The sequence below is a fragment of the Homalodisca vitripennis genome, chromosome 1 (genome assembly GCF_021130785.1).
Source record: "Homalodisca vitripennis isolate AUS2020 chromosome 1, UT_GWSS_2.1, whole genome shotgun sequence".
NCBI lineage: Eukaryota > Metazoa > Arthropoda > Insecta > Hemiptera > Cicadellidae > Homalodisca > Homalodisca vitripennis.
The window spans coordinates 110,951,164-111,224,789 of NC_060207.1; the positions used below are offsets into that span (position 1 = coordinate 110,951,164).

At 33.3% G+C, this 273,626-nt stretch overlaps 3 protein-coding genes across 10 annotated transcripts; 2 read left to right on the forward strand and 1 right to left on the reverse strand.

Moving 5' to 3' along the window:
• Positions 1–1,168: 1,168 nt before the first annotated feature.
• LOC124369193 (tyrosine-protein kinase Abl) lies at positions 1,169–163,921 on the forward strand. Of its 7 annotated transcripts, none has more exons than XM_046827014.1 (16): positions 1,169–1,544; positions 15,874–15,906; positions 109,232–109,432; positions 121,425–121,723; positions 132,457–132,598; positions 133,577–133,707; positions 136,791–136,875; positions 138,927–139,104; positions 140,228–140,399; positions 142,545–142,657; positions 144,511–144,653; positions 146,088–146,204; positions 146,969–147,101; positions 152,604–152,722; positions 160,079–160,281; positions 160,623–163,921. In XM_046827014.1, the coding sequence occupies exons 1-16, from the start codon at positions 1,415–1,417 to the stop codon at positions 162,174–162,176; spliced, it is 3,753 nt and encodes a 1,250-aa protein (XP_046682970.1). In that variant the 5' UTR covers positions 1,169–1,414; the 3' UTR covers positions 162,177–163,921. The 7 variants fall into 7 exon arrangements, with proteins under 7 accessions (XP_046682970.1, XP_046682981.1, XP_046682989.1 ...); XM_046827025.1 differs by having other exon boundaries at positions 152,604–152,701; XM_046827041.1 differs by lacking the exons at positions 1,169–1,544; positions 15,874–15,906 and adding exons at positions 73,911–74,049; positions 86,100–86,359.
• Positions 163,922–170,253: 6,332 nt separating this feature from the next.
• LOC124369222 (multiple inositol polyphosphate phosphatase 1-like) lies at positions 170,254–196,973 on the reverse strand. The gene is made up of 10 exons (XM_046827082.1): positions 196,564–196,973; positions 195,316–195,508; positions 193,323–193,451; positions 190,997–191,175; positions 189,542–189,661; positions 185,760–185,895; positions 185,115–185,215; positions 181,896–182,005; positions 179,462–179,671; positions 170,254–171,081 (listed from the first exon to the last, which is right to left on the reverse strand). The coding sequence occupies exons 2-10, from the start codon at positions 195,476–195,478 to the stop codon at positions 170,826–170,828; spliced, it is 1,404 nt and encodes a 467-aa protein (XP_046683038.1). The 5' UTR covers positions 195,479–195,508; positions 196,564–196,973; the 3' UTR covers positions 170,254–170,825.
• Positions 196,974–203,542: 6,569 nt separating this feature from the next.
• LOC124369223 (MAGUK p55 subfamily member 7) lies at positions 203,543–255,545 on the forward strand. 2 transcript variants are annotated; one of them, XM_046827097.1, is made up of 13 exons: positions 203,543–203,853; positions 213,535–213,609; positions 215,140–215,423; positions 217,822–217,953; positions 220,576–220,605; positions 221,014–221,181; positions 224,801–224,997; positions 228,808–228,923; positions 243,905–244,222; positions 246,324–246,526; positions 250,152–250,292; positions 251,581–251,762; positions 254,069–255,545. In XM_046827097.1, exons 2-12 carry the CDS (start codon positions 213,573–213,575, stop codon positions 251,755–251,757), a joined length of 1,803 nt encoding a protein of 600 aa, XP_046683053.1. In that variant the 5' UTR covers positions 203,543–203,853; positions 213,535–213,572; the 3' UTR covers positions 251,758–251,762; positions 254,069–255,545. The 2 variants fall into 2 exon arrangements, with proteins under 2 accessions (XP_046683053.1, XP_046683061.1); XM_046827105.1 differs by lacking the exon at positions 220,576–220,605.
• Positions 255,546–273,626: the final 18,081 nt, after the last annotated feature.

The window sequence follows — 273,626 nt, forward strand, 5'->3', positions numbered from 1 at the left end:
TGAATATCTCATACAAGGTTTGTCTGGGTGTTAGACAATAGCGTGTATAACTTTTCTAAACAATTCCGTGAGTTTGACAAAACATCTTCAAGTTTGCCAAATTTCACGTTTTCATATTCACTGAAGCTGTTAGGATTTATGTACGTTATTGAGTTACAAACCAACCAAGGAGATGAGCATACAAGTTATATAACGGGTAGATTAGGTAAGGGGGATTAAACTGACCGGATTGTTACAAGATCGGAAGTTTACTTAATTTTAGAGAGATGTGTACATAAGATAAAAACATAGCCATTGAGATTACATTAACAAACACAATCATATATCCTAGAGGTTATATAACAATACGCAAATCTGTGGGTTAAGTAGACCAGAGAATTATATACTCGGTGTGTGATACTACGACTACATGCGTGCCAAATTTCAAGTTTCTAGCTCTTCTACGTGAGTGTGAGTTACACGTACGTAAGAGTAAGTAAGTTACACATGAGGCTGTGTATTGACATTGGAAAAGTCAGGTATATTATTGACTTTTTGACGTTCAATATACTCACTGAGGCAAGTTCATCACAACACTTTTTAGTTTTAGGCTTTCATGTATAAGTTGTAGTTAGGAAACTATTACATTGATTTCAATCAGTACTTATTTACAACGTTCGATATACAAACGCGGGAAGAATGAGGATATAGTGGATGTAGGGATTGATGGATGTAGCGTGAGATTCGTAACTGTTGTAATAATCCATATTCTATGTCTTAAAATATTATTGATTAAATCAGTAGCATACCAATTTTTGACGTAGTGGTCTTCAAAATACTGAAACTGTCAAAATAAGAAAGATTAAAAGAGTTTTCATTCGTCAATGTTCAATACAAAAGAAATGTTATATAAAGTTTTATAAATGAGTGAAAGCAGTTAGTTAATTAAAATTAAGTTAATCAAATTAATTAAATTAATTTACATCATGGAAAATTTTCATCGAAATAAAAATCTGATACAATATAATACGTGTGTAAAGTTGTGTGTCAAAGTTGGTATCAAGCATAGAGTACAGGATTTTGTTGCTCTATGTATTTATGTGATCATTTCAGAACAGCTGATTTTGACACTGAATGGTGCTGCCTCTATCGTACTCTTCATGAACTAAATATTGACATCAACTTAACATGTCAAAGATGGCGATTTAATATCATCGGTTCGGGTGTCGTTGTATTATATGTTGTTTTGAACATTGTCGTTGTGTGTGTAAGTTAAGTGTTAAAGTTGTTTTTATGGCGTTTCATATTAGATAAGCAAATCTATATTCGGAATTAGTGTGTTATGCTAAAGTGTAAAACGAGCTGTGACGGTAAATCCTCAGTGTGGCTCGGCGTGCTTTGCCTGTAGCCGACTGGGGAATGGTTTGTTCAAATCATGGGTGCCCAACCAACTAAAGAACGTGGTGTTTCTTCGGGAGCATTAACTGTACGAACAACTAGAAGCAAACCGAGGATTCCCAAGGATGGTCGTCAACAAGGATCTAACATCTTCACAGAACATAGTGGTAAGTGATTGAAATCCATATCTTGCCTAGAAATAGGCTAGGTCTAGTTATTTAGTATAGGTAGCCCCTCTGTAATCAATAAATATTAGGTTGCATATGTCAGAAAGATACCATATTTATAAATTTAATGTAATGAAAAAGTAATTCATATTCAAGGGATTGATTGAACTCAGTGTTTTCTCACACAGAAGGTAACCTCCAGGTCTTGGTTTACTATGCTAAGCAACATCCAGGCAGTGGTTTTCAAAATTATGTTTTGTATTTATTTTGCTTTAATGTAACTAGATTAACTGTGTTCAGTAGAAAAGGTAGCCAATTATTTTCATATTGGCCTAGTCAACAATCGAATAATATTTACTCTACCCCAGTTACCTAAAACGATCTATAACAACTAACAAGTTGCATACTTTGATTACCATAACGAAATTTTAGGAGCTCACAAACCATATATTCCAGATTTAGGATAAATTGACATAACTTAACCCTGCCAGGCCATAAGTTGCGTTGATACACGCTAACCGCCAGGGCCATCACTATGGATAGATGCATGGGAAGTAATTTTACCGTCTGTGTGTCACTATACCGCCATGGCAGTTTTACAAAATGTAGACATAAGAGATCTGTTAATTTGAAAGGGAGAACCAATGATTTTAGTACCGTTTTCTTGGTCATTAGATGGCTAAAATTACGTATTTAAAAAGACTATTATTTATTTCTGGCTGCAACATAGTAAGCGGCGAACACCACAATCTATTTAGGGAACAAAATTATCGATTAAAAATAGGCTAAACTGTTGCTTAAAGAGAGGTTCCAACTACAGTTATTTATAATTTTAATATTTATCAGCTCGGTAATTCTAAGCAATATATGGGTCAACCTCGATTTTTCTCATATTACAATATAATGTTCCAATAGTCAATTAGAAAAGGAAATGACTAGAATTTCTTGCCGGAAAGCAGTTATAGGGAGCAGGCAACTCATATTACAATATAATGTTCCAATAGTCAATTAGAAAAGGAAATGACTAGAATTTCTTGCTGGAAAGCAGTTATAGGGAGCAGGCAACCGCGAGAATTACCTATTAGTGATCAGGGGCACTGACGTGATCTGGGCTTCAAATTTGGAACTACTCGAGTTAATTTTTTTTTCTAAAAGAGCAAGCAGCGCGAAGCGCTGCGCAGCGGGCAAGCATCGTGCGTGATCTTCGTATATACTGAATTGATTCAGGCCAAAGGAATGACACAGATTCCTTTACCAGATTTTTACGGAGATTTTGTATTGGGCGGATTATATTGGTTTACTTTGCTTTCCAGCATGTAATTATGTGTTTTAAAATTGTTTTACATACATTACCTACATTATATTGTAATATGTAATAACAATTTATCAAAAATGTTTAATAAAAAAAAGGATCACGCACGATGCCTGCCCGCTGCGCAGCGCTTCGCGCTGCTTGCTCTTTTAGAAAAAAAAAAATTAACTCGAGTAGTTCCAAATTTGAAGCCCAGATCACGTCAGTTCCCCTGATCACTAATAGGTAACTCTAAGCAATATATGACCGTCTGGCGGTTGCCTGCTCCCTATAACTGCTTTCCGGCAAGAAATTCTAGTCATTTCCTTTTCTAATTGACTATTGGAACATTATATTGTAATATGAGAAAAATCGAGGTTGACCCATATATTGCTTAGAATTACCATCAGCTCTTTAATATATTGGATAACATCATTGTTCAAAATTAATTCAAATATTTAAAGTAAAATCATTTGTAGCCACAAGTACATCCGGCGATGAACATGCGTTATTTGTGTCACAAGCTGTCGGATACGTTTATCTTTTAAAATAGTAAAAAGTAACTAAATGTTACCCTGTTTTGTAAGTTGCGTTTCATAAATACACATAGCCTAGATAGTTTTTATCTTTTAAAATAGTGAAAAGTAACTAAATGTTCACTGTTTTCTAAGTTGTGTTTCATAAATACACATAGTCTGGATAGTTTTTTATTCATCATTATATTATTCTTGATTTAGATATAAAAACAGGTTAACTATATTGTAATTTGAAATACCTTGTAATTCGGTTTATCATTTTAGTTTCGGTAGTTTAGATAATCATCAATATCAACAATTCGATTGTGGTGGAGGCTGCGTATTATAGGCTGCTCGCAGCTTTACATTTTAATAAACTATTTCTTTTTTTTTAGATAAAAAAATTACTTGGGAATCTTATAAGTGCGTGATAATATTTTTTTTTTGCTGAGTGTAGTAGGCTGTGGTAGTGGAGCCATTTGTTAGAATTATATTAACAAACTGTAGACTATTGCTTTTAATTTCAACCAATGATATAATCAACCGATACTGATTAATAAACATATACCATTATTAACTTAGCTTAAATTTTCTATACCAACTATAAATATATTCTTCAGATTCTAAACGTGTATTTGATTCAAATAGAACACCAAGCAAACAGCATTGAAATATGTGTAAACTGTTTTATTCAATGTGTTTGTGCATTATTTTGGATTCTCTTATTATTTAAATAAGATTTTCCCTATTTCCTGTTCTAATGTAAACACATTTTTTCATTTGTTTGATAGTTCCTTTAATTTATTATGTCATTGTATAAGTTAATTAACTTTTGATCTCAAACATATGACTTATAATTAGTATTGTAGATATGTTTTGATATAGATTGATAGTTCTTTTATTCGATATAGCATATGGAGTATTGTATCGACAATTATCACCCTTTTTGCTAAAAATCTTTATAGTCTAGTCTAGAAGTATACTATTTGACATATCTGATTAAAAAAATGGCTTCGGAACAATTAAAAGAATAATACTAGGCATGCCATTTGACAGATTTATTAATTTATTTATTTGACAAACCTCACAATGTACATTTTCATAGTTTGGATAATTTTACATAGTAATATTTGAATTTATTAGTCATTAACTAGATATTCTACTTAATATTGGAACAAATTTTAGATAACACGGAAAAAAGAAAATTGAATAATGGAAAACTCATAAAAAAGAAAATCTACTAGTTTACATATTAGTAGAATATAAAAATTATGAATATTATACTTATTCACTAAAGTAATCATTTGACTAAGAATTGTGCATTATTTTAAACTGTTTTTAAAACATCTCATGTGCAAAACAAAACATATGCATTTTAAACATAATGAGATGCACAGCGCATCATCTGTGGCCAGAACACAGTAATCACTACTAGCCTATCTAAATATTGTGATTAAAGTATGCACTGTAAAAAATTACTGTATATAAAAGTAACAAATAAGTAATGTTCTTAAAAGGCATATAGATCATAACTCAATATAATAAATTAAATAAAAATAGGACTAAAATTAATAACGTAACATACGAAAATGTAGGGCCCGTTTAAAAATCCTTAATAGTTTAATACGACTAAGTTACTCATGACCAGGGTTCTACAATACAAAACCTCTGACCAGACCTATATAAATAAACTTAGTGTTAAAAGGGTTAATAACATAGGAGATTTGCAATTTAGGTTAAATGTTCCAGAATAGTTCAATGATCTAGGACAGCAATTCTCAAACTTTTATCTTGCCATACCATCTAATATATTTAAAAACCTTTATGTACCACGGTTTATATACAAAAATAAACCATATGTCATATCATACCATATATATATATGGTATATATTATATATAGGCTATATATACCAAATATCTGTAAAAAATGCTATTTTAAATTTTTATATTTTTTAACAAAAGTATTTGCGGTTTATGATTCTTATTTAAAAAAAGGCTATTCTTAGGTAAAGAGGTGATGTTTCACCATTACGATGAGTAAAACAAAAATGTTTTATGAAAGGGCGCTTTGGAAACTTTTGTGAGATTTTCAATTTTATAATAAAATATTACCAATGTAAACAATTTATAAACTCAATGTGTTAACTAGCAGCAGAAACAAAACCACATTATTGGGAAAATATTAACAAAAATAAAAAACTTTACCAGAACAAATTAAAAAAAAATGTAATTACAGTAATGCGAATACAAAAATTTCATTTAACAGTTGAATGAAGTGGATATATATACATTTTCTCCAGTAAATTTAATTTGTTTGCATGAAGTAGGTTAATTTTTGAAATATATCCTTTGCAGTTGTGTGAGCTGTTAAAGACTCACAGAATAGTTATGTTCTCACCAACTTTACTTTCATCTTCATATCTAATATAACATAAAAACCGAGACATGTTTGTTACTTCTGTAGTTTTGTCTATTTGAATTGCAGAGTACTTGCTTTTGTTCACTTTATTCACTACAGTTCTTTTAAATTTAACACCATAAGGAAACCAAACCAATCTGTTTCCCTTCCTTTTCTTAAATTTTATATGGTTAATGTAATCTATTGATAATTAATTCATAAATATTGATGTTATCCAATAACTATGGAGACAATGTCTTTGATCTGTTCACTCAACATTGAGGCCAAAATATTTCAAGAATTTAATTGCATAAATAATGATTTGGAAAACTTAGATGATAGTTATTGCAGTGGCCAATTTATTAATGAATGTATTTTAAAGCTTTATTTGGTTGAGCATTAGCGAAGTCAATAGTCAAGAGGCACTTTTATTTCTGTCTGTCTGTCTGTTCCAAGATTTGTTTGTCTGTTGGTATAAAACCTCAAAAACTAATCTATATACTTGAAATTTTGCATGAAGCTTCTTTTTATAGAGGCAACACTCATTTCAATGATGGTGCATGTCGTTTCAAGGGATTTAGCTGAGTGTCGTAGCCTATCACTCATTAGGTGACACAATTTCTCTTTTGTTTGCCAGGGAATGTAAAAATTTCTTTTCTGTATGATTGTGTATCTGTTCACAGGACATCTTGAGAATAAAATGAGCTATAGACTTAAATGAATGTCTCAGCTAAGCCTGTAATGCAATACAAAATTTGGCTTACTGCTACCTTTTATAAAGTAAACAAACATCATACGAAATTTCAAGTTGTCTTTAAAAGTGTTGATAATAAATCTTTTTATTTGTAAACTCATGATTTGGTATTGATTCCTAAGCCTTACCAGCAAAAACAATTCAAAATTGAAATATTTATTAAAAATTATTAAGCTAAAAATTAACAAGTGTTATTAGGATAGTGGTACAATTATTGATTGTGTGAAGTTCATTGAAATCTGATGAGGTGGGTGATAACATTAATTTTTGTTGGGTAATTTGACATGGAATGGCATTTTTGTAAATTTCTTAAGCAGTTAAGACAAATTTTTCATGTAACACAGTGACACTAACTGGATCAGTATACTTTATTTTAATATACATGTCTCATTTTAATTAATTGTATCAGTAGACAAAAGTACATTAAAAGTATTAACAATGTTGGACAGCTTTTGACAACAACAAAGAATATATAATAAAAAAATGGTAAGAAACTAATAACAATGAGTCACTTTAATGATGACATGGTCCCTTAAAAGTACTACCTCCTAAAAGGAAGGAGCACAGTGTGTTGTACCAAATAAAAACTTATTATGTGGCTTGCTTATAGAGCGTTTTAGTGGCTACATATCAGTTTCAGAGACACCGCACATAAATGGTGACGTGGGGGTTTGGAATGTATGGCTGCATCACCTTTTGCTCAAACAACACCACATTATATCTGAAGTGGTTCATCCTCATAGATATGTATCATTTCCCGCTCATTGAATCCACACATTACATTACACTGTCTGCTGCATACATTGTTTGGTGCATACTGCTTGGCAAACAGTTATATAAAACAAGTGGAAGAGGTATTTTTAAAGATAATCAAGTGAAGTATGTCGGGACAATCTAGTTCAATATTTACAGGTTTGTGGAGGAAGACAAGATCAGCCATACATCTGCACATTCCAAGGGGGGGGGCGGGGGGCGGTTGCAGACCCATCTAAAAAACAGATCCTTGATTGGTACTTGTTGTTGGTACAGGTAACCAATCTTAATCAATCACTACTCAGATGAAATGGTCTTTAACAAGCTCAAGTTACCTCGCACAGATTCTTCTGATACGGGTACCAAGCTGGAGAGTCCCATTCAAGAATTTTATAAACCAAAGTCCAGTATAACATCTTTATAGTAGCTATGTTTCTGAAGTGTTTAGTATTATGGAAAAGAAAACCAAACATTTTTTTCACTTTTCCATAGATGAATTTCAGTTTTCAATGTGAGTGTTAATAAGACACCAAAGTTCCTCACTTCCTGTATAATATTTCAGGTAATTGTATTATCAAGAACATTATAGTTATATACTATTGGTGATCGACATTGATGGAAAGTTATGACTTGCCGTTCTCCAAACACCAGATGTTCGAATTATTAAGGTCATTTTGAAGTTCTGACAATTCTTTTCTTTATAATCGAACTAAGAATAAAACACTGCCTGCAAACATTAATACATTTTAAGAGTGTATAATGTGTATAAGATCATTTATAAATAGAAAACAAAGATAAAGTCATAGAAGTAAACCTTATGCAATCCCAGATAATCATTGATTAACATTGGTTTAAAATATAATTGGTATTCCAACATATTGGTGTATTGTCAAATCCTTATGTTATCATTTTCTTGCAAAATGTGGTCTGTTAATCTAAGCGAATCTTGGGTAATAAGTAAATGGAAAGATCAAAATTTCCTCTGCATAGGGAGTACTACTGTAACATAAGAAATTGTATCTGTAATAGGATGATAATAAAGAAGAGCCTTTACTGTCTACGTACATTGTTTCTAATTAGTGATACATAAGGGTTCGTACCCGCTTCAGTTTGTCACAATTTTTGAAATTATGTAGTAGCCCTATTATTATGATTAACAATATCCAGCAGCTTGGTAACCCGTCTTATCCCTTTCCATATCTTTCTTCACAAGTTAGTCTTTTCATCGCTTTGTTTACAAAATAATGCTGTCCCCTGCACCCAATTCAGCAATATTCCCTGATTCAAACATTTAAATTTATGAATATAGTCAGTCTTTACAATAAATTAGAAAGTTTCATTTTGCAAGTTGTTCTTCTATTAGTCACATAATTTCTTTAAAAGTACAAACCTTTTATTTACATTCTAAAAAAGCTGCAATTTGCTCACATGCGACCCCTCCCACATTGTACAGCAAATTGATTGTACAGTAGTATTATTTTTTTTTTATTGACAGTTTTATATGCAGATAATTTAAAGCAGTATATTCTGAAACACAGTTACTAATTTGAAACTAATGTTATTGAAGGAAAATAAAAAGTAATAAAAAAAGTAAGTGTGAGCAAAATAGTAGATGTGTGATCTGTCACGTGTTAACTAAAATAATATGTATTATAAATGCGAAAGTTTGTGGAGATATTTGGATGTTTGATAGTCAATCACGTAAAATCTAACAGACAGATGAAATTTGGTATGTACCTTGGTGTCAAAATAAACAAAGGCATATTTGTATATTGAAATACCACCTACAAATAATTTTAAAAGTAATGTAAAGAGAATTTACTGTACAGACTATTTTTGGCAGCTGATGGGGTTACGAAATTGAACGTGGCAAGCAGTGTCGTGTTGTATGTATTTACAAAAATGAATATGAGCTGTTGCGTGATTCATATTGTGACAAATAGTATTATCTAAATGTAATTATAGATGGCAGTGATGAAATAAAACTAGTTAGTTTATTCTGGATTTAACTTTTTATACTGGATAAAAAAGACACTTGTAATTGAATTGTACTTGTAAAGCTAACATTTCTAATTAGCTTCCTTTTATATTGTAAGACAGCATATTTACAACAGCTGAAAGAACAAAAATGATTGAAAGAACCATTCACTACTTGACTACAATTTGGAAACAAGCAAGCGTATTGAACCCGTGACCATAGCAAAAGAATCACAAAACATTACACTAGACATATATGCAATTTTTCATTGCAGAAGATTGTCTAGGAGACATCGCATCCATTTTTCACTGATGAGACTTATGATACTGATAAGGTATATAAATATTGATATAATTCCTTAACTAAACAAAGGAAATAGGATGATATAGCAAACTGGGATTGTGAAGAAAGAATATGTATTTTACATTATCATACATGAGAGGGAGAGAGAGAGAGAGAATTGCTTCAAACTAAAAGGATTTTATCATTTAGAACGAGTTCCTCAACTTACTTTAAATCTAATAAATTGATGAATATTGAAATGACACATCAGTTAATTTTAAAATCTAGGCACACAAATAATCTAAATATAAGACCATTCTCTATTCCTCCTTTTTAAATTGTATTTCTTTGATGAAACTTACAAATATTCTATATAACAGTTTTGTGACAAATTTGTTGGTTGTGATGGTCTATGTATTTGTTTATTATTACTACTGTTCGTTGAGTACAAACAACTATGTTTAATTTTATTCAGTAATGTTTTAGAAATTCTAAAAATTACATTAAATTTTTCAAGTGATGTTAGTGTTAAAATGTGTTAGTGTTCATGATATTAATTTAAATTTTTATTTTTAATAAAAATATTTGTATGTATAAAAGTTGGAAAACTGTACAGTTTTTACAAAAGTATATATACATATTGTTTGTCGGGGCAAAAGAACAAACTCAGATTTTGCATCGAAAATATAATTCGAACCAGAAGTGCTCCTACAAGTACAAAAAGGTACATGCAATTTCGCTTAACCTCTGTTCCTCTTAACAATCAATTCTGAAAAATATTACATGATATATGTCGATATATGTGATACGAAAGTATCGTTTCAAAAATGTGAATAGGACTTCATTGTATTACATCTTAAAGTGTTTTCTCTAAGACAGCTACAGACTTCCACTTTATGGTTCCTCTGTATTGGTCTAAAATAGTTCAAGTGTTCCTGAAATCGTGTTAGCTATAAGTAAACACATGGAATGTTGTAGAGAAATTTGATTTTATATTCAGATAGTTTCATAAAATTTATTCCACTCTTTGACTTCAGGACTCCAAAACACTGCTCTCCAAACTTAAAATTGAACAATTCTGGTATGTATCAGGGGAATGTATTTCATTCTCCATTACTCTTTTCTCTGTAGTGTTTTATATGCAATTTAAAAAGGGTATATGACTACAGCATCCCCTATTATTCGGCAGGAAATTGCATGCAAAGGCGGTAAAAAAAGTGCTAGTGTATTACACACACACACACACACACACACACACACACGCACGCACGCGCACACACACACACACACATACACACATACACATACACAAGACTGGTTCAGAGTAATGGGAATAGAAACTGCTCTATGTTCTGTTTCATAAAAGTCCAAAAACTTGAGGAAGATGTTGTTTTTGTACACTACTTGCTCATTTAGTACGAGTATAGCCTACTTATTCACATGTAGTGAACATTACCCAACTGTTATTCTGAAAGTAGAATTTGCTCATCTACACTAAGGTCATCTGGATAAAGTTATTAACTATTTTTTAGAATAGCTACAAAGATATTTCAGTTTCAGAGCTGGTTGCTATTCTAATTTACTTTGTTAGATAGTAACATTGTCTTTTAGATCTAAAACTTAATATTTGATAAAAATGTACAGCTAAAAGTACGTTAACAATGACACTACACTGTTAACACTACACGTTTGTTTCTTTAAAGCTGAAAAATATTGTTAATATTTTAGAACATTTAGAGCTTCAATTAGTACATTATTTCAAAAGCACAGTCCAGCGAACTTTCGTCTTGTACAGTTCTTGTTTACTGCTTCAAAATGAGTTTTCAGTGTCAAATTCTGACCATCTTATGTTTTGGGACATTTTTAAGATAGATGAGTACTTACCTAATCGTTGAAATCTAAAATGGTGTAAAAACTATTTGTACTCACTATAAATGTAAACAAATTGAAAATAATGAACAATGTTTTCACAGAACAGTTGATAACATTAGAAATGCTCTTGTAAATAAAATTTAAAAACTTGGAGATCACAGTGGGTATTTGTTTTCAACTTTTAAACAACATTGGAGCGTAGCCTGGAGGGATTTTCGAAATAAGAATAGGACTATTTTCATTCCAGAGACCCTAAGAATGTCCACATCAAATTTCAACACCAATTTTAGCACCATTGGTTGAATAGTTCATACGTGAAAGCAAAAAAAAACCCCAATCACTTTCACGTTCTGATATGTTAAGTTCTGACAAAAAACCAAGTTAAATTTACAAACACACAATAATTCAAGTAATTTTTAATAAATAATGAAAATTACTTCATGATGGTCATAATGCTCATATTTATAAATTGAATTATAGATGATTAAGGGGAGTCGGTTGACCCTATCTTCCCCATGTTAAATTTGGCAAATTCAAGGTACATTTTCTCAAAAAGTATAAGTGATATTGAAATAATCTTCAACATGATCTTAATAACATACAAGTTATTATGCATGACTTTAACTTAACGAAGAATTTCTAAACTAATATTGAAAAACAAGTTTTTAATGATTTTTTGGAATTTTTGCCTGAAAAATGACATTTTTTTATAATATTGAATTTTTTAAGACTTTTTGACTTATAAATATAAAAATAACTCTCCGTCTGTTTATAAAGCTTTATAAAAGGAACAAATTAAAAAATATATATACAGATATCTCTCTGGTTATTGTAAAAATGTACCTTTAATGTCGAAAAACAGTTATTTGTAGAAATCGCAGTTTAAAAAAGAAAATGTGTTATAAAACAGAACTGACACTTGCAATCCTGGTCCATAGGAAGGATTATCTGGGTCGTAATGCTTGTTGGTAGAGGTCTTCAAGGTGTCTTTCGGCAAATGATGACTTCTGCCTGCACTTTTTGTGAAGATCTTCAAGCGCACGTTCTGCTTTGTTCACGCAAGTTTCATCAAACATTTTCATGGACCAGACACAGTTCACCCCAGGATTGATTCCAAGCTTACTTAAAACTAAACATTTGGTAATATGTCCCTTGTTACAGGTAGTTATGGCATCATATACACCAAATTCAAGTGAAACTAGCTGGACAAATATGTACATTTCGGAATCCGCGACCAGATCATGTTATTTACGGATTCGTTGGGGTTTTGTATTCCCTCATGCAAACACTTTTGAAGCAGTTCAGGACTGGACAAACTTTTAAAAATAGGTTTAATTTTCTCCATAACTGGAACTGGCAAATGGCAATGCTCATTATGATGATATGTCCGTTTGTCAGCAATTGCTTTTTGGAACTTGCACCCACTTTCATCACCCTTCGGACACAAGGCATGAGCTGGTTCTTCGTTGCTGCTGATCAGATGATAGTATTCAGCCCATACTGCCTGTCTCATGACTTCAAGACTTGCAGTATTTCTTCTTATGGCAAGTCCATAATACAACTGCATTGTATTTATGTTAGCTTCTGTCAGTCGGCCTTTTCCACCAATAATTGTTTTATCAAGTTTTATTTTGCCCATTTTAGATTTTAGTTTCCTACGTCGACTCACCATCCGCTTCTGAACATGCCCTACACATTCGAGTTTTTTTACTTCAAAGTCTGGCCCGTGGGGTTTTAATTCAGAAACGGTTGGAAAGGCACTAGAGCCCCCATCGCCAAGGTAATATTCATATAGAATATTATGAAGCTCTTGTGATCTTCGGAAAAATTCAATTATACCACTGACCTCCATCGCACCACTTGTGCCCTGATAATTTGCTGTACAGTCTTCTGAATGTTTGTTTTCGAATCTTTCTTTACATTTACAGAACTTGGACAAAACCTTTACATCCAATACCTTTCCAGTACTGACACTGGTGGCAGTCACAACACCGTTCTGTGAAGAAAACCCTCTCTTTTGCCAGGTTCCATTGAATGCTGCCGCAATATCTCTGTTACCCACATTCTCTTCTACTGCCTCTACAGCTGCTTCAGTCATGCTAGCCTTACAAACCTCTTCAGTAGTATCATGCAAGCATTTGTTATAGTAACGAAACAACGGTGGGTTTGGTAGATTCATTATTCCACATAAAGTCATAGCGGCACTTTCTTCCTTCCCAATACTACGCATTCCATATACTAAACGAATGTTCAACTCTGACTTATTTATTATTTATCAGTTCATTGTCATTCCTTTTAGATGTATTTAGTCCACAGTCATTACACTTAAAACCAATCTCAACACTTAGGCCTAATCTTCGGTTGGTTGACACTGACAGTCTTCCGCTACAGTCTTTACAAACCGTTATATCAGAAAGCATACCGTATCTTTTTCATTACTATTGCTAAATATACTATACTTTTCCTCATGCTTGGCTATTTTCTTCTTTGAAGAACTTATCCTTTTGATATTAGTAGCCAAGGTCTGAGGCTGAGGAGTTGTGTTTGTAGGCCTAGATAAGCAATCACTGACACATTTTGGCTTCCCAATGTTCTTGCGTTTTTTAAAAACCTTTAGTGATGGTCTAGGCATGTTAAAATACGATTATAATAAATCAATTAACACAATAACTCTTCTAAAACTATCACTGAACCACTATTATTGCAATACAATAACAGAATCACAAATGTAAACAAACAATCTAGTTGTACTGTTGCAGTAGCTATTTACATCTGCAAAAAGCCATGCAGGGTGCCAACTAGGCAAAACAAAATTTTAGTCACTTTTCAAACTTCACACTACTATATAAAATGTATATTATGATACTGTTCTAATTCGATTCTTGAATAGATGGTAGTTTGACTCATGGCAAAAGTGCGACGTGCTGCAAAAGATCCAAGTTCATGGTTTTGAAAAACGTCCATAAATCCTTTTCTACTCAATATTTTTAAGATGTTGAGGTGTCAAATTAATCAGAATAAACTGTAGATTACAAAAAAAATTAAAAACAAATAGAATATTTTAGACAAAATGGTCAACCAACACCGCTCTAACATTTTTGGTAGGTTGAGGTGTCCTGCGAACCACAGCAAAACTATAAAAAGATGCATGCTACGCGTACATGTACTTTATTATAAAGTGGGATACTTTATGATCTAACACTCAAGCTTTAAGTTCAACCAGAAATCTATTTTAAAGACAAATATACATCATAACTTTGCGCCTTCAAATAGTTTCGGCTATTTATTATACGTAACTGTCTTGTAATTGCAGTGTATAATGTGCAGGTGTTTTGAAAACTTCTATCTTTCATCTTCTAAATTTAATTTGTAACTGTTTAAAGTTTGTAAATCTAAACCATTCTAAAATACACTTGAAAACACACAAAAGATTCATTAAAATTGCTTCAGCCGTTTAGGAGTTACGTGACATACACATGCACACAAGAAATAAATATATATATATATATAAAGATGTTCGAAAGAACTCTACAACAAAGCATTTGAACATGTGTAAACAGTGTACTTGTTAAATGTATTGAATTATTTGACTAAACTCTGTGACCAATAACAATGGATGAAGTGGTGTTAAAGGTTTGACTTCGTTCAAAAACATTTTTGAGATAAAATTGATGGTAATTCGCTTTAGAGTGTAAAAAAATGATTGATTTATAAAGTTAATTCTTATTTAATGTGTAAGGCTTTAATTTTTTTTAGTGGGACAACCATAGATTTATGGATTTTATCATGTATTCTTTTAAAGATGCAAATAACTTCATCAAACATTATTTTTTAACAAGAATTTTTTTTAATGACAAACCAGACCATTAAGTGGGACGTACCAAAAGCATAGATGATTTGTAGGCTGCAATCAATTTATAATTCTTGTCATCTTCAGACAGTTAGTCAAGCTCTAAGAGTTATTCAGGTAGGATCTGTGCACTAATTATTTACATATTTTCTTATTGAGTCAGACCAAAAGCCTAGATGATTTGTAGGCTACAATCAATCTGTAATTCTAGTCATCCTTAGACAGATAATCAAGTTCTAAGTGAGTTATTAAAGATAAGATTTTTACACTAATCATTTACAGTTTCTTGGATCTATTGACAATTTATCAAATAGTTTAAATACTAAATGATAGTCCAAGTGTATCTTTCAAGCCAATTTAAAAAAATTAAATTTAAGACTAGTGGAAATTTTACTAAACATATAGATTACATCAAATATAAATACCACCAAATGCTTTGATTTTTCAAGATTTAGAAACACTGTATATTGTGACATACAGAGAACACACTGTAATTTACATATGATCTTAATATAACTTTCACCAAAGGCTCTTTTAGTTTAAGATTTTTACGAATAGTATAATCAGTGCAGTACATTATTTTCTCACACTATTAACTACGTAAAAGAAAATCTTACAATTTTGTTTTGTCAAGGACTGTCAGATGTGAGGCAGTATTTTCATTACAGTAAGTACCAACTTCATCCATTTTGTATTACTTTTAGTATTAAAATCAGTCAATGAAAGTGTGGAATGTTGGTGTGGTTGGTTCATGTTACTAGATCCTTGTTCGGATATTTGGTGGAGGGTTGCACAGAGTGAAAGAAACATACTTCTTTTTACATATGTTCTAATTTTGTTAACCTACTTCTGATACTTCCATAAGTGGTAAGGGAGGTTCCACCTAGTATTGTGCTGTCTTACAGAACCTTTTAGAACTTGTATTTAACTACAATTACAGATAAAGTAGCTATGATGGAAAGGATTGATTCAATGTGAAAGTTGAGTTTAGCTCCAGCTTTCCTTGTTCTTAGCACAGCAACTGGAATCTGATGCTGTTAAATTCTTGTATCCTGAAATCTTGAATCATGTTCGTCTGAAGAAATTCAAAAAAGTCAGTGGTGAAGAAGCTCAAAATTAACTTATTACATTATTTTGACATCAGAAACACCTAGGCTACAAAATATAGTGTAATCTAGGTGAATTGGTATTCTCACTGTCTCATCAGGTGCACAGTTAAGTGCACTATGATGTTTTAGTATGTCCATATCTAAGCACTATGAAGCAACCAAGGTTACTACTTATGACATAGTTATGGTGGAAAGTGTTTGATTCAATGTTAATGTTGAGTTTAGCTCCAGTTCACTTTTCTCTTAGTGCAGTGTCTGTAATCTGACGGTGTGATACACTTGATGAAGATTACAATTGTGCACCTAATAAGACAATGAGAAGAATACCCCTTCAACTGTATTACACTATATTTTGTAGCCTACATGTATCTGATGTTGAAACGATGCAGAGTTCATTTAGAGCTTCTTCGTCACTGACTTTCTGGATCTGTTCATACTAACATGACTCTCGAGTCCAGGAGTCAAGTCTGTAACTCACCCACATCCACTCCAATCAATGTTCCAAGATGGCGGCCACTATGTGGTGAAAAATTGGGTTTTGAATTATTTACAAAAGTATTTGCACAAAATTTATCTGATATCAAGTTTTTAAATTACTTATTTCCAAGATGGTGGCATCAAACAAGGGAAAAGAGGGTTATCGTTGGCCCCTCCCCCACCATTTTTCTGCGGATTTGAATGAAAATCGGTATCTTGGGGTTTTTTACGTTGAGGAGCACAAATTTGAAATTGGTTATCAAGAGTATTTAAAAGTTTGCAGGCTTGTACAGTCAAAAATGCAGAGTTAGTAAATTAACAAGTTTGTTTACTCAGCTCATTAAGGTGGATTCTTTTTTTTAATATTCGTGCTACATCCAAGAATATTTTATTATTATTACTTTTTCAATGTTCTGCGGCCTGCTGCCGCCTCAATTATTTTACTGTTAACGCACCCTGTTATAACTTTTATAACACAGGTTCAGCCAGGTATCTAACTTAATCTGGTGGATACTACTTTTTAATGATGAGCATTTGGAAATCATTTTGACATTGAGTCACTATTAGATGGTCTCTTGAACCAGCTGTGTAGTTCCTACTCCAGAACTCGCTTTTATTTCTGAGAGATTATTTTTTACTTATTCACTTTGAGAAAAATTCTGCTTTAAGAATTAGTGATATTTCTTACAGCTTAAAACTTTTACTACTAAAGACATGCATAAATTAGCTTGCATTACCTGCCATAAACAGCTTCTTTCCAATTTGCCGTACTTTTTGAAAAATGTCTATTTAATTATTTTGCTGCATTAACTAAGGCTTTTTTAAAAATTATTTTATGTACTCCAATATTTTTATCCAACAAATAGATGTCATGCAACCACTCGTACATTTAACGCATTGCCAACTACTGTAAGTACTCAACAGTAGATTGCCGAAGTAGCTAAGTGACAAGAATCATGGCCACAAGTTCACATCAGTTACTGAAACTGCATAAGTTTCATTCATGAACTAAATGACGATAATTTCGATTGTCGGTTACAATTTTGTGAGCAGGTGGCAGAGCTCATTGCTGCAGGTCCTCTTTTGTTTAAAAAAATATGCTTCGGTGATGTATTTGAATTTTTTATTAGTGGTGAAGTCAGTAGGCATAACTTTTGTTTCTGGGAACTCGAAAACAAGTAGGTTTAAACCAACAAGTAGATCTCACTAACCTAATTTAAATTGGTCAATCCGTCTAGAAACGACAGGGCTGGCCACTGACTTTTGGGTGACCCTGTAAAATCGTTATCTTGTTGTTTTCAAAAGTAGTAAAGTCAAGTTTTAAAATGTAATACAAAATTCATATTTGTAGGAATTTTATCATATGAAGGAAATACTTCTAAATGTTCAATTTTTTCAACAATTCTTACACCTCCAGACATATAAAAAATCAACATCAGACATTAACCCTTTCCATGGTATAAAACATTGAAATTGAACATTTTTAAAACCTGAATATTTTAGGAGCTTAATATCTATGATATGAGACCTTCAGAAGGTCTGAAAATTTCTATACATCAAGTCCTATTGTGTCTCACAGTTCCAACTTTTAGATTTTATACTTTAGTTAGTTAGCAATTAGAATTTTTTCACAAAAATAGATAAAAAATCTATGCTAATAAAAAGTCAAAAACAAGAACAACATCAATACAAATTCTCATAAAATGATGTAATATAGACTGCTGTTAAATTAAAGATTCAAAAGATGCTAAAAAATTTTAACTTTATTTACTTACTAAAAGAGTTCTGTGGACTTAACTTTCAAGAATCTTTTGAATGATGCTGATATTTCAATACACATTTTTTTCTATTGTTTGACAGATATTTCTAGTGTTGGAAATATAACTTAATAGTGATGATTTTATCACCTTAATTGAAGTGATGTGAATTTAAATGATTTGAACAAAAGTACTTCAAAAGACATTTTTTACTAGTTTGTATGTTTCAGCAAAAAATAACAAAAATAATAAAAGTAGTACAACAATCACTGTTTGTGGAATGGCCCTATTGGGACCATCATAATTGATGAAAATTGAATTAAAAATCATGACAACTGTTCTATGACTAAGAAAGCTTATTTTAGCAAAGTTACAATAATGCGTTCCTGAGGTGACATATGACAGAACATTTTAGATGACCGAATTTATTTAGACTTATTGGTTAATCAAACACAAGAATACAGTGTAACATAATAAATTCATTGGCACAAGGACAGAATCACCCTATCTTTAAACTATCTTGTTAAACTGGACTTACAACATAAAGTAACTCCCTTATATGCTCTTAATATTGTTTGCACTTTGGACACGCATCGATCTTAAATTTCACCAAATTAAAAACAAATTTTTTTGAACAGGCTAAATCTGGTTTTTAATCTAATATATACAGAAAGGAGATTTTTATACATTATGTACATTATATGTTTGCATTTAAGACAATAGGTTATCCTATTTCAAACAGTTTTTCTATATGTATGTGTATACAAAGGAAATATATTAACTGATTTGAACCCAGTTTCAAGACATTTTGAGATCTAATGGTCACTTTAGTTACTTTTTGAAAACTTTATGTTTTTTGTGAGTTTTTAGGCCATTTGTAAAAAAGTTTTTTACTACACAGTACCATGCCATGTGTCCTAAAATTTTGAATCATGCTCGATAGTTTATTTTAGAAAATTTTTGTATGTATATAATGGTTGTATTTGTTGCAGAATAAAAATCAGGTTTATAATATTAAATGATGTTTGGACCTTCGGAATTAAAAATAAAGTAAAATTTATGACAATAGGCATTACATCTATTTTATGTTCTTTATGTCGAGTACCTTTTTTCAGTTTTAATTAATATATGTCCTACTTGCTAGAGCAGAAAATGTTTAAATATTTTGTAGTGACACTTTTTATTTTTTTAGTATTTAATTTTTTACATGGTTTAACATTTCTAAACTAAGTTTTATATTTATTTTAAACACGCTTTTGTATTAAAATTTTTATTTTTAATACTTATGTCAAGGCTCAGCTTTGTATAATAAAACCCAAATTAATGCATGTATGTTACTTGCTAATCATTAACAATATGTACTTCAAATTGAAAGTTTTATATAGAACAAGCAGTGTTTTTAATTCTTGAATTTAATTCATACTTGTTTTATTTTGCTGTGTTTACCAGTTATATTAGTTATTATCAGTATGTTTGTTTAATCCACAGTGAACTGTTATCAGGAAAACAGGAAATTGTTAAATAATGCAAGATTAGCTATCTATCACTGACTAGAGTAGACAACATAACAACTTGCTACTTTGCCATTGTGTAAACCATAAATAAATGATTGAATATTTAATATAACTTATTTTCCTGTACAATTAATTATTATAAAAATATATTGCACTTATTATCTCTGATATTAGTATAACCACATCATAAGTTTACAAATTTTATTAAAAATAAATACTGAAGAATTGCAACAAAAGGCCATACCTTCAAATGATTTCAGTGTCAGGCAGTGCCTAATTAATATAGTATTTGTCTATAATGCATTTTATTTTGCCTATAGTTATGAGTTCACTCTGTGTTGTGACTACAATTTGCTATGCTACAAAGAACATTAGTGACAGTGAGGAGAAATGAAAGTAACAAAGAAGATGTGATGGAGACCAGGCATGAAACTGACAACAGACAAGTCTAGCTATGTGATAGTCGTCATGACAACCAACAAAACACTCACTGGATCAGCACAGATTGTCTGGTCTCCCCCTTCTTACATACCCCCTATTTGACCTTTTATAACTCACAATTACAAATTCTTGTGATTCTTTCACATGCATAAAAGGTTTTTGAACCGATAAAAATACAGTACTTCAGTACATCTGAATAAAACAATGACAGTTGTTTGCTGCCAGTTAAAAAAATGTAAAACATCTACCTGTAAAACTCCACTTTATTTTTGTTACTGTGAGAGACACACAATTACAGCCACCTCTGCATGTATATTATAATTAACAATTAATAAGACCATATTTTGTAACTTTTATTGACTTATTTTTTAAATTTTGTGTCTTACTTTGTCTTCACAGAAAACGTTAAACTACTGCCATTTACTAATACATGATAGACCTGCCTCATTTATATTCAAACCAGTTAATATCCAGTTATAGAACATAGAGGGATTCACTTATGCAATTAATTTTCTGATTTCTCTATCTTTTTAGAAATATAATTATATACCTCTGAAACTGGTGTTGGAAGGTAAGATTGTTACTCCTTCTGTCGTATTAAACTGGTATAGGATAAAAAGTAGTGTTGAGTGGGAAATATATAAATAACAACATGTTAAATGAATTGACAGAAAAAATACCTCGTCTTCCGCATAACAGGATATTCAGTATGGATAAACATAAAGGATTGTACCGGTAACCAGCCAGGCAGGGTTAAGTCAGCCAGAAGCAATTCCTCATGAGGGTAGTTCTTTATCATATCACTGATTGACTTGTATTTATTGTGCAATTATGACCAGACACAAGCAGTTGGTACAGATTCAGTACCTACTTTTAATTTTTTTTGTTTTTTTTTTTTTAAGGAAAGAATGATCCTAACCAGTTTTTGCAATTGAACTATGTTATTCAATACAAATAAGATATCAAACAGAAGGTACCAGTCCAAACTAGATGTACTTGTTAAAGAACTACAGTTGTTTGCAGATGTCCCACTTCTATTGAATAAATCCTTAACAAATGTAAATAGTCAGGACATTTCGTAATAGTCTTAACTCATTTATGTGTTAATGGTCTCTTTTTCTGTAATCATTTAATTTATCTTCTAATCAACCAGACAATGTAAAAACTATGAGTGATATCAGTTTAAGTAAAACTGACAGGAGGTTACACATATGTATAAGAAGGCACATCTGGTAGTGGATAGAGACAACCAAAACTTCCCTCCCCACATGCAGCAGACGGCTGTAAAAATCTCACCACAGTGAAAAAGTACTTTGTCTTACGAAATGTGTCTGTTTCTGTTTTCAATCAGGTATTTTTTTCTTGTAACAGATGACAAAAGAGATGCTTGTAATTTAATGATATACATTCAGTTTTAGGGTGAGTTTATATTTTTCAATTATTAAGTTCCAGCACTTTTTCTGAAGACAGGAATAAATAATCTTAGCCAGTATTCTAACTAAACCTAAATAAAAACTACTACTGAAGACAAAGAAATGATTTTATGTATGTATTATTAAACAATGGGATTTTATGTTTTTATGTAAATAAAAATATTTATATAAAAGACATTGAAAATTGCATTTTTAATTAAATATTGAAGGAAATGAAATGTTTTAAGGGATAAAATGTCACTTCCCTTTAACATTTTAAAGACACAGTCATTTATAAAATTTAGAAACCTGAACTATTAGCTATTTTGTATTCAGTTATTACCCATACTTCTACATTTTCATTTAGCCAAGTAGAGTAACATACTCATCATAGTTGACTTGAGAAACAGTCAACTATGATGTGTATTTCAACAAATTTCTTATACAGTTAATCCAGTATTTTCTGGTGGACATGTTCAGAGTATCGTTTGAATGAATTTTAATTTAACTTAAATGAAAATACCTAGATTGTGTTTCTCAGTTCATGTTTTGTAAATTTAATGTGACAGAGGGTGGCATATTATATTTTGTTTCTTATATTATAATAATGAATTATATTTTTCATTCCAGAGTATGCATGTGGATATGTCAGCCAATAATGGTCAAAAATAATGTTTTTTATTCTGAGGCTGATAATGATGTAAAATATCTTGGGTAATGTTGTTATGTTTTATTAGCACTCATACAAAATATGAAATTCTGTTTCAAAATGAACAAGTGTGGTAGTGGGTTAGTTTAGTACATGATCAGTGAGATAGTTAATGTTGAAAATGACACTCAGACTGGCAACTGTACCACACACCCAGGGGCCTAGGATATAGGATTAGTGTTTTGATCAATTTAGCTTTTATAATGGACTGTACCAGTTTATAGCAAATCATTTTCAAAGTTCAATCTGCCAGTATGTATATGTATATAGTCAGTATTTTGAAAGATTTGAGGTTTAATTAATCTTTTATGGTTTTTTACTATTGGTATTTGCCGAATGGAGAAGTATGTGGTTTACTAACCCATAGATGATTGGAGCTGGATGAAGTTGTAAGAAGTAACACCCACACACAGTTAACCTTCATTGCTTAACAATCACTTTCATTTTGACACAAGTAACTTCAAATATTTATTTGGTTGCCTATCAATGACTTTATTATGCTTGATAGAGATTTTACGAAAATATTGCAACAGTTGCTGATCTCTAACCACAAGATGGCGGATTTGATTGCCAATCATGTTACAAAATTAAGTTAGTAAGTTTGGCCAGTTTTCTATACAAATGTAACACCTTTCAAAGTGGAAAAGCGTTATAATATCCCCTCCTCCAGAAAAAGCAAATGTCTAATATAGCGCAATTTCCCTTCGTCTCATTTCAGACTCTTGCAACAACGCTTACAACCCATAGTAGTCCATTCCCTTCCCCTCTTGACACTCCCCACCCCTCCCTTTTCATCCGACCGGCTTTTGTTGTACAATACCAGAAGTAATTGCTGCCCCATTATGCCCTTGTTTTGATCTAGTGCCCACTTTTATTTTGTTCTTTACGCACTTCTCTCTCATTTATTTTAATTCGCTGAGATGCCTGTTTATCCTCCGAGTTCCCCCCTCTCCGCTTGGAAATGTTTGTTGAGAAGCAGAGCTGTCTAGTCTGAAAAACCATGATGGCGTTATATGTGATAGATTTACATTTCTTTGCGAATTCAATTTTACGTAAATTAATAAAATTGTATAACTAGTGTAAAACATACAGTTATTGAGTAAAGGGTGTTGATTTTATTTTTTAAATGGATTTATCTCAATATTTCCTGTTTCACTAGAGAAAAATGCTCTTATCTGGGTTCCAGTCATTACAGTACTTGGCGAGTATAATTAATTATTCTTACGGAATTACTGGAATAATAAATAATACTGTCAACTACGTAATAAAATAAATAATGTTGATAAAGTTAATCACCATATTAAGGAGTATAGTCACTGAATGTTTGACTGATAAAATAAGTCATTGCTTCTGCTGACCCTCAGCAGAATGGTAGTAACCATGCTTACTAATAAACTTATGAGATAGGAATTTGCAGGATCAAAAGAAAAACATACGGTTATGATTGGCACATACATAGCCTTAGGGCCTAACGTTGCCACAAAATAATTAAATTTAATTTCGGGCAACATAATTAGTAGAATGGATATTTCCTGACCGTATTGGTAAATACTGTGGACAATACGACCAAGAGTTCGACACCAACAAAACACATTTTTACTATTACAAATCATAAATTAAATATGGAAATTAAATCAAACATTACATCATGACATATATAAGGATGTAACTAAAATTCTTATGTCCTCTTTGAAAGCAGTTCATCTTACACCAAAAAGCTCAAAGTTTGCGGAATAGTATTATCTAAAGAGAAGAGCCGATGCATGGACACAATAAGTAAAACTGGTAGATGGTGGAGAACCAGTTGGCTTCTTATAAACGGATAGTTATTATGCGCTTGCCTTGTAGTTTTAAAGTCTACTTGGAGTTGAAGCTGAGTTGGATTACGTAATGTTCAAAAGAATTTAAAGTGAAGGTTGGAATAATACCAAAGATTATTTTATTGTGACAGGTTTGTGTAGTGGGATGAAGGAAATCGAATAACTATAACTAAAACTGAAGTATAGTTAAAATTTGTAACACGAACTATGAAATTTCAATGTCAACATGTAAAAACGTGTGGGGTATGAATCGTAAAACGTTAAATATTCTCCTTCCTCTTTGTGAAATATATGCGTGCAAAAGCTCGACAAGTTGTCCTGGCTTTTGTCCGGTGGGAACGTAACACCGCGGGATAATGAAACGATGGCATGTAAAAGAATGATGGGAACGGCCGACAGTGAACCGAGTGTGACGGGATTGTCTCAGCTCAGGTCAAGTTCTCCTCGCCTCTTAATGGAATGTGTACTGTATATCTGCACAAGTTGTCCTGGCTTTTGTCTGGTGGGAACTTAACACCGCGGGATAATAAAACGATAGTATGTAAAAGAATAATGGGAACAGTCGATAGTGAACCGAGTGTGACGGGATTGTCTCAGCTCAGGTCAAGCTCTCCTCGCCTCTTAATGGAATGTGTACTGTATATCTGCACAAGTTGTCCTGGCTTTTGTCTGGTGGGAACTTAACACCGCGGGATAATAAAACGATAGTATGTAAAAGAATAATGGGAACAGTCGATAGTGAACCGAGTGTGACGGGATTGTCTCAGCTCAGGTCAAGCTCTCCTCGCCTCTTAATGGAATGTGTACTGTATATCTGCACAAGTTGTCCTGGCTTTTGTCCGGTGGGAACTTAACACCGCGGGATAATAAAACGATAGTATGTAAAAGAATAATGGGAACAGTCGATAGTGAACCGAGTGTGATGGGATTGTCTCAGCTCAGGACACGCCCTCCACGACGCTGTGTAGAATGTGTGCCTGTGAAGCTGGACACGTCCAGTTTGTGGCCGGTAGAACCTGACACCACAGAGCATGAGACTATGACATTTGAAATAATGTAAGCGGCGAACAGTGATCAGAGTTTGACCGGATTGTCTCAGCTCAGGGCGTGCTCTCGTTGCCTCTTAGTGTGGCATTTAAAACTCTTCTGTGTTGGTATTTAAAACTGTTTGTGTTGATATTTATATTGAAAAGGGAAGTTTAATCAATTATAACTAGTGGAAAGTTAGTTTTTTCATGGTACATATAGTGGAAATTACATTTTCCTTGTCGTATTACATTTCTTTTATTCTCCCAAGTTCGACCACATCCATGATTTCTCTGGGACCAATTGTACATGGATATACAATTAATGCAAGACAAAGAGATTCATAAAGAATGAGATTCCAGCTTTGGTCTGTCTCAGTCGATTTTAAGGAAGCATTAGATATTCAAATTTATTGGGTTTGCACTTGTATGAGTACTTCTGATTCGAATGAGTTATATTTCCTACGCCAATATTGAGATTGCCTTGTCGCCACAATCAACAAAATACGTCAAAAGTTTATATTTATGGCTATTGTCATTCATTCCTGTCAGTATTTTGTTGTGTCATAGTTGATGTTGTTATGTACCTATAAGCCTAGAGAAAAATAAGTGTTCTGGAATGAACATTTTCTAAACCTTTTATTATAAATGATTATTTCGTACCTTAAGCGTTTTTTTTTTCTTCAAAATATTAAACATTTAATATCAATTTATTTGGAATGAGCAGTATAGACTACTTCTTTATTGTTAATTACTTATATTTATACTTTTAAACAAGCTTTAATTTTTTAACAAGTTTTTAATTAACGATATGCGTTAATGTAGGCTACTGCATTAAGAGGAGAAATTTGTATAAAGTGATAATATTTTCTATTTATAGAAAATTATTTTTAATCCCAGTTTTGTTGAACCAAATAAATCATCATAGATATAAGACTGGCATGCACAAAGATAAAAGTATGCATTCACCGTAAACTGGTCGGAGAAACTGCGTTAAACGCTCAGCCAAATTATATCTCGTTGTGGTTAATTTTAAAATACGAATACGTTTTAAGGGCGCAACCCTAGAGCTTGCAATTAATGAATTTGTTGTAGCATCTTGCATTTACACACAAATCGAGCGTTCTTGTGTCTACACAACCACGGAAATAAATTTTTAAAATCCAGTGACAATCATGTATTGATTTTCAGGTAGCAGAAGGCATTCTTTATGTACAGTATAAAGGCACATTATCCTAGCAATAGGCCAACACGAGTGTTCACTAATTAAAACATAAATTGTACATTATCCACTTGTGTACAAATTTAAAAGTTGCTACGTCTTCGCAAAATTTGTTTAAAATTGATAAACTATTGGTATTTAACAGAAAAAAGAGAGTTAATATAAACTTCAGAACTAGCATGCATGAGATACATGCTCCCCAATTATCACATGTGTTCCCAGTCAACATAACTCAATAAAAAATATTATCTTTTAGCATGTTATAAAAATGACTGTGGGTCAGCTAAAATGTACCTCTATTCACTTCACACTTGTGACAAATATATGTACAATATGCACTTTCTAATTATTGTTTATCCTGTTATTCTCGTTGCCAACATTTTAAAGTCGTCTGTTTGTGCGTGTGTGCTGTAACTCTTAGTAAGGTCCTAGAGACTTGAAACATATGTTCCAGTTGGTCCAAGGAAAAACTCTATTGAAGTCAAAAGGCAAGAATGTAAAAGGTTAAATGTTAATATTTTTACATTTGGCTTGTGGATAACCATGATTACAAAGCAAAAAAATTGCAAACATCTTCACCGAAGATCATAGTTATCCTGCACCTCGTGTAGTATACAAGGAGACGATATAAGGGTCCGCGCGCTTGTGCGTGCACAGACCGGCCGGGTCGCGTGGGCACGTGATGTGGGCTCCCTTGTCTCCAAAACAATGACAGGAGTCAAGTGTCCGGACTTCCTGTCTTCACTTTTTTCGGGCTCTTTCGCCGTTGAGGAATACACTTTTAGGTCGGTTCTTTGCTATCCACGTTGTTATGTATATCTTCAAGTTTTTGTTTAAAGTGAGCCATACTATACTTACATGCGTAATTTTGTTATAGCTCAACGTTGTTGTGCATAATCATTTATAAATTGGTTTGGAAGTTTTACGTGTAGAGTACCTAGTTAAAAACTTGTCCTCCAAAATCATACAGCAGATTTCTGGCCTTGAGTCTTCTCTTGGATGAACAGTCAATCCGCGTGTAGTTAAACGTGTGAGACCGGATATCATAGTGACACAGAATTAGAGCCGAATTCTTCATCCGTTTCCGTTTCTGCTACAGTTACACGGCTTAGTATCATATTTATCGTGTTTAAGCTGATTATTGTAATCTGATAATAATCTCTAGACCTCTTAGTATTCGAACACACACACACACACACACACACACACACACACACACACACACACACACACACACACACACACACCGTAGTCCATTCTTTCTTTGTAATCCAAAGTCGATGTTTGGCGTGTGTTCGGCAGATGTGTTGATTCTGTTATCTACGTTTTTGAGGATGGATTGAGAGGATCGGTACGGGTTGAAGATAGGATTAATCGATTCATCATCTATCTGTCTTAACCCCTCAATGACACACAAAACTACATTTCAATATGCCTACTAAAACAGTGAACCTACTAAAACTATGATTACATTGTTGGCCATTCTGTCCTAGGACATCGTAAAATCCTTGCCCAAGAGACAGTCGCATGTAGTGAGTAATATGAATTAATATAATTTACTCGACATACTCAGCCAAAGATGTACTCGAGTTTATTGGCGTGGGCAAAATTTAATTTTTCACATAATATTGGGCGTATTCTGTACATTAAATGAATAAAAAAATCTCGTTTTGACATTTGTTTCGTCTCACCTTGTTCAGTGCCTGTTTGTGTGTACTTTACTTTACCTAGAAATTCATAACTCTTAAACGATTGTACTTTTATTTGGTCTTGTATTTTATTGAGATGTAAGTCCACAACCCAATAATTTTGAATTATTTTAATACTAAGGTTTAATTTGTGTATTACATTCCATCAGTAACCGTCATGAATTAAAAATGTACGAAAGGATATAAAACAATTGCCACAACACCTTACCTGTATGCAGAATCGGGTAAAATATAGCCGAGAAATCCAGTTTCCATCGCTATTATATGATAAACCTGTAGGGAAATTTACACTGGTATTTAATTTAAATAATAATATGCATTTTTAAAGTTATTTTTTAACTGCCTTAATCCGTCAAAATTTTAAGTTTTTGGAGACAATTTTTACGTGTGTGAAATGTTTAATTTATGATGAGTTTGTAGATTTTGAAGAATAAATATAAAACAATCATCGTTTTAGACTAGTAATAATGCAATTGTTGTTTTATAATATAAAACAAAATATAAGCAAAACATCTAAATAGAAAATGGTTGAATCTTAGCTTTTTCCATATTAAAATTAAGCGGAAAAGATTTTTTTAGAACTCGTAGGTTATTTACGGCATATGTATTACAATCTATTTTCCCTCGTAATGTTTCCAGATTCCTTGCATAGTTTTGAAAAGTGGTAATATCACAGGAATACAAACAATGTCAAAATGGCAAGATGATAGTCATGAGTAATATCCATCCAATTAAAAGTTGTAGTGTAACGTCCTCGTTGTTTCTCGGTTACTGAATCTAAATTACTAGTAATTTAGTAATTATAAATTGAGACTATTAATTTAAATTATCTAAATTAGAAACTTTTTTGATAATTTAAGACTAGTAATTTAAATGATATAAAATAGGAACATTTTTGATTCATGTAACACCTATTTGTTATACATTTTTATAAACCACTATTGTGCTTATAACTAATTATGAAAAAACCAGTTGCATCTTAAAGTATATATAAATATTCTGAAAGAGGATAAATTGGCAAATGGTTTTTAAAATATTTCTTTTTACAGTGTTTAGAGTTACTTGCCCTAAAACATGCATTGGTGCGTATCTGATTTTATTTCTAGATGGCACCCTCAAAAATTACCTCAAAATACCTTTCTCTTCCGGAAGAGATGTTTTTAATATATATTCTTTCAAAAGAATTACATGCAGAAGTACACACAGTAAAATTACGAAATTAAATAGAATGATAAATTAACATTAGCAGCGAGACGACAACTTCCATGAATCAATTGATGAATGGAGACAGACGTACAAGGAAAAAGGTGTTTATGTTTATTGTTAACGTAAACAATGTAAGGTTCTGAATAGCTTAAAAATAATGTAATACTGACGTGTAATTTTCCTATCAAACTGTGTGTGTTTTTAAAAACAATTAAAATTCATGAAAAATACTACAAGAAAGAAGTTTTTATTTTATTTATTGACTATTGGAAAAGTTTATTCCGTGATACATCAACCTGGTTCTTGTAAACAATCTTATCTTTCTCCTCAACCACATGTGTTCCCAACATGTCCTGACACACAATATTGTCGACCGTTACAAGAGTAGAAGACGTTCACACCTTTATTATATTCTTTAAAGTTTTTTTTTTCGTTTAATTTTAAAGGAGGAAGAATCTTTAGGATAAGCCGCTACGCCATTTTTTAGTGAGAGCCACTACGAGAGTAATGCGATTTAATTATTGAGGTTATTTTCGCAATTCTAAATTGGATACAACGATGTCGAAATAATTGTCTACTCTCCTATTACGGATAAACTAATACTTTATTTGAACGCTTTTCGGATAATTAAGCACTTGATATTTAAATGTTCAAATCAACTACAAATACAGCCAGTTTATAACAGCGAAACTACGAAGATAACCGACTAATTCGGTACAGTATAGAGTTTAACAAGTTTATCTATAATTGTTTCGGTAACGCAGAGTCGCGAGAATATTTGAGCTGATAACGGCGCCCAAGTACAGATTTGGACGAGGCTAGACAGCCCATCGTGTCCGTCAGTCGATGATGGTGTTTGGAATGGCAATGTGTGGGCAGCAGCTGTTATATCGGGTTGGCGGAAATCGGACCGGGGTGACGCAACCTCACAAGGCCGCCTCGGGCACCGGCCGCGGCCCCGTCCTCGGTTCGGTTCGACTCGGCTATTGTCTTGTCTTGGGCCGGTCATGTTGCCCCATACAGTGTCCAGACGGGGAAAGGCGCTTAGGAACCTGTAAATGAAAGGGAAAGACAAAATGCACTATTTATTTCGTTATAGTGTTTATTCGTTATTACAATCTGCACATACAATATATTATGTCGGACCTCATTTTCATGAAAGTAATTTCTGTCAAAATTTGTCTTTTTTGTCTTATTTTGGTCCCTCATACTGTTCATGTTAGATTTTTTTATTTGGTCTAATTAAACATGTGGGGAGTATAGTGAACGGTTTTCAAATAGCTGTCTTTGTCGGTGAACACTCATGAATTTGATCTGGAGAAATAAGATTTATATTTTATGTATTGATTATAATTAATACCTTTCCTAGAAATGCCGCCAGGGTGATGAAGGAAGACTTGACAAGAGCTTATGTGTCGGTATTGTTACACGATGATGCTGTCATGGAATATCAAGACATTACAAGCGACGTCCCATGAGGGTGTAATAAATGTTTTCGCTGGATGTCGACAGGGTGATGGAAGGAAGACTTGGTGAGAGTTTGTGTGTCGGTAATTGTTACGCGATGATGCTGTCATGGAATATCAAGACATTACGGCGACGTCCCCCCATGAGGGTGTAATTAAATGTTTTCCTTAGAATTGCCGACAGGGTGATGAAGGAAGACTTGACGAGATTTTATGTGTCGGTATTGTTACGCGATGATGCTGTCATGGAATATCAAGACATTACGGCGACGTCCCATGAGGGTGTAATAAATGTTTTCCCTAGAATTGCCGACAGGGTGATGAAGGAAGACTTGACGAGATTTTATGTGTCGGTATTGTTACGCGATGATGCTGTCATGGAATATCAAGACATTACGGACGACGTCCCATGAGGGTGTAATTAATGTTTTCCCTAGAAATGCCGACAGGGTGATGAAGGAAGACTTGACGAGATTTTATGTGTCAGTATTGTCACGCGATGATGCTGTCATGGGATATCAAGACATTACAGCGACGTCCCACGAGGGTGTAATTAATGTTTTCCCTAGAATTGCCGACAGGGCGATGAAGGAAGACTTGACGAGATTTTATGTGTCAGTAATTTCACGCGATGATGCTGTCATGGGATATCAAGACATTACAGCGACGTCCCACGAGGGTGTAATTAATGTTTTTCCTAGAATTGCCGACAGGGTGATGAAGGAAGACTTGACGAGATTTTATGTGTCGGTATTGTTACGCGATGATGCTGTCATCTGATATCAAGACATTACAGCGACGTCCCACAGGGTGTAATTAATGTTTTTCCTAGAATTGCCGACAGGGTGATGAAGGAAGACTTGACAAGATTTTATGTGTCAGTAATTTCACGCGATGATGCTGTCATGGGATAGCAAGACATTACAGCGACGTCCCACGAAGGTGTAATTAATGTTTTCCCTAGAAATTCCGACAGGGTGATGAAGGAAGACTTGACGAGATTTTATGTGTCAGTAATTTCACGCGATGATGCTGTTATGGAATATCAAGACATTACGGCGACGTCCCATGAGGGTGTAATTAATGTTTTTCCTAGAATTGCCGACAGGGTGATGAAGGAAGACTTGACGAGATTTTATGTGTCGGTATTGTTACGCGATGATGCTGTCATCTGATATCAAGACATTACAGCGACGTCCCACGAGGGTGTAATTAATGTTTTCCCTAGAATTGCCGACAGGGTGAAGAAGGAAGACTTGACGAGATTTTATGTGTCAGTATTGTCACGCGATGATGCTGTCATGGGATATCAAGACATTACAGCGACGTCCCACGAGGGTGTAATTATTGTTTTCCCTCGAAAAGCCATCTGGATGTTGTTCTTTTATTGAGGAAGTCGTGTTAATTTGACATCGGACGTTTTAGAACAAAATCTTATAATTAGTGTATTGTATTAAAGAAATCGGTTGCAGACAAGGTAAAAGGTATAGACATCACTTTGGTATAATTTTTGTTTGTTTTAAATCATTTATAATGTATTCCTCCTAATCATTATTCATGCATCTATTTCTTTTATAGTTATGTTTAAAAACGTATATTTTAATTTTTGAATGTATAATTTTAAACTTCTCGCTTGTTTGATATTATTTTCATTCTATGAAGGTTGTATTTTTGTGAGTAATTACTTTCTTTATAAATGTGTAGCTTACAAACTGAGTATGGTATTGAACGTTTAGGATATTATGTATAAGTACTCTGATTGGAGACTGTTCTCCGTTCCATTTCTTTCCAACCAATGTTTTTAGTTTTGAGGCTACTGTGAAAATAAGTCATTGCATTTACATATTACTTTGCCAGATTGTTCTTTAATTGTAGTTTTATTTGTTTATTTATCGTAAGCAAATGCCTCTAATTAAAGTACTGGTATTGTTAGCTTGCTCAATTTTATCATTAACTTTTTTCTTACTTTAAATGAATGATGTATTAAATAAAATAAATTTAAAATTCTTATTGCCATGGAATATCAATAAGGCATTACAGAGACGTACCACAAGGCACAAGTTTGTCTCTATTATGGCAAGGGAATGTAACTGAGGTGTGACAAGGTGATAGACGAAGACATGGTGATAAAAATATATAATAAGATTATGTAAACTAACTACTTCTGTGTTTATGCATCCAAATCGATTTCATAAGAAGTGTTCAAAATAACAATAATGGGTTAGTAATATCAGCTGTTTATTAATTATTGTAGCGGAACATTAGTAACTCGATTAGTGTATTTTGTGTGGGGTGGCGTTCAATAGAACCTGTAGTACTCCGTTATTATTGCTCATAGCGAAGTACACTTTTCATATAAAAACAACCCATATTCTTATAAATTTGTCATATCATCTCTCATTAATAAACGTAGCCTATTTTATTGTACATGGCCGTGATTTTGAAACAATGTGTATATTCTGAAATTCTTCAAACAGGACTTAATTGGCTAGGCTTTAGACTTGAAGCCTATTACTCGTGTGGCTGGAAAACAATTCATTTCTATCTTGTCTATCAACGATATCTCGCGAACTAACCTATAGTATAGACTTTAAACTTTGAAAGAAGCTTCATTTCTATATCTAGAATACTGAGTTTGATGGTGTTGCACGTCACTTAATGGTATTAGCTTAGGAGAAGCGTTAGTGAGTATTTTAACATTGGTCTTATGAATAACTATGATGAAACGAGAAAATAGCTTAATAAATAAGTTTGTAAACATACTATGTATAATAATATGATATTTTCAAGTGTATTCATAGAGAAAGAAAATATATAATAGACTGGAATCAATGTTAAAAGTCAGTGACAATATTTGACTTCAGTGCACTCTTACGTTGTAGTACTTCTTTAGCTTACCGGAACTTTGATTTAAACACTGCTACAGAACCTAACTTCCAAAAATGTTAATTTGTCATGTGGCAGGACATCTCGAGAATGAGGAAATCTATTAATTTATGCATGAAAGTTGACATGACGACAAAGTCAAGAATGAGTTCTGTGATGGTGCATGTCCAACCATGGATTTAGGCTGAGCGTCATCGATACCTGTCACTCAGTAGGCTGACACAATCTTTCTATTGCCTGCCGGGAGGATGTAAACATGTCTTTCTTATGTGATTCTATGGATCTCTTTCTGTCCGCAGGACATCTAAAGAATGACGTTATGTATACATATTTGAATGTTTGCATACAACTTTAGAGAATCCTTTTACGCGACACGTGGTATGGCGTACTCTTACCTTGTTATTGTACTGAAAATGTGTAACGTTTCAATTTTATATCTTTATTCATTACAGGGATATCATAATTTTGCTATATATACACAGATATAGACAGAGGTAAACTATACAAGATAGGGCTATACTTTATATGACACTCCTTGTTTATTTTACATGACAAAATAATCGAATGGTGAATTTTGATAGAGTAATGTGGACACCCTGTATAGGGTCGTAGACCTACACGCAGCCACGAGGAAGTGGAACAATGAGACAACCATAGTTGGCAGTGTCACTCGATCTTAACATTTAACAGATTTAAGAAAAAGGTGCGAGAGGCTGTGTGTATTAAAATTTGATTATCTTTTGTAAGTTCAAGCTCTGAAATGGAGGGGTTGAAGGGTTTGGTGCTGTGGTTGTGGACTTCGATAGTAACTTATACTGTTTGCATAGAGGAAAGAGGGATGACGCAGACGAGCTGATGACGATTGTAGACAAACAGGTGATTAGTGTGAGTGGGTAGCAGGAGGCCTCAGGCGCTACCACTGTGTAGGTAAGTAGGGACGAGCTAACAGGCTCTTCCATTGTGTGCTCATTGACGCTAACACCTTCATTCAGGACCAATTCTCGTGGCCTGGTACAGCACCACTCAACAACTAGATCTTGAACCCCCCAGTACGTGGATGTGGCAGTTCTGACTTCAATATTCTGTCAAACACATTAATTAGTTTCCGTACAACATAGTTTGGGTCGCTTCCGTTCATGCATCTTTTGTTGACTACCACAACTGGGTAATTTTGTACTCGCAACAGGGTGTCTGCATGGATTTTGATTAAATTTCAGGACACGCCAGTACTGTTTGTTGCTAGAGCTGTGCTTGGTCGAAGAGGCGTGTTGTACATATGCATTGTGGTTTGTCTTATCTGTGCTCCTAACCCACAGCAATGGAGAGTAGATTTCTTGTTCCTCCTAAGAATCTAATGTAGATAATAAATGTTTATATCATCTTCCGAAACACTTTAGCCTACTTCCTTTCAGAACTGAGAACTTGTTGCCAATTTTACTCCATACATTGTAATGTTCGTTTTTGAATTCTTTTTTATGGGCTCGAGTATAATACTAGGTAATTTGTATACACGTCTACCTACGGTTTTATTTGGTTTTCTCGTCCACACCATCTCAACCGTAATAACAGATTACTGATTGACAGTTTGGAAATGGATAAGGTTTGTGTAAAGGTATCACCTATGCGGCGGGTAAAGGGAACAGCGGGAAATCGTCTGCAGCACTGGATCTGTTCTCAGCGAAATATTGCAGACAAAATAATGTCGCCGTTGTTTCATCTTTCTTGTCTACTGCTGAATAACAATATTTTTGTGTTTTCGTCACTGTATATTTGTCAAATTAATTATATCTACGTCATTATACAGGTTGTGTTAAATGTTCGGAAACACCTTATTTTTATTAAACTGTAGCAGATAGATTCTACAAATGTTGCACAATGTTTACGGCTATTTTAACAACTATATATTTAATACATTGGGGAGACGACCCGTGTGGATTGTCATGAAAATCCTAAATTGAAGTCTAGGACAATATCTATATAATTTTAAATGTATTATAAATAAATGTTTTATTGCGTTAGACAATATAACACTGTATGGCAATCGTCTTTATATTTGTTTAAACTAAAAATTTTCCACTCATTCTTACATCTCAATCCCTTTTAGACATACATTGTCAACATTTATTCATTCCCAATCATTCGAATTGTCCCACTCTTTCACCTAATCAGTCTTCCAATTCGGTGGTCTCCCAATGGTGTGCCATGAACTCGTCTGTGCTGTAGAATGCTTTTGCAATCAACACAGTTTTCAGACGGGTTTTAAATGCTTTGAGCATTGGGGCATTTTTGATTGAATTTGGCAATTTGTTGACGAATTGAACTCCCGCCTGTGACGGTAAACGTTCATGAACTGCCGTTCTGTGTCTCCCAGTTCGGTAGTTCTCCCTGCCCCTTGTTGCGTAAGAGTGTATGTTACTACCTCTTATGGTTTCGCATTTTGACATGAAGAAAAGGCATGTCTCTAATACGTAGAGGCAGGGTAGTATCAAACAGTTTCAGATTTTTGAATGCTGGCTTACACGACTCTCTCCTTTGCAGCTTGGCAATGATTCTGACTGCTCTTTTTTGCAGTATGAAGATTCTGGAAACATTTGTTTTTGAGCAACCTCCCCACAAAACCAATCCATAGGAGAGGTGTGGGTAGATTAGTCCATAGTACGCCGTCATCAGCACCTGAGTCGGGCAATACTCGGACAGTCTCCTCAAAACATAAATGCCTGAGGATACCTTGGAACAAACGCTGTCTACATGAAAATCCCATGTCAACCCTTGATCGAGGTGTATTCCAAGGAATTTTGTTGAGTAGACTTCTTCGATCTCAGTCTCATTCAACATGACAGTGGGACTAGAGCCTGAGTTCGTTTGTCTCAGGCAGAATTGAATGAATGTTGATTTCGTTGGGTTTGTTCTGAGGTTGAGTTCATTGAAATGCTGGATCGCATTGTTGACTTCAATGAATGTAATCTCTTCGAGTTCTGTTTTTGAATTCGCTTTGAAGCATAGAGTCGTGTCATCGGCATACTGGACGAGTTGTCCGCGGCTTACCGATGAACCAACATCATTGACGTAGATCAAAAAGAGTAGAGGACTCAGGATGGAGCCCTGGGGAACTCCATAATAAAGCCCTCTCCCTTCAGATCGAACGTCTGAAATTCCAACAAATTGTTTTCTATCACTAAGGTACGATTCGAGCCACTTGAGTGGCACTCCTCGCACCCCGTAATGTTCCAATTTGAGAATGAGGGAATGGTGGTCAACACAGTCAAATGCTTTCGATAGGTCGAGAAATACACTCAACGTGTCTCCTCGATCTTCCATTCCTTCTACTATCATGTCGACCAGACGAACGATTGCGTCATTTGTTGACTTTCCACTTCGGAACCCGAATTGGTTTGCTGATAGTAGGTTGTGTTTTTCAAAAAAATTCACACATCGAGTGAAAAAAACTTTTTCAAAAATTTTGCTGAAGACCGGCAGCATTGAAATTGGGCGATAATTTTGAGTTGAAAGGGGGTCGCCCTTCTTAAAAATTGGGGTAACTTTCGCAATTTTGAGAGAGGGTGGAAACGTTCCCGAGTGAAAAGAGAGATTAATCAAATGCTCGAGTGGCCTCAACAAATGCTTGGAGCACAGTTTTAGAAGCCACGTTGAGACATAGTTTGAATCATTCGATGTTTTCGAAGAGAGTTCTCTTATCACTCTGGCGATCTCCTCCTCTGTGACCGGGGTCAGAGCCATTAAGGCTGCTGGACTTAGTATCAATGATGGGGATTTTTGGTTCTGATGCGGACTAAGTCCTTGGTCAGTCCCAACCGAGGCAAAAAATTTGTTGAACTCCTTAGCGATCCTCATTGGGTCACTAATATGTTCATTTTCAATTTGGAGATCGATTTTCTTGTCGATCAGTGAGGATTTATTGTTTATTATGGCCCATGCGGTTTTTGAGACATTTTTGGACGTGAGCAATGCTTTGTTTACATCATAAGCTTTCGCAGCTCTGATAACCTTTCTGTAAATTCTTTTGTAATTTTGAAAAAAGATTTTGAACTCTTCATCTAATGAGTGCTTATTAATTTCTGAGAGAAACAATAATTTTTCTCTCGAAATTAGAATACCTTTGGTGATCCATGTGCACTTTTGTTGCCTCGTTTTTTGTTGAATTTTTATCAGGGGACAGCTCACGTTTAAGTGGTAGTTAAAGGTCGATTCAAAACTACTGAATTGTGTTTCAAGGGGATCTCCAAAATTTAGAAAGCTCCAATTTTCTTGAGCGAGAAAAAAATTTAAGAGCTTAATATTTGCGGGCCTTGTGTTTCTGATTGTTTTTTTGTTGACTGGGTCCCTTGCTGGTTCATGACTATTGATTGTGACCTGTTGGCCATAGTGATCTGAAATGGCTGTGTTGATCACTAAAGCCTCGGTGTCTGACAAATTTGTGACGACATTGTCAATCGCAGTCGCCGAAGTGGTCGTAACTCTCGTGGGAGAGGTGATCGACCAGTTAAGGCCAAACGACCCCAACAAGTCAGCGAGTTTTCTAGTCATTGGACTGTTATCATCTAAAATGTCGATGTTAAAGTCCCCCATGACAATGAAATTGCGCTTTTTCTTCGTCACGTCAGACAAAATTTGTTCGAAATTTGAAAAAAAAGATTCATCGTTTCCGTTGGGAGACCTGTACAAGCCAATCACATCAAATTGTGATTGACTTGTTCTTATCTTTACCCCTGTAACTTCAAAATGTTTGTCTACGGATGTGCCAAACGTGCGAGGGGTAAAGGAAAAGTTGTTTCTCAAAAAAATTGCTACACCTCCTCCTTTGGAGGAGTTGCGGCAGAAAGAGTTTGCCAATTGGTAATTTTGAATTTTGAAACTGTCAATGTTGCTGTTGTTGAAACCGTGTTCGGTTATAATCAGCAGGTCGGGATTGAGTTCTTCACACATGAGTGACAGTTCGTCTCCCTTATTTGTAGCCACTTGTGCGTTTTGATGCACCAGAGTGACCTTCTTTGAGGATAATTGGCTTTTCAGATTGGATTTTTTTGTTTTTTCCTGTCAAATTTTGAGCGGTGCTATGAGTGGGGTCCCTAAAAGATTTTGCATGTTAATTTCATCCAGTTGAGATGCATGGCCGGGGTCTCGCGTAGTCGGCGAAGCAGCAGCTCCACTGAGAGCCTCTGCATAGGACACGTCCTGGTGGTTCGATGTAGACCTCCTGATGGCTGGATGTCTGGTGGCTGCCGGAGTGGGCTCAAACGGTGGCGGCACAGTCTTCACGGGCCTCTGAGTGGCTGCGAGGCTCTTCACAATAATTTCAGCCAGCACCCGTTTACCTCGCATGGAGAGGTGTATATTAAAACATAATATCTTCTGAGAAGGCCAAGTTTGATATAGTTAAAAAAGGAGACCGTTTCAAATTCTTCAACAGAAGGGAAATCTCATGAGTTTGTTGGGAGTCCCGAAAATCCCAAGGATTTGTCGACCCTCGCCCCTACGCACATACGCGCACACCACCACACGCGCAGTCCGGCCTACCTGCCATCACTTCGATGAAGCACAGTATGCGTTAGTCTGCAAAACTATTAATTTTTCATTTTTATGTAGGTTTATATTCTTATAATATTTTAACTCTGCATTTTATTTCATGAAAATAGAGTCCAAATATGAAATGCCAACGACATTCCTGACGTGTCTTATAAATAAAGGAGTCAATGAACCTCAACTTTATTTCATAAAGTTAATACTTAAAGTTATTAAACTTTAAGTAATATAAATTACTTAGACATTTTAATAAACCAGAAATAAATCATATATAACAAAATTACAAAACGATAACAATATTGCCTTCCTGTTAATGATTAATAAAAAATAATAGTACATTTTAAAATTTACTATTTATGTTAAATATTAAATATATATATATTAATCAAACGATAATGTCGTTATCGTTTTGTAATTTTGATATATATGATATTTGCTTGATTAACAAGTGCTTATTAAAATAAAGTTTTTATAAGCTTAAGAATCTTTGTTTCTAAGATAGATCAGAAATGTCATAGTTATTTCGATTTCATTTATAATTATTTTGATAAAATAAAATACAGATTTCAAAAGTCTTTAAATATATTAACTTAACATAAAAATGATAAAGAATAGACGAAGGCGTACTCTATGAGTCGGCAGGTAGGCCAGGCTGTGCGTTCGGTGCAAGAGTCACCTTGTAATACCTAGGACTCAAACTGTACATAAATGTGTCAACGTTGTAAAACCTGGTACGACAATGTTCGCAAGATGTTTTTAATGGGATTTGTAACTCCTAATTCTAACTATTCCAATAATAAGAACAAATTAATCACTAGTTAGTATTTTTCGAATAGTATACTGTCGCGGAATAGCTATAACATTGATGGAAGCTGCACACAAAAGATATGGAAATCATCCAATATAAGTATACGATAGTTATTGTACAGGACTAGTTAAACAGTCGTTGAGTCGTATGAAATTGTACAGAATTTGTAGATTTTATCTGCTGTTGTTTATTAATACATGTTTACATACTCTGTATAACGGCATGGTTATCTATAATTTCGAGACGTTGCGTGTGTTTGCATTACGTGGACATCGCTTCGCTAAAGGCTGGTTTACTCTACGTATACGCCGTCACCGTTATATCCCTCCTGGGCTGGAGCGCTCTGTAAGTAGATGGGGAGAAAAGCCGGCAGGAGGTCTGAAGGAATAAGGAATATTGCCGGTGTCCTGACACCCGTATATTAATCCTCCCCTTCCCCAGTCCTTCCTCCGTCTTTCACTTTTCCTCTTCTTCCCATTGCATGAAATATCGCAGTTTACCATTAGGTCGAACCAATTTCAATCGAGTCACCCATTTATTATTTGTCTACACTCTGTATACCGCTTGTTGTAGAACACTTTTGTGTAGTGGAAAAAGTAATAAATCGGTTTTGTTCAATGTTATGGCCAAATTAATGTGACGACGGAATTTAGACACTAATTAGAATGTTTTAAGGTTTGTGGTTGTCTGTCTGTGTTAAACTAATGTCTGTGTAGTGCAATCAAGCATGCGTTTTAAAATTTTCAGGTTAACAATATTGTGTTTAGTAGGGTAAATGAAATATTTGCTAAATATTTCTCTGTAACAGCTTGAATTTCGTGCACAAATAGTTATAGTATGTTTTCTTTGGTTAAACTTGGGGCCCAGAAGTCCTTAGTAGGCGAGGATAACTTTTAAACTGTTCTTAATACATAAATTGTGTTAAAATAGAAGATATGTCTTGTAAAGGTGTTGTTTGTAATGGGAGCAACAATAATAATTGTTCGGTAACTACCTCAGAAATAGAAATATATAAAAATTAAATTTTCGTTTTTAAACACCTTTCATGTAATCTATATATAAAAGAAAGTCGTGTTAGTTACACTATTTATAAGTCAAGAACGGCTGATCCGATTTGGCTGAAAATTGGTAGGGAGGTAGCTAAGAACTGGGAGAAACACATAGGATACTTTTTATCCCGTTCCCGATTCAGGATTCCGCCCCACTGGTCTCTAAAAGTTACGGAAATACCCGTAAGAAATGCATTACAGCAAACATATGTTAATAAGTGAAAGGGCTTGTTCAAATTGAATCAGCTGTTCTTTGTAAACATATATAATGCAACAAAAGAAATATATGTTTATATCATTTAATTACCATTTTAAATTTCTTTACATTTATAGTTTTAAAGCATAGAGTAAGCTTAAGAGAAACAGCAAATTTTGTTTCAACTGTTTCTGCAATCACTGTTAAGCATAGACTTTACTATCCAGATAATACAAATCAAATTTTAATTTTTTACAATTCAAAGCAGTTATCTCTGCATCTCCAAGTCAGATACGTACATTATTTGCTATCATCATTTCGACATGCTTTCCATCGAACCCATCTAACCTGTGGCACAAATACAAGGATAATATGGCAGAAGATATTTTACATCAAATTCGTGTCAGTTCAATAAATTACGATCTTGAAATGAATGAGGAGATACATAATCGGGCCTTGCTCTTGATCGAAGACATGAGTTATCTCATGTGTGGTAGTTTATTAGTCAGGTTAGGAATGCCAGCGCCAAATCGTAAAATGAATGACGCATTTAATCGAGAATTGGAATGGGAACGTGAATATGATCACCAGGAATTAGATTTAGTAGTTCAAACAAATGTGCCCCTGATGAACCCCCAACAAAAGGAAGTTTATGATACATTAATGAAGGCAATTGATGATGGAAACGGTGGTTTATATTTACATGGTGGAACTGGTAAGACATTCCTCATGTCAGTAGTTTTGGCCACTGTTCGTGCAAGATCCAACATTGCAGTTTCAGTTGCTTCTTCTGGAATAGCAGCCACATTGCTAGAAGGATGTCGCACGGCACATTCTGCATTAAAATTGCCGTTAAATCTTCAATATATTGAAGAAGCAACGTGCAACATTACAAAGCGCTCCGCTATGGCGAAAGTTTTATCAGAATCGAAGATCATCATCTGGGACGAATGCACAATAGCGCATAAACGTGCATTGGAATCAGTTAATCTAACATTGCAAGATCTACGTAATGACTCAAAATGTTTTGGAGGCGCAACTATTTTACTGTCTGGCGATTTCCGCCAAACATCGCCAGTAATTCCCAGATCGACTGCTACCGACAAAATAAACGCTTGCCTCAAATCATCGAATCTATGGCGCTATGTTAAGAAACTTCAGCTGACAACAAACATGAGAGTTGCATTGCTGAACGATACATCTGCTGAAGATTTCTCTGAGTAATTGTTGACTATCGGTAATGGTCGAGTAGGCTACCTGTCGACGAATCGAGTGGATTGATTTCATTTCCTCGGAATATCTGTAACTTTGTCTCATCGAAAGACGAACTCATCAACAAAGTATTCCCAAACATCATTACTAACCTCAAAAATAATGAATGGTTGAGTGAGCGAGCAATTTTGGCAGCTAAGAATAAAGATGTAGATGACTTAAACTACATAATTCAGAATGAGATCATTGGTACATTGCACTCTTTCAAATCTGTTGACTGTGTAACAAATGAAGATGATGCCACCAACTATCCAATTGAATGTTTAAACTCCTTGGATGTACCTGGCACAATTTACAACTAAATATTGGTTCTGTAGTAATCATGCTTCGAAACTTACACCAACCAAAACTGTGTAACTGAACAAGTTTGGTGGTAAGTAAATTGATGAACAATTTGATTTACACCACAATACTCAAAGGTGAGGAAATTCTCATTCCGAGGATCCCGATGATCCCACCCGACATGCCATTTGAGTTTAAACGGTTTTAATTTCCGATCCGTCATGACTGTAAATAAGTCACAAGGCAAATCGTTGAAAGTTTGTGATCTTAATCTCAAACATCCATGTTTTTCCCATGGCCAATTAAATGTGGCATGTCCACGGGTCGGAAGACCATCCGCGTTATTTGTTTTCGCGCCTAATAAAAAAAACAAAAAATTTAGTTTATCACAAGGTGCTACAATAAATGGCAAATAAAGAATCATTGAATAATTATATTTTTTTATTTACAATTATCCTAATTTAAAAAGTAAAAAATGTGATATTGCCTTTAAGGCGGGACAAAGTTCGCCGGGTCAGCTAGTACCCCATAAAGTGACGCAGATTATAACACGATTAACAGTACGTCAAATTTAAAAGTAATGTTGTTTAATAGGTGTGTTTTTATTAATCATGAGGACTATACAAGTGTTAGACAAATTTTCTAGCGTATCAAACAGTTTTTTTTATTTATTCAACACGTTTAGAACTAAAATTTTAGAGTACATTAAAAATTTTTGTTATACAACGTTTATTAAATAATGTTTTAATTGAAGTTTGTAACTTTTCCCTTTAACTTGTACAATTGAAACAGTTTCTTCGATGTTTTCAAATGTCCACATTAACTTTAAAAAAATTAAACATCCTGATCAACGTATTTGGCTGATAACGATTACTTTAAGTATTCTTCAGGTAATCAAAACACGTTTGTCTTTAAGGTCCAAAATCGTTTACTTTTAAACCCTGTTATTCAAAAACAAAATCAAGAAATCTTGTCAAAATTTCTATTGTATGCAGTTTGTATCGATTTTAACCTACTCCACGATAGCAGGTCTTTTAAAAATATCCCTTCCGGCTCAGTCGAAAGAAAGGTAGATTTCACATGAGTCTTGTCATTTTAAAATGTCAAACTGAAAGTGCATTACGAGTTTAGATGATTCATTCGCATAATAATGATGGGACTATAACACTGAATGTTGGCATGTTAGTATAATCGTATCACTCAAACATTTAGAAAGTCCATAATCTTGAAACCATATTAGTCATCAAGTTTACAACCATATACATTTCTTTGTAAATACTTGGACTTGATTTAGTAATAATTAATCAGAAATTGTGGTTGTAAACATATTTACTTATAAGCGTTACCGAAGTGAGATTGGTAGACAATGCAATTTCGAAGTAATTTCACAAAATATTCGTTTACGGTCAAATATCTTTAAGATTATCTTTTGTCTCTATCCACTAATGTCGTAAACACAAAATGTTGAACAAGGAACACGTACTTTGTTTGTTTAATTATTATCGTAATTTAAATCATCTTATGAACGGTCACAAAGTTATAGATGAGACATTGGTAGACAAGGGCGGAAAATCTGCGCAAAGGTTCTTTCTGAACTAGCTCACATCCAATAAAATATTTGGTAGATTTCTGACATAATTGTGCCACCGGAAAATTCATTAATTTAAAAAATTAATACCCCTGGTTAAGTTAATCATCCGGTAAACTCAACCTTTTGATGAAGCAGTCCGCTTGGTCTACTTATTACCATAATTAACTCAACCCCTTCAAGGAAAGAAGCTGTTCCTTTAATTCCCGGTAATCACACCCTTTCTGAAAATATCTTCGTGGTGAAATAAAACATTCTGATCAAACTTATTCGGCTGATAAAGATTAGCGCGATTGTTAAGTATTGATCAGGTAATCAAAACTCCTTTATCTTTAAACCCCAAAGCTCACTTCCTGGTAAACAAAAAATTGAAATTTGGCACAATTCTAGCTTATTCTGTGCCACTTGAAACCACTTTAACCACTTTAAAACACCTGAAAGCTTGCAATTTCTTCATTTAAATTACTCTAAAAATCCACAATGGCTGAATGGTGCAGTCTTTTTTTTTCTAAGCTGTGTACCGGGCAAACCAGAGATTGTAGGTCAAAATTGTTTCCTACATAAAAGTTCGTCGCCTATTTTGTCTTCGTATCTCTACGGTTAACCCACAAAACGCGCTTAAATTCAAAACTTTGTTTAAATCCAGAAGATAAATAAATGCTACCGTCTACTTTTTAACACCCTGGCAAACTCCATCTCCGAATTTAACTTTTTATTGGTTAGGACTGACTAACGAACTCATGAAAGTTATTTACAAATACTGTGTATAAATCATGTTTGGTTTAAATCTATTAAGAAATACGGTAGTTATCGTGTTCACAAAATATATTCCTGCAGTGTTGTATACTAATTAAAACTTTGTACGCCCGCTATCTGGAAACCGTACTTGATATAAAAAGGCATAGTGGAACATGCATTATTGTAAATAATGTGGGTTTTCTAAAACACTATTAGTTTTTGCGCTATAATTCATAATAATTTATACATAACCATTCTTTATCTAAAATCTCCAATGAACGCCATCTTGAAACTTTCAGAGATATCGAAAAAGTGGCACTAAAAGTTGTTTATTAATACGTGTTATTACGTGTAATTACATGTAAGTATGTATCTGTTTGGGTCTTATCTCGTAAATTAGTTGAGTTATAAATCTTTGCTGGAATGTGAATGGCTTTCATATAGTTTTTTTTATTATATGTGTATGTATAAAGATGTAAGTTTTTTACCGTGATATCACTATAAATTGAATTTTACCAACTGAACTCACAAGTTTTGTAAACGTACCGTTGGATTTATAGCACATAATAAAAAACAAGGTTCCGCAGACCTCAGTCGGTGTTTACGCGCGCTTAAGTCTTACGGGCGGTTTCAAATTAAATTCATAGTCACCGCAACTTATTTTCCAGAGATCAAGAATTATTAATGTGAATAAATTGAGTGGTTCACACCACTTTAAGTTTCATAATTAAATAAATATCTGGAAATATTTCTGCGTCGTATTGGAAACCCTTCAACAGATTTTAATCCAAATCCTTACTTTTTATCGGGAAAGCTATGTGGATGTTTTGAATCTTATTAGTTTTGTATTATGTGTGTTGATTCAATTTTTGAGTATTAAATCTAATAAAGATAATGGAAAAACTGTAAGTATAAGAATACTACAGTATATATTTTACAGTAAAAATATGTTAATCTGAACGTAAGCTTAATAATTTTAAATTGCTGGCTAAGCGTAGCGAGCTCTGTCACTCATGGGACTGGAAACAATGATTTCTGTCTTGTCTGTCTGCACGATATTTTGAAACTTATCAATGGACTTTTGCATTCGAAGCTTTATTTCTATGCCAGAAACACTGATTGTGATAATAATTGATATCTCTCCATGGGATTTAGCTGAGCGTTATCTTATATTCTTTTAGTTAGTCCTATGAGCATGGCAACTACAAAATAACAGAATAAATAAATGTTAAAAAAGCTTAGTACGAGCATATGGGATTTACCTTGTGACGTATTAAAACATGTAGCTTATTCATACAGTAAAAATACAAAATAATGAAGTTGAAAGTTAATTTTAAAATTTACTGACCAGATTTGATTTCAGCTCATTGTAGTAACCTCCTTATCTCACCAGAACTTGTTTAAACGCTGCTATAAAACTTAACTCAATGAACAAAATGTGTCTGTATCATGTTGTAAGATATCTCGAGGAATACCATCTGTAGTAGCAATCAGAGCTGAAATAAAAACTAGCTTTCAATGTGGGAAGCATAAGTAAGGGAGCAATGCATGGGTGTAGCGGGAATCCAAATGAAAGCGGGAAATAAAAACAAATCAAGTCAATAGACTTGTACATAGATAGGCGATTGGTGTGAATGGCTCAGATGAAATGTATAGTCCCTGTCCATGGCCTCTGCCGCCTCTGTTCTTTCTGTAGGTACCAAGGTCAGTTGTCCACATGCTGTCACGTAACGACTCGATGGTCGAACGAGAACTTGTACGTCACAATTTTAAAATAGGATAATAATTGAGTGCCCACTGTCAGCTGTTCAATACAAGTGATCGAAATCTTTGCCTTTGTATTTAATAGCAGTACGAAGTATGCTAATAAAACCCAATTACATTGCGACGGGACTAAATATTTTCTAGGTACATGTACTTTCATATTAAAACTCATAACTCAACTATACTTTCCTGATGTCTTTGAATATTTTAAATGTTTCTGAGTAGTATTCAGCTTATACATTTGTAATTTTTAGTGTGCATTTGAGAAAAGTAACGGCCCAGTGAATATTACTAGAAACATGGATATAGGAAGTTGCAGGATAGCAATAACAGAAATGAGGAACAATTCACTCCTGTCGCCTGCATGCCTAAAGTGTGATGAGGGTAAGCGCAGCATTCGTCGCTGTGCTCATTATCTTTTTCCTACTACGGAATAATAGATCTCTGTTGAATTAGAATGACCTAAATTGCAAAATATATAAATGTATTTGTAGTAACTGTGATTTCACAGGGAATAAATGCGATGTGAATATAATACTAGTTCCGTGGAGACTGCAGTATTTGGCATCACTGTAGAACGCGTTACTACCCTGTATCAGTTAGGCTACTTCAGTAGTCGCAAACAGGGTGATCGAAGTAACAAGTAAACTTTCTGTTTCGTCTGTTTCTGTACGGGGATAATTTTGGTTTATTTTGTCAGTTTAGATGTATTCAATCCATCCATATTTCAAACTATTTGTCGAAACATATTATGCTCTGCGCCGTGCCTGTTCACTAGTCCATCCCCTCTGGTTAGAGGTATTTTAATAATTCATTGCGGGATACATTAAATCTTGGGCAGGGGTGGAAGTCAGAGGGGCGGTGAAGTAACTAATGGTAAACGCCATCACTCACTCAGTACTTGACATTTTGGTGTTGTGTGGATGGATGTAGCGCGATAAAAGTATTCAACTTTCAAAATCACACGTCGGGAAGACTTATAGAGATGTTAGGTTTGCGTTTTGTACAATAAATTTGTTTTCTTGTTGCTCCAGAAAATGTTGCTACGTATGAATGTTTCTTCTTATTCATAGTTAACATTTTGTACAAGATTAAAGTTGTGTCTTTAAAGCTTGTTGGTATGAACAATATGTAGTCTAATCAAAGTATTACAACACGACTACGTAAGTAATCCTTACGAAAGAATGACTTTATAGTATAATCCTCATGTATGTTTCTAAGGATGTATACTTTAAATGTGGTACAATTTTTAAGTATACATAATTGCTTCAAATATTAACTGTTGGTCGAGTAAAGTATTGTGTGTTCTCATAGAATTCTACATTACCTCTCTCCCTGCAGTGGTCCTCGATAAGCTTGAATGAGAATGTCACATAACATATCTCCCAATAGTGGTTTCAGGGAGGCTAGAGTTGGCACGTGACATAACTGATCTCACTGCAGTTGTCCTAGATAGGCAGAGGTGAGCATGTCGCATGACTGATCTCACTGCAGTAGTCCTGGACAGGAAAGAATGAGCATGTCACAAGACTGATCTCACTGCAGTGGTCCTAGACAGGTAGGAGTGACCATGTCACAAGACTGATCTCACGGCAGTAGTCCTAGACACGCAGGGGTGAGCATGTCGCATGAATGATCTCACTGCAGTAGTCCTAGACAGGAAGGAGTGAGCATGTCACATGACTGATCTCACTGCAGTAGTCCTATACAGGCAGGGGTGAGCATGTCACAAGACTGATCTCACTGCAAGTAGACCTAGACAGGAAAGAGTGAGCATGTCGCAAGACTGATCTCACTGCAGTAGTCTTAGACAGGTAGGGGTGAGCATGGCGCATGAATGATCTCACTGCAGTAGTCCTAGACAGGAAGGAGTGAGCATGTCACAAGACTGATCTCACGGCAGTAGTCCTAGACAGGAAGGAGTGAGCATGTCACAAGACTGGTCTCACGGCAGTAGTCCTAGATAGGCAGGGATGAGCATGTCGCATGAATGATCTTACTGCAGTAGTCCTAGACAGAAGGAGTGAGCATGTCGCAAGACTGATCTCACTGCAGTAGTCCTAGACAGAAGGAGTGAGCATGTCACAAGACTGATCTCACTGCAGTGGTCCTAGACAGGTAGGAGTGAGCATGTCACAAGACTGATCTCACTGCAGTAGTCCTAGACTGCAGTAGTCCTAGACAGAAGGAGTGAGCATGTCACAAGACTGATCTCACTGCAGTGGTCCTAGACAGGTAGGAGTGAGCATCTCACAAGACTGATCTCATTGCAGTAGTCCTAGACAGAAGGAGTGAGCATGTCACAAGACTGATTTCACTGCAGTAGTCCTAGACAGGCAAGAGTGAGCATGTCACATGACTTATTTTACTGCGTGATCCTAAACAGGCAAAAGTCAGCTGTCAAAATTTCAATAATCTCTGTAATTCAAATGGTCGATGTAAATTAAAAATTGTATAGGCCTGGAATAGATCCCTATCGAACGCACATATTATGTTTCATTCGAACTTTGCGACTTTAGACTATATTGTTAAATGTGTGTACTTTTTGAACGATTTGTTTATCAATGCGTTTTAGGATCTCAGCCTAAAAGTGTAAGAAACAACAGTGATAGATTTAGTCGACGTCGGTACGGAGGCGGTAGGATAGACAGCAGCAGAACAATGTTTTTGACAAAGAATATGATTAAAATGTAGGGAAGATACGCGTTTGCCTTAAAAGTGATTGACGTATTGTTACGCTAACTACCCGAACTATCTCTCTCAGCATCTAACCTCATTCGGAGGTGAGAACCACTTCCTCAGTTAACAATGGGGAAATTCCCTGTTACCTCGAAACAAGTATCAGGCGAGGATTTATGCGCTCGAGATTGACAACTTTACCTCGTCTTTACCGCGATACTGTCTGTCTATTGGTTTTCCTGTCACTGTATTATGAAATGTAGCATCGGTAATTTATTCAGTCTTCTGTTGTCATTTAATCTTCATCTAAGAATTTATAATTAGTTACATCCATATTAGTTATTCCAAAATCTATGAGCAAGTCGAATTCTGGTTTATGTAAAATTGGATTTCTTAAGTTTTGAGGTGCAGAACTATTTATATTTATCTACTGATTGCTAATGTTTACAGCAATAACTTAAACTGTTCATTGTTTTAGCTGTTAATCGTTTTGGCTAAATATGAGCTAAACCGATAAAAACATTTGTTCATTTTCCAGACATTTCTGTTTGTTCGTCTTATTTGTACTGTGAAATGTAATAAGGAAATATTTAATCAAATTATTTACTGTCTAAACAAATTAAATAGAAAAATGAATATACATTTTCTACGTTAATGATGTATATATACGAAAACCTGGATAAGAAAGCCGTCAAATAATTTGTGGAAACAATGTTAGACTCTACAACTATTTGTACTCGTCACAAAAATTAACCCTACCTAAGAACTCACCAGCGAAAACGAGATTCTGGAGGGTTTAGTTTTTTGCGATAATATTCTAGCAGACAATCTAGATCAGCAGACCAAGCATTCAACGCTTTGTATACCTAGTTAATATATAAAATCAGCCAATTGCGATTATTATCTTCATGTCCTCATGATAGCGAATATTTCTGCTTAACTCATTGCTGAACATGCCCCAAGATTCCAAAATCACCCCGTTCCAAAGCTTCCAAGTATATGTTATATATGGTATAACGCGGCTTATGGAAACAAAAACTGTCCTCCCAAATAAACCTAAACAAGTCGAAACTTGACACAAAAAAATGTATCATATAAATATCACGATTGAGTTTATTAGTAAGTTTTGTACTATTTATCATCCGTTATGTCGGCTGCTCAAACTTTTAAAACTCACAACTCCGTTATTTACTAAGTTAGAGCAAAAATACACATTTCACGAAAAGCTTATCACATTTGCTAAACGTTTTGTTGTAAACATTTCTCGTGTCTCGATTGTTTTTGCTACATTAGGTAAATCCCGTGAAAGACTTGTAAAATATTTCAGTTCTCATAAAATCTACGTATTTTTTTGACTGAGCCGGAAGGACGATTTACATTATGTACATTTAAGAATTTAAACCTAGAAACGACATGTTTATTTTTTATAAAATATTACTAACATAATTTGAATATTTGTCAGTCGTCTTCCTATATCCAGTGGTTTTTTTTAAGTCTAAAATGCCAGTAATCAATACTTTAAATACATTGATTCCTCGTTGAATTTTCTAAAATTGAATAGTCAAATAAGTTCACCTGTTTTCTGTTAATTAATCTAAGATATTACTACATTTTATTAATTAAAGAAATTAACCAATGGAAACCTGGTTGCAGCTTATTAAATAAATAGGATACATATTAAGTTTCACTAATCTAGTAAACATTACTGGGAGTGGAATAAATTCCTGTACTATTCATAAATACATTTGAAATGTATAGACGTTGTAGTTACAATCCAGACGGTCGAAATTACAATTGCCTGACGGAATTAGAATAGAAAGTAAGAAGAGGGCCGTTCTATTTGTGGTCACTAGATCGGAGACTCTAATAACTACAAAAATCTGTTGTGTGAAACTGACTGCCAACAGGTTTGATTGTTTCCGCCAAGTAGAGTGGTATGACTAAGTGTGAACGTAGGCCGTGCTGCCGTGGGTACAGTACGTGCAGTAGTGTGTGCCTGACGGACACAAATAGTCGTGCCGCGGCAAGGTCGGTGTCGCCAGCACCAGTGCGATGTCCCGTGCCCGCGGTCACTACGGCAAACCTATCAACTTCTACTGGTGGAGACACCTGGATTTGGACCAGTTCGCTGGTGAGTTCTTGGGTAGGGTTAATTTTTGTGTCGAGTACAAATAGTTGTAGAGTCTAACTTTGTTTCCACAAATTATTTGACGGCTTTCTTATCCAGGTTGTCTAGGAACACCTTCAATACCTCTACTGTGAATGTTCGGCGGTAAAAAATAAATTTCTCATGTTCTTTTTTAATTATATGTGGCGAATTGGTCTAATCCAGTCATTCGGATTATAATATAAAAATTTCCAAAGAATTTTACCAATTATTTAATTTTATTTCGCCCCCTTTGGTGCATGGGACAACACATGTACGAGTATACGTATACCTGTATTATACCCTCTTATTTAATACACAGTGTTCTATCTGTTATTTAATTAACGAAATATAATAACTGTCATCTCTTTTAAATATATGTTTTACTGATTTAGCAAACGTGTTATATATTAAGTCATTTTCATATTCATATGGAACTGAACTCTGCTCTAACTTTGTGGCGTATGAAAATGTTGGTGGGTACTCCCTTCCCCTCCTACTGTATCAACTCCCACTGGAAAGGGCAGAGAGAGCAACTCCCACCTTATGATTATGGCACGAAAGACATGCATCTCCCTTCATTTTTGTGAGATTGACATTTTTGGTCAAACGTTAAACATACATTTTGGTCCTATAACAAAAAAATTAAAATATTGGACAGTGGTCAGCGTTCCAAGCTCGTTGTTTCATATAAATGTGGGAAACACTTGTATTTTTGTTTTGACAAATGTAAAGTAGATACAATCGGTATATAAACAATCCTGACGAACTTTTGGATATTCTGGGCAATGTTATGAGGATTAAAGACTATTATTTGATTAAATATGTAGGATGAGAGTAATTTACATCGAAATTTTTGTATCTTCACCGAGGGAACGCACGGATAAAATAATTGTGTTGTATATAAATTACAATAAACCCGATTCAGAAATGAAGCTACCGTGACAAAATTTAAAAAATGATATGTGTTCTTTTTTACGTGCTTTTGTGTCCTAAATGTTGCCGAGAAGATCGTAGCGTGCAGGAATTGGAGTTCACAGGAAGGCCGGAGGTGGCAAATAAAACCGCAAATTCAGTGGGGTGGTGTAGGTGCGAGAAATGCGGCTAAACTCGGGAGATATCGGCTTGATACCGGGGTAGGTGAGGGTGGGGGTCCTTGCGTAAACTTGTTTAAAAACACATCTCCAGGGATTAAGAGGCAGCGGTGTTTAGGCGCCCCCGGCTCTGCCTTGCATGCGGTAAATATCACATACTGTAAATACTAGTCACCAACATGACATCGTGTTGTGTACTGTGAGTCTATTTATAAGTGGAGGACATATCAACAAGATGTACTCTAGTAACATGAGTGATGTACAGTTTCACATGAAGACTAAATCAAAAGTACACCGGGATAAAAATGCTGAATAAACTATGTGAACGAGTTTACGTTAAGGACTCGACAGTACCTTCTTAAAATCGTATCGTTGTTCATCAGTCTATGCGATAACTCTTGATAGAAAGGTTCAAGATACTTTAAATGTTGTACATAGATTACTCTTGGTCCGAGGGTAGTCCGTCTGCCAGTCTGTGTGATAACTCGATAGAAAGGTTCTAGATACTTTAAATGTTGTACATAGATTACTCTTGGTCCGAGGGTAGTCCGTCTGCCAGTCTGTGTGATAACTCGATAGAAAGGTTCTAGATACTTTAAATGTTGTACATAGATTACTCTTGGTCCGAGGGTAGTCCGTCTGCCAGTCTGTGCGATAACTCGATAGAAAGGTTCTAGATAGTTTAAATGTTGTACATAGATTACTCTTGGTCCGAGGGTAGTCCGTCTGCCAGTTTGTGCGATAACTCGATAGAAAGGTTCTAGATAGTTTAAATGTTGTACATAGATTACTCTTGGTCCGAGGGTAGTCCGTCTGCCAGTCTGTGCGATAACTCGATAGAAAGGTTCTAGATACTTTAAATGTTGTACATAGATTACTCTTGGTCCGAGGGTAGTCCGTCTGCCAGTCTGTGTGATAACTCGATAGAAAGGTTCTAGATACTTTAAATGTTGTACATAGATTACTCTTGGTCCGAGGGTAGTCCGTCTGCCAGTCTGTGCGATAACTCGATAGAAAGGTTCTAGATAGTTTAAATGTTGTACATAGATTACTCTTGGTCCGAGGGTAGTCCGTCTGCCAGTTTGTGCGATAACTCGATAGAAAGGTTCTAGATAGTTTAAATGTTGTACATAGATTACTCTTGGTCCGAGGGTAGTCCGTCTGCCAGTCTGTGCGATAACTCGATAGAAAGGTTCTAGATAGTTTAAATGTTGTACATAGATTACTCTTGGTCCGAGGGTAGTCCGTCTGCCAGTCTGTGCGATAACTCGATAGAAAGGTTCTAGATAGTTTAAATGTTGTACATAGATTACTCTTGGTCCGAGGGTAGTCCGTCTGCCAGTCTGTGCGATAACTCGATAGAAAGGTTCTAGATAGTTTAAATGTTGTACATAGATTACTCTTGGTCCAAGGGTAGTCCGTCTGCCAGTCAGTGCGATAACTCGATAGAAAGGTTCTAGAGACATTAAACTTTGTACATAGATTACTCCTTTTGGTCCGAGGGTAGTCCGTCTGCCCGTTTGCACGATAACTCTTGATAGAAAGGTTCTAGAGACATTAACTTTTGTACATAGATTACTCCTCTTGGTCCGAGGGTAGTCCGTCTGCCCGTTTGCACGATAACTCTTGATAGAAAGGTTCTAGAGACATTAAATTTGTACATAGATTACTCCTCTTGGTCCGAGGGTAGTCCGTCTGCCCGTTTGCACGATAACTCTTGATAGAAAGGTTCTAGAGACTTTAAACTTTGTACATAGATTACTCTCCTTGGTCCGAGGGTCCGTTGTACATATGTTCTGATATGCGAGCAACACTTGCTCCTGCATGACTATATTGCAGCGATCGTTGCGTGTGCAACAGAGGCAACTGGTGAGAAACATTCGCTGTCATTCGCATGGGTACCACTGGTGTATATTTAGTACAGAACTAATATACGAGCAACAGTTGCTGCTGTATGACTATAGTAGAGCAGCGATCGTTGCCTAGGTAACAAAGGCAACTGGAGACAAACATTCGGTCTGTCATCCGCGTCTAATTGTAACAGAGACAATCCGACTCTGTAGGCGACAGAAGCTTTTACAATTATTGCTTCTCATTCATGAAACGTTTTTCACGTCTAAACAACTCGCGCCACCTTTTGTTAGGGCTTAAAATTATTGCTGAGCATGTTTTCGGCAACGTCAGGATGTTTCTGATTTAAATATTTAACAGCTTTTGAAAATGTAGTAAACTTTTAATAATTATTAAAACTGTTGTTACTAAGCAATTAAATTTTGGAAGGTGAAGATAAGAACTAATATGGGACCGATTTTCGCGGTCTTATCATGTTTGGCTCTCACGTTGCCAATTATATTAAAATCTGTGTATTGTAATTTCGAATTAATGTAGCTTTCACACATTATTAAATAATTACGTCAATAAAATGTGTATAATTAGTTAAAATACTTAGTTTAAAAATGAGATGTACACTAAAAAAAATAATATACTTTTTGTAGATTCAAAAAAGAAATTAAATTGAGTAATTTTATATGTAGGAACGAACATCCGGTTTGCTCTTTATTTGTCACGTTGATCATCATAATGTATGCAACTTTTATGTATTACTTCAGAACATTTTTATTACATTACATTAAGAGTATTAATTATACTGAGTATCTGCAACACCGTAGTACGTTTGTTTACATAAATATAAATACCTATTAAGGTACAAAAATAATATGAAGATATTTACAAATAGGAGACTTTAGGTCTCGCAGTTCCTATCGTGTTACTTAGTAGTAGTACCCCTGTGATAATGTGTATGGGGAATACATAATTGTAAACAAATTTATTAAAATTATACCTTTTATTAAAATTATAATATAAATGTAAATTATGAAAATGTGTTTAAGTTTATTTAATGAGTACCTAGTTCGTCTAATTTAATGGACGAATCAGAAGTAGTTGTTGCTATATAACTCATAGGTCTAGTTCTACCTTATCATTATTGAGTTTCCTTAGCACTTGTTAGTTTGTATCAGATTGTGTGTTTATGCATGCTAGATATTAACATGTGTACCGTATTTGAAATTGTCGCAATAAGAATAATCTATTGTTATTATTTATTAATTAAAATGTTAATAATTTGTGCCCGATGGTCTGCAATGTAATTGAAAACCGAAACGAGAAGTCTTTAAAAGGTGAGTAAAGTAAGGTAGGACTTTCAACATTAAATCAAGAATAGCCAGGCTTAGGGTTTACTTATTTTAATGTTGCCACTATTATCCAAAACCTTTAACCCTTAGATCTTCCATCGACGCAATATGTTTTATTGGGACATTTACCAAGTGCAATCGACGCAAATCGCTTCAATAAACTATCGCTGCTTAAGTTCAATGTATTGGTGGTATTATTTGTCAAAACGCATTATAAACTGTTCAGTTCAAAGGTTCGTGAGTATTTATTCCTGTTTATTCATGTAGATCTACTGACAAAAGGGACATTATTCTTTTTTCAAATCAGTCAATAATTGTGTTGAATTGGGGTGGAAGCAGATCCTTGCACATCAAAGGCAGGGAAAAGTAATGAATTTTCTAATGTAAAAACTATACATTTCTGTATTCAGGGCTAAATTTGCTACATTTTGGTTATTTAAAATTGTTTATATATGTAGTTTTTCAAAATCAGATATATATTTGTAAAAAATATTCAAACAAAAACATTGTTGCTGTAGCTGAAGTAAAAATTAATAATTCTTACACTAAAACAGCCTGGTTTTACAGTTCTTTGTAAGAAAATATTTATGCAACGCATTGTATGTAAAATATGATTTACATTTTTTAGACATTTTACAAGGGGATCAGTGTACTAAGCCCCACAAAACACATGTGCATTAAACAAAATAATATTTTAATTATTAAATATTTAATTTAAATATTATGATGGGCGCTCGGAGGGTTAATAAATTATTTAAACGTGCAGTAAAATATTCATGCTGACATTTAAATACTCTCCAATAATGAAAATCATTCAAAATATAAATAACACGAGCGTTGCCATTTATATTTTTGGCCTAACAATTTATGATCCAATCCAATTTTTGTGATGTGTCTGAAGAAGATATCTTGGATATCGAAAGGCCTCACAAAACAATAAAATGTATTAAATATTGGTGTTATGTTTTTAATGTAATTTAATTGTATCATGTTTTAAAATATTCTCCATTAAGACTAATACAATTTTACACGCGTTTGAACCAATTTTTGAAGCGCTTTTTCCGCTGACAGGTAGAGCCAAAATATGTGTTTTGATCGTAAAAAAGGATTCTTCTGGTATTGAAAATCGTTGATTACACAGTGTTTTTATGTGTGGGAACAAAAAGGAGACATTGGGCGCTAAATCAGATCTGTATGGTGGCTACAACTCGATCTTCTGGTGGTTAAAAATTCAGTTGTTTGAGCAGCTGTGTGATAGCTTGCATTATCATTATGAAAAATGATTCGCCTCTTCTTTGACGTTTCCAAATTTCTCCAGTGACTTCTGGCTAACAAGTGGTTGTGTACCATTAGAGTTGAGTGTCTTACGGTTCTCAAACGCTGCTGTTGTCACATGATACGTAATGCTAAAGAAACAGGAAATCAGTTTCTTCAATGTGCTTCTTCCGCAAACAAACATTAATGGATTTGGCTCTTCTTGAATGACCTAACACAGGTAATTGCTGTTTTGTTTCGTGGTCATATGCGTAGATTCATGATTCGTCACCTGTGCACATGTTATACACAGTCTTTATGCATCATTAGTAAATTTGTTCAGCTTTTCAATGCACTAGTCGACGCGAGTCTTGTTTTGAGCATTGGTCAGGTTATGTGGCATCCAACAGCAATGGCATTGTTTAAAGCCTCGTCCACACTGGACAAACTTTAGTCGAACAAGTTTGGCCGAACAGTTCGTGGATGTTCGTCCGAACATTTAAGGTGTTCGGGGGAGAATGTTTGGCGAACTGCAGTGTGGACGCGTCCTCGAACAAAAGTCGGCGCCATCTTCGTTCGGAGACAATGTTCGCTCTTGAAGCGAACAACTGGCGAACGTTTGTGTTAGTCAGGTAGTCTGAGACAGTAACGCGTGGAAGGTGGACGTATTCCATAGTGCTGGTTGTGAGTTGGTGTGGATTACTGTTTTGTTTTTGTGCATTCAAGATGAGTAAAGATTTCTGGAATCAGGACAATATTGTTATGTTGATTCAACTTTACGAATCAAACAAGTTGTGGGATATCTCAGACAAAGAGTATAAAAATAAATTCAAGAGGAAAGACGCGTATGCCGCCATAGCTACTGAGTTAGGTGTCAACGCAGAAGAAGTTAAGAAGAAAATAGACAGCATCTTAGCTCAGTATAGAAGAGAGAAGAAAACGAATATACTGAAATCATGAATGGGCACAAGTGAGAAGAAAAAGCCTTGGTGGGGTTTTCCATACTTACCGTTTTTATCAGGAAACAACAGTACCCCCCGAGAAACATTCTCAAACTTGACTGAGCCTAATGACCCCGCAGTCGACATGGATTCCAGTGACATCGATGACAACGATATTGACAACGTTTGCCGAGAAACAGCCAGCAGTATTTCTTCTTCTAGTGTAAAGACTCCATCAAGATATAGTACACCCGGGACATCACGAAGTGGACTTGAAAGTTTAAGTGCAAGTGGCAGAGCAAAACGTTTAAAGAAAAATCAAGTTAACGAAGCTTATGACATTATGAAAAGCTGCTTGAGTGATTTGCAAAGTCAACAACCAACATTGAGGGATGATTACGCTGTTTATGGTGAGAATGTTGCCAACCGTCTGAGGAAGATAAAAAAACCCACTGAGATTGTGCAAATTACAAAATGCCATAGACAATTTGATATTCCAGGCAGAAATGAAGGAGTTGGAAGAAATGCAGAAGGAAAACGAGGTCACCGCATACACAACCCAAGAGAGACCTGCACCTTCTCATCCACCGGAGCACGGAAGTACTGATGTGTCACTGCTGATGGGCACTTCATTGTTGGATTTACCAGACAATTTCTCTCATTTATAAACGTTGTGTGGTTCTTATTCCTAAGATGTTTAGTTTTCAAGTGTGTTTTGAAACATATCTTAGTACATGATCATTCAGTAAAAGGTAAGAAGTTATTATTTATCTGACCCCATAAAAGTTATGTTTTAGCATTAAAACCAGAAAGCCTTAAAAGAATAGTTTTGCTTAGTCTAATGAGAAAAGATAGGCTTGCCTATAGCCAGTATTCTGCATCTTTTTAGCGAATTTCCATAGGAAAAATGAGCTATTCAAGCCGTCATCACTACGGCACTTTGACCTGGGACCAACAAATGAGTATCGATCCTGACCCCTACAACTCATTTTAGGGTTTTTTAACATTCATATATATATATATATATATATATATATATATATATATATATATATATATATTAATAATAGTAAATTAATCAACTGAGTACCCTTCATTTAATAAATAAATAAGTGAAGGGTACTCAGTTGATTAATTTACTATTATTATTATTATTATTATTACTAGTTGCCCTAAAAAGTGAACAAATAATTGTATATATATATGTGTGTGTGTGTATGCACCATACAGGTCGCATTTTTTGTCCAATTTTCTTCAAATTTGGTAGGAACACGTAAAAAAAATATATCTTGTATGAGTTTGTTGGCCAAAAAAATTGACTCACTCTAACTCCCCTTTTGGGGATTTTTCGTTTTTGAAAAATCGTTTTTTTTTTAAAAAAAAAGGACCAAAATTGCTTGAAATCACAAATTCGGTTCTAATGGGTAGAAAGAAAAAAAAATTACGAAAACTTTGATACCCTTTTGAGCTTTTTAGCTCAAACGGTTCTTTTCAAATTTAGAAAAAACTGTTTGCCGTTAAACACAGAACAATATTGTCTCATGGACATTGAACATGGGGATTTATACTTTTCCTTCTGATGCACCCTCGAAACATGATAGCAACTTCATATTTGGTAAGTTTGTTTACATAATTTTATAGTTACTTTAGAGATACAGTTTTATAAGCGCTGAATCATTGCATATAGGGATGAGCATTTTCCAAAATGCACTATTACGACTTTTTCCAAATGTATTTCAATGATTAACTAACTTGCTAACTTTACCCAGACATGAGAAGAGTGTCATAAGTACATAATATTTGCGTATTAGGATGAGAATTTTTAAAGTACGGCACTTCTCTATTTTTCAACTTTAGGACCAACAGCTTTAATCAACCCTCAATTAATGACATTTGAAGTCTTAGAGCATTTGGAAATTCGCTACCTCATGTCAGCGTTTTAGCTGCGTGTCGATCTTGTTTTAGTTTAGTGCACTGCGCGTGCCCGAAAATGGTGTAATCTCCAAAACGACCATCGGGTGTCTAACAACCTTGACTGTGCTTTGACGGTAAGGTGTTAAAAAATAATTGCCTTTAAATATTTGCTTAAGCCTATTCCTAAACAGATACTACATAATAATAACTTATTCATTGGTTTGTTTATTATTATTTATTTATTAAAGCACAATAACTGAATCAGTGTTTAAAGAAAAACAAAATGAAAACATTAAATGAGTTTAAAGTTATAAAAATACGAAAAAAATTTAAAAATTAGATTACAACAGTATTTTACAACAGTTTTTAATAATAGTCTGTGCAAACTGTAGGCCTTGTCACAAATTTAAGTGTAGTCGTTTTGCCACGCAACACTGCCACCATCTGAGACAAAATACTCAGCATACTCTTCTCTCACGGCCTTTGCAAAGTCACTTGATTTTCTTCCGATTCGAGGAAGTGGGTAGTATGACTGTAGTCCATCTGTATCATTCCTCCATAGTCCTGGAATAATACTTCCATCAGGCGCAACACTGTCTAAAGAACCAGGAGGAGTGTAAATGTTAACTGAACACTTGCTCTGCCGTAAAAAGTTGTGCAAATAGATGCAAGCACAAGTAACAAGGGTATTTTTTTCTGGATTCAAGAGTAGAGGTTTTCTTAAGACCCTGAAGACAGAACTTACAATACCAAACGCATTTTCAGAGCACCTTCGAGCTCGAGACAATCGATAGTTAAATACTCTTCTCTTGGTGTCCGGGGAACGGTTTTAAAATATGATGATGTAAAGCAAAAGCATCATCTGCAACTATTACATAGGGGACAGCAAATACTCTTCCGGGTAATGGTTTATCTTTGGGCAAACCAGTTCCGTTTTCCACAATTTTCCAAAGTTCACAGTTCTTAAATACGCCCCCATCTGATATCCTGCCTTGACACCCTACATTAACGTATACAAACGAATAGTTGGAGTCTACTAGGGCCATCAGTACAATACTGTGTTGACTTTTATAATTAAAAAACGTAGATCCACTATTTTCTGGTGCTTGTAAATTAATGTGCTTTCCGTCTAGAGCTCCAAGACACTGATTAAACTGCCAAGTTTCCTTATATCCGCTTGCTATCTTCTCCCAGTCTTCAGTTTTGGAAGGTGTCTGCACGTACTGTTTGAGGCAGTCAACTAGAGCAGCACATACTTCAGGGACAATCAGGGATATTGCTTGTTTTGATAATTTAAACAAATACATAAGAGAGTGGTACGAATCTCCTGTCGCTAAAAAACGAAGAGTAACAGCTAAGCGGTCGTTAACACTTATTGCTTGGCGGAAGTTAGTATTTGCTCTTGCAACCTTAGGCCCAATCATGAGAACCAATGCTTCAAAATCAGCATTTGAAACTCGAGTAAAGTTTGTAAATAAACATCCAGAAGTCAAATCTGAGCGTAAATCTTGGCCACTATACTCATACCTTCTATGTAATAGTTGTCTTTGCCACCACCTGCGAGGAAGGGGTTGATGCTGGTTGATCACAACGAATGCCGCGGCAACACATGCTTGTCGCTTACGACGATACACCAGATCCCGGTCAACCATCACTGCACACTACTCCTGCTAGACTGAGCCTTTTCAGAGCGAACTCTAGTTTGTTCGTCCAAACACAAAAATTTTTGTTCGTCGAACAAAATGTCTACGAACTTTTAAAATGTTCGTTGTCAGATCACGACTGCAACCATGTTCAACGAACATGTTCACCGAACGTTCGCTAGGTGTGGACGAGGCATAAGACCAAATGATCATATAGTATCTTTTTGATCATACGAATACTCGAAGATGCCTCAATCTTACGGTATGTTACATGAAGGTTTTGTTTAATCGGTTCAAACACAGAAACGATGTTTTCAGGCTGAACAGATTTTGAACGGCCTTCACGGATTTCGTCCTGGAGTGAACACGGCGTTTGAACTCATTGTACCGGTTTTTTACAGTGATGTAGGATGAGGCTTCATCGCTATATAATGTATAGTGTGTGTTTAGTTATGTATGTATGTATGTGTGCTCATTGATGCACTCTCGTCGTGATAAACCACGTTGAAAGTGGTGAAACATAACCGCTCAAAAATGTTCACGAGTCAATTCCATTTTTCTCACCTTTACTAGTGACTGCACTTCAATAACAATACAAATCGCGCTCAAATGACAATATGATGTGGTTGGGGTTATGTTCTACAAGTTAAAGTATAAATAGCAATACTTTTAACGTATTAATCTACCACAGAAAAATAAGTGTATTAAAGAACCCGCAGAGATGTTTATGTTTAGCGCTCTTGAAAAATGCTGAACTTTTAATACTTTACACACCTGACAAGTTACTTTATTCCTTTAGGTAAGGTTACATAACATTAATGTAATGTTTTTTAACAACATAGGAATATTTTAATTTTAAACCTCTAAAAAGATTGTACTGTATAAAAATCAATAATTCGTATTACAACGAAAATCAAATTTCGTTCTCCAACAAAGGGAATAAGCCTACTAATTTTTAGTGGCAAATAACAAATTATTTTAGTTATGGCTTGTACTATCGGTAGATTTGATATTTGATAAAAGCAAAATTTAGTTTTATCTCAACCTTAAGATGTAACGTCCACGTAGATTCTACACTAGTAGTAAGTAGGCCACCTAGTTAATTCTACTTTTGATCCGGACGGAATAAATTACAACTACGGTAGATTCTACGTTTTATTCACTTCGTCCAACGTTTTAATGATTCGCGCGCGCGCGCGCGCGCGCGCGTGTGTGTCTGTGTGTGTTAATTCATGTATAGGCCTACGTGTGTGTGTGTGTGTGTGTGTTGTTGTTGTTGTTGCTGTTCAAATAAAATACTAAAACTTGTGAAAATTTTAAAAAAATTGTTTAGATTTGAAGTTATTAAAGTTATATTTATTTATTATATATCAAATACTATTCGTTGCATTTAATAAAATCATAATTACTACTTTCCTTTGAGTTGCTTATTTGTCCCCTGTACTGCGATGCGCCAAAAAAAGAAATGATGTAAATAGGAGTACCGTACGTGACTGAAAAACCGTTAGCAACATTTTTCAACTTTACCGCAGTGTATTGTTATCCTAATTTATCATATACATCAGCCAATAATTAAACAAAAACACTTCTACAAGAATGTCTTGACGTTTTATACACAGAATAAGCACTTTAAGCTGTGGTAACATTTTACTTCATGGATAAAGTTTACTCTTGAGATATTCTTGGAAAATTAAATTTGCGAGTTTAATGTATCATGTTAAGAAGTATCGCCTTCAAAACGTGCCAACAGCAATCTGAGTACACCGTTGCCCGTTTGGTGCGTCGCACTTAGTGAAGGCGAAGTCATATCCTGAAATATAATAATGTTTCAATTAGTGATCGTAAGTTATTATAGATATGTTGTAATATATATATATATATATATATATATATATATATATATATATATATATATATATTTATTTATTTATTTATTGATTTATTGTTTACAATACGTGCTGTGTATATTGGTACATTTATATTAAGTATCTCTAAAAATTACAAATCTTAACTTATGTTGCAGGTGAGTGAACTTATACACAGCTTCCACAGTGAGTCATATATTAATACTATTCCCATTACCTTATACAGTATAATATATAATCGAGTTAGTCATAGTGAGTATGTGGGTTTTTTTTACCTTAATACTGAAGTCTGCATTGTTATTGGACACAATAACCTCTTGCTTCATGGAGTGTGGAACAGTCTTTTCGATGCAATCTCTATTAAAACCAATACTAAGTAAGTTCTTAAAAAACTGGCTGCCTGGCGATATTTTGATACTATTATTAGTATCAGTAACTTGTAGTTCTGTCATAAAATATACTTTAACATAATTTTTAGTTCCAGATAGTTGGTCTCTCACGGTTCGATTTTCAGTATTTCAAAATTAATTGATATAATTAGATTGGAACGTAAGAAACACATCACTCATCAATGTGGATTACCACGATGTGTTCCACCCTGGTCACTTACTATTGTAAAATCGTATATATCAGTGCTATTTCGTCATTTTCTCTCTCATATCTCTCTTATGGACATCGTCTACTCTCAGATATCTTTTTTACTCTTATCAGAAACTCTACATTTCTAGTTTATTTATTTGCATGTTTTAGTAACTTTCTCATAGAATAGAACGTGGCAACGGCTAACGGTCTGACATGAGGTTGAGCATCTGTGACTGAAATGAATGGACTCCCTGTACATCTCTGAACTTATCATAGAATAAAATAGAACGCTGCAACGGCTAACGGTCTGACATGAGGTTGAGCATCTGTGGCTGTGAAATGAATGGACTCCCTGTACATTTCTGAACTCATCATCATAGAATAGGATAGAACGCGGCAACGGCTAAAGGCCTGACAGGAGGTTGAGCATCTGTGACTGTGAGATGGATGACGGTGTGTAGGGAGATGACCGTTAGATGTGCAGCAATTATGTACAATTTGCGTGGCCAAGTGCACATCAGCAAACCGGTTTGCGTGTGAGCGACTCTGAACTCATCGTCATAGATAGAATAGTACGCGGCCACGGCTAACGGTTCGGAATAGAAGAATTTCGTCACAGGTCAACATTTAAAAATATCCTTTATGTTTTAAAATCTATCGTAAACAGGTCAAGAATCAAGCCTATTAAATCATTAATTCTGTTCAGAAAATACCAGTTGCTGCTGTTGTCGTATGTTAAACACTAACGTTGCTGTTGCTTTTCTGGTCAAGATGGTTGAACGGTCCGTTTTTTAGTAGCTTGCCAACTATTGTGAATATCTGTTGGTAAATTTGTCGTGCACAATGATTCGGTTACTATTGAAAAATATATTCAACAGTTATTTTAGAATATATACGTGGTCAATTTTATTTAGCTAGTATATCTGTAAAAAATTAAATTATTATTAGTTGTCAATTTAAAGTGCAAGAGAATATGACTTTTTACTGTTTACATTGGATTTATATAACTTGTAGTATTTTAATAGTAACGAATCCAGGGGAGGAGGTATGGGGCTCTAGGATATATTTCCCCGCCCGAAATTTGAGGAAAAGAGCACCCTTAAAATTGATTGATAGTTTAAATCGTTTGATCACTTAAAAAAATAACAACTTAATGAAATAGGCTTTGACTACAAGTACATTTATGCCTCAAAATCTCACTCTCTGTTACATGTAAATGGAAAAACACATATTCAAGTAAAGAATGGTAAACTAAAAATCCCCCGACAATCAGTACTGAATCCTTCTTGACCTTTAGAACTCTTGAGCTTGACTTTGACCATATGCAAATATTGATATCATTGTCATACAGCACAACTAAGGCTGAGTGTTGATAAAAGCGAATGACATTTACTTATATAAGATACTTTATGAAGAACCTGACGTGTTTATGACTTATTGGTCACCCATAACATAACCCACTATATCATCTTTTGTCGATTTAATGTCATTATAATGGTATAAACTCGACAGGTCTGTCCCCCTCAGCTTATCACTAGAGTCGCAAAGTCTAATGCAAAGCGTTTAAAATTTGTTCACGTCATGTTCAAAACAGTAAAACCAATAGATATTCTGTAAGTTAATTTAAGACTTATTTAAAGCATAAGGAACAAAGTGACAATAAAGCACGAAACGCTTTTGAAGTAATTAACCGTAGCGTAATGTAGCCTACAGTTTGTAAAAAATAATATCCTTATCACAAGTGTTTTAGTGTGATCTACTATTACTACTTTAAATGCATATAATTCCTTTAGAATTGGCAAATTTTTTTTAATCTTTCCTGTTCTCGGGAAAGGTAGATACAAAAAACAATATTATTAACCATAATTAAAAAAGTTTATAAACAATATCTCGGTAGTAAAAAAAATTTTGAGAACGTATTTTTAAATTTGACATTTTATTGAGAGTAAGAATGGTATGCACTGCAATTGTATGAGGAATACGTATGAACAGTTCATTAAATTTCATACCTCAGACCTATATATTTGAATAGAGTCATAATTTATTGAAATATATTTAAAAATTGAAATATAGTAGGATAAGTGTTTTTAAGTGTTTTCTCTTAAAAAATTACTTTTCTAAATCGTTATCTTGGACTCGCTGACATCTATGACTCAGAAGACTGCATTGTACACAGTGTGCGACAGATGGGCCATTGTTTTCTTGACAAACACGTTTAATGTGGCGGAGCGGGTTTCGTAAATTCCATCTATATTTAAACTTCCGGAGATATACGATGTTACACGAGGATATTTCTTTACTTCCTGTACCGAAACACCTATTGAAGTGAACCGAACCGACTGGACTGTTGATGACCCGAGTTAGAAGTGAGTGTAACAAAAGAATCACAGGGCTAGTGGTGGATTGCCGGTTAATTGACGTAGCCAGGCCATTGAAGAAGCTGGAGCGGCTGGAGTCAGCGACGTAGCCAATAAGTAATTGGGTAGGGGGGGGGGGTGTAGACGAAATGGGATTTAACCTCGTTACAGTGCAAAATTCTTAGTAAGTTTTGGGTTTACAATCTGCTACTCAGGACCTCGGTGTTGTGTTTCTGAGGCAGCCACGTGAATTTTAAGTATATGACGATGAGTTCCCAGAGCTGAAGGGGCTGTCCGATCTCAGGTCGAAGTGAGGTCAAGTGTATTGTAAATAATTACTATTTTGCACACCAGCACTTTACTTTTAGCTTCCCTGTTTGTCTAGTTTATTCGTTATGTGATAAATTATAACAAAGAATATATAATAGGTGATAAGACTACATCATTTATTTATACATATATGAGGATGGGCTCATGTGGTGGTTTTTTGCGTGTTAAAGTACCCCGCCCAAACCGGGACTCGACAGGGCGACTTTGGGTACAGACCCCAATATATATTTTCAATATAACATTTATTATATATTCAATATAACTGAAGAAATGTTTGTTTTACAATGTCACAGATTGGAAATGTTGCAATTGTAGAATCAGGATTCTAAATATTCTAGTTGTAAGCTGTCTTTAATTTTTTTTAAATTAGAAAGCACAGTTTCTTTTTGCACATATCAGATTATATTCAATCCACAGGGGATAAACAATCCACAATTATTCAAACCAATAATGATTTACATTACTATTTGATTAAAATAGGTATAATACTTATACAGTTACTGTGTCAATGTGGACTGAGTGTGTCTCACACACTAACTTGTAACCAATACGAGATAACATGGCAAAACCAGATATTCCCAAGACTTCCTAATGTGTTTCGTTTAGACAAACCAAAACTTAATAAACGCTATGTTAATCATAAATGGTGATTCTTTTAATAACTTGTTTTATGATTTCGAGTCGTAAGTTCTCAAAATACGTAGTAAGTGAATATGTTATCTTACAATGACTTTATAAGTAACTTAAACTGTGGGGGTTTAATAAAAAATTTAAACTCTAATTGGCCACCAAATTTGGTAGAGTAACATTAAAGATCCTTAGTTTGCGGCATTCTTATTATTTTTATAATACCCTTAAAATGTGGTGTCACTTGCTAGGGGTTCCTATTAAAACAAATTTACTTACACCTAAAATACGACTTTGGATGGGAGTCTAAAGAATTTCACACATAAAAAATGACATAGACCCATCCCACTATGATAACATCTGTGTTAGATGTATAAAGCTCACACTACACAGGAATCTGGCCGCGTGAAGTACGAAGCTATAAAACGAGTTTCGCTCAATTTAATTTGATAACGTTCCTCGTACTTGATAAAATTCCAAGCTATTCTCACAGGCGAAGGTTATGATTTAAACAAAACATTATAAATCAATATTGGTACTATAATGGTGTTGTGTGGCTGTAATAATACAAATAAAACTTGAAACGAAACTTTAATGTCAATGGATAATGATGTCAATGTTGCCTTTAGAAGATATTTAATTCACTTATGTTGGTTTGGTCTTTGGTATATATATATATATTCCCCTACTTGGAAGTGTATAGTAATTCTATACGTGTTTTCGTACTTGTACAAATTACACAGATACCCGAATCCTCGGCCTTCAGCACGGAAGATAGCTAGGTGTCTGTCATGTTAGGTGTTGTGCGGTGTGGGGGGGGGGAGAGGTGAATGCTGCTGGATCACACGGGAATGTGAGCACTGAACAGTAAAGTGTGGACGCGGCCACCACTTCCTGTGTATGTGTTGTGTAGGCGGTCGACTCTTCACACCCAGCTCACAGCAGTGGCTCTGGAGGACATTCTTTCCGATGTTCAGATCACAATTTTGTGCCTATGCGTAATTTCGTTTCAGGAGTAAAATATTACTATATATTACGTCGACGTATTCTTTTCTGAAGTTAAGAGTGCGGAGAACACACACATATTATCCAGGGTGTTAAGAAATGGGTATTTAAAACATTATTGTCAGATGAGATTCATCGGCTGTTTTAACGTTTGTTTCTCCCGATTTGTGCAAGCACACTTTTAAAGTGGTCGTGCTCGCTTATGCGTTGACGAATGTCGTAGAAAAAAGTAGCGATGGAATTGTAATAAAATTGTTTTTAATAGTTGGCATCTTGTAAATCTGTTAGAACTTTAATGGATTGTTGTTATTTTAATTAAAAAATTACAGGATGCTTCATTTTGTTAATATTAAAATCGCTTAATATTTTCCCTTTTATTTATCATAATCTATGTGCATCGTTGGTATCTGTGGTTTTACTAGTTCCAGACATAATAATTATTTATTTTAAACCAAGAGTACTATTAGCCTCAAAAGTTTGTGACACATTTTTCTGAACATTTTATATACAAAGTGTAACAAAGAGGTTGGGCTGGATATGAATTTTCAGATTTTATACGTGATTAGAAGCTAAAATTGAAGAATCACTTCTTTCCAATTTTCACTTTGTTTAGCCGCTAGTCATTATTTTGTATTTTTTATTGAAAACTTATTATCTGTAAAACTAGTAAAGCTGAAAACCAAATTTGGCACATAGATTTAAATAGGTAAGAGGAAAAAAATAATAGTGTTATTTTCTTTAATATTAACAAAATGGAATCTTTTGAAAATGTTGAAGCCAAATAAAAGAACACCAGTATAGTTATAAAAAATGTACTAGACACCAACTATTTGGACAATTTTATTGCACTTCCAACGGTACTAGTAAGGAATCCGTCAAGGTTTCTTTAGTTTTATTAGCTTTAGAAATAATAATTTGTGAATAAAAAATCCAATAGACGGCTAGCGGCGAAACGAAGTAGAAATTGGAAAAATTGTATCCTTCATTTTTAGCTTAGACTCACACACAGAATTTAAATATACATATTCAGCCTAACCTTTTGTTACGCCCTCTCTATTAATTGTACTTGTATATATTAATATAAATGTACATATTTACACACTTGAATACATACAGTTGTACAAATAATAAAGTTGTACAGTACAAATAAAGTATTTAAACACGAATTAAAAATGTCAAAATTAATACCGCGGTTTTGTAAAATTAAAATTGTTATCTACTTTAAATAATTAAATCTCTTTTTACCTGTTCCATGTGTACATTTACTACTAAACTACTGGGTAAATTTGAATCAGTGCCAATCTTGAAGTGTGAAATGGGTCAAAATAATCAAAGTCGTCAAAATAGATCCATCATGCCCACTCAGTTAGGTTAACCTAGCGGCCCACTTTATTATGTATATTAATGTTTTGGCCTCATTTAACATCTGAAGTATAAAATTTATGTGTGCATGTGTACTGATGAAATCAGTGTGCGTGCCACTAATAAAAAAGTATTTATACAATGGAGCATTCGAAAGTCACGTCATCAAGACATTACCATTCATATTCGTTCGTTATCGAGAATGGTGCGTGAGTTGGATTACATTAAAATAAAGAATTGCTTAAAAACTATGTTTTCTTCCTGTACATTATATGTGAGTGAGACTATCGCTCCCTCCCATTTTCTTAACCTCCATAATAATAAATTTTAGTACAGTATAAAATATGTATTGAAATTAAATTTGGCTATTTCCATGTATCAAAGTTTCTAACAGCTGTTATAGTGTATCTAGTACTAAACATTTTTGGTACACGAATTTTGTATTAGTGAAAAGTGGAGAGGAAATTGTAGCGTATACAATGACACCGCAGCATTAGAGTGGAGGGTTGGCAAACTCATTAACTCATTTTGTATTAGTGAAAAGTTGAGAGGAAATTGTAGCGTATACAATGACACCGCAGCATTAGAGTGGAGGGTTGGCAAACTCATTAACTCATTTTGTATTAGTGAAAAGTGGAGAGGAAATTGTAGCGGATACAATGACACCGCAGCATTAGAGTGGAGGGTTGGCAAACTCATTAACTCATTTTGTATTAGTGAAAAGTGGAGAGGAAATTGTAGCGTATACAATGACACCGCAGCATTAGAGTGGAGGGTTGGAAAACTCATTAACTCATTTTATTAAAAGATTAAAAGGATGTAGATTATTAACTTTTTTGGTATGTATATATATATATATATATATATATATATATATATATATATATATATATACACAGATTCTTTAAAAGATTTGGCCGAAATTTATGAAATAGATACACCGATATATATTAAAACAAGAGCTGTACACAAACAAAACAGTTTCTTTGACCAGTGATTTTATATACCAATCCGTAAAGTGAACTAATGATTATATTCGCTTTCTTAAATATTAGTGACTGTCAGCTCCGAGAATATTTCTACGCTGGGTTCAGAGCATAATGACACTACGAATTGCACTTAAACTCTAGGACACATTGCACAAGTTATATACAAGCAAGGTCCATACAGTTTTCATACATTGAATTTTCTATACTTCCGCACACAAGAATTTTCAAAAATTTAAATCTTTTAAATATTAAATAATTACTGTGTTAGGACCCAGATAGTGGTTCACTGAACATGTGGTAAAAGTTAGTCTCATCTCGATAATCTCAATAAATGTCTCCTAAAGAACTGAAATTATAGATATTTGGAAACAAGCAAATGTAATTTAACAACAAATATTTTATATTTACGTTTCATTAATGTCCTCCTACAATATATATGGGGTTGTCTGGTTCTTCTGCATCTTAATAAAAATGTCCTATGACTTAATTTTCTTTGGATTGATGTTCTCTTCAGCCGTTTCTCTTTTTCGAGGTCAATAATTTTTTCAACCTCATACACAAGTTTCTAGTCAAAACATTCCGTAGCTTTGACTATGTTATTTCTAGTTTCGTGTACAATGTATTCCGTAATGTTTATTTTGGTTATGTAGCCATTATTAAAATAGAGAATTGGTTATGATATATGGTACCAAACTGTAGTGTTGCTAGACTGATAGATGTTCTTTTCGGAACTCTTGACCAGATCAAATTCTTTACTGTATGTATTCATTAGGGTTCTGGGGCTTTTCTTTTGGACACTTTTAGCAGTTCAGTATTGAATAGCTGCTTAACAATTGGTTTCAAATGCAACATGGTGGTCTCTGGTCATTGGAGGTGATAGTTGTTGTCATTATTACCTTGTATAACGTAATGATTGCTCGCTAACTATTACAATTTCTAATAATTTTTTATCATTGTAAAGAGCACATTGCATAAAGTAATAATAATCAATCAAAAGTAAATAAATAGGAATTCGTCTCCAATCCATTATGTTTCTGTATAGAAACTTAAATTTTAGTATGTATTGTAAAAAATGCGATTATTTGTTAATACACATGGTTTATAATTTATATTTAGTTAAGATTTCCCACAAGAAACTATAGGGCTATAAGCGGCCGGTAGCCAACTAGCGCGTGGTCTCTTATCTCTTAACACACGCAAGTTATATCAATCAATCAAGTGACGAATAATGCCACATTTAAATTAGTGTATAATTTTAATATATTTCTATTGTATTCGCAAACTTGTTTCTTACGAAAGAAAATTGGGTACTAATCAAATAATGAAATGCTAGAATATAAATCAGTACTGTCAAAGTTTATCTTATCAAGTATCGCGAACGATGCGTGTCTTGCCGCCGCGCCGCATCAATTTCTAAATCAAGGTAGAGATTTAGTTTTTAAAACAATAAATATCATACGATGTTAAATTTTATTTCATACTAGAGTTATACGAGAGGTAGGTATAGTTCTAACCTCTGACAGAGGACTGTATTGTTACCTCGGGTCTATGAGTACACTGCTGCAATCATACAACAATAGCTAGTTTTATTTGTAGGGGTTTGAATCACTGGAATCGCTTGAAACGTAGGGGTGGATGCGCTGAATCACCAGACGAGACTGTTTTTTTTTCAATTTTCAAAAGAGTGGAGGAAATGCTTTTCTTGACCTGAAGTTTTCCTGAATCCATTACATTAGTGATAATATGTGTAACTAACTGTGTATACTTTATTAAATTGTAAAATCGATATTCATTTATGTAATGTATGTTTTAATATTGCTTATTTGGCGCCTTTCCCTTACCGGCATGACATCGACGCGACGTTCCTTGAAGCGGGATAGAGTGCACGGACCTTGGGCTGTGTCCCTCAATAGACACTCTACATCTGTTTTTATTTCTAGGACAGATATTTACCATCTAATTTTAACGTTGAGAGATAACCAATAACGCAATCTCTGTTGCTATGTTTGGTAAGCAGTTGGTTTAATCTGTATGATGACAGTTTCACGTGTATCCAAACAAACTATACGACACCGAGGGACGGTGTGAACACGGTATACATCATCTTTTGTTGTCTGGGCTGGATTTTTAATTTACCACAATCTACGTGTGACTCTGACCGTCAAACTTGTTAGCAGTAGGTGTTTATGATTGACAAGCTAAAATATAAAACTTGTGAAAGAATACTCTGTATTTTAACCATAGAGCACAGAATAGAACGGAATTTCTATTCTGTGCTCTATGGTTTTAATACATATTTTGGCCACCACCACAATTAGTGCGGTGAGAGAAATTGCCTCTTTTTATCTAAAAACTAGGTTGTTTTCTTATAAAGTGATTAATTGACTCTCGACTTCCTGGCTATAACTAAGAACTAATTTCATTGCACATCCACCCTGAAAACGTTCTGGACCTTTCGCTGGGTCTCACAACCTTCAGTGCTGTATAAGGAGACAGTTATTGTTGGACATTAAAGATCAGATATTCACTGGAATGGAAGGTGTTGTGGTGGACTGGACATCAGGCAGGTTCCTCCTCCCCTCCCCCCCTACTCGCGCCGCACCCTATCACCCCTCCCACGCCGCGAACAGCTGACTGTGATTGCCACATCCTCTCCGCTCCCCTCCCGTCTTCTGCTTTCTGACTGTCTGGCTCTGGCATTCAGTCAGTTCCAGTTTCTGTGCCTCTGTGGTTGTCCCGTGCGCTGTGCTGAATACCAACAAAGTACAAGTGAACGCGAGTTACTGTTTGTGTTCTATTCGTGTTTATCGTTCGTTACCAGTCTGTGGTGTGTGAGAGTAAGCAGTGGATTAATACTCGTTTAAATAGTAATGTTTATAAATAGATCGCGTCGCGGTTGTTATTAGCACAGTTTTTTTTAAATTAATGTATTTTTTTAAAACACATTCATAAAAAATTGGTTTCATCAACAGAACATTGGTGAATTGTAATATCTTTATAGAAAAGAACACAACAAATATATACAACTTAATTGTGTAAGCAGCCTAGCTTGTTTGCGGGAATATTCACTTGAGCAACGCTGACAAAACATTAATTGAACAAATATAATTTAACGTTTTATTGTTTCAAAAGAAAAGTAGTTAAATGAAGTGAATGAGGACATATCATTAACGATTAATGACTATTTTTGTAAACTAAGTATCATCATTCATTGGGACAATTTCCAAACAATTACAGTGTAGCGTCAAGAACAATTCGGACGTCAAAAATCCGGACCGTCGATAAAACGGATTCATTTCTGGCACTGTTTTTTATACATGTACATTACTTGCCGGATGAGGATAGGGATATTCGGAGCTTGTACTGTATGGTACGTCTTTGATGGCTTGGGTTTAAAACGGATTGGAAGCACAGCAACTCAGCTCCTTCTTAAATTCTTCTCAGCTCCTCCTTAACTAAAGAACTTGTCTGCGAAAAATGTTTACCAATACGGTTCAGAAATCCATAAAAAAATTGTAAACTTTATACCTATATTTCGTAATTGAAATTATTGATTAATCACAGTTTTACATTAGTTACAGTATTTTAGTTTTATATTGCTTACATTTATGTACTTTACACAACATATAACTACCGTATTGTTTCTGTAAATTAAACATTTAATACTTTTATTAATACAGTAATGAATAGTAATTTATCCGCTTTACACTCAACGTAATTTGTGCCCGATTGCACATAACTGTTCTTTAGCTCTCGCCATTACCTCTTTTTTGGTTCATTTTGAAAATCCGGACGGAGACAGTTCCCAATGCATCAGTATTATGGCGGCTTTACTGTACGAGTGTATATTACTTGAGCCCACAGTCCCAACAATTCCTGTGTTAGGAGCAGTCTGACTACTGGCCCACATACTGACAGCTGACCCCGTCACGTGACCGCGACCTCTCTCTTCTCTCATCCTGCATGCGCCGGTTACACACTTCCACTGTCGCTATTATTGCATGATTGGGATTCTCTTGTCACCAAACCGAACCATACTCGTCACGTCAAGTTAAATATTGGTAACAACGTTGAATCGAATATATTCTAATTAAAAATTCCACTTCTCCTAAAAGGAATTGTACATCCTCTTCCTTAAAAAAAAATAATAAAATATCGGGGAGCCTACTACCATTGGTAATATTAAGTACATAATTAGAACTGACATTCAAAACATTATCCATTAATCTCAAGACAAAAGTTACAGTCACAACGTTACTTAATATGACATTGATTCATTGTAAGGAATCTCTCCTTTCTTTCCAATAAATGTGATTTATGTTCAGTTTATCCTAATTAGTTGTGAGCACTGTTTTATCGAGTAATTTATGGAAATTAATTTTTTGTTATGCAAATACAATAAAAATGGCGCGATGCATGTTCGCGCGGTGTTAGATATTGTTTACGTCCGTGAGGGAATGAAGAGCCGCACATAACCGCCGAGTCAAGGTCGGATTGCGAGGTCAGCTGTTGTAGTGAGTCATCTCTGTAGTTAGTGACCGCAGAAACCCCTGCGAGGCCGCGGGTAACGATCCCGCTAGCCGGCCGATCCGGAAAAAGCCGGGGAACGTGGCGGAGAATTAATCTTTTGAAGAGTCTAGTTTGACGCCCTTACCTGTCATCCACACACGGAAGGATACTGCTAGCTGGGCAGACTAAGAGGGCTGTGGCGAGAGTGCACACGGCCAGGGTAGATCTCACCCGCGGCCAACTACCTTATGACTACCGTGGGTTAATTCATGAATTTTAACAAGTATTCAAAGTACTTATACAATACAAAACATAAAACGTGTTGCGTAAAAAACTGATACTCTTTTTGAAACTTTTTGAAAAAAACTTGAAATTAATTTGGTATATCTGACAAAAGTCACTATTATAAGTATTATAAGTTGTAGTACAATCTGAATAGTATTATGAATCTATAGATAGAATGTTAGTAAATTTATTGAGACTTGTTTTTTATTTAGTTACATTCATAAATAAGGTGAATATACTATTAGGTTGGGTTGGTTCACTTCCTATGTTAAATAACCTAATAAATTAATCATTAAGTATGGGAGTAAACTGAAATGACATTAAGTGTGTGTACTGTAAACATTTCCGAGCTGTTTAACATTTATCAATATGAGAAACCTACAAACTGACCAAGGGGTTCAGCTCGCCCCGAGTACTCACTTAGACCGCGGGTGAAACTGGACCCCGCCCCTATGAAGACCCCGGGAATGTCGGGCTCGAGTGTCGAAATTAAGAACAGACGAAAGGTTTTATCACCGGAAGTGTAAATCATGTTTGACACGCCGCGCCGTGCCGGCCCGCCATCACCAGTCACTAATAGCTACTGAGCTCAGATAAGTTCACACATTACACCGGTGTACTCTCCGTCTGTCTTGTGTTGGCCTTAATAAAGAATTTGGTTTGGTCATACGCATATGTTTTCAATAGTCCTGGTTTTTAACACCTTTGCCGATGTCTGAACATTGTGGGATTATTTTCTTCTTAAGTTTATGTAATTTGTTTGAAAACAAAATAGAATTAAATAAATAAAAAGATTCAGGGAAAAAATGATATCGTCAAATCACATACGTCCACCAAAAGACTAGTAAGCATAGAATGTTGAAATTTAATTGTGTGTCATAGTAGGTTTCATCGGATTTGCTTTTTCGACGGTTTTCCTGGTCTTCAGCAAATACTTAGATTCAAAGTATGTGCCGAAAACAAGCTTCCTAATAAGTTGACTCTTACAACGAAGCCGTTTTATTCTCATTTACATTCCAGAAACGTGTAATAACTACAGTAGTGGCAATGATAGCAAAGCTATTAACTGTACAAGTGGATAAGTAAGCCCTAAAATGTTTTTACTGTCCGCGTAAAATACAAACAGGCTATTCATTTATTGCATGACGTAATTAACGCTTCGTTGAATGCCAGCAGAAGGGTCGTCATCTAGAAAAGCTTTTAACACTACTATTATTAATAATCAGGAAAAATAATAAAAGAAGATAAGAGCAAAATCAGCCATATCTGAACGTAGTTACAAAACAAAACAGAATTCGGTCAAATAAAAGTACTTCTAAAATTCTTTTTCTAACCACAATTGAGATAAATAATTAAGAAACAAATTTAATATTTACAGCAAAAGATAGCGTAAAGTTATTACAAAGAAGGCATGTGATGAAAAATCATATCGATTACTTATCTGTCTTCAATTCGTTTGATTACATCCAATTAACATAAAGCTCCGACACTTTCAACACATTTTTATAAGCGGAAACTTATGAGAGGCAATTCGGGCATATATACGTATTACCTGAAGAGCTAGGCCAAAATATTTGAATTATGTTTGATTGTGTTAACATTTTTTTGCTTTAATCTAAATCGAAAGAACACTTAGATGATAATAACATCAGTATCCCAAAGAAATAAATTAATACTATCTTGTATGATATTATATTTTATGAATGAATGGGCTATATATAATGATACTGAATCGCTGTGAACAATCATTTTTTCGAATGTATACTAAAATAATCATTTATTGGCAGTAAGTGACCGTGTACCGTATACGTACACTACAATCAGAACTACAAACCTCAGCCGCCGCCATTCCGAAGGTTGCGGTCGTCTTGAAAGGTGAAACCACAGTCCGTAGTCCGAGGCTGGGGTCTCACCATTCTTACTGTCAGTCTATGTAGGCGTGTAAAGCGGGCTAACGGTGGTACCGCCAGTTCCAGCGGCAGTTTCTGTTTTCTTCTGAACTAGGACTCTCGCTCTCTCAATCTTCCTCGCTTTTTAGAGGTACCATAATACTCTATGGTGATCCCATTCTACTGGCCTGTTTATACCGCCAGTTCCAGCGGCAGTTTCTGTTTTCTATTGAACTAGGACTCTCGCTCTCTCAATCTTCCTCGATTTTTAGAAGTACCATAATATTCTATGGTGTTCCCTTTCTACTGGCCTGTTTATACCGCCAGTTCCAGCGGCAGTTTCTGTTTTCTTCTGAACTAGGACTCTCGCTCTCTCAATCTTCCTCGCTTTTTAGAGGTACCATAATACTCTATGGTGATCCCATTCTACTGGCCTGTTTATACCGCCAGTTCCAGCGGCAGTTTCTGTTTTCTATTGAACTAGGACTCTCGCTCTCTCAATCTTCCTCGATTTTTAGAAGTACCATAATATTCTATGGTGTTCCCTTTCTACTGGCCTGTTTATACCGCCAGTTCCAGCGGCAGTTTCTGTTTTCTTCTGAACTAGGACTCTCGCTCTCTCAATCTTCCTCGCTTTTTAGAGGTACCATAATACTCTATGGTGATCCCATTCTACTGGCCTGTTTATACCGCCAGTTCCAGCGGCAGTTTCTGTTTTCTTCTGAACTAGGACTCTCGCTCTTTCATTCTTCCTTGATTTTTAGAGGTACCATAATATTCTATGGTGTTCCCTTTCTACTGGCCTGTTTATACCGCCAGTCCCAGCGGCAGTTTCTGTTTTCTTCTGAACTAGGACTCTCGCTCTCTCAATCTTCCTAGCTTTTTAAAAGGACAACAACTACTTTGTGGTGTTTCCTTTCTTCTGGCCTGTTTATTCCGGTATTAACTCTATTACCCACGTATTTAATGGAAATGAATACTTTATGCTCTTTTAAAACTATTTGAATGTTAAAATATACTCTCCACATAAGGCTAGTAAGTTTAGAGTGTAAGTACCTTTTACTGAACGTTACTACAAATGCTCAATCGTCTGCAATTGAAAGTTATACAGACTAGGCTACTGTTATATTCGGCTAATGGAAATAATGACGTTACTATACCACAGGACCTCGTGAGATGCGTTTTATTGTTCCGAAATCCGAGTCCAGCAAATTGTAATTTCTTAATGTAATTAAATTAATAATCAGAAGTCCCACGCTGTTAATGACACTCGTCCATAGATTGCTGAGTGCTCAACTCTTGCTGTAGCGGAGGCTCCATTGTAAACTAATTAATTGTATGAATGTTGCTGTTACACCACGCCACGTTACGCACCCGCGGGCCTGGGAACTGCACTCCAAGTTGTTCCAAGTTTGCGCGATATTGTTGTGTGGTGTTATTGTAATGTACCTCATCATCTATAGGGCTACTGTTTTAATGTGATCTCGTGAATCTAAATGTGTGACTAAGACATATAGTGGTCGTTTACATTTTTATCTTTCTCCCAGTTCCACATGCGATTTACCTTTTTTATTGACTTACTCATTTTCATTGTGTCGGTGGTCGTATTAATATTTTGATTTTGGATCATTCGAAACTGCTTTCTTAGCCCGAAAACGGAATTCCGCAATTATCAACGTTATACACCGACATACTCAAATTCTAAGACGAACATTCCTGAAGGATGAGTGTATTGGACAAATATGTTTAGTCCTATTAAACCTTCACACTTATATTTTTGTCCTACAACATGTACACATGGGTCTACTGGATCCCATTAAAACAACTCTTAAAAATATAAATATAAATAAACTACATTTATATAAGTATTGTTTGTTTCCTTAGACTATTAGTGTGTGCAGGCTGTAATATATTGGTTAAAAACAATATATATAACAATGATACGTCTTTTCTAGTAAAATGCTGTAATTTTGAAGAAAAATATAAACTCTTTCAATATAGCCACGTGTTTGAGTTATTAAAAAGTTTTATAATATGCAAAACTATATTGTAGCTGACACGTTATTATGTGTAGAGACAATAGATTTATGTATTTATGCGATCGCAGTTATGACCTATCTTACACAAAATCACAAAAATAGGCAAATTTTATCATAAAATAAAAGCTATATAATTCAAAACATTTTTTTTATAATATGGTATAATTGTTTTGATTGGCTGTTGATTAAAAATTGTATTTGATTAATAAGGTACGTTATGTAAATTATTTATTTTTTTAATCACAAAGATTACACTACAACCAGTATAATCAAATAGAGACAATGAGGAAAATAAAAATCACACACAGGCACACAGGGTCCACTGAACCCCAAGACAAATGAAATTTATTAATCAGTTGACAGCTGACAGGTAAGAAGGCTAGTGGTTGGACTTAAGCCTAGTAATGCCAAACAAAATTACATGGCTACCAAAATTTCCCATGGCAACTTTAAACTGAGAAATATGATAACAAAATGTATGTGGAGTCCTATGGATTACAGTGTTCTTTTAAGAAGTTAAGATTGCCATGAGTAGAGTAAATTAATAGAAAAGCCGTCTGTAGTGGGTCGACCTTGAGTTTTACCCCCATTAAAATAATTTTAACCTCAAATACTTCCGCCCTTAGCCTTTTTCGTTCAATCATGGGAGACGTTTCATTATAAATACTCGTATATGATTAACATACATCCAAATCATCTTTAGTTTGTTTACAAAATTCACTTTACCTTTGGAATATTTAAATGGCGAAGCACAAAAATCTTTAAAATTAAACTTGACAATAAGTCATTCGCATGGGTGTTAATCACATCTTAGAAAAGAAACAACTTTTATGATTCTATGACTAAAATTAAGATCTTAAAATTATGAGAGAGCCCTATCTAATGTCCCTTTCCGCATTTGTCATATATCGTATATAAAATGGTCTTTAGTCCCTTAATTATTGCTTGGCTTTCTTATAGTTTCCTCTAACTCGGACATCCACGTGTATGGGTGTTACCGTTACAGCGATACCGCCAGGTACACTCTTCGCGCGCCGCTCTGTCATTTGTGTTCGCGGCCTTCTCTCGTTATCTTCCTGCCGCAACGCACCAGCCCCGCCCTCCCCCGATTAGCTACAGGAATTGAAAAATAATCCGGCCATAAATGGTTTATTGGCAGTTAACTCCACTCTCTTCAGTGATGCCCTTCGCTTGATTGGGTTTTATCTACATCACAAAGCCTGCCCTGTTGGGTCTTCTTTGGTAGGCCTACTTTCTTCCATTTGAAGACTCCAAGCTACCCGTACTGGCATACAGCATTAAAACCAAAATGGATCTTCCTCACTGTACCCAAATTAGCCACTTGTTATGAGTTTATTAATCATGGTCTAGTGGATCTACTGTAACCCACCTCTCAAACGGCAAATATTCTGCCAGGCTCCGTACATTTGGTCCTCAAAATGATGGTTTTGCTTTCATCGATTTGTTTTCTATACACTACCTTCTTACATTACATTGTTTATATAGAATTGAGTGTGGAATGGTCATATGGCATTATCGGAGTGTTGAGATTTTATGAGGGTATAGATTCTTACTGAGGAACTATACAGTTAAATGTATATTAAATCGATATTAAGGCTCTAACACGACATTTGTTCGAAAACTTTTTCTATCCTTCACTGTAGTTTTTTTTTTACTATAACAATTATTTTACAGAAATAAAATTTTGACAAATGCATTTTTAGCTGCTATTTGTTTTATATTTATATGTCAAATTGGTTCTGTTTTTAATCCGTTTGAAAAGACAATGTAATGGGTGTTTGATATTCGGAACAGAAAAAACTGAAAGAAGATTTCTTAGTTTATTGCTTTTAACTCATTAATATTTGTTGTAACGATGATCTTGTCACATTGCATTGCTTTACCGATGTTGTAATGTATTACGAGAGACAACCACTACAATTGTCGCGCCGCATAGCGAGGTCGTTGTACATACAACAAACAATATCATCTCCCAGGTCGTCCACGCCGTGTTGTGCATGTCTGGACACGTACCTCAGGAATGTCAAGGTGTAGCGAGGGCCGAGCCGAGCGCGGGTCACAAATAGCGACACAAGACAGACCGAACGTCACAGCAACGGTTACGCAATATTATCACTGGCCGGCTCCCGTAACCTTGGTGTGACGTCATGTCCGATTATTACCTACGATACCGCGCTATCATATCTCACCTCTCCCACATGCGACTCTCAGGTCGGCCACGCCGTGTTGTGCATGTCTGGAAATATTAAGAAATACTCAATTTGCGAGAGCACGCCATCCTCCCAACCGGAAGGAAAAGGCGGACAGAATCAGTATAGAGCCGTTTTATTATTTGGCTGTTGAATCCAAATTTAATTCGGTGTTTTCTATAATGCTTTATTGTTGTGATGCTTGGAAAGTTATATTGTTGTGCCGTGTGTCTAACTGACAAGATTTACCGCTTGGTTGAGTCGCTATGTCTCAACACTTTGTTCTGTTGCGGATTGCGGTGTGCTTGAGCCGACTACAGAACCGTGGCTGTCAAACCGTGACCTCCGGTGAAGCCACTTCTACAAGATGTCGGGTCGTAGCGCTAATTGTTCATCTTCCTGGAACCATTGTTTAACCAGTTGTTAGTCAGGCACTGGTGATCGCGCTTGAAGTGGTTAGGATTTGATTATTTGAGGAAGCGAAAGTTTCATTTTGTCAGGTGAAGTCTGTGGTTAAACAGCCTCTTTGCTTAATTAAGTTTAGTAAGTGGATTAGTTAAATTTTAGGGTTTATTGGTGTTAGCAAAGCCTATTCCTCGAGGGGCTGGAAACATTTCATTTTTGTCTGTCTGTGTGTCTGCCCGCAGGATATCTCGAGAACAAAAAGATCTATCGACTTGAAATGTTGGTTGAAGCTTCAGTTATATAACCTATATATAAACAACGTCGATTTCAATTATGATTAATGTTAGTCCAATGGATTTGGCTGAGTGGTAGTGAACATGCTTACATTGGTCTTGTGAGCAACCTTGATGGCACAATAAGATAAACCAGAATAAATATATAATGTATACAAACTGGGTACAGTTATATGACACTTATCGTGTGCTGTACTAACACATGTAATAATTACATGTGTTAGTCTATATACATAATTATTATATATAGACTTACATTTTGCATAACCTCAGGGAAGCCAACAGGCACATGACACGTGGTACGGTGACCCTTACCTTCTAATGATTAGTCATTATTGGTCGTCTTTTTGTTAATCTTTTCCTTTCCATTACATTGGTTATTTTCATGATCAATACTATACTCATTTTCCTTTTAATATTTATCTTAAGATGTAGAAAAATGTGTTTTGGAAGACAATTTTCTAGAACAAAAGCTGAATTTCTGTTGCAATGATTAGTTGGGCAGCATTACACTGAAGACAAGTACTCGTGCCTTATTCTGCTAATATTTCTTATCTGTGGGAACAATTGGTAGAGATTCTTTAACTCTGTCTCGGTTAAATCTATTCAGTAGCATAAACTTCCAGATCATATCTAGATACCCACAAGACAGGTAGTAAGTTACTACTTAACTCATCGCCCGGCCCCGAGACCCCGGTAACAGATTACTCCGCAGATCGCCTAACGACCGAAAACAACTGCCACGTCTCTTTCCTGCAGGAATTTTATAATGGCTTCAAATATTTCTAATTATAATCGTTAGGTTGTTCTGTGAATTTAAAATCATTAGATTCCCGGTTCTGGTCATGGCCATCGCGAGCATTCAATTCTCCAAATCTTTAGATACTAATTTGTTTTCGGCATTAGTGTTGGCAAAACATCCATAATTTATCGGCAAAGATCGAAGATTGTTGCTGACATTTGTTGGCTACAATGTAAATACTCCTTTGAGACTCGGTAACAAGTTAGGACACGGATAGTTCGGGTTTCCCCAGGGATCCCATCTCACTCCTGACTAGGCATTCTAGGGCTTCCTTAGTCAGATGCTCGAGCCGACATTGTCTTCTTTGTCCTTCCCGCAGTCAGCGTAAGATCTTCGTCTCTTGCCGTTCCATTAGGGATTGCCACCTTCTGCAATGCTTCGCCCCCATTTGAATGGAATGGCTTAACAGCTACCTCTGATCCTCACCCGTGCGCCCTTCCCACAGTACCCTCTGTACTGAGGGTCATCAGGCCATTTTGAAATAACCAAAATGTCTCACATGCATATCTATTTTGTAATGTGTATTATAATTTGAAATTGTTTGCCCTATCACTCTTAAGTTTTCTAAGTTTGAAATCACAGGTTGCCATTCGTAAACAGTGTCATCTGGCATTAAGTGTTTGCCTCTTAATTTTGACCTGACCTCTAAAAAGTTATCTCATCCAAAATGTCCTAGATTGTCAAAATGACTCAAGATTGGTACAGAGATGACTATTTTCTCATACAATTTTAAATGAACCGAGTCACACGATCAACATAATGTTCAAAATATTTTAAACTCAAACTTTCAGTCTACACTGATATTACTCTCATTAAGGTAGATTTGTAATGCAATACTAATTTAAAAGTTGTGTACAAAATCTACTATGTAGTTCATAGAAAGATTTAGACCTCATTAAGGGTAATTGAACAGAAGCTTGTTTAACCGTAACTATTTCCTGCTGCCGGTCGATGTACACTTCACTTTCTACGGTAACTGCTCCGCCGCCATTAGAAAGTGGCAAGGAGCTCAAGCTGCAACTGGAACCGCGCTATCGTCCTCACTTGCTTCCGGGCAATTAACATTTCTGTCGGGTCTCTGAGCGCCTAGTTTATTATTATTCATTCAGATTGACCTGAAGCCCACGTTACAAGAATTAATGTTTTTTTAATGAATTTTATGTATGATTTGTTTTATGTATGATAATTCTCGATATTATTTTACCAGCTCACAAAATTAGACTTAATCAGTGAAATAAAAAACGTTCAACAGCCGTCGACATCACTGACTCATAATTAATTATATTACAGTGGTAAAATGTTGTATTACATCACCGGATCTATTCTTAACACTGCTAACAAAATATGAGAAGTGTTAATTTTATACTGTTGTTAACGAATTGTTAAAATTTGCTTACGTACACACATTTTACATAATTTATCAAAGGAAATATTGCTTAAAAATGTGAAAGTATAATAAAAGTTAATAAATGTATGTTCAACATGTACTAAAACAGACTGAAAAACATACCACACATAGTTTACGAAGACTTGCAAATATTTCAATTAAACAGTGTTTATACGACGTGTAGATATCAATGATTGTGGCGAGAATAGATACGAATTTACTCTTGTTAATCTTATTGGGAATATATTTATTATAATTGTTTGTCATCTTTTAGGATGAAAAAGAACTACCAACTTTGTTAAATTGCTGATATAGGCTTTCGTCACATAAATAATTTTCTTCTTTTGTAAGAAATAAACGTGTTTATTAAACAAAAATCCAGACTGCTCTTCCTCGTCCTTCGTATAACTAAAATAATGCTTCATATAACTGAGCAGAAGCGACCATAACATGGAACGTACTGCAGATACCGTTCGTCTTGTCTGGTGGATGGGGGAGCGGCCATCTCAGTTACCTATCCAGTATATTTATACATCAATCAATGGTTGCATTTCGCGATTTGCTGCTATGACAGGTCTATGTCACTCACTTCCCGCCCCGTCTTCTTAATCTTTGTACAGGCGGCTGTCAATATCACCAAAAATGTACGGTTTAAAGTCGCAAATTTCACGATGTGATGATTTTACAGTACCCTATTTTGTGTGTATACTTCTTCCCCTTGATAAAACGTTATCTTCTTTCGCTATTTGGATTCTAGGTATAAACAGATTGGCCTAATTTATTATTTCTGATAGACTTAACATTTCAATCCGTTCCTGGAAATATTTACATGGTCGTAATATTTGTAACATATAGGTTATATTGTGTGCGGTGGCGCAGTGGCCGGGTTGCCTTCTTTGGGTACGCACAATTAATTATGGTATAGACCGTAGAAAATGTATTACGTAATGCACGTCAAATAATGTAATGGGATTTAATTATATAAAATATAATTGTGACGTGGTACATACCATGTCATGAATTCGTTTCCACGTCGTATGTGTCATAGAGAATTTCCTATTTTATCAGCAGATAAGACACGATTGCACTTTGAGTCGGCACTCACGTGAGTGACTGATATCCGCCTCACCGCGCGATACATACAGGTGCAGTGATAGTGATGTGACTGACAGTGCAGCAGCAGTAATCGTGACAGTGACAGTGTCCCCGAGACGCAGTGACGGCCCGCCTAGTGATGATGTGTGCCGGCGGGCTGCGGTTCCGCAAGAAGAAGAGATGTACCGTCGAGGGCGGTGGCTCCTGCTACGGGCACGCCGCCAAGGATAAAGGTGAGCATCACTTGTGTGTCACAAGCACGGGTTTGTATGAGAAAGTGATAATACTCTGGTGGTTTCTACTTTAGACCACCTCCGGCAATAGAGTTGTTGGCACATATTTTGTTCTTATTATTTCCAAATTGGGTGGGTGGAAACTCCGGACCACTGCCAGCTATGATACCTTTGATGCTTTCCGCTGGTGGTTGGAAGTGTTAGTAGATAAAATAAAATAGTAACGTTACCGGTCCTAATAATTAATTTTAATCATTAACTAATTATTATTTATAATTTAAAGTTATTATTAACTCCATGTGTTCTTAAAACACAAAAGAAAGTAAATTATACTTTCATAGAATAGAAAACTTAATTAATCAAGATTACAGTGTGATTGTTTTTTTGTAAGACTTTTAAAAGTTTGGTGTCAGCTAACAAAATAGACAGGAATAAAGACTTTCGAGTTCTTTTAAGGATGCAACGTTCTTTGTCTTTTGCATACAGTTGCATAAATCACGCAGATAGCAGCATAAATCATTCATATAGGTGCATTCCCATACTTCCTTGTGTCCTCTCATCTCAGACTATTCCATCCATACTATTATATAATAGTACTATTATATATAATAGTAGTATACAACTCTAATGATATCTGGCTTTGTGTTCGCGTGTGAGCTACTCAATCACGTAAATACTACTGGACCAATTTTGTACATGGCATTCTTAGGGTTTTTCTATTTTACAAAATGATGTACAAATAGCAAATTTTGTATATAGAACTCACGTGTGCACTAGATCTGACAATTAGAGAGATCTTACTCACCTGGTTGACGTCATCTGGTTGTTACCTCACCTGTTTCATTAATTCATTGTCCTGCACTGGATGTTCCATCAGAATGGATTCAAAATATTTTATTTAAAAAAATGATATTTGAATCTTATTGTAATAGGCTTTTAATGCATGTAACTGCACATCAGTTATAAGGTTTGATAGGATGGTTTTTTTCTAGTTCAATTTTACTAAAGTATACACTCGTAACTAAAAATGGTAAAGGTCTGTCTCACACAGGACAGTTCTCTAAACTGCTATTGTCAATTAATTCGTCTCATAATATTACATTTATTTAACTCTTAATAACAGTGAACTATTAATCAATTGACGTATTAACTTTATTGGCATTAACTAGAATACTAAGTCACACTAATCACACGATTTTATTTTTCTTATTTCAACGAGATTTTATCTACTGTATATAGTTGACTCGAGATTAAGTCAGACTAAAATTCAAAACAATGGTTCAATTTTGTAATGTTTAAAACTACACATCTTATTAGTATAATAAACCAATAATAAAACAAAATAAATAAATATGAGTATATTGCATGAGTTTGCAATAAAGTAAAACAATTCGTTGAACAAACACGTTCTTGTTGAAACCTACTACAATTTAGTTTAAGGAGAGTCGTAAAGCTAATTCTTGTCAAAGGTCACCTTTTAGTGTTTTTCAATGTAATCCACATTCAGGTTTGTACATAATAAGGCTGCCACTTTCGTACTTCTGGCTTATGTCTGATTGTTTTCAATCTGTTTGTGTGTTTAAATACAATATTAAGAGACCTTATTGAGTCAACATTTCAAAAAAAGTCCTTCACAGAAAAATGAGATTCCAAATGAGTCGATAAATAACGTAATTTGGTCTAGGTTACAAACAAATTTGTTTGTACATAAAAAACATTAAAACTATACAATTATGTTGATGCTGTATCAAACTTTAACACAGAAAATTTTGCTAAGTGTTTGGTAACGGAAGAATTGAGCGTGATAGTAGCAAAGAACTTGCAGTTATTGAAAAATTGTGAATGGATGCATATTCAAAAATCTGAAATAGAAATACATGAAAGTGTAAGAGAATAAAGAATATAGCAATAAAGGAAACTTGAGAGGGTGTATTAGTATACATTTCAGATAAAGACCCTTAAAACAATATTATACAATTAGGGAATGTGCAAAAAAGTAGCGCGTATTTTTCTATTAGCGCGTTTTCCCTAAATTTGAACGTTTTAATACTTATCTGTCTTTTTCTTGAGAAGTATGTTTTGATAGAAACCTGACATTTCTAAAACATTTTGAACAATAAAAATGAACATTTTGTTACAGCTTTTCCATACAAAATATACATAATATTATTTAAAAAATTACCTATTTTTACATCAGGTTTTGACATAATAATACTAAAGGGTATAAATATTTACAAAAATAGAAAAAAATTACAAGGTACAAATCCAACAAGGTAAGAAAAATATGGCAAATTAATATGGAGATACCATTTCATGACTTCCCTGAACACAAACCTTACGAAGACATGTGTAATGTAGGCTAATCATTAGCTGACTTGTGGTGAAGAACGGACACCTGTAAATTGGTAAAGCTGTCGGAGTATGTGAAGTGTATACACAAATTGTTTATGTGAGTTAGTTAGCTCCGGCTGTTCAGTGTTCGTGACAACGGAGTAGTCTACCAGTTGTAATAAGGCAATGAAGCCTGTTAATAAAGGCTATTACGTGATCGTCAAGCCCGCAGTGAAGCCTTGTGCCGTCGTTTGTTGTTGTCATTTGAAACTTAATATTAAATGCTCAGTTTCTTGGTTCCAAATAAAGCTGAAGCGCTCTTAGAACATTAGAGAACTGTTCATCTGCACTAAATCTTAAAAACAAAATATTCGCTATAGTCTTGGATGAACCTTCATTTCTACATAAGCAAGATCCACGAGATGTGGCTGAACATCCCCTAAGCCTGTCTCTTGGGGGGCTGACAAAATCTCTTCTAACTTTGTCCGCAGGATTTGTCTCAAGAGCTAATTGAACTGTAGGCTTAAAATGTTGCACGATATTTTATATCTGGCAAGGTCGAGTCCCTTATTCTATACTAAGCAATGCTTGCTATGTGACACAATGTCTGCAAACTCCTACTTCGTCCTTAGCACTGGTGCTCTAATTTTCGCACCGCGTGATGGCGTTAAATTATATTCTTATCTGATAGAAGAACTTCCCCTCTCTCGGATAAGTTGACCACATGGAGGTTCAAAGCTATATATGCCAATCGTAAATATGTCTCCGTCTGCTTATTTATTTATGTTTTACGAAAAAAAGTGGCTACTAACTTGGGTACGCAGAGCTTCACTCCGAGAAGGTGTTGACTAGATTACATCAGCCACGTTTAAGATATTTCAGAACGATAAAAATAAAAGTTTGTACCATCCATGGGAAATTATTAATGGTTCAAAAGTCGGCTCTTGTGTACGTGTACAGACGTGATTATGTCTTAACTAAATCTCAACTTTGATAATTGTTTTGTCTCATTTGTGTTGCCAATGTTAACTGTTTGACATTTTTAAACCAATAAATTTTGTTACCTCTAAATATTTTATATCTGTTCGTCCAAAAAATTTTCCAAAATTATCACCTCGTTCAAATCAAGAATCCTTACTTTTTGAATTTTAATATTACCTATTAATTGAAAACCACAACCTTTAATTCTCGTGACTTTGCTCTATTATTTGGTAGTATCATGTATTCGATGGTGTTTAATCCTACGTGTAATACATTTACGATGGTGTAAATAAAATGTGGTTTCAAGACAGTTAATAGTTGTTCATTATATTAACATTCGCCAACCTTCACTTTGCTGAGGATTTGTATTTGCTATTTAAAGTAAAGGAAGATTGATTTAACTACTCTGTCGTCGTGTCACAATCTTCCTTTCGCTCATCAGCGTACGCAAATAAGAACGTGTTTACATTTTATTTAATTTTTCACATTTACGTAATGATACATCCGTTAGGGAAAAACATGTTAACTCTATGTCAGAAATCACAATAAGAAAATTAAACAATATTAAATGTACGTTACCACACATTAAATGAATGCTTCAAAACTCACAAAAAAGTAAAACGTCAGTCAGTTACACAAAAACACAACATGTCTTTACTAAAATCATAGCTTTATGAACAGAATCTCGTAAATTATATTACAAATAAATAATATTACGTATTATTCAATTCATGTATTTAATAATGGGTCTCGGAGATGGGGTTGGAATTTTTATTTCATATTTTTATCAATACAATTAAAACATAAATTACATGAATTATTTTAAAGAGGACATTGTCTCTCTAAGATTAGAGGTGTTTAACGATCAGTTTGAGTAATTCTATAATCTCTTGCGCAATCATGTCAGACATTGAACCGCTTCGCCCTCAGCTTTAGCTAACCCTGTATAGAAGTGGATGAGGTTATTGTTTGATTATACAATTTAATATACTACATTATTGTCGTCCATTAACGTGTAAAGTAGAAAACAAACTGCATTACACAAGACCCTATCCCCAATCTGTACAATTCCATCCACAGGAGCAAACATAACAAAAATTAAGTATATTTTACTGCAGTCGGTTGTAAGTTATTTAAGCTGTACATTATTTTATATATGTTTTTAATCGTTAGTCTTACGCCCCTTGTCATGACAGTCTTCTATGTTTCCCTTTTAATAACGCGTCATATCAGTTCAACATCTATAGATTGAAGATGAATATTTATAGGATAAGTGTTCTTTATACCGTTTAATAGTGAACCTACACGCACAACTTTATCCGCATTCTCGAGTAAGTACTCTCTTATTAGACCACTCTGCTCCAACCGTTACGTAATGCTCTTCAATTCGACCCTTTTACATTCTTCTGATATAATTAGACCGTTTGATGTCTAAATATTAAGTAAATATCAGAATTATTATAAAATGACATTTGATGACGTTGTTATGAGTAAATCTAATCCGTCTAAGCCAATCAGCTGGAGTTTTGACATTCATATTGATTTTGTAAGTGCTGTGGTGTAAAAAGTAAGTAAGTTACATTCAACTTACATGAGGAAATTGTAAAATTGTTCTCGCCATGCATTTGGTTTGGTTATTAAACAATAAAATCATTTGTTTCAAAATTGTGAAAATTAGGATCGCTAGTTATTGCATTAATAGATAATTGGTAAATGTATCCGATTATAACACTTTTGCGCTCATCACTCGCTATCACAACCATACAATTTATATCAATTTTCTATTTAGTTAGATGTGTACTCAATATAATAATATTTGTCAATGCAATTTCTCAAGCAGATTAATTCTGTTCGTCTGTATTATTTACTACGCCTTCCCGGATGAAGGTATGTATTTGCCAGAGGAAAAGGGAAATCGTGTTTTATGTAGGTCTATTGTGGTAAATTTATTCGTTATCTTCATCGTCTAGTAGATTTGTAAAGTTATGTTTCTTTATTTCCTTAGATTCATGATATTTCCTCTTGAAATGGTTAGTAAACCTGTAATACTATTTTTTTACATAATGGTAAAAAAACTCGTATTTGAATCGTACAATTTGGTCTGATGATAATTTCCCATTGTTGTTTTTAAAATGTCATGACGACGGAGTCATCGTTAGTCTGTTGGAGGGGGGAGGCAACTACACAATATTAAGTGAGAAGAGGCCTTGGCACATAAGGGATTAAATCGTAACCATTGTTATTTCCTTTTTTAAATTGCTTTTAATAAACCTTTAAAGCGTTTCCTGTAGAATCATATAATTGTATTTATCATGACCTCTGGAACTTTTAACTTTTATTTACAGTAGATATAATTAAGATCGTTTTTAGATTCTTCAATTAATTTTTTTAATACGCATACCCATATTTGGAACCTGGAAATGCGCACTCATAATAATTGTTGTGGCCGGAATGAAGACACCCAGCCCCTATAACCCAGTAGTGAGAGGGAGTGTAAGCGGACTAGTAAAGTATGAAATATGAATGGAGGTGTGAGCTTTTGGGGATGGTGAGGGGGTTGGTAAGAGAAGGGAGGAATGTATTGATTGTAGCGGGAGAGGGACAGACTGGCTCGACCACGCCACTCAACCAAACAACAGATGGTAAACATTACCACTTCCACTTCCACTACTACTCCTACTGTCTATGCGGGGGCTCTTGACCGTGACCCCAATTATTCATGCTAAGAACAAAGATGGAAATGGTACGTGCTTTATAAAAATGCCTTTGGTAATTGAAGATTGCAGACTGTCTCTTGGGAAATTGAAGATATCAAGTGGAAATAGTTTGTAAACTTTGAAAGTATTATAAAATAGGGTATGCAACACGCAGTTATACCGTGTGGTTGTTATTCAAATTGTTTGCATATTTAGAAGGTATATTATAAACTTGTAATACACCTAATAAATGTAATACATCATCACTTACCAAGTACCGTACCTCACAGTTACAGCAAGTTTAATTGTGGCTGAAATAGAAGCGCGTGAATTGCTTCGTTACCTTTCGTCCAACAAGGTTTATAGAATCTCAAAGTATGCAGTTATCTTTTTTGAAGTTCCTGAAACCCGGACCATCTTGTAATCTGTAAAGTGTAGACAATGTAATACGACCTTTCCTCAAGAAATTTATTATCTAACATCTGCTTTTCTTGCTAAAATACAGTTCCAAATTGACTATATGGTTTAAAATATTTAACTAAAGCCACGTCCTCATCAGTCAACTTTACGCATTTCGACAAACACTATAGTAGCGCAAAAAAGTATGTATCAATAACTGTATCTGCATAGTCTACTAACAGTCGGCCGACTGATTGCTCACTGTCTGCAAGTGTGGTTGAGGTTTTATGCTTACACGTCCGATGCCATGACTATCGATTACCATCTTTTCTGGTTCACAGCACATTGAAACATTGTTAACACAATGAGTTATTATGGCCTTGCGTAGTGAGCCACTTCTGACGAATTACCTACAGATATTGAACCGAAACTGCCTATAAACACGCCTGCTTTTATAGAGACGTAGTTATAACTTGGATCAATTTAGCTTAAAATTTCGATGACCAATATTTTTTTTTATTATTATTATTATTATAAATGTTATTCTCTTTAGATAGTGTGATGGAAATTTTGCTACACAACACCGTTACTAAATTAAAAACCATGTTGTCTGTATTACTGTGTTGTACTTAAAAAATGCCATACTTCGAGAATAATAACAATAGAAATCATAAAGAAAATTAACTCGAACAAACAATATATCGCGAGCTTAAGGTCGGCTGTGTGATCGTCAGATGCTAAAGTAAGAGAAATTCCACTCCAATCCTAACCCCCAACTTCTAGTCGCAAACTATTGCCTTTACTATTCTTCTACCAATAACATGTCTCTAGGTCAGAGGGTAAAGTATATACGAGTAATACTCAAAGAGCGAACAATATTTTTGTTTCTTTAAAACAGGGTTTTTTAGAATTGTATATCATATCTTCTGTGTCGAAGTTTGTTTATTTTTTAAGGTTTTCGCGTAGTCCGTTTTTTTTTCTTATCTCTTCGTTTTTCGTGCCAAATGTGTAGTAGTATCTGGTGTAGATATTGAGTTTGTTGTTTACCCAATCTAGACTAAGTTACATCTAAATAACGCAATCAAGAAAGAGAACAATTTGAAAGGCAGTTTCAAGTTAACCAAAAAGTTGTCAGCCTGTGTCATATTAATAGTAGATTGATTAAGCTTTAACTAAATATTGTACAGTTTCGCCCCTCTCCCTAGCGTTGTGTTTTACAGTCAGTTTCGGTCTGTTGATTAAATATGGCTTTCTGTAGTGAAACTAAATATTCCTAATTTAAATTGTGTCAATAATAATGTTTCGAGGCGTTGTGAAGCAAAAAACCAGACTTAATTTAAGGGAAGAAAAGGTCCAACATATCTTGGCGTAAGATTGTATTTATTAAAGCTATGCAAACAAATCCAAGGTTTATTCAACAGATCACCAGAAGGTAGTTTTGACTAGTGTACATTGAAGGACGGGACTATAAAAGTGTCAGTAGATTGTTATACGAAATCTAAGAAATCTAAATAACCAACTGACGAATCAAATCAATTATAGCGTATTTAAGATACAACGAGTCAAGAAGGTAAACTAAAAACTCTGTGGTGCGTCTTATAGTTAGACAACCTAACATTGCAGTTCTGCCGTTTGGTCCGTTTACTGACAGCAAGGGCGTTTATAAAAGATGGGGCTCAAGTTCCCTCCCCGGAAATTTTGAAAGACAAACATTAACATTCCACGCAGTTATTTGTTGTTCTTTAACAGACTCGTGGCTCTTATGGGCAGTACAATCTGCAAAATGGCAATTAATAATTGCTTGAAAATATTAATTAGATACTCAGTGAACTGCTATGATAACTATATTATTGTCGGTTGCCTATAGTATGTATACCTACCTGTATGTAAACACAGGTAGTCTGGTTTATATATATACCAAAATGTGGCAAAATATTAATTAGATACTCAGTGAACTGCTATGATAACTATATTATTGTCGGTTGCCTATAGTATGTATACCTACCTGTATAGTAGTAAACACAGGTAGTGTGGTTTATATATACCAAAATGTGGCAAAATATTAATTAGATACTCAGTGAACTGCTATGATAACTATATTATTGTCGGTTGCCTATAGTATGTATACCTACCTGTATAGTAGTAAACACAGGTAGTCTGGTTTATATATATACCAAAATGTGGCAAAATATTAATTAGATACTCAGTGAACTGCTATGATAACTATATTATTGTCGGTTGCCTATAGTATGTATACCTACCTGTATAGTAGTAAACACAGGTAGTCTGGTTTATATATATATACCAAAATGTGGCAAAATATTAATTAGATACTCAGTGAACTGCTATGATAACTATATTATTGTCGGTTGCCTATAGTATGTACACCTACCTGTATAGTAGTAAACACAGGTAGTCTGGTTTATATATATACCAAAATGTGGCAAAATATTAATTAGATACTCAGTGAACTGCTATGATAACTATATTATTGTCGGTTGCCTATAGTATGTATACCTACCTGTATAGTAGTAAACACAGGTAGTCTGGTTTATATATATACCAAAATGTGGCAAAATATTAATTAGATACTCAGTGAACTGCTATGATAACTATATTATTGTCGGTTGCCTATAGTATGTACACCTACCTGTATAGTAGTAAACACAGGTAGTCTGGTTTATATATATACCAAAATGTGGCAAAATATTAATTAGATACTCAGTGAACTGCTATGATAACTATATTATTGTCGGTTGCCTATAGTATGTACACCTACCTGTATAGTAGTAAACACAGGTAGTCTGGTTTATATATATACCAAAATGTGGCAAAATATTAATTAGATACTCAGTGAACTGCTATGATAACTATATTATTGTCGGTTGCCTATAGTATGTATACCTACCTGTATAGTAGTAAACACAGGTAGTCTGGTTTATATATATACCAAAATGTGGCAAAATGGTGCAAATCATACGTTTTCCATGTAAACCATCTCGGTTTACATCTGTGCAATGTAGTAATTGTTGGAATATACGCTGTTTTGTTTGTATGATACAAGAAGTGGAGATACCTAAGTAAAAACAATTAAAGGATACTCCCGTGTCGGTGAGAGCTTGCAGTGAAAGTCACGCAGGGGCAGGCCACTCAACCCGCGACTTCCGCTGCTTCACATTCCTCGGCTCCGAGCACCCTCCTGCCACTGCTCTCAGGCTCAATTGGCTCATAGAGAGTAGGTTCTGACTATAGTATATGATCAAATGTTGATTTATTCCCATCATATTTATCTTTCGTGATAATAACAGATAAAACGTCTGCAGCAGACCATGTATTGTCAGAAAAGTATTGAATTATATAATAATCTACATCGTTGTTTAAAACTTGTTTCTGACTATTTCGGTTTTTGGAGATTATATATTTTTATGGACATTTGTCACAGTTTCTTAGAACCAAAACAGTTAACACTGTTTCGAAACCTGTAATCTGATCGGCCAAAAGTAAAATTGAGCTGTCATTCACTATTGGCCGCTAGTCTGTTGTCAGTGATAGGTTGGTGCGAACAGACATATGGCGACATGTGGTCTTTAGTTTATACCTGATAGTAATGAGTGTATGTTTTAGTGATAGTATTGTGTGAACACACGTTTATGGAGATTGAAAGAAAGCATTGGTATAATTTGTTCGCTTAAACTAGTTCTTAATTTATTTTCTAATTCTTAATTTACCTGAAGAAGACGTCAGATTGCAAATCTCGAAACGAAGTGTTAATATTTATTGATCCACATAACTATGGCAAATATCCATTTACCCTAATAATATTCCAATGATATTATGGCTCACCTATACCATATATATACTGTATCACAAGCCATATGTAGCCATATGTAATGGCTGTATCACAATAGAAATTGAAGCATACAATTACATATTAGTAAAACAATTTTCTATGATTACTCATCTATCGATTCTTCACTAATATACTTTAATTTAGCATGACAATATGACATTAAGAATAATTAAAAATTCAGCACAAATCTTAATTCGATTTAGAACTGTATAACTACAGATCACATTAAGCTAAAATAAACTGTTTCTGCAATTTTCTTGAACTTTCCACAACTGTTACTGGAAACTACCAAACGGTATCTGAAACAATTCCTCTTTTCATATTATAGCTAAGTTAACATTTTTAGTTGCAGCATGTAGACAAGGGGAGAGAAGCATATGAAATGAAATAGGTTACATAGATCGCCACTTACCCTATAAGACTAAAACTAGTGGAATATAAGCAAATTACCCTTGAATGAAAAGTGGCAATATTACAAACCAGGTTATTTAATTCAATTTTTTTTTTTTTTAATGAGCTTTGCGACGCAACCAATGCAGACACTAAGAGCAGTTGTTCTCTAGTTTTTCTTGACCAGTGCGACAACGCCAATGCTTGTTCACTTTGACTGTGGAGTCATTCAATATCAAACTCTGTTCGAGTTTGGACCTTCTCTCGTTTGAGAATCTGGTTAATTAAAATGGGATACTTTGTGATGGGTTTCAGCACCATTTCTATAGTTATTTTTACATCTATATCCTTTCCCACAACAGTTTTGTTTTATAAATCGCCGTACTGAAGAAACCATCATATCGGTTTCGTCTCACGAAAACAATGATAAACATTAAACTCCTGTTCTCATTTTATTTATAGTTGCAGAGTTGTGTACCTTAGTTTAACGGATAGTCTTGTAAGGATAAAAATAATTTAATCATTTTTACTTTTAAAAAACGTGCACAGTTTTACCATAAACCAAGCGTTCTGATTAAAGAAAGAATTTTGTTGATCACGTTCTATAACGAGCAGTAATACAAGAACAACTAAAAGATATTTTGATTGTGCATGAGCCATCCCTTTAAAATAAACATTTGTCTCACACTGCACCAAAATATAAAGTTTGATGTTTGAGATTTAGCATTGTTATTAAAGGATAAAAATCAAAATGGCTGGCATCACTACCGACTGAAATGGTTCATTGTTTAACAAAATCACAATAGCTTCCGTTAGAGATTAGTAACTTACATCCAGACTGTCATCTCCGAATTTCAAAGACTACTATTATAAAGTAGCATTGTCGGTTACAGTGGCTGAACATGAAACGAAAGGCGAGCGATCTGGTCTCCGTGTATGGCGATGTGCTCTAGCGCTAACAGTAATTGTGTCAAGTACAAAAGTAGTTGAACTAGATTCCATTTCGGTGTTACTGATGCATCAAAAAAGCTAACTTTTAACACACCTAACATCACGTTATTTAACTTCAATGGCAATAGTAAAAAATTCTTCAAACACAGTTGTTGGAATTACAGTACATTTTTATTAAATCTTACAATACACGTTTGAGCTTTGAACTTCAATTTACATTTCAAACAAACGTAGTTGATATGATAAGACTATAACAACTGGAATCTAGTTTAAAATAGATGAAGATATATAATAAAGGGGGTGGTATATTATATCCATTTATATCCTTTTACACGTTTTTAACTGATATTATGTAATGCTAGCGAGTTTATGTTATCGTTTAATGATAAGTCTTATCTATATCACTTTCAATTCCTTTGTATTCTCAAAATAAAGAATAAGCGAAATAAAATAGAATAGGATAAATTCAAGGCTCAATATCACCTAAACTTTACCACTCTGCTAACCAGTGGCGTAGGCTATATAAACAGTGGCGTAGGCTATATAGACAGTGGCGTAGGCTATATAGAAGATTACTTTGGAGGCGACTGACAAAGGGATTGTGTAGGAGGTATAAATACCGTTCACTAACAGCGACTCGGGGATCTTTCACCGGGAAATTTTTGTGCTTTAAGACCTCATAAGTATGTTCTAGACTTGTGTTTGTATACAAACTCCGATTCGTCATCAAAAATGGACCCTAGGTCTTGTGTGATAATTACAAATCTGCACATTATGATTCAATACAATACGGCCAACAACCTTAAACTATTAATGTTAACCTTTAATAGGGGTAAACTTCAATATTTTACTGAGTACTAATACTTAATGTGGAACTTGAGTTAGTACGCACCAGGCTGACCATAGATCTTGTGGCAGTAGCCAAGCCAGCCGATTGGGAATGAGTTTGTTGTTTGTATAACCTGATACCGACTCTGTGATGTGTTGAACAGTGCATGTATACTGTAGTGGAGACCGTGCTTGTGGAGAAAGCGGAATGAATGAGATTGTTGTTTGTATAACCTGATACCGACTCTGTGATGTGTTGAACAGTGATTGTATACTGTAGTGGACACCGTGCTTGTGGAGGAAGCGGAATGAGTGAGTTTGTTGTTTGAATAACCTAATACCGACTCTGTAATGTGTTGAACAGTGACTGTATACTGTAGTGGACACCGTGCTTGTGGAGAAAGCGGAATGAATGAGATTGTTGTTTGTATAACCTGATACCGACTCTGTGATGTGTTGAACAGTGATTGTATACTGTAGTGGACACCGTGCTTGTGGAGGAAGCGGAATGAGTGAGATGAGTTGTTTGAATAACCTAATACCGACTCTCTGATGTGTTGAACAGTGCGTGTATACTGTAGTGGACACCGTGCTTGTGGAGGAAGCGGAATGAATGAGATTGTTGTTTGTATAACCTAATACCGACTCTCTGATGTGTTGAACAGTGCGTGTATACTGTAGTGGACACCGTGCTTGTGGAGGAAGCGGAATGAATGAGTTTGCCGTGCCCGCCTGTACTGTGCAGTGTACACAGCTCTGGTGGCGGGCGGGGCGGACATTCCTGGGGACTGGAGCGTGCCCTTCCCACGGCTCAGGCTCAGGCTCAGGCTTCACCAGGCTGGCATGTCTAAGCTCATTATGAGTTCCTCTAGAACTTGCAACTTGTAAAACTTCATGTACAATATTTAAATACTTATAAATCTCTTAAGGATTTATAAATGTAAGATTATGTGTCTTTATGGAGATCTGTGAAAACAACATTATTCCATACTGGTTTTGATTAGTATATCACCACACCCAAGTTCACCTTTATGGCACTTTTTTGCATCTTTGCTATATACATTTAACAATAAAATTCCTTTTGTAGCATTAATTCGAATGACACACCTCCGGGAATAGAGTACCTACGAAAAGGTTGAATCGGACTTACACCCCATTTTTAGATGTTCACCTAAAATTTTAATCTTTTAATCTCACTTAGATAATACCCACATATCGTATCGTCTCTGAGGTCAATATGAGAGTTAGCATTAACAAATATTTAAAACAAAACATATAAGTGATCTAAAACTCACCGTCATTTGTTGCCTCTTTACTGTTCTTGGAACTTAGTTATTAATAAGTGATCTTTCCTAAAGATCGGTAGACTTTAAATAGTAAGGAGACTGCACAGAGCACTCGCACTAATTATCTGTTAAGAAATTTCAATATATTGCCTTCTAAGTTTTTTTTTTATTAACACTGATATAAAACAGAAATAAAATAGTAGATGTAACTAATGGCGCAAGGGAAAATTGACCTTGGTTGGACTTAGGAATAACAGTTCTGCATTGGTGAGATTCTGGGGATATGTACGAGTTCTTTCCAATCCCAGGCACTTCCACAACATAAAAGTAAGAGTTTTACTGTAGGATAATTTCTTTTAAATTCAGAAATGGTTCAGTAGTCAAGCTCTTCCAGGTTGAGGCGTAAAGAAATTATGTAAATGAGATAGTGATTAGCCATACACCATAATAGAGATTCCAGTTTCTAAATTAAGGGTACAATGGGATTCCAGGACTGCACTTTTACATTTAATGTTTCTGGCTGGATTGAATATTGACCTTCGAATCCACATGCGGATTAAGGTTTAGAAGCAATATAATCTACTTGCAGAAAAACTAGACAAGACGTTCGAGATTTACGTCAATCTCCGAAAATAACACTCGTATGTCAGCAGTGCTAATACAAAGAACCAACTAGAAGAAAAGCAAAAGCAGGCTCCGATATAAATCATGCTATGGTTTGGCTGAACAGTTTGTGCACAGATGACGGACGCCTGACCAACAAAAGAGGAGGAGCCGCCTTCGCCCCGTGAATGTGGGTCGCCAAGCCTTAATCAGCTTTTAATGATAGACCTTGACCATTTTATAGTCGGCAACTTCCGTTAGCAAACCTCACCCCAGGGACAACAGATCGTCATAGCAATGCCCGGCAGATTAGGAACAAGTTTACGATTCATGTTCTTCTGTACATTCTCCAAAAATTATGGCGACATTGTCTAGTCATAAAAGGTTGTTATTATTGAAATCTAATAGTTGTCTTTTGGGATAGAGTTGAATTCTAGTTGTAGGCGTATTAGTGTTTCTCTTGAACTAGTCTATGAGGGACTATACTGTGAACATCAATTTAAGATAGTAGCCAAGAACGGTCATGTTTTCTCTTCTGACTATGTTACTCGTCGTAACCGCATGCTCAAGGCTATTTCTACTCTGGTACCTCCCTTAATCCAAGCAGACCGTGTCTACATTCCGCCTACACCCCAACACGTGATCAAACACTCTCCACATAATTATAAGGGCGAAGACGGCGCCCTGCACCAGCCCTTCAGCCTGTACGCTTCTGGTGAATCTCTTCCTCTTCATCCCTCCAGGATCCCGCTTCACTATTGTCTAAATACATTGTATGTTTGATGTTATCCGGATGTTAGCTCAAAAACTGATTATACACTGAGGTATTAGTTTTGCTAGTACCAAATCGAACCAAAATCATTAAATGTGGTATTTCCCAGCATCAAATATCTAAACTATTCTAAAACTTTTCTAAAACAGATTTAAAGATTTTAAAATTACACTCGACATGTGAAAAATACTTAGTGAGCTAATTACAGTGGTCTTTCTGACACTTTTCTAAATCCATACTCTAATTTCCATACATTGCAAAGAAGGAAAGGGGAATATTGTGAAACCGTTGAGAAACAATATGTATGTATGTGTGGAAGATTTTAAAATTATTATCTGCATTAACAATTTAAATATTGTACAAAACTTCTTTAAAGTAAACTCACCCATTTGGGAGACTCCCAAGAGCGGAGTCGCTGGTCGCCAGTATTTAGTAAAAGAAAAACTCATAATTTGTATTTACTGAAAAATTCTGTAATAAACAAACCATCTTCGTAAATAATTAGGAATTAAAGTTATTCACTATAGGATTGTCGACCTAATTTAAAGAGATCCGATTCGGGTACTTAACTAAATATTCAGTATACTAGGACAGGTGTTGTTTTGAATGAAATCTAATGTAAACTTAAATGAGAGATTAATAGTTTACATCTCAACTACAGCAAGACATTTTCAAACCCCAGTATGAACTGACTGCCCAGTTAAATATTATGCTACTTGGTAGAACAGAATATGTCATAATTTTGTTTACAATACATCAAAATTTGAACTCAAATTATAGAAAACGGGGTCGGGTCAGCGGAGGCGAAGTGTACAGACATGTTTAATACATAGTCTAAAACAGCTGGGAAGGGGATCGCTTATAAATCCAAGATGTTGACGACCATGTGAGCCTGGTCTTGTTATTTATACCCTCGCTTCCCCTCAATCCCTTACCTCAGCCAGAGCAGACAACGAATTGGTATTTTTCGGTTGCAGCTTCAGTTTGTACTATCTTTATGGCTTTGTCGTTACCCTCTCAACTAATGAACCGGTCTGATGACGAGTTTGTGTAGGTAATTGCAATTAACGCTGACAGAGTAGTATGACTGTTCCGGGTTTAGTTAACTTTGGCAATTCCAAACAGTATAATGTGGACAGTCGGCCTTCGTTAGGTCTCCAGGAACATCGCTCGCTTAAGGCTGTGTGTGTTTAATTCACGAGGAAAATTGGAGGTGAGAATTATGAAGAGCTCTGTGGCTATCCACGCGTAGGCTGTCATATTCCTTCTTTGAGAAAGATATTTAACTGTAACACTCCGGCCTGCCATTGTAACAACCCATTACTGCGTGTTACTGTGTCTCAGTGCCTCGTTTCGACTGAGCAAGCGTCTAAAATCACTCCATTATATCAATCGGTCTATCGCTGTTCCGCCGGGGAAGGGTTTTCAATTTGAACGAGATTTGGTAAATGATTCGCCGTTGAGATAACATAAACGACAATTATCTTATTTTTTCACGTTACAAATTGTTCAATAAATGTAACATTTTTCATTTTGAGGTACCCTTTCAACGGTAATAGCAACATAAAAAACACTGTAAAACAGATGTCACATCCTAATAACATTGTAAATACGAAAGTGCCTTTGCTTGTTTGTTTTGCTTCCACACATAAACTATTCTACCGATTATACGGAAATTTTACATGGGCATTCTTATGGTACCTCGGATGAATATAGGCCTATTATTATTTTGAAAATCCCTCCGGCCTATGTCTCACTGGTCTCTAAAGCAGTTACAAATCCTATCTAGGCATCTAAAGTTGCGAAATATTAATTGTTAAATCCTTTAAATCTAATCAACTCTTAAGTGTAAACATTGTAATATGACAGCACGACCATGTGTTTAATTAATTATATTAAATATTTATAGAGTGAAAGCCTAAAGTAACGACACATCTTATTTCAACGTCGTGACAACTAGGCAACCAATCAATATGTATACTTATATATTTATATATCCTCGGGCCAAAATAAGAAACTCCAAATACTTTGATCCACAGAAAATATAAAACAGTGTTCTATTTGAAATCACTGTTGTTTGCGCGACCTAGTGGCCAGGTCTGTACTGCCACGGAACCTTGAACAACACTACGACTTCTGTTTACTAGTTCTAGTTTCTAGTCTCAGTAAAACGCCTATATTTGGATTGACTTTAGTTTGGCTACTCTATCGAAAAAGTCACACTACGTTTCGAAGTCAAAAATACATTCGAAAGATAGACAAATTTTATTTTGGCGTCTATGGATGGAGTTTATGTAGGGACAGAGTCGCAGTATGTAGGATCTCATATCTTATACTAACTGCTTTTATTCGTGGTCATTTTTGTACATACAGTACATAAAATCAGTATCTCTATAATTAAAAAATAACTGTGTTTGATGGAATAGCCTATTATTTTAATCGAGGATTTTTTTAGCGATAGTTGGTTGATCAGTGACTTTCCACATGATTGTTTTCAATGTGTGTACAGTATACTCGCTATTCTCCGCCGTGTGCATGTGCTGTACCGCTGCTAAACATATTCCCCGCGTATGATCCCAAAATTGCGAACTCGCCAAATAGTTGATAGCGGCTATTTATAGTGGCCAACAGTTTTATCTTCTATTATTTATTACAACGTTTAATAAATTTCAATGTTTATAAAACATATTAAATGCCTTTGACAAAGTTGTTTGATACATTTCCTCAACGTGTGGATGAGCAGGCCCAGTGAGTGTCAGATGTGGACCACGTGTTGGCGGTATCTCTTGACACTGTATATTACAGTAGACAAGGGTCACCGAGACTGCCGCCTCGCCTAGTTACACATAATGAGACGACAAAAAGCGCCCCCCGCTGTGCTGGGCCGTCCCGGTCTCCGTTCTCATCGCTATTCATCGCTTCTCCCGACCAGATTCAGGCTTGTCTTTGTCAACTTCACAAACATTGGATCGTTCGGTATTTCGTGGTGATCTTAAAATTGTCAATGGCACGATTACGAATAATTGTATGTGATCCGATGTAAGACCGATCGCTTTATTGTTTTGTTTCATTTTCGACCACCAACATGCCTTGACATTACATGAAACGAGTTTTATTATGCTATGCGGATAATATGCTACACACGGGTCATAGCATTGTGTATATGAAAGACATATATGTTTCCATTTTTGTAGAAGAAACACTATTTTGGTGTGCAATTTAAACACAGGTAATCTAAATAGTTTCAAAAGATTAAATATGAAATTCCTGATTTATTGCTATTGCTAATGTTAGAAAGCCCATTTAACTAACTACAATTCAACGAATAAATAAATATTTTCATAAAAATTACTTGTCTCATGGTAATTTTCATGGAACTCTGCATGTCAGGCAAAATTTATCTTTACAGTTTTATCTAAAACAAAATTAGTGGCCGAAAAGGGTTCATAATGTTTTTGCTGTTACTATTAAGGTGCATCTTATTTTCCTGGTCTGTTTTAGAAATATATCTGTTAAAATCACCTCTTTTTAAATTATTTGGCAAAGCGACCAAACGTATGATGATGAATTATTTACAGAGATTTATACTACATTTTTGTGCATTATATATAATTGTTTAATAAGAAAATTTTATTGGGAAAATATCATGTTTTTAATTACTAATACCATTAACGTTTAAAATGCATCCCCTCCCTCCCTCCCACCCTCCCTTTGAATGATTAGGTCCACGCCAACACCAGTGGACTACCGATCCTACAAGTCATGCATTAGTTTTTCTACCTGAACTTATTCTACTGATACATTCACTACATTGTACAGCATTCTTGTAAATTAGTACATATTAACAGCAGTTTATAAACACAAAAACTTATATCATTATCATATATGAAATGGATTGTGAAATGGATCATATATGAAATATAAAATATATTATATTTTAACAAATCACAAACAGCATATTACTATCTGAATAATATACTAATGAATGTACATTTATAATAAGTTTGTATTAATTATCTTTTCTCTTGCTCCATCGTTAGTGTAATGCTACATGTGCAAGTAGACTGTAATGGATAATTTATTGAGTTTTCTTACTGTACTGTCAAGAATTAAAACAACCATTTAGTTCATATATAATAGTCACATTTATATTTATATCACATTGATTTTAACAGTTAACTGTATGAAGCCAGTACATTTTATTACCTTAAATAGAGGCGATGGCTTACAGTGATAAGATATATACATAAAAATATATAGATCAAGGATATATGATAATATGCTCCTCAAATATGCCTCCTTCCTTTTCAAACTGATCATAGGACTCCTTCAATTACATCATACATACTCTTACTAAGAAACTTATGGGGGTTCGTCTCCTTGGCCTAAGATCGATTAATTGCATGCTACAGAAACTTTTTTGTTTGAGTATCCAACTCATGGATTCTAGCATAGAAATTCGAATTGGAATATCTTCTAATAGCATCATTTATTTCATATGTACTCTGTCACTTAAAAAGATAAGCCTATTACATCCCTGTTATTCCTAAGCAAGAAATTGAAAGTAAAGCTGCAGGTAAATGCTAGTCATTAATAAATGCCGAATTAGAAATTGGTTACAGACATCTTTGTTAATATTTCCAATATAAATAAAAGCTTGAATGTTTTACACAACATTCATGAGTTGTTTTTCTAGACTTAATCATTACAATTCTAAACCTATAAAAAAGCAAATATAGAGAGAAGCTCTTGGAATATGTAATACAAAATGTATACTTTATTAAATAACATTTTCTTAATTTGCCATGTTGTAAAAATCAACACCTTTATAAAAATAAAAAGCGGAGATAAAAAATATAAGTTGAACATTGAGAAAATTAACAGCTTGAATAAACGTTGTAATACCTTTTTATGCAATTCCAAATCTCTTGTAAAGAGATGCAAACTTGATTGCACTCACATTACTAACTAGGTGATAAAACAATATACGAGTATCAATTGCTTTACTTCATACCAAATTACAATGTTTGGAAATAGCTAGACAACTAAAAGGCCAAGACTGTTCAAAGAATATTTAAGTTCTAATGCAATGATTACAAAGCGAAATATTGTATAAGCTGTTACATGAATAATATAAAAAAAGAAAAGGAGAAATTTAAAATTAATTCAACAAAATGTATCATTAAATCTATAAAGGAGTAATTTCTGTATTTCTATCTTTGAGATCTAGAGAATGGTATATTCAAAGTGTGGGAGACTTAATACCATCGTATTTAGTATCAAAACCAGATGTATAGACCACACATGTTTTTAATTTATTTAAATTAAATAGGTTATTCGTTTATTTAAATATACAAACTATATTGATGTATCTATTTTTATTCTCATGAAATTTAATTCACACCTAACTAACTGCCTCCACCCTCCACAACCCAAAAAACAATGTTATACCCAACTGCTTAAAAATAATCATTAAGAGTTTTAAATTTAACATTACATGTTTATTTTAGAAATAGAAGGAATAGGTTTAGTATATGTTTTTGAACCTGTTGCCTAGCTCACCACTTAGGGTTCCCTCTTCACTTATTAGACAGGTCAGATTTATTACGTCATCATTCAGCACACAGTTTTTAACATTTGCTCAGTGTAGAACACTGTAGATTATAAGTTGTAGTTTATGTAAACTCAGTTTTCAAAATTGGGTGACACAAAACGATAATGAAATAATGGGCATCAAATTATTGTTAAAAGTTAAAAAAAAGTTTTTGGCATGTATACAAATTGTATAAAAAGTAAGTTCTTTAATATAAATTGAATAAATTAATTGGATTAAAAAATGTATGTGTATTGATCTTATCTACCTAATACATAGAATAATGTTTGTCTGATGGACCATTGTTGATCAGTAAATTAAAGTAATACTTATAAACTGAAAAAGTATGATTCTGATAATTATTGTATGGATAAGTGTGATTTCATTTACATTTTAAAATAGGTGTTCTTACTCTTGTAACTCGTTCAGTTATAATTATTTTTAAAGTATAAATCAAGGGTTTAAATAAGTTAATAAAACATTTTGACAATAATTTTAAATACTTGTTTATCTCCCATTATGAACGATGATTTGTTTATAAAGTAAATATGTACGTCAGTTAGTTTGTACGTATTCCGTAAACACACATAATTAGTTTAGTTTTATACATCTTAAAATTAAATAAATTAAAATATATTTTGTGAAATAAGGTACATAAATTTTCACAAGTGCAAGCAGATGAAGAACACAAGATGTATGATCACTAAATAGATTTTTTTATTTCTTAACTTTCTCCTCATGATATCCATATCAAACCAATGATACCCATTGCTTCAATAAGCAGAGATCCTCATGAAAGTGGCTGACAGTTGCAGTTGTTGGGTTTATCTTAGGATCACCAAATATATTTTTTTTTATCTTTCTTCTCATGGTATCCATATCAACCCAGTTACCCATTAATGCAATAAGCAAGGAGCTTAAAGAAAGTGGCTGACAGTTGTAGTTGGGTGTATATGAGAATCACTAAATAATTTTTTTTTTATTTATCAACTTTTTCCTTTGTCCATATCAACCCATTGCTCCAATAAACAGGGAGCTTCAAGAAATTGGCTGGCTATTACAAAAGTATAGTTAAGATATAACCTATATTTATAAAGTATTAACTTTGAGAAACTACTATTTATATTTTTAAAGTAAGCTAATATGTTATTTAAAAGTATGTCATTTGGAAGCAAGATGGTAAAAAACTAAAATTCGAAGTATGATTTTACTTGTTGTGCCATTGGAGGGCCAATAGAATGTATAGTTGTTTCTAAAATTATTTAAATGTTATTTTAAATTTGTAGGGACCAGGCACAAGTTACCTAAAATATCTCTGGGAAGTTCTGAAAATCCATAAGTAATGTGGTAACCTGACTCCCAGTATAACACTGTTGGCAGCAGTAGGACTACAGTGAGTGCTGGCAGCCCCAGCCCCACTAGTACCCACTTGGTCTTATTGTGGCAGAATTAACTTGTTAAACTCCCACTCGCTCCCCTGTCCTCTTGCCAGGAGAAATAATTGTTTGTGTATTAAGGAGCTTTTACTTTTGGGCATTTCTTTTGGAATGAAAAGCCAGAAAGTAAGGATCGAGATAAAACAACATTTCTTTACTGTTGATTAAAGGGGAATTTTAACCACAAACTTAACTGCAATTCACTGCATTTCCTTTTTGATTGTATCCAACCTTGTAATAAAAATTGTTCATAAACAATCTTATTAAATAAACAGTTAGGGCTTCTCGTATTTTTAATTTCACCTAGAAGCTGTATGATCTTTTTTTGTAATATAGTGTCTGTACCAGTTATATATATTTTTTGTTGTTCTTTCCATTGCTACTTAAGGTGATTGTTATTGTAGGGGCCATTGTTCAAGGTTCAGTATTGTTTTATGTGGTTTTCTCATTGTAATGTATATTATTAATCAGTAACATCTCTGCCACATCCTTTTGTCTGCTGAACAATGGACAGCCAAGTAGAAGTTGTCAGACTAGAAGAAGGAATATTTACAGTCGTCTATTTGCTGCTAATTCCAGCTGCTGAGTGTTAAAGAAGTATTGCTGCAAAATCCACAATTGTCACATACCCTTGCATGGGAGAATCTGGCCTACCTCCGGAATCTGCTACCCAAAGGAGATCTAAGGAGAACTTTCTGGCCAAGAAAAGAATGATCATCAGATGTCTGTCGCTCATCCCAGCTCCTGGTGTTACAGAGGCCCTGCTGCAGAGTCGACCACTGCCACACATCCCAGACCTGCCAGATGGAGAGGCTCCCCTGCCTCTACCTCTGGAGTCTGCTGCCCGATGGACATCCAAGGAGAACTTGCTGGCCCAGGAGGAAGATGATCCACAACTCTTTGTCGCTCTCTATGACTTCCAGGCAGGTGGTGAGAACCAGCTCAGTCTTAAAAAGGGTGAGCATTTTGTTGCTGTAATTATTGATTTAGAAATTTTGGTCTGGGCAGACGTACAGCAGAATGACTACAGTACAAATTTAATCTTATTCTGATTAAGTTAATTAACTTTAATCCATAATGGCATATGAATTATTAAACTTATGATATCATAAGTTTGATATAAATTTTATTTTTGGTAATTTATAAAATATGAATTACATTTCCTTCTAGTACCATAATTACAGAACATACTGCATTGATTACAATTTTTATATTAATCATTGTATCTGAGACATGCTCTGCATTAACAGGTTATCATATCATTGTGACTTTTACATGTGTACACACTTTATTTTAGTTTTATCATTTTGCTAAGTGATCACTACGTAGCAAAATGATAAAAAATCCAAATATTGGAAAATTTCTATAACTCTCATATTATAAATTTTTGAAAACAACTCTTTTATAATTAATAATAGTCATTGAAAAAATGTATTTCCAATAATGTATTAGATAAACATGTTGCCATATATTGCTATATGATAGGCCACAACCTACTTGCGTATTCACAAATTCAATTCATAAATAAATTAAAAATAACATTTGTTTTGAGATTATTATCACTAATCTCCAAGAAAGCTGCAAATAAGCCTATTATTTCATCTCCCCAGAAACAAACTGTATAGCTGCCCTTTAATTTTAAAATCATAACTTTTTACAGGCCTTGGCTTAAAACCATCTGAAAAAGCTAACTATATTATATAATGACTATTTAGCAATAGAAATACACATGTAAAAATATATATGCCTACAAATATTGGCCATGAAAAAAATATATGATGAAGCATAACTTTGTTGATAGTCTCCTGAAAAATTATGTTTCAGCATTTACATTACTATGTGTTCTGGTGATAATTTGGACTTGTATAGACTTTGCATCATTAAAGGTTGTTCCACACTTCTAATAGAGTGTCTCTTAAACATTTATTTTATACAGCTTGGTTCTGACATTACAAAGATTCAACTTCATATTCTTCCTTTGTATCAGAGCGACGTACTTTCTGATTTGTTAATATATAAACACCTAGTTAATAGTTTATTAATGATGTTTCCTTTTGAAAGGTACAATAATTTATTCATTTAATTTTTATATATAGTAAATTTGTATTCAATAATACATAGGGAATATGTTCTGAACTTTCTGGAGGAAGCAGTGAGTACTCAAATTTTATTTATTTTTTTACTATTGTGAATAGTTAAGGAACAAACAGTTCAAAGGAAAATATTAGGTGAGTAGATAACTAATAGAAGTGAGTAGGAACTGATTGCACTCTGTGTGCTGAAGTGTTATGATGACAGATCATCATACCACATTGGCAGATTGATGTTGTTTGTGTCAGGAAGCAGTCCTTAACACTCTTCATGAATGGTCTAACTTAACAACAATTTTCCATTATAGGTTTCAGACTGCCATCGTTGTATGTTACAAGGTGTTTAACACTAAGTTTCGAGGATTGAAATCTATCCTCTTCATGTGAAGAAAATTAGTACGGATGCATGTAAACCTACAACGTATGAAACTAGATAGCCACCAAAGAAAACGATTAATGTATATCATATCCGAAAATTGAAGCTTTCGGTTGAGGTTAGGCCACTTTGGGTACCAATATTAAAAAAGAGAACTAACTAGGTAACCTAAAAAGAGTAACGATCGACAAAACCTCAACCAACACAATTAGTACTCTCACATCATGACATTAAAGTCTAGGAACAAAAATAGGGCTGGAGACGGGTGCATTTACCCTTCCCCTTCCCGACTGTTCATTTTCTTATTAGTGTCCCACGTTCGCCTATACTTGTGTGACGTGTGTTGTGCTCTTGACTGAAATCAACATCAACAAATTGAGTATATAATTTTATGCCTATACCAAATGTTTACCCATCTAAATATTGAAGGACCGAGTTTATCAAGGTGTGAATTTTGTACAAAACTCTTCGAGCAAGAATATCAACATGCTTATTTGGACTACAAGAAACCCAAGCAAAAAATGCAGTAGGTAATAATTCTGTATATAGACTTGTAGGAGAATTAGGCCACAGAGTTCATGTATGGCTTTTCATGGATATGTGAGACTTGAGGATATGTGAGACATCAGGTGAGACTGGGCATTGATAGTTTGTTGGCACAGTCTCCGATACAGTGAGAAGATAGTTCATATTCTAAGAGGGTCATTAATTTGTCTACATTAATGTCACTAAGCAGTACAAGCTATTTGTTGTGAGCTTGTATTCTATGATCTAGAAAATTAGCTAATGTAAACACATTATACAATAAATAAAGTTTGTCATATGCCCTTAGTTGATATATATATCCCAACAGTTAGTGTCAAGCTTAAGTCCAGAGATAAAGCACTCCTAGGTAGCCAAATAACATAAAACATGTAATGCAATTATTTATTGTTTACAAGTTATTACAGCTTTGTGTGTTTTTTTTACTTAACTCTAACTTTTATAATGTATTTGTAATGTTCTTCTTTATAGCAACTTAATAGTTAAGGTAGTTGACTGATATTTGTTCCATATTACCTAGATAGAAAATGTATCTGATACAAAATTTGCTATAACACATTAAGCTTAACTGTTAAAAAACAACTCAATAAACCTGTAATACTGAAAATTTCCAAAGTTGTTGAGGAGGTATGAGATTTTAATCCACTTAACTCTTTTATCAGTCTCATTAAAATACAAGTACATATTCTTAGCTATTTTATCTTGCAAATATCGCAGAGCTTCCTCCATCACATCCTCAGATTCCGCTCAAAACACGCAGAGTTGAAAATGTCAGTTTTGCTAGAAGAATAGAAAATTAGTAAAAACTCAATAAATCATTTCTATTAATATGTTTTATTTGTCAAAATTACAAAAAGTTTTCAAATGGATGACTTATATGCTCAATGTAGACTCTACACTGTTAAAAACAGTTTTATTTCAGTTTAATAAGTGCTGTTTTGTTGTTTGTTACTCTTAATTTTTGTTCTTAATTCTAATATGTTTCTCTTTTGTGTACATGGTAATAATGAAAATAATCAGGAAACTATCTTAACTATTTAAGTTGATATAACCAAAAATAAGAGATAGTTAAAAAAGTACTAAATCATAATAGCCCAAAATCAGTAAATAATCACATTACGAGTATGTTAGTTAGCTACCTCTAGATGTGCTCTACCTCTGTACTGCTTGACACCAATTTTTGTGACATGCTGAAACATATGTACAGTATTATAGAGAGACTCAAGAAATAGTTATTGTGTTAGAACAGTATTCTTGACCGAGATGGTGGGAGAGTTGTCAATTATTTTACTGTTAGGTTCCAGGACACCTCTTACATACATGGCTAATACAACTAACTTTGGTCTTCTTAGTAGTTTGGCAATCATTGGTTGTTTGTCATTTGATACAGACATGCAGGTAAATTTGTTCTACCCTCAAAGTGCATTGTGGTCAAAAAGCTAATGTATGTATAAAGATAATTCTAAATATAGATTCACTTAACTTGTGAAATTAAGTACAAATTTAAAATCTGTTAACTCTAATTTTACCACAGTTACTGGCAGAGACAAGATAATTTTTTCTCAGTAGATGTAGATTGTATTATAAACTGTAGTATTTTTTTCACCAATCAACCACTGAATTGAAGTACGTTTTATAGTTTGAAGCATTACTTGTAAGCGAATAGGAAGTAGTTAGGTTTAGGTCTGTGATCACTTTTAATTGGGATCTAAACAAGAGTTCCTGGAGTGTGAAGGTGAGGTGAAGGTTTGTCTTGATACCGCTGTGATTGCTGGGTAGATGGTAGAACCAAGGTCATTTTGAGAAGACAATAGTGCTGCACATGAGAGTAGTATGTAATGCCTCCCTCCCTCTCTACTGCCTGTGTTTATCAATAACTGAATGTGAGTGCGGCACCTTTGACTCTCCACAGTTTTAAGTTACAGCTGGGCTTGCTTGGCCTTCTGTAGGAGCTATCTCGGCTGTTTACTTTTCCTCCTCCTGTTCTTCAAGGTGGTCTTTGTAAACAAGAGGGATTTAGAGATCAATCCAAATAAACCATACTCAAGTTGGTACGTGTCATAAGCCGTTTTAAGGGCCGGTTCCGTGAAGATTCCTAAATTGTTTTTCTCAGACCAAACTTATATTGAGCTCTAGTGGTTTTTGTTATGCAAGATAAAATTTCAGTATGAACTGAAATTGGTGTCTTTGGACATAACGGCAATCTTTTCTGGAACAAAATTTACTAGTATAGTTATTTAATTATTTATTTGTAATTTTAATGATGGTGTTTCTTCTATTATAATTTTCCTCATTTCTACCAATTCTTGGTTTTACAAAATTAAATAATATTGTATTGGCTTTTCTTGCTATTGCATAATTATTAATACTACACCAGCTGCAAATGCTAACATTCTTATTTTAGCTCCAATGTTAATACTTAAGCCTTCATTTCTACAAGTATTTGTTTTATCATTATTTAGGTAGTTCTTATATATTTCTTACAATGCTATTTCACTGTATAAAATAATATAAATTGTAAGAATTATATAAGAACTACCTAAATAATGATAAAACAAATACTACATAAAGAACTAAAGTAAACTAAAACAAATACTACATAAAGAACTAAAGTAAACTGTTACTTTACTTAACAAGTCTGTAAAAACCCTACTCAGTTAATAGTAGATTAAATAGTAACAGGAAAGTTTTTTTGAATTTAAAAACTAAACATATGACTGATTTGCTCTGTGAAATTGTTGCTATAAAGGTATAGTAAATAGTATGTTCGCCAGTTTGCCTAGGACTAGGCACATTCTTCAAGAAAATGTGACTGAGGTTTGGTATCCATGAGTCAGTTTGCATAGTCAGTTCAGTCAAAACATCTTTATTCATATTGCACATTCCATACAATAAACAGTATTACAATACATGAATAATAATCTTTTTAAAGTATATATTACAGAGTTCAATTTCTAAAATGTATTCAATGTGAAAATTTCAACTCAAAGTATTATGTTTTTAAATGTCTAAAAATGTTATCTGTTATTTTTGCTTTGTTTCATCATCAATACAAATTTAAAAATTGGTATTCGACCCAAAGTGTTGAATGATATAAAATTTGTTTTTTATTCTTCATTCTCTCAATGATATTTGAAGATGTGGTGATTTTGGCCATCAGATATTTCTACATATTGCTTTCTGCAAGATAATAAGATACAAACCATTTCAAACCCCTGTTTCTAATTCCTAAGTTATTTATTTTTCCATATTTTTTAGAATGTGAAATATTATTAAATGTTTTGGATGGATCCATAAAAATTCCAGCCACTATATATTTTCCATCAGTTTACTCAATTAAAAACTCTTTGAAACTTATTAAGGCAGTTATAGTTGATTTATAAGTTTAGTTTTATACAATTTACTTTTTGCTTTAAATTTTTTTTTTAGAAATTCCGAATCCATCTCTTTTGCTATGTTGCTTAGTATAATGAGACCATTTTATTCCTGTTTCAGTTCTTCTGTGATCCAACTTTTTCATTAGGAATAATTTGTTTCTGAACAATTGTAAAACATAAATAGTACAAATACAATCAAAGTAATACTGAAAAATTTTATAGAAACAATTATAATTCTTGTTTTGTTATACAACCAGTTTTCTTTTTCAAACCAAAGATCTGAATAATAACATATTATTAGAAGAAATGTTTCTTTCCTTAAGCTTTGGATGATTATTATTTGATGTATTATTATATTTTCAAAACTGCATCACTTACTCATCATGATCTGAAAGAGTAGTCACAATACCAAAAATGTTTGATTGTTGTGAATTAAAGTAAAAATATGATCATGTATGGATCATATTTTTACTTTAACTTTTGAAATTCTAATGATTCGAGTTAGAACATCGATTAAATATTTCAAACAATGGTTTTAGATTATGCTTTTTAAATGTTTAGTTTCTGAGGAATGTTTGTAAAATATCTATATTTAAATTTCTGGCAACAACTAAATATTTTTATATTTTTCGTTAAGTAAATAATATTCAATGAGAGTATTAATACTAACCAAAAACTCTGGAGGTTTTAGAACATTACTGTGGAGTTCTGTATAAACCCATTTATAAGAAACTCAAGTTATTAATTTTAATTTATCAATCCAACATTCCAAAAATTTGTAAATTTGTCTTGACACAGCTCTTGAACCTTTGAAATACCAATTGTTTCCCTTGCAAACTCTCTTTTGACAATATTAATACTCCCCCTCCTGTTGTAGTACTTTGTGAATACTGCCCAATTATTAAGTAGTTTCCTATATTTAGTCTTTCAAATTCAGTATTTTTTGTGTCAAGTTCTTTTAAAACAATCATATCCTGATATATTTTCTCTAAGACTGTTTATAGTTTTTCTATTCAGGACTTGTAGGTTTGAATATTTTTATGGAATAATCTAAATAAATGTTTGAACAAATTTGTAAGATGGTTTCAACATTGGACCCATTAGATATTTTAAATGTGAAATATTTGATACTAAACTATCATTTTCGTCACATTTCATAGATCTAGCTAATGTATATTCAACACTGTACATCCTATACACCCATATAAGTCAACATCCTCAGCTGGTTAGCCTATTTGCCTGGAGCTGTGCAGTGTTAAAAATAATGTGGTGGACTTTCAGGCTTGTTACCTGTGGATCAGGTCAGCTAGTGTATTCAACAAAAAGTTGTCAATGTACATTTTCAGCAGGTTATCCTATTTGCCTAGGGCTGTGCAGTCTTCAAGATAATTTAGTGGACTCTAAGGTTTGGTACCTATGGGTCAGGTCAGCTAGTGTATTCAACACAAAGTCGGTGCTATTCAGTTTCAGCTGATTGGCCTATTTGGTTGGAGTTGTGCAGTCTTCAAAATAATGTGGTGGACTCTCAGTTTTGGTACTTGTGGGTCAAGCCAACATATTCAACACAAATTTCGGCAGGATGTATACCTCAGCAGGTTGGCGAGTGCAGTAAGAGATTGTGAAGGTGAAACTGTACCCTTAGATGGTCAGTTAATCTTCGAGATTCGTTCTGCTGAAACTATGGCTTTGCCTTGATTATAGACTATATCAGAATTGATGACAGTGTGTTGAAACTGATTGGTTGAAGACAAATTTATTTCTTTTGCAGTAAGAAATTCGATTGCAGTTTTTGACGGTTAATGAACCCATTTCCAAGTTTTGCTAACATTTCTGGCTGGAACCAAGACCACATGTGCATGGTTGTAGTAATCTATATCATTGAAAGAAATTCTTGAATTTTGTACATCGATTAGTGCGTCTCAAACTTATTATTTGTATATGGAGTATTTTTGTTTAGTTAAAAAAAACCTGTGTGGATTGCTCAGTAGTACTAACAATCCAATAACCAACTTAATATCCGCTTATTTATCTATGATGGTTTACCCTCACTAATATATATCCAAATACTTTACGATTTTATTACACTGTATGATACAAAATTATATTCCTTTTTTCTATAAATATGTATCGATTTGGAGACACCTTAACTACACAATCTTGTGATTCATCAACTTAAAAAAAGATTTTTTCTAAATAAAAATTAATTGTGAAATTTATTACTAACTGCTAATCTCAATAACGGCTAGACTAATTCAGCTAATTCTTTTTGTAAAATACTCGTTGATATCCGAGACAGGTTTATATGAAGAGAAAGATTAGAAAAGTTACCTGGAATATTTCGGAATTCTGAAAATATGGTGGTAGTGTTAATGTTCCAAAATCCAAATTTAACTGACACTAAACAGCTGTTGACAATTTCAGCTGAAATTCGACAAACTGGCTGAAACATATGTTTACATTTAAAAGTTATAAAATATTAATTTTACAGTGTTAATCATACAAAGTTAATATCTAATTTTTATTCCAGATTACACCAGTGATAAAATAAAAACATGTAACCCATTGTAAATGTTATTTAGTCATTGTTATGAAACCAACCATAATGAAATAAGATGTGAACGTTTTTACATAAAGTACTCCTTATTTCCTTTACATTGTGATATGGCGTTTTAACAATATCTTAAAGTAAAACAGAAAAATGAACATTAATATGCCACAACGATCCATTCCTTCCCAGAATACAATATGAAAAACAACAAGATTTCACAACAAAAATCCTTATAAACTATTATTTTGGATAATTGGATGAACTTAATCTTCTTAGCCCTATGTATGTACTTCTTATATTTTCTTCATTGAGAAACTCAACTTTGGTATTGAAAGTAGATTTTCGAGAGCTAAATACGTATATTGTTTTTTATCAGGGAATAAGGAACCGACTAAAACAATTATGCCACCGTTATTGAATTTAAACGGTTGGAAGTAGATACCTTTTAACCAAAGTAGGCTTCTCAGACCTATGTATGTACATATTTTTTCTTTGTCGGGAAAACAAGGCAAAGTCTACTATAGCACTGAAAATATCTTAGACGGGAATTACATGACAAGGGATAGAAATAAACACTTTTTGACTGAAGTAGGTTTCCAAGACCTATGTATTTGTATTTTTGATCAGGGGCAACAAGGCAGACTCAGGTGTGGCATTGGAAATATAATTAATTCAAACCAGAAATGCTCCTACACATGCAAAAACATGATTTAAGAGTCAGGTTCAAATTTGGATACTCTTAACCATCAACATTCAAATAACATGTACCTGACGTTTGCCTACTTCTGTTTGAAAAATGTCATAGGACTCTACCGTATTATGTCATAAGTGCTTTTACTAAGTAGTATAGTCGCGGGTAACAGCTAGTATATAATAAATAATACATAGCGGTTTTCTCTTGGTGGCCAATTGATTATCAGGAGCACGTGTTCTCACAGCTCCCTCAAAATGTATTATCTGATTTTGGCATGTTGTACAAAAACCTTCTACATTATGATTCAGCTTTGATGCCATCACAATACATGATTACTGACGTCATTCACTCATTCTAGACATAATTCGTCTTTGCTGTGATTTGGATTGTCCCCTTTAAATTGAAGGTTGTGGAGTACACCACATTACACCAAGGCAGTGATGTAACAGGTTTTGCTAAAGTTTCATGCAAAATTTCAAATCTATGTTCAGTTCTTCTTGAGATATTATGTGGACAGTTAGGCTTAGCTGACTCTCAGCCAAATCCCATCTTGTTAGGTGACATGGAGGGACATGCATAATCGCTAAACAATATAAAAATGAAGTTAAATGCAAAATTTAAAGTAATTTTTGAGTTATCACACAGAAAGTAGACAGACAGATAGAAGATTATTTTTACCAGAATAATAGTAAAATTTCAGGTTTATTGCTCAGTTTGTTCTTAGGACATCCCCCTGAGTGGATTTGGTAACACTTAGCCAAGTATTGTGGAGGGATATGGATTGAAATTGATCTAGTCTATGTAAAAATGAAGTTTCTGGTTCAATTTAAGGTCGGGAACAAATCACTTACAAGATATTCTACACTGAGACTACGCTAACCCTCAGCTTAATCCTGTGAAGAAGCAAGCAGCAACATCAAACTCGATATTGCCTATTTAGAAATGAATATACATGCAAAATTGCAAGTTCAACTTATTTGTTCTTGAGACCTCCCTAAGTCTTCAGTAATAATCAGCCAAATCACATTTTGAAGGGAAATAGAGGAGAAATTTTTCAAGTGTTATTTTGCTAAAGTTCAGCCATAAGTGTTAAAAATGCCACCGTAGTTGACAAACAAACCTCCCAAGAGTAGAATAAACATGCCCGATATTTCAACATTCTCCTCAACAGTATCAGCAAGGTCAACAATACTAAGTGTGACCACACCTTGGCATCTTAGCTGTGTATGTAATTACTCAGTGAACCTGAGTTTCCTAATAAGAAATGTATGAAAACTGTGAGTGAGTGCATGTTTGGTAACAAACAGAGAACAGTGCAGCAGCAAGTTGTGGTGAGTCAGACTTGATTTGGCACTGGACATACTAACTGGCACACACATGGCCTCAGTCTTGCCACACTTTCACTGTAGATCTGAGCTTGGTGGCCTTGCACCATCAGGTCAATACCCTCTGTATGCTCTATATTAACTGTTAGAACACTTTGTTAGTACTTGGAAGTATATATTTTAAATAGATCTTTGGAAAGATACAAACTTTTTTAATAATTTCTTTTAGCTGTAGTTGGATCTGCAGTTAAGCCATGAGGTAGTCTCGGTGCTTTTAATGTCATGATTTTCATTAGGTTTTTTATTACAATCCGTTATCTTTTTATTTAGGAAACTTGGTCTTCGATTTTGACTTTATTCTTCCACTTCTTAGTCGAGGGAATTGTGAAGGTTTTATTGCCACATCAGTTATGCAACAAGGAGCAAAATGGGGAATTTTGTTGTTGTTTATCAATGACAATACACGAATACTAACATTAATATCTATCTTAAAAAGAAGAAAGATCCACTTAGAAACATATATGACCAAATTCATTGTCACAATGGTAGTAATAATATCACCAGCATTTATTACTAGAATATGTATACTGATGAATATTGCCAACATATTTAATTTAATACTTAACAGCCTAAATTCTCCCAAATCTTGTTAATTTTATAATGATTTTATAATTTGATAATATTCTTATGAATATTATCAAAATATTTCTTTTAATTTATACTAAATAAATTTCCATAGCTTTTTAGACCGTAGTAGAACATGCTTACAATTAATTAGTACTAGGGCAACACCCACCATAGATAGCCTACACTTGAGTAAAGGCCAGAATTCAAATACAAACAAAATTGTTAATGGCAAAAAAGTTATTGTTAAAATTAAAAAATAAAACAAGTGAAAAAATTATACAGATAAACGTAACATGCAGTTTACGTAACAAACTTTTAGTTCAATTTTTGCCAAAGAATAATGTAATATACTACAGAAATTATAAATTTGGTAAATAATTGAATTTAAGAAAGAATGTGACCAAAGTAAAAGAAAATATATTCTAAACTCATTAAATTCCATGAAGCAAGAATAAAACACTTTAATATCAAGTATAAATTGTACTGTTTATTAAAAATGTTCAAGAGCTGCCCAGAAAATATTTTATATTTTGGAATTAAAAAAAAAAACCTAAGGAAAGGATTAAAAGTTTAGAATATACATTAGTCACTTTTCAAATGAGGCCCTTATTGTTGTCTCAGAGACTTTGTTCAACTAATTCATGCCTCTATTCAGTTGTACATTTTTTCATTGCATTTCTGTGACAACTCCTTTATAGACTGTCTTTTTATCTCCCAATTGAGATATTTACCCATATTTGTCATCCCCAGTTATGTTATAAATGAAGAGTGAGTTGACATCCTTACATTTGAGTGCATCCAGACCCTATTTTTGCTCTTTTGTTAAAATTGTTGGCAACTATATGGTAAAAAGTCAGTACAAGTTTATGCATTATCTTGATGAAATTTGAGGAATATATAACAATAAATATGAAATTGTGATTTTTTACAAATCTTTCCATTCTCTGCCAGTTTATTTGTTACAAACAGATCGACCACTGCAATTCTCAATGTGAATGTTGATAAAACAATTTAAAAAAATAATTCATATCCCCATTCCTCTTTTAATCATTCTGCCATCTACACACTTATCAAAAATTTGTGAATAATTACATTTGGCTTGTCAGTTTTTATAAACAAAAAACCTTGATCCTTGCCTAACCTAGATCAACATAAATGCATATCACAACTGGTGGGGATAAAAATAATAGTAGTGAACTTTTATACAATAAGTTAGCAGTAAGGATGTGATTATAGTTTTTCAGATTCTAGAATAATGGATACAATAAATTATTGTACTAAAATTTGAGGCATTATTCATAAGAATTCATGTTCTATCAAATATTATTGTTCAGTATAAGTTGATCTTTATGGTAATGGTATTTTGCAGGTGAGCAGGTCCGTATCCTGAGCTACAACAAGTCGGGAGAGTGGTGCGAGGCTCACTCGTCATCAGGACAGGTCGGCTGGGTGCCTAGCAACTATGTTACCCCGGTTAACTCCCTGGAGAAACACTCGTGGTATCACGGGCCCATCTCACGCAATGCGGCCGAGTACTTGCTCAGCTCAGGCATCAACGGCAGTTTCCTGGTGCGCGAGAGTGAGAGCAGCCCTGGTCAGCGCAGCATATCCCTTCGGTACGAGGGTCGGGTCTACCACTACCGCATTAACGAAGACACAGACGGCAAGGTGGGTAGCGTATTAGAATGATCATAGGCCTATCAGGTATAATGTCCTAATACAAAAATCTAAGTAAAAAAAAAAACTTTTAGACTTGAGGGGAAGTTCCACATTTAAACTACTACCTTCAAACTCTTCATTTTCATGCAAAAAATAAAAATAAAAAAAGCATGGTTGATAAAATTTTGTGATTAGATAACACTTCCAGCCCCAAGTGTCTATGTTAGTTTATAGTAAGCCTTATCATTATAAAAAATCTTCACAAGGGGTTGAGAATGTTAAATTTATTCAGCAACATCAAGTATTATTTATTTGTGATATTTATTTAACAAAACCAAAATTGTGAGCATTAAATATATAGTCATCCACATTTTTGCTCCATTAGCTCAAATGACAAAGCTGCTACTCAACAAAATAATTCAAATTTTGGAAGGCCATAGTTCCTTTTTTTATCTAACTAAAAGGTTTTATTTTGTCTTGAAGAATGTACCATAAATGTCTTTTTAGATGAACCCTATAGTTTCTTGTGATCTAGAATTGATCAGGATAATTGTGGCTATTTTTACTTAGGTTGTTTAGTTTATCCACTTTCAAATCAAACTGACTCCCATACATTCGTCAATGTATACGATGTTTTATATGTCTAGTGCCGTCCGAACTGGTTGTCTCGTATCGTAGACTGGCTCACGTCATCAGTGGGAAGATGTCATGTAGATATTTAGTGCTGTCTAATCTGGTTGTCTTGTATCAGATCATCCAAATTTGCCACATCAAATGTTAGTATGTTCCAGTGGTGTGTAACATGTTGGCTGCAGCTTCTTCTTATAATTCTTTACTAAACTATATAAAACGATGATTTTGCTCACATAAAAAAACAGTTTTCTAATTAGACATTCCTTTATTTTCCACAATTTGTTATTATTCATGTTGCTCAAAATCTTAAAAAATTAAAACTCTGTAGTGAAACCTGATAATTCCAAATCCTAAATTATGCTATTATTTTAGATCTAATAACACTTTAAAATAAGGCTCTGTCAGTATCTGCTTTGGTGAAAATCTGTATATTGATGTAAAACTGTCTGAAAATACTGTAAGTTTAAATTATAATTATATTTGTTTAACGTTCAGAAAATATCAATGGTCTCAACCATAAAAGACTCTTACAGATTTTGAAAGCTAGAATAAAATTATTAAGCACTTATCCCTGGATAATAAGTTTTGTAGTGTTTATTAAGTTTAGCAGTTGTATTGAAAATATTTAGTTTAAATATTATTCAAATAAAATTTAGTTTCTTAACTTTGGAAAACTTATATTTCCAAAGAAGCATAGCCGACACATTTCTAAATAGAGTTCTTGTTTTGATCCCAAAAATAAATTTCATAGAGGTTTTACATGGGTCCCAGAAACAGTTTGCATCCAAGCAATAATAGAACTACACATTTAGTAAATATTTGATCAAATTATTAACAAACTGTTTTTAAAATATTATATCAAAGCAGAGTATAAAAATGTAATATTATTGCTGATACAATTAATCCCACCAAGACTAAACCAGACATCAGAATATTATAATAAGATCTGAGAGCCTATTGGCATGTAAAAAAACAGTCTAGTTTTCCATAAATCAATAGGGGATTTTTCCTTAAGAAAAGAAATCTTATGAAAAGACACACAAGTCTTGGTGAGGGACAAAATGGAAGGTTATAAAAAAATCGAAATATCAAACCACAATTTTTTCTTATCATATTTTAGTTTGAAACATTTCAGACACGTAAATAAATGTTGTATCACTGTCAGCCGAGTAAAAAGTATGTGAAAGTAGCCATCTTCAGCCAAATAGTTTTATAGTCTTTATATGGTTGGCTGATCCTGATTTCACTTTAATATCCAGCTAAAAACTACTTAAATCGTAGTAATGGATATTTTAAAATCACTGCACTCATTGATTGAAATTTCTCATCCGCACAGCTAAATCAGGAAAGAACCAATTTCAGTTTGGATTTATTTCCCCTGTAACGAGACACTACTCCTCATTCAACATTCAGTTAAGTATACAGAAAGCAGATTGAAAACAAACATGATTATACTGTTTATACTCACGGCTTGGGTAACTGATTCTGGCGTGATTACTTAAACGTCAATCTCTGATGTACTCCAAAGTTACAGTGCGAACATAATGGATTTTAGTATTTAAATATGAAAGTCAAATCCTGCTAAATTAATACTTTAAAAAAATATAAATATAATAATACAAATTAATTGCAGACTTGCTCTTAACACACTTATACTGTTGTGTGGAATTAACAAGCATGTTATCTACTACCTCCGCATAAGACAAAGAGAAACAGATATAATTGTTCTCTTAATGTATCTTACCAACATCCCCACTATGTAAGAAAAGTTGATTTTGCAATGAATCTATTGTAGTTCATCATTACTGTAGCATGTTATGAATGTTTTATTTGTGTTATTTATGTAAAAACTACCACATTCTCATGGCTTCACCTGCAGTTTCTATGCAACATTCCATGTATTTTTTTGAATAGCTTCCACAATTTCAGTAACATATGAAATATTTTAGATCAATGTAGAGAAACTCCAAATTTGAAGTTCACAGTTTTCTTAGTAAAAGCACTTTGTCAGATTAATGTAAAGAGTAATCATGATTATTTTTGAGATATTTATAAAATTATCTTCTTTTCTATCTGAAATTTATTCAGTTAGTCTCAAAACATTTAAATGCATTCTCTGAAATAGATTGAAACATTTAGATTTTTTATATTTCGTGTTTTTAGACATAACACATATTATTGAATGAAAGCATATAGTATTTAACACATTTATGTAGATTTTTGCAGATGTAATTATTAAATAAGCCCTATTCTAAAACTCCAAAATTCCCTTTGATGATAATATAATTTTTTCATAATAAACCTAACATCCAGTGGTGTTTTTTTCCTAATTGTTAATCCATTATCTAATTGACTAATCTAATCTTTGTTTGATATTCACTGTGGAATTTATTTATGATTGAAAAACACAAATCAACTAACTCTGTTTAATCAATTGATCAATTACTGATGGAACTGTAAATCTAAAGAACTCCAGCAGAAAAGTGTTATATTCACTGTACAAATGATTTGTTATAAGTATGTTACTAATTATATGTATCATTAAACTTATATAAGATAGTTATAAATATACAGGGTGTATATTATGTCTGGAAACACCCAAATATATCCTTTAATAATTTAAATATAAATTTGAAACCTCTTACAATCGTGATAGAGATTGGGCATCTACTTTTTGGAACAATGTTTTGTTATGTCACACCAACGGGGGACGTCCTGCCGAGGGTATCGTGAATATTCTTAATGGAAGCCTATACCTTGTGATACATAATTTTAAAGGTAATAGCTTACTGAATTGAATGCCACAAACCGCATCTCAAAGGAATTATTCTATCAGAAAATAGAGCATTTTTAGTATTGAAAATTTACTGATGTTCAACAATGTAATTTTAACATGGTTCTTGCCACAAAATGTGTTACACTAATTTTTTAGCATTTTTTTAAATGTTCAATTAAATAAAACAAAAATTTCATTTTAATCTGGTTCTATTAGCACAAATTTGCCAGTTTTTATTACAGTACAATTATGGAAATACTTATGTTATTGATTTCTTATTACAAATAAAAAATAATGTATGCTGTTAGAAAAGTCTTACAACAAACGTTTTACCTGCATTTGGTGTCAAAGCAATTGTTCGAACTGTGTTCCTTCTACGGTTTGACAATAAGCCAATCTTGTGTAAAATGATTCGACAGAGTTGCCTAACATTTCTTCAGTTATCAAAGCAATCTCCTCTATAATCCTGTTTCTTAGGTCTTCCAAATTATGAGGCTTTCTTCTATAAACATTGGATTTTAAATGACCCCATAGGAAATAATCGATTGGTGACAAATCCGGAGATCTTGGAGGCCATTCGATTTCTCCTCTTCGGCCAATCCATTTATGAGGAAACCTTAAATCTAAATACTCTCTTACCTGTCTCCCATAATGGGGTGGAGCACCATCCTGCTGAAACCATACATTATCAAAGTATTCTCCTGATGCAATTTGAATAACTGGGATTATTTCATTTTGGAGCATATTGTAGTAAAGTTTGGCATTTAAATTTCCATTGATGAAAAAGGGTCCAACAATTTTGTTACCTAAAATTCCACACCATACGTTCAGTTTTTGTGGTTGCTGTGAATGGGACTCAGTAATCCAATGTGGGTTTTCACTAGCCCAGTAACGGCAATTGTGCCTGTTAACATTGCCATTTAGGAAAAAAGTTGCCTCATCAGAAAATAGTATGTTGGTCAGAAAATCTCTATTGTCATCACATTTGCGCATCACAAGTTCACAAAACTCAACTCTTCTGTCGTAATCATCCTCACTTAACTGTTGGACTAAATGAACTTTAAATGGTTTGTATTTATTAATTTTCAAAATCTTACTCACAGACATAGGGTGCATATCATGTTGCTGTGCAGCTTTTCTGGGCGATGTATGTGGGTCTTCAATAAATGTTTGCAAAACATCTAGTGCATGTTCTTCATCTGTTGCAGATTGTATCCTACCCGACTTTGGCCGATTACGTACACTCCCTGTCATTTCAAAACGCTCAATAGTTTTTGATATTGTTGAAACACTTATGGGATTCCTTTCTGGGAAAGTGTCATTAAACAAATTACAAACTTCCCGATAAGATCTTTGACGATCGCCATATCCTCGCATCATCAACAGAGTAATTCGTTCTCTTTCAGACAATTCCATTAAAATGCCAAATAAAAACTGAACTACTGTAATTAGATAACTTGTTGACAGCAATGCTTCAGAGACACTGATTAACTCGACAGGAATGATATGAACTTTGTCCATTTGTAATTCCCAAGCTTAGACCTGTCTAGTGAAAGCTCCATGCTCAACAAACTGAAACCTGTAGACCAGATGATTAATAACACAATAATTTTTCTCATAGGCTAGTGACCTTTGTCTCTTTAAACCTTCCTGCTGACTGGAAAACACCAAGTACAGATTCATAAGTAATCAGAGAAAGTGACTCATAAGTTTTATTCATTGTAATAAAAACTGGTAAATTTGTACTAATGAAACCAGCTTAAAAATAAATTGTTTATTTTATTTTAATTGAACATTTAAAAAATGATAAAAAATTAGTGTAACACATTTTGTGGCAAGAACCATGTTAAAATTACATTGTTGAACATCAGTAAATTTTCAATACTAAAAATGCTCTATTTTCTGATAGAATAATTCCTTTGAGATGCGGTTTGTGGCATTCAATTCAGTAAGCTATTACCTTTAAAATTATGTATCACAAGGTATAGGCTTCCATTAAGAATATTCACGATACCCTCGGCAGGACGTCCCCCGTTGGTGTGACATAACAAAACATTGTTCCAAAAAGTAGATGCCCAATCTCTATCACGATTGTAAGAGGTTTCAAATTTATATTTAAATTATTAAAGGATATATTTGGGTGTTTCCAGACATAATATACACCCTGTATGTATTATCAGTTATTAGATTATACAGGGTGATTCAAAACTAAACGGCAATCTCTCGAGAGCTTATTCTATAGCTAAAAACAAGTAAAAAAGTTCATATAACCATATGCCCGGAAACGCTTCGTTAGCGAGTTACGCCTAGCGAAAGATTTCGCCCGGATTTCAGAACCCTTGGTGAAGTCAGGCCGTATAAAAATGTTAAAGGTAGTTACAAAGATACAAATACGATTGTTTTTTATGTTTTTATATCTGACAAATTTATTAAAATTCGTCCCAGAGCTGTAAATGCAATACTTTCAGAGATATCTTACGTAAAACACAAGAATTGGTGCAAAGAAATAACACATTTTTGTGTTTAACGTAAGATTACTTCCATAAATGTTAAATAAAGGTCATTTTTTTCTTAAACAGATTTGTAGAACATTTAATTCTGAAAAGATTCATGTGAATTACTTAGGAAAAAAATTAATAATAGGTATTGAAATTTAGCTTTATTTAAAAATAAAACAGACGCACAAAAATGCATATTCTTATCTGCATAAAATATTAACTAATGTTTAGGTTGTGAGTAACAGCTGATCATTTATTCAACACTTTTTATCGTCATATTTTCTTTGCAAAGGTTGGCAATATCAGCTGATCAACAATTAAGTTCATGAAGTAATATTTGAATAACCTTTATGGAGGTTTTTGTATTGTGGCGTGTGAAGATTGTATTTTGTGAGATCCTGTGATTATTTGGAAATATTTTATACAAGTGTATAAAATATTTTATTAAATATTTTTATAAAAGTGTATGTAATTATCTTAGTAAATAATGGCAGATAATGTAAATGGTATGTATTCGTTTGAAGAGTATACGGACATGATACTGATTTACGGCAAAGTTAACAAGAATGGTTTAGCTGCAGTTCAGGAATATCGTGATACTTTTCCACATCAAAGAACACCTGATCGCAAAACATTTGAAGCTGTGGAGAGACGACTTAGAGAAACTGGTAGCTTTAAACCGAAGCGAATAGTTACTGGTCGTCAACGTAGCGCAAGGAACTATAATAATGAACAAGCAATAATAAATGCTGTAGAATTATCACCAACCACAAGCACCAGACGATTATCACGTCAGTTAAATATTTGCCAGTCAAGCGTATGGCGGACACTTCATGAAGCACAGTTGTACCCATTCCATATAACACGTGTTCAAGACTTATTACCGCAAGATCTTAATAAACGGAAGATGTTCTGCCGCTGGTTAAGAAGAAATTGTTTACGACATCAGTATTTTCTTCGGCGTATTCTCGTTACTGATGAATCCTGTTTTACTAGAAATGGAATTGTAAATTTTCGTAATACCCATACTTGGGCGTACGACAACCCACATGAAACTGCGACGAGGCATTTTCAACATACATTTTCAGTCAATGTATGGCTTGGTGTTCTGGGTGATAATTTGATTCGTCCATTTTTCCTCCCTAATCGACTTAATGGAGTAGCGTACTTAAATTTTTTAAGAACAAACCTGCCTACCCTCTTGGAAGATATTCCTGTTCAAAACAGAATAAATGCATGGTTTATGCACGACGGAGCACCTCCACATTTTTCTAATGATGTGAAAAACTATTTAAATGATACATACGGTAGACAATGGATTGGTCGAAATGGACCAGTAAAATGGTCACCACGTTCTCCTGACCTCACGCCAGCAGACTTTTTCTTATGGGGTTGGATGAAGTCAATTGTTTATTCAAAACGGATTAACACCATTTTTTTTTTTTTTTTGTTCTCTTAGGACAAGAAGCTTATAAATTGCACTTAGTCCTGTAAGGACCTTTGCGCTGCTTCCGGAGGAGTGATAGGATATTCAGGATGGGTAAGGTTAGGGAGTAGGGGCCGCCTCCTATCGAGATCCATGAGGAAGAATTAGGGCACTACATCTCAAAGTCATCCCGGAAGAAGGGAGGCCAGCTGTGAACCAGCCTCTCCAGTCAAAGTAGGCAGGGGGTGGCACACCCTTGTTGAGGTTAACAAGAGCCTCTGAGGTAAGGGAACAAACCCCACCAACTCCAACAGCCATCCTCCACAGTAGGCTAGACCTATCGAATTGCCCATGAATCCCAGAATCTCAACATTTGCGGTTAGTGATGTGCCGCTACTGGACATCCATAAGGTTGCCCAGATTGAAGTGGCACATCGGTTTTTGCTGTGCCCAGTGGTGGGTTCAACTGGTAGGTATAAACCAGCCAGAAGTGATCCCTGCTGGGTTGGATTAACACCATAGAGGAGTTACGTAATCGCATTACAGAGGCGGCAGAAACTATCAAGTATGCTCCAAACGTTATGAAACGCGCTAGAAAAGAGTGGATTCGTCGTGCGAAAACGTGCATTGCTAACAACGGAGGACACTTTGAGCAACTATTATAGGTGATTATTACAGTTTTATAAAGGTAAATACATTTTATGTTAATGTTCAGTCTAGAATAAATGATCAGCTGTTACTCACAACCTAAACATTAGTTAATATTTTATGCAGATAAGAATATGCATTTTTGTGCGTCTGTTTTATTTTTAAATAAAGCTAAATTTCAATACCTATTATTAATTTTTTTCCTAAGTAATTCACATGAATCTTTTCAGAATTAAATGTTCTACGAATCTGTTTAAGAAAAAAATGACCTTTATTTAACATTTATGGAAGTAATCTTACGTTAAACACAAAAATGTATTATTTCTTTGCACCAATTCTTGTGTTTTACGTAAGATATCTCTGAAAGTATTGCATTTACAGCTCTGGGACGAATTTTAATAAATTTGTCAGATATAAAAACATAAAAAACAATCGTATTTGTATCTTTGTAACTACCTTTACCATTTTTATACGGCCTGACTTCACCAAGGGTTCTGAAATCCGGGCGAAATCTTTCGCTAGGCGTAACTCGCTAACGAAGCGTTTCCGGGCATATGGTTATATGAACTTTTTTACTTGTTTTTAGCTATAGAATAAGCTCCCAAGAGATTGCCGTTTAGTTTTGAATCACCCTGTATATTGTATAGTTCATCCATATTCTGACAATGTTATTGTGATGTGTGTAAGATTTATTATTCCCTTAACATTTTTTAAGACTAGTATTGAACATAATTTGTATCTTATAAAACCACCAAATGTTTGGTTTTGAAATGATATTGTATGACAGAGTTGAATGAATTGATAAATTTTTTTTTTCTGAATAACAGAGATAAATAAACCAATACAACAGAGTATCGAAGGACTTGGCAGAACATAACGAAAGAGGTATCGCATAAGCAGACTACACATTTACTTTTTTACAATAGACCTCTTCCTCGGACCACAAGAAACCTGTATACCAAGTTTCAAGTCTCTTAAGTCCTTTCTCACAGTTAGACTGACTGGCAGACAGAGTTGGATTTCTCCTGGGCCATTTGATCCAAAAATCAATAGATCAAGAGGAACCTATGTACAAAATTTCAAATCTTTAGGACTTTGTATTGAGAATTATCACATGGTCAGACAGACAATCATGATTTCAATAATACCTTGTCGGGTTCTTAATAAGTATAAAATACACTTGATATTTTAACTAGGTAGTAGTGTAGAGGAAAGCAAGCAAGCATTTCACATAGAAAGCGACGAAAGCATAGTTCTGGATAAGACTGAAATTAATAAAATTGATTAGTCGAAGGTAATGCCTGTTGCTTTCCAATCGCGTAATACTGACAGTGGCAGATGATGTGTAGCAACAGCAAGGCTTTCACACAACCAGCGACCTAGGAGACGTAATTGCTCACTTTCTCCCCAGATAGAGACACCTGTACTCATCCAGTAATTTGACCTCACTTTGGAGAGAGACATCAACTCTGCCTTAAGGTATTGCCACCTTGAATGCAAATCTGACGTCTGGCAACCTACACTTGTTTAATATGTCTCTCAAATATTTACTATTTAATCATAATTGATACTTGATGGTTGATGCTGCTTGTTGTGGTTGTGGTCAATCGGTGTGTTGGAGTGATTGAATATGTCTTGATTTGTTCTTTTTAAATTGTAAATTTGTTCTATTTAAACTATTGTAAATTTACTGTATACTATTTTAATTTGAGTAGTAGAGAGGGCTTGATAGTATTAACTCCGCCTTTTTAATATAAAGTCATTTTTCATTTCATAAACACTTTTATTGCCGCCAGTATTTTTCTTGTTGTATTAGCTAGTTTTTCAGAAGGTTGTCAGGTGTAGTTTTTTAAAATTTCTTTGTATTTGATAGATTTTGTTTTATTTTAATTTACTTATATATAGAACTTATTTCATATATAAAAGGTTTTAAGTTGTAATTTTATTACAAAAATAGTGTTCAGGAAAATCATACACAATATTTTAAAGTCATATCTTAAAAATAACTGCAACTATGAAGACTTTTCCAAAACTCCACATGTTACAAATTCTAAAATTCTGAATATCGCCATTGATAGAATAACTGATAATATACATCAAAAGTGCTGCTAATGACGTTTCTTACTAGCCATTGTTACTGAATGACTAAAATACCAAAATTAATATTATAACATTTTAAATTAACAATAGCCCGTGAGAAAAATTTAGATGTCCGATATATTAAATAGTAGTAAAAGGGATTATATAAGTTTATATTTTACTTTCCTCCTTAAACATAATATAGAATGAAGTATTGTCATGTTCTAAAATATAGCATGTTGTATTTTCAGGGGAAATGGCATTTTTTAGTTTTACTTGAATAAACTATGGTTTCATAAAATTACCAAATAGATTAACAATGTTAAACTTTATTTTTTAGGATTTTTTCTAAACAAACGTATGATTTTAGTTAAAAAAACTATCTTAACTGAAGATTAACGATTTTGAATTCCCCATTAGATGATTAATAAAACCGACTTTTATACAAAAATATGTTTCCAAGTTTTACAGCCAAAGGGGATATGCAGGGTTAGGGATTCTGTTTGTTGAAGTGTGTGAATTGGATTAATTGAAAATAGTCATTATTGTTATTACTATTATGTTTCCTGTCATTGTTTTTCCCTCTGTTTGTATCATTTTCACAATAATTTCTGTTGAAGTTGCTGACAGTGTTTTATGTTTATAAATTGGCAATAGCATGGACAAGTTGTGTTGTGTGCAGGTGTATGTGACGACAGAGAGTAAGTTCAACACCCTGGCCGAGTTGGTACATCATCACTCCATGCACTCAGATGGCCTCATTACACAGCTGCTCTACCCTGCACCAAAGCACAACAAGCCAACTGTGTTCGCTCTCAGTCCAGGTACCTGCATAAGGCTACCATTATAAATGTATGCAACCACTGAGCAAACTGAAATCTATCTGTCATACATTTCTATCCAAAGTTCATTTCTGAATTTTGGGAGTGGTTTGAATCAAAGTGTTCAACCCGTTTCTTTTGCTGTGTTTTTTATTGAGAACTACATTTTATTAAATAAAATAATTAGTAGATTTAAAATTCTCTGTCATATTATCAATGTTGTCACGTATTATTTGAGTACTTCATGGAAAATCACTTACTATGGACTAACTTATTACATATCAGTACAGCTTTTTTAATACTCATTGCAATTAAGTTTTTTGTCAATACAGACATCCAGTGTGTAGGTGAGAATTTCTATTGATTTTCTAACTAAGTGTTTCTTTTTAGAGACGTTCATTTTAGTTAATTTATTGTGAAAGCATATCCTTGTCAATTTTGCTGTTTTTAAGTTCCTCTTAGATATGCCTCTAAATTAGTGTTTTATATTAAATTTGCAGTATCATCTGCGTATAGAGTTGTTTTGCACAACATATAATAAAAAACATATTAAAAATAGGAATTAACCCTGCAGGATCTCCACATTTTATTTGTAATAAAACTTATCTTTTATAGTTTCCTTGTACCAACTGTAGCTTACTAATGGTTTAATTGATTTTAGTAAATGACGATATTAATAGTTAACCTTTTAATTAGAACGTTACATATTACCATGTCAAACACTCTACTTAGATAAAAATTATGGTTTTATAATACATGTTTGAAATGAATTTTTTTATTTCCATTTTATACACAAATAAAACTTATTTGCTGATGCGCATGTTATTAATTATATTGCAGCAGCCATTAATCTATGATTATTATTACTACTGTAATGTTAATTTTGGGATTCTATTGTTTACTATCTTATGTTCAAATCGGCAAAGTGTACCAAACTTTGAGCAGAGTAAAGAAATAATTATGATGGATTTGATGTTACAGAGCCTGATGAATGGGAGATTAACAGGACAGACATAGTGATGAGACATAAATTGGGAGGTGGGCAGTATGGGGATGTGTACGAGGCTGTGTGGAAACGATACAATGTCACCGTCGCTGTCAAGACTCTCAAGGTTAGTGTTTACTGTGTATCTGGAGTGGAATGTTAAATGGAAATATAGTAATTAGCCACAAGCAGAGAAGTGGGAGGTACAGGATCGTAAACACGAATATGTTGTCTAATGTGGGATTTAAACAGGGCAAACAGTGCTTGGATATAAGCTAATATTTCAGCAGTACAGGATTATGAACAAGGGTATATTGTGTAGTGGTCTGGGATGTAAACAGGGCAGTCAGTGCTTATATATAAGCTGGTATTTGGGCAGTAGAGGATTGTGGACAAAAATATAATGTGTAGTGGTCTGGAATGTAAACAGTTCAGACAGTGCTTGGATATAAGCTGGTATTTGGGCAGTACAGGATTGTGGACAAGAGTATATCGTGTAGTGTTCTGGGATGTAAACAGGGCAGACAGTGCTTGGATATAAGCTGGTATTTGGGCAGTACAGGATTGTGGACAAGAGTATATCATGTAGTAGTCTTGGATTTAAACTGGGTAGACAGTGCTTAGATAGAAGTTGGTATTTGGGCAGCACAAGATTGTGAACAAGAGTATATCGTGTAGTGGTCTGGGATTTAAACAGGGCAGACAGTGCTTGGATATAAGCTGGTATTTGGGCAGCACAGGAATGTGGACAAGAGTATATCGTGTAGTGTTCTGGGATGTAAACAGGGCAGACAGTGCTTAGATAGAAGTTGGTATTTGGGCAGCACAGGATTGTGGACAAGAGTATATCGTGTAGTGGTCTGGGATGTAAACAGGGCAGACAGCGCTTGGATATAAGCTGGTATTTGGGCAGTACAGGATTGTGGACAAGAGTATATCATGTAGTGGTCTGGGATGTAAACAGGGCAGACAGTGTGTAGATAGAAGTTGGTATTTGGGCAGCACAGGATTGTGGACAAAAATATGTCGTATAGTGGTCTGGGATGTAAACAGGGCAGACAGTGCTTAGGTACAAACTGGTATTTGGGCAGTACAGGATTGTGGATAAGAGTACATTGTGTAGTGGTCTGGGATGTAAACAGGGAGACAGTGCTTGGATATAAGCTGGTATTTGGGCAGTACAGGATTGTGGACAAGAGTATATCATGTAGTGGTCTGGGATGTAAACAGGGCAGACAGTGCTTGGGGATATAAGCTGGTATTTGGGCAGTACAGGATTGTGGACAAGAGTATATCATGTAGTGGTGTGGGATGTAAACAAGGCAGACAGTGCTTATATACAAACTGGTATTTGGGCAGTACAGGATTGTGGACAAGAGTACATTGTGTAGTGGTCTGGGATGTAAACAGGGCAGACAGTGCTTAGATACAAACTGGTATTTGGGCAGTACAGGATTGTGGACAAGAGTACATTGTGTAGTTGTGTGGGATGTTTACAGGGCAGACAGTGCTTAGATACAAACTGGTATTTGGGCAGTACAGGATTGTGGACAAGAGTATATCGTGTAGTGGTCTGGGATGTAAACAGGGCAGACAGTGCTTTGATATAAGCTGGTATTTGGGCAGTACAGGATTATGCACAAGAGTATATCATGTAGTGGTCTGGGATTTAAACAGGGCAGACAGTGCTTAGATAGAAGCTGGTATTTGGGCAGCACAGGATTGTGGACAAGAGTATATCGTGTAGTGGTCTGGGATGTAATCAGGGCAGACAGTGCTTGGATATAAGCTGGTATTTGTGCAGTACAAGATTGTGGACAAGAGTATGTCATGTAGTGGTCTGGGATGTAAACAAGGCAGACAGTGCTTGGATATAAGCTGGTATTTGGGCAGCACAGGATTGTGGACAAGAGTATAACGTGTAGTGGTCTGGGATGTAAACAGGGCAGACAGTGCTTAGATATAAGCTGGTATTTGGGCAGTACAAGATTTTACACAAGAACAAGTTACCTGGTATGCAATATAAACAAGGCAGGCATAGTTAGTAGATACAAACTGGTATTTGGGCAGTATAAGGTTTTACACAAGAACAAGTTACCTTGTGTGCAATATAAACGAGGCAGGCATAGTTAGTAGATACAAACTGGTATTTGGGCAGTATAAGGTTTTACACAAGAACAAGTTACCTTGTGTGCAATATAAACAAGGCAGGCATAGTTAGTAGATACAAACTGGTATTTGGGCAGTATAAGGTTTTACACAAGAACAAGTTACCTTGTGTGCAATATAAACGAGGCAGGCATAGTGAGTAGATACAAACTGGTATTTGGGCTGTACAAGATTTTACACAAGAACAAGTTACCTAGTGGTAGGTAGTTTAACTTATAAATTTAAAACTTTTGTGAACATTTTCTCTAAATATAGTATTTATCACTTACTAAAAGTAATGTATAAGGAGCCAAAAGTTCCTTCCAACAACCGTGTAGTTGTCTGTCTATTGGTCTGTGTAAGATAACTCTTAATAGAAGGTCACAGTTACTTTGAATTTGCTATATAGGTTCCTCAATTAGTCAAATGGCAGAATAATTACAATCAGCAACTTTCTGATGGCATATAGGTATTCAGTGCACTTACGGGTACTATATATGAATATAGTTGAATTGTATGTATTTATACAAGTGTGTATGGTTTATGAACAAATCCATAAACAATTTGTAATTATTTTTGTAAATATCTACAGTGTTTGTTCTAAAAATAGTTTTATTATTTATTCATTGCTACATTTTGAATTTCAACACAGTGTGTGAATGCTAATATGTATATATTGTTGTATTAATATATTTATTATTGTCTGTGCCAACAGTAAAACACCTTAAAGAGTAATGGGAAGTAACACATTACTATATAAAATGTTTATATGTATTATCATGTGTGTCTCTCCATTATTCTATTTATGGCGTTCCACATCATAGTATAATCAAGAAGACTTTACATATCTATTTCTATAACATTACATTATTCTGTATGGATTCATTTTATATATCTTAATTTCTAAAAATTAAAAACTTTTTTATTAAATTAAAGACATCTACTATGTGGTTTAGTGCACATGCAATTATTTGTTCCTTTTCAGATTATTTTGTTTAGGATAATCTTTATTATATGCAGTATTCTTATAGTAGTATTTAATTAATTCAATTCTTTCAATAGGAAGATACAATGGCCTTAAAAGACTTCCTGGAAGAAGCGGCAATCATGAAAGAAATGAAACATCCCAATCTAGTCCAGTTATTGGGTAAGTGCACCTCATACCATCAATGCTTGTCAAATCTACAACCTAGACAGCCACAGTAGATAACTATAAATGGAAAGATCAACAAATATTTGTTGTAACAATAATTTTTGGTAACCAGATCCATTAATTATTTGTTTTATGGGGATGGAAATTTCCAGGGTTATTAACTACAAGCTGATATTATTGAGGCAACAAGCATTCAGACATTAAATTGATTTTTCAATGAACAGTCTAGAGATGTAATGTATAAAAGTATTTAGTTACCTCAATAAATAAATACGAAATATAACCCAACATTTACCATTGTTTTGAAATAAAAATTATATATTGATTCAGATTTTCAATTTAAACAATATTGTATGTATTCAAAACAAATGCTTAGTTAGTTAAGTTGAAAATATACACTTGAATTTAGTAAGCTTGACACTTTATTGTAATTAAAAGTTAGTTACCTATTATTGTAAATAACAAGGATATAAATATCCCTTCTAGCTTTGTCAAAAAAAGAGAGAGTTTACGTGTGACTGTCATCTTTTCGGTCTTTGCGTTGGGTTAATCCTGATATAATTTTGCACAAATGCCAAGTGCTGCCATCTTGACTTTTTTTAAGGAATGGCTAAAAAATGTATCCAAGGCTCTTGTAGGTTATCTATTTAATGCTACAATCTATTGTTGTCCATTATATGTCAAAGCTCAAGAAAAGAATAATTACAAAACAGAGTTTTAGCATCCCGTGAAATGCAAGAATATTCCTAAGGAATTAACCCTCCATCGGGCGCTTAAAATTAGAAACACCATCAGGCGCTCACGGAGGTTTCCTCCAGGTTGGCGAATAATGGATATCATAATCGTTTAAACTGTTTTTATTTGTTTAAATATTCATACTGATTTAATTACAATGTAATATATTCATTTTTAGAAATTTAATAAAAATTACACTCTTATGTAATGAATTTTCCAAATAAGAAATTCAAAATCTAAAAAAAATGTTATTGTATAATAACAACATGATTAATTTTAAGGAATAATGCAATTAATTGTAAAAATGTTTAACCTTCTGTAAATATGTATGGAAATTAACTTAGTTTTTAACTTCTTACAAAAACAACTTACTTCAATTCTTGAGATATTATACAATTGTAATGTCAATTATTGCTCTGAAATAAAAATTTATTCTTTACTAAAAATTTTTTTACACACTGCACAAAATTTCAAAACATTTTCCTTCTGGTTGTTATAGCGACAATGTTCACTCCATAATCATTACTGAAATGTTCCCTAGCACACTGGTACTGTACTAACAAGTCTCTCGTCTTCATTCTCCATTTCACAAAATTCAAATAAAATATATAGTAAAATTTAAAAAGAAACCATCACAGGTCACACATTTAGGCGCACACGGATTATTACAACATAAAAACTAAACACAATAAGGCGCTCACGGTGATTTCGTCCAAGCACTACAAACACACCATCGGGCGCTCACGGAGGAATCGTCCAGTCACGCACGGAAGTAGACCTCATACTGACACATTTTGATAAATAAAAGCGGGAGGCTATTGTTTCGTTTCCCCGAAAGATGCTCGTGAAGTACACTGCGGGAAACGACTGCCGACATCAGAAAAGTAGTACTATTTTTAATAATAAAACATACACGGAGGAAAACTCCGTTTAGCGCCCGATGGAGGGTTAAATACGGTTTGACAGGGATGTTTCCTTACATTTGCTCATTGTGGCAGTTTGAAAATATACAGGTGGATAAAACCTATTAATAATTATACTTTTGTAATCTCTTATTTCCATTGGTTCAAAACATGGTGCGATATCTATTCTGTAATTTGAAAGTCTAGAAAACCTGCATCAAAAATAATTGTTTAAACAAAACTGATACTTTAGTAAATCACATTTTCCTTTGTTTTAAATTAACATTTTGTTAGCTTGCCAGAATTTTGAGCAAAGGAATGTGTTTTGTAATAAAAGTTTTTAGTTGGATGTTATTATGTAAAAACTAATGTGTATTAATTAATACTTAAGTCAGTATGTGGTTACAGGGGTGTGTACAAGAGAGCCGCCATTCTACATAATCACAGAGTTTATGAGCAAAGGTAACCTACTGGACTACCTGAGGCACGGTAATAAGGAACAGATCAATGCTGTGGTGCTGATGTACATTGCAACACAAATCGCTAGTGGCATGAGTTACCTGGAGAGTCGATGCTTTATTCACAGGTCAGTGAGTTTGTTATGATCTCAATTCTTGCCCAGGATCGATTAATAAATTACTTTAGAAATAGGCTCAAATTATTATTTTTCAATGTGTGAAAATGTTGTGTTGCACTGGGGATTTGAACCTAAGTCTGGACACATTATAATTAATCACCTGAATCTAGCCTGAATCAATGTGATTATCAGCATCATATATATCCACATACACACACACACAAAATTTTATTTGTAAAATTAATTCGTCTTTTAGTTGACAGTTTTCTGTAACATGTTGTTTCTATGTTGCTGCAATATCCACCTCAAGATATATTTTTGTCCTATTTGTGTTTTGTTTTATATTTTTTTGTCCTAAGAGCATTTGTATGTCCAATTTTTTTACCTACTATTCCTACTTCTTCATTGAAATACAAGATCTTCCAAGATTGCTTATTAGCTATTCTTCCAAACATATCAAAAAGGTGATCAGACTTGTCTGCTAGATTATGGACAAATACTGATGGATGCGACCACAACAGAAAGTATTTCTATTTCCCTAAACAACTAGGGAGGTTTAGAGAGACAAATTTAAGTGGAAAGACACATTGAGACACTCAGCTACAGCTGATAGATTGGTTGGTTAAGCTTCAGTCTATCACAATATAGCTCTGCCTTCTTCAACTCACATATGTGTAATCAGATATGTGTTACTGACAGTTTTAGTTTAGCCTATTGACCAAGATGCCGCACCACAGTGGGGTGGAACTAAACAAATTTTAATGGAGTTAACAATATTTGAACGTGGTATAAACTGGATAACTTATATGATAGTCAAAAAGTAATTATATGATTTGCACTAGATAATTTAGATATCCACTGATAACCATTAGCATCGCATATCAACAATTTGAGAATGGCTAAAACATTATCTGAACTCATACAAAATATTTCTCAACTAAACTAGTTGGATGTGTACACCAAAATGTGCACTTTTGTATTGAATTATTTAGTTTATTATTGAAATATATTTCATCCGTTTTGATCTAATTTTGTGTTCTACAAGAAGTGCCATATTCTAGTTGTCAGTGGTAACCTATTTATCCACAGTTACATATTAGTTAAAATCCATGTATGGTTGGCGGTGTTACAGGGACCTGGCAGCCCGCAACTGTCTGGTCGGGGAGAATCATCTGGTGAAGGTGGCAGACTTTGGATTGGCCAGGCTGATGAGGGACGACACCTACACAGCCCATGCGGGCGCCAAGTTTCCCATTAAGTGGACAGCACCGGAAGGTTTGGCATACAACAAGTTTTCCACCAAGGTTAGTAACTATTGATATTTAAATGGAAATTGGGAATTAGCTAAATAAAATATAAAAGTCTTGCCTACTTATTGTCTGTTTATGACTCAACTGATAGTCTTGAATAATATCTAAAAAAATGTTAGTTATCATTTATACACATAAGTACCTTTTAATCTTATAATAGGTTATTTAACAAAATGTTGTGTAATTTGACATTGGTCGGATATGTTGTGAGTTTAATTATTTGCTCCATGTTGGGCGCCACACGACATGTAAGTTAAGTCAGATGAAGTTCACCATGTGTAGTTGTTCAGATTATGTTATATGAAGAATCCTCGTTGTGGTGTCATATGTGAAAGTCTCAATGTGTTTTGAGTGAATAACCCCGCATGGTGTTGTAAAGCGAGTTCATACTCCCCACTTTTGATGTATTTCAGGTTATTAAAAACCTTCTTTGGTTTCTTTTGTATATAATTTAATATAGATATATAATATATATAATAATATTTATATAATATAAATATAACATTTATTTACTTACTGAACATAAATTCTATAGACCAGCTTGATTCACTTGAAGCGTGTGCTCCAAGAAACACATGACGCTCCCCAACACAATAGTTAAAATGGAAAAAAGTTGAATAATAACCTCTCTACACAATTCATTACTTCAAATTACCACTTCACAAATTTAAACTTATTATTGAATTTTACTGAAACATGTGCCTTATCATAAGACTAGCAACACACGTTGTTTCACTTTAACCGTTAAAGCCAGAAAGAGGCTGGGTTAACAAGACCGGAAGTGTAAATTTAGCCTCCGACCCAAACTACTATGTTTTAATTTAATGTTTGTTAATGTCTCTCATAGATTATGAATTTCTTTAGTAGCTATTGTACTCAAACAATTCGAGTCTATCCCAATGTAAAGTTGGCTTATTTTTTTCTTTATTGACTATTGCTGCAAACTATTTTAATTAAACTAATCTGTTAAAATTGTCTCATTAAAGTATACATACATACAAAAAACTCAAACTACAATAACATATATCATTAATATTGAATTTAGAATAAAGCAAGTAGGATGGTTAGTTGGTATGGATGCAGAAAATTATGAAGAAAAATTTAACTTAATTACATAGAGAGTCTTTTCTTAGAGCAACTTAGCAAACTTTCCAGTCATGTGCACAAATATATTAATAGAAGGAAAAGACAGTATGCTATGTTTATCCTAAAATATTCTCTGTGGAGAGAAAAATTATAACAACAATTTGTAGTTTAAACCTATGTAAAATAGCAGGTAATGTAGTCAATTTTATTACAAACATTGTGCTGATAAAAAATTTAACCAAATATGTATAAATTCGCTTATTAACTGCTGACCAAAGGTACCATGATCAGCCTTCTCCTTCCCCAATGGTTAGACTTATGGACAAAAATTTAGACAAATCATAAGTATGGGATAAATATCTTACAGTTAAAAATTTCAAAACTCCAAAGGTTCTCTGAAGATAACAGTTAGGTTTATATGTCTAAGTTTATAAAAATCTGTCTCGTCTTTATTATGGATAAATTTGTTATATCTTTTGAAGAAAAATTGTTTGAGAATTGTTAGATTTTTTCCATTTAGTTAATGTGAGCTATAGATAATCCAAATGAAAGATTTGTATCTGGATCTATACTAACTCACCTAATACAAAATTCTTTCAAAATATGCTCTTTCATCCAGTCAGGGCCATTGTTACTAACATTTGCCAAAAACCAATGTTTTTGTAATGTTCTAAAATTACAAAATTTTGAGAAAATTACTTTACAAAGAAATTAAACCATCATCTACAAGTTATATTCCATCTAAAGATCTAAATATTATTTCAGTTATGTTTGTTGATCCATCAAGCTGCGTGGTGTGTAAGACATATGATCATTCATGGGACATCAATATGTTTCCTTACCCAGGGTTGGACCTTACAAGTGTGTACCAAGTGCTTGTTGTTTTTATTCTATCAAGCTGTGTGGCATGTTTCAGTCAAATGTGTGGGCATTTGGTATCCTGCTGTGGGAGATCGCCACATACGGCATGTCTCCGTACCCTGGGGTGGACCTTACAAGTGTGTACCAAATGCTTGTTGTTTTTATTCTATCAAGCTGTGTGGCATGTTTCAGTCAGACGTGTGGGCATTTGGTATCCTGCTGTGGGAGATCGCCACATACGGCATGTCTCCGTACCCTGGGGTGGACCTCACTGATGTGTACCATATGCTTGAGAAAGGATACAGGTACAATCTTAGTGTAGGATTTCAATATATGCCTTGTTCCTTGTCTGACTGAACAATTTTGTAGCTAAATTGAAACATCCTATTAATGTCCTATATTTTTAAAATTGATGTGTACCTTTGTCATTACAACCCAACTCTATAGCTATTTCCAAATAAATTTCTTGGTTACAATCAAAAAATTGATTAAGAAATTTTAAAAACATATACAAAAACATTATTTGTAAATATTTAAGCCATGTTGTCCAAAGTCTCATAAATAATACTACAGGACCAACATAATAGAATAAAATGCATTTCTAAAATATAAACAATGGAAATATTTTATCATTTACATTATTATTAACACTTGAAAATTTTCATATTTAATCAATAAGCACTATTTCCAAAGATTTGTAAGATTAAAAAGCTAAACGTTGTTTTGACAACTTGGAAAATGAAATATTTAAATAAGAAATTCTAAAGCAAATACTATTTCAGCAAATATGATTTGGGGAAATTCTTAAGATCTTTAACCCTAGATCTGGCAGTTAGATTGTATTGGCGGGCTACTTTTGGGTGTTTTACAGATGTCTTTTAAAAACATTTTTAAGCATAAAAATCAATATAACCATGACATATTATACATGGTTGTATTTATAAATAATTGTAGAAAATAGTACAGAGAGAAAACAGAGTACCAAACATAAAAGCTTATAAGCAAAAAAATAAAACGTGGGACCACCCCTGGAAAACAATATTTTTATTGTTCAGTTATAAATCCAAGATTGCCTAATTGTTAGAAATTTTATCTAGTTTATGGAAATATACAACATGATAATTTTTTGATGGGTCTGAATGTTTATAATTCCAGGATATTGAAAAAATGTGTGGATATGAAAAAGCATTAAAAAATCTAAGCTCTGTCAGATCTGAGGTCTATTATATAAGTTTTCCTGAGCCATGGCTCTATTTTATTAATTTTAGAAAATAGGCCTAGTTAGAAAAGGATTAATTTTACTATATAATGTTAGTTTTGGTAGAAATCATGCAGAGCAGTACCAAGCAACTAGCTTAGCATTCAAACCTAAAATCCAAAAACAACCAATTCATTACTTATAAATTTACACAAAGATAACTAACACTCATTACACAACACACAAACAAATTACTGCATAAATTACACTACTAACAATTACTTCAATCAAATATAACTCATTTTAGTAGATTTTCAAACAATAACAAACAACTTACAAATGTTGCAAACTCAGAATTCGTCTGTTTAGATAGAACATAAACATTGATCTACTCCTGATCATTGACCTCTAACTTTAATCATTTGTTCTTCAAATGCTTTATTGAAATGTGTTATTGTAATGTATCTATTCTTCTGTAATAACCTGGGGTAGTGTGTAGTCCTCTTATCTATATTCCAGTTATTTTTTTCATATGTTGATTGAACAATTAATTAATTTATTAAACACCCAAAACTTCTGGGATGAATGATGGTGAAATTTAATGTTTATATATCTATAATTAGTATGTGTTAATTTCTTGTAAACGGAATGTTTTATACTACTTTACTCATATTTATTGTGTTCAAAAATGGTAAACGTCTATTGTTTTCAATTTCTTCTATGGTAAACTTTATGTTGAAATATATGGCTGTTATATTTTGCAAGTATTCATCTAGCTACAGTTAAGATGAATACTACATTCATAAATCCCAAAACAGATGTTTCATCTCAAACCTAGTATTTAGTGTATTCGATTTTTCAATACTTTTTCGTATTATATACAGCAAAATAAAAACAAACCAGACAACTGCATGTGGTTTGTCAAAAAGATATTTTTTCATCTCATTGTGTATCTGGTAGGATGGAGTGTCCACCCGGCTGTCCACCCAAGATATATGAGCTGATGAGGCAGTGCTGGCAGTGGGTTCCAGGTGAGAGGCCCACATTCCAGGAGATCCATCATGCGCTGGAGAACATGTTCCAGGAGTCCAACATCATCGAAGGTATGTTGGACATCTGTACTGCCTTGAAATCAGTACGGTAAACACTATTGTACTGCTTTTAAATCTGAAAACATTTCAAACTACCTTATCCCATTTCAAATAAATGTTATATGTACTGTTTTATAGTATATTAGTTATGGTTTGATTCCAAAAATATTCAATTCTGATTCCGATTCTTATACTATTTGTTATAAAGAAATATAAATATAGCTTGATTCTTATAAAATGTAACGTCATCATTTTTATTAGTGATATGCTGATATTAAAAAAATTCCAACTTTGATTCTGATACCAATACCTAAATTTGGTACAATTTCCTTTACAAATATAAAGAATTTAGATAAAATAGTAAGAGCAGGCTTATATTTACCAGGCTGGAAGCATCCTCTTCTTTGTCCTATAAGAAAAACACTATGAAGAGGAAAATATATTCCTCCCATCTGGTAGAGGCAAACCTGCTCTTCCCATCCTATTGAAATAATTGTTATAATTTTTTCCTCTTCAATCATATACAGTAACTAAGAATTCAGTATACTAAACAATTTAGTCAGCTTTAACAAATCACTAGTCATGAGAATGTGAAATCATGACTCAATTATTGGAATAACTTTTGTTGATTTTATGAACTATTTTGTAACAAAATATTTTGAATATATTGGTATTGGAATCGAATGAAAAGAGTTCTGGTATCGAGAATCGTTGTAAAAGAATGGAAGTATTGAATATCGGAATCAACATAACTATAGTTATTACCTTTGCATCACTTGTCCACTTTAAAAAATACCAGCTGATTCTTTAAGTTAGTTCTTTACTCCAGTTGTAGGCTAAAGAACTAAGAATCAGGGACCGTCTGACAGACTAGGTTACATCCTGTCATTTGTTGAATCCATTACTTAAGCAATTAATCATTAAGAGAGAACAGCCAACAGGTGAGGTTCCTTCCTAAGTAGGTTCTTGATTCCATGTAGTGATGGCAAAAAAAAAACAGAATAGGGAACCATCCAACTGAGAAGGTTGCTTCTTAAATTTATATATTGGCCCTACTTCCATATGTCATAAAAGCACAAAAATTAATTCCTAAAATATTTACTTTCTGTTAACAGCCCACATTAAGCATTAATTGGGATCAGTGTTTGAGACTAACCTAGGTAAGACATCTCTGTGGTCAAGTGGAATACCTAAGGAGCTTGTATTGAACTTGGTCAAAAGATATAACATCTTTTGTAGTTTTAAACTGTTTTAATTGTTATTTGAAAGGAGTAACAAAAAATAATAAAACAACAATCAATGGAAATAGGTGCTGTTAAGTGGGGCTAGCTTTAGATCAAGAAGCAGTAAGCCTACAAATGGTCTTTGGTTTAACAGTAGTTGACTTAGGTTTTAGTGACTATTTTTAGATGTTGTACCCTCTGACTTTGTACATATGTTGTGTAGAGGTGGAGAAACAACTACAGGGTAGTAACACTCCTCAGCTACCGTACAAGAAACCTCACACTGGAAGTACCGGTAACATCCATAGTCTAGTCCTGCTGTCTGACCAGCCACCTCCAGGTATGTTGGCTAGTAACATATCAACAGTGTCATTTTCTTTTGTATAAAATAAGATTTCTTCTTGCATGCTGTAACAGGTATTTGGTCAACAGTTTTTATAATTATGGGAATAAAAAAGTTAACTCTAGCATAAGAAACCTTATTTGTGTTCATAATAATAGCTTTGCCAACTCTTTTACACAAGTTGAGACTATTTCTGGACTTCAGTAAACCTATCCAAATAGGTTTGTGGATAGGTTGTAAAGCCTCATAGTAGCTCTGTGTTTGTTTATTCTTATTAATTGGTTTTTTTAATTTCTGTTCTTTCTACATACTCTTGCAGTCTTGCACTAGTTGAACCAGTATATAAACTCACTCAGACCAGAGTTAAATAGGGAATTTGTTTCGGTGAAGCATTTATTCTCGCTATTAATTATTTTGAGGCCAAGACAAATTGCTGTATGGGAATCCATCTATAATTCATGTTAAATAATCTGTTTCTTAAAACATATTTTACAAGGCTTCTCTTCTGATCAAACAAGAAACATCCTGGGAATAGAGGAGTACAGCTAATTTGGGGATAATTAGTGATAGTAATTTCAGTGGTAGTGGTAGTTAGTGGTGGCTAGCTAATATATCATTTAAATATTTTTGTTCATTATAACTTATTCATTACTGTACTTTCATCACAATATAATCAGGATGATTACCTCCACTTAATTACAAGCACTGCAGCTTCTGCAGGATACAGCAGAGTTAGCGTTAACAGTAGCTGTTGTTGACAGAACCAGCGCCAGTGACCAAGTTGAGCACATTCAGCAGTGCACCGGCACCAGTCTCCAAGGGTAGCATTGTGCAGCTGCGTAGGCCTACTAACCGCAAGGGCAAGACAGCTCCAGCACCCCCTAAACGCACTAGGTATGTGTACACTCACTTTGTTATATATAAAGCAGGGTAATGTGATTCTAAACATTTGAGCATTCAAGCAAAAACTGATTTAAAATCCGTTTAAAAATTCTTGTATAAGTCAAATTACTGTACGAGGTGGTAGCATAACAGTTATAATTTAACCCTTTGCACTCCGGAGTGAAATTTTGTGTCACTGCCAAAAAATTCCAGTGGCTATTGCAAGTGTACTAGCGAAAAACTCCAATGCCATTTGATCAAAAGTGTAAGGGTTTCATAAAAAAATCATAACTTTTTTATTTTAGTACATAAAGCCAACAATTTTGTTTTGTTTTGTTTGTTATAAGTTTCTGCATATAAAAGAACATAAAAAATGCTGATCCAAAAATCTTGTTTTTTTTTTTTTAATTTTTTTATATATATTTTATGTAAAAATATTTATAAAATTTCACTTTCAGCTCTTATAACTGACTAAAATTACATTGACCCCCTATAAACTGTTATTATTTTTGGAATTCTTATCTAACTATGTATCTACACTCAAAATTTTATGAACTTACCTCGAAAAAATCCAAAAAGTTATGGGCACTTTATCAATTGGTGTCAAATTCTACAAATCGTGAAATGTCTGTGATATACTGGCATATTGTCTATGTTTTGGCACGAAAGATAAAAATCATACAACTTTTGCTCTGTATGAATGCAAAGTAAAGAATACAAATTTTAGATAACACTGATTATGAAAAAATAGCATTTTTACTTTTTTCATGGAATTTTACTTATGTGTAAAAATAGCTAAGTTATAAAATCTAAAAATGTTTTTCTCAACACAAACCGTTTATTACTGTTTGTATTGCACAGCAAAAATTGCAAAGTAAAATGTTATAAAACAGAACAAACTTAAAAGTTACAAAAAAATAAAGTCAACTATTTACAGAAAAAGGGTTCATTATGAGCAGTATGTTGACTGATGCACAGGCCATGAAGTCCCCTTGTCACACCGTACACACACTGTTCTACTCTTCTTTCTTTGCCTCCTGCTCTGATGCTGATTGGACTGCAAACACAACAGTTCCTTTCTTGTTTTGGAGGTAAACGTCGCAAACCAATAGGGAAGTTGGCATTTGGTCCCACCATCACCTTGATGACCAGCATTTTTTTCGATAAGCCACTGCTTAGACAGATCTTCAACGATTGATACAGTAAAAATTGTATCTAGACAGGACTTTTTCCAGAAGTATTTTCAGAGTAGATGATGTATGCATTCAGTATCATCCTTGCAAAAATATTGAAAGTGACCTTCTTCCAATATTTGAGGGTTCGCCTTTCGTCCAAATAACAGTAGATCATTTGGTCAGACCCATCTACACCACCCATGAAGTGGTTGTAGGAGTCTATCATTTCGGGTATTTCCTTCACTCTATCTTCTTGATTTTTTCTTTTTATTATTATTTTTTGGGTGGATTTGGCCGTATGCTTTGTTGACAGCAAGAGTACAGGATTTTTCTGGGATTGTTTTTCCCGGTACCCTAAGAATAAAAGGCTGTCATTTCTCACATAAGTTTTTTGTCCGACTTGAAATTTTTCTTTTAGTTGAGGTGGGATGCCCTTTCTATTTTTCTAACAGTCCCAGTAACAAAGGTAAGATTTTCATATAAGTAGGTTGCTAGGGGAATACTTGTAAAAAAATTATCAATAAATACATGATACCTTTGTTCAAATATTGGCCAATTTTCCAACAGTTTTTTTACTACCTTGAATGCCAAACCCTTAGTTATCTCACCACTCTTTTTTGATCCCTTATAACAATAAAAAGCCAAACAATATCTTGATACAGAATCGCATAGCATCCACATTTTGACACCCCACTTATGGTGGTGTTTATTGGGCAAATATTGGAGTAGTTGTGAATGCGATTTGGTCCCCACTAAACTCTCGTCTATTGATAACTCACGGTGAGGAGTGTAGTATAATCTAAATAGTCTGTTTACAGTTTCCAGTAAAGGTAAAAATTTTGCACAGGGGTCGTAACCAGGCTCTCCAACCTTAGCCAATTTGCTATTGTCAACCATGTGAAAAAATTGCAGTATGCTTTCAAATCGTGCCCGACTAAACATCTTCCCATACCAAGGACAATGTTGTGAATCAGCAGTTGCCCCAATAACTCTGAAGATTAGGCTTTCTGTTGAGTCCCATATTCATTATAACAGCTATAAAAGCTCTCATTTCACCCAACGTTACAGATCTCCACTGTCGAGCCCTAGAGTGTGGAGAAAACCTGTGAGCGTGTGTAGCAATATACTGGGTGGCATACCTATTGGTCTCACTAACAAATTTGGTCAAAATATGAATAGTAAAGAACAAGAAAAAGTATTCTATAGGTTTAGCATCATGAGGTGGACAGTGTTTTGGTCCGGGTTGTTCAAAAAACCCTATATTGTGGTCAAAACCAGGATCATTCTCATTGGCAGGAGTCCACTCCATATAATCAGGATTATTTGGATCCAAGTCTGGAGGGATATCCTGATTTAGAACAGGCATTTCCAAATACTGAGCATTTCTAATTACATCTTCAATCGTATTTTGAACTGTATTCAAATAGGCATATTGACATTATTGTTTACATGGCCTAGTTCTGGCAAGTTATCAGAGGCTTCAACAACACAACTACTAGTAGAGAGGTAAATCATTAGGCCTACCTGAACCTGCAATAACATCAGCAATAGTTTTTCATCAATAGATAGACTATTACGACCACGGCCTAGAACTTATTTGGTTAGAAAACAGGGTGTTCGTCATCTGAGCTAGGCTTCTTCTGATGATAGCTCCCAGTTTGGATCATTGTCAGTGTCATCATCATAGCCTGGAAGAATTTCACTGTCGGTATCATCAGATTGATCTGAGTCGGATATATTGCTAAGAAAACTATCACTAAGATCGCCGATGTATTCCATACCACTAGCAACAACATTCCTAAATCAGCGTGTTTTTCACTAACAGGTGAAGCCCGTTTCCGAGACATTTCCTCCTCGTCAGACGAAAGCTCACTCATACTGAACACTTATTTTATACTGTTTATAAACAATATAAAATACTAATTATATTGAAAACGATTTATCCACTGAAAAAGAGGTTATCTGAAACACGAACTCACAGCAAACAAAGCACGAACTCACAGCGAACAAAGCAATACACAAGCCAGCTGATATCCTGACTTCAGCTGATACGTCATAGAAAGTGATGTTGCATTATTCATTACAAAAAAAAAAACATAGAGTATCAAAGTTTACTACCGTACATCGTTATAATCTATAACTATCCCAGATTGCGTATATCGCAAATTAGGTGCATTTGGATCATTTATGTAGCCAGTAAACGCGACTTATCAACGGTCCGACATATCGGACGTCGGAGTTTATGGCCTAAACTGCGATGTCCGATATTTCGGACCGCGGAGTTTTTAGCCTAAACTACGATGTCCGATATGTCGGACCGCGGAGTGCAAAGGGTTAACAACTCAGACAAAGTAACGGGTTTGATGATTTCAAAAGCAGCGCTCAGAGCTGACCAAAATCTGATTAGCTATAAAGGAAAACATTTTTAATTCTTTATTTTAAATTCAAAGTTAAAATGTCACATGAAATATTTCAAGTTCTTTATGATAACCTGAAAAGACAGCCACAAAACAAAGGCTTATCCAGCCTTACCTGTCCGTATGAATGATTTTTTTCTCCTGTGTACTATCAACTAATACAATCAAAGGTTTGGCTAAACATTAGCAAAACCTATAACTCTGAGTGATATCTAGAGAATAAATAGAGCTCTAAACTTTAAATGTATATTTTGTTCATTTATCCCTAAAAGTTCTGACAAATTTCCTTCTGTATGTCTAGATAAAATGTCACAGCCAAATGGCTGTTTGTCAGTTTTCCTCTGGATACCTCAAGAATGAATTGAGCTATTGAAATTTTGCATTTTACTTCATTTCTTTCTATACAGGCAATGTTGTGTTTGATGATGAGCATGTTCCCACCATGGGATTTGGTTGAGTGATAATGTAGTCTAACTATTCCCAGGATATTTCAAAAAATTTTATCTGTTGTATACATTTAAAATTTTGCATGAAACTTCATATGTACATAGACAAGAATGAGTTTGATGCTGTTGAAACTCAAATCCTATAATGAATTAAATAATAGTTCACTATTTGTGTTTGATTCTGTATTTGGGATGTTCACACAACCTAACGGCTATTGCAACATGTTTGGCACAGCTAGATAGTGAAATAAATAAGTGAGATATTTATTTGTTGCTGTTGATAAGATTGTTTATCACAGTAGTGAAAAGGGATGATGTACTGTGGAAAACTTAGTCCATATACTGGCATTGTATAACAGCTTAAAGGGACGAACTCAAGGAAGCTAAGCTACTTGGCTGGGAATATGAAGATAATGAATAATTTGAAAAACTCATATATGCTCATGTCTTTCTCTGATTCTATGCCAAAACCAATTCTACTTTGATCATCTTTTCAATGTGATAATAACAAAGTGGCCTCTCTTTTGAAAAGGTAGATTTGCGTGTCATTGGACCTATTTCTGATCCTCTAAGACACTAGGTTACTTCCCAACCTTCTTTCAAGCAGAAATGCAATACATCTATGTGTCTGGATCAACTTATTAAGAAAACCAAAGAGTGATAAGATCTATACCTTATCGAACAGTTAAGCTGCTTTGAGATCTCTCAGTTGCACTTGTTTAATATTAGTTAAAGCTCTGACAACCCACAACAATATTACTCTGATGTGTTATCGAGTCAAAAGGGGTCATGGTGACAGAGATATTCTCTGCTCCATCAATCCTATTGTATCATATCATAGTCATATATTTGCATAATAGAAAACATACCTAGTTACTAATAGATAATATGATTATGTAACAACTATTACTGGCTCTTTTTGTCACATTTTCAGTATCAGTACTGGCATTTATTTTTTGTCTCGTTTATGATTTGCTATCGCACATAGTGTTTCGTTATTTAGTAAAGAGTAAAAGAAAGGTGGATTTTAATAGTTAATAACAAAATGTTATTGGCCGGGATTAAAATAAAACCTAAATCTTAAAATTAAAAGATATGCTTTTGTCTTTTGAATTGGCTGTACTGGTGGTCATTTGGACTTAGCTACATACAAACAATGTTAAACTTCACACACTTTTACACCCTTGTTTTTGATCATAGATGGGAGATATGTTAGTTTAAAGATCTGATGAATACACAACTATATGCTTATTGATATTCTTATAATTTCATTTGTTATAAAAAAAACTTAAATATACTTCTTTAAATATACTTTTAGTACACACTATATAAGAAAAACTTAAGGATTTTGTTACATAAATATTAGTTATTTTTTTAAAGACATCAGTATATCTAAAAAAATAAAGGTTTGAAATTTTTTTAGTAAGTTAAATTTTAACATAAAAAAAGTAATTTTAACTTGATTATCTGTTGCAGCTTGCTGTCGTCTTGTAGCTCGTTCAGAGATTCAACGTACCAGGAGCAAGAGTCCGGCCTGCCCGAGCCTCCAGCTGACGATTCGGCCACCCTTAATGGTATTGATCTCATATTCCAAGGTACCAACACTACAGCACTTCCTGCCTTGCTGTGCAGTGTGTGCTCGCTAGCTCACTCGCTCGCTCGCTAGCTCGCTTCTTTCACTATAGATACTGTGTTAGCAAAGGATTTCAACAAACTGAGAACGCATTCTCCCAAATAATGCAACAAACTTTTGTTGAGTGTTTCATTAGCTATATAATGTAAAACTTCAATTTCTTCATTTAAGTATCCTTAACTGCTTTTGTTTTTTGCAACTGAAAAGTCTTTTACTTCGAACTTGCCTAAATGATGCCAAACAAATTATTAGCACATTTGAAAAATATAAATTACACAATTAAACTTAGTGGTAAAATCCATACATAATTTTATGGTTTTCAAGAATATCCAAGTTATGAAAAATTTCTGAAAATCTTTTTATAAATCTAGTGATATTTAAAATTAATTGCTTTTCTGCATCTTTTGTTGTAATTTCACACAATATGTCAGTATTCAAACAAAAGTGATTTGGTTAAAATTAAGCTAAAAGGAGATAGTTCACTATTGTGCTGATTACGTTCTAAATTCAATAAATTGATACTATAAAGTGTTATGGATGCAACAAAACATAACAAAAGAGCTATCTCACGGATACACACATGACAGAAGTTTTCTGTTATATTCAACAACAAATTTAGAAAATAATACCTCCTTTTGCATAATGAAATTCAGTCCCACAGTAATGTAAATAGAACTAACTCATTAGCTAGTTAGTTTCTCTTTGAAGTAATAATATTCTTAGGAATGTATAGTAACAATCCACCCGAGTTTGAAATAACAAATGTGTGTTGTTTACAGTAATGTGTTGAATACATAGATTTATTTATAATTTTTCTTAACATTATTACTTCCAACTTTCTAAGTGGTCATTATTAAAAAAGTATATACTAATAAATTTTAATGTAATTAAAATCTAAATAAATAAATAAGTGTATCTATAGAAGAAGTTGGTGTGCAAACTTATGAAGTACATGTTGCCATCACACCTGATCCCTTACTTCATATAGATATAGCTTTGGCTACTTTAATATGCATTTTTAACTGACCAAATTGTGTTAGTTTGAAATACAGTGAATCTCCGCTATATTGTTAGTCTGCAATTTTATATTAGTTGTTCATTAGTAGTTGCAGTTGTTCATTTTTCTGGTTGATCGTTAAAAAATTCCACCAGTTGGACTACGGCCATTAGTGAAAGATATTCTTTTTAAGAAATCATACTGTTGAGTAACTTTTTAAATATAGCCAGGGGGTTGTGAGCTGATTGATTTATGATTTTCTTAGCTATTCCGCTGACTTGGTGTAGCCTTTTTTTAATTTGGGAAGTCACTCTTTCTTTGTTGAAGAATATCATTAGAGTGAATTAGAATCCACAACTCCAGCAGGTGGATTTCTCCCTTTCTTGTTACATAAGAAGCACAGCTATAGCCTTTCCGTGTTAGTCACAAGGTGTGTTGTCAGCTATTATTCTAAAATAACAGTTTAAGTATTTAGTTATTTCAAAAAGTCTTCTTAGATTCTTATTTACTCATATTTAAATGGTTCATGTTTTTATATCTTTCCTAACTAAGTGTCTCTAAAGTGGCCTCTAGTTTTTTGTTCGTCTTATGTTGGTGTTTTCCTTAAATCTCGATTGCCCTTTGTTTGATAGAGATCTATTTTTATTCCCTCACAACCACTTGCCTTTTTTGTTGTACCTCTTTTTAAACCTTTCAGTAATCTAATATTGAAGTGAATATTTGAGATTTTCAAGTAGTAGACAGGATATTTCTGTGAAATTGATTAAAGTGAGAGATGTGATGGTCAGATTGAATATAAGCCACTTTTATCAATGGTGACAAACTATCTTTATCGTCTTAAACACAGCATATTTAAACATATTGAGGAAGGTTAGTTTATTTTCTAAAGGTGGTAATTAATATATTTCAGTCCTGTTTATGTTAGGTCAGCTCAAATCAGATATAAGGAAAGCAACATTCTCATAAAACCCTTTCATTCCATTGTAAGTACGAAAATGAGAGGATAATACAAAATTCAGGTTTGAGAATGTCAATCCTAGAAACTAATTAAAAACAAAATAGAACACAAAAAGATAAAACAATTCCATAGAGTCGTTAATCAAATATAATAAAATTGTAAATTTGCTATAGTTTAAACATGCTTTCTTAAAACTACTGTAGTAGAATTTAGGTTAATCATAACAATAAATGTGATAGAATACAAGTGCGCCATGTGTTTTGTGACTTGTGATATACAGTATTACAGTGCTGCTGTCAGGAACTGCATGATCCAGACTAGACTGCTGCATGCTCTCAGCTTAGTCTAGTTGAGTGTTCTTCTTGTCTGTCTATTGTGTATTATAATAGAATTTGATAATTAAACGAGAAAGATAATGTGTTTTAGTACAGGATGAGTACAATGGGTCTACAAAATGGAACATCTTTGAAAATTAAAAATTTAATGTGATGAATAATTTTAAATAGAATAACGTCATGTGACCCTCTACAACTATAAGGTGTTTAAGTACTCAAGAACTCAAGTGGATTAGTACCAATAATTTGAAATTACTTATCAATTTAATAGCATTGCAAGTTGGTAATGCAACAAAACACAGTGCAACCAAAACATGGGAGCCAATTTTATATTAAAGTTTTGCCTGACATGATGACGCTAAATCTGATAATGTACTCGAAACAACTGCTATATATTAACATCATAAAGTATGTTCAACTAAGCATTAATTTTCATTACTGACGTGCAACACAAAATCACCAAAACTATTCATAAATAGCATGAACATCAATTAGCTCCTTTAATCTGTGGAAGTTTTGCTAACACAATTCAAATTATCTCATAAACTTCAAAACAAGATGATTTTAATCAAAGGAATAATTTTAACAAACACAACATATGATTCAATAATAGGGCAAATTTCTTATTAAGCAATACTAGATGCTCAATAAGTTATTGTATTAATTTATTTCATCAGGAATGTTGCCGAGTGTTAACTAATTCAAAACTTCCTTTGGCATAAATACATTTTAGAGACAGGTTAATTACATGTAATAGTAATGCTGCCCATTCATGTTTTTTATCATACAAAAACTTAAATTAATTTTTAGCACTTAGTGACAAGGAAATAATATCATGATCGACTAGTTAACATATGATGCTATGCAAGGAGTATGAGTGATCAGTTCCTGCTATCTGACAACTTGTTAAAAATGACAGATATTGATTCTTATTGCTGATTTTGTATAAATATAGTATATTAGGGATTGACCAAACTATATTGTGGTTTCAGTACTGAATTTGATTACCAATTCCTGTATTAATTATAACTAAGAATATAATACGCCAAATGATTTTGTTTTGTTACAGTTAAACCAAATCTTGCCAGTAGAAGCAGCCAGCCAAAAATTTCAAATCTCGCTAAGCCATGATAGAATATTTTAAGATATAAACATACATAATATCCTTAAAGAGGACATATTTATACAGCTACATATTCTGATAGAAATAGAAAAAAATTAGTGAATATCTGTTTGTTTACTGCTGAGCAGCAAATATATGTGCATAGACACAGCAGATGTGCAGTTATACATGAACATAGATAGATATAAAAAATAAGAATGCAAGCTAAATATTATATACAAAACTATAATAATTTATTAATTTGGTTACATATGTGTTTTTTATTTGGTGAATTCAAGATCTAGCTTAGACACATCACTAGTCATGAAATCAAGGTATTTTAAACACTTCTGTTTATTCATTACTAATAAAATCCTTTGAAAATTTTTGCATCAGAATCGAGATAAAAGAACCGCATCATCGAGAATCGCCAATATAGCTAAGTGTCTATATCAACCCATCCCTTTCAGAACGATCAAGATTCGAGATATTTGCTGATAGCAAGTAATAGGTTGGAATTCAGATAAGTTTTTTGATTGGTTTATTGCACCCATAGTGTCCTAAATTAATCAAACTAATTCTTCAGATGTCTAGTCGAAGTCGACCATTCCTCTCTTTTTGCATATCGTTTAACATCCTATCAAACATGCTACATAGCACACATTACTCAACACGATGATTCAATCAGTACAAACTGAACATTACGTAACTGAAGATAGCAATCAATAGTTAGAATTTGTGCTGTGCCAGTTTTAAATTTCAAAGTTATTTATAAAATAATTAAGACTGAACTTACAAAATCAAGTATTAGTTAAGAATAGAGTATTCAAATTCAGCATCTGCTTCACAGATGTAACTTGTCGGACATTACCATGCCCTTTATTCATTTCATGTAATTCACTGTTTGTTTTCTGAACTGACTCAATACTTTTTCAGAAATATTTTCTTAAATTTCATTAGTACTAAAAATGTAGGAAGTCATGAGGGCAATCTGGTAAATCCATGCCTAAACCGGCAAACTAGCAGCATGAGAATTTTTCTTGTGAAAAACTAGTAATCAATGATTCATTTTGTCTAACAAAAATAATCTTGTGTACCACGATTTGCCTGTTTTTATAGTCAATTGACATTGGCTTGAATCATGGAGGGAAATTGAAGTTCCTTAATCAATGTGATTTCTTTGTTGTGTGAGCAATGTTGTCATGTGGCTAATAATAGTAAGATAGTATGATCAGATATTATCATTAAAATTCAGTATATATATCATATTATCAGTAACGTACCTTGGAAAAATCTACTTATTGGCCTACATAACAGCTTTAAATTGTAATGCTGATTGTAAAAAATTATTAACAATTACTTTAAACTTTTTACTGCCAGACCATTTCTTATTGTACTAGCTTAGATTGTTATTCATAAAAATTACTCTTATTATTATATATTTCATTAGAGATACATGATTTATAACATTTAATTTTTTCAATTTGTTTGTTCATTGCATTCGAGTCAATTTTTCTTCAATGTTAGGGCTTATTTATAAATATTATAATGAAATATGTTTTCAAGATCAGTAAGCAGGTTTAGGATTTGATTTAATTTATTTAAATGCAACGAGTTGTTGAACATTTATTAGATTGTTTAAGTAGATTATCCTGCTTGCTGGTTTTGATGAAATATTTCAAAAGACATTTCATGCAAATTGCGTGTAAATAACGTTGTTTTATAGGTGCTAATAAGAGAGCATGACAGTTTGAAATTTTTTCAAAAGCTTTTTTTTCAGTGCAGCCAATAATTATCTTAACTTCACAGGCTTATAATTAAAATTCTCTTATAATTACAACTCTTTAGTGTGTATAAAATTCGGAACAACCAGGATAAAACTTGGTCCTACCTTGTAAAATAACTATGAACATTTTCCTAAAATCAACATGTCACAAAAACTCCTACTGTCATTAAGTGATTTTATGGTGTTGTCATCACTTGCTACTGAATATTACAAAATTTGGACTTGTTCGAATGTTGATGCAACTAGCTTTACATTAACTTATGGTTTTTAACGTAAAAGGGTTAGAAATAGCAGTAATTGGTTTGATAATAACCTTTTTACAATCAAACTTATACTAAAAAAAAGTTTAAGATAAAATTTAAGGATCAGTAACGATTTCTAAGATTCAGAAACAGATTTTAGATTAGAACATTCTGGATTTTACCATCTGGGATGACCTTTAGTGGCTTTTTTCCTAAATGATACTTGGCTGGTTTTTTATGGATTTACCACCAGATAATTTTCATGACAGGATTCATACGTTGTGTTGAGAGCTATGTAAGAGGCTACTGCTAGTGTGTCTTCTGATTTCCCATGCAACATCAGTGGTGTCGTCTGCATACATCAGGCAGGTACAGCCACCTTGTATGTGTTGGGACACCTCGTACTGTTTGCTTAAGTTCCACAAGTTGTTTTCTTCCCTCCAGATAGCTTTGAAACCACTTCTTTGCTACCCCTCTCACACCTATGTTTTCTAATTTCCTTACAATAAGTTCATGACTAAGACAATCAAACACCTTAGAAAAACAAGGAGAATTGCTGTTTGTGAGCCCACCATCTTCAATGTTGTCTATTATAAATTCAGCCAATTTTATCATTACTGTTGTAGTTGATTTTTCTTTGTGAAACCATGCTGGTTGGCAGCCAGTAAACTGTATTGCATACAATGAAGGAGTCTCATGAGAACTAGTTTTTCACATACCTTTGAGAAAATTGGAACAAGTGACATAGGCCTGTAGTTTACAACATTAGTACTGTGTCTATATTTTAGTTTAGGGTTAGTTTTGATATTTTATTAATGCCTGCAGAACTTTTTGATTTTAAGTTTAAAATTATTTCTTTAATTTCTTTACTGTTAGTGTATGTGATAGAGGTGAGGCTGTGAGGAGTGGGAAGTTACTAATTTGCTTTATTTTTTTTCATTATCTGGATATTTAGTAGGTGTTTTCGGCTATGTTAACAAAATAAAAGTTAAAATGATCGACTATTTCTTCAGGATTGGTTGTTATGTATCCATTTATCTTCAACTCGAATGATATTGATTCTGACTTTTTATATCTCGCATTGTTTATTACCTCCTTTGATTTGTTAGCTGCTCTGTCTATGTGGTTTGTAGATGGTTGTTGTCGGAGCAGTTTTAACCTATTGTCATAAAGTCTTTTTATTCTAACTTCATCTTCTTTGTAATTGAGATTCCCTGAATGCTCATACTGGCATTGTACTTTGAGATAATCTTTTTTTTCAATCTATAGGCTTCTTTGTCAGCAAAACTTTAGGCTCTTTCTTTGCTTGAGTTCTTCTACTCATTCTAGGACACACTAAGTCTAATGCTAATTTGATAGTTTTTATTGAATATGTTGTATGCTTCTTCAGCAGACTGTGCTTCTAATACTGTCCACGTTTCTTGTGCTAATAACACCTGCAACTTCCTCAAGTTTTCAGGCCTCAAACTGTGACTAATGTTGTGTATATAGTCACAGGTATTTTATAGCATATAATAAATGTGGTCATGTCTTCTGCATTGATAGTTTCCTCTCACCAGATTCTATATTGTTAGTTTCATAGTCTTTACTACTTTGCGTTCACACTATTGTGTGTTGTATTATTTGTGTCAATAAAAAGATGCTCCGACGTTCAATCTGATAAAATTATAATCTGTCATCAACCAGTTGAATGGCTAATAATAATAATATCCTAGTTTATATATTTTTGTACTTCCCTAATCTTTTTATCATTTTGCATAAGAGTTTAAATTATGCATAAACATATGTTAGATAATTCATATTTAATCACTTGTCATCCAAAAGGGTGTAAGATGAAGATAATATTCAGACAATTCCTTCATAAGGAACAGGAAAATTTAAAAAATTATATATTTCAGGTATAACGCGAGAGCTGCAGACCCTAACTGCCAGCAACAAGGGCGACAGTGAGGACCAAATGACTCCCGACACGGACGACTCTGGAGCCCACAGTGAAGGTTTCAAGCGGGCTCCACCCCCTGTCATGGGGCACCGGGGCCTGGAGCAGCGTGGAAAGAAGGCACGCACATATCCACCTAAGGAGCAGCCTAATACTCATAAGGTTGGTTGTCTACTTGAGTTTTTTTTTTCATTATGCAGTATTATCAAGTATAAAGTTTCTAACTAATTTTGTTCCAATATTATATTTTGAGCATTAAATAAGTTTGCTTTGAAATCTCGGGTTTTGTTGAGAATTTTATTTCCTAATGTTAAAGTGCATTATTTTATTATCCATGAAAAGCCAGTTTTAGAATCTAGGATATTGTCACCCTATATAAATCTGTGAGATCCTTAGTAACATTGATTACAACTTTGTTGTGAAAATAAAATATAATTTCTCTTACAAATTAATACTATTATGCATGTTTTAGTACAATAGTGACGCATGTTACATTATTACAGGTGGTGCAAGTAGCTGCACTAGAAGTCCAAAATGTAAAGAGAGCCATCAACCGCTACGGAACACTACCAAAGGGAGCTCGGATTGGTGCCTACTTAGAGTCATTGCGGCAGAGTGGCCTGAGTGAGGGGCAGGTAGGGGAGACACCACCTCCCCATCGCTCTGTCTCCCCCCGCAACAACATTCGGACCCAACCGGGGCACATGATCCGCAGCAATTCATCTGGTGGGTTCCAGCACCACCACCATCCCCCCTCCAGCCCTCGTAACCGGCACGCAGCCAGGGCCAACAGTACAGAGACTCGGGCAGCTCAGCCATCTCTTGCGGACCTAGAGTTTCCCCCACCTCCCCCACCCGAGGAACTGGACAGTGGTGACGTCAGTAACCCTCAGCCTTCTGTTGAGGAGGCCAGTTTCCGCTTTGGAGTCAGTCTGAGGCACCGTGAGCCTTCCACTGACTCTTGTAGCTCAGCCAAGTCTGAACCTGTTCGGATTCCATCTAAAACCTCCCCCAGGCCTCGGGACAGACCTCCGAGTCCTCCTAGTCAAACTCCCAGTCAAGAAACGAAAAGTCCAGCATCCGAAGAACAACCTCCCTCACCAGTCGTGCCACCTTCTCCACCACCATCCCCAAAATTATCCAAAGATGAGAATCAGGATGAGGAAGACAAGACTTCGCCTACATCGAAAATTCTCAAAAGCTCTATGCCTGTGATGATGAAGGAAATGCTGGAATTGAAACTTACTACTGAAACCAAGGAAAGGACTATAAACAAAAGTTCTAAAGATTCACCTCAAAATGAGACAGTTGAGAATGTAGACAATTCTGAAGCTCAGACTTCTCCAGTGGATTTCAAAGTCAACTTACGAAAGGTGAGTCTGAACTCGGATACTGGTGTCAAACAAGAAAGTGCTTTTAAAGCTCAGTTGAAAAAGTTTGAAATCAAGAAAGAAACAGAAGATAAGGCAAACGGTGGAGTTATAGATTTAAAATCTAGATTAAGAAAAGTAGATACGACCAACTCTACACCAAAACAAGAGGAGGAAGAAGAGAGTGATGATAAACGGAGGAGTACAGGAAGTATCAGCAGTTTGAAGAAGTTGTGGGAAGGAGAGAGTAGTCCACCCGAAGTTGTGAAAGAAAGACGAGTTTGGCCACCAGAAGAAAAGCCAGCTGTCCCAACGAAACCAAATGTGAAGGCAGTTGCCAAACCAACAGCAATCTACGCAACACCGGGGGTACTGTCAAGTGTGATGGAAATTTGGCAGGCATTGGAATCCAGTCTGGTGAGCCTAAAATCTTCGTCTTCCGTCTCCTCTGCAAGTTGGCTCCAGTTGTCGGACAAGGTGGGGCTATTTCACTCATCGTGTCTGGGTTATGCAGAGTCAGTAGCGCCCCCACATGCCCGTTTCCACCTGCGCGAGTTACTGACACGCCTGGAAGTGCAGGCCCGAACACTTCGCTCAGCTGGTGCTCGAAACCAAGCTGATAACACAAAGACTTTGACTGAGCTACATAACACTCTTAAAGACGTTGTGAATGCAGTGCAGAGGTAGGGTGAGCGTAGAGGTGGTTTGTTCTCAGGTCATCATCCACTTATTGTAAAGTATTATAGTACCATTCTGTGTTATTTATTATTGTAAAATTTTTATTAATTCGGTTTTAGTTATGTTGGTACTCCTGATATCAGTCGTGAGCTTACTCTGATCATTCAAGCCATTCACAGACATGTGATTATGTAAGTACTGAGTTTTGTACCTTACTTGAAATATACAACGCAGTTTTCTAGCCGATGTATAATACGTGTACGTAGCCGATCAGATTTATTATTGGTGTACTCTTTACTGTAATTTAAAGGATTTTCATGTACATTTTATTTAATATTTTTTATACTCTCAAGTTCATTAGTATCAAAATTGGGAAGTGTTCAGAAATATTTTCAGAAGCTGTACATAATTTATTTGGTTAGATTTGAAGATCTGCATTCAATTATCCACTTACTTCTAGCCCTGTGATAACGATTGTGTGTATGTATCGTATAGATATATTTTTATTTTGCTATGTTACGCTCAAGCCTAACTTGATGTATTTATCGTTGTTCGAGTGTGTGCGACTATGCTAGTCTTTTGTTAGTTGTGAATTTTTCGTGTAGCAAAGACTTGTCTTACTATTGATTGTTTTTGTAAAGAGGTACTATAAAAAGAGACTTTGGTATTTTTAATTAATCTTTTCCGTGACATTTATTAACGTATAGTCCGTAAGTGAAAGACACTATGCTAAGCATTTACAGTTTGTATATTAACATTACCACAGTATTTACTTTCTTTTATGTAAGTACAGATGTATTAAAATACTCGAGTTACATTCTTAATTATATTTATGTATAAGTTGTTTGGTTCAACCTCTTCAACACTGTCATCAGTTATAGTAATTAAGATTAATAATTATTTTGTATCAAAAAGTCTTTTTACTTCTGCATTTTGTATTAAAAAAAGATAATTTTACATTGCAACAATTAAAACTCCATTCAATAAAAATAATTTTAACATATTCAAAATGTTGTCATATTTTATAACAGCTGAATGTTTTTTTTCAACTGTTGTTGAATTATGTAACACTTGACATTTTAGGCAGTAAAAGTTTACAGAGAAATGCATAAATTAGAAAAACTTCATAATATTTAAATTATTTTGCCAAAAAATAAATAGTTGTAAAGTATAATTTCTATAAATCTAGCTATAGACCAAAGCAGGAGAATTTTAGAGCCTTTGAATCGTACGCAAGCAAGTATGTAAGATAATAACAAAATGAACATTTTTCTCAACAGTAATGGATCTAGAGTCAAATGAATCTCGTGTTTTGTTATGATTGAGTGTTGCAATACAAAATATTTTTATAAGTGATTATTTAATACATTAATCAAAAATTTGTGCTTAGTTAAGACATTCCAATATATTGCAATACATACCAAAGCCTGCCATTGACTTAACTAATGGCATTGTTTCGTAGAGCCGTGTGTGGTGACGAGTCATTGAACCAGTCGAGAAAACGTCCCACAGTTTGTTCCTATAATGAGGACTGGCCTGTCTTGGGTTTTGAGATCATATTTTCTGATTTATTATATTATACATTCATGGTTATTGTAGACTAAATATTTCCTTTCATAAGGCTGGCTTGTTTTCATTTTGTACATTTTTACAACCGCATGCTTGGTCTTTTTGTACAGTACTCAAGTATAGGTCAGATAGATATACTTTACTGTGTGAATGTTTGTATAATAAATATAAATTTACAAACAGTACATTTGTTTCTGTTCCTTTGCATACTTGTTACTAATTATAGTCAGTTTTTATACAAGTTTCTTCAGGAAGTATGTTCTGATTCTGTCAAGCACATGTAAGTGTGGGTAGCGTGGCCACCTGTCACTACAAGTCTGAAAGTGCCTGCTGGTCATTTTCAGTATCATCAGGTATTCTGTGGACTGTGAATTACAGCTTGTAATTTGTTTTATATAGGGTGACCTCCTCCAAAAGAAAACAAATCAGTGACGAATTCATTTTGGAAAGAGTCGTTGAGAACAAAAGTGTGTAATTGTTGATTGTACAGTAATAGACATTATCATTAAATTAAATTTATTGACGAAAGACAAAGTTCATTGTGACGTCTCATATCAGCCATCTTTTAAAACAGATTTGCAGTGTCTTCTGTATTCTGTAACTATTACTAGGCATTATTCTTTGCTACAATTAAAAACGGCACCTATAACAGAAGCAGATTATATCCAATAGATTATATCATACCTCAATATGGATTTATGAATAAGGCATAGACTTCGGCAAACACCTTACAGTGCAGTGGTACTAGTTAAGATCACTCAGTAGAGAGCAACAGTGCAAGTGATAACTACATGTGTTGTAGGTAGACAGTTATTGTACAGTAGTTTAACACCTTGACTGTGGGAAACACTTTATGGCGTAATAGTCTCATTACACTAGTCAAGATTACTCAGCATAGAGCAGTAATGAAGGTGAGGGTGTAAATTAAGGCCTTATACACCTGGATATATCCCAAACGGATTGAGATATCAATGTACAATCTTCAACATATCTATTAAAATACTTGTTTGGACTTTTTGAATTATCAAAATATTTCCTGCACCCCCCTTCATCAAAGGAGGGACTTTAATTTTTCAAATTGCAACCCCTATCTTGTAACATATAATTTGAAAGGTAAATTCAAAAGCTATGAGCAGACAATCACTTACATCTAAGGGTGTAAATTAAGTCCTGATACACCTGGATATATTCCAAATGAATTGAAATATCAATGTGTAACCTTCAACATACTTATTAAATTAATTTGTTGACGTTAAAAAACCATTTTACCACCCTTTTCAAAGGAGGTTATAAAGGGAATAACTTTGAATTTTCAAATTTCAACCCCTATCATGTGTCATGTCATTTTAAAGGTCTATTCAATGGGGACATATTTGTTCATTATTGATTAAAAATGTTTGCCCTAAAATTGTAAATGTCTTAGTATACTTAGTTAAATTTAAGTTTTGCAAGGGGTATTTTCTCTTGTAAATTAAAGGAAGCAGTGCTTATATAAAGGTGGGTCAAGACATGAATGCAGCAATCTCAGACTTATTTCTCTTCTCTCAAAATTTTCCAAAATTTTTGAAAAAATTTGGAAAAATAAACTAGTAAATTTTTTTGAAAAAAAAAACCTTTTTTCAGTCAAAGACAGTTTGAATTTAGGGAAAGGATGAATACAGAATTGGCTTACAGAGTTTTATGACATGAGTTTATAATGGACTTAATTCAAATAAAAAGTAAGTGGGGTTTCTCTAGATATTAACAAAGCATTTTATCACAGAATTATAATTGTAGAATTTGAGGTAATATTTATGCATGATTTGAAAGTTATTTAACTTAAAGAAAACAATGAGCCAAAATTAATTCTATCTTAAGTAATATGAATTATATTAAATATGGAGTACCTCAAGGGTCGGATTTTGGGGCAAAACTATTCTTAATATACATAAATGATCTTTGTAATGGAAATTTATATAGTAATCTAATGTTTTTTGCGGCAATACTGCTTTAAGTTACATAACAATTATTGGGAAGTAATAAAAGATATGCAACAAGATTTAAATGCACTACAGTGGTAGTTTACAAACAATTATATGCTTCTGAGCCCGGAAAAAACTAAATTTATAAATTTTAGTCTTAGAGGGGAAGTCATATTATGTGACTCAATTATATATAAATGTGTTATTTATTAGCCCAACAAACACAATGTACCTTGGGCTGTGCTGTAGTCAGACAGATAGTATAAAGTATCTTGGGGTAATTTTATATTAATAAATCGATTGGAAAAATATGTGTACAACTTAAAACTAAAATTAAATCATGTTCTTAGATATTTTTATTTCCTTCAGCATTTATGTAGCAAGACAATATTATGTTCCTTGTATTTCTCACTTGTTCACAGTAGAACAGAATATGGTCTGTTTTGCTGGGGTGGGGCATTTGAGACTACCTTAAATTCAATTTATGTACAGCAAAAAGGCTCTTAAGATTATTGCAAGAAAATGCAGAATCGCGCCATCACAACCCCCTTTTCTGGACAAAAAAATGTTCCATCTTAAATATATGTTTATTTTCAAGGTTTTAAAATTGTATTACTATATATTTATTGTCAGGTAATTTACCTGAAAGAACTATTTACAGAAATAAAATAATGAGTTCAGAAAGTGTATATGTACTTAAACCTAATTTTACATTTTACACAAAATCTTTTAACTTTTTAGGTAAAAAGTGTATAATAAACTTACTGATGACATTAAAAATTTTAAAAGTGTATATCAATTCACAAAGAGGGTTAAGCTATGGTTAACCGAATGTGAATACATTAATTCAATTATTAAAATACAGGTTAATTAAATCACAATTCAGAAGTTCATGTTTATCTTTTTACTTTTATTTTATTGTTAGCGAAGGTTAGGATTAGTTAGTTTATATACAGTACTTATTTTATAATTTTGTTATTTTATTTGCCAGTTTTGTAAAAAAAAATATTATATTTATAGATGTTTCTTTGAGAAAATAAATGTAGGCCTATTGTTATTCTTTTTCACTCAATAAGATATTGTGCTCTTGTGGACTATCACAGTGTTTGCTTCAAATCAATAAGATTTTGGTGAGTTTGGGTTTGGGTACTGCAATTGATGTCCGATAGGTTAATTTTTAATGCGTTTTAGTTACAAGATATCTTTACAAAAGACCTTCTAAAGAAAAAATGTCTGATTATTTCATAAGGAGTTGTAGACATTTATAGTATAATTAGAGCACATTACAATGAAAACAGTTGAAGATAGCAATATGGATTTTTTACAATATCTGAATGAAAGATAAATGGAGCATATAACACGCTTTTATAAAAAAAAGAATTTCTTAATATAATATTTTATTAAAGACCTTAATAGACTTAAATTATAGTTAATTAAAAAATGTAATTTTCTTAGTCATAAATTATTAGACATAAATAGGGTTGAATATACAGACAACACAAGCGAAAGAGATACAATGGCGCCTAAGGGGCCCGAGCCCTCCAAAAATTTGTTTGGCGCGTGGAGCACACCCCCTCCCTAATAATTTAAGAAAGTATTAGTTATATTATGCTTTGTAAAATCACAAAATTAAGTTGGTATTTTTATTTTCTTTGTTTGACTATAGTTACCTTATAAATCTGTAAAAATACAATCAGTAATGAGTTAAAACAAATAATTATTACGGTAGTAAGCAGGTAAACTGAAAAAGAGTGGTGTGATTCATGACTTTGTTACAGTGCTACAGACACACTTAGAATTTGTCACGGTGTGCTAATCTTCGGGTAAAGTCTGGTGGGCCAGCTCTCCAGCCGTGGCAACATCAAAAGAACTGGAGCAGAAGCACCTGGAACCCTCAGCCTCTTGATGCTTTACACTCTGAGACCCAGCTATATAAAGCCCACCCGGCTGGCACAGGCATTCATTGTGGATAGTGTTGTATAGTTTCGTTCAGTGAATGCTGCAGACGTGTTTAGTGTTGCAACTTTAGAGTGGACTCTTTTATATGACTATATTTGATTCGATTACCTTAGTCTCTTAGTGAATTGAGAATTAAGTTTGCAATGGATAAATTTGTTACCAAAAAGGTGTGCTTGAATGTTAACAAGCTTGGATGTTGGAAGCAATTATTATGTCATCAATTGTTTCGTCGTCTTCAGGCGAGATCCGTTCACAACCGAAACCTGGACTATCTGGTAAGGGAAGATCATTTCAGAAGTCTTTGTTGATCAAATATACATGGCTAGATTATGAAGCATCTACCGGAAAAGTTTGTAAAACCTGCAGAGAGGCAGATGCTAAAATCTGTTACAATTTTCTTCAATGAAAGAAGATGCATTTATTTCCATAGGGTTTTGTAACTATAACAGGTTTGGGAAAAATTTTGTCTTCATAAAAATATGTTTAATCATAAAAAAGCTATTCAGAAACTAAATTCTACCACTAACAGAAGTGTGGCCTGCCAATTGAACAGTTAGATAGTAATAAAAAGAAACCCTTGTTTAGCTCTTGAGACAATTTTTACTACCATACAATTTCTATGCTGACAAGTACTAGCAATTTGAGGGTATGAAGATGTAAAATCAAATATGTTAGCCAATATCGTTAATAAAAAAAAAATTGCCTTAAAAAACGTGTGATGTAAGAAAGTACATTAATCAAGAGCCTGCAGTTTTAGAAATGTTATGTGAAGTAATGAAGTGCATTAAGCTTCTCCAAGTAGTTCCGATCACGACAGGTACAGCAGAACAATCATGTAGCGCGATCGAACAACTTGGCTGTTCTTCATGCCCACCGAGATGTTTTGGATCAATTGGATATCCGACCAGTCATCAACAACTTAATATTCAGTCAGACAGTCGACATTTGCATCTTTCTAAGACACCCTTGCCCTAATAATGGTATTTATAGCAATGTTAAGAATCATTATAAAAAGAGAATCAAATACATACGGAATATTAAATGTTCAGTTTTAAATATTTGTACTGAAATTCTATATTACTGAATTAGTTATTTTCAAATATTTTTTTAGATTATAAGACCCAATAAAAACCCGCTATTTACATACTTTTTGACTGAAAGTGTTAGGCATGCTGTATTAACTTTGTTAACTGTATTAAAGTAATAACTTTGAGATATTGTTTTTATTTAATGAACCCTGAGCCCTATTTAAAGTATGCTTAAATTAGCTATTTCTATTATTAATCAAAGTGCTATTACTTTGAGACAGCAGTATTTTATGTTTTATTCTTTTAATGATACTTTAGGATTTATTAAAATATAATTTCAATTTTTTCAGAGCTATATATTCACTGCTCTTTAATAGTCTATAAGCATAATTATTACTGTAAATTAAATTAGCTTTTTATGAAAATACCTTATGTGTTTATTTTGTTTCTTTTTTTAAAGCCAAAATATGTGTCATGTTTGTCGAGTTACCTGGAGTGTCAAGTTATAGAGAGTCAGTTTTCGGGGTTCTGATGTTGATCATATGATTCTGAAATGTTAAAAAATCTTTAAAATCACTATTTTTCATCTAAAATTTAGAAAATTTCCCGGGACAAGACCCCAGGTATGGGCTGGGGTGATATTTGTTATTATTCGGTGCCCCTGATGCAATAAAACACAGAACTATAAAATACTGTACAGTTAACATATTGAATAAAATACACACATCACGTCACTTTGCATCATCATGGCACACTGCTGTCTGTCAGTTGTACATTGTGATGCTAGTGTAAGCTGACTAATGACTACTGTGTCACTGTGTATACTCTTACAGCGTTGACAATTCATGAGCAGATGGCATTGTGTGTACAATGTTGCTAATAATGGACAGAGTCACATTAGTTGAACACAGGTGCCGCATGTGGCTCATGAGCTGAGTGTGAATGTTCATTGCTATTTGACACTACATAAACAGTTCTCAGACTCTAAATGAGACTCCAACAGTTATAAAAAGTAAAAATCGTTTTAATTTACCTATCCCATTTTTCTGCTTGATAAAACTTAAAAACAAACCATCTCAAAATTTTAGTACCAAATAAACCCAAATTTTAATTAGAATTTTGTCATGTTAAATTAAATTAAAGGATATTTATTCTACAGTAAAAATGTATGAAACCATTAATTAGCTTTCCTGTAAAACTCTCCCAATGTGAGTTGGTTTACTTCGAAATCTGGCCAAAGGACTTGTATATTGTATACCAAAAATTTAAAAAAGGTTTTTAAATAAAGAGAATTGGATAAATAATTGAGCTATTTTATCCAAGTCAAGTATAATTATCAATATGAATTAATATTGTTAAAATATTGATAAACCTTTTAAAAAATTGTTTAAGTACAAGTGGCTATGGGAAAAATCTCTCTTAACTTTTTCATTGAATTATATATTATAATTTACTGACCAATCACATTCTATTTATTGGTTTTCAACAGTTACATATATATGTTTTTCTAATTTTTTTACAATAAAGAAAGGATTTTGGCAGGACTAGTTCAATGGATTACACATCTAATATTCTCTACTGTTTTAATATTGATTTTTACAGTAACAGTAATAATAATATTTTTTTAGAGTAACACTAGGATCAAATACAAAGCATTTTCTTTTTTGAAATCAGACTCCAGATAATATTGTAGGATTGATTTACAGCTCTATATACAAAAGCAATATTTCACTCATACAACTGAGAATGACCAAAGTTTATGGTAATAAATAAGGAGAGGTAGGAAGTTTGGCTTGTATGGAAGTTGCTATTAATTAAAGATATGTTTGTATCGAGAAGGCATTTTACCTGTAAATCTGAGGATATTTATAAATTAATAAAATATAATTTTTGTAAAGGCTTTAGATTTTGTTTTATGTCATAAAACATCTTATTTGAAACAAATGTATTTGTTATACATTAAAATTTTGTGTATTACATGTATGTAAAAATGTACCCTGTATTACATAATTAAATATGTATTTTTTGTGGATTATGAAAAAAGTTGTTTGCTATGTTGTCACTTAATATAACGTATAAATAAATAAATAGCCATATTTAACCTTAAGGATATTTGTCTGACAATTCTGAGGATTGCCCTGCTATCTGCAGTAGATTAGAGCAGAGGTAAGTAGAATGGCAGAGAGTAGATAGGTGCTGACCAGGAGGGCTGAGTCTGCTTTGGAAGTTTTGGTGCTATTACAGTAGTCAAAGTCTGTACAAGTAGAAGCGTTGACTGTGGCAGCGAATCTGCGTTTGAAGTCAGCCCAGGCACACCGACCCCCGCTACAGCCTGGGAGGTCAACTGGACGTTCAGATAAGTAGAACATCACTTGGAGAGGTTCACCCTGTGTACACCTGTTAAATACAGAATTTAGTGTAATCATAAAACTTCACTTTGATGCTATGCCTAGCATCATAATAGTTATTACACTGCTGGATATGTATGTATTGATGATAAACATTAAAATTATAAGAGTAAACATACCAAAAGTACTAAACTGATGAAATTGTAAATGTATTCAGAACCATCAAAATGTAGACAGATAAAACAAAATTTTACCATATCTTCATTCACTGTATTTGATTAAAATTGAATGGATAGTGAGATAACATAGTTTAACATTGTTAAGTTTTTAAAAAGAAACTTTTATTTTAATTGACCCGTGTTTGCAAAAAACTGTGAACATTTACAAAGCATTGCTTATTCTAACTTGAAACCAAAACCATAAACAGATCTACATCTTAAGTTAAAACGGTGTTACAATAAACATGCCAAAACCACTTACAGAACTCAAGTAAATTTATTTTCAGGTGTGGTATATAATGGGTAAATTTGTAATAGGAACTGGCAATTGTATTCAAAATCTAAGGATCATTTTGCATGGCGATGAAAGTGAGGCAACTGTCAATCTTTATATGAATGTATAATCAAGAATCAAGAAGTTTATTAGCCATTGGTCACAACAATATGAAATAGGCATCGTCAAAATATACAGCACTGATATTTACAACAACAAAATTAGTTATTACAATATTGTACTATAATTATACTAATTTTATGACCAAGTAACAGGTTTAATATAATCTATGAAGAGTGTGCACATGGTTTGTTAATTACGTTATAGCTAATACAGTATAGAAAAATCAGAAATCTACAAATCAAACTAATCAAAAAATGATATTTATGTCAGAATCTAAAACTTCCGTACCAGTAAGATTAAACGCCGGGGCGGCAAATCACGAATTTGACGTTACCAACGTATTCTGCTCACCCTCCTGAACAAAAAATATATATAGTACTATGGGGTGCAAATGACAAATAACATGATTTTAGGGGGTATATTGATAAGTGGTAAAGTTTCTAATGTTTTAATGTTCAGTTTGTGTGCTGTGTCTGGATAATCTGTTTACTTGAATATTATCTGCGGCCGGGACTGATAGCAGCCTGATAGCATACCTGTTATCTGAGTTGTCCGGGGCATAGGTCAGTTCTACACAAGATATCGTGTTCAGTAGGTCGGATTGAGTCAGTGCGTTTAGAATGATGAATCAACCATCCACTAGTTCAACCAACCCTAGTGAATTGTGTGTGTCGGAGTGTTTGGTAGGGCACGTAAAGAGCTTACGTTTTAACCGAAACGAAATTATCTCTTTTTTAATTGAACATGGTATTTTTAAAAATGAGTGTATTTGTTCGTCGTGCGGTCGAGTGGTGTTTTTAAACCGGGAGACTTTGTTGTTTCGTTGTGATAGACAAATTAGGAAAAGTAGTAAAAAAAAAAGTTTTAAATGTTGCAATTTTAAAAAATCTGCTCGGGCAGGTTCATTTTTCGAAAGAACGCGACTAGATTTAGAGACCTATTTTGGTTTGGTGACCACGTTGCTTCACCTCAAGCCTCCGAGACAACGATACATTTCCTTGGAGTTTGGCGTTTCTTCAAATTGTGTGGTGGACTGGTATTCTTTCTGCCGCGAAGTGTACTTTCATCACATTTCAACGACGTCGAAGAAAATTGGCGGACCTTTGACAGTCGTTGAAATTGACGAGGCAAAATTTGGAAAGAGAAAGTACAATCGCGGCAGAAATATTCAGGGACAGTGGGTTTTTGGGGGAATAGAAAGGCAGAGCAGAGAGTCCTTCCTTGTTCCTGTAGATCAACGCGATAGGGACACTCTGCTCGACATAATTCAACAATGGGTTCTGCCAGGTACCACAATTGTTAGCGACTGTTAGCGGGCCTACAATTGTCTCGGTGACGAGGGATTTAGGCACTTAACGGTCAATCACTCAATAAACTTTGTCGACCCTAACACCGGCGCCCACACATACACAATTGAGAGACACTGGAGGGAAGTCAGGGCCAACAATCCCTCGGTATGGTGTCCGGACTGACCATTTTGTTGGGTACCTGGCAGAATTCCTTTTTAAGGCAAAGTACCCCCACCCACATACCAGGCTCCACCACATTTTTGTTGCTGCTGCTCAGCTATATCCGCCAACACACTAATGGTAAGTGTTCTCTGTTAATATCCATCTATATATTTGAGTTTTTCATGATTTATTTAGTTTTTTAACTTTACATAATTGCCTTTGCATTACATTTCAATTTATATTTTTGATCAGCCCCTCTAGAATTTTATATTTTACTGATAGGTACTATCTCGAGGGATGTTTTTCTTTTATTGACATCAGCGCGGGCTTCGGCAGCACCGCGAAGGTGCTGCCGAAGCCCGCGCTGATGGCCGGAGGCACCGTAATTAATTTTTTTTTCGAAATTAAGAAAAACATTATTAATTTTTATAAAAATTCTGCTCATTTCTGTATTATTTCTCATTTACGTTTGCAAAGATGGCGGCGAAACCGATGACGTCATCACGAGGTTCAATCATTGGCCACAAAAGGTCACGTGACGCTAGACGTGGATGTAGAACATGGAGATATTACTGGAAAGTTATTTAATTTTTTATTTTCTAGAACTTCGTTATTTCTCATTTCCACCCCATCAAACCTTATACTTTTTTTTATATAGGACGATTCCAATAAGTTAAGAACGCAAAAGTCGTATTTTTCCGCCCCGGCCGTTAATATGATAATTACCAAAAATTCTTTTAAAGAGTAGAATGGATTGCATATGAGCCAGTTACTTATCTTTAGTTTAAAAATATTGAAAGGAGTCATTGTAGCAGATGCAGGCAGCTTATTATAAAAAGTTATGCAATTGAATTTAAAAGAGTTGCCGGTTTTGACTAACCTGTGCTGAGGGAGATCTAATTTGTTTTTACCCCTGGTATTGTGTTGATGAAAATCTTGTCTGGTATTGAAATCTGTAATTTGTAATTTTGTATAGACTAGTATATGAAAAATGTAAAGGTTAATAACTGTCATGAATTTGAGATTGATAAAAAGTGGTTTGCAATGTTCTAGAGAGCTGCTTCTACTGATGGTTCTAACTACTTTTTTTTGAATGAGAAGAATATCATTCACAGCATTGGAGTGACCCCACAAAACAATGCCATAGGAAATGTGTGATTGAAAAAAGGCAAAATATGCCACTCTCAAATATTCACAGCTAACAAAATCCCTCAGTTTCCACATTAGATACAAGACTCTAGATATTTTTCTACATACATGGTCAATGTGTGATTTCCAATTAAGCTTGCTGTCAAGATGAAAACCCAACAATTTTACAGATTGATCTTCATAATTTTCAGATAAGCTGAGAAGCAGATTTTGCGTTTTCTCCTGATTACATATCAGTCTATTAGAAGTGAACCAATTTAAAGCCAAGCTGTGAGATGCATCCATGTTTTCTTTCAGAGTATTCAACTGCTTATTAGATGAAAAAAGAGTGGTGTCATCAGCATAAATAACAATGTTAGACAACACATTAGAGGGCAGATCATTTATAAAAATGATGAATAAGAATGGTCCTAAAACTGAACCCTGTGGTACACCTGTGGCCACAGAAAGAGTGGTAGACTGCTGAGCTTGAACAGAAACATATTGTACTCTATTCGATAGATATGACTGCAATATATTAATGGAATTTTCTGATATACCATAGATCTTAAGTTTGTCGAGGAGGATGCCATGATTCACGCAATCGAACGCCTTACTTAAATCAATGAGTGTTAAAGCAACTGACTCCTTTTGTTCAAAAGCATGAAGTGCTTTAACGACTATTTCTGTAACGGCAGAAGTTGTAGATTTATTGGTACGAAAGCCATGTTGGTTATTACTGATTATATTATTGGACTCAAAATGTTGATTAAGTTGATGATACATTATAGATTCAAAAACTTTTGATAAGATGGGGACTATAGAAATTGGGCGATAGCTTTGGGGCAGAGATCTGTCCCCTTTTTTGTAGACTGGCAATACCTTGGAAACTTTTAGAAGATCAGGAAAATATCCATGTAATAAGCATTGATTGAAGATGAAAGCTAATGGTGAACTGATGTGTTTTATTGTGTTCTTGACAATATAATTAGATATACCATAAAAGTCGGAAGTTTTAGAGTTTGACAATTTAGCAGCTACCTTAGTTACATCAGTTGGGGTGATTAATGACCAAGTAAATTGAGGTACACAGTTAGTTAAAGTGTTAGCCAGTAGGTTGGTTGCCAATATGTCAGTGTTATCAATGTTAGTTTGAATGTCTGCCACCGACTGTATGAAATACTGGTTAGTTAGGTGTGGATCAAGTGTTGTTGGTGTCACACCTGTGTTGTTTTGTGTTTCTGAGGAAATTACCTCCCAGGCAGCCTTACATTTATTACTAGCTCCCTCTATATGATTTTCAAAACAAGCCCTTTTTGCTAGGTTGAGCTTTTTTCTATACTCTTTTTTGAAGAATTTATAAAGGTTATATGCGGCTTCCATATGCTGAGACCCAGTTTTTCTAAGATTCTTAAAAACATCAAAATAACCTAGCATTATTTCTCTACCTCTTTTTAAATCTTCATTGTACCACAAAAGTTTCTTTGTCTGCTTGCTTTTAACACCAATTTTAACTAATGGAGATGATAGATACCAAATATTGTTATATGTTTTTAGAAAACTGTTAAATAAAGTTTCAATGTCAATCTCTTTTCTTTTATAGGTATCAATTATTTCCCACCTTTCACTCTCCAAACTTTCTGCAAACAATTTAATTTGTGTCTCATTTTGCTTACGCATACATTTTTTTGAGGATGTGACTGTCTCATTTGGTCTACATGATCTATCAAGTTTTAGATTTAATAGAAGAGGATTATGATCGGAAATGCAGTCATTCAAAACTTTTAATTCATAACAATCCCTTGAAAAATTTACGAGGATGTTATCGAGACACGAATCATTTCTTGTAGGAGCCTTATTTATAGCTACCAAGTTAAGAGAGCGTAAGATGTTTACAAAGGTGGTTGTCACTGTGTCAGTGGTTTTATGGAATGGTATGTTGAAGTCACCTCCAATGACTAACTTAGAGGTATGTTGCAAAACCTTTTTAATAGCTTGTTCAAAGTTATCAAAAAATAAGTCCATATTACCACAAGGTGATCTATACATACAGAGAAACTATTGCTACTTCTAAATTGGCCAATTTTATTCCTGAAATTTCTAAATTTTGCTCTAGATTAAATTTGCTTAGGTCTAGTTCACTATATTCAAGCGAATCTCTTATAAAAATACCAGCACCCCCATTTTTTGAGGCTTTGCGACACACCATACTTGCAGCTTTGTAGCCCTGAGGTGTAAACAAAGATATCTGCTCTTCTAGTAACCAGTGCTCACAAATGCTTATAATATCTATATGCTTAAGTTTAGACAAGTGTTCTAATTCTAATAATTTATTACGGAGACATTGGATATTAATTTGTAAAATGTTAAGACCGATGTGCAAGTTTGATTCAATGAGTGAACTAGATTCATTGTTAAAGGTTGTTAAATTTTGAAACAGACAAGGGGTTTTTCCATTATTTTCAACTAAGGTTTTTTTACATTTTGTACTTTTTTTCTTAAAAAATAACTGTTTCTACCTTGGGGTTCTACTGTAATATTTCTTTTACATTCATCCACTAATTGTTGAGACACCACTCTTTTGTCTGTTTTGGGCGTTTCAAAACCCTGAAAAGGTGAAGAAATAGAAAAAGAGCTATGCTTCACTAGAGTTGGAGACTGTAGACAAGTCCCATTGTCTCCCGACAGGTGAGGGCTGGTGGAGTGTCCAGGTGGTGGTGTCTGTAGGGACTCAGTCACGGTAGGGTCAGTAGTCAGCTTCACTGGTGATGTCTGTTGAAATACTGCTGAGATGGTCTGCTCCTCCAGAGTTGACTCCAAGCTTATCCTTGGGCTGACCTCTATCACAGATGGGCTGGTGGTTTGCTCTTGAGTAGGTATTTCTCCGCAGAGGTCAGGATCAGACTTTGATGTCGCTGAAGTTCTACCAATAGCCTGAACTATCTTCCTGCCAAGCAATTTTTTTCCCATCTTGTTCAGATGCATTCCATGGCGAGTAAAATGCTGTCCTCTCAGTTCAGTCCCATCAATAACATTGAAGCTCTCCATTTCCTCCAGTTTACCGTTTAAAATTGCAATTTCTTTGTTAATGAAATGTTTTTTCTCCAGGTCGTGTCTTTGAAACAATGGTACAAAAATAAAGTTGGTATGGTTATTTTGCTGACAAAACCGATGTATTTGACCTGGAATTACTTGTGCAGCTCGACGGTTTCTGTAGGTAACACGGCTCATATCATTAGCCCCTCCGATTATTACAACCACGTCCTGGTCTGTGAGGTCTGTACACATTGCGTTAGTGTTCTGCAGTATGTGGGTTATTGGGGCTCCAGGACAGGCATTGACAAAAACCTCAGAATCTGGTACCTACTAGTGGTTGCACTGCGTCATACAGATTTTTACCATGACTGTCAGCAAAAATTTGGATTTTTTTGGGTATAAAACTGTTTTTAATTGTTTCTTGTTTTGTGTATGTTTTAGATTTAATAATAGGCCTTTTCTGCTTTAATTTACTTTCATTCTTGTAGTCACTGTTTAGTGTGTTGATTTCAGTCTGGTTTTGCAAAGGTTCATCTGTTATCAGCCCTGATAAAATGTCATACTTGTTTGAAAGTGTGATAGAAGTATTTGGGAGGGTTGGCCACTCATTCAAAGACTTTGTATTAATATGTTTACCTTTTCTGATTACTTCATAGAATGTTTTCCCTGATTCGTCCAGATGATTTTCTTTATGGGTATTAGAGAGGGTTTTTAAGTCCTCTTCAAGTAGTTTGGTTACTTCAATTAGATTCCTATGATCTAGCATTAATTCTGAATAAAGGTGTTCAAGATTTTGGCATTTCATTTCTTTTAATTTATTTTTTAATTTATTTTCTTCTAATATATTTTCAAGTTTCTTCTTTTCTTGTATAAGTTGTTCTTCTGCATTTGCTCTTTGTTTAGATATCCGTTCTATTTCGTTCTTCCAAATTTTCTCTTTAGAGTCCAGCCTTAATATGTCAACTTCTTCCTGTAATTTCCAAATTTTTTCATCTTTTTTGCTGCAATTTTTCTTGGTTTCATTTAAACTTGAAAGAATGTCTTCCTTTTCTAAATCCAATAATGACAGTGTTTCTTGAAGTGATTTATTTTCAATAACGCTTTTGTCAAAGCTTTGAAGCATATTTGTCAATAATTTAAATACATTGTTGAACATGAGTGGATCGCATTCCTCTGTAATCTTGTTAAATTCTCCATAAAGCTCAATTGCTAAGTGTTCAACTTCCTCAGAAGCCAGTGCCATTTCAAGAGAAATCATTCTTAAGATAAATCACATTAAGATTACACTAGAATAAATGAGAGATAAATACTTTGTGTATGTGTAAAATTAGAATTTATATTGGATTGTCAAAAAATATAAAATTCAATTAATAAGTCATTGTATAATTGTTCACAAATTATTAATTCATGCAAAAGATATTATGTCAGTTGTGGGAGTTTAACCATCAACTGTTTACACTGTAAGCAGACAAGTTGTACAGCAGATGGACTTGACAGCTGATAATGTAAACAAACTGCTGCTATCAATTAGGCAACTGATAAGTGGACAAGCAGCTGGCAGAGTACAGCTGAGTAGTGCAGGTAAATGGTGGGGGGTTGGCAGTACTGAACAGGAAATAACTGCTCCAGTCAGACAAATGCACCAGTTATTTACAATTTTAATTAATTTTTCTTTTGTTCTATAAATTCCAAACTGTCAAAGTCTTAAATCCCACATATATAAAATAACTGTTATATCATGAAAGTGATTTGTTATGTGCTATTTACACTTAAAAAAGGCTATTTATGAGTGGTTGAAAAACATGTGCTATAGTAGAGAAAATAATGAGTGTTTAAATAATCAAAATATTATGTAGTCTGCAGTAAAATAAGTTATATTTAACTGTGCCCCAGGTAAAGTACACTTCACTCAGTAAATATAGTAAAATTCATCACTGATAATTTAGTATAACTGCTTTAAAATTAACATTGTTTAAGCACTAAAATAAACACCACTTGAACTGGCTACATATCCAGTCATAGGTGCAATAATTATGCTGCAACTGCAGCGAAACACGTTATAAAGAAAAACTAACAATCATTTTCCATATCTTCAAAGGTAAGTAAATTCATAATAATGTTTAACAAGTTTTGACACTGATAACCTCTTGTAGATTAGAAAGTAGTGAGAGAGTACAAAGAGTGCTACTCATAAAATACCTGTAGAGGACAGCCATAATGTTGGCAGCAAAGGGGGTGATTCGTGAGGAGCGGAACTGACGGTTCTGTTGCTGTGGGTAGTTGTGACCAGTGAGAGGGGTGGGATTGCTGGCCAGGCCTAGTCCCACTCCCAATATGTCCACCATATAGTCATGTGTGAAGTAGAGAAGAGCATTAGGGTGCTTCACGTCAGGTTGTGTTTCCACTGCACTGCAATCAACACCAGGACATCATAGTTGCTAATTTGTTTTGTTTTTCAATACAGTGGAGTCAACTACAATGACAAAATAACTGTTGGTCTAAGTTTATGAGAAATGTTTATAAATATGGTTGGGTAATTATCATATTAACCGCCGGGGCGGAAAAATACGAGTTTTGCGTTTTTAACTTATTGGAATCGTCCTATATAAAAAAAGTATAAGGTTTGATGGGGTGGAAATGAGAAATAACGAAGTTCTAGAAAATAAAAAATTAAATAACTTTCCAGTAATATCTCCATGTTCTACATCCACGTCTAGCGTCACGTGACCTTTTGTGGCCAATGATTGAACCTCGTGATGACGTCATCGGTTGCGCCGCCATCTTTTGCAAACGTAAATGAGAAATTACAGAAATGAGCAGAATTTTGATCAAAATTAATAATGTTTTTCTTAATTTCGAGAAAAAAAAATTAATTACGAGTGCCTCCGGCCATCAGCGCGGGCTTCGGCAGCACCTTCGGTGCTGCCCCGCGCTGATGTCAATAAAAGAAAAACATCCCTCGAGATAGTACCTATCAGTAAAATATAAAATTCTAGAGGGGCTGATCAAAAATATAAATTGAAATGTAATGCAAAGGCAATTATGTAAAGTTTAAAAACTAAATAAATCATGAAAAACTCAAATATATAGATGGATATTAACAGAGAACACTTACCATTAGTGTGTGTTGGCGGATATAGCTAAACAGCAGCAACAAAAAAGTGGTCTATCACAACGAAACGACACAGTCTCCCGGTTTTAAAAACACCACTCGACCGCACGACGAACAAATACACTCATTTTAAAAAATGCCCTGTTCTATTAAAAAAGAGATAATTTCGTTTCGGTTAAAACGTAAGCTCTTTACGTGCCCTACGAAACACTCCGACACACACAATTCACTAGGGTTGGTTGAACTAGTGGATGGTTGATTCATCATTGTAAACTCACTCACTCAATCCGACCTACTGAACACGATATCTTGTGTAGAACTGACCTATGCCCCGGACAACTCAGATAACAGGTATGCTATCAGGCTGCTATCAGTCCCAGCCGCAGATAATATTCAAGTAAACAGATTATCCAGACACAGCACACAAACTGAACATTAAAACATTAGAAACTTTACCACTTATCAATATACCCCCTAAAATCATGTTATTTGTCATTTGCACCCCCTAGTACTATATATATTTTTTGTTCAGGAGGGTGAGCAGAATACGTTGGTAACGTCAAATTCGTGATTTGCCGCCCCGGCGTTTAATCTTACTGGTACCTATGGTTGAAGTCAACTGTTGCTATAGTCGTACATTATGTTGTGAAAAGTAGACTTACTTCATTGCACAAGAGTCTAAGCACAATGAAAGTTAAATTTTATTTTCAATCAATTATGAGTAATAAAAAATATTCTACAAGTAATTAGAAATTACTTACATTGAAAATAATCTATACTTTCATGAACAAAAACATACAAAATTCTATGACACAAGGTATAAGTAAGCTTAAAAAATAACAATAATAAGACCAGCATTTGAAATTACATTAACAAAGAACTTGGCTATTCTATTGGGTTAATATTATGAAAAAAAAAGATACAAATAAACTTCAATTATTAAAAATGGCAATAGAATGCAATAAAAACCAACTAAAAGTAACTGAAAATTAATAAAACTTTAATAATCATTACATAATTAAATAAATAGATTTGGTTTGTAATCAATATTAAGTCACAAGTGATCTGACAAACTGACTCAAGCCAGTCAATCAAAACTTGGTCAAGAAACTTGATGATGTTTCTTTCTGACCCGCCTTCTAGTAGACTTAAGAGTTCAACACCTACTGACTTTGACCTTGAATTATAACGTATCTCTGCCCTAACTACACAATAGACCTCACCGGAACTTGAGTGATGAAATCTCTAAATAAGTGATGTCTCTTTCTGTCTTAGCCTTGTAGCACAGTAGATTTAGTTCTCGAACACCTACAGAATGTAACTTTGTAATCTCTGACCCACCTACACCATAGATCTCATCTGAACTGAGTGAAGAGATATATCAATAGAGGTGAGACATGTCATTGGTAGGTATCTCTCACTAGCCCAACCTTGTATTGAAATCAGAGTTCACCAACACATTCTATCTTACCTCGTAAACCAATATTGTTATCTCTGTTCTAGTTACACCACACACCTCACCTGAACTTATTAATGAGATCTCTGAGGAGAGGACACGCTAGTCTGTGGTTAACAACTCTACCTGGCCCAGATTTGTAGTAATACTTTACATCCTGAGCGTACTCCAAAACCTGTTAATGAACAAAACATATTTTTAGTCTCTATGAATATAAACTATTAGCAAGTATTTTTAGAGAACATGAATAAGTAAAGTAATATTCTTACATGTTATAAAACTGTTTAATTTTAGCTTTGTGTATGCTTTCATTTTCCAGGGGTTGGTATTAAAAAATGTGATGTGAGCTTGTTAATTGTAACTCGTGTAAACTCAATTTATACTTAGACAACTTGACATGGCTGTAACACTTTAGAGCTCATCTAGCACAAATGAGTTAAGTTCAAACCACAGGTCTTGTTCAGTTATCTAACTTAATGATTTAAAAATCTATAGTTTAAAAATAGTTTTGATTTTATAAAATCACAAAATATTTATAGTGTTAATGAAGAACACATTAGCAGTGGCCATGTACTTATTAATGAAACTCTACAAATAACTGAAAAACTGCTATTATCATAAAAAATGTAACAGATGTGATAATAAATATTAAAACACCACTACTTTAGTTTAGATAATAATTCATATTATTTACTACAAGACTGATTGGACATAAGATTTTTATTATTGATTACTCTCACTGAAATATGTTAAATCAAATTGAAAATATCTTCATTTATCCTCTAGCAACAAATAAGTTACTAAAATAAGGTCCTGTTATGTTGGTGATAGGTAGATGATAAAATGGTTATCTACAAAGGTAACCATAGACAACTAGAATTCCTGAATAAACATTTAAATAGCACCAATTGTAGTTCGCATTGGAAGTAGCCTAAGAAATAAAATTGATTTCTTAGACTTAACATTAAAAAAAAATAGAAAACACAACCACAGAGTATAAAATTCACCCCTCATCACATCATCCATATCAATAAAGGATTTTTTCAATGCCATGATAGATTGTTGCCACTGCCTTCTCAACAGAAAATTATGAAAACAAAGTTAACACTATTATTATTATTAGAATCATTATTATTAATGATTATTGTTATGGCAGGGAAGAGGAAGGCAATTTATCAGAGACAAGGCGAGATCGGCAAAGACACAGCAAGATCCGAACTTTCCAGCAGTGGCAACACAGCTTGGAGCACAAAACCTGAGGACAATGGACCCTGCCTGGAGGCCACAAGAAAACTCAGTGTTTTTTCGGTGGACACAGGCTGCGAAAAGATTATGGAGGATGAGGGGAACTAGTATTGTTTGTCACAGTTCATCCAAGGCATCCTCATGGAAAAGAAACCCGATCTGGACTGAGAAGTGGCCCAGATCCCTTGACCGAGCGGCTGGACAAGGAGCGAGCCCCACAGGCTTAAGCCAAATTTAGGCCTAGTCTGACGTAATGTGATAAACAATCCCAGGTTAGAATCCTAAAGAGTAGAGGAGGTTTTTTAGTGGGTAAACCCATTTTTAGGGGAGTCCCACACTACAGGCTGGCCACCTGCGTGCGTAATGGCATTTTTCCTGCCTCTCCCTCAAAAAAAAAATGATTATTTTTACAATAGCAATATAGTAGAAAAAGAGATAAAGAGGAAAAAAGTAAACAAATAAATAGTGAAACTCCTATAGGAAAAAATACAACAATTAAATATGGTGACATACTACATGGGTTTCACCAAACTCTGAAAAAACAATTGAAAACCTAAATACAGTATTAACTTTCAAGACATCAAATTAATTGAAAAACCAATTGAACACTGAAGTTAAACAAAGTAGCAGAGATCATGAATGCTCAGCAGTATCCTATACAAAGCAAAAGATCTTACTTCCCACAATTTTATATTGGTCAAACATGCCATTTATTTAAAATATGCCATTAATAGCAGATTTTGCAGACAAAAACAACTATTGAAAAATCATCTATTGCAGAACATTTAAGTGTTGGCTGTAGAACACAAAACATAAGAGAAAATTTGGATATTTAAGATAGGTGTAACCACAATTACTCTGTCTAACCACTTCTGGAGGTAAAAACAATATTAAAAAAAGAATTCTTTCTGCATAGACACAACAAGAAATATTTAAGAAAAAACCACTGTATTTGTATACAATCCATATTGAACTGTGAAATCAAATTACTAATGCGATTCATTGTAGTTGCTAAATAAAAGAAATTGATTAATACAATAGTTTTCCATAAAATAATAGATACAATACACAACAATCCCTGTATGTTCTGTGATGTACTAAAATGTGCACTACAGTAGAAAATTCTACCACTTATGAGGTGTATTCATGATTAAGTTTTTGTTGGCAAAAAACCAATTACAATCTTGACCAACTTTGTGATGTGTGTTTAAAAAGAATAATGAGTGAAGGCCATGTGAGACAGTAATGTATTGATTTTTTAAATGGCCAATGTCATAAAAAGTTTCATGATTACGGAACTTTTGGAATATTTACCCAAATTTCATAGAGTTGCTGTATGAATGTGAGGTAGAAAAGTTTGGTTTTCACAATGTTGCTAGATAAACTCAAATATCCTAATGGAAGGACACGAAAAGTAGAACTGGCTGTAGCATTAGCCTTCCTCTGTAAAAATTGGAATAAAGTTATTGACTAAATAGTAACTGAGGATGAGACGTGTGTGTTGCATGTGAATTGTGAAACTGTAAGTTGATCAACGCACACCAGTGTAAACCAGTGTTTAAAATTACAGCTGGCAGATTTATACACATATAGTATTGAATAACTTGTGACATGATACTATAAGTGCCTTAATCTTCATGACATTTATTTAGGTAAACAAATAACTTAGTATTGTATCTTTCATATATATTATGAAGTTTGATTATATCCATTTTATTCATTTTTTATTTCACGAGTTTGTTCCTTTTTAGACAGCCCTAGTAGTTGTTGCAAAATATTGAGTTAAATTTCAGTAGTTAGAGAAATGGTGAATCTTAATCAACTTAATGCCACTGTTGAGAAAAGCAAACAAGAATAATTAATTAATTGAATTAAATAATTCATGTTCTTCAATCATGTTCGTCATTCCACACTATATACAGTGAGTATTTTTTTATGACAGTATATTTGATTGTCTACGTTCCAGTTTACACAAACATTGTGTAATAAAACATATCATAGTATATTAATATTATGTCTTCTGAAACAATTTCACTTACTTCCAAATCACTTTTGCTGAAGACTGCACACCATGGAGAAACAGATGTCACATTCCAAGATGCTTGAAACCGGCAACCATCATACATGGCAAGAACAGTTTCTGTATTATAAATATAAAATTAATTTTGTGTTTTAATAACTGTAAACACTTCACATAATTTTATTTACATGTTAGACATTATGAAAAGAAAGGAAGCACTCACTCTTGATTTTGAACATTTTAGTTCAAGCACAACATGTGTTTTGACATAATGCCATTTTCATAGTGTACATCAGAAACAAACTCTTTTACAGTAAGTAATTCAACACAGCAAAATATTTTTGCATAATTAATCATTAAAAAAAAGTTCAAAACTAAAGGTGATAATTCCTTTTTTTATAATAACAATAACAGTAGCACTAAATTGTGGGCTTAATATAATAAATTTGTATTCAAATGTGTACTTCATTTACATATACTTGCATTTATTGTCTTTAATTTTCATTTCTAATAATACATAAATAAAACTATAAATAATATTTGCTGTCATCCATTTACTTCAAATTATACAAATATAAGTAATAATGAAAGAGAAAACAAAATTTCCATTAAGCATTAAAGTAAGCAGTAAGCATTTAAATCTATCAATATTTAGAGAACTAACCCAGAGAGACGTTGTCGAGACCAAGGCGGTAGTTGACATTGGCTAATACTTCTTGTGCAAACTGAGTGTCATAGAACTCATTCTGTTCTTGCTTTGATTTGGTAAAGTTCAGCCAAGCTGCACAGATCTTGTAGGGCTGGCAAAATTGTTATCTTAAATGTTTGTTTACTGACAAGTATATACATATTATATATGTATATACAATTATATATAATATAATGCATTGTTGATGTTTCTCTTGTTTCAGTACATTCTACTTCAAACCTTGAATTTTTTTGTAACTTTAACAGTGAGATGTAAACAAATTAATTTAAATTATTTTTCTATATTTTTAAATACTACGTTAAAATTATGTTCAGACAAAAGTTAGAACAAATGCAGTGGTTGGCAGGAGTTAAATGCCTAAAACTGGTTTAATGTTATCAACTATAAAATATTTCCTATTTAGGTATATGATTGAAATGAAAATAATATGCTGAACTACATGCATATACTCGTAACTGTATACAATATGACTATATAGTTTGGTAATACACAATGGGAAAAAGACTGGCTACAATCATGGTAGCCCCTAAAACTTTGTTGTGGAAGACCAATCACTTTAAGCTAGGTCATATGTTTGAATTTGACAAAATTAAAACTTTTACATAAACAAAAATAAAATTTATTTCAAAAATATACTTAATATAAGTAAATAATTTGTTATTACTACTGTACTCAGTGATGTACTTCCTTGGGCCCACAGTCCCAAATATATTTCGACCACCCCCTCCCCCTTAAAACTTGTTTGTGAGTTTTGTAAATCCTATTGTACCAAATGGTGATATGATAAAAATAATAAGTTCGTAATTCTAATGAGAGAATTTTTTTATTAAATTTCAAGTACTAAAATAAAATACATTACTATTTGCTCAAAGTTAACAATATAAGTAATTTAAAATGGAGACAAAATTCATGTCAGATAGCATTTTTGATTTGCATTGAAACTATTCAGAAGTTATAATTTCATTTCATTTTCTATTTTGTGACCCATAAGACCGGTCCTCATGGACGTATTAGTAAATCTACCACTGACTATACTGTATAGAAACAATATAAATATATAGCTGTTAGAAAACAACTCTAAATTTATAAGAAGTATATATTGTACTTCACAAGCATGTTGTACCTCTGCATTTAAGAAAATAGCTAGTTCACAAAACATATCAATGAATGATTTTGTGTAAATTGTTCCTCATCCAGATCTTGACTCCTAAACAAATAAAATGTTAAATATTTCCAGCTTGTAACTTTGGTTTGTATAAACAGTTGATGGAATATGGCAATCCTTTATAAGTCAATATTTTTAGTATCAAACTAGTTTGAATACTGAAAGTGGTGTAATATAATTTAAACTATTTTAGTCAATGAATAATACAGTTAAAACTGTTGTAGAATATGGGTAATAGTGTTATATTTAAAGCAAAAAAAAAGAGTTTAAAGAAAACTATACTTGCAAAAAGTATAATAAAAACATACTAATTTTCCTATATGGACTGTTAGAAAAAAAGAACTTTGCACCACCGGCCGGGATCAACACCATGTATCCCTTTATGTCACAAGCCTTTAAAATATAATGATAAGTTTTCAAAATTTACAGTGTAGTGAAAATTAAAACTGTTAGGCCAACTTTGTATTAGTGTGCTGGAAACCAAATTTCAATATTGATTTATATGATGGGTGTTTTGTAAGAATAAAATAGTAACTTCTTTAGTTTATTGTTAAAAACCAATCATCCATATATTTTAGTAGTACTAACAAAGAATAAAAAAATACAACACACTTTTAAAGTATAACAATAGTTTTCAATATGAAAAAAATGTGTTGGGTTCAAAACGTGGAAATAAAATAAGACTAATTCAAGTTCCTTTCAAATAACAAGATCTTCATCAATACGGTACAGGACAGTTTAATAAGGCTAGCAAAATCCAACTACCTCCACAGTTTGTATCTACCGGGTGCTTCAAAAAAATGTATACGCACTTTAAACTATCGTAGTTTTCCCGCTCTACAAGGCTAATGTTATATTTCTTCGCCAGGTGGCAGCATAATCGTCCCTTTATGTTATATTGTTAGTTGGAATTTGTAATATCAACATGGCGGACGTACGTTTGAATTTTGAAGAACGTAAGCAGGTTATTAAGTGGTACTGGAAGTTTGAGAATGTAAATGAAGTTCAAAGACAGTGGAGAAGGGATTATGATACATAACCACCTTCAAGATTAACAATTACACGCATACGAGACAAATTCGAAGTTCATGGAACAGTGTGTGATGTGCATAAAGGTCATTCAGGTCGACCTCGAACAGCTACAAGTAAAGAGTCTTCAACGGCAGTCTTGGAACTGTTTTCAACGCTCTCCTAACAAATATTCAAGGCAAGGGGCACGTGAAAGTGATGTAAGTGCTAGCAGCGTGCTACGCATTCTGAAGAGAGGCAAGTATCGTGTTTACATTCCAAGGCTGGTGCAACAGCTAAGTGACGACGATCCAGATCGAAGGTTACAATTTTGTGAATGGGTTCAGGAGATGGTGATACGTGAACCGGAATTTATGGGTAGCATCATGGGTCGGATGAAGCCCAATTCAAACTTAATTGAACTGTCAATAGGCACATTTGTGTTTACTGGGCTGAAGACAATCCTCACATTACACATTTCAACAAGATGGTGCCCCGCCGCACTATCACAGGGACATACGAGCTTACCTGGATCAAAATTTTCCGGGCCAGTGGATAGGACGCAGGGGGCCAATCGAGTTTCCAGCACGCTCTCCAGACCTTACACCACTGGATTTCTTCTTATGGGGCACAGTAAAAGATGAGGTGTATAAACGTAAACCACGTAACCTAGACATTCTTTGGAATGAGATTCAAGCTGTGTGTAGAGAAATCTCATTGGACGTTTTGATACGATGTACAGAATCAGTGGTGACTCGTACTCGGGATTGTGTTGATGCTGCAGGTCACCAATTTGAACAGTATTAACATTTGTTATTTAAGTTTCATTTACATTGGACTTTAAGCTTTCTAATTTCCTGAAATTTACTTTGTAGAACGGTAAATAAATTTTCTATGGAAGTTCAAAGTGTGTATACATTTTTTTTGAAGCACCCAGTATATCAATAAACATTTGTTATCCATTATGTGTTTGTATAGAGATTTAAAATGCAATAAAAATATATGTACTAAAAGCAATGCAGTGTATGAGGGCTACTGTAAGAAACAATAAAAATATCTTTAACATTTCAAAATTATTAAAACTGTGACTGAAAATTCTGTCATACTTGACTTGTAACAAAAATATTACAGTATTATAAATCACTTTAGATTTGAAATTATGCTCATATCATAAGAGTACTCAATTTATAGATGAAATAGTTTTTAAAATCCAAGCACAGATTTTAATACTAAGATACCTTTTAATAAAGTACCTCTCTTAACTATCTTTTGAAATGGATCCATCACTTAGTGATACTACTAGTCATTCTGCAACATCATTGATAAATTCTCCAATTTCTATTTAGATATGTCATATTTTAATGTTGAGTTTAGCTCCAGTTATGTCATATTTATCAACATTTTCATTGTTAGCTTCTGTAGATTCCTCATAGTACGAGCTTTCAGCAGTTGAATATTCTGTTTAACATAACTTCAGCTTAAGTACACAAACCAACCTATTAAATTAAAATTTTATTTTAATAATTTAAAAAATTAAATAATTACATTTTATTTCATATTTTACCTGTATGAGACGATCAACAGCGACAGCTGGAGGGAGAGGTGTGTTGAAGTTGAACCCAAACACACCCTTAGCGAAATACTCTGCACTCTCGGCCGTACGGTTCGTTTTAGTGTGACGAAACTGAAGGCAAATACCAATATTAATATTGAAATAAATTATATTCTTATAATCCGTGAAAATAATAATTACAATACAAAAAGTAAGTTCTGTGTATTGTGCCATAAACTTTAAAGTTTATAATCAGAAAAATTCTTATATTACCTTTGTCCTCGTTGTGACTGTAAATTTACTTAATTTATAATTTTCTGAAAGTAACAAATTTTGCTTCTCTTTGCCAAGGAGTATATCAGAATATGTAAAGGATGCATGTACATGCAGGTCATCGAGCAATTGTGCCTTGCTTGTGTACTAAAAGCTATGGTTTTTTTATACCAAAAACGACTTTCTTAAGGTGTATATAACTTAAACTGCTATTTAATGATTATATATATATATATATATATATATATATATATATATATATATATATACACACACACAAACACTAGCTCTATATATCAGTATGACAGAACACCAAAATGTATAGATTCTGGTATTGATGTACATACCAATAACAGAATCTAGATCCTCAGATAACTGAGAAACAGCAAAGTTTATCTCTATTACAAAGTGCAGTGCTTTTACTTATTGGTGAACTGTGGTAAAGGTAATACTTGAAATAGAACTGCTGTGAAACTGCAGCTTCACATATCATCCTAGGTTATAAGATTTACACTTATCTTCTTCTATATATATAAAAATGAATTTGTGTGTTTGTCCTTTATAGACTCAGAAACTATTTTACCGATCATTATGAAAATTTGTATGTATATGTATTTTTCCAAGTAAAAGGTTTATATGCTATGCCCATTGATGTAACTCACCACCAGGAGGCGCTGCAAAATATATAAGTTATCAAAGCGCCTGCACATTGTAAACTACAATTTCGAGATAGTTGTGTATAATAACCACACACTGAGTTTTTATGGATATTTGTCTTTCAAATGAATTTCTGTTTGGCCTTATAGCTTGAATGTTAGACCACTTTATTATTAAGTACATGTACGTGTACAATGGCTATAAACATACACTTTTAGCAGATTTTCTTGATAGTGTCAACAAGGTAAACTCTACATCGGCGTTGACAATATAATTCACTTGAACCAGAAGTGCTCATACACAAGCAAAGCTTACAAAAAGCATGCGAAGCCGCGGGGAACAGCTAGTAATACATAAATTGAACAATGGTGAATGCCCACAATCCTATCAATACCTTTAAAGTCTGATATTGTGTTAGGAAAAGTAATGTGAGAGATAAAGATATATACCCTTTGCACTTTTCTTCTATATGTTGTATATGCATCGTGTATAGTGATATCAGACTGTACAACCAGGTCACAAATTAGGGTTACTTACGGTGAAATTCTTAGGGGAGTATGAAGTGTTGAGCAGTTCCGGGAAGTATGAAAGAAATCGTTGGCCCATCCCATAGAGATCTTGTCTACCCTGATCTGTCAACTGGTCAGCTTCAGATTTTTTCATATTAAATGACCATGTCTTCAAGTTGTCCACATCTTCTTGGCAGAGGGTGGTCTCTGCAATAATGTCATTACTTTCCAGTACAAAAATCACTGTTTTTTAGAAAAAAGGAGAGATTATTCTCTTGTTTTGACTTATTATGTCCATTAAACTAACTATTTATAAAATTTAAAAAATGAAATAATAAAACTACTAAAGTAGGTTACTGTAACTTGATGTTTTAATGCTCAAATTTGGAATATTGTGACTTGTGATAGTAATGTGATTGTTAAAATTCTTTTTTAGAATCACAAATAAAATTGGGAAAGAATAAACAGCAAGGTTCTCAGCTAATTATTAAAATATTGTTATTTTCCATTCAGCATATAACAGAAACAATAATATTCTAGAGCAAACATTAAATTAATATGTTTCAGATTAATTTGATATTACATTTAAACTAGAACTCTCAAATTTATTTCATTCCTACGACATTCATATTTTGATGTTCATGGGCTACAATTTATTGAGCCCTTTGTTACCTTTGTTCAATCTGTTTTTCAGTTTAGAATATGAAAGTTCAACTGGTTGCAAAACGTGTTCTTAACTTGGCAGGAATTTACCAGAAGAATCTCATTCTTGCGAAGGAAGACAGTTTCAGTGAATCTAACTACATTATTTTACAGAATTATGCATAGTCTCAGTCTTAAAAGAACATCTAATGCTTAATGTTTAAGCTCTTGGGTTGGTTGTCCAAGATGTACATATCCTAATTCCCCTCCTCAATTGAAAGCAGGACAAGTGAATTTGCAGTGTTCTTTATATTTTTGAGATAATATAGCGAAATTATGGTACACACTTATCACAAGATTTGTAGTGTTTAATACTTATAAATTATTGGTTTGTGAGAAAAGCTAATATTGAAGTAAAGAATGGCATTCATGATAACAAGCGTAGTTATAGAGAAATAATCTCTTATAAAGTGACATCATCAGTGCTGTTCTGGAGTCCGACGTTCATAAGGAGCAACTTATGGAGTCTGCGTGACTACTCTTGCAAATTTCTCTTACAACTCTAAAAGTCATCTTAACAGTCCATGCTTTGTACATTCTAACCTCAGAAGTTACTGTATAAACCAGTGAAGCCAAAAACTTGATGACTTGCTCATAATGAAGTTAATATTCAAATAAATATATAATAATAAATTAGTTTTACAAAGAAAATATGTTAATTACAAATTTAGTGCCATTCATTTAATGAATTTCCAAACAATTCACTAAATCTGATTAATTTTTCACATTAATTTATAAAAATATTAGGAGAATCTTGTCTATCTATTTTGATTATTCGATGAAGCTCATTTTTTAAGGAGTTATATGTAGATTCTTATTAATTGGTCTTGATAAATTTATTGGAAGATTAATAAAGCTCTTTATTATATTATATCCCATCTAACTGTATTTATCATAACTTATCAACTTTAAACGTCAATATAACTACATATGAATTTTAAGAGTATGGCAATATGAATAGTGCATGAGTGTAATGGCTGAGTTATGTGTACCCTTGTCACTAGCTACGATTAACTGGTTCTTAGCAAGAATCTTAATTAACGGTATCTGTTACCACCCAAGGGAGTCCTAGAGTTTCAGATAGCATTCAAGCAAAAGGAATTTTGGCCTTAAATAAAATGGTAGGTCCAACTACCAATGCTGAATTTCATCACCTCACACCACTCTTGACGTTAGGATATCTTTATAAGGCTCTAATATTGAAGTGGGTTAGTGGGGTTAGTGACACAAACAAATTGATTCCTAACATCCAAACCTCAAACTATCCTAAAAGTACAATGTTTATGAAAATATATTGAAGATCCATGCCACCTCCCCAGCTTTTGCTCAGTGTGAAATGTATAGTGTTGCCTCAAATCATACAAACTAGGTTAGTGATGTAAAAGGAGTAATATTTTATATAGAATCTGCCCAAGAACAATAGATCAACAAATCAACTTGTACATCAAAGAATTACTTGTGGCATAAATGTTTGTTATTTTGTGGACTTCAATTAAAATATTAGCATTCATCACAAGCTGAGTGTTCCTGTATAATTAATTACAGTAAAAATTATGTCCATAGAGAAATAAGATAATGATATCCTAAAAGCCTATATCTTAGAATATAGGTAGATTGTACATGAAATATGAATGTGATGATAAAAAACTTACTTTTTTCGTAGTAGTTGGCAACAATCTGATCTCTGATTATCTCCAGGTTCTGGAACCACTTGATACTGTGTGAGCCAGGATATCGAGTCCCATGTCGACACACCAGCCACATTTGCAAGGGCTTGCATCCTGCAATCGTGATTGATGTACAAGAGTTGTAGTTTCAATAGTTTTGAAGTGTGATAAATAAATATTAATTTTTATTTTAGAATATTTTTTCTTAAAAGTTGTATTACTGATAATTTTCTAAAATAAAACTATCCTGGAAACCTTACAACATGTTGGAATCTATGGTAAGCTATACTTGAGCTACCAGTTCATTATAGCTTTTTTGATAATTAACTGGAAGTGACTGTCCAGAAACTGTATACATGCAACATTGTATAAACACACTAAATTGTTTGTTGTGAACCCAATAGAGAAATCTCTCCTAGGAAAGAAATTGATCATCAGCCGTTATAGTTTTAATTTAAATATGATGGTATAAAAAAATGTTAATTTTTTCCCCAAATCATACTTGTTAGCTTGACATACTCAGAATGAACCATAAGACGAATAAATTATAGTTTTATTATCATCAGCCAAGAAGATAAAGAAACTGAATATCATTTTCATCCAAACAGTTGGTTTCCATATTGTTAGATGGCAATGATGTAGTCTTTATTGATGTATCTGATGTTTTGGATATGTTAGTTTTGAATACATTAGGTTAAAAAAATATAATCTCAGGAAAATATTATTATTTATTTTAGATGCTTCGATACCCTCCTATTTTGACCTTCACGAAAACTAGCACAACTGACAATATTGATTTCTTTCTTAAGGGAAATTCCTTGACCTATTTCATGAAAAATTATGTTGTATGCTGCTTTTTGTATAACTTCTAGATGCAAATTCTTTAAGGCCATATCAGGGTGGATTCACACTGAACATGTGTAAAGATGAAGAGTACATCCAAGTCAAAGGATGAGTGGGTTGGTTCTATTGTCACCTTCCCTAAGGTTGTGGGTCTGATTACGGGATATGGGCATCTGAGGAAACGTATAATTAGAGTCTGCATAGAGATAAATAGAAATCTGCTGTGTCAATTGTGTTTTGAGAAAAACTACTGGACACCTGTTTTTACTGCCCTGCGATAGTAAGGGAACATTGCGCAATATTTGGCATTTTGGACAAGAGAGGTGATTTTCCAACAAAGTAGTTGTTTTTAGTGCTTTCTGGGACTGCTGAAATTGTAAACTAGTAGACTTCATGGTACACTACAGAAGGTGCACTACCAGTGTGAGCAAAAGGTTCTTGAGACCAGTGAATGGCTGTAGACCGTCTCTTAGAAGAATGATTTTGTGTGGTTATACAACATAAATTGGCTCTCGTCTCTTAAATTAGAATGTAAAAATTGGTTATGAGAGGAGTAAAATACAAACTAGACATTTGTATCTATAGCTGTTGTACATGTATATTGGCAGGTAGTGACAGACACTCCTATAATTATGTTGTTTTAATCACTAGTATTATCACAGCCACAATGATGGCAGAGATTTATATTGATGATTGTCCAAATGGTTATTCATATTTGTAACAAACAAGTATCAAGCTCAGCCTAGGAGACTAGATCTTTTTTGAATTATCTGGATAGTTTGGAATAACACACATTGTATAAATTAACTCAATACCTTTAGTTCTAGGGAAAATTGTATACTGAACTCTTGTTACAACTCTCTTTTTCAATTACTTCAAGCCCATTTCTGAACATTCAGCCTAGTATATACTTGAGTTTAAGGTTATGTCTTACATAAACATTGCAGTCTTACAGAAACTGGAATACTCACCATCCATACCGCTTGCTTAGAATTAAATCGTATTGTATTGACTTATAGAATAATGTTTGTATGAAGACAGGTTTTACATTATGAAACATAGTGATATCTCTAACAGGAACCAGGAAATATCTATACATGTATGTAGATTAATTAAGCCATAAATTATATTATACCTGGCACTGGTGGAATTCCCTCCCTATTGTATTCGTGATCATAGGCAGTCTTGGTGGAAAAGTTGAGGTAAGGGTTCTTGTCATCAGCATAACAGTAGTTCTGGGAACTGGCAACTCGTAGGCAACAAGCCAGAATAAGTAGGAGGGCTCCAGGAGTTTTCATATTTGAATCACAATAACTTGCAATCCACACCTTTTAGAATATCAGTTTTGTTAGTGGTTTAGTGTTTACATTATAACAATTAGTACAGTTTATTATTATGAAATAATTTTATTTAAGTATAACAAGAAAGGTATGTAGGCTTCGCAATTTTGCAAAAAACAATTATTTCATTATATTTTTCTATTTTTCTTTGTGTACCCCAATGGGTACCTAAAAAAATTAATTTACCTTAAAAATAAAGTAATTGTGCACCCTATGGGATACACAATAGTTTGAGATATTTATTTAAGCGCGGGATCAAATTTCACAAACCAAGAAGACAGACAAACAAGAAAAACGCAATGGGGTACACATCGTCGTGAACGTGTCAAAATCAGTAACAAGATTTTGTACAGCGCACTTTTGTGTAAAACCCTCTCTATCTCACTGGAACTGTTATTATTTGAACATTGTTATGGAACCTAACTTAATGATCAAAAATTTGATAGTATCAAGTGACAAGATATCTCGAGAAAGATTCCATCCATGGACTTTAAAGTTTTAATGAAATTTCCTTTCTATATATACAAGAATGTATTCTATGATGCTGTATGTCCAATCATAGAATTTGGCTTAACATAAGTTTTGTATCAATTTCTTTTGTGTATTATTTTGTCTCCCTCTTTACTTGCATAAAATCTTCAGAATTAAATTAAATAGATTATAAGTTTTGCATGCAACCGCAGCGAAGCCTGTTGCACGTCACACAATGTGGCATACTCCTACCTCGTATTAAATATTACTAAGTTATTAGAATTAATATTGTAATAAAATTTAATTAGTTTATTAGTATGATACTAAGTATTACTAAATACTGTAACATATTTAACTTTTCCGTAACAATAATAACTTCACCTCTAACACATAATTATTTCAACTGATTGTATTCATTTAAATAAAAATAAATTTAACTTTCTTGTAGATATGATTTTTAATTGCACTGTTCATGACAACTGCTCTCAGATTTTAACATAAATTAATATAAAACTAAATAATACTATACATTTCTAAACTAAAACATTAAAACACAAGAATGAACAACATACCTGCAAACAAAAATAGTCACATATCCTTTATAGAAGAAGCTTTGAGATTTATAGCATAGTATGAGACCATTTAGACTCTTTTAGTAAGGTCAGCATGCATGATAGAATCTATTTGTAAACTCTTGTCAGTTATTTATTCAAAGATAGTTGTTGAGATAAAGAACCTGACTAAATAGCACTTAACCCTTTACATAGTGAGTGTCAATTTAGACACATCATCCTGATTGAGTCTAAGATCAGGCAAATTACAAAGTCCCTAAATTCTAGCAAGTAATGATTTAAAAATAGTAACAGTATGTTTGATCACTGGCAGAAAAAAAGGAATGAAACTAATTTATCAAGAAACTATGGAATACCCCCTAAACCTAGACAAAATTGCATTAAATCTTGTACACTACACAGAAGAATGATATTCCATATCTGTAATTTCAGCGGGAAAATAGGTACTCACATGATAAACTTAAGTGTTTTACCTAGAAAACAAATTTTGATGATAATTTTTTAAAATGATAACACAAGTGCGCATTATACTTGAAGTAGACATCTCACTTTATAACATTTTTTGTAGAGTACATTCAAGTTTTAAATATATAATGGTCTAGAAGCAGAGAGCCAATTTGCATTGTATTAGAACACAAATTGGTTTTTCTTGAAATCGATAAAGAAATATCTCCCATAAACAAAATTTATCGTCAGCTGTGCAAGTTTTGGTGGAAGTCGAAATGGGAGCATATCAAAAGAATTAAAAATATGAAATGATAATTTTTCTTCGCATCATATTTTTAAAAGTTTGGCCCACTTAAACCTGATCAGACAACACACTTAGTCGGACACATAAATAATAGTCATTGTAAGATAACTAGATAAAGAGACTGAATGTCATTTCTCTCTGGGTCTTTACATGGTTAGCTGATACTGAAAATTGTGTGTGGGAAAAAGGGTATGATCTGAAAAAAACAATGTTTAACATTCTTAACCCTTTTGATATCCTTCTCATTTCGACCTCTACTAAACAGTACAGCTGACATTCAATTTCTTATTTTACATAAAATTCCTTTATCAATTAAAAAACCAGGCTGTGGGAATTTGAGGGGTAATGTGAGTTGAGTAAGTTTACTTATACAGTTAGTAGCAGTTGTTTTGGATTCAATAATATATGCAATTAATTTACTTATTTATTTAACGTTTCATTGTTTTGTAATAACAGTTATGACAGTTAGTAAATAAAACTGAATTTTTAATTTATCGCACCACCAAGAAGCAAAAAAAAAAAAAAAAACACTGGTTGTTTGGTTCATCTGGTATAGTAAATAATTATCTCAAAAATCTCAATGGTCATTGCCTTCATTATAGATAGTTAGAATGTTTAAAATGGAGGTTATATCTGGGGTTTGTTCATATAATTGAAGGGAAAATTCAATATTGTGAGAGATGAAATTACTAGTTACAACCATTAGGTCCTTTATTACAGTTAATCTGCATATACAAAATATAAACACAAAATTATTTTAAATTACCGTTCATCCCAAAAACAATATAAATAAATCAAAATTAACTTTACAAATTTAAAATGTACTATGATTATATATGTATGATTATTAAAACTAAATTTACAATTGTTTTAATGATTATAAAAATTGAAAAACAATACACTTCCTAATGTGCTTTGAGATATCAATAACTACTTCCAATACACATAGAAAATAACTAATATAATAACATAAATAAAAATAAAAGAAGAGAAGAATAGCCAAACTGATTCACTCCTGAATTCATTCTTTCTTTTACTAACCTAGGTAAGTCACTCTCAGGTTCCATGACTGCTGCCATTTGCTTCAGGCAATTCTTAATAGCTGAAGCAAATCGATCCCGGCTCCTCAATCACGTTAATTAAGCTAGAAGGGAATTTGACATACAACATGTAGTTATGTCATACGTCTTGTTGAATACAGTTGTTTCATGATGAGAGATTCGAAAAGTAGACAACTAGCGTCACTGTTCCTTGTCACTTCAACTAAAATAAAATCAAAACCGTCTAGTTGGGAATCCAGTTTTCAAAATTGAAAAAAGTAAGGTAAGTCATTTGTTTTTACAATATCCAACTATAATAAAGTGAGACATGTTCATCTTGCCTCAAATTGAAAAAAATTATAAACAGTAATAATTTTGAACACTGCAATTTATTCCTCAAGGAGACAGTGGAGAAAATAGAGGTATTTTAGCAGGACAAACTTTAGCTCATATTATGGTGCAAATAATTTTGCATTTTTTAAAGCCCATGATATGATAGCAATATCATTTCAACTACAGCATATTCAGTTCAGTCCAGTATGATATTTAATAATTGTATCGATCCCAAGCTCCTTCTCTACTACATAACTAACAGTACCATTTATTGATATTTCTAAAAGTCAATAATATTCCAAAATATACAATTACTTTTTGTCTGTATTTTAGTCTATGCTTTTCAGTCCAACGAGCTATCTGTTGGATGCACAAGTTTATGTTTTCAAGAGTTTGAGTAATGTCACTGACATTACAGTGAACTATAGTGAGTTAGCTTAGTTACAATTAGATACAGTAAGGTACTAATTAAATCTCAGTGAGTTACTGAAACTAGTAAACTGAAAATCATTAGCATAGGAGTGAAATTTTGTGTTAGCAGTGCTTTATTTATATAACTTACACACACATGACCACGATGGATGCACATTGCATATAATACAACTACAAAGGTATAATAGTTTAACACATTGAATGCGGTGACTGTACATTACTATTATTCTGTGTGTCCTAACGATGGTACATGTCTCATGTTGTATTGGTGTTAATATAAAGTGAAACCATTAAGGGAGCAAGAATGGATCCTTGTGACACACCATATAAGACAGGTTTAAAGTCAGATTAATTTATAGTTATCAGCTACAACTCAGTGCTGTCTTCCACTCAGATAAGATACCATCTAAGAAAGAACCTGTACAGGAAATCCTATGAGTTTCAATTTTTAAATCAATACAGTGTGATTGAGTTAAAGGCCTTGGAAAAGTAATATAAGACTAGAACAGTGTAGTTATTGATGATTCATGGCAAACCAGAGGTCGTCTGTTATTCCCAGTAGAACACTGTAATAAAGCCTAAATCCAAACTGATGAAGGCAAAGAATATCTTGTGGGCTGTGATTCAAGAAACTGATATTATTTTTAGTGCATTATTTGTTAAAAGTCCTTAATAAGTCATTCAATCAGGCAGAATGTTGAAGGGTATATAGTCTTGCAGAAATGGATTAAAGCAAACTTCCAGTGTTTGAAAATACCAGTTCTGAAGGAAGACTGCTTTCTCTCAGTAAATATGTGTTGTTAAACCTCAGTCTTTAATTTCAATGACTCTGTTGCTTAACCAAAGATACTTTTTCATAGCCACCATACCACCAGTCCTTCAGGCTTCTCGGTAGATTGAGCCTTATTGAGGCACTTTAAATTAAAAATATTAAGAGTAAAGCACTGGAAGCCTTTTATTAACTTACTTTTTTCTAAAATGGAGTTAAGTAAAATACATGGTTGTGATTAATTTTCAGTACAAATTTGGCTTGTTAGCAAATTTTGAATTCCTATAGTATGAATTATTTTTCTGGCCGTATGAGACATCACTTAGATTTTAACCCCCATCTCCTTTTACCATACTGTTGGTCATATCTATGTTATTATAGACACCAATGTTACCAGTACTTAAATTGTACATAGTGAACTATCTATCCATAGGTTAATCTGTTGTGTAAGTACTCCTGACACAAAAAAGTGTTCACTGAGGTTTTAGGAGTATTAAAATGAGCATACTTATTAATTGTATATCAGCTGGAAGTTTATCAAGCCGATTAAAGTTCCTGAATTTCCAATATAAAACTTCCTTTAACTAAATATCTCCAACCAGTGATGCTTTTTGTAGAATTCATGTTTCAGTGATGATCTTGTAGAATTCACATAAACATTACTGTTTTACATGCATTTCTGTTTTGTTTACGTAATGTAATTATGTTTATTTAATTTTTGGTACCTTAATTTTTGCACTGTACATTGATACCAGTCCTTCTCTGCAACAAGAGACATGTATCATTAGGACGCACAGAATTATAGTAATGTGCGGTCACCACAGTCAATGTTTTAAACTACAAGGTAGGATTGTCAGCAACTTGTAACGTTTACTTTCCACTCTAATACTTTTTATTTTAATCTATGTACGAATATACTAATGTCATTTGTTAAAATCTTATATGATTATACACAGTTTGTTTGCATATTTATTTACTGCACATTTTCTCGTTGCCATCATGGTTATCCCTAAGACCAACATGAAAATATTCGCTAATGCTCAGCCAAATCCCATGGAGTGACATGCACCACCATCTAACTTGGTGTCTCTCATATAGAAAAGAAGCTTCATGCAAAATTGTAAGTCCATAAGTCATGAGATATTTTATGAACAGACAGACAGAAAGAAATTAAAATTGCTAACGCTCAGTTAATTACACCTCTGTGTTAACATAAATAAATAATTATATTATAATTATATATAACATATTATATTTTGTTAACACAATCACTGTGACACGAGTAATACAACCAATTATAGTACACGCAGAATAATAGTAATATGCGCCCACCGCAGTTAATGTGTAAATGACAACAACAACAACCCCAAACTGCTAAGACAAAATTTCACACCAATGCTGACGATCTCCACGCTAACTTAGTAACTCACTGTAATGTCAGTGACATTACTCAAACTATTGAAAACATAACTTTGGCATCCAACACATCGTACATTGGACTGAAAAGCATACACTAAATACAGGACATGAAGTTATTCGAAGCTTTTGAATACTATTGACTTTTAAAAATGTGTAAGAAATATAAGTAAATAGTATTGTTTTATAGTAAGGTCGTAGTGTAAGAAGCTTGGTATTGACTATTAATAATGTAATTACATACTGGACTAAACTGAATATGCTGCAGTATAAAATTACCATCAGATCATAGGCTTTAAAGAAATGTTACACCACCGGAAATTTGGAGACCCATAATCCATAATCTCATGAATACTTAGGTGTATATCTTAACAAATAATCAGCATGAAACTGACACACGAATACAAAATTAACACAAGCTTATGCACGTTTACACGGGCGCGCCGACGGGGAGGGGAGGACAAAATGGTCCAGTCCCCCTCAAGAGCATTTTATTTCAGTAGGTCTGTATTGTAAAAGTAATCTGTACCGGGTACTTAGGTTTGATGTAACTAGTACTCTCAAGATGACAAGTATCCGGTACAAAGTATTCGTTGTCGAGTTGTCGGTACGAGGCAACACCGCCCTGGGCAGTCTGACGATTTGCGCGTTAAAACGAGTTGCCGGTTACGGTAAATGTACAAAACATGCTGAATTTAATCTGAGTTACATTACATACTAAAAAATTACTTACTCAGTTACAGTACACTTGCATATATCTTGTAGAAACATTTAGTCTTTATCGAATCACAAGTTTCCGGGTTATGAATTTACAAAGTTGCAGCTTGGTTGGAAAGCGCGAAAACCCGATATTTTTCTCGTTGTCATCGATATAAAAACTGCAAGTTATTATTAATTAACAGTTTTATTTGTAAAAACGCATAAGTAAACAAGCTAAATTTTAGTATGACTCCTGTTATTGAAGCTCTATTACTTAGTTTGTGGTCAACTTTCGTATATCCATATCTACTTTTTGTAACCGAGAATAGATCAAGGTTTAGATTTGGTCTTGGTTTGTGATTTAAACTTAACTCTTTTGTTTATTATTTTGTTAGTTTTATGATTGAATATTTTGTTTCATTTAAACAAACTTCATATAAACTGTATTTATTGCAGAATATTTTTATTATCCCAGTATAAGCTTACTGGTGGTTGAGTAATATTACTGCAAAATTTATACACTCTTACCCTCCACTTTGCCCTCCTTTCATTAGCTCAAAAGTACTATAAAATAACCATTTAAGATCTAATATTTCAACATTTTCTGGAGGAGTGCCCCCGGGTCCCTCTACTGATCTGGGTGTTTTCTTACTACTGACGCAACGCTGTACCGGATACTCCCCATAAAATATTTCTGGGTGCACCACTGCACGTTTATCTCTTATGTTCCCACTAGTTAACAAGTATTCTACTATAAAGCCAGCCTGCACACTAATATATGTCGTCTGGAAAGATGAACAAAATTCAAAATGTTCAAAACAAACTATTGGAGATTGTAGTTAAGTGTACTCGCTACATTCGAAATACCCAACTCCGTGAAGAATTAGTACTTAATTAAAAATTGGTGAGCTTATTGTGAGAATGTTTAGTAAAATTGTGCATAATTTACACTACTGTGTTCCCGGAACGTTTATATACCATATCGGATAGTCAACAGTAAGACGACGCCTGAAACTGACACTTATTCAAGACGTAATTAAATTAGATTTCTTAAGAAAGATAATTTTTATTTTCTCATTGAAAGTATGATGACTTCTTACGCAAGTTACAGGGTGTTTTAGAACAAAGTGACCCAATAATGTTCTTTCCCACGTGTTAATTTACTTTATACCTTTTAGTTCGCATGTGTATAATATAATGATATTGATCTAGAATAAAGATTGTCATAAGACATTATAAACACTACAGTATTTACTTTTCATACAATCAAGAAACGCAATTCCTTCGATTTGAAGAGCTTAATGATAGGCAAAGTAAAAGGAAAATAGGTAACATAATTTAATTCAAGTTTAGAATATAAAATTATTTATAACAATTGAAACAAAAGTAAATAACACAATCAATTGTGTAGTTGAAGAAACAAAAAGCCACGAGTTGTCTGTGAATATTTCATTACTTTCACAATTCATTTTTTTTTGTTATAGTGTACTTCTGTACCACTAGTTATGATTATTGAAGAGGCAGTGACGTATTGGTAAAATTGGCAGAAAGCCGAAACTGAAGTAAGGATTTTCAGTAATTCAATTAAATGTTTATTTTAAGTTGTTTGGATTAATTCATATTTATTTGCTATGTGCGGGAGTAAAAACTGATGTGTGATTAAAAAACGTGTCCTAGTTTAATGTTCGATGTTTAGACAGTGTGAATAGATCTCAAACATGACACTTATAGGCGTTTTCACTGGTGACTAACATTAACAAATTTTGGTACTGTTCACTAAAATTTTGAGTTACAGCAAAACTGTATGCTGTGTATAGTGTAATTTATTTATTTTAGGACCAATGTTTCAGGTAATTAATTAATACTTTTACCAATCTACAGTAAAACTGAATGGAATAACAATTTATCTAAAATTAGCCTGCCACTGCTATTATAGTTTTGGTCCTTTGCACTTTGATTTAATTTTCTTTTTTGTTGCAATTTTGTATATAAAATAACGTAGAAAATATACAATTGTAGGCCGAGTCTATATGGATTGCCAAAATAATTGTTAAAAATGCTGTACAAGGATCTATTAGACGTAAAATCTAAATGTTCTAAATTCCTTCAAGTAATAATAGGGTACCATCATTATTATTAGTAGGCATACAGGCTACATTAAGTTATTTGGATTTGACCATGATGTGAAGGCTACAGTATAATAAGAGGCCATCACCATAATAGAATCATATTTATGATTATCTAAACTATAAAAACAAAAATGTTGACACGAATTACGTTGTATAAAAACTATCTAGGCTATGTTGTGTGTCTATAAAATATAACAAATAAAACAGTTTTAACATTTAGTTACTTTTTACTGTACAGCTGGACAGGAGCTCATCGCTCCTGTGATGTGTATGCAAGCTAGCCTTTGAAGACTCTGTAGCCTCTTGGCAGCTGTTTTTTTTTTTTTTTTCGGTCGCCACACTAATGTAGCATATGTGACCATGGTTTTAAAATAGTATCACATATCCAAAAATCATTTTGGGTTTCAAACCCCATTTAAATCCAAAGAGTCTCTTGCAGGCCCCAAGGACCATTGTCGCTTTAGATATTGTCTTCTCAATAAGTGGGCTTTCAACTCAGCCTCTCATCCAGAACTATGTCCAGATATTTGACTTCTTTTGATTGTTTTATCCTGATTCTGTTCAGGACAGGTTGTACAAGCTGGAACTTTCTTTTCCTGGTAAAGAATCATATTTGTTTTTGATGGTTTAATCCGAAGACCTTTCCATAACACCAGTTGCGTATGACATTTAATTCTTCTTGAATTAGGCGTTCCAGCCTTTGTTTTTCCCGTAGACCATAAGCACTAGGTCGCCAGCATAGTGTAGTAGACTTATTTGCCTCATCTCTGCTTTAGTTAGAAGGTCATCGCCCAAAGGAAGGGAGACAGAACCCCTCCTGGGAGCAGCCTTTTTGGACTGTGATAGTGACAGATTCGTCCCCTATCTTTGCTTTAACTTGTATGCCTTTTAGGAGGGCTTCTACGATTCACTTGACAGCATCCAAGAGAACTCCAACCCGTTCCATACCTACCTTCATGGATTCATATGCTTCTCTTTCGAAAGCTCCTTCAATGTCCATAAAGACACTGACTAGGGCTTCCTTTTCATTGAAGGTGTTGTCCACCGTTTCCACTAAGCTGTGGAGAGCATGGTAGTTGATTTACCTTGTTCTACATATTTATGTTGAGATAGACTGAGTGAGTGTACTAGTAAGGTTTCATCCCTAATGTTCCTATTGATTATTTTTCCCATAGTTTTCACCAAGAAGGAGGGTAGGCATATGGGTCTGTATGAGTTGGATTGAGTCAGATCTCTATCTTTTTTCCACATGAACACCACAAGTGCCTTCCTCCAGTTGTTTGGAATAAATCCTACGGCGTAGCTGCTTCTGAACAGAATAATCAGAGTATTTAGTAAGATGTCCTACCCTTCTAGAAGAAGGGCTGGAAAAACTCTATCTGCCCCAGGAGATTTAAATGGCTTAAAGGATCTTATTGTCCATTGAATTCTTTCAGAATATCCATTTTGACCCCTGTCTGATATGGCTAATTCCCGACCAGACCTCTTCTTGACTAGAGAATAAGAATCCCATTTCGAGTTAAGTAACAACAGCAGCTGTAAAGTCTCCTTCCTGTTCACTGTAAGGTCACCATTGGCCTTTACTAAGGACTCCATTGGGTTAGAGTGAACGGATTGGAGAATTTGTTTTTGCAAAAATTCCTCCAGGTTCTTCTTTTATTTTTCCTAATTTCTTTTTTATATTCATTTTGGGCATGAAGATAAGGGATCCAGTCATCTGTCCTTTTTGCCCATTTTAATAATTTTTGAGTTTTATTTCCGAGTGTTTCTAATCTCCCAGTCCACCAAGGCACATCTTTCTTTAGCCTGTTTTGTCTGAGAGGACAGTTTTTTTTTCATAGGCCTTTATTTATGATTGCTTGTTCAACCGGTTGAGCAGATCTTTCTAAATCAAGTTAATTTTTCTGGTAGGGTTTTATTTCCTCCAACTCTTTGGCTAGGATAGATATTCCTCGTCCAACCGTGGGTAGATACTCTTACTCCAGTTGTCTGAAGCAGAAATTCATCACGTTTGATTTTGAACTGTTTGCTTTCAAATGTATTCATGAAAAAATACTCAATGCAAGAATTTAGCTCAATGATGCATTATTGACATCAGTGATTACCATTGATAGATGTTATCATCATAAAAAAGGTTGTTTGGCTGCGCCAGACTCAAAAACCTGTAGATTCCAATGGATTTCTAAACAAAATAGAAACCTATTTTGAAACGGTAAGGTATACTGAAGTAAGATTTTAACCCTCAGTCTATGGGTCTTGTACTATACTATACTATACTCTACTAAAACTTGTCCTATGAGGACAAGCTGAATAAGGATTAAAAGGTGGCCGGCCTCTCCATATAAAATTAATGTCTTATTCCTGAGAATAATATTACAATTTTCATTGCGTATTATAATCTTTTTACCAGTTAATGCCAGTTTAGTATTAACGCTTTCAAAGAAATTATATGCTACTTAAATTTTTCTATATAAAAAAACTAAATTAGCATTCATTTAATTTAAACTACCCCACTGGCGTAACTTTTGTTGATTTGAACATATTTCACGTTTAATATTTCTTGTACATTATATTTTATGTAGTCTGAAATATACAATGTTTATGATATGAAAATCAAACCTTATATAATAATTCTTACATTTAGAATGAAGTTTTCTTTCAAAACCTGTAAAATAAAAGTTTTAAACGCTTACACCCAGTTACTATATTCTTGTTCTCTTTGCATGATGTATAAAAAAAAAATCCACGCAGTTCACACATGTCACAGTTTGTGTTTACATTTTGCTTACCATAAATCCAATGTGTAAAAATAAAATTATAAAGTACATTGCTTCAAAATAATGGTCGGCCTAACAAATAAAATCTGTATATTACCTAATTGTGTTGTATACATGTAGAATGAGCTACATATTGGGTTGTGCAATTAAATTAAAATAATTTATCCCCATTAAGAATTGTCAAGCAATTATTAGATTTTAATTGAATAAACAGTAACACTTAGTTTGCTGAGCAATCCCCATACTGTTTTATGATATTTCTTAATCCATTCAGTAATTGCGTCATGAGTCGTTCATTTTTGCATTCACATCAAAATAAGAATAATCATAAACTCAGGTCTATTGCTTCTTAGAAATAACTTCATTTTATTCACACTACACATTATAAATACATAAACGCAATAAATTGTAGTAATCCTTGGCGGTTAGGTTTGTCTTAATAACCAAGTTGTATTTTTACAAAATATCCAAGAGAACGTAAAATTAAATCCTTAATTTAACTGCATTAACCCAATAAACAATATTGAGTTAATAATGATTACAAAATGTGTTCAGGAATGAAATTGATTTATGGGGAATAGCCATTTATACAAATACCGAAGTAAGAAATAAGATTTGTACTAACAGAATTTGAAATTATGCAATTTAGGGGTTTATACTCCTATACATCTACAATAGTCCCAAAATTATGGTGAACAATGTAGGTAAACAACAGAATATTTCATAATGTGGACATCTGATGTGAAATGTAAATAACATGTTTTGTAATACAAAAATGTAATTAAGTTAGTACGTAAATCTTCCCCTTTCTCATAATAATCTAATAATAATAATCTTTGATTTCACTAAATGCATAAGATATTAAATGCATTTTGGTCTTTTATAAATACATTGCTAGACTCTGTGATAGGAAATTGAAAATTTGTAATTGAAAACAAATTTTATTGTCACACTCACAATTAATTTTAATTGGAATGCTGAATTTTGTATAGCACATTTATCAGAGGGAGGTAAGCAAACATTTCCATAGAATGAAAGAAATATTTTTATGGTTAAAGTGGTTTATAACTCAGGTTTATACGGTACCAATTCATAATCATTAAAAAGATATTTTTGTTTAAATTATTTCTCAAATGTTTCCAATATTGATTTATTGTGATCAAACAATAACACAAATCGTAAAATAGTGTAGATGAATTATATAATGCTATCAAAGAATGAGTGTTTGTTGCCCTGATATAGCTTTTAAACATTACACACTTTAGGTTATTTCAAAAGAATATTCACCTGTAAAAAATTATTTAAACTGAATTTATTTAAATAATACAACTAAAACCATAACACCCTGCTCAATACCTCAGTCAACCTTCATTATTTTGTGTCACAGATAGTGTAGTAATAGATAAATACAATCTGTACTTGTTTATGTAGATATCTTGTGTTATATTTTTCCATTATTTATGTTTTTGATCAGTTTTCATAACATTTGATTATTTTTATAAAACAACAGATACTCATGTTATAAACGTAACATACAAAACAATTCTCTATAAATTATTTAAAATAATCAGGCTCGAATCGGGTTAAGATGTATCACATATTGCAAATATCTTTTGTCTTATTTAAGCTATTATAATAATTATATTGTATTTTATATATATATATATATATATATATATATATATATACTAATATATATAATATATATAACTAATATATATATATATATATATATATATATATATATATATATATTAGTTATTCCTAAACTTGTAAAACAAGTAAAAGAAAGTGTAACAAGGTTTATCCAATTTAAATACATTTTTACCAACTTCTTATTAACCAGACAAATCAACTATCAAGAAAATGTCATAACCTAATCTTTTGTTACATATGAAATCACTTATACTTTATACGGACCTTGTTATATAAGTTTTAAATAAGTACAGATAAAAACAACATGTCATTGTATTATAACATTTATGAGTGCTAATACTGATACAGTAGTACATATACATACTGCCACTAATATGATTACTATTAAATTTTAATATTTTATGGGATTTAATTGATCAGTTATTAACATTTTCTACATACATTAGTATCTAGAGAACAAAACCAAAATAACATGTTAACTGGAATGCTAATCAAGTAAAAGATTGTCCTGCAAGAGGTCTTAGAAGGAGATGGCAACTGAAGTAGTGAACTAATCAACCCTGCTTAAATGAGCTAATGACGCAGCGTAAGTCATTGGGCCAACGCTCAGTGGTGTAATCCGCCCTCTTTTGAACATTACAGGATTTATAAAATTTAGGTTCATTGGTCCAACAAACCACTAAAATTATTATTGCTTAAAATTAATTCATGGTTCAGTTACACCACTGATCGTTGACCAAATGAACACTAGTAAACTAAATCTATAAGGTTCGTTGAACCAACGATCTTATTTTGTACAATTTGCAGTGATGAAACAAATAAGGCTATTGGGCCAATGAACCAGTAGAGTAATTGAACCTCTATATATTTATAAAGTGGGTCATTAGGCCAACGGCCCTCTGTACAAATTAAATTTATTCCAAGAGGGTCATTGGACCAACGATCAGTGGAGTAATCAAACCGTTCCAGATATATGTTAAAAAAATTTATAACATCCTATCAAATCATCCATCGTCAATAAGTGTTTTACTTTTTGTTACATCCAATGATGGAAAATATCCAAAATCCTATTATCCTTTCCTTGATATAGTTATCAAATGCTCAGTCAATTTTATACAAGAAATTTTATTCACAGGAAGCCACAGCAGATATCCTGTTTTGTAGAGTAAGAGGAAGATTTTGAAACAAATTTTAAATTTATAACAAATTTCTACTTTCAAAATCAGGTGGCATAATTTTTAGCCCTAGGGACGACACATTTTGATTCTAAAATAAGGTTTTTTCAGATGTAAGATGAGATAAAATAATTCCAAGATCAAGTACTGGTACTTCATATTTGATGTGTTTATAAAGTCTAGATTATGCTAAGTTTTCTTAAAGTTTACTGTTGTACTAAGATCTTAAAAAATTTATTTCCTCAGTGTTTTCATATACAAATTACATTGGAATCTTTTGTACCCTAAAAATGCCTTTAAAATAAAGAAGTGAGCTAGATTTGATTTTCCCAGTCTCCATTGTCTCATATGTACTTGAGATTCACATGTCACGTTTTTAGTTTAATGTGAATAATATAGCTACATTACTAATGTACTTTACTAATGTAGCCCTGTTACTGAGCCTAAGTGTGTACAGTATATTTAATGTATATATTGATTGTATGTGTAAAAAAAACCGTTCATTTTATAAAACAAATATTTAATTACCAAATTAAAAACTAGAATTTTATTGGTAAAAAATAGTAAGTTCTATAAATTAGAACTAATATATCAGTAGTCTATACTAGTGAGTGAAGATGGTTACATACACACTAGGCTAATTGAAATATTAATTTATATGTCCTAGGCTGATTTGTGTTGAAATTATTTAAGATGATTTGATTAAAGATGTCCAAATTATCGGTGTTAGTGATTTAATCGATCAGACTGTAATACTTTATCCTATGGTAATCTACACACCAAGTCACTTAACGTAAGACACTATGCTCTGTCCAGTCCTCATGATCAGATTAGAGCCAATTTGCATTGTATGAGTGCATTGTACTGGATTTTCTTGAAATTGATAGAGGAATTTTCCAGAAAAATGAAATTGATCATTAACTATGTTAGTTATGTGGTGGAGGTTGAAATGGAGAATATAAAAAAGGTAAAAATATGAAATGATAATTTTTTCCCAGACCATAATTTCCATAACTTGGTACACTATAAACCAACTGTCAGATCTATGTATAAATGTTAAATCATTGTCATTGTGGCCACTTTCAGCCTCTTTATTTAGTTGTCTGACAGTGATATAACTATTATGTATGTCTGATGGTAGGTATTAACATGTCAAGCTGGAGAAATATATAATATATGAGAAAGTTATCGTTTTATATTTTTAACTCTTTTGATCCCATCCCATTTCAATTTTCACCAAAACTATTATGGCTGACAATCAATTTCTCCTATAAATTTATCTCAATCTATTGAATAAAACCAGGTTGTGTGCTTCTACAATGAACATTAAATTTCGGCTCTTAGACTGTTTCTGAGTGAGGTTGATAACTTTCTCTGTGTCAAGATTTCATATAATTTAACACGTTCGCTGCGGCAAGAGCGGCCAATGATGTACCCGATATGCGGCAAAATTCAAACTTGCGATTTTTGTTGAATTGGCGTTATTTTGGTTTGATGCGCTATAAAATAATGATATTCGATTATATTACGTTCTTATGCGTTCGTAATCATCGGGACTGTCCGGATAGTGGCCCGCATTTTTGGCATGGCATCATTTATGTTAACATATGACGGGCTATATAAAATTTAACTATAACTTACCAAATGTGTTGTGTGATGTCCAAAAGTAGCAAGAATACTTCAATCGACTTTGATATGCATCAGGTTCCGTTGCTAGACAACGCTACTGTCCGGACAGTAGTCCCGCACATGGCGTAAAACACCCACTGAGGCCGCGGTGCAGATCGCCGCCCCGTGCTGTCCGCACAGTAAAACAAATAAAAGTATCGTTTGAATGAATTTACTAAGGAGACAATACATACTGTATACAAAAAATCAAAATATGTGTATACTGTGTACAAGAAAAATATTGACACCACACATATAGATAAAATCGCAATACCGGTAAAAGATTACCTTACTTTTAATATAGTAGTAATAACCTATCCAATTTGTAAACAAGCCTAGCTGCTAATACGTCTACTCACGAAAACAATAACACAAGAGAAAAGTAATTAGGAACACGTATTTTATTGTTTTCCTACTGGTTCATAATAGCAATAAACATGTGAAATTTCAGCTGTTTCGCTGGCACTGTCGGGACAGTAGGCCCGCATTTCCAGGACGAACTGACGTATCAGAAAGTAAGTATAGTTTGAAAGTTTCCGACAATTCCCGCAAGATCGCATCACGTGACAAGTGAAACGGATAAGCAATGCATTGTGCGTATCGGCACTGTCCGGACAGTGCCTCGCAGTTTTGGCGAGGGTCACGGGACTGTCCGGACAGTGGCCCGCAGCGAACGTGTTAAGTTATACAAGTAAGAACTAGGATGTCACTGTATATGGAAAAATCTGTTGAGTAAAATTGGTTTCAAACAAATGCAAAAATATAATTTATAGTGATAAAAAACTAAGAAACCGTATTTTATTTTTTGTGCACTGACAAGAGAAGGTGCTTATTAGACATTAAACTTGTGATTCTTTATCTCAGCCCACTTTGCTGTGCTCTTAATGGGCAGCAGTGGATATATGGCATCAACCTGATATAGTGACCAGTACCCTAATCTGATCGTTATTTACTAATATAATAATAGCTGAAAGTTAGATATAACAATATAGTTGTAGTTCTTTCAAATGGTCATATAAATGATACAAACACTAACATGTGTTTTGTTTTCTTTAATCAATCACTGTGTATTTTCTCTGTTGTGTGAGTACCAAGAACATTTTCCTTTAAACAATTAAGATAGTAAATCTTTATATCTGTTCTGCAAGTTAATTGATAAATAATAAGTCTAACAAACTAAAACCTGTTGAAAATTAAAATTTTAAGTCAGATTAGTTTCACGCTTAAGAGGCTGGGATGAATACTCAATTTCTTCTTAACCCTCCCCACCCTGGCCTCTAGTGTCAGAAAATATTTAATTGAGTTTTCAGCAGGACAGGAACAGTGTTATATGACTTTGTGCCTCTCATGTGTAGTTGTCTTTTTTTAAATTTCTTGTTATATTTAAATTTATAAACCATATACAAGTGTTATATTTACTGTAAAACTTGGTAATGTTGGTATGTAAGCTGTTTTAATTACAGCACTGTATAGTCTACTTGTCTGGTGTTACAAATGAGTACTGTAATGTTGAGGTCTGTACTATTTAAGTTTTATGGCATGAAGAGTTATCTTACTGTCAGTGCCGCATTTCCCTATAGGCCCACTAGGCCCAGACCTAGGGCGCAAAATTTTAGGGGGCGCATAAATTTTAAAGTACACAAAAGAAAAAAGTTGCGGCGGCGGGTGGTGTTGGCGCTCGGCGGGGCGGGTGGCCAAGGTCAACTAGGTCCGGGGTGCGACGTTGACTCATTCATTGGTTTATTGCTTTTATTTATTCAAAACACTGCTATATATATATATATATATATATATATATATATATATATATATATATATACTATTGTAATTATCTTTCATCAAAATTACGTAATTAAGAAATTTACTGGATTTCTACGTCAGTGTAATCAGAGTCCTCTGGGGGGGGGGGGGGGGCGCTCTTTGGTCTGTAGGCCTAGGGGCGCCGAATTTGTAAATGCGGCCCTGCTTACTGTATTGGACTCTTTCCAGAAATCTGTTACACATGGAATGAATTATAATTTAGCTTGTGTACAATGAGCAAGTTCAAATGTGCAATTAAACCTTACTACAATAGGAATAATCATTTCTGATAGTTTAAAATGCTCAAAATTATTTTGTAATTTCAGAGGTGAGATATTCCACATCAACATAGTATTTAAAGAGAATGACAGCAGTCATGGCTAATGGAAATTGGGATCCATGTAAGTATATAGGCTAAACTGGTACATACTACTTATTCATACTCTTAAACAAATTATTTTAGTTTTATGTTTAACCTATACATCTGAGATAATATATTCTCTGCAATACTTTCAACTTTATAGTCTATGTCGCGCATTGTAAGTTTTTGAAGTCTCAAAATCAATAATTTTTTATTCCTTCTACTTTATTAATTTTCAGTCAGGAAAAACTAAAACAATAAAAATTCAAATAATTTATTTAGTGTTTGGATTGTATATAATATTATGTAAAAAAATAAAAACAAGTATAGTTACCATAAATTAAATATGAGGGAAAAGGAAAAGTTGTCAAACATAAAATTGTTCAGAATCCTAATTTATAATACAAATTTAAAGAATGTGTGAACATACACATAAGTAAGAATGTAGACTTTTCATGTATTTGTTACTTTAGTTTTATGTTTAATTATTCCATTTGGGTTCATTTATTCTTTGCAATAGAAATTCAATATATTTCATACTTCCTGTATGTTGAAACTTTTTAAAATCTCAAAAGCAATAATGTTTTTCTACCTTTTGAGTTTTTAGTCATGTATACATAAATATGTGCGCTCTCCACACACTCCCCGAGTTTAATAGTAGTCTGTTTAAGAATATTCCAGTTGAAGAATTTATTTTCTGTGGACAGTAGTCTGTTCTTCCAGCCATTGCTGTAGTTATTTCTCAAGGCCCTGTAAGGCTCCCTTATACAGCTACTGGGAGGTTTATAAATTACAGTGCTTTCTTATAGAATTGCTTATCGAAGGAGTGATTCAGGTGATTTGTTACAAGCTGGTGAATGTTTGGTGTGTGTGTGCGTTTTGTGCTGAAGTACATCTCTGAATAGAGGTTTTTCTGTTAATGTATATAGTATAACTTTTATTGTGTACAGTGCCACCACAGTAATATTCTGAGTTCCTTAAATTCTGTTTGGTAGCTCTTCCGAAAGCTAAGGGCGGCCAAGCATCTGATTACTGAGTTTTGTGGTTCACATTGTGTTAAAAACAATGCTCACGCAATTAAATTCTTTAAATACTTTGGCTCTTTGGTTCATAGATATTAAAATGAAATAGCGAGTATAATCAACTCAATACTTATAATCAGTAAGTGAAACAGTCAACAGTTGTAGATTAATGTCTGAAGATGGCTCTCCAGAGAGAGGTTGAGGTGGTAAAAGGTAAAGTACTACGTTTATGATTAAGGCATTGAGACTAAAAAATTTCATAAGTTGTAGTAGAAACTTTAGAACTGGGTGATTGTAGAAACATTACATTAGAAACTTGTTCTTTTCATATTTTGGTTGACCATGTAATGTATTATACTCTGTTATTCTTTTTATTATTTTTCTTCTTTGTAATAAGAAATAAGATACAGTAAAGTGTATAAGTATTGATTTCATCGAACAAGCACTAAAAGGATCAGTGTAGTGCTGAGTCTCAGCCTAGAGCCTGTTGTACAGTACAGTGTATAAAAACATGATGCAGTAGAACATACATATAACAATTATTGCAGCTTTATCACACCTACTGGGGGCCTTGGAGGAGTCACGCCAGAACTTGCCTAGTTCCGAAGAGGAGTTTGGATTCCTCAGTGATCTGCTGCAGTCCAAGGAACTTCACGCACTTGTCAAGGTCCACAACAAAATCCTCGACAATGGCAAGGATGAAAAGTTCCATCCTATTCTTTCCAGTTCCATGCAGATAGCACTGGAAGTTCTGGATGTAATTCTGCCCAGAATCAACATTAGTGAAGATTGTAAAGAACTGTTTCTTCTGTTACAAAAACCTCACTTACAGGTATTGTGTTGGCATTAGTGATTTTTTACACCACCTAGTAATTAAGTTAACTCTACAAAGTACATCATCACTAAATAAAATATATTTTAAAACAGTTTTATAATTAAATTACAAATCAACTAATGTTTTTTAGTGTTTTTTTGGTGTGAATAATGCCACCACAAAAACACACACATTTCTTTGCCTATATATATATATAAATAAATATAGCCTAGAATAAATATTATAATATAATTTATATACATAATTACATTTATATATATATGTAATTTCTTTTGTTTGTTTATTTTATTCTGTGTATATTTTAAAAGTGTACTTGAAAAAGTTGTTAATTTCAACGAAATATTGTACGAAAAAATTGTTGTTTTCTTTTGAAACTGCTGTAAGAGACTATATATATATATATATATATATATATATATATATATATATATATATATATATATCTGTGGTGTAATGGTAGCACATTCACCCGGCAAGTGAGAGATCCGGGTTCGACTCCCGGCGGAGCAAGTACTTTTTGTGATTCAATGTTTATTGAAATTATAAATATATGCTGCTTTTGAAAATATATATATATATATATATAGTCTCTTACAGCAGTTTCAAAAGAAAACAACAATTTTTTCGTACAATATTTCGTTGAAATTAACAACTTTTTCAAGTACACTTTTAAAATATATATGTATATAATATATATATATTATATATATAATATATATATATATATATATATATATATATATATATATATATTATATATATAATATATATATATAATATATATATAATTTTATATATATATATATATATATATATATATATTTATAATTTCAATAAACATTGAATCACAAAAAGTACTTGCTCCGCCGGGAGTCGAACCCGGATCTCTCACTTGCCGGGTGAATGTGCTACCATTACACCACAGAGCGCTTACTTTTTCCGATTCAATTATTTTATATATATATATATATATATATATATATATATATATATATATATATATATGTATATATATATAATTTGTAATTCATTTTCCAGGTTTAATGTTAGTAGGGCTATGTGAAGTTTATTTAAGGTATTAACTGTTTAAAGGTCGACTCATCATTCTTTAACTATTACTTTATTAAATTTAGGACTGGCCCCAAGTACATCAAATTTTGAATAGTTTGCTCATTTAATATAACTAATTGAAATTTCCAAAACTACTGCTCTTTCAAAAATATAGTAACTGTTTAAAATTTGGGACTTGTCTTTCATTTCACTTTTTATAGTTTAAACTATATACAGTAACTACATTGTTAGAGATGATACCTTCATCTATACTGGAACTGTAAAATGTTTGTGATGAAAATCATTTATACTAGAACTGTATAATGTATAGGATGATACTGTCATCTATATTAGAACTGTATAGTGTTTGGAATGACACTCACGTATACTGTGACAACTATATAATGTTTGGGATGACACCCCCATGTTTAATGTTATGGTATAGAGTTTAAGACAACAATCTCATTTATAATAGAACTGTATAATGTTTGGTTAGAATCATCGGATTTATTGCTATCAGATGCTCACTTTGCCATAGAGGTAGATGCTCACACGAAATGGTTAGAATTGGAAGTAGTGTGCCAATTTCAGCTTAACAGACAATATCTAAATTACAGTCTTCTTTATAAAAATGAATCACAAAATGTGTTGCTAAGAGCAAATCTTGAGAACGATTGGACTACTTTGGTTCATTCATTTTGTAAAATGTTCATTGAAATCCATGCAAGGTTTTTATGAAGAAAAAATATAAGAAAAGTTACCTTGAATATTTTGAAATTATTAGGATATTACTAAACATGCATTAAGGCAATGTTAATTTAAAATTTAACCAAATCTTTTCAGTATGTAGAATTTGTGTCATTCATAGTGGACATAAGGGTCACTGGCAGTAGACAATTGCAGAGCAGACTAGATTGAATTAAACCCTCTGTGACCCAAACAGTAATAAAAATCAGAATAAACTAGGAATGTATCTGAATTGAGAGTTCAGTAAATTATTGGTGTGCCAGCATCTCCTGATTCTGTGAACCAATAAAATGTTTGTGTCTTTTGCTCTATCCACCCCAGTACTGTTAAGCACCAGTCAATCATCTACTACAGTGACAGTCTCACCGTGTCACCCACCAGAGCCCCAGTCCATTTACAGCAAAGTTATGTTTTAATACTTCTATAGAAATGTTTTTACAGGACTAATTACATTTTACAAGAATGTAACATAATCAACATCTTTTTCTTCCATTGGCAATCACAAAAAAGGCTGTTGGGTCCTAAGCCGGCCAAAGCACAACCTTATGTTGATCTTTCAACCATTCAACCTTTTTAGACTGACAGTGGTTTGTTGTAGGGTCTGCTATGTGCTCATGACGCAGTTGCACAAAAGGATTACTTCCCTCGCCTGCCTGAAATACCACTTGAAGTTGACGAAGATGAAGAGACTATCAAAATAGTACAACTAGTTAAAAGCAATGAGCCTCTGGTAGGTTAAATTTGACTTCTCAGTTTTCATTGTTGTACTATGAGATTTCTCTGAAATTATGAGAGAGTTTTTCAATTTTTCCTATGAAGGAAACAGTAGATATTCGGTTTTTTATCAACAATAATTCATTTGTTAGATTTTGTTTATTAAATAAATAGAATTCAGATATAAGACTGAAGTTGGCGTAGTTTTAAAATTCTGATATATTATTATACATACAGTTTACTTTCTATGACAAAATAAGAGATACATGTAAATAATTTGAAATTCAGCCAAAGAATATGTGAATATGTGTAACTAAAAAGTAATTATAAGGTATTGATTGAGTGTAAGTCAAGCTTCTCAATTAAGTTATTTGGAAATGTTGTACTGGTTTGTGTTCTATACCAATGAATACAACTTGAAATTTCATAAAATCCCTCGCTTCAGACAACCTCTAAATTTTTGTGACAGTTGCTTTAAAGAAAAGGCATTTTCCAGACAAACATTGTTCGTTGAAGAATAGTGAATGCTTGAATTGTCGAGATTTATAAGATAATTACTACAATGCTCAGAATAATAACGTTACTCAATTTTATCGATTGGTTATGTGCACAAAATTAAAACCATGACAATGCAAAGTACGGGGAATTAGAAAAAAATATTATTTATTGTTGAATTGATCAGTTTGAGTGGTGCAAATAACAAATGAAGATGGGTGAATTTCAATAAGCAATGAGGAATGCGCTGCTGGTACCAGGGACAAATCCTGGAAAAAATTGAAATATAAAGAAGATTAGTGGATGTTTAAGGACTGTGAGTGTGATGTGGAATTTGCTTATATTTATTTATTAAATATATATATATATATATATATATATATAATAATAAATATTTAATTATTTATACCTACAATCAATTTCATTCAATGTTATATATTGTTTTAGAAAACTAGGTATTGATTCTTACGTAGGGATTTCAAGTTTATTTTATTTGGTTGAGTTTATTTGCTTTTACAATTTTTTATTTAGTCACTAATTGTTAATAATAATATCTGGTATATTTGAAGGGTTCAGACTGAGGATTTTTGTGGGGGACATAGATGTAGATGATTTAAGTGATAGTATGGGTAATAAGGAATTATATGCTGGCTAGCCGTAACATCCAAAGGCTATGCCTCCCACCAACCAGAGTCAAACACAGCACTTTAACTTCTATTGACTTTATATGCACTAACATTCACAATGACAACATCAAGACAAATCTTAACAATTGGCCTATCTGATCACACTGCCCAGATCTGCCATTTAAACTTGGAAATACAAAATAAAGTACTCCCAATCTCAATAAGAAGACGTTTCTCCCAGACAACCTTAATAATCTAAAACAAGTCCGGAAGGATGAATCATGGCAAAGTCTATAACGCTTTAACTGTTGACTAATCATATGACAATTTTAATCACATACTTAACTGGGCCCTGAATTCTACATGCCCCTTGATAAAATCTAGACCAAAAAGAGTATTTACTTTAAAAAATACAACTGATCAAGAAGCATGCAGGCTTAAAAATATTGGCTGACAAGGTGATTACTGTTCAAGCAAAGAAGGACCTTAGACTGAAGCATTTAAGGAAAGAAACCACATCAAACTATTTTCAAAATTTAGAAAAAAAACAAAAAGCCATCTGGAATGTAATTAACCATGAGAAATGCAGAAACAGAGAGCATTTAAACCCCGTTATAGTTGGTTATAGATAAGAGGTTGATTTAAGCTCTTTTCTTGGTAGCTCAACATCTAAATAACCATTTCCGTTCAGCTGCAGATAGCACCCAAAGACACTACACAGTACCTAATTTAGAAACATTACCATTTAAACTCCAAAATCTGCCTGAACTCATAATAAACCCAACCACAAGAGCTGAAATTAAAAAATTATTTCTGGCTTAAAATAAAAACCATGTTTAGGATTGGATGACATCTTTACAAAACTACTTAAACATTGTAAAGAGGAGATTCACAACCCCGTTAACACACATCATCAACCTTATCCTTTAGGGAAGGTATTTTCCCAAAAGCCCTGAAATAATTCCAAAATTTAAAAAAGGACTCTTCCTCAATAGGTAACAACAGATCCATATCCCTCTTATCTCAATATGTAAAGTAATTGAAAAGGTAATGCTTGACAGATTAATGAGTCATCTTATTAATAACAATGTCTTCAGTAGTCAACAACATGATGTTTCCTAAAGAACAACATTGTTTCCCAAAGAGAAGGTCAACCATCACACCCTTGATTAGCCTTGTTGAGTACATTACCATGAGGTGGAGGAAGAAGCATCTGAGCATGAAGTGGTTGCTGGAGCACACCTTCTATTCCTTGGAAGAAATTGTCAACTGGAGGAACAACCAGACTAATCTCACTTGGTTTCAACTTTACATACAATCAATCAAGACAAATTAAATCTGAACTTTTTTTAACCAAACTTTTTGTTTTATGTAAAACTGTTGACGCAATTACTGTTCTCAATGAATATGTAAATAAAGAAGTTTGTCTTTTGTCTACTGAGCCAAATAGAAAATAAACTCAAAAGGTAGACAGTTACTCCAATTAATGATAATGTTTTCTGTTGTTGCTGCTGAAGACAGGAGCACAAAGTGCTGAACCTATTGTTGTAAGTTATCTAATACTCTCATTCTATTTCTCACAAACAGTATTCAGCATGATTGTAAACAGATGTAGTTCTAGTGGTATATTAAAAGTCCGTAAATCATGATAATCTAAAGTACAAGAGAGTTTACATAACTAATGTGAACGTTAGTTAAAATAGTTAATTCAACAGTTTATGTGTTTAACTATTTTGTTTGTAATTAGAACACAATTAGTAATAACTGAATCTAACAAAATATTGTCTATCACCAAACTAATACCTTATAGTAAATATAAGCATCAGAATAAAATCTTTATAATCAGTAATTGTGATGCTACAGTAATTTAAATGAATAGTTTTTAAATATTTGCATTACAAATTTGTAGAATGTATTCAAGAAATAGATTTTTTCATGGATTGTGTGGTGTGTAGGGCGCTACCATCAAAACAGATGAAGAGACTGGTAAGATTGTGATAGCACGTGTGATGCACGGTGGTGCGGCTGACCGCTCGGGTCTCATACATGTTGGTGACGAGGTTTGTGAGGTCAACAACATCAATGTGGAAGGCAAGACACCTAATGATGTCCTCAAGATTCTGGTGAGTTTAGGAACACAATGGCTACCCAAAGTTGTATTTCAGAATTTGTTTGTGTGGTAATTAATCTTAACAAATTCATTTAGAACCCATCTCATATGTTATTTTGATGTCTCCTTTCCATTGAGAAATATGACTTCCCTCCCCAGACTATGATTCTGTATCTCGTGTGATTGAAATAGGGCATAGTAGACAGTTTTGGTTGTGACTAAATCAATGATATTCTTGATTCTTTAAAAAATATACAAACATGAATACAGTTTCTTGTATAAAATCTTGATATGATCATTCCACTGTAAACTGTATTCAGAGTGATCATACCAAGAAACTTGTTGTAACTTTTCAGGATAACATCTGCTGGAAGTGCTGGTATTGTTGGAACTTTATCCTTTCTTCTTTAAAAAGACGTTTTTAGGAGTTAAGCGGAAAAAAGAGGTATACAGCCCTAACTTCACTTCAAAAATAAAGACTATTTTCATTTAATTTCATTTTTTCAATGTTTGCAACTAAATAATTTATTTTTACAGTATTGATGTCATGCAGTGTTATATAAGAGATTATAGCTAGATTGTTTGAAGATGACTCGGTACTATATGTCAGTGGGGAACAATGTGGCATATCATAACACTAGACAGAAAAATACCGGCCCTAATACAGAGCCTTGAGGTACTCCTCTGTTAATTAAAAAAGGCTTTGATTTTGTTTTAACATTTATGTGTGTGTCGCATCTCAAAAATTTGAATTCTTCCTTCCGGGCAAACACCTAAACCATGATTTTGCCTGTCCCTTTACACCAAGTTTTTTAAATTTACTGAGGATTAATTCATATCCCAAGCAATCGCAGGTCTTTATAAAACCCTGTGTAATACCAGCAACCATATTTCCTTCCATCAAGGCGTTGAAATTGAACTTACATTGATCATTGTTGACATTCCTGTAGTATAACTAAGTTGGTCTTCTGTCCTAGGAGAATGTTGAATTCTCAGTTATCCATCAGTCAAGACCACTTTCTCGATTACCTTGAAAAATGTTAGAATAAATTATATGGGTCCATTGTTCCATGCTTCATATTTAGCTTGGAATATACACTACTTTATTTTAGGTCTAAATTGAAGTATCCTTGGGTGAGGAATAGGTTTTTTTATGCTCACTAAAGCTCTTTTTATCATTTCTGTTTACATACTGCATTGTTTATTCTTCATATTCTTCTTGGCAAGATCATTACACAGACAATATAAAGCTGAAAATAAGACAGAGGACTAATTAGTTGTTTCGACATAATGTCCTGTACAATTATCTTTGGAAAGTCAGCAGTTTTCAGAATAATTATAAGACAACGATAATTATGAAGGTTAATTAATATGTATTATGTGGTTCAAAAATCTAATTTCTATTATAGCTGAAATTGTAATTTGTATTTAGCTACTTCTTTAATATTATGATAATATTGATATTGCATAATAATGTAAATAACCTAAATTTTGTTCTTGAAAAAATTAAATTTTGGCTGTAATATTCAGGGGTTGAAATTACATTAACCCATTTGGGACTGGAAAAACTACCCTATTCTTAGGATCCAGAGACTGAATATGTTATATGGTTTAACCCTTTGAGTGCCGCAGCATTTTGCTATGTAGTATGCATAAAATGCCAAGCGAAAATGCCTGATTCTGCAAGAGTCTGGTTAAAAATTCATAACAAATTTATTGATTGGTATAATGTCTTGGGTTTTTGTTTTTTTTTTTTTTAGATAAATATATTTTATTATACATATAATACATCGATCACTTATTTAACGTTTTTATACAAATAAAAAAAAATCATTAACAAAATCTTATGAGCAAAAATATTTAGTTTTTATTTTGACACAACTTAGTGTTATTGAAATATTTTATTTTTTCACTTTTAGTTATTCTATCTTATACTCCATTTAATTCTTTACAAAAAGACATGTAAACATTTTTTTATACTTATAAATAAAGTTTTGAAAATAAATATGAAATAATGAACCACTACAAAACTAGAAATTTTCTAACCTAACCTAACACTCTTGTGTATTGTCTACACTGATAATGCTTAAATCTAATGCCTGCAATACTAGATCTTCATTGCCAGCGATGTTTTTACGAATCATTGCTTATAAATATCACTGAACAAACATAAAAACTATACAAACGTATTTAGTAAGGTACTAGATGCTTAAGATCGCCGCAACTCGCGGCCAAGTCATTGTTCTACTTACACACAGACTAGAACAACATACACAAACAAAATAATTTGAAGATACTAACACTACAAACCCATTTACACTTAAACACTTTCAATATCATTTGTGAAATAAACAGCAGCGCAAACAAAACACGTGATGGCTCGTCCACGTAGCGGTCGATTCTAAATGCGTCTGACGCGCTCACTTTACAACCGCCGTAAAAATCAGAATCTAACCAAAATGCAACAAAACCTATATCAAAAGTTACGTTGAAGCCTTTGGAATGCGTATGTATAGTCATTGAGCCAATTTAGATAAATACTATATAAAATATAAGCGTTACTGCAGAAGTCGCTAACAGCGATTCTGGCATTTCTTGCATATAATGCGGGATCGCTGACAGCGATGCTCCGGCACTCAAAGGGTTAAAGTATGAAACGGTTAACATAACTCAAACCTTAGTGTATAACATGCTGTAAATAATAAGAACTTACTATTGTTAATTCTTGTTAGTGAATAAGGATAGTGTGTTTTTCCTGAAAAGTTTATTGGTTATGGTCAATTTCACTATAACTGCTGTTGTTTTTTGTACTATGAGATATTTCATGATTATCAACTATTGTGTCTTCTAATTAGTTTCACTTTTATCATTACCACTTTCTTTAAAAAAATTTGTTTTAAATGCTTAAAAATCATTATAATTTACAAATGATGCATGAGCATAAATTTAGATGATATGAAATGTAATAAAAAAACTTTTACAAAACAATGATAATTTGTTAATACAAAGATTAATACGTTTTAGCAATCAGTAATTTGACTAATGCCTCTCAGTTGTCATCAGCGGATAGTCACAGCTGACTCACGGCAGTGTACATATATAAATATAGAAAATACTATCTGGAAGAAAAAAATATTATATACAGAACTACGATACATTTTTTTAGTTACAGGTCTTAAAACAAAAAAAAGAGATCAGTAATTTGCGTACTCTCAATCAGCTGTTGTTTCTGAATAGTTGTGTTCCAATGCAAGAACGTAGATATAGAATATAAGAATTTCAAGTCAAATTATATATATATAAAATCACAATATTTTCTTCTTTTTTTTTGTTAACTACCTCCAATTTTTCATCTATTGCTATTAGCAAAATGATAACACGTTCATACAACAGACATTTTTCCTCAGTTCTTTTGTTTACCTTCATCCGTAGTCTTGAATAGGTTAATCAAAAAGAGACCAAAATTACTATACTTATTTGAATGGTCTCTTTACACTTATGGAAATAAACAGTGATTAGGAATACCGAAAGATATAAACTACTGGTAGTGTCAGAGTTGAAGCTTGTTTTATATATATGGCCTTACTTTGCTCCATACTAAAAGACACACTGAGGATAATGAGGTGTTGCAGCAAGCATCGGAAGGTACAATCACATTCAAGCTGGTTCCAGCGGAGGGGCGGGGGGGAGTAAGGGAGAGCAAAGTTCGAGTGCGGGCTCACTTCGATTACTTTGCCTTCAGCGACCCCTACATCCCCTGCAAGGAAGCCGGCCTGGATTTCAGGAAAGGAGACATCCTACATATTGTTAGTCAAGACGACGCTTATTGGTAAATTGTTCTAAGAACCATTCTTGCATGTAGTGTTACGATAAAAATACAAATCTTACCATATTTAGGCCATTCTACCAATTTAGAATATTCTGTTGAAAAAATATTGTTTTATCATCATGTAAATTACTAATACAGGGTGAACCAAACTACCTGGGTGACTGGTTATAACAGTATAACAAGTGAAGATAAAAATTCTGTTTGTATAACAAGTGGAGATAAAAATCTGAAATTCTGTTTATTTTGTGGCCAAACAATTTGATTAAATTATTTTAAACCCCTAAAACATCTGTAAGGGCTATTTTTGGGAGATGGGAATGTTTCTTTTTTTAATTCTTAAATGTAAAGGTGGAGTGTGTGGTACTTAATTTTAAAAGCCTTTTGACACAGACTATTTAAAAAGTGTTATTTCTTGCCGCAAATGTACAGGGTGTTAAATAGATCTAAAGAAATGGCTTTAAGTGATTTTTTTATGATTACTTCATGAACAACTTATGAAACTCCAAATGTTACGCCAAATAGTTGAGGATCTACCCTTCCAAAAAATTACTGAAAATATTCAGTTCCAAAAAATTTCAACATTTTAAATTATTACATTTTTGAAAATCTAAAAATGTTTATATCTAAAAAAATATTAAATACAAACATACAGTTTGCATTACACCAAATTACAAATATTATAAAACGAACATATTTTGTATTTAAACTTGGGCTTATATCAAGTGGCTTCATAACACTCATCGAAAACCATCAACATATCAAACGCCTCCGCACTGGTGTAAGCCGTTTTAAAATTTTAATTTAAAAATTATAAACAAAATTAGTTTAATTTTACTATTAGTAAGTTTCAAAAACTGAGCATTAAAAGTGTTGCAAGAATAATGAAAATTAAAGATAATGCTTCCTAGCTATCATCTGCTTGTTCGGTACTGAATTGGCTGTTTCAAAATTAGTACACCAAGTTCAGTTTTCTAAAAATGACAAAACTTGCATTATTGCTATTGTTTACCAGAAGAACAGTGCACACCTTATCAGCTGACAAAGGCTGATGGCCAAATTCCATAGAATCTAAAAACGTAAGAACATGAAGATAAGGCAAATTGCTTTGCATTCTCATAGACAGACATTGAAATTGGGCTACTGGACTTCATATTAAAGGAGGATAAGGGTTTGAGGACCTGCAACAGTTTGACGAGTTTTATAAGGACATTATTTAGAAAATTTTGATTGTTTGGGTAATATTGTTTGAAACAAAAATTGAAATAATTATGTTTTCCTGCAGAACTGAGAAAATTCTTGATATAAAAGTTTGGAGTTTCATAAGTTGTTGTATAAAGCAACAATATAAAAACCTATTAAAATTGTTTTAGACTTTTTAACACTCTGTATATTTACAGCAAGATAAATTGAAACTATTTTTTTAATGATCTGACAAGAGACCTTTAAAGTGAGGTACCATACACTCACTTTTACGTTTAAAAATTTCCCAAAAACAACTCCCCACCTCCCAAAAATATCTCTTACAGATTTTTGGGGTTATTGAATTCTTTGGCAACAACATAGTGGGGAGGAGGGGGTTCAGTTGAAATGGAGTATCTATCTTCACTTGTTTTACAACTACAATCAGTGGCTCACGTTGTCTGGTTCATCATGTATAGCGAATTTTTCTTTGTTTAACCCGTAAGGAATAGCATACGGTCTGTACCATAAGAAACGTGCTAATCGTGAATTATCAGAAATATCTCTACTGGCTTATGTTTGTTCATTGTATAATTGCTGTGAATGTTTAGGAATGAGTAAATGTATTGAGTTATGATCATCAGGAAGCAAACTGGATCGCTTGTTGCACCGAAAATAAATCAATAAACAGTGCTATTCTGTTATTGTTGTTTTGTCTGACAGTGCTGATTACTAAAGTTGTTTCTCAATTTCATGGTTCTCTTGGAGAAAAAATAGAATTGATTAACAATGTAAAATATTATGTTATCTTCCATGATGAATGGGGCCTAATCTTATGTTGTATTCATTCATTCATTCTGAATAAAAGACCAACACAAATTATTTATTTACCATCAGCGAAGCCACTCAAGGGGCAGTAAAAACTCTATTTCTGTCTCTCTGTCTGTCTGTCTACACATAGTCTCGAAAACAAATAGATTTATATATTTTAAATTTTACTCAAAGCTTCTTTTTATATAGATAACATCAAGTTCAATGATGGTGCATGTCATTCCATGGAATTTGGCTGAGTGTTAGTGAAAGTTTGTACATTGAGTACAATCTCAAGTAAAAAAAACTGAGTACAACCATATGTATTGAACACTTTTGGACACTACACTACTAATATCAATTACATGACATTTTAACAAGTGAATAACACGTGTAACCTAACTACCTTAAAAAATATTGTAAAACATCATCACTTAGTATATGGAGTCGTACAATTTAAATACTGCTATGAAATCAAGTTGCTATGAATAAATATGTGAATTTATCATGTAGAAAGATATTTTGACAAAGATTATACTTGTTGACTTTACATTTGACATAAAACTTCATTTTTACTTAGACATGAATGACTTCTATAATGGTGTATGTCCATCCATCGGATGTCTGTAGGCAGATTAAATAAATTTATAAACAAACTGAGTATAATTAATTATGATGACATTTTAACATGTGGCATAGTGACACATATAGCTGTATAATTAAAATTTGGCAAGCATACGCAACACATGGTGTGGCATACTCGTACCTTGTTTAATTCTAAAATTGATTGTCATTTACACAGTTTTTTAAACATGCGTTCTTTTTTTAAAGTTTGTTATTGAAGATGGATTATTGAAAGGATGACAGGTTTTGGACATATGCCGTTGTCTTATGTTTCAAAAAAAGAACTTTTTGTAACATAATGAGACAAAACGTCTGGAATCCTTTTATTCTTTTCATGCTTTTTTAATTAAAAGCTGTGCCGCATTATGGAGCAGTTGGTTGTTCATGCTCTGTTGTGCCATTTGTTCACTTGCTATTTTATGTTCTCTGGTGAGATGCAATATTTCATACCTTGTAGGTTGCATATTATTTCTATAACCGTTTACTTCATATTGCACTGCACTTCAAAATGTGTTAAAACCCTACGGTATTACGTTTATTGGCTGCTTGTTCAACATTGTGTCCAGTATATTTGCACTGTAAACAATCAGACTAAAACATTCACATATCTCATATTGTGTATGCATCATCAATCTATAAAACTGCTTAAATATTACAATGTGCCAATGCACATTTGATGCACCTTACATTTCACTACAATACCACCGACCAATCCTATAATCCCAACAGGATTTGATAAGTACTATTTCTTTTTTAAATTGTCCGGATGCTTTGTAAATTCTCATGAGGTCTGGTGGAATCAAGCAACAATCCATGCTCATTAATAATGTTTTCTTAAAACCTTATGCATCAAAATTGAGTGAAAATAGCTAAGGAATTTCTTAAAGTTTTTCATTTTTATAAAAAATCTGAGATTCCAAAATAGATCATTTATAATAAAAATAAATATTTGGTCCTTATATATATATATGCCTGATATCACTTAAGTTAAATTTCACTACTTAAGTTCATGTATTGGTTTTATAAAAATGATTGGATATTGTTCATTCGGATATTCAGCTTTATTTGTCAGGTCTATTATATAAATAATATTCCATTTATATGAAACTAATAAATTTAAGAAAGCATAAGATACTATGTAATTTATTAATTAACATTAATTTTTACCTTGGTAAGTGATTGATTTATGATGTGTAGGTGGCAAGCACGGAGAGAGGGTGACAGAGACATGAGGGCAGGTCTGATACCCAGCAGGGCACTGCAGGAGCGGCGTATCCTGCACGAGCGAGCCCACGACAAGAGCTCCAAGGAAGGTCAGTCCCTTCATCTTTCATCACCTTGTGTTCAAAAGATTTCATATGTCTGGATCCAGCTGCACAGCAATTTCTTAAATCTAGCTTCAGTTTACTTTTCACAGACTTGCGCGCTGGCTCGTTTTTCAATAAAACTTATTCCAAATATATTCTTTAGCTAAATAGCTGAATAACTGAACCATTAATATTACCAATTATGTGACCATTAGTAAACTAAGTATTATTGAATTTCTTGTTTGTCAATAGATTAGTCATCATTTTCTAATTTTCTTGTTTATTAAACTCTTGGTTAAACAATTATTGAAAATTATAAAAATGGATTAACTAAGGCAGCATTTGAGTTTGAAGCTTGTAAACTCAATTCTCAATTTCAATGAAATGAAAAAAGGTGTATCTGCTGGCTGCTGCTAGATCGGGATGTCTTTGTAACAAGTACCAGGTGGTTGATTGCATCTGTATTGTATCAAGCATGAAGTATTAATAGAACATAATTATGTGGATAGTTTTTAAATCCTTAATTCTAAATATTGGACTTAAATTATTCATATTGCCTGATAATTTGAACTCAGTAAATATGATACACTAATTTCTTATATAACTTTGTTTAAATATTTGATTTATATTTTGCATGCTTGTATCAATAATTGACAGTGTTGGTTCTTGCAATCGGTTTTTGGTTCTACTGTTTTTTGTAAAAAATACAGCACAATGTCATGTCGGCTTCTCTGTGCTCTGCTCTAATATTGAAGTATTAGCAACTTCGATGCTGTGATAAAGAGAAATAAGATTGTAATTTGGTTCCACTCTTCGGAAAAAAAATAAGAGCCTAGAATGTTGGTTTCTTGATCTTAGTTGATTTACAACAATTGTTTTAAAGGTATTCATGAAAGCAAAATAAGTAGAAAAAATGTTAAACCGCTATTTTATTTTAAATTCATGTCTTAATAGTACACTTAAACTACCTAAATGGGTGGATCTATTGATGCAACACTTAGTATTCCAAGCCTGGATAAGTTTGTTATTTTTTTTCAAGATTTCATTTTGTCACAATTTTATTTATTTGAAGTAAATTCATAAGTAAAACATAAATTTTATTATAAAAATACTCATTTACAGATATATTTTTAAATTTTGAAAATAATTTAGTAGTTTGAAAATTATACCACATGCTCCTTTGTTTTATTGCTTTTTAGTTTATGTAGTAAGCTTACAAAAATATTTTCATAAAACATAATTGTCTTTGACTTTACATATTTTTATAAAGGTGTTTTAAATTAGTTAATTTTGTAATATGTATAAACAATTATTTTATCGATTAAAACTTAAATTATGTATAGTTTGCTTATTTAAGGTCTTTTTATAATCCTAAACAGAGTTTTTTGACATAGGTAATTGATCAAACACTAGTTACAGCAATACAACATTTGTATTTACAACTAATTTCTTCAAAACATAATTATTGTTATAAATTCTACTTTTAATCTTCTAAAAATAATAATAAACATGACAGTATTTAAACAGAACATAAACGAAATTCAATACAAAAAGGTGGTTTGTGCTTACAAAATGTATTACTTTTGAGAAAATAAAAAATCCGATATAGAATTAGCACTCTTACCTACCAAATCAGTTTATAAAAAATATCACTTTACAGTACCCATAGCAAGTTATGAATAAAACCGTAATATTGCTCAAAAACTGAAAAACAGATAATAGTGTATGTTATCTAGTTTACCAATTTAAAAATAGAAATAAGTAGAAACATTGTTTTATGTAAAATCTTTACAGGGTGGACTTTAAAACGACTAATAAATTATTGTGTTTTATCTATAACAAAATGTTTATTTTTTGCTATAAAATATATATAAAGAGAGAAACCATGTTTTGACTAGAAGTTTTTGAAAGTAAATAAAAACTCTTTGCTACCCGTTAGCAACTAATTAACTAACAAAAACTATTTTAGAGGGATGATTTCAATTACATCTCAATGAAAAGAATCATGTTGAATATCCTTTTTGTCAAAATCAGCTTCGTAAGAAATAATGCAATCCAATAAGAATAGAGAACTTTTAATGTTTAAAATGGTATTTGGAATCGAGGACCAAAAATCGATTATGACCAAAACCTATAAAAATAACAAATATTGAACCAACACAATATTTAAAATTGTTACTTGTTAATGTTAACAGTGTTATTATAATGAAGTGTAGACACTTAACTTGTAACATGTGCTTCCATCTAGAAATAAATCAAATCTAATCTAATCTAACTCAAAAATATATCTTTTGCTTCTTGGACTTGAAATATTTTAAATTATTCAATTGAGGCGGGTTTCCTTGTAAACCAAGACTTGGAGAGCAAACAATAATTGGTTTACTAACTTCATGAGTTGTTAATAAATATCCATTATTTAATGAAAACGTTGAAATATAACATAAAATTGTACATTATGCGAGCATTTAGAATTAAGTCTATTTTGCTATGCACTTTTGGGCAAATCTCCATCTGGTATTATTGGAAAAGGAAATCTGTCACAAGAAGACACTTAGTTTGTTGTTAATATTACTGTTATGTGTTTTGTTGAATTAGAAGTAATAATGTACTCTTAATCATCTTTTGTCTGTTTTTTTTCTTTATTTCTAACTATGTTCTGTTTAACATTGTGTTATTATAAGTTAAGTTACAAATTATTAGTTCCAGTGCATATATTGACAACAAATCAGAAAACAAATTATGATATCAGTAGTGTAAAATAATAAAGATGTAACAAAACAAATTATTTACCAATATAAATGAGTGTTTTATACACTAGCATAATATATTACTAGAACAATTTATTTTATAAAAATGTACTGAACTAAAAATATTTATTGATTTTTTTAGGTTGAATGTAAGTCCCTATAAAAGTTAACACTTGAATTTTCACATAGTTTGAAAACTAAACTTGTCTTTTAATTTTGTAGGTTTCCAACTTCTCAACTTTTATTTTAGTTTGCATAGCTTAATTAAGACCTGGCTGTAGAAAAATAACATTAAGTTTTGCCCCAAAAGACAAAGTTAAACTTCAAACACTTTAACAACCTTAATTTTGTTGTAGAATTAAGAAAGGTATCTCATTTTAAAGGTATGATGAAGAGGCATCCAAATGCTTTTTATTTTATCTTGTAAAGTGTGTAAGTTTTAAGTATTTAAACAGTAAAATGTAAACAGAAAGTTTCAGATTTGTTTCTAAATAACAAAAAAATTCCAATAATTCAAATAACATTTATTTTAATTTTGAGGTAGGTATAGTGATTTTTACAACATTTTAAAGTTGTATTGAAACCCTTCCTGCAAGAATATGAATTCTTGTATTTTGTTATAATTATGTCTTAAAAGTTTGTCGTAAAATGTATGCTTCAGTATTCTCAAGACTCACAGAATCTGGACAAATATAAAGAATTTAAATTCTAACAGATAATTAGAAAATTTATTTAAAGGTATCCTTATTTTAAAAGACAACACTTTACAAAATATGAACAAAGTACCAACTTTAAATGCTTAAACCACTTAGACTTTTATTTAAAATGTACAAGAGTGCAAAATAAATGAGACTTGATTTTATGGCTGATGTAGGGTGGTTTATGGACCCATATACAATTCCTTGTGTGAGTATAATTATTCTAAGAGTTAAAATACTACATTTTTTTCTTACAAATAAGAGTCCAGCAAGTTATTGTTTTTGGAGCTTAAAAATTCCCAAAATTAGCAAAATTATTTTTGTTACTCTGAGCAAATTAATAAGTAATGCTACAAAATGTTATGCGTAGATATTTTTATAAACAAAACTCAATTTTGTTTGAAAAATATGTTTTTAGTCCCTTTCCGGAGTGTTTATGCATTTTACCAATAATTTTGAGGTGTGAATTCTTATGTCAAGCTAAAATTGAATTTTAATGTTTTTAAGGAAATTAAGTTTGAAGTTTAACCATTCATTTGCTTATTGGTGGATGGGTGGTAAGATAGTCAATTGACTCTCTACATTGGAAACTAATAGTCACACTAAAAATTTAATTTCCAAAGTATACTTTTTTATTGCAAGTTAAATGAAGAAATAACATGTTGGTTTTTTACTCTCACTAAATAAATTCAGTAAGTGTGAAATTCTTCTCATTTAATTACAGGGTTTGTCTCCATAAGTTCAATCAGCCTGAGTAATTGTAATTTTTATAACCTTTAAATTCAAAAGAGGTTTCTTGAAATATAACAATCATAATCAAACTTTGTATTGTTTTTCAAAGTTTTGGGATCGGTAGTTCTGAAGAGGGCACTCCCAAAAAGTTCAGGGGGGAATAATAATTACCCCCCCCCCTGTGGTTTATTGACGACGTTTCGGAATCATAAATTCAACTAAAAGGTTTAGTGAAGTCAGCTCAAACAGAATGACAATCAACAATCTCTTTTGCTTGGATATTAACATTTCCATAAAATATAATAATAAACATTATACTGGAACAACATTTTTATATTGTTATATTACCTGACTCCATTTCAACACTCAAAGTATTTGAGAATAAATTAACTTGGTTTTGTCTTGTACAGAAACAATCAGTAAAATGTTAACCCCAATAATCATTCTGGAAGAAATGCCAGTTATATTTTACTGCTAAACTTTTATCTTAGATTAATAATTACTCTCAGATTTCAGACAAATACATGATATTTCAGTAATTAAATTGCCATAACAGAAGTAACAATTGCAAGTTAACTTGGGGATGTGCAACTTTAAAAGACTCTTAGTGGACTCATAAAAAGAAAAAAGTCTTATTTTGACATTAAAATATACATCTGAGTGGTTTCATTACATACACATATACAAAATGATGTATGCTGTTGTTTTTGGAGGATATAAACAGTCCCATTCTACACAGATGGCTAGAGTTCTATCAGCAGTTACTAAAACAGTTGTGTTTTGCTTCAATTAAATTGTCATTTCTACAAAGTTTAGGAATGGATGTGTTATTGTAATAAACAAGAGACACAAAAAATATTAATCAGATCCATGTGATTCATGATATAATTCAAAATGATTAATGATGAATTATTTATCGCAATAGAATTAGGTCATAATCATTTGAATTCCTTCACCATTGAGGGTTTATTCATTAAAATATTAAGAGATTTTAGGGTTTCAGGTTTTGCAAAGTTAAAAAACCATGGTTTCTACAGATTTTGGCTAGTGAAGAAAGATGATGAAAGATCTCCATAAGATTCTGGGTTTTGTTCCACAGTTGAAGGAAATGGATTTTTTAAAACCTCCGGCAATGGTAGGAAATATAGGAAGAATTTCATTTAACCATTGTGCAGGATGGTGTAATAATGTTCTATTTTGTAATCTGTCAGGATGGAGCTGTAGAGGTGACAAAAATAGTGTTGCAATGGTTGTACATCATTACTTACAAATATCCTTAATTAATTTATGGATAATTCACTCATTACATCACCCATGGAACAAAATTCTCATTTATAGTATGTTATTAACTCTTGTACAATAATTGAGTAGAATTTTTAATAAGATTTAATTTCAGTTGTGAAAATCAATTAGATGATTCCTGAATGTGTATATATTCTTCTAGTGTTAATTAATTTTCAGTAAATCAATTATAGAACATTGATTAATATGAGCAAAGCTCTTGAAAACACTTCATACTGAGTCCTGTTTAGTTTAGCCACCCTGCTATCTTATCCTTGCACAAGTTAAAAAGTTGTAATTTTGGTTTTAGGTCTTGATAGTATAATGAGCACCTTCTTCAGTATTCTTCTTTTTTTTATTATTGGCCAGTGGTTCCATGAGTTGTGTCTGATTCGCTTGTTTAAGTCTACCAAGAGCATGATTCTCAGCCTCTCCCCAAGTTAGTGGCTCAGACTATATACACAGTGTGACTGCATGCACAAGTCCCGTTCCTCGCTCCCTCCCTCCACTCATGAGGACCATGGAATATCTTCAAATTTCACAAAAACTTCATTTTTAACATTATGCTTTGGATCTTTGGCGTTATTATACTCTAAATCCAATTCACCGGTTGTTTTTTACATGTGAAAAAAGGCAAGCTTGAAATCTGTTGGAAATTGCAAATTATGAAAATGGTGGGAAAAATGTAATTCCTCATATTAATTTAATTATGTTGAGAACACAAATTATTTGCCATCCCAGGTTTACTACCCACATTATTGGGTGTTGTAAAGTATAATATGTTGTGTAAATACATTTTTCACAAAATATATTGTTGTTTTTTTTCTTTATTGCTTATAAACCAAAATGATCCTAGTATTTAGTTTGTTGTGTTTTTTAAAATTTATATAGGTTCAGGTTTACATTATAATTTAAAATTAGCAATTATTTTGCATAACATTTTATGACAAACAATAAAATAATGATAAGTTATAGAACTATGTTATTTTTGTAAAATCTTTCTCTGTCACTGAAAACGTATCATTTTTTGGTAATGCCAGTCTCTTGACTCCACCTTTCTGAATGGAACCAATGACTTAAAAAAAATTGTTAAACAAAACAGTGAAGTTACTATATGTAAATCATTGAATATTATTGTGCATTTTTTATACAAAAAATATAATTTAAATAGTGTATAAAGTATATTGCTACTTATTTATTTTGTAACTGTCTAAGACATTCCATTTACTTGCAACATGTTTAAAATAAATATATGTTCTCATTTAATCACTGTCCAAATTATGCGTAAAAAATAATGAACTTGCTCTAAATTCCATGTTCTCTCATCAAGCTGTGAGTGGTGCGCATGTTTACTATAGGCCAGTTTTTATTAACTCTAGTTTTTTCAGGGGAAGGGCTTCCCCCTGATCTACTTGATCTTCTTCTTTTTTCTTTCAACGAGGCCAACTTGGGCTCTAGTGAGTAATATATTTATATATTGATCGTATTTACGGTATCGTTGCTTTCTCACTCTATGGTCAAGCACAGTTTGCTCACTAGATTGGTGTTGTATTTATAATGATAAGGTTTAAGTTTTAATCATTAATCTTGATTTTTAATTCTCATCACATTTTTATTTTCACTTTACAACTCATTGTTTTTTATTTAGCATAATGTTAGTTGTTATTAATTAAATTTTACAATTACAACAATTTATGTATTTTTAATTCACTTTTGTAGCACGGAAATCCTCAGGTAATATTTTTTTAACGGATTTGAACAACATTTCATTAAGATGGAGTGGGAATGGGAATAATTAGTCATAAGAGAGATTTAGAATATGAACTACAAACAATTTAGTAGAGGTTGAGGATTTGGAATAGCTCGCTTTTTGAAGAAGTGAGAATGGTAACAATTATGTGTTAGAGAGGTTGGTAAACGGAGCAACCAATAAGCCATTTTGTAAAAGTTTCACTGTTTTTTTTCTAAAAATGTTTGTGACAATTAACATGGGGCAAAATTTAATCAACTGACTCTGTTATTTTTAAAATATGTGACAGGCTAGATGTACCCTCAATTTGGATTTGGTTTTATGGGTGACTAAGTGGTATAGTTGACTGATGCAGTCTTTGATATCTTAAATGTTCTTTAATGGGTTTTAGATGCATTTCTTGAGCTATTCTTTTTGTAATATTTTTGAAGATAATTGTTGATGAAGATATCATTCATGAAGTAGGTAGGATGTAGTTTCCTTTCTTTTATCATCATTTAATGGCTTTGGAAGTCTTTTTTTATGAAGTATCATCTTTTTTTGTTATATTAGAACAAGATGCTTAGAAATCGTGTTTAGTCCTAAAAGGCACTTTGCCTTGTTTCTGGAGTGATAGGATGTTCAAGATGGGTAAAGTTGGGATAGGGGCCACCTCCTGTCAAGGATGACACAGGAATCCTACCTTTGAGGAAGAATTTTGTGAGACAGTAATCTCAGTCATGTGTCCTTGGAAGAAGGGGAGGCGAGCTTTCTACCAGCCTCTCCAGTCAAAGTGTGCTGGGGTGGCATACCCTTATATCTAGGCTAGCAACTGGTTTTAACGCTTAAGGAGCCCCAACAACTCCAACAGTTATCCTATTAGAATAGATGTATCGATCCAATGACTCTGCATTTGCGGTTAATGATGTGACACTCCTGGGGATCCATAGGATTGCCCAGATTTAAGTGACACATTAGAGCGCTGCTGGAACAAATATATTGTATCCAAGATACAAGATATTTTGTATCCAAATATATTTTGTAGTCTAGGTGTCTGATGTCGAAAAAATCTAGAGTTCATTTTGAGCATCCTTATCACCAACCTGTTTTTGGATCTCTTCAAACGAACATGACTCCAGATTCTAGGAGTCAAGTCTGTGAAGCATCAAATTCCAGACATTGTACTAAGAGGAAAATTAACTGGAGCTAAACTCAATATTTACATTAGAGCAGTCAGTACTTAGGATTGGTTTGGAATGAAGAGGTGAATAATTTTGTTCAAATAAGAGAATAGGAACAGCTAGTGTTATCCATTATGAGAGGTTTAAAATTGGACCAGTCAATCATTGTTACTGCTTGGGAATAAAAAGGCAGACAAATTAATTGTTAGAGAATAGAAACAGCTAGTTATTGGGATAGGTTAGGAATAAAAAACATAATTTTATGATGTTTATCCTTTAATTTTATAGTGAAACAAATAGAAATGTTATTCTTTATTGATTCTTCCAAATTACCTGCATTACACAATTTAAATAAATGCCTTCTGCCAAATGGTTAAGAATGAAAACATGGAGTGAGAAAGCAGTTCGGTGTGTCCTGCGTCTGTGTAATGTTTGAATTGTGACCTCCACCCCTCACATGCCTTACAGGTTCTGACCAAGTTTTGTCATAGATGATTTATTCTAGGTTTAGTAACATCTGTAAACTGGTATGTTACGTATAGATTTATTTCTTTAAATTATTTTGTTCAATATATAGATAATTTGATAAAGTCTATTTAAATCTATTTGACATAGTTCTTTTTCCCAATAGAACTAAAAAAAAAAAACGTTAAACTGTGTTTTGTTGTTTTGTTAGTAAATTCTTCATTTTTGTACATAAAGCTGATCATAAATCTAATAATAATATGGCATTTGTGATTAAATCGCAAAAAATATGGAAAATATTGAATTTTCCAGAATTTATTATGAACTCAAAATGATACTGAGGACTGTGTAAGAATGCTTTGAGTCAACTATATTTTTGAACTTACTGAACACATTTGAATGCCATTACTAATTTTTAGGTAATCTGGTTACTTGGCAAGTGTTTCGTAGCTTTCAGAGCTTGCATACAAAAATATTCGGAGCTGACAACTGACATGCCAGAGTTCGTGGAAAAAGTCATCAGGAAATTTTTGTTACACGACATATTTCTGTCTTTTCTCAATGATATCTTGATATTATTGTAAAGCAGATGAATTGCACTTTGTATATAAATGATTAACTTGGATCTATATTCTTATATGAAATTTCTTTTGTGGTCATATTAATAGTAATCAGCAGGCACAGTTTTGTTATTGTTTTCATGACTAATGTTTTGAATAATAATGTTAACCTTACAACTGTGGGCATTTTGTCTCAACTGTTAAGCCCTAATTGGCATATTCGCAAGGGGTTTTCTGAAACCTTTTAAAAATCATTTGCAACACAATTTTATCATTATAGTATATTATTATTTTTACTTAATTACAAGGAATAATCATGTTTAAAAAATAAATCTTACCATAAAATGACATGTATGTCCTACAGTCCAAAGTTAGAAAAAAATCCTAAATTTGAAAAAGAAAAACAAAAATATCACTGAAACCCCTATAAGTGTTTCTCCTTAAGGACAAATCCAGGTTTGAACCACTCATAATACAACAAATATAATTTAGATTCAGAATATATACACTTACATTACTAAAAAATCTATAATAAAAATTTTGTAGTTACTACTATAAGTACAGCTACAATTGAGCAGTTCAGCCAGTGCAAAATAGTGCTGCCAACATTAATTTCTGGAGAAATTAAATAATGTTTCTAAGTATTAATATACAACTACGGTATTCACTAAACATAATGATTTATAATAAAATATGAAAAATTTGTTTTATGTAATCGTAAGAATGCACAACATAATATGCCTCAATTGAGATGTTAGTGTTGACCATAATGTAATCAGTCAAGCCGCATAACAGCTCTAGAGTTAAGTATTGTTTTAAAATATACACATTATCAGCATAAGTGTACTGGTATCTGGAAATGTTTAGGTATGTATAGGTGTTATCTTAAAGTAAAGAAGTAGCGTAAATTAAATTTTGTTTAATGTTATGTATTGGCATAACATTCTTGCTCCTTGATTTTTTTACTTTATAAATATCTAATATTAACAAGAATATCCAAATATAACTTTTAAAAATGTTGTTTATTACAATATTTTCTCTCACATCTCTTGATTAATAATAATTTACTAAAAGTTCAAGTCCAGCAGTCTAAGGGGTAATAATCTCTTTATTTTTGGTGTTGTTGTAATTTTGTATATTATTTGTCTACGTTTTGAAATATAATTTTTTCAACCCATCAAACAGTGTAATAGTATATAAGTAAAATAAACTATTTACGAGGGCTATCCAGAAAGTAACAAATGTTTTTGAATGGTGCGGCAGTGGGCGGGGCTACAGCCACCATCTTGGTGTCAAAACACTCTGGCGTTCAGTATGCATCGAGCAGTCTGTATCTCTTTTACTTTTCTCACAGTGATTAACTAAAATGTGTGCTTCCATTGAAAATCCTACCACTTGTGAAGTGTGTTCAGTGTTAAGGCTTGTGTTGGCAAAAAACCCATATACCAATTTAAATCTATCACCAACAGTGTGAAGTTTATGGAAATGGAATAATAAGTGAAAGCAGAGTAAGGCAGTGGTGTATTGGCTTTAAAAATGGCCACACCAATATTCATCACAATAGTCATAGCGGTCGGCCTAGCCTAGTGACTGGAGCTTTGATGTTGAAAATCAATGACAAATTTCGTAAAAATCGCTGTTTTACAATGACTGAACTCTTGGAACATTTTGCACAAATTTTACGAAGTTTACTTCATGAAATTGTTGTAGGGAAGCTTAGATACCACAAATTTTGTGCCATGTAGGTTCCGGAAGATGACAAAAAACAAAGACTGCTGCATTGTTAACTTTCCTTGATGAATATGACAAACATGGTAATGAACTTCTTGATCACAAATATGGTAATAAACTTCTTGATTGTATCGTTACTGGTGATGAAACATGGGTAAAGCATGTCAATTGTGAAACAAAAATGCAGTATATGGAATGGAGGCACACACATTCTCCAAAAAACAAGGAAATGTCTCCAAACTGTCAGCAAGAAAAATTATGGCGACTGTTTTTTGGGATGCTAAGGGTGTGATTCTGGTTGATTTCTATGAGCAAGGATCAACAATCAACGCAGAGAGGTACTGTAAAACTTTGCAGAAGCTACTGCGAGCGATACAAAACAAGCATAGGGGAAAATTTAGCTCAAAAATGTTGTTTTACCATGATAATGTAGGTCACCATACAGCCAATCGTACACGACAAATCTTGGATGATTTTGATTGGGATGTGTTTGATCATCTGCCTTATAGCCCAGATGTGACATCAAGCGACTATCATCTCTTTCCAGCGATGAAGACATGGCTCGCAACACAGCTCTTTGATAGTGACGCTAAACTTCACACTGGCATTAATCAGTGATTAAGATCTCAGGTGGCAAATTTGTATAAAGCTAGAATCGAAAAACATGTCACGTTATGATAAATGTCTCAATTTCATTTGAACGGGAATTACGTTTAAAAATAGCTTAAGGGTGTAGCTTTTAAACGTATATAATAAAATGTTCCTATTTCAGTTAGTTAATTTATTTTATTCAAAACATCTGTTACTTTCTAGATAGCCCTCGTACATTTTTAGGCTGTTTTCAATATATTGTTAAAAAATGATTACACTATTGTCAATGGTGGGTTTTACTTTTGTGGTATGTTTCATACCTTTTTATATTTGGTAAGGAGTAAAACATTATTTTTATAAATATATATATATATATATATATATATATATATATGTATATATATGTATGTATGTATGTATTGTATTTTGTAACTAAAACAAAATCATCTTACAGCTAATGTTGAGGAAGATTATGTGACATGCATGCTCATGTTGAGCTTTTCCATTTTTTTAATGGTTAACTTAAAAAGTGGCTTACCAATGTAAGGAAAGGGGAAGAGAGAGAGGTAGATTAGTATTCCAACATTAAAAAAAATCCTCCAAGTCTGGATAAGCATTGAAAAAAACACAAAACAAAAAACAATGCTATTTCAAAAAAACACTATATGGACAGTAATATGTATAATGTATAACAAGCAAAGGGTCACTTAATAGCCAAATAACCAGATTACCATCATTAGCTAACACGTGGGATGAAGCATAATGTTGCTCAGAGTTATCACTGCAATTGCACTTTACATCATCACAGGAATTTCAAGAATCCATCGTTTAACAAATATATATTACTTTGGTTAAAAACATGTCCGCCTGGTTTCAAGGCCAAGCTCAATTATGTGAGGTCCCTCCCCACATCCAGTTAATCTTTACCATTGTTTGTTATATTGTATAACACTCCCCATGTTACAAACCATTTCTCTGTGGAAAAACCCTGTTTCTCTGTAGCCCTGGAAGAGGTAAGTACTAAAACTTTATTCTGATTCAATTGTATTTTGCATTCATTTTGGACCCTTTCTTGCTCTTACATTACTGTAATTGATGAAGTTCAACTGAAGTAATGTATTTATTGTCTATAAACTGTAATAACCATTTTATATAATGAAATTGTAAAAATAGTAGTGGAAGTGTGCACTATGTTTCAAATTTGCTGTGCACAACATAGATATTGGAAACAATAAGAGATAAAGAGCTATGTTTAAATGAGGACAGTAGTACATAATATTTAAGTAGTATCAACATTTTTATGTAAATAAGTTCAAAAATAGTTACACCATATCTTTATAACACATTGCACTAAAACAAACTGTATTGGAAAAAAATTTAAAGATGTTATGATGCTTTTATTAGTAACTCATACCACAAGTTGTTTGTGTGATATCCGCATAGAGTTTTTTCTGGTTAAGAAAATGATAAAAAAATTATTTGTGGTAAACATACAAAAGTTCAGAGTTTTGAATTTTAAGTGTGATGATCATTTCTACTTGCTTTACAAGAAATGTGTTGTGATTACAAAAATGCCACACATAACAACATTGCGGTTGAAATTTGTATTGAAGAACATAGAATTACTTCCCATGTAATTTTCAAAAGAAATGGTTATCTTCAGTTTATATACTTTTTTAATTCTATCAAATATAAAATATGAATAAATTATAAAATCTTTTGCTAATTGCCCATGGACTGTAAAGATAGAAATATCGTGTTATAATTAAATAACTAATTATATTAGATGAGCATTAACAAAACCTATCAGTGAAAAATTTTAATTTCTGTCTGTCTGTCCACATGGTATATTGAAATCAACTCTCCTATAGATTTGAAATTTTGCATAAAGCTTCATTTCTATGTAGGCAACATAAGTTCGATGATGATGAATGTTACTACATAGGTTTTGGCTGTCAATGAACATTTTTATATGGTTCATAGGAGTAACCATGATGGCAAAAAGATCATTGCTGAATAGATACATTTGTAAATAAACTGAGTACAATCACCAGACTTTTTTTAACACATTGAGTACAACGTCTCATACTATTTGACACTATCTAGGTGTCCTCACAGTCAACACAAGGCTCTGGCACTGTAATGGTTGACATGTCACATAGTAAGACATGTAGTTATAATTTGAAATTTTGCATGGAGCCTCAGTAAAGCCTGTTATGCAACACATGATGTGGCGTACTCGTACCTTTTGTAACTAAGCTCCAAATTCATTATCTTCTATTTTATAAGTTTTCTAAATGTACTCGTAGTCATGTCTGTTCATTAACTATTTAAACAGTTATATAATTTATTTTTTATACATGACAGTTAAGCAGTAAAGTTTGGATATTGTTTTTACCTCCCACCATCAGTACAGTAGGGAAGGGTGGTATAAAGTGGACTTGGTGACTTGTTTTGTAATGCTAATCATGGAATCACCGGATTGTAAGGTAAACAATAACTTTTATTGATCTTACTGCACAACAAAGTAGTGATGCTATATATTAAATATAGTATTGTATAATTACTTAATAAACACAATTTACTTAGCTGAACATTAGCAAAACCTGTTACTCAACGGGCTGGAAAAATGTCATTTGTACCTGTCTATTTGTCTGTCTGTCCGCACAATATCTTGACAACAAAGTGACATTTAGACTTTAAATTTTGAGTGAAGCTTAATTTGTATATTGGGAAATTATGCATTTCACTCCATAGAATTTAGTTTAGCGTTAGCGAAAATCCATTGGTCTTATGGGTAATCATGATGGAGATCAGAATATAGCAGAATAAATAAAATTTCAAACAAACCGAGTACAATCATATGAAATTTTAACATGTGACTGACATACTAACTAACTAGTAATATGTCACACTGTTCATTTATCTGTCAGCGGGACATCTTGAAAATTAAATGAACTATAGACTTGAAATTTTGCAAGCAACATCAGCGTAGTCTGTTATGCATCAATTGGCGTGGTGTACTTGTAAGCCAGCACACTTAATACATTTTTTCACAATTAAATTGTTTGGAAGTACTAGAAAAAATAAAGCTTGTGAAGATTAGTTTTATTTCATGGTAACTACATAGAATACACGCATCTCATAAAGGCTTGCAGAAAGAAACTGCAGTATTTGTATTCAGCTTGTTTATAATTAATCATAAAAGCTCATATTCACTACATCTATTTTTCTATTTGACATCTGAGGCTGAAGTGTGGCATGTGTTTCAGACGTGGAGTTGAGTGGAGGGGTGGGGGGTTGTGTGAGTGTGTGCTACCCCGGTATACCTCCCCCCACCGTGTGCTCTGTGTCCCCACCCCACCTGCCCCCGTGCCAGAGCCGCACTAAAAAGATTCTATATTCGGCAGCGGAGAGAGAGGACTTTGACCGAGAGGAGGTGCCTACATACGAGGAGGTGGCAAAGCTCTACCCCCGGCCTGGGCTCGCGCGTCCCATTGTGCTGATCGGGGCGCCGGGTGTTGGCCGCAACGAGCTGCGCCGTCGCCTCATTGCTACTGATACAGAGAAGTTCCGCACCCCTATACCTTGTGAGTTGTGTGTGCACTCTTGAAAATTGTCTTGTTATTAGAGTCAAATTATACAAATTTTTTACCAAGTACTTTCCTTAGTCTAACCATTTTAATGAACATGAAAAGTTCAGTCATCACAAATATAATTTGGTCTCATCACCCTTCACCAAATATACTAAGATTTACTGTTTTTCTTCAATTCTAATTATTGATAGGTCTATATTATTAATACACTTTAAAAATTGTAATAATTACAGCAAATTAGTTTTGTAAGATTTTATAATTGCATTTTTATACTTACAGGTTCCTTTCTTTGGTCAAGGATTCTACCCATGCTCGTTTTGTGAGATTTAAAAATTGTGTTCTGACTTCCTTCTCCTTTCCCTTGATTCTACTTATGCTTGTTTTGATTGAAGAAATCCTCACTTTGTTTGCATTTTTATTTACAAAACAATTTCTCAAATACATAGTTATACTACAATGTTAGTAAATATAATTAGAATTAGAAAAAATAACCATAGATGCTGCCCAGAAGATTGTTCAGATAAAGTTGGTCATAGATTTTTCCAATTCCTTTTATGTTTATGTCTCTGGAAACCGTTTACTCTACCAGATTTCAGGATACTGATAATATATTTTATGTTTTACGATTTGTTCTTTCTTTTTTTTTAAGATGAGCCAATTTCTTCAGTTTTATTCTGGATTTTATCAGATTGAAAATGGGAAGTGTCATTAGTATACTTAATGATAAAAATTACTAAAGTTATTCATATTAATTAGCTTTTGTTAAGAATTAAATTCTGAACCAAAATCCAATGCCTTAATCTGTCCAACCATCAAAGTTTCCAAGTTACCAGTAAAGTTATAGTTCTGATCAATAAATGCAATATCATGTATATCACCCTAAGCGCAAAGCATAAATTGTGTTCAATCTTCTATTTTCTGCAGTTCTGATGGTCATGTTGTTGCTGGAGAAATTAATTTGACTGGTTTGGACAACCCTAACAGTAATTTTTCCAAGCAGTGGAGACAAATCCAAATTCTGTGGTCAGATTTGACTCGATTCTTTAAAATTGGAACTATTGTGACAACGTGACTGTTGCAACGAATCATAGGGGTGGGTCTTTTCAAATGGAACGGATTCTGTACTGGTCGGTATAGGTGATGGAACGATATAACTGCGACACTTTATGTTGTAACGGGTCCAGGGATGTTATATTTATTATTCTCATATATTTTTTCTGTTTATGGTGTTATCAACATTTAATTTTGATCTTGATCAAACGAAATTACTATTTTTATTATACCAGTTTGTGATACTGAACCCAAACAAAACTAATTAAATGTTGTAATAAAAATATTTAAATTTCACATGTGTTTTTATAATTAATTGTTAGAATTTCAACCACTGATATTAATTGGTCTTTTAACTTAACCATGTTGCAATTAAACAAATTCGATACATGCAATGCGACAAAACATACCAAAATGAATTGGCATTTTGTTATCAAAATCCGTATGTATGAACGTTGTATATCTGGCCCAGAACCCTCTTCAATTACATGATCACATTCACAGCATGTTAACCACTCCGATCAGGATCTCCTTTATATTAATAACTAGCTCCTCACAAGTCTCAACAGCACTTGTCCAGATTAAAGTTCTTGTGCTGATGCTGACTGCTTGTGTGAAGATTCCACTTTTACTCAGCAAACTAGAGATTATCAGCATAAGAATTTATAAGCTGGCTTTCAGTTTAAAGCCATATCAATTTGAAGTACTATCCTTAAAACAGTATCCACAAATAAATATGTATATCAATGATGTAAAACGACATTTGTTATATTTTTTGTTTAGATTTCTATTTTGTGTATATATTAACAAGACTCTTTTAAAACAAGTTAGTAGTTTGTGATCAGAAAATAATTGTGACACCCAAAAATAGACAGTCAACAAGAATTGAAATGGCCACCACTACTATGGTCAACATTTATAATGGCTTTTAGTTGATAAAATAACTCTTAGAAGATTTTCATTCCTTGACTAACTAAAGTACAGTTCAGACTATGTTAGTCTTAATTAATTTTACATCTTATTATTGAATGTGTCATTCCTACAGATACATCTCGCCCACCGAGAGCTGGAGAAGTAAACGGCAAGGAATACTATTTTGTCACTCGTGACAAGCTGGAGGATGATATCAATGCTGGAAAACTACTGGAGTATGGGGAGTACAAGGGCAACTTGTATGGTACGTCTTCCGAGAGTGTTCAATCCATCGTCAACGCTGGCTACGTCTGCCTGCTTAACCCCCATTACCAGGTACTCTCATTGGATATCAAACTGAGACTTATGGTACTCTGATTTCAGTTTTAACCATTTGAATTTTTCTGAGTTTATTATGTTTAATGAATAAAAAAATCTTTTGTTTTGTTTTTGTTGATAATTTTATTTTTGAACATATGAAATTATATTTGTAAAAATGTTCCACCATATAAATTATATTTGTATGTTTGTACTCTATGTAAGCTTTGAGTGTAACCAATGAACAGATCGATATTGACCAAATGATTGATTGAGATAATAGTTGATGAATACAAAGATGCATTTTTCATTTTCTGGAACTTTTGCAAAAAAATGTTATCAGAAAATTAATAAAAAATATACAACTCAAATCGGTTTTTAAAATGTTTTCTTAGGCTGGGCGGCCATGTTTGGGAATCATTTTATGTAATTAGATTGAATGTAAGAGGGTAGACCTGATACAGCTAAAAATATTTACTGTGATAGTCCCATATTAACATAGACGATGCATAAAAAATGGGCCAGTGTGTTCAAAGTCATCTAAAAAGTAACATACAAATTTATTAATTTTTCCAATTACTCAGGGAAAAATTTATTCTACAGTTAAATTTATGCGAACATGTCACCCGTGCCAATAATCCTGAATCACTCCAAGGAATTATTTTTTGCTCTCTTCTTGTTTGTGACCTGTCCACTTTAGGCAATTACACTTGCCCCTAATTTTCTGTTATATTCATCACATTCAGCAATCCCACTCAAAATGTTTAGTCTCAAAATAGTCTTGAGTTAGGGTCCCCACCCGACCGTGAATAAGCCTTGAATTTCGTTCACAGTGAAAAAAAAACCTTAAATAAGCTTTGAATTTAATGTATAAACTGTGAAAATCCCTATAGCTTACGATTACATCAACGAGTTAATGCCAATATTATCGTAAGGCCTAGTTCACTTGTAAACGAGAATCACACAATTCTCTTCGCAATCGGTCTTGGCGCAATTTATTAGTGTACCAGATTAAATGGAGCGGTTTATTTGAGCGAGCGCAAGTTGTCCAACCGCTGCGTGCAGGACCGATGATCATAAACAACCGTCACTACTACTATATCGCAGCCAATATCGGCCTGTCGCAGTCCCAGAGACATGGTAGTGTTTTGGGGGGGGAATTGAACGGTTCACACTGGCTACCAGTTGTCGCAGTGATCGCCTAACCTCGTGGGCATATCAATCTTTCTCAAAATATGGATTCGATTGGAAAATAGTCCATAAATGCTCAGTTATGTATAAACATTAGCCTACTATGATGTAAATATTTTATTGTTTTTTATTTGCAATATTTCATACGATGTCTGTGGACTAGCAACTAAATCTATTTATTTATTTAAAAATCAAATTATTTTTGTTTTTTTTTGTCACTTAAAATCTGATAGATCACCTTAGAAAAATATACCCATATTTATGAATTATATTGTTTATCTGACAATTTATTATCGTTATTTACTTCACAATTATAGTACTTTATAAGTAGATTTTATCACCATTGCTAGTAGTTTTGCATGGCAAGAAAAGTGCATTGGCTATTTTACTAAGGGGGGCATGTCAAAATTACACCTAAATCTGGGTAAAAGTTTGTCATAAAATGTTTTATGTTTGCTGTTAAAAAGAATACTACAGAAATATAAACTTCTTGCTTTATTATAGCTTAACATATACATAAGTAAATTAATAAAAAATCTAATTACGTTTTTAATTGACTAAAAGAGTAAATTAATTTCTCCTACATTTAATTTGATTCATAATCCGATTTAAATAGTGTGTACAAAAAATTTGTAATAATAATTGTTATTGATATTAAAATACTTATTTGGGACGTAAGAAAGAAAATAATGTATAGCCTACATGAATAATCAGCCATCATCAACTATGAGCCCTACCTTTTTGGTTTTTATAAATATTTGTTGTTTTAACATTCACTATTATACATTTTTATCAAAACTTTAGTGGGATTACGAGTCTACTTAACTGCAGGAATAATTAATATACTATTTTCATTTTTATAAACATGTCAAATTTTTTAGTAGTTTTCTGAAGAAACACTAAAATGAATTTAGTATTGCGTTACGAGTTATGATATCTATCATTTTATGCTTACATAAAATTAATATAAAAACGAATAATTGTCATGTCCAAGATGGTTGAATTGTTCACAATTTATTCAACAAACAGTTCTAATACGAACACACCGGCATTCATATTACATCTGTCGCTATCGGCGATTGACTGGCAGACTCTCTGAATCCTTCTAATGGTCCCACATATCTATTATGTCACCTCTGTCGGTTGTGGTCCTGTAGTGGTGGGCGGTTGTTTGCGATTGTTGCACCTGCACGTTGCGATTGACCAGCTCACATTCGCTTGTGTGACCATTGTATATTGTGATTGAATACATTACTTAGGCAGGTTTCACATGGGCTACGAAACATTGAACTCAGTTTTTTGCTGACGAAATCAACTAATTCAACTTAATCACACCTTCATACAGACTACTACTCTTTAATGACATATGAATATTACCAGATGCCATGGTTAATGTGATTCTGATGGTACAGTCATATTATATTTTGTGCGTGTCATGGGTTATATTTGAAAATTATCTCAAATTATCAAAAGGAATAAAACATCAACACATATCACCAACAGAAAACAGTGAACAGCATTTACGATTCTCAACCTGTGTCACAAGCTTCTCACACAGTGTTTTAACAAACATTTATGTAATTTCACAGCCAGTAATAAATATACATTCTTTGCCTGTTCTTTTTTGTTTGTTCTGGTTGAAACAACTTTTATAAAGTTGATAACTAGATTGACAAGTTAGAACAATAACTGTATACAATAATAAAGCCTTATTATTGTAAAAATAGCTGATAAAACAGTGACGTTCAAATGGAAGTTAAAAACAGTGATGTCAGTGGAGTGGCGCTGTCCGAGTAGGAAGGCTTAAACAGAATTATTCATTCTCTTTGAAAATTCTTGTTAAGAGTTTATGAAAGATTACATTTTAATATTGGCAAAATATAGTTGGAAGTAAAATACATTGAAATTATTAAAAAAAATGCCAAGTGTATGATTTTATTGAATTTGACTGTCAATCTGATTCATTCTTTATCACCAGATAATCTTTTTGGTTCTTACAACAATTTTTAGTCCAGTTATTGTTATGAAATTTCTATCAATAAAAAATAATCAAAATGCTTAAACCTCATGTGCATAAAAATTACCTTTTAAAAATGTAGTTATTATAAATGAAATGCAATTTCAAAAATAGGTACTGTAAAAAACATGTCCTAGTATAATATATGCTTTCTAGAATTCTGGAGTATTATGATAATAGTACTATGTATCTAGTTTGTGAAGGGATATTATTTATTCTATATTTGAGGACAATTATTTAGTATTAGAAACTTTTCAAGATGATTAAATATCTTGTAATCTTTAAGAAGTTTAGTTTAATTTATATTAAGAAGCTTTATAAAAAATTTCCTGTAGTTATTTTAAAGAAATGTTCCTATGAGTGAATTATTATAAATACTTATACTGTCTAAAAGTTGTTAGCTAATATATTATTAATATTTTTGATTTTTTTCAGGCGCTGAGAATGTTGCGAACACCTCAACTAAAACCCTTTATTATTTTTATAAAACCACCTGCATTTGAGTTTCTTAAAGAGACACGTAACTCGGCTCATGCGAGATCCACTTTTGATGAAAACAATTCCCGTGGTTTTACGGTAAGTATTAAAAATATTATATTATATTATATTTTCTTGGGTTTATAATTTTGGAGACCAGCTCTGTATGTATATATGCCCTAAAGACTACATTGGAGAAACGTCTACGTCACTTAGGCTGAGGATGAACAATCATCGAGCTAATGTTCGACATCAAAATTTACATAGACGTATCTACACACGCTGTCCAACACAATAAAACCTTTGAAAATTGTTTCTCTCTAATTGGCATCAAAAAGTTTCAAAATTATGACAATAAAGAATACACAAAATTATTACTAAGAAGATATGAACAAGCAAACATAATGGCTCTTCAATCAAAATCACCAGTTGGATTAAATTTGAGACACAGTTAATTTAAATTTATTATTCAAACATTTTATCTATCTCTGTGTTTAGGAAAGGTTACATGTTTAATTTACTTGTTTTGATACCATGTGTTTTTGTTGTTTGCAATGTTTTTATAACCTTCTTTCTTATATGTGTTTATATTTTATTTTATACATGCTTTTGATAATGTTACTGAAAAGTAACGAAATATTAAGCATTTCGATTTGAAGAAACGAGTTTTGTTTTCTTTTATACCTATATACATATATGTATATAATTACAGATAAGACTTAATTATTAAATTTTAATAATACATTGGTACAGTTTCAAGTTTTAGGCTGTGACATTGGTCTATAAATGTACAATGACTATAATTTTAACCTGTCTATGAATTTAAAGGGATAATAACCATAATATTTGAAATTGTCGCATAACTTTAGAAACAAAACTTGAAATATTTCAAATATGCTTTAATATAAAAGCTTTTAAGCGCTGTTCAAAAAAGGACTTGTCTTGTAAAATTTTGATGATTATTGACAAATTTTTGCTATATAGACATTTCTTGCATCAAAAATTATTAATATCTTATTCCCATCTTGGAATTCCCCCCATATGGTTGATGACAGTTGGTCACACCAAGCTGCTTAAAGAAATTTAACAAAAATAGTGGTTTTATTATATTTGAGATGAGTGTTATTATATTTTATCATTAAAAATATAGCAACCAGGATATTTGTGATCACAGGATGAAGAGTTTGGTGAGAAAATACACAGCAGTAAATGTATCTAGTTTACGTATGCACACTTTTTGACGAGACAATCATCAATGCAGACCTGTCAACAGCGTTTGAGCGGCTAGTAGTAGCAGTCAGTAGAGTGGAGAGTGAGCCTCTGTGGGTGCCTGCGTCATGGGTCCAATGATCCAGGTTAGATATTGTAATGATATTTGTGATCGCAGGACGAAGAGTTTGGTGAGATAATACACAGCAGTGAACGTATCGAGTTCATGTATGGACACTTGTTTGACGAGACAATCATCAATGCAGACCTGTCAACAGCGTTTGAGTGGCTAGTAGTAGCAGTCAGAAGAGTGGAGAGTGAGCCTCTGTGGGTGCCTGCGTCATGGGTCCAGTGATCCAGGTTAGATATTGTAATGATATTTGTGATCGCAGGACGAAGAGTTTGGTGAGATAATACACAGCAGTGAACGTATCGAGTTCATGTATGGACACTTGTTTGACGAGACAATCATCAATGCAGACCTGTCAGCAGCGTTTGAGCGGCTAGTAGTAGCAGTCAGTAGAGTGGAGAGTGAGCCTCTGTGGGTGCCTGCGTCATGGGTCCAGTGATCCAGGTTAGATATTCTAATGATATTATTTGTAAAAAAATCAAATTCTTATAAATTCATAAATGGTGTGAATTTAATCTCGAGAACTCTGTCTGAAGCACCATTGCCCTGTAACAGTTTTCTACATAATTCTGTTTTTGGGGAATGTAATGTTGAAACCAAATCCTTTAGTAATAATATTGGTAATAAGTGTGATGTTTGATATTGAGTTGTTCTTTAAACCATAATATTTCCGAGAAATGCTCGCAAAAAAGCCATTTATTTATATTTATGGAACATAAATCATTATCAGTATGCTGTACTTCACATGACATATTGGCATTTTTATTTATTTATTGAACATAAATTATTATCGATATGGCATACTTCACATGACAAAAACTAATTATGGCAAGATGAATCACAATGAAAACAGTATGGTTTATGACGTTAATACATGTGGTGATGCACTAACATAAACGTATAATAATATAAACTTCAAAGCAAAAAATATTTATAAAACCACATTATTTATTTCCTTTGATTGTTTATTTATGGGTTTTGATAAACATTTTATTGAAATGTGTCATGTAATAAATGTAAACAAATTTTTTTTGTAACTGGATATATCACAATTTGCTGTACTCACTAGAACTACAAATTTCAAATATATCTGAATTTTGTCTGCCACCAAAGTTTTATCATTAACCCTATGAGTGCCACGGGTATTTTCCGAAGGCATATGCATAAAGTGCCACGCTGTTTTTCGCATATTTGTAAGCTTTTGGGGAAAAAGCTGTTGTAAAATGACTACCAAACAGATTTCCATCATTTTGATGTTGTTTTTTTTCTTATTAAATGCAGAATATGATACATATTGTTAAAAATCAAATTTGATTTATAAAAGTATAAAAATTTCATTATTTATAAAAAATGTTTTTTACTTTTGTATAAAAAGTTAAGTTTCAACCTAATTTGAGTGTAAACGGTATTTTTAAGATTTTTTTTCTTTATACCATGATAAAGGCCATATGATTCTAAATAAGATATCTGTGTAATATCTTATTCTAGAATTTTTAAAACATGGCATTATATGTATTAACAAAATGTACCGACATTTTATAAACTGTACTTTATTTGTCAGAGTTTAGAAATTACTTAGTAATGATATAGTTTTCCCAATCAATCTAATAAAACATCAATATAAAACAAATAAATATGATTAGTAAATGTAGAAACAAATACTTGTTAACATATTTACATAAAAGTTTACATTTACTACATAATAAACCTAAAAATATTTACACTGAAAATTCACGTTTTTTGCTTGGACACAACTCAAATCACTACATTACTTTTGTAACGAAATACAGTAAAATACTGTATAAGTTACTATTTCATTTTGTATTTACTCAAATGCTTGTTTATTGGCACATAAACAACAAGAAAGGCCGTTACGCAACATGGTACTCGTCCGCTACGTCGCGTGACTGGAAGACAGAATTACCGCACAGGTACATCGGTATTATCACAGCCCACTATTTTTGGACGAGTTTTCCTTATCAGAGATCAAAATAAACTTCATTATACGTTCCTTCTTCCATAATGAATCGAAAAATACTTGATGAGTCATACTTCCTATCTCCAAATAGACACACGAATGACCTGACTTTTTCGAATAATGAAACGTTGTTCTTATAGTTTTTGATGTTATTGATTGTCGTAATAACTTTTAAATTCCAAAATAGGTTAAGTAAAGTCAGTTGTTTTTAATACTGTAATTTGTTTTGTCCCCGATACGGAAAACTCGTCCAAAAATAGTGGCTTCTTGATAAGTACCAGAACAACACAAGTTTCACAGATAAAATAGTAGATAAACAACATAAAACTCGTATTTATTGATAGTTTGTAATCTATTGAATACAGCTGTCTGGTTATATGGCCAAAATAATCTTGTACTATATAAAATATTATCGAAATACGAAACGTCAAAATTGGCGACGCTGGCACTTTATGCACTTTTCGTACCGTCAAAATTAGCGACGCTGTGGCACTCAAAGGGTTAATAGTTTGTATGTTTGTGACATTTTTTTAGTACTAATAGTTTGTTATCTTTCAGAGCGTCAAGTTGTGTCGACCAGCCGAGAGTTCCCCACTGCCATCTCATCACATCTTCTCATTTGTTGTTAGCTCTTTGTTTAATCTACATTTTCATGTTTGTTAACGTTGCGTTGTTAATTGTTCATAGAACCTACCAAAGAGTAGATTACGTTGAGTTGTTTGTTTATAGCCTTCTATCAGTGGATTGTGTGAACTAACGTTGCGTGTGTATTGCCTCGAGACACAATCGGACCCTTAGACCCTGTGATATAGCGTCTCTTCAGTAGCGTAGAGACTGTCAATATTTCTGTGATGCTCTCAGAACAGCTCGTTCTTACAAATGTTTTCTTTTACGTCAAATCCGCTTCATCCTAAATATTCTAGTGGTAGGCTTGAAAAGTTACAGTTTTTATAAAAATCGTTGCAAATTGTCAACCATCTTTAGACTAAACTGATCATTCAGTATTCCTAGTGCTTTCCTACAGCAGTTTCTGCCACCACTGCAGTCTTGGACAGTGTTGATTTTCAAATGCTTGAAACTGACTAAAATGTCGCTAAATTTATCTCCTGTAGCATTAATAAACTATATATTTTTATATAGATCATTAATAGAATTAAAATTTTATTTACTAACACAAATTGAAACATACATAGATTTATGAGTTTATGTACATTTTAGATCACAGTGTACTGAAGTAGATCAAAAGTAATATAGTAGTAAGAAATTTCTAAATACAAATTCAAAATTATTGCTTTATGTGAAGTTTGGATGAGATTTTATTATATTTTGTTAAGTAATTTCATCAATTTTTACATGTTATATGTATACTTGAATTTGCCAAATATATAATAAATGGTTAGGCAGCAGATAATAATATACAAATAAATATTTAATAAAAACAGATCTAAATTTTGTTGTCAGTATAGGAATAGTGTGTGCTTGGGTCCGAGAAAGTGAAATAACCATTTCCCTCTCATTTAGTAATGGTTTTATCTAAAAAATAAACATGTTGTGCTCTCTATTTCGCTTTATTTTTATTATTATAATTATTTTAAGTTTTACTTTATATTTATTTATTTATTTTAATGTAGTATCTTTACCAATGATTGTATGTACAAATAATCTGATGCTCATTTTTTTAGTTTAGTTTATGCTGACAATGTGCAAATATTTTTATTGGATCCCAGTATTATTGTAGCTTTCAATCAAATTAAGAGCTACTAGTCTTCCAAGTGCATTGCCATCACCTGTTTTATTAACTAAGAGTTATTTAAGTATTTTAACCTTATTGTTCAGTTCAAAAATACTCTTGAGTCTAGTCTTATTATTTTTGTATTTAAGTTGAATTCTGATGCTCTTTATAGTTTTAAGCTGTTTTTGTTGTATTTAAGGGAGAAATTATGAGAAATTGTGCTACTTAATATATATTTTTCAGATTAGATAATATTTTGTGTGCATTGTTTAACAGTAAATGTTATTTTAATTTCTGTTGAGAGCTTGGTGTCTTGGACTTGCTACAGAAACATTTACTCCTCTCATTATCTTTACTTGGAGCGCTCTTTTTAATTTCATTTCCTTCAGTAAATCTGAAAAATGATTATATATAATTGAAAATATCATGTGCTGTGATTAAAGTGCTGAGGAACTATGGAGAATTCATGGACCTTCATGTACTTTCTGGAAATCTTGAAGCTTACTTGTTTAGAGATAAATTATTACAACATCATGCTTTTTATCATGTAATTTTAAAGTGAATTTGATTTAGATCATATATGCTTTGATATTTTATAAAACAATGTGCAGTTGGAATAGTTTATATTGAAGAGCTGATCGATCTCTGAACGTAAGCTACAGTGCTTCCAGCAGTGATTTATCTTTAGTGTTTTATCTTATAATGTTGTACATCAAAGAAAAACAAAGTGTTGGTAAAACATGTACCATTCAAATTTATTTATAAAAGAATGTTTAATTCATTTTAATAGTTTTTAACTGTATTATCTTCATTTTGTTTTTGTTGTGGACTGGTGAACATTGTGTATTGAATGATAAAACTGAATTTTCTGCCTCATCACCCCTGTGTTTGTTTACAACTTGTGCACTGAAGTAATTATGTATCCAAATATACTTAGTGTTTTCCTCTAGTATTTTTGAAGTTAGGTTGTTATTTATCAGTTTTCAGCCAGTTTAGCAATAAAACGTGTCAATCTTTATCGTTTCATTACGTAAAAATTTTCCAGAACAAATTCTTTTCCTAAATATAAAAATATCAAATTCTAATAAGATCTATAACATTACTAAACTTTCACCAGCAATAAATACCTTTAAATTTAAATGCATTTAGTGAGTCTTATATGTAAATTTTATTTGGTCTAATTAAAAAAATATATAGAAGAAAAGTGAAAAAATATAAATTTAATCTAGTAACAATTGAAATGAAATTGGAAGAATTTGGTGAAATTATATTTTTAAAATACTTTATAATGTTAAAATTTGTTTATCAAATGAATATAATAAAATAAATCTAGTCATAAAATATTATAAATTTATATAGATCTAATGATTTTGATGAACAAATTTTGTCTGTATATAATGGAATACATTTGACATAAAATATATATTTAAGTGTATAAATATTCTTCTTATAAAAACCACCTTCGGCTTTATGTATTACTTTTTATGTTTCCAACTTCTTCACACACTTTTTTCAAGCTTTGTCTGTGTATGAGCATTTCTGGTTCAAGTGAATTACATTTCCAACATCGATGTAGAGTTTGCCTTGTTACCACGATCAAGAAAATCTATCAAAAGTGTATGTTTATTACCATTGTACATGTACATGTACTTTATTATAAAGTGGCCTAACACTCAAGCTTTAAATTCAACCAGAAATTTATATTAAAGACAAATATACATCATAACTTAGCATCTTTAAATAGTGTTTGGCTATTTAATATACGTAACTGTCTCGTAATTGCAGTGTATAATGTGCAAGCGCTTTGTAAACTTTCATCTTTTACAGTGCCGCCTGGTGGCGAGTTACATCAATGGGCATAGCATATAAACCTTCTCCAAGGAAAAATACATATGCATACAAAATTTTAAATTGATCGGTTAAATATTTCCTGAGCCTATCAATGTCATATATACAAACATCCTCTTGTGTGTGTGGTTTTGCATTGGTTATAATTGCAAAACCAATGATATATTTAATGTGTAATATTTATCAAATCCAGTGAAGTTTAGATATTATTGTTTACATGCTCGTCATTCCATTTCCAACTTTATTTAAGCCTCAAATATCAGTAAAAATGAGAGGGTGTCAACATTGTTTTATAAAATTATTCTATAAATAATATTATAATAGTAGGGAATTGCTTTATGATAAAATATTGTTCTTAAAAATTACCAATTCAGCACTAATTTCATCCTTGACAGTAAAAAAAATTAAACTGTATTTAGTTAGATCAAAGAAATATTATACAAATGAATAAATAAATTATTCATTAATTTGTAGTTTTTGACAGAGAGGTTTAATCCCATAGCAGAGCATGTCATTAAAATCCCATATGATTTATCTGAAACTGATCATTTATGTTTTTATTCATTACATTGTATATTTGTGTGCAGATTGACAGTAAAGCCACAAATAATACTGGACTAAAGAGTAATAAATTAATTTCTATTATGCAAATTAAATTTCTATTGTGATTTGATTTGAGTCTAATGATTATGTGAGTTACGGTTGTGACTATATGAAAATCATCGATAGAAACGGACACAGATGTATTTTGCTAATTATTTACAGTTTAAAGGTAGCAGGTTATAAGTTATCTGGTAAGGTTTTTTGTAAAATACAACAATATACATTTATATTATTTACCAAACCAAAAGAATTACAGATTAAAAGTAGTTTAATGGAATTTTAAATTTTTGGTTGTAACAAACTGACCTGATGTACATTACTTGCTGTTTTTTAATTTTATTTTGAGGTTAAAGTAATTAAAATTGTGAAATGATACCATTCTAAAAATAGTAAAAATAGTTTTGCACAAAAAAATCAAAATAAAATAAATGGCCTCATGGAGTTACTAAACCGTTTGAGCTATGAAATTTTACGTAAATACAAACATCAGATATCCAGGCACTAAAATGAAGTAGACCATATTCTTGAAGTTATCTGAATTTGTTTTGAAGTCTGGTGTTAGATGCCAAATCTGTACAATATTAAAATATGAGATAAGTATAAAATTGCAAGATAAGTGCTTTTTCCATTGCTTTAATTGCTAAACTGGTCTCTAAAACAATTTTTTCAGCGACAATAATTTCTGTAGTGTCTTAAGTTGTATATACTGTTGTATGTATGGTGTGAGGACAGTTGGCGCAATATACACTCTACCAGTTGTTGTGGGGTTTCGTATCACCCTATCGCCTCAATATTTCATATATTTGCATTGTTAAGTCTGTAAATTTAACTGTTACTGTAGACAATGTTTTAACAAATGAATTATTTTGTAAAATAGATTGTTGGAAATTGAATAAATAGCATAATTATTTCAAAAATAATACAACCTTTGCCCATGCCAATTGTTTGCTGTGCATTTTGTATCCTAACATTAGTAAATAAACAGCATTATTATTATTACATTTGTTTTGTTTTATTTGAAATCTTTACTTTAAGTTAGAAGGGTTGTCAAGAAAATATATTCTGTTTTCATCTTTAGTCACTGAGTGTGGGGCTAGTTCAGCCATTTTGGTATCTGGGCATTCCATTCAGCTGGGATGGCACTATGTCAGAGAGTTATTTGTATAGTTTCTTGTTGTTTTACAGTTTAGGTGAAAAACTAAGAGCCCGCACGAGTTGTGAAGTGTGATCACTAAGAAAGTAGGTAAAAAATCATAAAACTTATTAAAATTTATCAGCAAATCAAGAATCAGAATGGCTGCTTTATTGACATTTCTGGAGTTTTCCTTTAAATATGGTTGTGTTCATTTGATCGCATCATAATTAAGAATTTTATAAAACATGTGGAACATGAGACAAAACAATTTCAGCCAGAATGGTGACTGATTTTTGGGATAGAAAAGGTTTGCTTCTTGTTCATTTTCGTGACCGTGGCATAACAAATTTGGTACTCTCTGTTTTTGGAAAACTTCAAAAGAGCAATCCAGCAAGAGTATAGGTGAAAGTTCAAAATGTTGGTTTGGACAATAATACTCAACCATACATCAAATTGCACTGGAGAATCTTTGATTTTTGGAAGAGGGAAGCATAACCAATCACTTGAACTCTCAGTTAGCAGAATTTTAAAGCTTATTCTCTGTTATGATAAGGTGTCTAAATTATTATAGATATTAGACTTCAGCTCTTGTATGTACAAGCTTAATTTCAATCTGAATAGCTGATTGGCTTGTGAGTCAAATTTGGTTTCTGACTGGACAGGGATCTTCAGGATGTACTTGTACTGTATGAGGAAGCTTGCTTCACTCAGTAACAGATACTGTTCAATAGATGATGTAATACTTTGAAAATCAGATCTCACATATGTGACAGAATATGCATGGTACGGCATTTGAATATAAGCGTATGTGTTGGGCAGGAATATTTGTAGAGTGCAGCCACAAGTACCCATAGAGCTTTTTTTTAAAGAAACAAATTGTCATTTTTTAATCGATTTGTCGAAGAAAGAAAATTTTGGTGTCTGATAGATTAGTGTAGGTCAATGCTCCAGATGAAATTTGTAGAACAACCTGATTGTATTCTTTTAGTGAGAGCCATTGCGTATGGTTTACTTTGAACCATCATGTGCTACCCTTAATTCATGCCACACACTAATTATATTCAATCAGCTGTAAGGAAATAAACTCTATAACAGATCTAAATATGAAAAATGTGAAGATGTGCCATACACAGAGTGGCCACCAAACCGGGAATTTTTCCGTCTCCGAGAACTTATAAAATCAAAACATAATTTTACAGCTTCTTGAATCAAAAACTGATTAATCTCGAAACGTCGTATTTTACAAGACAGGGATTGTGAAACTGTGAATGAAGATCAATAGACAATAGACAATAGACAATTGCTTTATTTTCGTATTCATTAAGAACAGAAATGGTGTCAAATATGATAAGACATATAGTCAATTAATTCTAGATAAAAGTTTCTAACTACATTAACAATTAACATGTTTAACTGACACAGTTTAGGTAGCTATTTTTTTAAAACATGATAAAAGTTTTACCAAAATAACAATTACAAAATACACATATAATTTACATAGTTACATTGGTTATATTCTTGAACTCTTCAACACTATATATTGACCTTTCAACAAGCCACTTAATAAGTCTTTTCTTCAGAACATGCGGAGTGCTGGTTTTGAAGTTCTTCGGAAGCATATTATAAAGCTTCGCTCCAGCATAAGACGGCTTCTTGGCAAAAAGAGCTGAGTGATGTAAGGGAAGACTGAAGTCATTGGCCCGCCTTGTGTTGTAATCATGGATGTCACCATTCCTCTCGGGACGTTGTGTGTAGGCGTGTAGAATCACTTCAGTAATGTACAGAGTTATCACTGTAGGAATTTCCAAGGTCTTGAAAGCCTCTTTGCAGCTATCTCGAAAGTCTAGATCAGCCATGATTCGTATTGCACGCTTCTGTAAAACCAACACTCGCTGGAGATTCCCTGCAGATGATCCACCCCACAGTACTATACCATAACGAATGTGGGTCTCAAACAGAGCATGGTATGTGGTTCTTGTTGCAGTAGGTGTACCAATTGATTTTATCCTCTTTAGCACAAAGAGTGCTGAGCTGAGTTTTTTGCATAAGCCGTCTATGTGGCAGTTCCAAGTCAACCGGTCATCGATCACTACCCCAAGGTGTTTTGTGGTTTGTACTCTTTCAAGGTTGGGTGGAGCATGAACTTCATCCTTATTTTTACCAAAAGTAAGGCATTTTGTTTTTGAAAATTAAATCGCTCCTAAGGCAGTATTCCTGAGCCATATTTACAGATGTTATGGTGTTCATTTCTAGTCCTGGAACTGACTTGCTGTTGCTTATTAAAACTGTGTTGTCTGCATAAGAGACAGGGTAACAGTGGTTCCCCAAGTAGTCAGGCAGGTCACCAGTGAAAAGTACAAATAACACAGGTCCCAACACTGACCCCTGTGGAACCTCTCTCCTCATAGTCATTGGCTTAGATTTTTCAAGTTTCCCTCAACAACTTTTTTTATTTCAACGATCTGCTTTCTTTCGTGCAAATAACTTTGAAACCACCTGAGTGGTGTTCCTACGACACCTAGGGATCGACATATGTTTGTGAGCAATATCTGATGCCGGTGGATCTAAGGTTACCTCCATTAGTGTAGTGAGTTTATCTTAGTTAGTTGTACTCCTGTGCCGCAGCAAGCCTCCACCCCCTCCCACCCTCCCCAAAAAAAAACGTAACAATGCATTGGACAATTAAAATCGGCCGACCGACGATCGTTTCGGATTTCGGCACTAAATGAATGTTACGCTTTAAGCGGTAAAGCGGCAGAGTGATAGCAACCGCGATACAAATGACTCATCGACAGACACACAGATAAAAATTAAGGAGCTTAAAATAGGTGATAGCGATAAATTGTCACCGAATTTCTCGCATATCGCTAGCAACGAAATGCTAGAGCACCGCAGCTGTGTGGCATTTCTAGCAAATACTGCAAGTGACGATGAAACATCATCGTTGCACTTGGCGTAAGGGTTAAATACAGTACTACAGTTGTCTATTTGGTTTAAAAATATACTAGATAATCGGAAATTTTCGATTGGGAAAACCGGGAATTTGAACAGAAATTTTGAGTGGCCACCCTGCATACAGCTAGAAGGCTGATATAATAACAGCAAACAATGACAGCAGATGAAATCAGGGGTATGAACTATGCATGTTTGAGACGGGTGGCTCATGCTGCCACAAGAATTAACCAAGCAAAATAAGTCATACTGCACGAGCCTCCTGTGACTCACATGTAGTAATGCACTTCATTGTTGAATAAATATACTTCTCGCCACTTCAAATTAAATTGGTAAAAAATTGTTAAAACATTCTGCAAAATAGAGTAAGTTTGGTGAAATCCGGTAGGGTTCTCAATTAAAAGTATACTCTGAATTACCAGTGAACCATGCCACAGTGTACATGTTAACACATTAACTGCACCACACTAAGTACGGACGTCCCCAGAAGGGGCCGCCTTCCCGCTCTACACACTAAGCCTTAGTGTGATTCAGCCATTTGTTGTAGACCGTTGAATCTCTGCCGCATTTTAGGTTATGACCGATGCTTTATTGTGATCGGTTTAATTCGTGTTTACCCGTTAAACGTTCTTTTTCAACAGGAGCCCGTTGTAATCTTTGAGTGTTTAGTGTGTTATTTTTGTGTATATCAACTGTGTAATTCTTTCTCTACATTATTTGTGTTTTTTTATAAAAATGAATCCTGCAGTGCCAGGTACCTCTGGTCAGACTAACTTTCACACCAGCAATGAACAAAACTACGACAGTGATGGTTCTGGGGATTTCATACAAAGAGTTGTTGACGACTCTTCCTCAGACAATTCATCTTGTTCTGAAAGTGACGACAAGGCTACTGTTATTGAGGTTCCAACTTGGAGTATTACATCAGGTATGAGGCCTATTGAATTCATCAGAACCGAATCTTTGTTAGTGTCAGTCCCGGGGGTTGGTTCCTCAATAGACTTTTTCACACTCCTACTTGACGATGTTTTCCTAGAAAATATTTGCAAATTTACAAATGCTTATGCATTTAATTGTGGATACAGTAAACCAATCTAGACATCGAAATCAAGAATCAATGTGTGGAAAGACATCACTGTACCCGAGCTGAAGACATTTTTAGGCGTTTTATTACACACAGGCACGATAAAAATGAATCGAATCCAAGACTATTGGAAAACAGATTATTTATTCAATTTCAAGTCTTTTAGTAATTTTATTTCGAGGGACAGGTTCTTGTCCATTATGCGTTGTTTGCATTTTTGCAAAACAAACGATAATGCTCTTGACCCCGGTACTTACAACTCCATAGAAAAATTTCAGTTCGCTATAGGTTACTTCAACGACAAAATGAGAAGTGTTTACTACCCTCAAAAAGAGTTATCTCTCGATGAGGCTATGGTACTGTGGAGAGGAAGATTACACTTCCGTCAGTACATCAAGGGCAAAAGGCACAAGTTTGGTGTCAAATTGTACACTTTGACAGAGCATCAGGGATTTATTCTTAGATTTCTCCTGTACACGGGAAATCAGATACTACCGTATGTGGTGTAAGGCATACGGAGAAGGTTGTCCTACACCTTTTGAAGGATTATTTGGGGCAAGGCCATTCAGTATCTATGGACAATTTTTATAACAGCTACGCCCTTGCTTCGAAATTATTAGCTGAAAAAAACATATTGCACGGGGAGATTACGTGTTGGTCGAAAATTTACACCCCAAGAAGTAAACAATCAATCCCTGAAGCAGGGTGAGACGATTGCACGCTATGCAAATAATGTAATGATTGGGAAATGGAAAGACAAAAGGTCAGTCTTATACATCTTGACTGAACACGAAAACGAAATGGTAGATTTTGTGGACAAAAGAGGTCGTACTAAGCCTAAACCTCTCCCAATAGTAAAATACAATGCTCATATGTGTGGTGTTGATCGTGCCGATCAGATGATGGCATACCACCCATTTGAAAGAAAAACCATCAGGTGGTATAAAAAAATCTTTGTACATACAATACAAATGATTTTGATGAATGCACATCAACTGCGTAACATGTACAACCACAACATAATGCTATATGACGCTATATAATTTTCGATTGGATAAAAGGACTTTTACCGCCTCCCCTAAATGTTGTTGAAACTCCAGGTCAAAAAAGAATGAGAAAAGAGGCTCACAAGTTAGACAAAATTCAAGGCCAAGAGGCAAACGTCAGCCGTACCAAGAGAAAGAAGTGCAGGCAGTGCACGAAAAATGGCAAACCAAATATGGAAACTGCTTTCCATTGTGTAACATGCCCTGAAAAGCTTGGCCTGTGCATGGGTCAGTGCTTTGAAGCTTACCATGACTCTCTGCAGTAAAAGACTGAATAGGTGGAGGTGGTGTGTATAGTGTATATAATATTTGAATGGGTCCCTCGAACAACGTTGTAACTGACAACTTTTATGAAAATGACTTTTTCGTGGAACAACGTTGTAACTATCATTCTGCATCGTGTGGTAAATTTAGTTTTGAATAAAACCACCCTGGCAGCCCGGAACGGCTGATCGAATTGGTGGGAAACTGGCATCCGCGCTCAGAACAACGTTGTATCTAGCATGATGTCGCCCGAACCTGGCGTTGTCATTTCACCCGGCGTTCAAAATCGTTTGAATAAGGGAAGAAAACGCAAAATGAAGATTAATCAATGGAAAGACACCAACCGCAAAAGAGCCAGGGATGCTGGGAACCCCTACATTTCCAAGAGGAAGAAGCCCGTTCCTGGAAAATTGCCACCTGAAATGGTAAGCAGAACAACGTTGTATCTACACCTAATACTTATAGTAAAACAACCTGGTATAAACACGTCTTCACAAACACTGTTTTTTTAAATTAATAATAATAACTAAACTAAGATTCCAATGTATTTTTAATTAATTGAAATTTAAATTAACCTTTTGTGTTTGATTGAAGCCAATTAAAAATCTGAACCTATTGCTCTGTTCAACACCATACATCACGTATATCTCCAAACCACTCTTCTGATTTGCTCAATAATTTAACAAGTTTAACTTTACCACTATATCCTAACTTTATTTTCTTACTTTTACTACAATTTAAATATTAAACAGTTATAACAAAAATAATAAATTGAAAAGGCACCTATATTAATACACTTTGTTTGCTTACAGGGTAGACAATGCAGCTGCAAGTTCCAATGTGGTCAACTTAATCATGAGGAAATCCTACAACACTTCAAGAACTTTCATGGATTGAGTTCATGGCCAGACTGCATTCCTCGCCAACTCGTGTATCAAGGTAGTTGATATCAATCGTCATAAGGTGAGTGAAGATATTTCCAAGAGGCATTGTACTGTTGAGTATTATCTCCCCAGAACAGATAGTAACATTAGCATTTGTCAAAAAACAATGTGCCACATTTTTCAAATCACTCCTCGTCGTATCCAGATGCTTGTAGACAAAATCAAATTTAATAAGCCCTTATCTGATTGCCGTGGGTCCCATGGTAAACATGGACATGTTCTGAAGAGACCAGAGCTTATAAAACAGCATATTCTCTCATTTCCATGTATGGAAAATCACTATTCACGGAGAGACAGCCAATCAAAATGTTTGGATCCGTCATTGAATGTTACAAAAATGTGGGAACTTTTTCGCATTCAGCATCCAGAGAACAATGTAAAACTTCACTTATACCGTGACATTTTTAACAGTAATTTTAAATTACGATTTGGTCTGCCAAGGTCCAATACATGTGCCTATTGTGATTGCCTATACATTCAACTTACAGAGTGTAAAAATGAAAACGAAAGAAAGAAAATAGAGGCTGAAAGTAAAATACATAATTTTAGGGCAGATGCTGCTTACAAGGCTCTGGATAAAGACAAGGTAGATGCTCAACAAAATCCTACCGATGTAGTTTTGTGTGTAGACCTTCAGCAGGTTTTGTTTTGCCCTAATCTCACACACAACAATGTATTTTATCAACGACAGCTCTCATGCTACAATTTAGCAGTACACGACATGGCAAGAATGAAGCTTGTATGTTTTTATGGAATGAAACTGTAGGCAAACGGGGATCAGCAGAAATAGCATCATGTATCTTGAAGTATATTGAACTCAACTTTCAAAAGCTCAAACCAGGCCAAACCCGTACACTGAAGCTTTGGTCAGACCGCTGCATCGGCCAAAACAATAACTGGAGATTGATCGGTGTAATGCAGCACCTGGTGACCAATCATTTCTTTACTACCGTTGAACAAAAATTCATGACTACAGGTCATAGCTTCCTCCCATGCGATCGAGATTTTGCTTTGATAGAAAAGGCAAAAAAAGGCAAGCACGTTTATGTCCCATTCCAATGGGTTGAAATAATAGCTCATGCAAATTCAAATCACCCTTTTACTGTTTGTCTTATGAACACTGAGGACTTTAAAAACACAGACATTGTGTTGAATAGCTTAGCCACAAATAAGTTCAATATTACAAACCATGTTTGGTATCAAATGACTGCAGACGACCCAACTACTTTGTGTGGCAGGACGGCTCACAATGTCTTACAGCCATGGTATGGTCATGTATTATCCAAAATAATCAGAGAACGAGATGATGTAAATACATCAAAGACGAGCACTTCACAGAAGAAGAGGGCTTCAAAGAAGGAGGTGCATAGACATCCTCCCGTTGTAGTTGAACAATTCCCATGGTATTATGAAGGCACCTTACCAATCAAAGCTGCTAAGAAAAAAGACTTACTGGATATGTGCAGGTACATACCTCAAGAGTATGTTCCATTTTACGAGAATATTTCAGTGGAATAACCAATATAGTTTACATGAATAAAATGTAAAATTTTACATGATTGAATATTTTAGTAAAATGAACAATGACTATTGTAAAGTCCTTTTTTATAAATATATATCAATTGTGTCTTACTTAAGTGTTACATAACAATAAACTACTGTTTAACTGAACTCTAGTGTTATCTTTTCAAAGCCCATAATTTAAAATGTGACTTGTCCGAAGAACAACGTTGTAACTAAGTTACAACGTTGTTCCATAAAATTTGGATGTAAATCCACTTACAACTCAAGTTACGCAATACATTTAAAGTTAATATTTGTTATATAGTTGTTATTTTATACAATGAATAGTTTTACATCAAAATAACTTCATCTCCACAGAAAATATCCCAACCAGAAAGTTTTTTTCACTTCCTGAAAAATTTCACTTTTGTCAGTTACAACGTTGTTCAAGGGACCCATTCATTTATAACTAACAAGAACAATGATAAGGCTATAATTTGCGGCAGGCCGAAATTGGGGCCGAGCTTGTAATGTCAATGGTCAAAGAAAAACAAACGGAAATATCATTGGGACAATCATCCTGGACTTTCAATGAAACAAGTAAGTGATATAAGCAGCAGAGCGCTCGTAACAACTTTCGACAGTACGGGACCAGCACAATATGCGGCCGGCCCCAGTAGGGGCCTAAACTTGTGACGTCACAGTTCCAGGAAACTCGACCGGAAACGTCATTTAAACCTTCAATCCTGCCTTTCCACCGTACAAGGTAAGTTTTTTTCTACATAAAAATTTTTCAGCATCCGGTAACCCTAATTATGCTATTTGCCGCAGCGATTGTGTGTGGTACAAGATATATGTCACTTAAACTCTTTAAAATATCCCACAAAAAACTCATCATAGTAATATGTCTTTAGTTTCTTTTGACATATGCTAGAAAAAAACTCCACATCGAAAATCTAGGCATTATTCTACTGAAACTGCTTTCCTCAACTGCCTGTTAAGCTCCTGTGTCTAAGAAGAATAATATGTGGACCACATTCCTTCCATACCATCAAGCCACCATGGGTTTTCTAAACTTAACTACTAACTGGAAATCATTCTGATTACAACACATTGAATGATTAATTGTGAGTTGCTTATAGATACTGAGTTAACCCAAAAACAATATTGTATATAATTATACAGTAAATTTCCATTAATCTGGCACGGTCAGGACTTGACACTTTCTGACTATCAAATATGCTGTATTATTGGATGTATGTCATATAAAAAATGTAAACGTAAGAAATAAACAAACAATCACAGTAAAACAAGTCTTATTATTCAAATATAACTGTCAGGTAGTCCTCGTTATATATGGATCTATAAGAATAGTCTATTTACAGAGCTTATTCTATGCATTACAACAATTATTCAGGGGAACACGGTCAAGGTCGAGGGCACGTTCATCCCGGTTCAACACAGCCGTGTACCTTATTGCCACTACCATCTTCTTCAGACTCTGCTTGTTTATTTCAGAAGGCAGTGGTCAGACGTTAGTCGTTTAAGACTTGTCCTTCCATCACAATATGTGCTGAACACATTAACTGTGAAATTGACCTAGCATTACTAGACTCAATTGAATCTATACGAAAATGCAACTGGTTACAAAGGCTGACAGCCTACAGCCATGGCCAGTCACATGACTCATGATACATATTTCAATAGAATTTAATATTGCGTTATTTTGATAATTTAAGCGTATCATTGTACTGGATAGTTTCCAAACTATCAATGTGAGTTTTATTTGGTTTTTCCTCTTTGAATACAGTCATTGTGACAATATGACTATATCATGTGACAATTTACAAAGTTGTCAAATGTAGCACAGTTTATACTGAGTTTGCACCATAAACTATTTGCTAATGAATGCGTTTTGGCAACCAAAAAGCACAAAATGAGTATATATAGGTCTTAGAAGCCTACCACGGTCAACAACTGTTTACACTTCTAGCATTTATGGTGCCACAGCTCAGTTTTTCCTGATGAAGAAAATATTTACATACGTTGGTCTTGGAAGCCTATGTCGGTCAAAAACTACTACTTTCGGTCTAAGATATTTCCAGTGTCTTAGAAGCCTACTTCGGTCAAAAAGCGTCTACTTCCTGTATACGGAATAGAGTGAACAATTATAACTTCCAGCTGTTTCTAACTCTTCAATAAACCAACATTTGTGCTAAATTTATCCTCTGTACATCAAATAGGAAACAATCAAATCATTCCTAGACAATTGTCTGCCATACAAAAATTGTATCTGGTGTATTGCTTTGTGATTCCATTTACTATCATCATGGGTTCAATGTGATTGCTTGTTTCCTCAAATGTAGTTACAGAGTCAATGGTTCGTTGAATCATGTTAGTGCTCGGTCCCCTGGTTTTCGTGCCTTTGATTGCTTTAAATATGCCATTTCACATTTTAAAGGAAAGAAGTGTTCAGTAATTTAAATTTGTACATTCACAATTTTATTCATTAAATAAAATTCAGAATAAACTAATTGCTTTGAATTCATCAATGCTGCCATCTATAATAAAAATTAGGTAATACTTCTTGTTATTACTATTTGTATTTAATTTTATAAAATTGTATTTATTTTAAAGTAAAGCTGCTGCAATTTGAATTTTTAGTCTAAATATCATTTCACCAGTTTGGGACACAACACTAATGATTGTCATATTATAGTCAATGAAGTGGATTAACAGGATTAATATTTAGTTACAAAAGTGGAAGTTATAATAAGACAATTTCTTCAAAGTATAGCTTTATTTTGACGTGACAACGTCTTAAATTAGGTTGCGGCTCGGAGTCACTCATGAAAAAGTGTAACGCCCGGTAACGTTACGATGCCCGTCCAGTGGGTCCGCCGCACGGGATAAAGCAGATAACTGTGGGTCCGCCGCACGGGATAAAGCAGATAACTATGTTTATTCGTGAAAATGTGGAGTGCTTAGATTCGTCATTTACAACAACTACAACAATAAAGGTAAATAATTGTACACTGATATTTCATTATCGTAAACTATGATTGATTGATTAATTGTTAGATTGACACAAAAGTTGAGAAACTGAGTTTATAGGTTATGTCATACTATTGACAAATGTTGATAGTGTTAAGTAAATTATTAGTTTAAATCACTCTGCAATCAATCGTAATTCAGTCGATTGAGAAGAAACAGCGCGTATTGCTAGTCAAACATTTAAAATAACAAATTATAACCTCTAACCTGTCATAACAGTGCGACCAAACAAACGAACTAAACCGACCAATCACCACGCGCGGAGTTAGAATTTAACTGTGTTTAGCAAGAATTTCAAATTCCAATTTTAGTAAATGTTTTATTCAACTTTACCATTTACAATAACAAATTTTAATTATTTTCAAATTATGTACAATGTTTTAGTAAACAAAATATATTTCTATAGTTAAAATTTGTGCAATTCTTATTTTCATTCAATTCCTTGTTCCTATTGTGCAATTTAATAATATTCATATCAATAAATATTCTACCGAGAAAAAGACGTTGTCACGTAAAATCTTCGCCCGTAAAACCGACTTTACAGGCAACCATAATTTTTTTATGCTTATTTATTATTGAAATAGCTATATGACAAATGTATAAAGGTGTGTGTTTATGAAATTAATTAATAACATTTCATAGAGTAAACCAATATATTGGCATAAAGCAATAAAATTAGTACATATAATAGGTTATATAGATTACTTTGCTTATTTTTAAGAAAAACAATTGTCTGTGAATAGATCTAAGAAAATATAAACTTAGTGATACCAACTCATTAATAACTAATGTGAATGAAATAATATTCAAAACAACGAGTTCTCTTAAAAAATAAGAAATTTTTTTTATTTCCAGGTAAAATTGTGTTTATTGTTTATATGTTAAACTATTCTTTATACTATAAACCTGAATAGTATAAAATATCAAATTGTGTTAACAGACATTGTTATTCATGCCAGACAAATCTATCGAATTAATTACTCTCAGATGTTTCTGCAATTCATAATATTCCTTTGACATTATAGGTAGGCTTCATATTCATAGCAGGAAGTCCTGTCCTGTCTTTTGCCCCAAACCATCTGAGAAAAATCATAATACTCACTGATATTATTCTTCATCTAATAACTTTAGTACTGTAGAATCTTGGAGCATTGGAAAAAAGGTGTATTGTACTATCACTAGTATAAACGAATACAACATTTTCAAATGATTTTGATAATTTGTGAAGTGCCTGATGATGGAATCTTTGATTCAGAAAGGCCTTGCACAAAATTAAAATTATATTGGAAAATGTTGTAGGTATTCGTTTATACTAGTGATAGTACAATAAACTTTATTACTGTACATTTCTTGGGCTTATTTAATTTTAAGAACTCAAATACATAAATATTGCTTCATGAGCGATAAATTTGACTTAGTTACTTTTGCCCTGAACCCTAAGATCGGGATGAACCCTTGTTTGTTACAGGTGGTGGCAAACAAGCTCACGTAATGAATTATAATACTTGGAAAAAATTAAAGTAGTTGTAATATAAACCTATCAAACGTTTAATTATTTGGTGGGAACTCCCCCTTTATATAATGGCAAATTGTAGAAATAAAATTTGATATAAAGTTATATCTTGTGTTTGCCATTATTCGCCAACATTGTCTTGTGACCTACTTAGCCAATTTTATTAAGGGAGGAATATGGATATGGAAATATGGGATTTCCTAGAGAAATAAGCTTTTAATTTAATGTTATGAAACACAAGCATAACAAGTTGAAACTATTTTTTTTGTAAAATCCAGTATCCCTTGACATTTTGGTATACATTTTTCAAAATTTACTGCATATTTAACTCCATGATATTAAAAAAGACAATCTCAATACCGTATTCTGTTTGTCCAAAAACTACGAACTGTTTTGTTAGCTCCCCAAACTCAACAAAAAACCATTTCTGATTGATCTCGATCATTTACTGTTATTGATCAGTAGTAAATGACAGTCTTTATAAAAAAACTGATAACTATGTTTTTTGAAAGGAATATATTACGGCTTTAACATTTGGTTATTTATAATAATTTCTACTTGAAAAATGTAAAAAGTACCAAGTTTTTTTTACAACCAAAGTTTTGTTGTGCTGTAATTTGCCATTTTGAAAAACAATTCCTTCTGAAATATTTCTTCTTATAAGAGTCAACCATAAAAACCATAAACAACACATTTTATATTAGAACATTTGTACTTAATTATACGACCTACAGTTTTGGCACACTCTCTACATAAAATCTAATTAAATTGTTATAAATGGATCCCCTGAAAGTGATTTAGAAGAACTGAATTTGATTCTTTGTTATAGCTCTAACCGTTCTTCCATCATATATATATATATTCAAGACACCATGTCAGGTACACTCTGTGTAAAGGGCACACAAACACATTCTTGTTTCAGGCATTACATCACAAAAAACTGTTCATATAGAGTGAAATTTTCTCAAATATTACTTTTGGAAAATAATGTTACCAAATAGAATGCTAGTTCACACAAAATAGAATGACAAAAATAAATAATTTTAATTTTCATGTTGCTAACAATACATTGATTTGATTTAAATACAACTGTTTACACTTTTTTGCCTAGATGTTGTCACTGAAAAATGAAGATGATTTCACAAATTGATATTGAAACTAGCTGATACGATAAATGTGTTCTACATTGCTGGAGAGTAAAAGACTGAGAAAACCTAAAGAGACACTAGAATGCATATTGTATACTATCAGCTAATCTGTGACATATCCTATTATCATCTAATACTACATTAACTAATTATTCTACATTACATATGGAACATTTTTCAATAACTAAATAAGTATGTGACCATGACATTTTGAGGTGTTCATTTTGTTTTAATCTGTTTGAGAACATAATATTATACAAGATGTTGTTCTGCAGCTAACCATGGTAAAACAGAAAATTACAGTAATCTAGAGTAAGTAACCAGTTTTAACATGGCCTCCTAATCACCAATGTTTGTGTGATACTGACAGCCATTTTGTGTTTATACTTTACTAGACATACAACCACATCTATGTTTAATAATTATATTTTGAACTATCTGTGCATCATAAAATTTCTGGATGCTCAACAAACCGAATGTTTTTCATTTAAAAATTCAACTAGTTTCTTTCAATAATGAGTGTTAAAAATGAGTACAAATGATTGAAATTCCCTTAAAATAGATCCTGATTCTACTGTTTGAAGTACATAGCATTGCTATTTACAAACTAAACCGTAAATTTAATTGAACTGAAAAGTTATGTAAATTTACTGAATCTCATGAAAATATTCAGGATTTGTTCCAGAATAATAATGGTAGAAAACTCATCTGAGACAGTTTCTTCAATGTCATTATATTTACACTGATGATATATGAAAATACCTTAATCCACTTCACATGACTCTAATCTCTATTATCACAGCCTGTAACAGTAGTTTTAACCTTTAAAACAAAAGCAAATGTGATTTATACATATTGTTGCTTGTCCATAGCCTGGCAGGTGTGGTAGCCTGTGGGATTTATAGGAAAACAGTTCTTTCCTTCAGGAAAATACCACACAAATTAACTGCATTCCTTTGAAGATTGGATATTTTCAGTAACTACCAAAGATTTGGTCAAACATGTCCTAAACCGCACAGCTGCATCAAAAAGCATATTAGTATTAAAAATAAAATATTCTGTTATTTTGTCTCAGAACAACCTTTTATAAAATATATTCTCAGTTTACAGATATTAAATATTTTCCAAGCCAAAAATACCCATCTTACACAAAAACACATATTATACTAAATTTATTATTTAAAAAAATATTATTTGAAATTGCTTTAGAATGGAACTAAATTAACGAGAATAAAGACTCAAATGAATATAATATCAACTACATAGTATTGCTTTCAACGGAGTAATCAT

Excerpts from the sequence above, each read along its gene's own strand:
- LOC124369193 (XM_046827014.1), top strand. The coding sequence starts at position 1,415 with ATGGGTGCCCAACCAACTAAAGAACGTGGTGTTTCTTCGGGAGCATTA. Across the intron at positions 140,400-142,544 it reads ACAACAAGTTTTCCACCAAG|TCAGACGTGTGGGCATTTGG; the intron begins GTTAGTAACTAT and ends GGCATGTTTCAG. Across the intron at positions 144,654-146,087 it reads GGAGTCCAACATCATCGAAG|AGGTGGAGAAACAACTACAG; the intron begins GTATGTTGGACA and ends TATGTTGTGTAG.
- LOC124369222 (XM_046827082.1), bottom strand. The coding sequence starts at position 195,478 with ATGAAAACTCCTGGAGCCCTCCTACTTATTCTGGCTTGTTGCCTACGA. Across the intron at positions 182,006-185,114 it reads TCAGCAAAAGTGATTTGGAA|GTTTTGGAGTACGCTCAGGA; the intron begins GTAAGTGAAATT and ends GTTCATTAACAG. Across the intron at positions 171,082-179,461 it reads ATTATGGCTGTCCTCTACAG|GTGTACACAGGGTGAACCTC; the intron begins GTATTTTATGAG and ends TGTATTTAACAG.
- LOC124369223 (XM_046827097.1), top strand. The coding sequence starts at position 213,573 with ATGACAGCAGTCATGGCTAATGGAAATTGGGATCCAT. Across the intron at positions 213,610-215,139 it reads TAATGGAAATTGGGATCCAT|CTTTATCACACCTACTGGGG; the intron begins GTAAGTATATAG and ends CAATTATTGCAG. Across the intron at positions 224,998-228,807 it reads AGTCAAGACGACGCTTATTG|GTGGCAAGCACGGAGAGAGG; the intron begins GTAAATTGTTCT and ends TATGATGTGTAG.